The 288358-nt window shown below is 47.5% G+C and overlaps 1 protein-coding gene across 3 annotated transcripts; it reads left to right on the forward strand.

Moving 5' to 3' along the window:
- Positions 1-67758: 67758 nt before the first annotated feature.
- VEZF1 (vascular endothelial zinc finger 1) lies at positions 67759-201431 on the forward strand. Of its 3 annotated transcripts, none has more exons than XM_069756427.1 (7): positions 67759-68360; positions 128795-129513; positions 156167-156230; positions 178170-178356; positions 193976-194026; positions 198702-198755; positions 198917-201431. In XM_069756427.1, the coding sequence occupies exons 1-7, from the start codon at positions 68328-68330 to the stop codon at positions 199345-199347; spliced, it is 1539 nt and encodes a 512-aa protein (XP_069612528.1). In that variant the 5' UTR covers positions 67759-68327; the 3' UTR covers positions 199348-201431. The 3 variants fall into 3 exon arrangements, with proteins under 3 accessions (XP_069612528.1, XP_069612530.1, XP_069612529.1); XM_069756429.1 differs by having other exon boundaries at positions 67781-67876; XM_069756428.1 differs by lacking the exon at positions 67759-68360 and adding an exon at positions 68543-68798.
- The last annotated feature ends 86927 nt before the right edge of the window (positions 201432-288358 follow it).

Consider the following 288358-nt stretch of genomic DNA (forward strand, 5'->3'; position numbering starts at 1 on the left):
GAGAAGAGATGCTTGATTATATTCTGCCATGTTATAACTGCCGAGTACTTAGAAAAAAAAAGTACTTTGAATAAAAAATACACGAATACAAGTGCACGAATGCACCCCTGCATGAATGCTTCCCCAAGCTAAGTCTACATTTATAGAAGGCTAGCCCTTAGATCTTCCTATTTTTTTTTTTTTTTTTTTTTTGTGTTAAAGCTCGTTAGCAATCAATCAAACTCAGTTGAGACAACAGGACACAATAAATGTAGTGATCAGATAAACAAATGTCCAGGTCTACATGGATCATAGACCACTTTGAAACAGTTATGTGATCTCTCTGAGTAAGGACATGCAAAATCAGATTAAATATCTATAAACACAAAAAATGCATAATAGGATGACTAACATATATAGATATATGCAGGATTCAATGCCGAAGATGGAATGACTCAGATACCATTCAAGCTGCTTGCTGTCAGGGACTGGAGCAATAGACATGCAGGATATTTCAGCTCAGAGAATGAATGATCTGTTTACCATTCAAGCTGCTTGCTGTCAGGGACTGGAGCAATAGACATGCAGGATATTTCAGCTCAGAGAATGAATGATCTGTTTACCTGTATGAAGAGAGAAGAGATGCTTGATTATATTCTGCCATGTTATAACTGCCGAGTACTTAGAAAAAAAAAGTACTTTGAATAAAAAATACACGAATACAAGTGCACGAATGCACCCCTGCATGAATGCTTCCCCAAGCTAAGTCTACATTTATAGAAGGCTAGCCCTTAGATCTTCCTATTTTTTTTTTTTTTTGTGTTAAAGCTCGTTAGCAATCAATCAAACTCAGTTGAGACAACAGGACACAATAAATGTAGTGATCAGATAAACAAATGTCCAGGTCTACATGGATCATAGACCACTTTGAAACAGTTATGTGATCTCTCTGAGTAAGGACATGCAAAATCAGATTAAATATCTATAAACACAAAAAATGCATAATAGGATGACTAACATATATAGATATATGCAGGATTCAATGCCGAAGATGGAATGACTCAGATACCATTCAAGCTGCTTGCTGTCAGGGACTGGAGCAATAGACATGCAGGATATTTCAGCTCAGAGAATGAATGATCTGTTTACCTGTATGAAGAGAGAAGAGATGCTTGATTATATTCTGCCATGTTATAACTGCCGAGTACTTAGAAAAAAAAAGTACTTTGAATAAAAAATACACGAATACAAGTGCACGAATGCACCCCTGCATGAATGCTTCCCCAAGCTAAGTCTACATTTATAGAAGGCTAGCCCTTAGATCTTCCTATTTTTTTTTTTTTTTTGTGTTAAAGCTCGTTAGCAATCAATCAAACTCAGTTGAGACAACAGGACACAATAAATGTAGTGATCAGATAAACAAATGTCCAGGTCTACATGGATCATAGACCACTTTGAAACAGTTATGTGATCTCTCTGAGTAAGGACATGCAAAATCAGATTAAATATCTATAAACACAAAAAATGCATAATAGGATGACTAACATATATAGATATATGCAGGATTCAATGCCGAAGATGGAATGACTCAGATACCATTCAAGCTGCTTGCTGTCAGGGACTGGAGCAATAGACATGCAGGATATTTCAGCTCAGAGAATGAATGATCTGTTTACCATTCAAGCTGCTTGCTGTCAGGGACTGGAGCAATAGACATGCAGGATATTTCAGCTCAGAGAATGAATGATCTGTTTACCTGTATGAAGAGAGAAGAGATGCTTGATTATATTCTGCCATGTTATAACTGCCGAGTACTTAGAAAAAAAAAGTACTTTGAATAAAAAATACACGAATACAAGTGCACGAATGCACCCCTGCATGAATGCTTCCCCAAGCTAAGTCTACATTTATAGAAGGCTAGCCCTTAGATCTTCCTATTTTTTTTTTTTTTTTGTGTTAAAGCTCGTTAGCAATCAATCAAACTCAGTTGAGACAACAGGACACAATAAATGTAGTGATCAGATAAACAAATGTCCAGGTCTACATGGATCATAGACCACTTTGAAACAGTTATGTGATCTCTCTGAGTAAGGACATGCAAAATCAGATTAAATATCTATAAACACAAAAAATGCATAATAGGATGACTAACATATATAGATATATGCAGGATTCAATGCCGAAGATGGAATGACTCAGATACCATTCAAGCTGCTTGCTGTCAGGGACTGGAGCAATAGACATGCAGGATATTTCAGCTCAGAGAATGAATGATCTGTTTACCATTCAAGCTGCTTGCTGTCAGGGACTGGAGCAATAGACATGCAGGATATTTCAGCTCAGAGAATGAATGATCTGTTTACCATTCAAGCTGCTTGCTGTCAGGGACTGGAGCAATAGACATGCAGGATATTTCAGCTCAGAGAATGAATGATCTGTTTACCATTCAAGCTGCTTGCTGTCAGGGACTGGAGCAATAGACATGCAGGATATTTCAGCTCAGAGAATGAATGATCTGTTTACCATTCAAGCTGCTTGCTGTCAGGGACTGGAGCAATAGACATGCAGGATATTTCAGCTCAGAGAATGAATGATCTGTTTACCATTCAAGCTGCTTGCTGTCAGGGACTGGAGCAATAGACATGCAGGATATTTCAGCTCAGAGAATGAATGATCTGTTTACCATTCAAGCTGCTTGCTGTCAGGGACTGGAGCAATAGACATGCAGGATATTTCAGCTCAGAGAATGAATGATCTGTTTACCATTCAAGCTGCTTGCTGTCAGGGACTGGAGCAATAGACATGCAGGATATTTCAGCTCAGAGAATGAATGATCTGTTTACCATTCAAGCTGCTTGCTGTCAGGGACTGGAGCAATAGACATGCAGGATATTTCAGCTCAGAGAATGAATGATCTGTTTACCATTCAAGCTGCTTGCTGTCAGGGACTGGAGCAATAGACATGCAGGATATTTCAGCTCAGAGAATGAATGATCTGTTTACCATTCAAGCTGCTTGCTGTCAGGGACTGGAGCAATAGACATGCAGGATATTTCAGCTCAGAGAATGAATGATCTGTTTACCATTCAAGCTGCTTGCTGTCAGGGACTGGAGCAATAGACATGCAGGATATTTCAGCTCAGAGAATGAATGATCTGTTTACCTGTATGAAGAGAGAAGAGATGCTTGATTATATTCTGCCATGTTATAACTGCCGAGTACTTAGAAAAAAAAGTACTTTGAATACCACGACACTGCCCTGCAGTGTCTTTGCGCTAGTGTCTGGGTCTTGCCTTGGACTCATTATCGGTCAATTTTATCACTGATCTAACCGTGTTGGCAGGAAAAACTGTAATTTTGGTGGTGGTGGACAGATTTAGTAGCATGTCACATTTTATTGCACCCGCTTTACCCAACGCCAATACTGTAGTATACCAACCAGACTAACAAGATAATACGAACAGGCGTAACAAAAAATACCATACATACTAATTTTCTCACACATATACACATGGAGTTGAATGTGGTAATGTGTCTGGAAACAAAAGGGCTGGAACCAATAGACAGCAAGTGACAACCAGGTTCATTATCACATTCAACTCCAATTGAGACGAAATGCGTTCCATCTTATCCAAACACTGGTCTGTTTTGAAAACTAACCCAATTCTCAAACCGCATCTATCCAAATACCCATTGATGACGGCTAGGCGTAGTCATAATCTACGTGATATTCTTGTAAAAAGCCATTATGTGGCAAAATCCCCTGCAATTTTTGGAATAGGTAAACCAAAGGTGGGCTTTTTTCCTTGCCTTGATTGCATTGCATGTAAAAATCACCAAAGAGCAATGTCCTTTACGTCCTCTGATGGGTTGCACGAATTTAAAATCAGAGAATTTATCACATGTAGAAGCACGTTCGTGATATATTATGCGAAATGCACTTGCAATCTCATCTACATAGGACTTACCTCACGCGAGTTACGTGTGAGAACACGCGAACACGTGAGAGAGATTATAGCTGCAAGGGATGAAAATGTTATAGGAAACTTGAAAACCATCCCTAGACACTTTAGGGAAAAACATAACTGCAACCAGGGGTGGATTATAATGAGGTCAATCTGGGCGGTAGCCCAGGGCCCAGTGGTGTGGGGGGGCCCTGGGCTACCGCTCAGATTGACTGCCACCATCAGGGCATTACTGCCCTGTCTGGCGTGTCAGTCTCCAGTCTCATCTGCTCACCGGGCCCTTACTGGCGCTGCGGCAGTTTAACGCTATTGAAGTGTGGACCCGCGCCCGCACGTCAATAGTTAAAAGCTGCCAGCCAATCGAAGGCTGGCAACTGACGTCAGCCGCAGTGTGCACGTCGCCGGCGTCTGATGTAATTGTCAGTCGCCGGCGAGTGCGCGCTTCAGCTGCGAGGAGGGATCTTTGCCGAAGGAGCACCGTCAGGTGAGACGAACTCGTTTTTTTTTTTTTATTGAGATGTTGCAGAGATGCTGGACACATTGGGGGCAGAGATGCTGGACACATTGGGGGCAGAGATGCTGGACAGATTGGAGGCAGAGATGCTGGACACATTGGGGCAGAGATGCTGGACACAGATGGGGGCAGAGATGCTGGACACAGATGAGGGCAGAGATGCTAGACACAGATGATGGCAGAGATGCTGGACACATTGGGGCAGAGATGCTGGACACATTGAGGGCAGAGATGCTGGACACAGATGGGGCAGAGATGCTGGACACAGATGGGGCAGAGATGCTGGACACAGATGGGACAGAGATGCTGGACACAGATGGGGCAGAGATGCTGGACAAACTGGGGGCTGAATGCTGGACACACTGGGGGCAGAATTCTGGACACACTGGGGGCTGAATGCTGGACACACTGGGGGCAGAAATGCTGGACACACTAAGGGCAATATGCTGGACACACTGGGGGCTGAATGCTGGACACACTGGGGGCTGAATGCTGGAGACACTGGGGGCTGAATGCTGGAGACACTGGGGGCAATAGGCTGGACACACTGGGGCAATATGCTGGACACACTGGGGGCTGAATGCTGGACACACTGGGTGCAATATGCTGGACACACTGGGGGCTGAATGCTGGACACACTGGGTGCAATATGCTGGACACACTGGGGGCTGAATGCTGGACACACTGAGAGCAATGTGCTGGACACACTGGGGGCTGAATGCTGGAGACACTGGGGACAATATGCTCAACACACTGGGGGCAGGATGCTGGACACACTGGGGGCTGAATGCTGGACACACTGGGGGCTGAATGCTGGACACACTGGGGGCTGAATGCTGGACACCATGGGGGCTGAATGCTGGAGACACTGGGGCAGAAATGCTGGAGACACTGGGGGCAGAAATGCTGGAGACACTGTGGGCAAAAATGCTGGAGACACTGTGGGCAGACATGCTGGAGAAACTGGGGGCAGAAATGCTGGAGACACTGGGGACAGAAATGCTGGAGACACTGGGGGCAGAAATGCTGGAGACACTGGGGGCAGAAATGCTGGAGACACGGGGCAGAATGCTGGAGACATAGGGGCAGAATGGAGATACGGGGCAGAATGGAGATACGGGGCAGGATTGGAGACACTGGGGGCAGGATTGGAGACCGATCATGCAGGATCATGGGGCAGGATGGAAACGATGGAGACAGATGGGGCAGGATGGGGAGATCGTATGGGGCAGAATGGATACTCATGAGTGCAGGATGGGAGAACATATGGCTGGAGCCAGGAATGAGATACACGGGGCCAGGATGGTGAATATTATTACCATAGGGACTAATTTAGGGATATTATTACTGCCGTGATGTATTTATTTTATTTTTTGAGGATACTGTTTTAAAAGAGGGGGCGGTCCTGTTACTGTGCAGAGTGACACTATGTCACCTCTTTTTCTTCATGTGGTGTAATGTACAAGTTGGGAAAAATTAAGTAATGTGTTCTACAAGCGGAGCTCGAGATAACGGTGTTATTTCCTGCAGAGATGAGCCCTGGCTGGATGAAGTGATGGCGGTCTGTGCTGGATAAAGATGAAGGACTTCACCTGGAGGCGTCACTGGTGAGTCAGTGTGCTACCTATACACTGACACTATACACTATACTATATACAGAGGTCCTATGTACAATGTCACCAGTGATCACTGTATTACCTATACACTATATACAGAGCTCCTGTGTATAATGTCACCAGTGATCACTGTATAACCTCTACACAGACACTGCATACTAAGTACAGATCTCCTGTGTATAATGGCACTTATGGTGATAGTATTGTGTTTTTTTTTATTACTGATAAGTATTGCAGTATTAGGTCATTATGTGGTGGTAATATGTGGCCTGGACATTGTGCGGTGGTATTGTTCTTTGTATGTGATACTATTGGTCATTTTAAAAATTGAAAAATAACTAAAAATATACCTAAATTGTATTGCATATTTTAACAAATATTTAATAGGTTAGAGTAGGGCCGGGCCAAAAGAGTCTACATTGTTATCGTGGCTATAATCAATCACTTGATCCTTATGATATCATTGTGTTATAATACCAAATTTAAATCCAAAAACACAAAGTCCTAAATTGCCATGCAACGCAATTGGACTGAATACACAATGTCTAGAAAAATTATATTTTAAAATTAGTAATTTTTATTAATAATTCACATAATTAACACGGTATATAATACTGAAGAAAAAAACCTCCCAATGTAATGGAGCGGATAAATTATTATTATTATTATTATACATTTTTATAGCGCCATTTATTCCATGGCGCTTTACATGTGAATACGGGGCAAATATAGACAAATACATTAAACATGAGCAGATGACAAGGCACACGAGTACATAAGGAGGGAGGACCCTGCCCGCGAGGGCTCACAGTCTGCAGGGGGTGAGTGAGGATACACTAGGAGAGGGAAGAATACACATAAATACACATAACATCAAATAAACCTATATGAACAATCATTACCCCAAAAAAGTCCACACACAGACAGCTGTATATATAGAAAAAATCTACGTCAGGCTACCAAAAAAGGCCAATCCAAAATGGAATTTCAGTGAATTACAGGTGCTATAATGAGGAGGCTAGGTTAGGCTACGTTCACATTAGCGTTATGCATGTTTGCGTCGGGCGACGCAGCGGCGACGCATGCGTCATGCGCTTCTATATTTAACATGGGGGACGCATGCGTCTTTTTGTGCTGCGTTGTGCGACGCATGCGTTTTTTTTGCCGCAAGCGTCGGGCCAAGAAAACGCAACAAGTTGCATTTTTCTTGCGTCCAAATTTCGGCAAAAAACAACGCATGCATCGCAAAACGCAGCATTTTTGCGTGCGTTTTTGTTTGCGTTGTGCGTTGCATCGCCGACGCAGCGGCGCACAACGCAAATGTGAACGTAGCCTTAATTAGTTGTTACCACCAATTGGTATGTATATAACAACTATCACCGCTCCCCAAAAAGGATATACCTACAACAAAACACTGGAAGATCATAACAGCCGAAAATATGGGCAAGCTGAGAGTAACTTACACAAGGTATGGTGTCCGTGTCTCGGCTCCTTTACCCCGACGCGCGTTTCGTAACACTTCCTCCTTTTTGGGGAGCGGTGATAGTTGTTATGTACATACCAATTGATGGTAACAACTAATTAACCTAGCCTCCTCATTATAGCACCTGTAATTCACTGAACTTCCATTTTGGATTGGCCTTTTTTGGTAGCCTGACGTAGATTTTTTCTATATATACAGCTGTCTATGTGTGGACTTTTTTGGGGTAATGATTGTTCATATAGGTTTATTTGATGTTATGTGTATTTATCCGCTCCATTACATTGGGGTTTTTTTTTCTTCAGTATTGTATACCATGTTAATTATGTGATTTATTAATAAAAATTAGTAATTTTAAAATATAATTTTTCTAGACATTGTGTATTCAGTTCGATTGCGTTGCATGGCAATTTAGGACTTTGTGTTTTTGGATTTAAAATTGTTATTGTGGCGGCTTGAAAAATGTTTTGGCCAAAACAAAAGCTGCCGGCTATATGTGTGATCTGGTGATGGGAACTGTTAATGTGTGATTGGTGAGAAGTGGAGTTTCACTCAGCAACTATTTTTCTGGAATAATCTGGTTCAGGTATATGATGACCCCGTCACATGACCGGGGGGCCCACAGAGTTTGAACAGCCCGGGGCCCTGGCTACCCTTAATCCACCCCTGACTGCAACCCAAATGATTTGAGAGTGTGGGGCATTGACAGGATCCATGCTGGAATTAGGGGCGGCAATTTAAAACGATTGCTCTTTCAGCGTGAGTGTAGGTGGATCACTGTCCTCAACACACTAGTGCCCTATGGTTTAAATGAGCAACTCAGTTTTGCCTCTTTCCTCTAGCCTCAACTATTGTATCTGTATTTAGTTTTAATGTTTTTGTGTTTTTACTGATATGTTATTTTATCTTTACTTCTAGTCATTTATAAAGGGATTCTATCTGCTACTGATATCTACCTCACCATGTGAAAAGATGTTTGAAGCGGGAATTGTACTCACCTTTCTACACTATAATCGTGAAGAATTGAATCACGTCAAGCTGTGACTGTTTATATTTTTGTCTTTTATATTTAGTGGGACTATTTAATTGTTATGGCTATGTATATATTTTATTATATTTGTGTTTATTTTAGTCATAATTTTCTGACCACATAGTGTTATTCTGCTCATGTTATAATATGGGTATTGATTTACCTTCTGCACGGCACTTTATGCACATGTTCGTATGATGACACATCTTATTCTGTGCTCTGAACTTCTCCCCGCTCTCACCTGTTTCCTACTATGGACTTGTGCGCATGCCCGTGACGTTTGCGGTCCGGAGCATCGCCGCTGGCGCCTATTGGGTGAGGCGTGCGGGTGTTGCCATAGCTATGGCTCATTGACCTCTCGCGTCGCTCAGGAAGCTGCGCGGCGATGCAAGTTCCGGCGCTCGCGTGCACATGCGCCGATGAATGAGTCCCGGAATTAACATCAGGTGCGGTAGTTCTATTTATACCTTGTCAGTGACACACTCTGTATGGCCCCCCGAAGAAGCCTACGCGAAACGTGCGTAGGGGCTGGCGTTTCCACTTCTACACTACGACCATTATGGGTGAGGTCCAGTCCTATACACGTATCTATGATGCGGTTTTTTAGTAGGACATCTAGTGTTTATTATATGGACTATATACTTTATTGAACCTGAGACCTCTGGTCGGACTATATTCCATTAGTGTGGATCTGTGGATTTGTTACTTGTATCCTTTGCTCGCATAGTAACCCTAAATTGACTATACATGTTTTTTTTACTATTAGTCTATTTGATTATGTGAATATATTTTGATATCTAATAAATGCTACAACTTTTTATATGCTAAAAAAGACAGTTTTTTGACTCCATTTGTCTAATTTTATATAGGCTGTCTGTCTGCAGATGGTAGACTGAAGTTCGCTGCTGGGCAATCTGGATTACCTTACACAGCTCCTTCATCACCTTTTGCGCATGAAGGGGGTTCCTTGGTCCATCAAGATTTCCTTTGGTAGGCCCATCCTAGCAAAAATATTGACAAGTTCCCAGGCTATAGACTTGGCAGAAGGGTTTCTTAGTGGTACTGCTTCAGGGTACCGGGTCGCATAGTCCATTAGCACTAGAATGTATTGATGTCCCCGTGCAGACTTAACTAAGGGACCTACAAGGTCCATAGCAATTCTCTCAAATGGGACCTCTATCACAAGTAACTAGACTAGGGGACTTTGAAAGTGAGAAGAGGGAGCGGTTATCTGGCAGGTGGGGCAGGACCTACAATAATTTAGAATCTTAGAATGAGCATAGTAGAACCAAAAACACTCAGTTTCAAAAAATCACAGTAATCCGCAAGTGCTAGTAAAAAGATGTAAAAAACAGGGTATTTGGTAAGAATCATGCTGGCGGCCCTACAGGAACCTCAAACAACCAAAGGAGGCCTGTTATGTAGGCAATCCAGTGACACAGTGTGCGAGCAATCAGAGCACACACAGTGATCTGACAATAACCCAAAAACAATAGAACGAGCTCTGAGACGTGGAATCTCTGTAGACCGCAATACCTGAACCTATCCTAAACACAACTAAAGGCAGCTGTGGATTGCGCCTGTCACTACCTATGCAACTCGGCACAGCCTGAGGAGCTGACTAGCCTGAAGATAGAAAAACAAGCCTGACTTGCCTCAGAGAAATACCCCAAAGGAAAAGGCAGCCCCCCACATATAATGACTGTTAGCAAGATGAAAAGACAAACGTAGGGATGAAATAGATTCAGCAAAGTGAGGCCCGATATTCTAGATAGAGCGAGGATAGCAAAGAGAACTTTGCAGTCTACAAAAAACCCTAAAGCAAAAAACCACGCAAAGGGGGCAAAAAGACCCACCGTGCCGAACTAACGGCACGGCGGTACACCCTTTGGGTCTCAGAGCTTCCAGCAAAACGAACAGACAAGCTGGACAGAAAAAGTAGCAACAAAAGCAAAGAAGCACTTATCTAAGCAGAGCAGCAGGCCACAGGAAAGATCCAGAAGCTCAGATCCAACACTGGAACATTGACAAGGAGCAAGGAAGACAGAATCAGGCGGAGTTAAATAACAAAGCAGCCAACGAGCTCACCAGAACACCTGAGGGAGGAAGCTCAGAAGCTGCAGTACCACTTGTGACCACAGGAGTGAATTCAGCCACAGAATTCACAACAGTACCCCCCCCTTGAGGAGGGGTCACCGAACCCTCACCAGAGCCCCCAGGCCGACCAGGATGAGCCACATGGAAGGCACGAACAAGATCTGGAGCATGGACATCAGAGGCAAAAACCCAGGAATTATCTTCCTGAGCATAACCCTTCCATTTAACCAGATACTGGAGTTTCCGTCTAGAAACACGAGAATCCAAAATTTTCTCCACAATATACTCCAATTCCCCCTCCACCAAAACCGGGGCAGGAGGCTCAACAGATGGAACCATAGGTGCCACGTATCTCCGCAACAACGACCTATGGAATACATTATGTATGGAAAAGGAGTCTGGGAGGGTCAGACGAAAAGACACAGGATTGAGAATCTCAGAAATCCTATACGGACCAATAAAACGAGGTTTAAATTTAGGAGAGGAAACCTTCATAGGAATATGACGAGAAGATAACCAAACCAGATCCCCAACACGAAGTCGGGGACCCACACGGCGTCTGCGATTAGCGAAAAGTTGAGCCTTCTCCTGGGACAAGGTCAAATTGTCCACTACCTGAGTCCAGATCTGCTGCAACCTGTCCACCACAGAATCCACACCAGGACAGTCCGAAGACTCAACCTGTCCTGAAGAGAAACGAGGATGGAACCCAGAATTGCAGAAAAATGGAGAGACCAAGGTAGCCGAGCTGGCCCGATTATTAAGGGCGAACTCAGCCAACGGCAAAAAGGACACCCAATCATCCTGGTCTGCAGATACAAAACATCTCAGATATGTTTCCAAGGTCTGATTGGTTCGTTCGGTCTGGCCATTAGTCTGAGGATGGAAAGCCGAGGAAAAAGATAGGTCAATGCCCATCCTACCACAAAAGGCTCGCCAAAATCTTGAAACAAACTGGGAACCTCTGTCAGAAACAATATTCTCAGGAATGCCATGCAAACGAACCACATGCTGGAAGAACAAAGGCACCAAATCAGAGGAGGAAGGCAATTTAACCAAGGGCACCAGATGGACCATTTTAGAAAAGCGATCACAGACCACCCAAATGACTGACATCTTTTGAGAAACGGGAAGGTCAGAAATGAAATCCATCGAAATATGTGTCCAAGGCCTCTTTGGGACCGGCAAGGGCAAAAGCAACCCACTGGCACGTGAACAGCAGGGCTTAGCCCTAGCACAAATCCCACAGGACTGCACAAAAGTACGTACATCCCGTGACAGAGATGGCCACCAGAAGGATCTAGCCACTAACTCTCTGGTACCAAAGATTCCAGGATGACCCGCCAACACCGAACAATGAAGTTCAGAGATAACTTTACTAGTCCACCTATCAGGGACGAACAGTTTCTCCGCCGGACAACGATCTGGTTTATTCGCCTGAAATTTTTGCAACACTCGCCGCAAATCAGGGGAGATGGCAGACACAATGACTCCTTCCTTGAGGATACTCGCCGGCTCAGATGAACCCGGAGAGTCGGGCACAAAACTCCTAGACAGAGCATCCGCCTTCACATTTTTAGAGCCCGGAAGGTACGAAATCACAAAATCGAAGCGGGCAAAAAATAACGACCAACGGGCCTGTCTAGGATTCAAGCGCTTGGCAGACTCGAGATAAGTAAGGTTCTTATGATCAGTCAATACCACCACGCGATGCTTAGCTCCTTCAAGCCAATGACGCTATTCCTCGAATGCCCACTTCATGGCCAGCAACTCTCGGTTGCCCACATCATAATTACGCTCAGCAGCCGAAAACTTCCTGGAAAAGAAAGCACATGGTTTCAACACTGAGCAACCAGAACCTCTCTGTGACAAAACCGCCCCTGCTCCAATCTCAGAAGCATCAACCTCGACCTGGAACGGAAGAGAAACATCTGGTTGACACAACACAGGGGCAGAACAAAAACGATGCTTCAACTCCTGAAAAGCTTCCACAGCAGCAGAAGACCAATTAACCAAATCAGCACCCTTCTTGGTCAAATCGGTCAATGGTTTGGCAATGCTAGAAAAATTACAGATGAAGCGACGATAAAAATTAGCAAAGCCCAGGAATTTTTGCAGACTTTTCAGAGATGTCGGCTGAGTCCAATCCTGGATGGCTTGGACCTTAACCGGATCCATCTCGATAGTAGAAGGGGAAAAGATGAACCCCAAAAATGACACTTTCTGCACACCGAAGAGACACTTTGATCCCTTCACAAACAAAGAATTAGCACGCAGGACCTGGAAAACCATTCTGACCTGCTTCACATGAGAGTCCCAATCATCAGAGAAGATCAAAATGTCATCCAAGTAAACAATCAGGAATTTATCCAGATACTCACGGAAGATGTCATGCATAAAAGACTGAAACACAGATGGAGCATTGGCAAGTCCGAACGGCATCACTAGATACTCAAAATGACCCTCGGGCGTATTAAATGCAGTTTTCCATTCATCTCCTTGCCTGATTCTCACCAGATTATACGCACCACGAAGATCTATCTTAGTGAACCAACTAGCCCCCTTAATCCGAGCAAACAAGTCAGATAACAATGGCAAGGGATACTGAAATTTAACAGTGATCTTATTAAGAAGGCGGTAATCAATACACGGTCTCAGCGAACCATCCTTCTTGGCTACAAAAAAGAACCCTGCTCCCAGTGGTGATGACGATGGGCGAATATGTCCCTTCTCCAGGGATTCCTTCACATAACTGCGCATAGCGGCGTGTTCAGGCACGGATAAATTAAACAATCGACCTTTAGGGAATTTACTACCAGGAATCAAATCGATAGCACAATCACAATCCCTATGCGGAGGTAGGGCATCGGACTTGGGCTCTTCAAATACATCCTGATAATCAGACAAGAACTCTGGGACCTCAGAAGGAGTGGATGATGAAATAGACAAAAATGGAACATCACCATGTACCCCCTGACAACCCCAGCTGGATACCGACATAGAGTTCCAATCCAATACTGGATTATGGGTTTGCAGCCATGGCAACCCCAACACGACCACATCATGCAGATTATGTAGCACCAGAAAGCGAATAACTTCCTGATGTGCAGGAGCCATGCACATGGTCAGCTGGGTCCAGTAACATAGTAACATAGTAACATAGTTAGTAAGGCCGAAAAAAGACATTTGTCCATCCAGTTCAGCCTATATTCCATCATAATAAATACCCAGATCTACGTCCTTCTACAGAACCTAATAATTGTATGATACAATATTGTTCTGCTCCAGGAAGACATCCAGGCCTCTCTTGAACCCCTCGACTGAGTTCGCCATCACCACCTCCTCAGGCAAGCAATTCCAGATTCTCACTGCCCTAACAGTAAAGAATCCTCTTCTATGTTGGTGGAAAAACCTTCTCTCCTCCAGACGCAAAGAATGCCCCCTTGTGCCAGTCACCTTCCTTGGTATAAACAGATCCTCAGCGAGATATTTGTATTGTCCCCTTATATACTTATACATGGTTATTAGATCGCCCCTCAGTCGTCTTTTTTCTAGACTAAATAATCCTAATTTCGCTAATCTATCTGGGTATTGTAGTTCTCCCATCCCCTTTATTAATTTTGTTGCCCTCCTTTGTACTCTCTCTAGTTCCATTATATCCTTCCTGAGCACCGGTGCCCAAAACTGGACACAGTACTCCATGTGCGGTCTAACTAGGGATTTGTACAGAGGCAGTATAATGCTCTCATCATGTGTATCCAGACCTCTTTTAATGCACCCCATGATCCTGTTTGCCTTGGCAGCTGCTGCCTGGCACTGGCTGCTCCAGGTAAGTTTATCATTAACTAGGATCCCCAAGTCCTTCTCCCTGTCAGATTTACCCAGTGGTTTCCCGTTCAGTGTGTAATGGTGATATTGATTCCCTCTTCCCATGTGTATAACCTTACATTTATCATTGTTAAACCTCATCTGCCACCTTTCAGCCCAAGTTTCCAACTTATCCAGATCCATCTGTAGCAGAATACTATCTTCTCTTGTATTAACTGCTTTACATAGTTTTGTATCATCTGCAAATATCGATATTTTACTGTGTAAACCTTCTACCAGATCATTAATGAATATGTTGAAGAGAACAGGTCCCAATACTGACCCCTGCGGTACCCCACTGGTCACAGCGACCCAGTTAGAGACTATACCATTTATAACCACCCTCTGCTTTCTATCACTAAGCCAGTTACTAACCCATTTACACACATTTTCCCCCAGACCAAGCATTCTCATTTTGTGTACCAACCTCTTGTGCGGCACGGTATCAAACGCTTTGGAAAAATCGAGATATACCACGTCCAATGACTCACCGTGGTCCAGTCTATAGCTTACCTCTTCATAAAAACTGATTAGATTGGTTTGACAGGAGCGATTTCTCATAAACCCATGCTGATATGGAGTTAAACAGTTATTCTCATTGAGATAATCCAGAATAACATCCCTCAGAAACCCTTCAAATATTTTACCAACAATAGAGGTTAGACTTACTGGCCTATAATTTCCAGGTTCACTTTTAGAGCCCTTTTTGAATATTGGCACCACATTTGCTATGCGCCAGTCCTGCGGAACAGACCCTGTCGCTATAGAGTCACTAAAAATAAGAAATAATGGTTTATCTATTACATTACTTAGTTCTCTTAGTACTCGTGGGTGTATGCCATCCGGACCCGGAGATTTATCTATTTTAATCTTATTTAGCCGGTTTCGCACCTCTTCTTGGGTTAGATTGGTGACCCTTAATATAGGGTTTTCATTGTTTCTTGGGATTTCACCTAGCATTTCATTTTCCACCGTGAATACCGTGGAGAAGAAGGTGTTTAATATGTTAGCTTTTTCCTCGTCATCTACAACCATTCTTTCCTCACTATTTTTTAAGGGGCCTACATTTTCAGTTTTTATTCTTTTACTATTGATATAGTTGAAGAACAGTTTGGGATTAGTTTTACTCTCCTTAGCAATGTGCTTCTGTTTCCTTTTTGGCAGCTTTAATTAGTTTTTTAGATAAAGTATTTTTCTCCCTATAGTTTTTTAGAGCTTCAATGGTGCCATCCCGCTTTAGTAGTGCAAATGCTTTCTTTTTACTGTTAATTGCCTGTCTTACTTCTTTGTTTAGCCACATTGGGTTTTTCCTATTTCTAGTCCTTTTATTCCCACAAGGTATAAACCGCTTACACTGCCTATTTAGGATGTTCTTAAACATTTCCCATTTATTATCTGTATTCTCATTTCTGAGGATATTGTCCCAGTCTACCAGATTAAGGGCATCTCTAAGCTGTTCAAACTTTGCCTTCCTAAAGTTCAATGTTTTTGTGACTCCCTGACAAGTCCCCCTAGTGAAAGACAGGTGAAACTGCACAATATTGTGGTCGCTATTTCCTAAATGCCCAACCACCTGCAGATTTGTTATTCTGTCAGGTCTATTAGATAGTATTAGGTCTAAAAGTGCTGCTCCTCTGGTTGGATTCTGCACCAATTGTGAAAGATAATTTTTCTTGGTTATTAGCAGAAACCTGTTGCCTTTATGGGTTTCACAGGTTTCTGTTTCCCAGTTAATATCCGGGTAGTTAAAGTCCCCCATAACCAGGACCTCATTATGGGTTGCAGCTTCATCTATCTGCTTTAGAAGTAGACTTTCCATGCTTTCTGTTATATTTGGGGGTTTGTAACAGACCCCAATGAGAATTTTGTTACCATTTTTCCCTCCATGAATTTCAACCCATATGGACTCGACATCCTCATTCCCTTCGCTAATATCCTCCCTTAAAGTGGACTTTAGACAAGACTTTACATAGAGACAAACCCCTCCTCCTCTCCGATTTTTACGATCCTTTCTAAACAGACTGTAACCCTGTAAGTTAACTGCCCAGTCATAGCTTTCATCTAACCATGTCTCGGTTATTCCCACTATGTCAAAGTTACCTGTAGATATTTCTGCTTCTAGTTCTTCCATCTTGTTTGTCAGGCTTCTGGCGTTTGCGAGCATGCAGTTTAGAGGATTTTGTTTTGTTCCAATCTCCTCACTGTGGATTGTTTTAGAAATGTTCTTACCTCCCTTCTGAGTATGTTTTCCTGGGTCGTCTTTGTTCGAGTCTAATGTTTTTCTTCCCGTCCCCTCTTCTTCTAGTTTAACGCCCTCCTGATGAGTGTAGCGAGTCTTCTGGCGAATGTGTGTTTCCCAGGTTTGTTGAGGTGTAGTCCGTCTCTGGCGAGGAGTCCATCATACCAGTAATTCACACCGTGGTCCAGGAATCCAAATCCTTGTTGTCTGCACCATCGTCTTAGCCAGTTGTTTGCATCAAGGATCCTGTTCCATCTCCTGGTGCCATGCCCGTCTACTGGAAGGATAGAAGAAAAAACTACCTGTGCATCCAGTTCCTTTACTTTCTTCCCCAACTCTTCAAAGTCCTTGCAGATTGTCGGTAGGTCCTTCCTTGCCGTGTCATTGGTGCCAACATGTATCAGAAGAAATGGGTGGACGTCCTTGGAGCTGAAGAGCTTTGGTATCCTATCGGTCACATCCTTGATCATCGCACCTGGAAGGCAGCATACTTCTCTTGCAGTTATGTCCGGTCTGCAGATGGCTGCTTCGGTGCCTCTCAGTAGTGAGTCTCCCACCACCACCACTCTTCATTGCTTCTTGGCTGTACTTTTTGCTGTCACTTGTTGCTGTGTGCCCTTTTCTTTTTTGCTTGCTGGTATTGCTTCATTCTTAGGTGTGCCATCTTCATCCTCTACAAAGATTTGATATCGGTTCTTCAGTTGTGTGGTTGGTGATTTCTCCATGGTCTTCTTGCTTCTTTTGGTCACAGTACTGAGGTTTATTCTTGGCCAAAGGTGTAGCATCAATTCCTCTCAACGGAATAGGACACCGCAAAGGCTCCAAGAAAAACCCACAACGTTTAGCATAATCCAAATCCATCAGATTCAGGGCAGCGCCTGAATCCACAAACGCCATGACAGAATACGATGACAAAGAGCATAACAAGGTAATGGACAGAAGGAATTTGGATTGTACAGTACCAATGACGGCAGACCTATCGAACCGCTTAGTGCGCTTAGGACAATCAGAAATAGCATGAGTGGAATCACCACAGTAGAAACACAGACCATTCAGACGTCTGTGTTCTTGCCGTTCAACTCTGGTCATAGTCCTATCGCACTGCATAGGCTCAGGTTTAATCTTAGACAATACCGCCAAATGGTGCACAGATTTACGCTCGCGCAAGCGTCGACCGATCTGAATGGCCAAAGACATAGACTCATTCAAACCAGCAGGCATAGGAAAACCCACCATGACATCCTTAAGAGCCTCAGAGAGACCCTTTCTGAACAAAGCTGCCAGCGCAGATTCATTCCACAGAGTGAGTACTGACCACTTCCTAAATTTCTGACAATATACTTCTATATCATCCTGACCCTGGCACAAAGCCAGCAAATTTTTCTCAGCCTGATCCACTGAATTAGGCTCATCGTAAAGTAATCCGAGCGCCAGGAAAAACGCATTGACATTACTCAATGCAGGGTCTCCTGGCGCAAGAGAAAATGCCCAGTCCTGAGGGTCGCCGCGCAAAAGAGAAATAATAATCAAAACCTGTTGAATAGGATTACCAGAAGAATGAGGTTTCAGGCCAGAAATAGCTTACAATTATTTTTGAAATTAAGAAACTTAGTTCTATCACCAAAAAACAAATCAGGAATAGGAATTCTTGGTTCTAACATAGATTTCTGATCAATAGTATCTTGAATCCTTTGTACATTTGTAACGAGATTATCCATTGAAGAGCACAGACCCTGAATATCCATGTCCACACCTGTGTCCTGAAACACCCAAATGTCTAGGGGAAAAAAAAGACTGAACACAGAGCTGAGAAAAAAAAATGATGTCAGAACTTCTTTTTTCCCTCTATTGAGAATCATTAGGTTGGCTCCTTGTACTGTTATGTAGGCAATCCAGTGACACAGTGTGCCAGCAATCAGAGCACACACAGTGATCTGACAATAACCCAAAAACAATAGAACGAGCTCTGAGACGTGGAATCTCTGTAGACCGCAATACCTGAACCTATCCTAAACACAACTAAAGGCAGCTGTGGATTGCGCCTGTCACTACCTATGCAACTCGGCACAGCCTGAGGAGCTGACTAGCCTGAAGATAGAAAAACAAGCCTGACTTGCCTCAGAGAAATACCCCAAAGGAAAAGGCAGCCCCCCACATATAATGACTGTTAGCAAGATGAAAAGACAAACATAGGGATGAAATAGATTCAGCAAAGTGAGGCCCGATATTCTAGATAGAGCGAGGATAGCAAAGAGAACTTTGCAGTCTACAAAAAACCCTAAAGCAAAAAACCACGCAAAGGGGGCAAAAAGACCCACTGTGCCGAACTAACGGCACGGCGGTACACCCTTTGCGTCTCAGAGCTTCCAGCAAAACGAACAGACAAGCTGGACAGAAAAAGTAGCAACAAAAGCAAAGAAGCACTTATCTAAGCAGAGCAGCAGGCCACAGGAAAGATCCAGAAGCTCAGATCCAACACTGGAACATTGACAAGGAGCAAGGAAGACAGAATCAGGCGGAGTTAAATAACAAAGCAGCCAACGAGCTCACCAGAACACCTGAGGGAGGAAGCTCAGAAGCTGCAGTACCACTTGTGACCACAGGAGTGAATTCAGCCACAGAATTCACAACAGAGGCCTACCCAAGGAGGTACTGGATGTAGTACCAGAAAGTCTATGGTCTAAGGGACCCCAGGACGTGGGGAAACTTCAAGTTGCCCCAGTGCGGGTATCACTCAAGCCAGGCACTCCATATCCTCGTAAGGCCCAATATCCCTTGTCCATCGCCCAGAGTCAAGCCGTCTCAGACCAATTGAAGGTGTTCTTGGAAATAGGGGTCGTTATCCCCTGCACGTCTCCTTGCAATACCCCGCTTTTCCCTGTCAAGAAAAAGACTGTAAAAGGAGAGCCAGCCAAGTTCAGAATGGTACATGACCTGAGAGCTGTGAATGACGCCACGGTGTATAAAACTCCAATTGTGCCGAATCTGCAAACTCTGCTCTCAAATGTGCCTGCCACAGCAAAAGTGTTCACAGTGACCAACCTGGCTAATATTTTCTTCAGTGTTTCCCTTCACCCAGATGACCAGTACCTGATTGCCTTAACGCACCAGGGGGGAAAGCACACATGGACCGTGATGCCACAGCGGGCCCAGAACAGCCCTTCACAGTTCAGCAAAGCAATGTCCACAGTCCTCACCAACTGGGTCACAGAACATGCAGAAGTAACCCTGCTACAATACGTGGACGATCTACTCGTATGTGCAGTTGACTTTGACACATGAAAAAAGGCCCGTTCCTTGTCTCTCCTACTCTACCTGGTGGAGCAGCACTGCAAGGTCTCAAAGAACAAAGTCCAGTGGTGTCTGAAGCAAGTTACGTTCCAGGTACACACTATTGCTTACCAGACGAAACACCTGACAGATATCCGGAAGACCACAGTGGAGAAGATGGTTCCTCCAACAACTCTAAAGGTGCTACAGGCCTTCCTTGGTCTAGTTTCGTACTGCAGAGCCTGGATCCCTGATGCCTCAGTCCTAATGCAGCCTTTGTATGATTGCGTCAACGTAACCCCGTTCCTCCTGACAGATGCAGCCTTCAGCTCGTTCAAGAAGTTAAAAGGCTCTGTAGTCTCAGCGCCAGCACTAGGTCTACCTGACTACGAGAAGCCATTCCGTCTCTACCTGGTGGAAAAAGAAGGCCTTGCTACTGGAGTTCTGACGCAGCTTCAGGGGGGGGGAAGCAGAGACCGTCAGGCTACTGTTCAGCTCGCCTGGATCCAGTTGCAAGGGAAGCCCCCTCCTCAAGCATTTGCAGCACACGCCCTACTGGACAAGACTGCTGACATCATTCTTGGATATCCATTGGAAATCTTGGCTCCGCATGACATCTCAGCAATCCTCAACCGAACCCAGCCAAAACATCTCTCCACTGCCAGGCATCTTCGCCTCCAGTGCTCTCTACTCCTGCCCGACAATGTCACCATCTGCAGATGCACAGTCCTCAACCCATCCACTCTACTCCCACTCCCAAGGGGGATACAGATCTGGACCCTTAGATCAAAAGTCTGATCAAAATCTGCATGATACCTTCCGCAGGGATCTGGATTTGCTCCGGACGGATGACCATGATTGCTTCAGCATCATGCAACAGGAAACAGCAGGACTACCCAAGGTGGCAGAAGAGCCACTGACCAAACCAGAGTTGATCCTCTACGTGGATGGCTCCAGATTTGCAGATGATGAAGGAAGATTCTACACGGGATGTACAGTGACCAGCAATCAAGAGATCCTGTGGTCCAGAAGTCTGCCACCTAGTCTGTTAGCCCAGGAAGCAGAACTGATAGCGCTGACGAAGGCCTGCCAGATTGCAGAAGGCAAAACTGCAAACATATACACCGATTCAAGGTACTCGCATGGCATAGCACATGACTTTGGACCCATCTGGGCTACAAGGGACTTCATCACAGCAAGCGGAACAACCGAGAAGCATCATAGAGCCATCAAGGACCTGCTGGACGCACTCCAACTTCCAAAAATGGTGGCAGTACTAAAAGTCAAAGCACATGGAAAACCAACACAGTAGAGGCATGGGGCAATAACATGGCGGATATGGCAGCCAAAGAAGCAGCCAAAGGAAGACAATATGGAGAAGTGGGAGAGGTCGTAGAGCCAGACGGCTACTATATGACGACTAAAGACGAGAAACCTGACCAGATGACATCCTGGGATCTGCTCAAAAAGCTGCAAGAGCAAGCCCCGAAATGACAAGAAGGAATGCTGGATTCGGAAGGGAGTAACACATGAAGAAGGAAGGGTATACTCAATGGACTACAAACCCTGTTTACCCCGAAGTATGTACCTATGGTGGTCCAGTGGGCACATGGGCCCACAGAGATCAAAGACACAGATGAATGATCTGATTGGTGCTTACTGGTTCGCTCCAGGGATCTCCACCCTAACAGCCAAATTCACTAGCAGCTGTCTGACCTGCGGCAAATGCAACCCTGGAAGAATGGAGAAAGTTCCCACCCATCATCTTGCCAGACCACTGTACCCCTTCCAGAGTATCCAGATAGACCACATCCTGATGCCGCCAAGTGGAGGATTCGAATATGCCCTTGAGGTCGTGGATGTGTTCTCAGGATGGCCAGAAGCTTTCCCATTGAGGAACCAGTCAGCAAAGACTACTGCAAAGAAGCTACTCTCAGAGATGAGATATGCAGATATGGGGACCCAGAAGTGATAGAGAGTGACCAGGGACCCGCATTCACAGCAAATCTCACACGGGAGATCTGGTCAGCAGTAGAGTCAGACTTAGGCCTACACACTGCTTACAATCCCCAGAGTAGCGAGAAAGTAGAAAGACTGAATGGGACACTTAAGAACAGGATGTTGAAAGTTGCCAAGAGACAAACAAACCATGGCATGAGACACTCCCAATCACACTACTTAGTGTTAGGCACACTCCTAGAGGCCCAGGAAAGCTGTCACCATATAAAATTTTGTTTGGGTCTAGTCCCAGGTTAGGGGTATTTCCCTCAGCAGCTGACTATGCAATATGATACTTTGTCTGCTTATGTAATTGAACTCACCAAGAAACTTGCTAATATCCATTCTCGAGTTTTTTTCTTCATTGCCAGATCCAGATACAGTGTCCGGTACGCACTTCTTGAAGCCAGGAGACTGGGTGTTGGTCAAAAAAAAGTTTGTAAGGAGAACACCACTAGATCCCAGATTTGATAGTCCTTTCCAAGTGCCGCTGATGACACCAACTTCTGTGAAGCTGGAGGGAAGACCCACTTGGATCCACTCATCGCATTGCAAGAAAGCTCCCCTACCAGAGGATGACACCCAAGCCAGCATGATGTTGTGGACGCCCTGCCTGACCGAATAGATGATCTACCTGATAAAGAATACACTACACATGCTATTGACTAAGAGACTGATTGCAACGAACCCCCGTTAGGGACAGATCTCCTGACCGCCCATTTGCGAAAAGTCTGTATGGAGTGGGGCATAGGCTTGCGTCAGTTCACCGGCAGCACAAAAGAGTTGCAGCGCTTTGGGACAGGAGGCTAGGATTAGGGCAAGTGATATCTAAGGGGGGCTTGTGATAGAAATATATATATATCATGTAGATCTCAGTTGCATGTATACTCCTCTATAATCATATATACTCATATATCCACAGCTAAGATATACTCTGCTAGTTTATAATCAATTGCTCGATTTGACCACATGAGCTAGGCCACATGGTTCCTCCGTGCTTTCCAGACACCCGAAAAGCGGAAGATGTATTAAGTGCTGATCAGATGTCTCAACTTTGTCCTAGATTCAGAGAGCTACATTTTAGTTGCATAATCAGCATCCATATGTGCATTAATCACAATATTCCATATATATTTAGATAACCAATAACAGAAAAGCTAGACAATATGGTAATTGACTAACCACCTCCTTTCTATATGCGATTATAAAACTATGTATGTACAATAAATCATCAGTATTGATGGAATGTTATTGTCACAATGTTGTGCAGTCTCATTCTTGAGCACTTAAAATACTCAGTCTTATTTGGAACGGCCGCAGCACACACAGGGATATATTTATCCAAACCAAATTTCCATAAGGTATGAAACTGGGAGAGTTTTTCTTTTATTTCTAGCAGATTTCACATTTCTATCGTTTTTTGATGCTTTTCAGTGACTGGTCAATAGTGCACGATGACTTTACGGACACTGTATATATTGCAGCCACAGTGCAGGGACTGGGCACTAGCAGGCAGTCAGCTTCCTCCGCACACAGGGACTAGGCACTAACAGGCAGTCAGCATCCACCACACACAGGGACGGGCAGGCAGTCAGCTTCCACCACACACAGGGACTAGTAGGCAGTCAGCTTCCTCCATACACAGTGACTAGCAGGCAGTCAGCTTCCTCCGCACACAGGGACTAGCAGGCAGTCAACTTCCTCCACACACAGGGACTGGCAGGCAGTCAGCTTCCTCAACACACAGAGACTAGCAGGCAGTCAGCTTCCTCCATACACAGTGACTAGCAGGCAGTCAGCTTCCTCCACACACAGGGACTAACAGGCAACTTCCTCCAGACAGGGACTTGCAGGCAGTCAGCTTCCTCCACACACAGGGACTAGCAGGCAGTCAGCTTCCTCCACACACAGGGACTGGCAGGCAGTCAGCTTCCTCCAAACACAGGGACTAGCAGGCAGTCAGCTTCCTCCAAACACAGGGACTAGCAGGCAGTCAGCATCCACCACACACAGGGACTGGCAGGCAGTCAGCTTCCTCCACACACAGGGACTGGCAGGCAGTCAGCTTCCTCCACACACAGGGACTGGCAGGCAGTCAGCTTCCTCCACACACAGGGACTGGCAGGCAGTCAGCTTCCTCCACACACAGGGACTGGCAGGCAGTCAGCTTCCTCCACACACAGGGACTGGCAGGCAGTCAGCATCCACCACACACAGGGACTAGCAGGCAGTCAGCATCCACCACACACAGGGACTGGCAGGCAGTCAGCTTCCTCCACACACAGGGACTGGCAGGCAGTCAGCTTCCTCCACACACAGAGACTAGCAGGCAGTCAGCTTCCTCCACACACAGAGACTAGCAGGCAGTCAGCTTCCTCCACACACAGGGACTGGCAGGCAGTCAGCATCCACCACACACAGGGACTGGCAGGCAGTCAGCTTCCTCCACACACAGGGACTGGCAGGCAGTCAGCTTCCTCCACACACAGGGACTGGCAGGCAGTCAGCTTCCTCCACACACAGGGACTGGCAGGCAGTCAGCTTCCTCTACACACAGGGACAGGCAGGCAGTCAGCTTCCTCCACACACAGGGACTAGTAGGCAGTCAGCTTCCTCCACACACAGAGACTAGCAGGCAGTCAGCTTCCTCCACACACAGAGACTGGCAGGCAGTCAGCTTCCTCCACACACAGAGACTAGCAGGCAGTCAGCTTCCTCCACACACAGAGACTGGCAGGCAGTCAGCTTCCTCCACACACAGAGACTAGCAGGCAGTCAGCTTCCTCCACACGCACGGACTAGCAGGCAGTCAGCTTCCTCCACACACAGGGACAGGCAGGCAGTCAGCTTCCTCCACACACAGGGACAGGCAGGCAGTCAGCTTCCTCCACACACAGAGACTAGCAGGCAGTCAGCTTCCTCCACACACAGAGACTAGCAGGCAGTCAGCTTCCTCCACACACAGACTAGCAGGCAGTCAGCTTCCTCCACACACAGGGACTGGCAGGCAGTCAGCATCCACCACACACAGGGACTGGCAGGCAGTCAGCTTCCTCCACACACAGGGACTGGCAGGCAGTCAGCATCCACCACACACAGGGACTGGCAGGCAGTCAGCTTCCTCCAAACACAGGGACTAGCAGGCAGTCAGCTTCCTCCAAACAGGGACTAGCAGGCAGTCAGCATCCACCACACACACGGACTAGCAGGCAGTCAGCATCCACCACACACAGGGACTGGCAGGCAGTCAGCATCCACCACACACAGGGACTGGCAGGCAGTCAGCTTCCTCCACACACAGGGACGGGCAGGCAGCCAGCTTCCTCCACACACAGGGACTGGCAGGCAGTCAGCTTCCTCCACACACAGAGACTAGCAGGCAGTCAGCTTCCTCCACACACAGGGACTAGCAGGCAGTCAGCATCCACCACACACAGGGACTAGCAGGCAGTCAGTATTCACCACACACAGGAACTGGCAGGCAGTCAGCTTCCTCCACACACAGGGACTGGCAGTCAACTTCCTCCACACACAGGGACTGGCAGGCAGTCAGCTTCCTCCACACACAGGGACTGGCAGGCAGTCAGCTTCCTCCACACACAGGGACTGGCAGGCAGTCAGCTTCCTCCACACACAGAGACTAGCAGGCAGTCAGCATCCACCACACACAGGGACTAGCAGGCAGTCAGCATCCACCACACACAGGGACTGGCAGGCAGTCAGCTTCCTCCACACACAGGGACTGGCAGGCAGTCGGCTTCCTCCACACACAGAGACTAGAAGGCAGTCGGCTTCCTCCACACACAGAGACTAGCAGGCAGTCAGCTTCCTCCACACACAGGGACTGGCAGGCAGTCAGCATCCACCACACACAGGGACTGGCAGGCAGTCAGCTTCCTCCACACACAGGGACTGGCAGGCAGTCAGCTTCTTCCACACACAGGGACTGGCAGGCAGTCAGCTTCTTCCACACACAGGGACTGGCAGGCAGTCAGCTTCCTCCACACACAGGGGCTAGCAGGCAGTCAGCTTCCTCCACACACAGAGACTGGCAGGCAGTCAGCTTCCTCCACACACAGGGACTGGCAGGCAGTCAGCTTCCTCCACACACACGGACTGGCAGGCAGTCAGCTTCCTCCACACACACGGACTAGCAGGCAGTCAGCTTCCTCCACACACAGGGACAGGCAGGCAGTCAGCTTCCTCCACACACAGGGACTAGCAGGCAGTCAGCTTCCTCCACACACAGAGACTAGCAGGCAGTCAGCTTCCTCCACACACAGAGACTAGCAGGCAGTCAGCTTCCTCCACACACAGAGACTAGCAGGCAGTCAGCTTCCTCCACACACAGGGACTGGCAGGCAGTCAGCATCCACCACACACCGGGACTGGCAGGCAGTCAGCTTCCTCCACACACAGGGACTGGCAGGCAGTCAGCATCCACCACACACAGGGACTGGCAGGCAGTCAGCATCCACCACACACAGGGACTGGCAGGCAGTCAGCTTCCTCCACACACAGAGACTGGCAGGCAGTCAGCTTCCTCCACACACAGAGACTAGCAGGCAGTCAGCTTCCTCCACACACAGGGACTGGCAGGCAGTCAGCATCCACCACACACAGGGACTGGCAGGCAGTCAGCTTCCTCCACACACAGGGACTGGCAGGCAGTCAGCTTCCTCCACACACAGGGACTAGCAGGCAGTCAGCATCCACCACACACAGGGACTAGCAGGCAGTCAGCATCCACCACACACAGGGACTGGCAGGCAGTCAGCTTCCTCCACACACAGGGACTGGCAGGCAGTCAGCTTCCTCCACACACAGAGACTAGCAGGCAGTCAGCTTCCTCCACACACAGGGACTAGCAGGCAGTCAGCTTCCTCCACACACAGGGACTAGCAGGCAGTCAGTATTCACCACACACAGGGACTGGCAGGCAGTCAGCTTCCTCCACACACAGGGACTGGCAGGCAGTCAGCTTCCTCCACACACAGGGACTGGCAGGCAGTCAGCTTCCTCCACACACAGGGACTGGCAGGCAGTCAGCTTCCTCCACACACAGGGACTGGCAGACAGTCAGCTTCCTCCACACACAGGGACTAGCAGGCAGTCAGCTTCTTCCACACACAGGGACCAGCAGGCAGTCAGCTTCCTCCACACACAGGGACCAGCAGGCAGTCAGCTTCTTCCACACACAGGGACTAGCAGGCAGTCAGCTTCCTCCACACACAGGGACCAGCAGGCAGTCAGCTTCTTCCACACAGAGGGACCAGCAGGCAGTCAGCTTCCTCCACACACAGGGACTGGCAGGCAGTCAGCTTCCTCCACACACAGGGACTGGCAGGCAGTCAGCATCCACCACACACAGGGACTGGCAGGCAGTCAGCATCCACCACACACAGGGACTGGCAGGCAGTCGGCTTCCTCCACACACAGGGACTAGCAGGCAGTCAGCTTCCTCCACACACAGAGACTAGCAGGCAGTGAGCTTCCTCCACACACAGGGACTGGCAGGCAGTCAGCATCCACCACACACAGGGACTGGCAGGCAGTCAGCTTCTTCCACACACAGGGACTGGCAGGCAGTCAGCTTCTTCCACACACAGGGACTTGCAGGCAGTCAGCTTCCTCCACACACAGGGACTGGCAGGCAGTCAGCTTCCTCCACACACAGGGACTAGCAGGCAGTCAGCTTCCTCCACACACAGAGACTAGCAGGCAGTCAGCTTCCTCCACACACAGAGACTAGCAGGCAGACAGCTTCCTCCACACACAGGGACTGGCAGGCAGTCAGCATCCACCACACACAGGGACTGGCAGGCAGTCAGCTTCCTCCACACACAGGGACTAGCAGGCAGTCAGCATCCACCACACACAGGGACTAGCAGGCAGTCAGCATCCACCACACACAGGGACTGGCAGGCAGTCAGCTTCCTCCACACACAGGGACTGGCAGGCAGTCAGCTTCCTCCACACACAGAGACTAGCAGGCAGTCAGCTTCCTCCACACACAGGGACTAGCAGGCAGTCAGCATCCACCACACACAGGGACTAGCAGGCAGTCAGCATCCACCACACACAGGGACTGGCAGGCAGTCAGCTTCCTCCACACACAGGGACTGGCAGGCAGTCAGCTTCCTCCACACACAGAGACTAGCAGGCAGTCAGCTTCCTCCACACACAGGGACTAGCAGGCAGTCAGTATTCACCACACACAGGGACTGGCAGGCAGTCAGCTTCCTCCACACACAGGGACTGGCAGGCAGTCAGCTTCCTCCACACACAGGGACTGGCAGGCAGTCAGCTTCCTCCACACACAGGGACTGGCAGGCAGTCAGCTTCCTCCACACACAGGGACTGGCAGGCAGTCAGCTTCCTCCACACACCGGGACTGGCAGGCAGTCAGCTTCCTCCACACACAGGGACTGGCAGGCAGTCAGCTTCCTCCACACACAGGGACTAGCAGGCAGTCAGCTTCTTCCACACACAGGGACCAGCAGGCAGTCAGCTTCCTCCACACACAGGGACCAGCAGGCAGTCAGCTTCTTCCACACACAGGGACTAGCAGGCAGTCAGCTTCCTCCACACACAGGGACCAGCAGGCAGTCAGCTTCTTCCACACAGAGGGACCAGCAGGCAGTCAGATTCCTCCACACACAGGGACTGGCAGGCAGTCAGCTTCCTCCACACACAGGGACTGGCAGGCAGTCAGCATCCACCACACACAGGGACTGGCAGGCAGTCAGCATCCACCACACACAGGGACTGGCAGGCAGTCAGCTTCCTCCACACACACGGACTAGCAGGCAGTCAGCTTCCTCCACACACAGAGACTAGCAGGCAGTCAGCTTCCTCCACACACAGGGACTGGCAGGCAGTCAGCATCCACCACACACAGGGACTGGCAGGCAGTCAGCTTCTTCCACACACAGGGACTGGCAGGCTGTCAGCTTCTTCCACACACAGGGACTTGCAGGCAGTCAGCTTCTTCCACACACAGGGACTGGCAGGCAGTCAGCTTCCTCCACACACAGGGACTAGCAGGCAGTCAGTATTCACCACACACACGGACTAGCAGGCAGTCAGCTTCCTCCACACACAGAGACTAGCAGGCAGTCAGCTTCCTCCACACACAGGGACTGGCAGGCAGTCAGCATCCACCACACACAGGGACTGGCAGGCAGTCAGCTTCCTCCACACACAGGGACTGGCAGGCAGTCAGCTTCCTCCACACACAGAGACTAGCAGGCAGTCAGCTTCCTCCACACACAGGGACTAGCAGGCAGTCAGCTTCCTCCACACACAGGGACTAGCAGGCAGTCAGTATTCACCACACACAGGGACTGGCAGGCAGTCAGCTTCCTCCACACACAGGGACTGGCAGGCAGTCAGCTTCCTCCACACACAGGGACTGGCAGGCAGTCAGCTTCCTCCACACACAGGGACTGGCAGGCAGTCAGCTTCCTCCACACACAGGGACTGGCAGACAGTCAGCTTCCTCCACACACAGGGACTAGCAGGCAGTCAGCTTCTTCCACACACAGGGACCAGCAGGCAGTCAGCTTCCTCCACACACAGGGACCAGCAGGCAGTCAGCTTCTTCCACACACAGGGACTAGCAGGCAGTCAGCTTCCTCCACACACAGGGACCAGCAGGCAGTCAGCTTCTTCCACACAGAGGGACCAGCAGGCAGTCAGCTTCCTCCACACACAGGGACTGGCAGGCAGTCAGCTTCCTCCACACACAGGGACTGGCAGGCAGTCAGCATCCACCACACACAGGGACTGGCAGGCAGTCAGCATCCACCACACACAGGGACTGGCAGGCAGTCGGCTTCCTCCACACACAGGGACTAGCAGGCAGTCAGCTTCCTCCACACACAGAGACTAGCAGGCAGTGAGCTTCCTCCACACACAGGGACTGGCAGGCAGTCAGCATCCACCACACACAGGGACTGGCAGGCAGTCAGCTTCTTCCACACACAGGGACTGGCAGGCAGTCAGCTTCTTCCACACACAGGGACTTGCAGGCAGTCAGCTTCCTCCACACACAGGGACTGGCAGGCAGTCAGCTTCCTCCACACACAGGGACTAGCAGGCAGTCAGCTTCCTCCACACACAGAGACTAGCAGGCAGTCAGCTTCCTCCACACACAGAGACTAGCAGGCAGACAGCTTCCTCCACACACAGGGACTGGCAGGCAGTCAGCATCCACCACACACAGGGACTGGCAGGCAGTCAGCTTCCTCCACACACAGGGACTAGCAGGCAGTCAGCATCCACCACACACAGGGACTAGCAGGCAGTCAGCATCCACCACACACAGGGACTGGCAGGCAGTCAGCTTCCTCCACACACAGGGACTGGCAGGCAGTCAGCTTCCTCCACACACAGAGACTAGCAGGCAGTCAGCTTCCTCCACACACAGGGACTAGCAGGCAGTCAGCATCCACCACACACAGGGACTAGCAGGCAGTCAGCATCCACCACACACAGGGACTGGCAGGCAGTCAGCTTCCTCCACACACAGGGACTGGCAGGCAGTCAGCTTCCTCCACACACAGAGACTAGCAGGCAGTCAGCTTCCTCCACACACAGGGACTAGCAGGCAGTCAGTATTCACCACACACAGGGACTGGCAGGCAGTCAGCTTCCTCCACACACAGGGACTGGCAGGCAGTCAGCTTCCTCCACACACAGGGACTGGCAGGCAGTCAGCTTCCTCCACACACAGGGACTGGCAGGCAGTCAGCTTCCTCCACACACAGGGACTGGCAGGCAGTCAGCTTCCTCCACACACCGGGACTGGCAGGCAGTCAGCTTCCTCCACACACAGGGACTGGCAGGCAGTCAGCTTCCTCCACACACAGGGACTAGCAGGCAGTCAGCTTCTTCCACACACAGGGACCAGCAGGCAGTCAGCTTCCTCCACACACAGGGACCAGCAGGCAGTCAGCTTCTTCCACACACAGGGACTAGCAGGCAGTCAGCTTCCTCCACACACAGGGACCAGCAGGCAGTCAGCTTCTTCCACACAGAGGGACCAGCAGGCAGTCAGATTCCTCCACACACACGGACTAGCAGGCAGTCAGCTTCCTCCACACACAGAGACTAGCAGGCAGTCAGCTTCCTCCACACACAGGGACTGGCAGGCAGTCAGCATCCACCACACACAGGGACTGGCAGGCAGTCAGCTTCTTCCACACACAGGGACTGGCAGGCAGTCAGCTTCTTCCACACACAGGGACTAGCAGGCAGTCAGCTTCCTCCACACACAGGGACCAGCAGGCAGTCAGCTTCTTCCACACAGAGGGACCAGCAGGCAGTCAGCTTCCTCCACACACAAGGACTAGCAGGCAGTCAGCTTCCTCCACACACAGAGACTAGCAGGCAGTCAGCTTCCTCCACACACAGGGACTGGCAGGCAGTCAGCATCCACCACACACAGGGACTGGCAGGCAGTCAGCTTCTTCCACACACAGGGACTGGCAGGCTGTCAGCTTCTTCCACACACAGGGACTTGCAGGCAGTCAGCTTCTTCCACACACAGGGACTGGCAGGCAGTCAGCTTCCTCCACACACAGGGACTAGCAGGCAGTCAGCTTCCTCCACACACAGAGACTAGCAGGCAGTCAGCTTCCTCCACACACAGAGACTAGCAGGCAGACAGCTTCCTCCACACACAGGGACTGGCAGGCAGTCAGCATCCACCACACACAGGGACTGGCAGTCAGCATCCACCACACACAGGGACTGGCAGGCAGTCAGCTTCCTCCACACACAGGGACTGGCAGGCAGTCAGCATCCACCACACACAGGGACTGGCAGGCAGTCAGCTTCTTCCACACACAGGGACTGGCAGGCAGTCAGCTTCTTCCACACACAGGGACTTGCAGGCAGTCAGCTTCTTCCACACACAGGGACTGGCAGGCAGTCAGCTTCCTCCACACACAGGGACTAGCAGGCAGTCAGCTTCCTCCACACACAGGGACTAGCAGGCAGTCAGCATCCACCACACACAGGGACTAGCAGGCAGTCAGCATCCACCACACACAAGGACTGGCAGGCAGTCAGCTTCCTCCACACACAGGGACTGGCAGGCAGTCAGCTTCCTCCACACACAGAGACTAGCAGGCAGTCAGCTTCCTCCACACACAGAGACTAGCAGGCAGTCAGCTTCCTCCACACACAGGGACTGGCAGGCAGTCAGCATCCACCACACACAGGGACTGGCAGGCAGTCAGCTTCCTCCACACACAGGGACTGGCAGGCAGTCAGCTTCCTCCACACACAGGGACTGGCAGGCAGTCAGCTTCCTCCACACACAGGGACTGGCAGTCAGCTTCCTCCACACACAGGGACAGGCAGGCAGTCAGCTTCCTCCACACACAGGGACTAGCAGGCAGTCAGCTTCCTCCACACACAGAGACTAGCAGGCAGTCAGCTTCCTCCACACACAGAGACTAGCAGGCAGTCAGCTTCCTCCACACACAGAGACTGGCAGGCAGTCAGCTTCCTCCACACACACGGACTGGCAGGCAGTCAGCTTCCTCCACACACAGGGACAGGCAGGCAGTCAGCTTCCTCCACACACAGGGACAGGCAGGCAGTCAGCTTCCTCCACACACAGGGACAGGCAGGCAGTCAGCTTCCTCCACACACAGGGACTAGCAGGCAGTCAGCTTCCTCCACACACAGAGACTAGCAGGCAGTCAGCTTCCTCCACACACAGAGACTAGCAGGCAGTCAGCTTCCTCCACACACAGAGACTGGCAGGCAGTCAGCTTCCTCCACACACACGGACTAGCAGGCAGTCAGCTTCCTCCACACACAGGGACAGGCAGGCAGTCAGCTTCCTCCACACACAGGGACTAGCAGGCAGTCAGCTTCCTCCACACACAGAGACTAGCAGGCAGTCAGCTTCCTCCACACACAGAGACTAGCAGGCAGTCAGCTTCCTCCACACACAGAGACTAGCAGGCAGTCAGCTTCCTCCACACACAGGGACTAGCAGGCAGTCAGCTTCCTCCACACACAGAGACTAGCAGGCAGACAGCTTCCTCCACACACAGGGACTGGCAGGCAGTCAGCATCCACCACACACAGGGACTGGCAGTCAGCATCCACCACACACAGGGACTGGCAGGCAGTCAGCTTCCTCCACACACAGGGACTGGCAGGCAGTCAGCATCCACCACACACAGGGACTGGCAGGCAGTCAGCTTCTTCCACACACAGGGACTTGCAGGCAGTCAGCTTCCTCCACACACAGGGACTAGCAGGCAGTCAGCTTCCTCCACACACAGGGACTAGCAGGCAGTCAGCATCCACCACACACAGGGACTAGCAGGCAGTCAGCATCCACCACACACAAGGACTGGCAGGCAGTCAGCTTCCTCCACACACAGGGACTGGCAGGCAGTCAGCTTCCTCCACACACAGAGACTAGCAGGCAGTCAGCTTCCTCCACACACAGAGACTAGCAGGCAGTCAGCTTCCTCCACACACAGGGACTGGCAGGCAGTCAGCATCCACCACACACAGGGACTGGCAGGCAGTCAGCTTCCTCCACACACAGGGACTGGCAGGCAGTCAGCTTCCTCCACACACAGGGACTGGCAGGCAGTCAGCTTCCTCCACACACAGGGACTGGCAGTCAGCTTCCTCCACACACAGGGACAGGCAGGCAGTCAGCTTCCTCCACACACAGGGACTGGCAGGCAGTCAGCTTCCTCCACACACAGAGACTAGCAGGCAGTCAGCTTCCTCCACACACAGAGACTAGCAGGCAGTCAGCTTCCTCCACACACAGAGACTGGCAGGCAGTCAGCTTCCTCCACACACACGGACTGGCAGGCAGTCAGCTTCCTCCACACACAGGGACAGGCAGGCAGTCAGCTTCCTCCACACACAGGGACAGGCAGGCAGTCAGCTTCCTCCACACACAGGGACAGGCAGGCAGTCAGCTTCCTCCACACACAGGGACTAGCAGGCAGTCAGCTTCCTCCACACACAGAGACTAGCAGGCAGTCAGCTTCCTCCACACACAGAGACTAGCAGGCAGTCAGCTTCCTCCACACACAGAGACTGGCAGGCAGTCAGCTTCCTCCACACACACGGACTAGCAGGCAGTCAGCTTCCTCCACACACAGGGACAGGCAGGCAGTCAGCTTCCTCCACACACAGGGACTAGCAGGCAGTCAGCTTCCTCCACACACAGAGACTAGCAGGCAGTCAGCTTCCTCCACACACAGAGACTAGCAGGCAGTCAGCTTCCTCCACACACAGAGACTAGCAGGCAGTCAGCTTCCTCCACACACAGGGACTGGCAGGCAGTCAGCTTCTTCCACACACAGGGACAGGCAGGCAGTCAGCTTCTTCCACACACAGGGACTGGCAGGCAGTCAGCTTCTTCCACACACAGGGACTGGCAGGCAGTCAGCTTCCTCCACACACAGACTAGCAGGCAGTCAGCTTCCTCCACACACAGGGACTGGCAGGCAGTCAGCATCCACCACACACAGGGACTGGCAGGCAGTCAGCTTCCTCCACACACAGGGACTGGCAGGCAGTCAGCATCCACCACACACAGGGACTGGCAGGCAGTCAGCTTCCTCCAAACACAGGGACTAGCAGGCAGTCAGCTTCCTCCAAACAGGGACTAGCAGGCAGTCAGCATCCACCACACACACGGACTAGCAGGCAGTCAGCATCCACCACACACAGGGACTGGCAGGCAGTCAGCATCCACCACACACAGGGACTGGCAGGCAGTCAGCTTCCTCCACACACAGGGACGGGCAGGCAGCCAGCTTCCTCCACACACAGGGACTGGCAGGCAGTCAGCTTCCTCCACACACAGAGACTAGCAGGCAGTCAGCTTCCTCCACACACAGGGACTAGCAGGCAGTCAGCATCCACCACACACAGGGACTAGCAGGCAGTCAGTATTCACCACACACAGGAACTGGCAGGCAGTCAGCTTCCTCCACACACAGGGACTGGCAGTCAACTTCCTCCACACACAGGGACTGGCAGGCAGTCAGCTTCCTCCACACACAGGGACTGGCAGGCAGTCAGCTTCCTCCACACACAGGGACTGGCAGGCAGTCAGCTTCCTCCACACACAGAGACTAGCAGGCAGTCAGCATCCACCACACACAGGGACTAGCAGGCAGTCAGCATCCACCACACACAGGGACTGGCAGGCAGTCAGCTTCCTCCACACACAGGGACTGGCAGGCAGTCAGCTTCCTCCACACACAGAGACTAGAAGGCAGTCGGCTTCCTCCACACACAGAGACTAGCAGGCAGTCAGCTTCCTCCACACACAGGGACTGGCAGGCAGTCAGCATCCACCACACACAGGGACTGGCAGGCAGTCAGCTTCCTCCACACACAGGGACTGGCAGGCAGTCAGCTTCTTCCACACACAGGGACTGGCAGGCAGTCAGCTTCTTCCACACACAGGGACTGGCAGGCAGTCAGCTTCCTCCACACACAGGGGCTAGCAGGCAGTCAGCTTCCTCCACACACAGAGACTGGCAGGCAGTCAGCTTCCTCCACACACAGGGACTGGCAGGCAGTCAGCTTCCTCCACACACACGGACTGGCAGGCAGTCAGCTTCCTCCACACACACGGACTAGCAGGCAGTCAGCTTCCTCCACACACAGGGACAGGCAGGCAGTCAGCTTCCTCCACACACAGGGACTAGCAGGCAGTCAGCTTCCTCCACACACAGAGACTAGCAGGCAGTCAGCTTCCTCCACACACAGAGACTAGCAGGCAGTCAGCTTCCTCCACACACAGAGACTAGCAGGCAGTCAGCTTCCTCCACACACAGGGACTGGCAGGCAGTCAGCATCCACCACACACCGGGACTGGCAGGCAGTCAGCTTCCTCCACACACAGGGACTGGCAGGCAGTCAGCATCCACCACACACAGGGACTGGCAGGCAGTCAGCATCCACCACACACAGGGACTGGCAGGCAGTCAGCTTCCTCCACACACAGAGACTGGCAGGCAGTCAGCTTCCTCCACACACAGAGACTAGCAGGCAGTCAGCTTCCTCCACACACAGGGACTGGCAGGCAGTCAGCATCCACCACACACAGGGACTGGCAGGCAGTCAGCTTCCTCCACACACAGGGACTGGCAGGCAGTCAGCTTCCTCCACACACAGGGACTAGCAGGCAGTCAGCATCCACCACACACAGGGACTAGCAGGCAGTCAGCATCCACCACACACAGGGACTGGCAGGCAGTCAGCTTCCTCCACACACAGGGACTGGCAGGCAGTCAGCTTCCTCCACACACAGAGACTAGCAGGCAGTCAGCTTCCTCCACACACAGGGACTAGCAGGCAGTCAGCTTCCTCCACACACAGGGACTAGCAGGCAGTCAGTATTCACCACACACAGGGACTGGCAGGCAGTCAGCTTCCTCCACACACAGGGACTGGCAGGCAGTCAGCTTCCTCCACACACAGGGACTGGCAGGCAGTCAGCTTCCTCCACACACAGGGACTGGCAGGCAGTCAGCTTCCTCCACACACAGGGACTGGCAGACAGTCAGCTTCCTCCACACACAGGGACTAGCAGGCAGTCAGCTTCTTCCACACACAGGGACCAGCAGGCAGTCAGCTTCCTCCACACACAGGGACCAGCAGGCAGTCAGCTTCTTCCACACACAGGGACTAGCAGGCAGTCAGCTTCCTCCACACACAGGGACCAGCAGGCAGTCAGCTTCTTCCACACAGAGGGACCAGCAGGCAGTCAGCTTCCTCCACACACAGGGACTGGCAGGCAGTCAGCTTCCTCCACACACAGGGACTGGCAGGCAGTCAGCATCCACCACACACAGGGACTGGCAGGCAGTCAGCATCCACCACACACAGGGACTGGCAGGCAGTCGGCTTCCTCCACACACAGGGACTAGCAGGCAGTCAGCTTCCTCCACACACAGAGACTAGCAGGCAGTGAGCTTCCTCCACACACAGGGACTGGCAGGCAGTCAGCATCCACCACACACAGGGACTGGCAGGCAGTCAGCTTCTTCCACACACAGGGACTGGCAGGCAGTCAGCTTCTTCCACACACAGGGACTTGCAGGCAGTCAGCTTCCTCCACACACAGGGACTGGCAGGCAGTCAGCTTCCTCCACACACAGGGACTAGCAGGCAGTCAGCTTCCTCCACACACAGAGACTAGCAGGCAGTCAGCTTCCTCCACACACAGAGACTAGCAGGCAGACAGCTTCCTCCACACACAGGGACTGGCAGGCAGTCAGCATCCACCACACACAGGGACTGGCAGGCAGTCAGCTTCCTCCACACACAGGGACTAGCAGGCAGTCAGCATCCACCACACACAGGGACTAGCAGGCAGTCAGCATCCACCACACACAGGGACTGGCAGGCAGTCAGCTTCCTCCACACACAGGGACTGGCAGGCAGTCAGCTTCCTCCACACACAGAGACTAGCAGGCAGTCAGCTTCCTCCACACACAGGGACTAGCAGGCAGTCAGCATCCACCACACACAGGGACTAGCAGGCAGTCAGCATCCACCACACACAGGGACTGGCAGGCAGTCAGCTTCCTCCACACACAGGGACTGGCAGGCAGTCAGCTTCCTCCACACACAGAGACTAGCAGGCAGTCAGCTTCCTCCACACACAGGGACTAGCAGGCAGTCAGTATTCACCACACACAGGGACTGGCAGGCAGTCAGCTTCCTCCACACACAGGGACTGGCAGGCAGTCAGCTTCCTCCACACACAGGGACTGGCAGGCAGTCAGCTTCCTCCACACACAGGGACTGGCAGGCAGTCAGCTTCCTCCACACACAGGGACTGGCAGGCAGTCAGCTTCCTCCACACACCGGGACTGGCAGGCAGTCAGCTTCCTCCACACACAGGGACTGGCAGGCAGTCAGCTTCCTCCACACACAGGGACTAGCAGGCAGTCAGCTTCTTCCACACACAGGGACCAGCAGGCAGTCAGCTTCCTCCACACACAGGGACCAGCAGGCAGTCAGCTTCTTCCACACACAGGGACTAGCAGGCAGTCAGCTTCCTCCACACACAGGGACCAGCAGGCAGTCAGCTTCTTCCACACAGAGGGACCAGCAGGCAGTCAGATTCCTCCACACACAGGGACTGGCAGGCAGTCAGCTTCCTCCACACACAGGGACTGGCAGGCAGTCAGCATCCACCACACACAGGGACTGGCAGGCAGTCAGCATCCACCACACACAGGGACTGGCAGGCAGTCAGCTTCCTCCACACACACGGACTAGCAGGCAGTCAGCTTCCTCCACACACAGAGACTAGCAGGCAGTCAGCTTCCTCCACACACAGGGACTGGCAGGCAGTCAGCATCCACCACACACAGGGACTGGCAGGCAGTCAGCTTCTTCCACACACAGGGACTGGCAGGCTGTCAGCTTCTTCCACACACAGGGACTTGCAGGCAGTCAGCTTCTTCCACACACAGGGACTGGCAGGCAGTCAGCTTCCTCCACACACAGGGACTAGCAGGCAGTCAGTATTCACCACACACACGGACTAGCAGGCAGTCAGCTTCCTCCACACACAGAGACTAGCAGGCAGTCAGCTTCCTCCACACACAGGGACTGGCAGGCAGTCAGCATCCACCACACACAGGGACTGGCAGGCAGTCAGCTTCCTCCACACACAGGGACTGGCAGGCAGTCAGCTTCCTCCACACACAGAGACTAGCAGGCAGTCAGCTTCCTCCACACACAGGGACTAGCAGGCAGTCAGCTTCCTCCACACACAGGGACTAGCAGGCAGTCAGTATTCACCACACACAGGGACTGGCAGGCAGTCAGCTTCCTCCACACACAGGGACTGGCAGGCAGTCAGCTTCCTCCACACACAGGGACTGGCAGGCAGTCAGCTTCCTCCACACACAGGGACTGGCAGGCAGTCAGCTTCCTCCACACACAGGGACTGGCAGACAGTCAGCTTCCTCCACACACAGGGACTAGCAGGCAGTCAGCTTCTTCCACACACAGGGACCAGCAGGCAGTCAGCTTCCTCCACACACAGGGACCAGCAGGCAGTCAGCTTCTTCCACACACAGGGACTAGCAGGCAGTCAGCTTCCTCCACACACAGGGACCAGCAGGCAGTCAGCTTCTTCCACACAGAGGGACCAGCAGGCAGTCAGCTTCCTCCACACACAGGGACTGGCAGGCAGTCAGCTTCCTCCACACACAGGGACTGGCAGGCAGTCAGCATCCACCACACACAGGGACTGGCAGGCAGTCAGCATCCACCACACACAGGGACTGGCAGGCAGTCGGCTTCCTCCACACACAGGGACTAGCAGGCAGTCAGCTTCCTCCACACACAGAGACTAGCAGGCAGTGAGCTTCCTCCACACACAGGGACTGGCAGGCAGTCAGCATCCACCACACACAGGGACTGGCAGGCAGTCAGCTTCTTCCACACACAGGGACTGGCAGGCAGTCAGCTTCTTCCACACACAGGGACTTGCAGGCAGTCAGCTTCCTCCACACACAGGGACTGGCAGGCAGTCAGCTTCCTCCACACACAGGGACTAGCAGGCAGTCAGCTTCCTCCACACACAGAGACTAGCAGGCAGTCAGCTTCCTCCACACACAGAGACTAGCAGGCAGACAGCTTCCTCCACACACAGGGACTGGCAGGCAGTCAGCATCCACCACACACAGGGACTGGCAGGCAGTCAGCTTCCTCCACACACAGGGACTAGCAGGCAGTCAGCATCCACCACACACAGGGACTAGCAGGCAGTCAGCATCCACCACACACAGGGACTGGCAGGCAGTCAGCTTCCTCCACACACAGGGACTGGCAGGCAGTCAGCTTCCTCCACACACAGAGACTAGCAGGCAGTCAGCTTCCTCCACACACAGGGACTAGCAGGCAGTCAGCATCCACCACACACAGGGACTAGCAGGCAGTCAGCATCCACCACACACAGGGACTGGCAGGCAGTCAGCTTCCTCCACACACAGGGACTGGCAGGCAGTCAGCTTCCTCCACACACAGAGACTAGCAGGCAGTCAGCTTCCTCCACACACAGGGACTAGCAGGCAGTCAGTATTCACCACACACAGGGACTGGCAGGCAGTCAGCTTCCTCCACACACAGGGACTGGCAGGCAGTCAGCTTCCTCCACACACAGGGACTGGCAGGCAGTCAGCTTCCTCCACACACAGGGACTGGCAGGCAGTCAGCTTCCTCCACACACAGGGACTGGCAGGCAGTCAGCTTCCTCCACACACCGGGACTGGCAGGCAGTCAGCTTCCTCCACACACAGGGACTGGCAGGCAGTCAGCTTCCTCCACACACAGGGACTAGCAGGCAGTCAGCTTCTTCCACACACAGGGACCAGCAGGCAGTCAGCTTCCTCCACACACAGGGACCAGCAGGCAGTCAGCTTCTTCCACACACAGGGACTAGCAGGCAGTCAGCTTCCTCCACACACAGGGACCAGCAGGCAGTCAGCTTCTTCCACACAGAGGGACCAGCAGGCAGTCAGATTCCTCCACACACACGGACTAGCAGGCAGTCAGCTTCCTCCACACACAGAGACTAGCAGGCAGTCAGCTTCCTCCACACACAGGGACTGGCAGGCAGTCAGCATCCACCACACACAGGGACTGGCAGGCAGTCAGCTTCTTCCACACACAGGGACTGGCAGGCAGTCAGCTTCTTCCACACACAGGGACTAGCAGGCAGTCAGCTTCCTCCACACACAGGGACCAGCAGGCAGTCAGCTTCTTCCACACAGAGGGACCAGCAGGCAGTCAGCTTCCTCCACACACACGGACTAGCAGGCAGTCAGCTTCCTCCACACACAGAGACTAGCAGGCAGTCAGCTTCCTCCACACACAGGGACTGGCAGGCAGTCAGCATCCACCACACACAGGGACTGGCAGGCAGTCAGCTTCTTCCACACACAGGGACTGGCAGGCTGTCAGCTTCTTCCACACACAGGGACTTGCAGGCAGTCAGCTTCTTCCACACACAGGGACTGGCAGGCAGTCAGCTTCCTCCACACACAGGGACTAGCAGGCAGTCAGCTTCCTCCACACACAGAGACTAGCAGGCAGTCAGCTTCCTCCACACACAGAGACTAGCAGGCAGACAGCTTCCTCCACACACAGGGACTGGCAGGCAGTCAGCATCCACCACACACAGGGACTGGCAGTCAGCATCCACCACACACAGGGACTGGCAGGCAGTCAGCTTCCTCCACACACAGGGACTGGCAGGCAGTCAGCATCCACCACACACAGGGACTGGCAGGCAGTCAGCTTCTTCCACACACAGGGACTGGCAGGCAGTCAGCTTCTTCCACACACAGGGACTTGCAGGCAGTCAGCTTCTTCCACACACAGGGACTGGCAGGCAGTCAGCTTCCTCCACACACAGGGACTAGCAGGCAGTCAGCTTCCTCCACACACAGGGACTAGCAGGCAGTCAGCATCCACCACACACAGGGACTAGCAGGCAGTCAGCATCCACCACACACAAGGACTGGCAGGCAGTCAGCTTCCTCCACACACAGGGACTGGCAGGCAGTCAGCTTCCTCCACACACAGAGACTAGCAGGCAGTCAGCTTCCTCCACACACAGAGACTAGCAGGCAGTCAGCTTCCTCCACACACAGGGACTGGCAGGCAGTCAGCATCCACCACACACAGGGACTGGCAGGCAGTCAGCTTCCTCCACACACAGGGACTGGCAGGCAGTCAGCTTCCTCCACACACAGGGACTGGCAGGCAGTCAGCTTCCTCCACACACAGGGACTGGCAGTCAGCTTCCTCCACACACAGGGACAGGCAGGCAGTCAGCTTCCTCCACACACAGGGACTAGCAGGCAGTCAGCTTCCTCCACACACAGAGACTAGCAGGCAGTCAGCTTCCTCCACACACAGAGACTAGCAGGCAGTCAGCTTCCTCCACACACAGAGACTGGCAGGCAGTCAGCTTCCTCCACACACACGGACTGGCAGGCAGTCAGCTTCCTCCACACACAGGGACAGGCAGGCAGTCAGCTTCCTCCACACACAGGGACAGGCAGGCAGTCAGCTTCCTCCACACACAGGGACAGGCAGGCAGTCAGCTTCCTCCACACACAGGGACTAGCAGGCAGTCAGCTTCCTCCACACACAGAGACTAGCAGGCAGTCAGCTTCCTCCACACACAGAGACTAGCAGGCAGTCAGCTTCCTCCACACACAGAGACTGGCAGGCAGTCAGCTTCCTCCACACACACGGACTAGCAGGCAGTCAGCTTCCTCCACACACAGGGACAGGCAGGCAGTCAGCTTCCTCCACACACAGGGACTAGCAGGCAGTCAGCTTCCTCCACACACAGAGACTAGCAGGCAGTCAGCTTCCTCCACACACAGAGACTAGCAGGCAGTCAGCTTCCTCCACACACAGAGACTAGCAGGCAGTCAGCTTCCTCCACACACAGGGACTAGCAGGCAGTCAGCTTCCTCCACACACAGAGACTAGCAGGCAGACAGCTTCCTCCACACACAGGGACTGGCAGGCAGTCAGCATCCACCACACACAGGGACTGGCAGTCAGCATCCACCACACACAGGGACTGGCAGGCAGTCAGCTTCCTCCACACACAGGGACTGGCAGGCAGTCAGCATCCACCACACACAGGGACTGGCAGGCAGTCAGCTTCTTCCACACACAGGGACTGGCAGGCAGTCAGCTTCTTCCACACACAGGGACTTGCAGGCAGTCAGCTTCTTCCACACACAGGGACTGGCAGGCAGTCAGCTTCCTCCACACACAGGGACTAGCAGGCAGTCAGCTTCCTCCACACACAGGGACTAGCAGGCAGTCAGCATCCACCACACACAGGGACTAGCAGGCAGTCAGCATCCACCACACACAAGGACTGGCAGGCAGTCAGCTTCCTCCACACACAGGGACTGGCAGGCAGTCAGCTTCCTCCACACACAGAGACTAGCAGGCAGTCAGCTTCCTCCACACACAGAGACTAGCAGGCAGTCAGCTTCCTCCACACACAGGGACTGGCAGGCAGTCAGCATCCACCACACACAGGGACTGGCAGGCAGTCAGCTTCCTCCACACACAGGGACTGGCAGGCAGTCAGCTTCCTCCACACACAGGGACTGGCAGGCAGTCAGCTTCCTCCACACACAGGGACTGGCAGTCAGCTTCCTCCACACACAGGGACAGGCAGGCAGTCAGCTTCCTCCACACACAGGGACTGGCAGGCAGTCAGCTTCCTCCACACACAGAGACTAGCAGGCAGTCAGCTTCCTCCACACACAGAGACTAGCAGGCAGTCAGCTTCCTCCACACACAGAGACTGGCAGGCAGTCAGCTTCCTCCACACACACGGACTGGCAGGCAGTCAGCTTCCTCCACACACAGGGACAGGCAGGCAGTCAGCTTCCTCCACACACAGGGACAGGCAGGCAGTCAGCTTCCTCCACACACAGGGACAGGCAGGCAGTCAGCTTCCTCCACACACAGGGACTAGCAGGCAGTCAGCTTCCTCCACACACAGAGACTAGCAGGCAGTCAGCTTCCTCCACACACAGAGACTAGCAGGCAGTCAGCTTCCTCCACACACAGAGACTGGCAGGCAGTCAGCTTCCTCCACACACACGGACTAGCAGGCAGTCAGCTTCCTCCACACACAGGGACAGGCAGGCAGTCAGCTTCCTCCACACACAGGGACTAGCAGGCAGTCAGCTTCCTCCACACACAGAGACTAGCAGGCAGTCAGCTTCCTCCACACACAGAGACTAGCAGGCAGTCAGCTTCCTCCACACACAGAGACTAGCAGGCAGTCAGCTTCCTCCACACACAGGGACTGGCAGGCAGTCAGCTTCTTCCACACACAGGGACAGGCAGGCAGTCAGCTTCTTCCACACACAGGGACTGGCAGGCAGTCAGCTTCTTCCACACACAGGGACTGGCAGGCAGTCAGCTTCCTCCACACACAGGGACTTGCAGGCAGTCAGCTTCCTCCACCCACAGGGACTAGCAGGCAGTCAGCTTCTTCCACACACAGGGACTGGCAGGCAGTCAGCTTCTTCCACACACAGGGACTGGCAGGCAGTCAGCATCCACCACACACAGGGACTGGCAGGCAGTCAGCTTCCTCCACACACAGGGACTGGCAGGCAGTCAGCTTCCTCCACACACAGAGACTGGGACTGGCAGGCAGTCAGCATCCACCACACACAGGGACTGGCAGGCAGTCAGCATCCACCACACACAGGGACTGGCAGGCAGTCAGCTTCCTCCACACACAGGGACTGGCAGGCAGTCAGCTTCCTCCACACACAGAGACTAGCAGGCAGTCAGCTTCCTCCACACACAGAGACTAGCAGGCAGTCAGCATCCACCACACACAGGGACTAGCAGGCAGTCAGCATCCACCACACACAGGGACTGGCAGGCAGTCAGCTTCCTCCACACACAGGGACTGGCAGGCAGTCAGCTTCCTCCACACACAGAGACTAGAAGGCAGTCGGCTTCCTCCACACACAGAGACTAGCAGGCAGTCAGCTTCCTCCACACACAGGGACTGGCAGGCAGTCAGCATCCACCACACACAGGGACTGGCAGGCAGTCAGCTTCCTCCACACACAGGGACTGGCAGGCAGTCAGCTTCTTCCACACACAGGGACTGGCAGGCAGTCAGCTTCTTCCACACACAGGGACTGGCAGGCAGTCAGCTTCCTCCACACACAGGGGCTAGCAGGCAGTCAGCTTCCTCCACACACAGAGACTGGCAGGCAGTCAGCTTCCTCCACACACAGGGACTGGCAGGCAGTCAGCTTCCTCCACACACACGGACTGGCAGGCAGTCAGCTTCCTCCACACACACGGACTAGCAGGCAGTCAGCTTCCTCCACACACAGGGACAGGCAGGCAGTCAGCTTCCTCCACACACAGGGACTAGCAGGCAGTCAGCTTCCTCCACACACAGAGACTAGCAGGCAGTCAGCTTCCTCCACACACAGAGACTAGCAGGCAGTCAGCTTCCTCCACACACAGAGACTAGCAGGCAGTCAGCTTCCTCCACACACAGGGACTGGCAGGCAGTCAGCATCCACCACACACCGGGACTGGCAGGCAGTCAGCTTCCTCCACACACAGGGACTGGCAGGCAGTCAGCATCCACCACACACAGGGACTGGCAGGCAGTCAGCATCCACCACACACAGGGACTGGCAGGCAGTCAGCTTCCTCCACACACAGAGACTGGCAGGCAGTCAGCTTCCTCCACACACAGAGACTAGCAGGCAGTCAGCTTCCTCCACACACAGGGACTGGCAGGCAGTCAGCATCCACCACACACAGGGACTGGCAGGCAGTCAGCTTCCTCCACACACAGGGACTGGCAGGCAGTCAGCTTCCTCCACACACAGGGACTAGCAGGCAGTCAGCATCCACCACACACAGGGACTAGCAGGCAGTCAGCATCCACCACACACAGGGACTGGCAGGCAGTCAGCTTCCTCCACACACAGGGACTGGCAGGCAGTCAGCTTCCTCCACACACAGAGACTAGCAGGCAGTCAGCTTCCTCCACACACAGGGACTAGCAGGCAGTCAGCTTCCTCCACACACAGGGACTAGCAGGCAGTCAGTATTCACCACACACAGGGACTGGCAGGCAGTCAGCTTCCTCCACACACAGGGACTGGCAGGCAGTCAGCTTCCTCCACACACAGGGACTGGCAGGCAGTCAGCTTCCTCCACACACAGGGACTGGCAGGCAGTCAGCATCCTCCACACACAGGGACTGGCAGACAGTCAGCTTCCTCCACACACAGGGACTAGCAGGCAGTCAGCTTCTTCCACACACAGGGACCAGCAGGCAGTCAGCTTCCTCCACACACAGGGACCAGCAGGCAGTCAGCTTCTTCCACACACAGGGACTAGCAGGCAGTCAGCTTCCTCCACACACAGGGACCAGCAGGCAGTCAGCTTCTTCCACACAGAGGGACCAGCAGGCAGTCAGCTTCCTCCACACACAGGGACTGGCAGGCAGTCAGCTTCCTCCACACACAGGGACTGGCAGGCAGTCAGCATCCACCACACACAGGGACTGGCAGGCAGTCAGCATCCACCACACACAGGGACTGGCAGGCAGTCGGCTTCCTCCACACACAGGGACTAGCAGGCAGTCAGCTTCCTCCACACACAGAGACTAGCAGGCAGTGAGCTTCCTCCACACACAGGGACTGGCAGGCAGTCAGCATCCACCACACACAGGGACTGGCAGGCAGTCAGCTTCTTCCACACACAGGGACTGGCAGGCAGTCAGCTTCTTCCACACACAGGGACTTGCAGGCAGTCAGCTTCCTCCACACACAGGGACTGGCAGGCAGTCAGCTTCCTCCACACACAGGGACTAGCAGGCAGTCAGCTTCCTCCACACACAGAGACTAGCAGGCAGTCAGCTTCCTCCACACACAGAGACTAGCAGGCAGACAGCTTCCTCCACACACAGGGACTGGCAGGCAGTCAGCATCCACCACACACAGGGACTGGCAGGCAGTCAGCTTCCTCCACACACAGGGACTAGCAGGCAGTCAGCATCCACCACACACAGGGACTAGCAGGCAGTCAGCATCCACCACACACAGGGACTGGCAGGCAGTCAGCTTCCTCCACACACAGGGACTGGCAGGCAGTCAGCTTCCTCCACACACAGAGATTAGCAGGCAGTCAGCTTCCTCCACACACAGGGACTAGCAGGCAGTCAGCATCCACCACACACAGGGACTAGCAGGCAGTCAGCATCCACCACACACAGGGACTGGCAGGCAGTCAGCTTCCTCCACACACAGGGACTGGCAGGCAGTCAGCTTCCTCCACACACAGAGACTAGCAGGCAGTCAGCTTCCTCCACACACAGGGACTAGCAGGCAGTCAGTATTCACCACACACAGGGACTGGCAGGCAGTCAGCTTCCTCCACACACAGGGACTGGCAGGCAGTCAGCTTCCTCCACACACAGGGACTGGCAGGCAGTCAGCTTCCTCCACACACAGGGACTGGCAGGCAGTCAGCTTCCTCCACACACAGGGACTGGCAGGCAGTCAGCTTCCTCCACACACCGGGACTGGCAGGCAGTCAGCTTCCTCCACACACAGGGACTGGCAGGCAGTCAGCTTCCTCCACACACAGGGACTAGCAGGCAGTCAGCTTCTTCCACACACAGGGACCAGCAGGCAGTCAGCTTCCTCCACACACAGGGACCAGCAGGCAGTCAGCTTCTTCCACACACAGGGACTAGCAGGCAGTCAGCTTCCTCCACACACAGGGACCAGCAGGCAGTCAGCTTCTTCCACACAGAGGGACCAGCAGGCAGTCAGATTCCTCCACACACAGGGACTGGCAGGCAGTCAGCTTCCTCCACACACAGGGACTGGCAGGCAGTCAGCATCCACCACACACAGGGACTGGCAGGCAGTCAGCATCCACCACACACAGGGACTGGCAGGCAGTCAGCTTCCTCCACACACACGGACTAGCAGGCAGTCAGCTTCCTCCACACACAGAGACTAGCAGGCAGTCAGCTTCCTCCACACACAGGGACTGGCAGGCAGTCAGCATCCACCACACACAGGGACTGGCAGGCAGTCAGCTTCTTCCACACACAGGGACTGGCAGGCTGTCAGCTTCTTCCACACACAGGGACTTGCAGGCAGTCAGCTTCTTCCACACACAGGGACTGGCAGGCAGTCAGCTTCCTCCACACACAGGGACTAGCAGGCAGTCAGTATTCACCACACACACGGACTAGCAGGCAGTCAGCTTCCTCCACACACAGAGACTAGCAGGCAGTCAGCTTCCTCCACACACAGGGACTGGCAGGCAGTCAGCATCCACCACACACAGGGACTGGCAGGCAGTCAGCTTCCTCCACACACAGGGACTGGCAGGCAGTCAGCTTCCTCCACACACAGAGACTAGCAGGCAGTCAGCTTCCTCCACACACAGGGACTAGCAGGCAGTCAGCTTCCTCCACACACAGGGACTAGCAGGCAGTCAGTATTCACCACACACAGGGACTGGCAGGCAGTCAGCTTCCTCCACACACAGGGACTGGCAGGCAGTCAGCTTCCTCCACACACAGGGACTGGCAGGCAGTCAGCTTCCTCCACACACAGGGACTGGCAGGCAGTCAGCTTCCTCCACACACAGGGACTGGCAGACAGTCAGCTTCCTCCACACACAGGGACTAGCAGGCAGTCAGCTTCTTCCACACACAGGGACCAGCAGGCAGTCAGCTTCCTCCACACACAGGGACCAGCAGGCAGTCAGCTTCTTCCACACACAGGGACTAGCAGGCAGTCAGCTTCCTCCACACACAGGGACCAGCAGGCAGTCAGCTTCTTCCACACAGAGGGACCAGCAGGCAGTCAGCTTCCTCCACACACAGGGACTGGCAGGCAGTCAGCTTCCTCCACACACAGGGACTGGCAGGCAGTCAGCATCCACCACACACAGGGACTGGCAGGCAGTCAGCATCCACCACACACAGGGACTGGCAGGCAGTCGGCTTCCTCCACACACAGGGACTAGCAGGCAGTCAGCTTCCTCCACACACAGAGACTAGCAGGCAGTGAGCTTCCTCCACACACAGGGACTGGCAGGCAGTCAGCATCCACCACACACAGGGACTGGCAGGCAGTCAGCTTCTTCCACACACAGGGACTGGCAGGCAGTCAGCTTCTTCCACACACAGGGACTTGCAGGCAGTCAGCTTCCTCCACACACAGGGACTGGCAGGCAGTCAGCTTCCTCCACACACAGGGACTAGCAGGCAGTCAGCTTCCTCCACACACAGAGACTAGCAGGCAGTCAGCTTCCTCCACACACAGAGACTAGCAGGCAGACAGCTTCCTCCACACACAGGGACTGGCAGGCAGTCAGCATCCACCACACACAGGGACTGGCAGGCAGTCAGCTTCCTCCACACACAGGGACTAGCAGGCAGTCAGCATCCACCACACACAGGGACTAGCAGGCAGTCAGCATCCACCACACACAGGGACTGGCAGGCAGTCAGCTTCCTCCACACACAGGGACTGGCAGGCAGTCAGCTTCCTCCACACACAGAGACTAGCAGGCAGTCAGCTTCCTCCACACACAGGGACTAGCAGGCAGTCAGCATCCACCACACACAGGGACTAGCAGGCAGTCAGCATCCACCACACACAGGGACTGGCAGGCAGTCAGCTTCCTCCACACACAGGGACTGGCAGGCAGTCAGCTTCCTCCACACACAGAGACTAGCAGGCAGTCAGCTTCCTCCACACACAGGGACTAGCAGGCAGTCAGTATTCACCACACACAGGGACTGGCAGGCAGTCAGCTTCCTCCACACACAGGGACTGGCAGGCAGTCAGCTTCCTCCACACACAGGGACTGGCAGGCAGTCAGCTTCCTCCACACACAGGGACTGGCAGGCAGTCAGCTTCCTCCACACACAGGGACTGGCAGGCAGTCAGCTTCCTCCACACACCGGGACTGGCAGGCAGTCAGCTTCCTCCACACACAGGGACTGGCAGGCAGTCAGCTTCCTCCACACACAGGGACTAGCAGGCAGTCAGCTTCTTCCACACACAGGGACCAGCAGGCAGTCAGCTTCCTCCACACACAGGGACCAGCAGGCAGTCAGCTTCTTCCACACACAGGGACTAGCAGGCAGTCAGCTTCCTCCACACACAGGGACCAGCAGGCAGTCAGCTTCTTCCACACAGAGGGACCAGCAGGCAGTCAGATTCCTCCACACACACGGACTAGCAGGCAGTCAGCTTCCTCCACACACAGAGACTAGCAGGCAGTCAGCTTCCTCCACACACAGGGACTGGCAGGCAGTCAGCATCCACCACACACAGGGACTGGCAGGCAGTCAGCTTCTTCCACACACAGGGACTGGCAGGCAGTCAGCTTCTTCCACACACAGGGACTAGCAGGCAGTCAGCTTCCTCCACACACAGGGACCAGCAGGCAGTCAGCTTCTTCCACACAGAGGGACCAGCAGGCAGTCAGCTTCCTCCACACACACGGACTAGCAGGCAGTCAGCTTCCTCCACACACAGAGACTAGCAGGCAGTCAGCTTCCTCCACACACAGGGACTGGCAGGCAGTCAGCATCCACCACACACAGGGACTGGCAGGCAGTCAGCTTCTTCCACACACAGGGACTGGCAGGCTGTCAGCTTCTTCCACACACAGGGACTTGCAGGCAGTCAGCTTCTTCCACACACAGGGACTGGCAGGCAGTCAGCTTCCTCCACACACAGGGACTAGCAGGCAGTCAGCTTCCTCCACACACAGAGACTAGCAGGCAGTCAGCTTCCTCCACACACAGAGACTAGCAGGCAGACAGCTTCCTCCACACACAGGGACTGGCAGGCAGTCAGCATCCACCACACACAGGGACTGGCAGTCAGCATCCACCACACACAGGGACTGGCAGGCAGTCAGCTTCCTCCACACACAGGGACTGGCAGGCAGTCAGCATCCACCACACACAGGGACTGGCAGGCAGTCAGCTTCTTCCACACACAGGGACTGGCAGGCAGTCAGCTTCTTCCACACACAGGGACTTGCAGGCAGTCAGCTTCTTCCACACACAGGGACTGGCAGGCAGTCAGCTTCCTCCACACACAGGGACTAGCAGGCAGTCAGCTTCCTCCACACACAGGGACTAGCAGGCAGTCAGCATCCACCACACACAGGGACTAGCAGGCAGTCAGCATCCACCACACACAAGGACTGGCAGGCAGTCAGCTTCCTCCACACACAGGGACTGGCAGGCAGTCAGCTTCCTCCACACACAGAGACTAGCAGGCAGTCAGCTTCCTCCACACACAGAGACTAGCAGGCAGTCAGCTTCCTCCACACACAGGGACTGGCAGGCAGTCAGCATCCACCACACACAGGGACTGGCAGGCAGTCAGCTTCCTCCACACACAGGGACTGGCAGGCAGTCAGCTTCCTCCACACACAGGGACTGGCAGGCAGTCAGCTTCCTCCACACACAGGGACTGGCAGTCAGCTTCCTCCACACACAGGGACAGGCAGGCAGTCAGCTTCCTCCACACACAGGGACTAGCAGGCAGTCAGCTTCCTCCACACACAGAGACTAGCAGGCAGTCAGCTTCCTCCACACACAGAGACTAGCAGGCAGTCAGCTTCCTCCACACACAGAGACTGGCAGGCAGTCAGCTTCCTCCACACACACGGACTGGCAGGCAGTCAGCTTCCTCCACACACAGGGACAGGCAGGCAGTCAGCTTCCTCCACACACAGGGACAGGCAGGCAGTCAGCTTCCTCCACACACAGGGACAGGCAGGCAGTCAGCTTCCTCCACACACAGGGACTAGCAGGCAGTCAGCTTCCTCCACACACAGAGACTAGCAGGCAGTCAGCTTCCTCCACACACAGAGACTAGCAGGCAGTCAGCTTCCTCCACACACAGAGACTGGCAGGCAGTCAGCTTCCTCCACACACACGGACTAGCAGGCAGTCAGCTTCCTCCACACACAGGGACAGGCAGGCAGTCAGCTTCCTCCACACACAGGGACTAGCAGGCAGTCAGCTTCCTCCACACACAGAGACTAGCAGGCAGTCAGCTTCCTCCACACACAGAGACTAGCAGGCAGTCAGCTTCCTCCACACACAGAGACTAGCAGGCAGTCAGCTTCCTCCACACACAGGGACTAGCAGGCAGTCAGCTTCCTCCACACACAGAGACTAGCAGGCAGACAGCTTCCTCCACACACAGGGACTGGCAGGCAGTCAGCATCCACCACACACAGGGACTGGCAGTCAGCATCCACCACACACAGGGACTGGCAGGCAGTCAGCTTCCTCCACACACAGGGACTGGCAGGCAGTCAGCATCCACCACACACAGGGACTGGCAGGCAGTCAGCTTCTTCCACACACAGGGACTGGCAGGCAGTCAGCTTCTTCCACACACAGGGACTTGCAGGCAGTCAGCTTCTTCCACACACAGGGACTGGCAGGCAGTCAGCTTCCTCCACACACAGGGACTAGCAGGCAGTCAGCTTCCTCCACACACAGGGACTAGCAGGCAGTCAGCATCCACCACACACAGGGACTAGCAGGCAGTCAGCATCCACCACACACAAGGACTGGCAGGCAGTCAGCTTCCTCCACACACAGGGACTGGCAGGCAGTCAGCTTCCTCCACACACAGAGACTAGCAGGCAGTCAGCTTCCTCCACACACAGAGACTAGCAGGCAGTCAGCTTCCTCCACACACAGGGACTGGCAGGCAGTCAGCATCCACCACACACAGGGACTGGCAGGCAGTCAGCTTCCTCCACACACAGGGACTGGCAGGCAGTCAGCTTCCTCCACACACAGGGACTGGCAGGCAGTCAGCTTCCTCCACACACAGGGACTGGCAGTCAGCTTCCTCCACACACAGGGACAGGCAGGCAGTCAGCTTCCTCCACACACAGGGACTGGCAGGCAGTCAGCTTCCTCCACACACAGAGACTAGCAGGCAGTCAGCTTCCTCCACACACAGAGACTAGCAGGCAGTCAGCTTCCTCCACACACAGAGACTGGCAGGCAGTCAGCTTCCTCCACACACACGGACTGGCAGGCAGTCAGCTTCCTCCACACACAGGGACAGGCAGGCAGTCAGCTTCCTCCACACACAGGGACAGGCAGGCAGTCAGCTTCCTCCACACACAGGGACAGGCAGGCAGTCAGCTTCCTCCACACACAGGGACTAGCAGGCAGTCAGCTTCCTCCACACACAGAGACTAGCAGGCAGTCAGCTTCCTCCACACACAGAGACTAGCAGGCAGTCAGCTTCCTCCACACACAGAGACTGGCAGGCAGTCAGCTTCCTCCACACACACGGACTAGCAGGCAGTCAGCTTCCTCCACACACAGGGACAGGCAGGCAGTCAGCTTCCTCCACACACAGGGACTAGCAGGCAGTCAGCTTCCTCCACACACAGAGACTAGCAGGCAGTCAGCTTCCTCCACACACAGAGACTAGCAGGCAGTCAGCTTCCTCCACACACAGAGACTAGCAGGCAGTCAGCTTCCTCCACACACAGGGACTGGCAGGCAGTCAGCTTCTTCCACACACAGGGACAGGCAGGCAGTCAGCTTCTTCCACACACAGGGACTGGCAGGCAGTCAGCTTCTTCCACACACAGGGACTGGCAGGCAGTCAGCTTCCTCCACACACAGGGACTTGCAGGCAGTCAGCTTCCTCCACCCACAGGGACTAGCAGGCAGTCAGCTTCTTCCACACACAGGGACTGGCAGGCAGTCAGCTTCTTCCACACACAGGGACTGGCAGGCAGTCAGCATCCACCACACACAGGGACTGGCAGGCAGTCAGCTTCCTCCACACACAGGGACTGGCAGGCAGTCAGCTTCCTCCACACACAGAGACTGGGACTGGCAGGCAGTCAGCATCCACCACACACAGGGACTGGCAGGCAGTCAGCATCCACCACACACAGGGACTGGCAGGCAGTCAGCTTCCTCCACACACAGGGACTGGCAGGCAGTCAGCTTCCTCCACACACAGAGACTAGCAGGCAGTCAGCTTCCTCCACACACAGGGACTGGCAGGCAGTCAGCATCCACCACACACAGGGACTGGCAGGCAGTCAGCTTCCTCCACACACAGGGACTGGCAGGCAGTCAGCTTCCTCCACACACAGGGACTGGCAGGCAGTCAGCTTCCTCCACACACAGGGACTGGCAGTCAGCTTCCTCCACACACAGGGACAGGCAGGCAGTCAGCTTCCTCCACACACAGGGACTAGCAGGCAGTCAGCTTCCTCCACACACAGAGACTAGCAGGCAGTCAGCTTCCTCCACACACAGAGACTAGCAGGCAGTCAGCTTCCTCCACACACAGAGACTAGCAGGCAGTCAGCTTCCTCCACACACAGGGACTGGCAGGCAGTCAGCTTCTTCCACACACAGGGACTGGCAGGCAGTCAGCTTCTTCCACACACAGGGACTGGCAGGCAGTCAGCTTCTTCCACACACAGGGACTGGCAGGCAGTCAGCTTCCTCCACACACAGGGACTTGCAGGCAGTCAGCTTCCTCCACCCACAGGGACTAGCAGGCAGTCAGCTTCTTCCACACACAGGGACTGGCAGGCAGTCAGCTTCTTCCACACACAGGGACTAGCAGGCAGTCAGCTTCTTCCACACACAGGGACCAGCATGCAGTCAGCTTCTTCCACACACAGGGACCAGCAGGCAGTCAGCTTCCTCCACACACAGGGACCAGCAGGCAGTCAGCTTCTTCCACACACAGGGACCGGCAGGCAGTCAGCTTCCTCCACACACAGGGACCGGCAGGCAGTCAGTTTCCTCCACACACAGGGACTGGCAGGCAGTCAGCTTCTTCCACACACAGGGACTGGCAGGCAGTCAGCTTCTTCCACACACAGGGACTGGCAGGCAGTCAGCTTCTTCCACACACAGGGACTGGCAGGCAGTCAGCTTCCTCCACACACAGGGACTGGCAGGCAGTCAGCTTCCTCCACACACAGGGACCAGTCAGCTTCTTCCACACAGAGGGACCAGCAGGCAGTCAGCTTCCTCCACACACAGGGACCGGCAGGCAGTCAGCATCCACCACACACAGGGACTGGCAGGCAGTCAGCATCCACCACACACAGGGACTGGCAGGCAGTCAGCATCCACCACACACAGGGACTGGCAGGCAGTCAGCTTCCTCCACACACAGAGACTAGCAGGCAGTCAGCTTCCTCCACACACAGAGACTAGCAGGCAGTCAGCTTCCTCCACACACAGGGACTGGCAGGCAGTCAGCATCCACCACACACAGGGACTGGCAGGCAGTCAGCATCCACCACACACAGGGACTGGCAGGCAGTCAGCTTCTTCCACACACAGGGACTTGCAGGCAGTCAGCTTCTTCCACACACAGGGACTGGCAGGCAGTCAGCTTCCTCCACACACAGGGACTAGCAGGCAGTCAGCTTCCTCCATACACAGGGACCAGCAGGCAGTCAGCTTCTTCCACACACAGGGACTGGCAGGCAGTCAGCTTCTTCCACACACAGGGACTAGCAGGCAGTCAGCTTCCTCCACACACAGGGACTAGCAGGCAGTCAGCTTCCTCCACACACAGGGACCAGCTTCTTCCACACACAGGGACTAGCAGGCAGTCAGCTTCCTCCACACACAGGGACCAGCAGGCAGTCAGCTTCTTCCACACACAGGGACCAGCAGGCAGTCAGCTTCTTCCACACACAGGGACCAGCAGGCAGTCAGCTTCCTCCACACACAGGGACTAGCAGGCAGTCAGCTTCCTCCACACACAGGGACCAGCAGGCAGTCAGCTTCTTCCACACACAGGGACTGGCAGGCAGTCAGCTTCTTCCACACACAGGGACCAGCAGGCAGTCAGCTTCTTCCACACACAGGGACCAGCAGGCAGTCAGCTTCTTCCACACACAGGGACCGGCAGGCAGTCAGCTTCTTCCACACACAGGGACCGGCAGGCAGTCAGCTTCCTCCACACACAGGGACTAGCAGGCAGTCAGCTTCCTCCACACACAGGGACCAGCAGGCAGTCAGCTTCCTCCACACACAGGGACTGGCAGGCAGTCAGCTTCTTCCACACACAGAGACTGGCAGGCAGTCAGCTTCCTCCACACACAGGGACTAGCAGGCAGTCAGCTTCCTCCACACACAGGGACTAGCAGGCAGTCAGCTTCCTCCACACACAGGGACTGGCAGGCAGTCAGCTTCTTCCACACACAGAGACTGGCAGGCAGTCAGCTTCCTCCACACACAGAGACTAGCAGGCAGTCAGCATCCACCACACACAGGGACTAGCAGGCAGTCAGCATCCACCACACACAGGGACTGGCAGGCAGTCAGCTTCCTCCACACACAGGGACTGGCAGGCAGTCAGCTTCCTCCACACACAGAGACTAGAAGGCAGTCGGCTTCCTCCACACACAGAGACTAGCAGGCAGTCAGCTTCCTCCACACACAGGGACTGGCAGGCAGTCAGCATCCACCACACACAGGGACTGGCAGGCAGTCAGCTTCCTCCACACACAGGGACTGGCAGGCAGTCAGCTTCTTCCACACACAGGGACTGGCAGGCAGTCAGCTTCTTCCACACACAGGGACTGGCAGGCAGTCAGCTTCCTCCACACACAGGGGCTAGCAGGCAGTCAGCTTCCTCCACACACAGAGACTGGCAGGCAGTCAGCTTCCTCCACACACAGGGACTGGCAGGCAGTCAGCTTCCTCCACACACACGGACTGGCAGGCAGTCAGCTTCCTCCACACACACGGACTAGCAGGCAGTCAGCTTCCTCCACACACAGGGACAGGCAGGCAGTCAGCTTCCTCCACACACAGGGACTAGCAGGCAGTCAGCTTCCTCCACACACAGAGACTAGCAGGCAGTCAGCTTCCTCCACACACAGAGACTAGCAGGCAGTCAGCTTCCTCCACACACAGAGACTAGCAGGCAGTCAGCTTCCTCCACACACAGGGACTGGCAGGCAGTCAGCATCCACCACACACCGGGACTGGCAGGCAGTCAGCTTCCTCCACACACAGGGACTGGCAGGCAGTCAGCATCCACCACACACAGGGACTGGCAGGCAGTCAGCATCCACCACACACAGGGACTGGCAGGCAGTCAGCTTCCTCCACACACAGAGACTGGCAGGCAGTCAGCTTCCTCCACACACAGAGACTAGCAGGCAGTCAGCTTCCTCCACACACAGGGACTGGCAGGCAGTCAGCATCCACCACACACAGGGACTGGCAGGCAGTCAGCTTCCTCCACACACAGGGACTGGCAGGCAGTCAGCTTCCTCCACACACAGGGACTAGCAGGCAGTCAGCATCCACCACACACAGGGACTAGCAGGCAGTCAGCATCCACCACACACAGGGACTGGCAGGCAGTCAGCTTCCTCCACACACAGGGACTGGCAGGCAGTCAGCTTCCTCCACACACAGAGACTAGCAGGCAGTCAGCTTCCTCCACACACAGGGACTAGCAGGCAGTCAGCTTCCTCCACACACAGGGACTAGCAGGCAGTCAGTATTCACCACACACAGGGACTGGCAGGCAGTCAGCTTCCTCCACACACAGGGACTGGCAGGCAGTCAGCTTCCTCCACACACAGGGACTGGCAGGCAGTCAGCTTCCTCCACACACAGGGACTGGCAGGCAGTCAGCATCCTCCACACACAGGGACTGGCAGACAGTCAGCTTCCTCCACACACAGGGACTAGCAGGCAGTCAGCTTCTTCCACACACAGGGACCAGCAGGCAGTCAGCTTCCTCCACACACAGGGACCAGCAGGCAGTCAGCTTCTTCCACACACAGGGACTAGCAGGCAGTCAGCTTCCTCCACACACAGGGACCAGCAGGCAGTCAGCTTCTTCCACACAGAGGGACCAGCAGGCAGTCAGCTTCCTCCACACACAGGGACTGGCAGGCAGTCAGCTTCCTCCACACACAGGGACTGGCAGGCAGTCAGCATCCACCACACACAGGGACTGGCAGGCAGTCAGCATCCACCACACACAGGGACTGGCAGGCAGTCGGCTTCCTCCACACACAGGGACTAGCAGGCAGTCAGCTTCCTCCACACACAGAGACTAGCAGGCAGTGAGCTTCCTCCACACACAGGGACTGGCAGGCAGTCAGCATCCACCACACACAGGGACTGGCAGGCAGTCAGCTTCTTCCACACACAGGGACTGGCAGGCAGTCAGCTTCTTCCACACACAGGGACTTGCAGGCAGTCAGCTTCCTCCACACACAGGGACTGGCAGGCAGTCAGCTTCCTCCACACACAGGGACTAGCAGGCAGTCAGCTTCCTCCACACACAGAGACTAGCAGGCAGTCAGCTTCCTCCACACACAGAGACTAGCAGGCAGACAGCTTCCTCCACACACAGGGACTGGCAGGCAGTCAGCATCCACCACACACAGGGACTGGCAGGCAGTCAGCTTCCTCCACACACAGGGACTAGCAGGCAGTCAGCATCCACCACACACAGGGACTAGCAGGCAGTCAGCATCCACCACACACAGGGACTGGCAGGCAGTCAGCTTCCTCCACACACAGGGACTGGCAGGCAGTCAGCTTCCTCCACACACAGAGACTAGCAGGCAGTCAGCTTCCTCCACACACAGGGACTAGCAGGCAGTCAGCATCCACCACACACAGGGACTAGCAGGCAGTCAGCATCCACCACACACAGGGACTGGCAGGCAGTCAGCTTCCTCCACACACAGGGACTGGCAGGCAGTCAGCTTCCTCCACACACAGAGACTAGCAGGCAGTCAGCTTCCTCCACACACAGGGACTAGCAGGCAGTCAGTATTCACCACACACAGGGACTGGCAGGCAGTCAGCTTCCTCCACACACAGGGACTGGCAGGCAGTCAGCTTCCTCCACACACAGGGACTGGCAGGCAGTCAGCTTCCTCCACACACAGGGACTGGCAGGCAGTCAGCTTCCTCCACACACAGGGACTGGCAGGCAGTCAGCTTCCTCCACACACCGGGACTGGCAGGCAGTCAGCTTCCTCCACACACAGGGACTGGCAGGCAGTCAGCTTCCTCCACACACAGGGACTAGCAGGCAGTCAGCTTCTTCCACACACAGGGACCAGCAGGCAGTCAGCTTCCTCCACACACAGGGACCAGCAGGCAGTCAGCTTCTTCCACACACAGGGACTAGCAGGCAGTCAGCTTCCTCCACACACAGGGACCAGCAGGCAGTCAGCTTCTTCCACACAGAGGGACCAGCAGGCAGTCAGATTCCTCCACACACAGGGACTGGCAGGCAGTCAGCTTCCTCCACACACAGGGACTGGCAGGCAGTCAGCATCCACCACACACAGGGACTGGCAGGCAGTCAGCATCCACCACACACAGGGACTGGCAGGCAGTCAGCTTCCTCCACACACACGGACTAGCAGGCAGTCAGCTTCCTCCACACACAGAGACTAGCAGGCAGTCAGCTTCCTCCACACACAGGGACTGGCAGGCAGTCAGCATCCACCACACACAGGGACTGGCAGGCAGTCAGCTTCTTCCACACACAGGGACTGGCAGGCTGTCAGCTTCTTCCACACACAGGGACTTGCAGGCAGTCAGCTTCTTCCACACACAGGGACTGGCAGGCAGTCAGCTTCCTCCACACACAGGGACTAGCAGGCAGTCAGTATTCACCACACACACGGACTAGCAGGCAGTCAGCTTCCTCCACACACAGAGACTAGCAGGCAGTCAGCTTCCTCCACACACAGGGACTGGCAGGCAGTCAGCATCCACCACACACAGGGACTGGCAGGCAGTCAGCTTCCTCCACACACAGGGACTGGCAGGCAGTCAGCTTCCTCCACACACAGAGACTAGCAGGCAGTCAGCTTCCTCCACACACAGGGACTAGCAGGCAGTCAGCTTCCTCCACACACAGGGACTAGCAGGCAGTCAGTATTCACCACACACAGGGACTGGCAGGCAGTCAGCTTCCTCCACACACAGGGACTGGCAGGCAGTCAGCTTCCTCCACACACAGGGACTGGCAGGCAGTCAGCTTCCTCCACACACAGGGACTGGCAGGCAGTCAGCTTCCTCCACACACAGGGACTGGCAGACAGTCAGCTTCCTCCACACACAGGGACTAGCAGGCAGTCAGCTTCTTCCACACACAGGGACCAGCAGGCAGTCAGCTTCCTCCACACACAGGGACCAGCAGGCAGTCAGCTTCTTCCACACACAGGGACTAGCAGGCAGTCAGCTTCCTCCACACACAGGGACCAGCAGGCAGTCAGCTTCTTCCACACAGAGGGACCAGCAGGCAGTCAGCTTCCTCCACACACAGGGACCGGCAGGCAGTCAGCTTCCTCCACACACAGGGACTGGCAGGCAGTCAGCATCCACCACACACAGGGACTGGCAGGCAGTCAGCATCCACCACACACAGGGACTGGCAGGCAGTCGGCTTCCTCCACACACAGGGACTAGCAGGCAGTCAGCTTCCTCCACACACAGAGACTAGCAGGCAGTGAGCTTCCTCCACACACAGGGACTGGCAGGCAGTCAGCATCCACCACACACAGGGACTGGCAGGCAGTCAGCTTCTTCCACACACAGGGACTGGCAGGCAGTCAGCTTCTTCCACACACAGGGACTTGCAGGCAGTCAGCTTCCTCCACACACAGGGACTGGCAGGCAGTCAGCTTCCTCCACACACAGGGACTAGCAGGCAGTCAGCTTCCTCCACACACAGAGACTAGCAGGCAGTCAGCTTCCTCCACACACAGAGACTAGCAGGCAGACAGCTTCCTCCACACACAGGGACTGGCAGGCAGTCAGCATCCACCACACACAGGGACTGGCAGGCAGTCAGCTTCCTCCACACACAGGGACTAGCAGGCAGTCAGCATCCACCACACACAGGGACTAGCAGGCAGTCAGCATCCACCACACACAGGGACTGGCAGGCAGTCAGCTTCCTCCACACACAGGGACTGGCAGGCAGTCAGCTTCCTCCACACACAGAGACTAGCAGGCAGTCAGCTTCCTCCACACACAGGGACTAGCAGGCAGTCAGCATCCACCACACACAGGGACTAGCAGGCAGTCAGCATCCACCACACACAGGGACTGGCAGGCAGTCAGCTTCCTCCACACACAGGGACTGGCAGGCAGTCAGCTTCCTCCACACACAGAGACTAGCAGGCAGTCAGCTTCCTCCACACACAGGGACTAGCAGGCAGTCAGTATTCACCACACACAGGGACTGGCAGGCAGTCAGCTTCCTCCACACACAGGGACTGGCAGGCAGTCAGCTTCCTCCACACACAGGGACTGGCAGGCAGTCAGCTTCCTCCACACACAGGGACTGGCAGGCAGTCAGCTTCCTCCACACACAGGGACTGGCAGGCAGTCAGCTTCCTCCACACACCGGGACTGGCAGGCAGTCAGCTTCCTCCACACACAGGGACTGGCAGGCAGTCAGCTTCCTCCACACACAGGGACTAGCAGGCAGTCAGCTTCTTCCACACACAGGGACCAGCAGGCAGTCAGCTTCCTCCACACACAGGGACCAGCAGGCAGTCAGCTTCTTCCACACACAGGGACTAGCAGGCAGTCAGCTTCCTCCACACACAGGGACCAGCAGGCAGTCAGCTTCTTCCACACAGAGGGACCAGCAGGCAGTCAGATTCCTCCACACACACGGACTAGCAGGCAGTCAGCTTCCTCCACACACAGAGACTAGCAGGCAGTCAGCTTCCTCCACACACAGGGACTGGCAGGCAGTCAGCATCCACCACACACAGGGACTGGCAGGCAGTCAGCTTCTTCCACACACAGGGACTGGCAGGCAGTCAGCTTCTTCCACACACAGGGACTAGCAGGCAGTCAGCTTCCTCCACACACAGGGACCAGCAGGCAGTCAGCTTCTTCCACACAGAGGGACCAGCAGGCAGTCAGCTTCCTCCACACACACGGACTAGCAGGCAGTCAGCTTCCTCCACACACAGAGACTAGCAGGCAGTCAGCTTCCTCCACACACAGGGACTGGCAGGCAGTCAGCATCCACCACACACAGGGACTGGCAGGCAGTCAGCTTCTTCCACACACAGGGACTGGCAGGCTGTCAGCTTCTTCCACACACAGGGACTTGCAGGCAGTCAGCTTCTTCCACACACAGGGACTGGCAGGCAGTCAGCTTCCTCCACACACAGGGACTAGCAGGCAGTCAGCTTCCTCCACACACAGAGACTAGCAGGCAGTCAGCTTCCTCCACACACAGAGACTAGCAGGCAGACAGCTTCCTCCACACACAGGGACTGGCAGGCAGTCAGCATCCACCACACACAGGGACTGGCAGTCAGCATCCACCACACACAGGGACTGGCAGGCAGTCAGCTTCCTCCACACACAGGGACTGGCAGGCAGTCAGCATCCACCACACACAGGGACTGGCAGGCAGTCAGCTTCTTCCACACACAGGGACTGGCAGGCAGTCAGCTTCTTCCACACACAGGGACTTGCAGGCAGTCAGCTTCTTCCACACACAGGGACTGGCAGGCAGTCAGCTTCCTCCACACACAGGGACTAGCAGGCAGTCAGCTTCCTCCACACACAGGGACTAGCAGGCAGTCAGCATCCACCACACACAGGGACTAGCAGGCAGTCAGCATCCACCACACACAAGGACTGGCAGGCAGTCAGCTTCCTCCACACACAGGGACTGGCAGGCAGTCAGCTTCCTCCACACACAGAGACTAGCAGGCAGTCAGCTTCCTCCACACACAGAGACTAGCAGGCAGTCAGCTTCCTCCACACACAGGGACTGGCAGGCAGTCAGCATCCACCACACACAGGGACTGGCAGGCAGTCAGCTTCCTCCACACACAGGGACTGGCAGGCAGTCAGCTTCCTCCACACACAGGGACTGGCAGGCAGTCAGCTTCCTCCACACACAGGGACTGGCAGTCAGCTTCCTCCACACACAGGGACAGGCAGGCAGTCAGCTTCCTCCACACACAGGGACTAGCAGGCAGTCAGCTTCCTCCACACACAGAGACTAGCAGGCAGTCAGCTTCCTCCACACACAGAGACTAGCAGGCAGTCAGCTTCCTCCACACACAGAGACTGGCAGGCAGTCAGCTTCCTCCACACACACGGACTGGCAGGCAGTCAGCTTCCTCCACACACAGGGACAGGCAGGCAGTCAGCTTCCTCCACACACAGGGACAGGCAGGCAGTCAGCTTCCTCCACACACAGGGACAGGCAGGCAGTCAGCTTCCTCCACACACAGGGACTAGCAGGCAGTCAGCTTCCTCCACACACAGAGACTAGCAGGCAGTCAGCTTCCTCCACACACAGAGACTAGCAGGCAGTCAGCTTCCTCCACACACAGAGACTGGCAGGCAGTCAGCTTCCTCCACACACACGGACTAGCAGGCAGTCAGCTTCCTCCACACACAGGGACAGGCAGGCAGTCAGCTTCCTCCACACACAGGGACTAGCAGGCAGTCAGCTTCCTCCACACACAGAGACTAGCAGGCAGTCAGCTTCCTCCACACACAGAGACTAGCAGGCAGTCAGCTTCCTCCACACACAGAGACTAGCAGGCAGTCAGCTTCCTCCACACACAGGGACTAGCAGGCAGTCAGCTTCCTCCACACACAGAGACTAGCAGGCAGACAGCTTCCTCCACACACAGGGACTGGCAGGCAGTCAGCATCCACCACACACAGGGACTGGCAGTCAGCATCCACCACACACAGGGACTGGCAGGCAGTCAGCTTCCTCCACACACAGGGACTGGCAGGCAGTCAGCATCCACCACACACAGGGACTGGCAGGCAGTCAGCTTCTTCCACACACAGGGACTGGCAGGCAGTCAGCTTCTTCCACACACAGGGACTTGCAGGCAGTCAGCTTCTTCCACACACAGGGACTGGCAGGCAGTCAGCTTCCTCCACACACAGGGACTAGCAGGCAGTCAGCTTCCTCCACACACAGGGACTAGCAGGCAGTCAGCATCCACCACACACAGGGACTAGCAGGCAGTCAGCATCCACCACACACAAGGACTGGCAGGCAGTCAGCTTCCTCCACACACAGGGACTGGCAGGCAGTCAGCTTCCTCCACACACAGAGACTAGCAGGCAGTCAGCTTCCTCCACACACAGAGACTAGCAGGCAGTCAGCTTCCTCCACACACAGGGACTGGCAGGCAGTCAGCATCCACCACACACAGGGACTGGCAGGCAGTCAGCTTCCTCCACACACAGGGACTGGCAGGCAGTCAGCTTCCTCCACACACAGGGACTGGCAGGCAGTCAGCTTCCTCCACACACAGGGACTGGCAGTCAGCTTCCTCCACACACAGGGACAGGCAGGCAGTCAGCTTCCTCCACACACAGGGACTGGCAGGCAGTCAGCTTCCTCCACACACAGAGACTAGCAGGCAGTCAGCTTCCTCCACACACAGAGACTAGCAGGCAGTCAGCTTCCTCCACACACAGAGACTGGCAGGCAGTCAGCTTCCTCCACACACACGGACTGGCAGGCAGTCAGCTTCCTCCACACACAGGGACAGGCAGGCAGTCAGCTTCCTCCACACACAGGGACAGGCAGGCAGTCAGCTTCCTCCACACACAGGGACAGGCAGGCAGTCAGCTTCCTCCACACACAGGGACTAGCAGGCAGTCAGCTTCCTCCACACACAGAGACTAGCAGGCAGTCAGCTTCCTCCACACACAGAGACTAGCAGGCAGTCAGCTTCCTCCACACACAGAGACTGGCAGGCAGTCAGCTTCCTCCACACACACGGACTAGCAGGCAGTCAGCTTCCTCCACACACAGGGACAGGCAGGCAGTCAGCTTCCTCCACACACAGGGACTAGCAGGCAGTCAGCTTCCTCCACACACAGAGACTAGCAGGCAGTCAGCTTCCTCCACACACAGAGACTAGCAGGCAGTCAGCTTCCTCCACACACAGAGACTAGCAGGCAGTCAGCTTCCTCCACACACAGGGACTGGCAGGCAGTCAGCTTCTTCCACACACAGGGACAGGCAGGCAGTCAGCTTCTTCCACACACAGGGACTGGCAGGCAGTCAGCTTCTTCCACACACAGGGACTGGCAGGCAGTCAGCTTCCTCCACACACAGGGACTTGCAGGCAGTCAGCTTCCTCCACCCACAGGGACTAGCAGGCAGTCAGCTTCTTCCACACACAGGGACTGGCAGGCAGTCAGCTTCTTCCACACACAGGGACTGGCAGGCAGTCAGCATCCACCACACACAGGGACTGGCAGGCAGTCAGCTTCCTCCACACACAGGGACTGGCAGGCAGTCAGCTTCCTCCACACACAGAGACTGGGACTGGCAGGCAGTCAGCATCCACCACACACAGGGACTGGCAGGCAGTCAGCATCCACCACACACAGGGACTGGCAGGCAGTCAGCTTCCTCCACACACAGGGACTGGCAGGCAGTCAGCTTCCTCCACACACAGAGACTAGCAGGCAGTCAGCTTCCTCCACACACAGGGACTGGCAGGCAGTCAGCATCCACCACACACAGGGACTGGCAGGCAGTCAGCTTCCTCCACACACAGGGACTGGCAGGCAGTCAGCTTCCTCCACACACAGGGACTGGCAGGCAGTCAGCTTCCTCCACACACAGGGACTGGCAGTCAGCTTCCTCCACACACAGGGACAGGCAGGCAGTCAGCTTCCTCCACACACAGGGACTAGCAGGCAGTCAGCTTCCTCCACACACAGAGACTAGCAGGCAGTCAGCTTCCTCCACACACAGAGACTAGCAGGCAGTCAGCTTCCTCCACACACAGAGACTAGCAGGCAGTCAGCTTCCTCCACACACAGGGACTGGCAGGCAGTCAGCTTCTTCCACACACAGGGACTGGCAGGCAGTCAGCTTCTTCCACACACAGGGACTGGCAGGCAGTCAGCTTCTTCCACACACAGGGACTGGCAGGCAGTCAGCTTCCTCCACACACAGGGACTTGCAGGCAGTCAGCTTCCTCCACCCACAGGGACTAGCAGGCAGTCAGCTTCTTCCACACACAGGGACTGGCAGGCAGTCAGCTTCTTCCACACACAGGGACTAGCAGGCAGTCAGCTTCTTCCACACACAGGGACCAGCATGCAGTCAGCTTCTTCCACACACAGGGACCAGCAGGCAGTCAGCTTCCTCCACACACAGGGACCAGCAGGCAGTCAGCTTCTTCCACACACAGGGACCGGCAGGCAGTCAGCTTCCTCCACACACAGGGACCGGCAGGCAGTCAGTTTCCTCCACACACAGGGACTGGCAGGCAGTCAGCTTCTTCCACACACAGGGACTGGCAGGCAGTCAGCTTCTTCCACACACAGGGACTGGCAGGCAGTCAGCTTCTTCCACACACAGGGACTGGCAGGCAGTCAGCTTCCTCCACACACAGGGACTGGCAGGCAGTCAGCTTCCTCCACACACAGGGACCAGTCAGCTTCTTCCACACAGAGGGACCAGCAGGCAGTCAGCTTCCTCCACACACAGGGACCGGCAGGCAGTCAGCATCCACCACACACAGGGACTGGCAGGCAGTCAGCATCCACCACACACAGGGACTGGCAGGCAGTCAGCATCCACCACACACAGGGACTGGCAGGCAGTCAGCTTCCTCCACACACAGAGACTAGCAGGCAGTCAGCTTCCTCCACACACAGAGACTAGCAGGCAGTCAGCTTCCTCCACACACAGGGACTGGCAGGCAGTCAGCATCCACCACACACAGGGACTGGCAGGCAGTCAGCATCCACCACACACAGGGACTGGCAGGCAGTCAGCTTCTTCCACACACAGGGACTTGCAGGCAGTCAGCTTCTTCCACACACAGGGACTGGCAGGCAGTCAGCTTCCTCCACACACAGGGACTAGCAGGCAGTCAGCTTCCTCCATACACAGGGACCAGCAGGCAGTCAGCTTCTTCCACACACAGGGACTGGCAGGCAGTCAGCTTCTTCCACACACAGGGACTAGCAGGCAGTCAGCTTCCTCCACACACAGGGACTAGCAGGCAGTCAGCTTCCTCCACACACAGGGACCAGCTTCTTCCACACACAGGGACTAGCAGGCAGTCAGCTTCCTCCACACACAGGGACCAGCAGGCAGTCAGCTTCTTCCACACACAGGGACCAGCAGGCAGTCAGCTTCTTCCACACACAGGGACCAGCAGGCAGTCAGCTTCCTCCACACACAGGGACTAGCAGGCAGTCAGCTTCCTCCACACACAGGGACCAGCAGGCAGTCAGCTTCTTCCACACACAGGGACTGGCAGGCAGTCAGCTTCTTCCACACACAGGGACCAGCAGGCAGTCAGCTTCTTCCACACACAGGGACCAGCAGGCAGTCAGCTTCTTCCACACACAGGGACTGGCAGGCAGTCAGCTTCTTCCACACACAGGGACCGGCAGGCAGTCAGCTTCCTCCACACACAGGGACTAGCAGGCAGTCAGCTTCCTCCACACACAGGGACCAGCAGGCAGTCAGCTTCCTCCACACACAGGGACTGGCAGGCAGTCAGCTTCTTCCACACACAGAGACTGGCAGGCAGTCAGCTTCCTCCACACACAGGGACTAGCAGGCAGTCAGCTTCCTCCACACACAGGGACTAGCAGGCAGTCAGCTTCCTCCACACACAGGGACCAGCAGGCAGTCAGCTTCTTCCACACACAGGGACCAGCAGGCAGTCAGCTTCCTCCACACACAGGGACTAGCAGGCAGTCAGCTTCCTCCACACACAGGGACCAGCAGGCAGTCAGCTTCCTCCACACACAGGGACCAGCAGGCAGTCCGCTTCTTCCACACACAGGGACCAGCAGGCAGTCAGCTTCTTCCACACACAGGGACCAGCAGGCAGTAAGCTTCTTCCACACACAGGGACCAGCAGGCAGTCAGCTTCCTCCACACACAAAGCCTCGTAGCTTCCTTCTCACTTTCTCTTCCACTCATTAACATAACCCGCAGCCGGCTCGGGTTGAGAGAATCTGCCCGCAGGGCACGACATGTCGGGTGGGAGGAGGAGAAGGCGGGGAACACATTAAGACAATAGGCGTCTAGAAAATGGCAGCCTATTAATAGCGCGGGAGAGCCGGGCGCAGACGTGTGGCTTTGTCTCGGAGGCTGCAGCTGCGTGAGGTAACTCCGCGCCGCCTCACCGGCCACTCCAGGGGCTTCTTCCTCCGCCAGCGACTCATTAGCGCGGATTATTGCGCGCACGTATTATTAGCAGCTCGTCTCCTGTCGCTTGTCTCGTACTCAGCGTCCACGGAGGCGGGAGGAGCAGGGGAGCTGTGAAGACATGGTTTCCACCCACACCCCCCCTCGCCCGTCACCAATGACAGAGGGTGCAGAAGCCGCACTATCCCGCTGCCCATTCCCCCTCCTCCTTCCGAATGGTCTCTCCCAGAGGTTACCGGAAGTTGTGCGGCGCTGCCATGTTTTTAGCTGCTTTGTTGTAGGTTTCATGTAGGATCCTGCGCTTTTTTTTCTTTTTTTTTTCCCTTGCCTTTTTTTTTTTTTTTTTTTGGTCCCCCTTGTTGTACAAGAGGCGCTCTCCTCCTCCCTCCCCTTCCTCCCCGGGATCGCCATGGAGGCCAACTGGACGGCTTTCTTGTTCCAGGTAAGGGCTATCTCCCGTCTTTATCTGTGCCCGGGATAAGCGGCAGAAGGGCAGCCGTGACCTCCCCCTCCCTAGCAGTAAGGCAGCCGCCTCCCTCCTCTCCCCTCCCCGGGAAGCGGGGACACCCGGGAGCAAACATCCCCCTCCTTCACCTCCTCCTCCCTCCACATCCTCCTCCTTTCCCGGCCGCGCAGCTCCAGCCGAGCCGCACACACAGCGCAGGAGCCGGGCTGTGCCATCCGGGCTCACCCCATCGGGCCCCGGGCGGTAACGATGTGGATGGCCGCCCGTGTGACGCCGTCTGCTATGGCGGAGCTTACTGCGCTGTCATTGCCCCTCCCCCACCGCACCGGATTATGGCGGGCTGCGGCGGCTGTTTTCTGCCTCCCTTTTCCCTCTCCCTTGGATGTTACGGGATGGCGGGATCTCCAGCCTGAGGTAATAGCGGCCCGCTCCTTCCTGCGCCCGTTATCACCTCAGGATTTCTGTGACTCTGGAGCGGCAGAAGCCATACAGTATGGGGTCTGGCTGTACTCTGTAGGAAGCGACCAAATGGCCACCGTGACTCCAGAGGGCAGTGCCATGGAGCTCTACTCCTGCACACAAAGGAGGGAAGTTGGTGACCTGTTTCCCCTGTGCTGCACCGCCGGCACACTGTCCGCCACACATGACTGACACTGGCGCCGTCCCGTCAGTCCGAGTGCGGTGTGTGGAGAAGGCGGACAGCACGGATAGTCCTTAGGGCTGTTAGATGACGTTTTTTCTCTGCCCCTGGGCCAAATGTCTGCATGACGAAGAAAAGTTTTTTTTTTCAACAGTATAGACGAGGTTGAAGTTGGTTTCTTATTCCTCCAGTTTCTTCGGCTATTTTTTTCTTAAGTTTTTTATTTGGGTTTAACAACAAAAATTACTCATCACAATAATAACACACCGTGATGTGCCCTGATGTGATTACACTTAAACAGCCCAAAGTCATTTAACCCCTTTAAAAAATATCAGTTACTTATTGAAATCTGTGAAAATCCACTGTTTGCCCACTTTGATGCCAGTCCTGATGCCCAAAACCCATTTGGGCAGGCTGAAAGGACATGGGCTTGATGCAGGACATCACTATATGTATTCTTAGTGTGGCATAGTCATTTAACCCATTAAAACATGACGCGGCTGAAGTTGGTTTCTTATTCGTTCAGTTTCTTATTCAGAGCTGAAGTTGGTTTCTTATTCGGCAATTTTTTCTTTTCTGTTTTTATAGGTTTAACAACAAATAATAAGCATCACAATAATTACATACAATGCAGTGAGGTGCCCTGATGTGAATACGCTTAAAAAGGCTACAAAAATAATAAAACTGGCACAAAAATGGGCATCAAAGTGGGCACCAAAGAGCGCTGAAGAAAGGGTTAAATGCCTTTGGGCCACTGATCTCACACTGCAGACATGTAGAACAGGGCGCCCCGCATCCAAACCAGTTATTTCCAGCCTGGCCCAAATGGGTTCTGGGTACCAGAACTGGCATCAAAGTGGGCAGACAGTCAATTCTTGCCATTTTAATAAGTAACTGATGTTTTTAAGGGGTTAAATGCCTTTGGGCCACTGATACGACACTTAAAATACACAGACAGTGATGCCCTGCATCAAACCCAGGTCCATTCAGCCTGGCCCAAATGGGTTCTGGGCACCAAAACTGGCATCAAAGTGGGCAAACAGCCCATTTTCTCAGATTTGAATAAGTAACTGATGTTTTTAAGGGGTTAAATGCCTTTGAGCCACTGATCTGACACTTAAAATACACAGATAATCATCAAACCCAGGTCCATTCAGCCTGGCCAAAATCAGTTCTGGGCACCAGAACTGGCATCAAAGTGGGAAAACAACCCATTTTCGGTGCCGCGCCCTCCGCGCTGTTTTCACTTCAAAACCGGCGCTTGTGCTGTCTACTACTGTGTGGGGCAGGCGCAGTAAGCTCTGGCCGTCTGACGACCCAGCCAGGCTTGCAGACTTCGCGTGTGCGGCCGCCCTGCCTATGAATCCCTGCCCCGCACTGTGCATAATGCATAACACAGTTCGGGGCAGGGATTCCCAAGGTGGGTGGCTGCAATGCCCGCACAGGCGCAGTCTGCAAGCCTGGCTGGGACGTCAGACGGCCAGAGCTTACTGCGCCTGCAAACACAGTAGTAGACAGCGTAGGCTCCAGTTTTGAAGCAAAAACAGCGCAGAGGGGGCGGCGCCGAAAGCCCCTGAAGATTTGAGTGACGGCAGAGTAGCCGTTCAAGCTGGGGAGTGAGGACCCGCCTCCATGGACAAAGATAGGTATTTTGCATTACTTTCAAAATGCTTTATTTTCGGAATACATGAACCAAAAACTAAAAGAGCCACCATGTTAGAATGCAGCATTACTGCTGCACAAGGTGGCTCTTTTAGTTTATAACGGCTGGAAGGGGGTGACAGTGGCCCTTTAAGAGGAAGCGACAGTTCGTTTATAGAGCATAGGAGACAAGCTAGTAAATTAGATATTTTACTCAATAAAAAAGGAAGGCAGTGTTTACAAAGTATAAAAGATGTTCTAAAGAAGACAAACTCATGTACATTGAAGATTAAAAAAAAAAAGGATTAACAGTGAATAGAGAACAATTACAGGTCGTTCAGGTCATTTCATATCAGCATGGCGGCCTTGTGCTCAGGAGGAGAAAGGGCTTCCATATATCCAGATGCATGAGCACAGCTTTACCGAGCTGTTGTTAGTTTGCTTCCTGCACCAAGACTGCTGGAATGCTGAAACACAAAAATATTCTTAGCCCAAAAACCCAGGCACTCCCCCTGTAGTGACATCACTCTGGGGCTGAAACCTCCCCTTTACTGAAAATATTAAAACCATTTTTATGCATATCTCACTGTATGAACCTCGTATATGAAATACGCCAGGATCAAGCGGTGCACTACGTCGGGGCGATTCTTTTAATTGTAAATACGGATTGATTCCCTGAATCGCTTACGGAAAAATCTGCACTTTGCCCTCGTTTGGTTTAGCTGCTAGCGCTTTCAGTGTGTGATAGATCTATCGATGGATGTCCGAAATATATAATTCTTATCTTTGTAGCTGAAATCAGTGGCGCTATAACTTTAATAGTACAAAGAAACTCAGGGCTTTACACCAGTTCAAACTAGTCTTTGGTGGGAGGGGGGGAAATGAGCAGCCTTCACAGAGACTGCTAACGGCAGCTACAGCCATAACTTCTAGTGAGGGTTTTGAATTACACTCATAGCAGCAAGCAGAAGAGGGGGGTCGGAATGACCCACAGCGTCTGTTCTCTGCTCTTGGTTGTAGCAGAGCTCGGTGTGTGCGATAATACACAATCAAATACCTCATGTTCCTGACAGGGAGGATAACTTTATGATCCCCGCCACTAACACCAATAGGACATGAACCGAGGTTGTTAGGTTGCTCACTTCTTTCTGAAGGGGAATTATTTCTGTCCCACTTCAAAGTTCCGGTTTTGAACTTGCAGCTCTATGGCACCCCCCCTTACCCTCAGGTCAGAAAGGGTACTGTACCTAGGATAATTAGTAGCCAGAAAGTCTGCCTTCTTTGTACTGGCTAATTGGCACGCTGCAGCGAGGGCGATATCACTACTCCCACTCAGGCGGGAATAATATCAACGCCGTCCATTGCAACAAGGTCTCCCAAATGCAGAGGACATATCCGCTGCCACGAGCTCCGATGTTTTTAATTCATAATGTGTCAGGAGGCAACCCAAATTAGTAGAGTAATTCTCTTCAGAGGACAGTACGTTGTAGAGCAAGGAGGAACAAATCTAGTAATTTTATATATTTTACTACAAAAAGGTAGGCTGCGTTAACAGAATTATAAAGATATTCGAAAAATAGACAAGTATCGTATGTACAGTACAATTACAACTAAAATGAGATTAAATTTGAAAAAACACTTTATGTAATTTCATCTCATAGCAGACCATGCGCTGTGGGGGATGGGCATACATCAAGATGCATTACAGATGGGTCTCGCAGTTGGACCCTAGACAAAAGACTAGTGAAGATTTATGTCTAACTCGCTGATCTCCGTGCCCAAAACCAAGGCACTGCCCCTGTGGTGATCTCACTCAGAGGCTGAATACTCCCCTTTCTTCGAGTTATGACAAGACATTTCTATACATAACTCGCTGTATGAACCTCGGAGATGAAGTACACAATGATCATGATGCTCACCATGTCATGGGGGTTCTTTTAAGTATAAACACGGCGTAGATATATAATCCGCTTAAGGAGAAATCTGTTGTGAATTCCGCTCTTGGGCTCCCTCCGGTGGTTGTAAGTGGCAATTTTGTGGGTTCTGCTCTTGGGCTCCCTCTTGTGGTTTCAGGTGGTATGGCTGCTCCTTGGATTTAGCTGTCGGCAGCTGCTTCTGCTGATTGTCTTTTCTGCTCGGCTATTTATGCCTGGCTCTTTCCTTCAGCCAGTGCCACTTGTAAATGGTTCCTGGTTGGATTCACATCTCTTTGGATTTCCCTGATATCCTGACCAGTTCAGCAAAGCTAAGTTCTTGCTTGCGCTTTTCTGTCCCCAGATTGTGGACTTATCCGTTCTGTGCTTTCTATGTTTGTCCAGCTTATCAGTATGAATTATCTCCGTGTTGCTGGAAGCTCTGGGAAGCAGATTTACCCTCCACACCTTTAGTCAGATGTGGAGATTTTTGTAATCTCTGCGTGTATTTTTGTAGTGTTTTATACTGACCGCACAGTATTCCATCCTGTCCTATCTAGCTAGACTGGCCTCCTGTGCTCATCCTGGTTTCATTCTGTGTATGTCTTTTCCCTCTCCACTCAGTTATTATTTGTGGGGGGCTAATCTATCCTTTGGGGATATTCTCTGAGGCAAGATAGTTTTCCTGCTTCTATCTTTAGGGGTAGTTAGCATTTAGGCTGTGACGAGGTGCCTAGGGAGAGTTAGGAGCATCCCACGGCTACTTCTAGTGTTGTGTTGAGCTTAGGGACTGCGGTCAATACAGATACCACTTCCTTCAGAGCTCGTTCCATGTTGCTCCTAAACCACCAGATCATAACAGTACAAGTGGCCATAAATGAATTAAATGCATCTCAAAAAGAAGGAAAAAATTCTGAGCCATTTTTTTTCTGTGCTTTTTGTCTTTTTTTTTTTTTCCTCTTGACCTTTGGGTGGTGCAGGATTTGTGCTCTGGCATGGATGTTCAGGGTTTGTTTTCTCGTGTGGATCAACTTGCTGCAAGAGTACAGACTATCCAAGATTATGTTGTCTAGACTCCGGCTTTGGAGCCTAAAATTCCTACTCCTGATTTGTTTTTTGGAGACAGATCCAAGTTTTTGAACTTTAAAAATAACTGCAAATTGTTTTTTGCTTTGAAACCCCGTTCTTCTGGCGATCCCATTCAGCAAGTAAAAATCATCATATCCTTGCTGCGTGGTGACCCTCAAGACTGGGCATTCTCCCTTGAATCAGGGGATCCGGCATTGCTGAATGTAGATGCATTTTTTCAAGGTCTCGGATTATTGTATGATGAACCTAACTCTGTGGATCATGCAGAAAAACCCTGTTGGCCTTGTGTCAAGGTCAGGAAGCGGCAGAATTATACTGCCAGAAACAGTTACTTATTCAAATCTGTGAAAATGAGCTGTTTGCCCACTTTGATGCCAGTTCTGGTACCCAGAACCCATTTGTGCCAGGCTGAAGGGACCTGGGTTTGGTGCAGGGCATCACTTTCTGTGTATTTTAATTGTCGTATCAGTGGCCAAAAGGCATTTAACCCCTTAAAAATATCAGTTATTCAAATCTGTGAAAATGGGCTGTTTGCCCAATTTGATGCCAGTTCTGGTGCCCAGAACCCATTTGGGCCAGGCTGAATGGACCTGGGTTTGATGCAGGGCATCACTGTCTGTGTATTTTAAGTGTCGTATCAGTGGCCCAAAGGCATTTAACCCCTTAAAAACATCAGTTACTTATTAAAATGGCAAGAATTGACTGTCTGCCCACTTTGATGCCAGTTCTGGTACCCAGAACCCATTTGGGCCAGGCTGGAAATAACTGGTTTGGATGCGGGGCGCCGTGTTCTACATGTCTGCAGTGTGAGATCAGTGGCCCAAAGGCATTTAACCCTTTCTTCAGCGCTCTTTGGTGCCCACTTTGATGCCCATTTTTGTGCCAGTTTTATTATTTTTGTAGCCGTTATTAAGCGTATTCACATTAGGGCACCTCACTGCATTGTATGTTATTATTGTGATGTTTATTATTTGTTGTTAAACCTATAAAAAACAGAAAAGAAAAAATTGCCGAATAAGAAACCAACTTCAGCCTCGTTAAAACATGTTACTTATTCAAATGGCCAAAATCGACTGAACACTTTGATGCCAGTTCTAATTCCCAGAGCCCATTTGGGCCAGGCTGGAGAGACCTGGGCTTGCTGTGGGGCTCCCTGTTCTAGATGTCTGCCCTGTGATGTCAGTGGCCCAAAGTTATTTAACCCTTTCATTATTGCCCTTTGGTGCCCACTTTGATGCCCATTTTTGTGCCAGTTTTATTTTTTTTGTAGCTGATTTTAACCCCTTTCTGACATCGGACGTACTATCCCGTCGAGGTGGGGTGGGCCCCTATGACCACGGACGGGATAGTACGTCCAGCGCGATCGGCGGCGCTCACGGGGGGAGCGCGGCCGGGTGTCAGCTGCCTACCGCAGCTGACATCCGGCACTATGTGCCAGGAGCGGTCACGGACCGCCCCCGGCACATTAACCCCTGGCACACCGCGATCAAAGATGATCGCGATGTGCCGGCGGTGCAGGGAAGCATCGCGCAGGGAGGGGGCTCCCTGCGGGCTTCCCTGAGCCCCCCGCAGCAACGCGATGTGATCGCGTTGCTGCGAGGGTCTTACCTCCCTCCCTGCCTGCTCCAGACCTGGATCCAAGATGGCCGCGAATGCGGGTCCTGCAGGGAGGGAGGTGGCTTCACAGCGCCTGCTCAGAGCAGGCACTGTGAAGGCTGCAGCGCTGCATGTCAGATCAGTGATCTGACAGAGTGCTGTGCACACTGTCAGATCACTGATCTGTGATGTCCCCACCTGGGACAAAGTAAAAAAGTAAAAAAAAAAATTTTTCCAAATGTGTAAAAAAAAAAAAAAAAATAAAAAATAAAAAATAAAAAAAAATTCCTAAATAATGAAAAAAAAAAATATTATTACCATAAATACATTTCTTTATCTAAATAAATAAAAAAAAAAAAACAATAAAAGTACACATATTTAGTATCGCCGCGTCCGTAACGGCCCGACCTATAAAACTGGCCCACTAGTTAACCCCTTCAGTAAACACCGTAAGAAAAAAAGAGGCAAAAAACGCTTTATTATCAAACAGCCAAACAAAAAGTGGAATAACACGCGATCAAAAGGACAGATATAAATAAACATGGTACCGCTGAAAGCGGCATCTTGTCCCGCAAAAAAACGAGCCGCCATACAGCATCAGCAAAAAAATAAAAAAGTTATAGTCCTGAGAATAAAGCGATGCAAAAATAATAATTTTTTCTATAAAATAGTTTTTATCGTATAAAAGCGCCAAAACATAAAAAAATGATATAAATGAGGTATCGCTGTAATCGTACTGACCCGAAGAATAAAACTGCTTTATCAATTTTACCAAACGCGGAACGGTATAAACGCCTCCCCAAAAAGAAATTCATGAATAGCTGGTTTTTGGTCATTCTGCCTCACAAAAATCGGAATAAAAAGCGATCAAAAAATGTCACATGCCCGAAAATGTTACCAATAAAAACGTCAACTCGTCCCGCAAAAAACAAGACCTCACATGACTGTGGACCAAAATATGGAAAAAATTATAGCTCTCAAAATGTGGTAACGCAAAAAATATTTTTTGCAATAAAAAGCGTCTTTCAGTGTGTGACGGCTGCCAATCATAAAAATCCACTAAAAAAACCCACTATAAAGGTAAATCAAACCCCCCTTCATCACCCCCTTAGTTAGGGAAAAATTAAAAAAATGTATTTATTTCCATTTTCCCGCTAGGGTTAGGGCTAGGGCTACAGTTTGGGTTGGGGCTAAAGTTACAGTTAGGGTTTAGATTACATTTACGGTTGGGAATAGGGTTGGGATTAGGGTTAGGGGTGTGTCAGGGTTAGAGGTGTGGTTAGGGTTACTGTTGGGATTAGGGGTGTGTTTGGATTAGGATTTTAGTTATAATTGGGGGGTTTCCACTGTTTAGGCACATCAGGGGCTCTCCAAACGCGACATGGCGTCCGATCTCAATTTCAGGCAATTCTGCGTTGAAAAAGTAAAATAGTGCTTCTTCCCTTCCGAGCTCTCCCGTGTGCCCAAGCAGGGGTTTACCCCAACATATGGGGTATCAGCGTACTCAGGACAAATAGGACAACAACTTTTGGGGTCCAATTTCTCCTGTTACCCTTGGGAAAATACAAAACTGGGGGCTAAAAAATATTTTTTGTGGGAAAAAATTTTTGTTTTATTTTTACAGCTCTCCATTATAAACTTCTGTGAAGCCCTTGGTGGGTCAAAGCGCTCACCACACATCTAGATAAGTTCCTTAGGGGGTCTACTTTCCAAAATGGTGTCACTTGTGGGGGGTTTCAATGTTTAGGCACATCAGGGGCTCTCCAAACGTAACATGGCGTCCCATCTCAATTCCTGTCAATTTTGCATTGAAAAGTCAAATGGCGCTCCTTCGCTTCCGAGCTCTGCCATGCGCCCAAACAGTGGTTTACCCCCACATGTGGGGTATTGGCGTACTCAGGACAAATTGTACAACAATGTTTGGGTTCCATTTTCTCCTGTTACCCTTGGTAAAATAAAACAAATTGGAGCTTAACCCCTTCATGACCCAGCCTATTTTGACCTTAAAGACCTTGCCGTTTTTTGCAATTCTGACCAGTGTCCCTTTATGAGGTAATAACTCAGGAACGCTTCAACGGATCCTAGCGGTTCTGAGATTGTTTTTTCGTGACATATTGGGCTTCATGTTAGTGGTAAATTTAGATCAATAAATTCTGCGTTTATTTGTGATAAAAACGGAAATTTGGCGAAAATTTCGCAATTTTCACATTTTGAATTTTTATTCTGTTAAACCAGAGAGTTATGTGACACAAAATAGTTAATAAATAACATTTCCCACATGTTTACTTTACATCAGCACAATTTTGGAAACAAAATTTTTTTTTGTTAGGAAGTTATAAGGGTTAAAATTTGACCAGCGATTTGCCATTTTTACAACGAAATTTACAAAACCATTTTTTGTAGGGACCACCTCACATTTGAAGTCAGTTTGAGGGGTCTATATGGCTGAAAATACCCAAAAGTGACACCATTCTAAAAACTGCACCCCTCAAGGTACTCAAAACCACATTCAAGAAGTTTATTAACCCTTCAGGTGCTTCACAGCAGCAGAAGCAACGTGGAAGGAAAAAATGAACATTTAACTTTTTAGTCACAAAAATTATCTTTTAGCAACAATTTTTTTATTTTCCCAATGGTAAAGGGAGAAACTGAACAACGAAAGTTGTTGTCCAATTTGTCCTGAGTATGCTGATACCTCATGTGGGGGTAAACCACTGTTTGGGCGCACGGCAGGGCTTGGAAGGGAAGGAGCGCCATTTGACTTTTTGAATCAAAAATTGGCTCCACTCTTTAGCGGACACCATGTCACGTTTGGAGAGCCCCCGTGTGCCTATGCATTGGAGCTCCCCCACAAGTGACCCCATTTTGGAAACTAGACCCCCCAAGGAACTTATCTAGATGCATATTGAGCACTTTAAACCCCCAGGTGCTTCACAGAAGTTTATAACGCAGAGCCATGAAAATAAAAAATAATTTTTCTTTCCTCAAAAATGATTTTTTAGCCTGGAATTTCCTATTTTGCCAAGGATAATAGGAGAAATTGGACCCCAAATATTGTTGTCCAGTTTGTCCTGAGTACGCTGATACCCCATATGTGGGGGTAAACCACTGTTTGGGCGCACGGCAGGGCTCGGAAGGGATGGCACGCCATTTAGCTTTTTAAATGGAAAATTAGCTCCAATCATTAGCGGACACCATGTCACGTTTGGAGAGCCCCTGTGTGCCTAAACATTGGAGATCCCCCCAGAAATGACCCCATTTTGGAAACTTGACCCCCAAAGGAACTAATCTAGATGTGTGGTGAGGACTTTGAACCCCCAAGTGCTTCACAGAAGTTTATAACGCAGACCCATGAAAATAAAAAATAAAAATTATTTTCTCAAAAATGATCTTTTAGCCTGCAATTTTTTATTTTCCAAAGGGTAACAGGAGAAATTTGACCCCAAAAGTTGTTGTCCAGTTTCTCCTGAGTACGCTGATACCCCATATGTGGGCGTAAACCACTATTTGGGCACATGCCGGGGCTCGGAAGTGAAGTAGTGACGTTTTGAAATGCAGACTTTGATAGAATGCTCTGTGGGCGTCACGTTGCGTTTGCAGAGCCCCTGATGTGGCATAACAGTAGAAACCCCCCACAAGTGACCCCATTTTGGAAACTAGACCCCGAAAGGAACTTATCTAGATGTGTGGTGAGCACTTTGAACCCCCCAAGTGCTTCATAGAAGTTTATAATGCAGAGCCGTGAAAATAATAAATACGTTTTCTTTCCTCAAAAATAATTTTTTATCCCAGAATTTTTTATTTTCCCAAGGGTTACAGGAGAAATTGGACCCCAAAAGTTGTTGTCCAGTTTCTCCTGAGTACGCTGATACCCCATGTGTGGGGGTAAACCACTGTTTGGGCACACGTCGGGGCTCAGAAGGGAAGTAGTGACTTTTGAAATGCAGACTTTGATGGAATGGTCTGCGGACGTCACGTTGCGTTTGCAGAGCCCCTGGTGTGCCTAAACAGTAGAAACCCCCCACAAGTGACCCCATTTTAGAAACTAGACCCCCCCCAAGGAACTTATCTAGATATGTGGTGAGCACTTTGAACCCCCAAGTGGTTCAGACGTTTACAACGCAGAGCCGTGAAAATAAAAAATCATTTTTCTTTCCTCAAAAATGATGTTTTAGCAAGCATTTCTTTATTTTCACAAGGGTAACAGGAGAAACTGGACCCCAGTAATTGTTGCGCAGTTTATCCTGAGTATGCTGGTACCCCATATGTGGGGGTAAACCACTGTTTGGGCACACGTCAGGGCTCGGAATTGAGGGAGCACCATTTGACTTTTTGAATACGAGATTGGCTGGAATCAATGGTGGCGCCATGTTGCGTTTGGAGACCCCCTGATGTGCCTAAACAGTGGTAACCCCTCAATTCTACCTCCAACACTAACCCCAACACACCCCTAACCCTAATCCCAACTGTAGCCATAACCCTAATCACAACCCTAACCACAACCCTAATTCCAACCTTAACCCTAAGGCCATGTGCCCACGTTGCGGATTCGTGTGAGATTTTTCAGCATCATTTTTGAAAAATCCGCGGGTAAAAGGCACTGCGTTTTACCTGCGGATTTCCAGTGTTTTTTGTGCGGATTTCACCTGCGGATTCCTATTGGGGAACAGGTGTAAAACGCTGCGGAATCCGCACAAAGAATTGACATACTGCGGAAAATACAACGCAACGTTTCCGCGCGGTATTTTCCGCACCATGGGCACAGCGGATTTGGTTTTCCATATGTTTACATGGTACTGTAAACCTGATGAAACACTGCTGCGAATCCGCAGCCAAATCCGCACCGTGTGCACATAGCCTAATTCTAAAGGTATGTGCACACGCTGCGGAAAACGCTGCGGATCCGCAGCAGTTTCCCATGAGTTTACAGTTCAATGTAAACCTACGGGAAACAAAAATCGCTGTACACATGCTGCGGAAAAACTGCACGGAAACGCAGCGGTTTACATTCCGCAGCATGTCACTTCTTTGTGCGGATTCCGCAGCGGTTTTACAACTGCTCCAATAGAAAATCGCAATTGTAAAACCGCAGTGAAATGTGCAGAAAAAAAGCGGTAAATCCGCAGCGGTTTAGCACTGCGGATTTATCAAATCCGCAGCGGAAAAATCCGCAGAGGACCAGAATACGTGTGCACATACCGAAACCCTAACCCTAACCCTAACCCTACCCCTAACTCTAACCCTAACCCTATTCTAACATTAGTGGAAAAAAAAATTTCTTTATTTTTTTATTGTCCCTACCTATGGGGGTGACAAAGGGGGGGGGGGGGGTCATTTATTATTTTTTTATTTTGATCACTGAGATAGATTATATCTCAGTGATCAAAATGCACTTTGGAACAAATCTGCCGGCCGGCAGATTCGGCGGGCGCACTGCGCATGCGCCCGCCATTTTGGAAGATGGCGCCGCCCAGGGAGAAGACGGACGGAGCCCGGCAGGATCGGTAAGTATGATGGGGTGGGGGGGGATCGGAGCATGGGGGGAGGAATCGGAGCGCGGCAGGCGTGGAACGGAGCACGGGGGGACTGGAACGGAGCACGGGGGGGACTGGAACGGAGCACGGGGGGGGGGGGGGTGGATCGGAGTGCAGGGGGGTGATTGGAGCACGGGGGGGTGATTGGAGCACAGGGGGAGCGGACAAGAGCACGGGGGGGAGCGGAGCACTGGACGGAGGGGAGCCGGAGCAGTGTACCGGCCAGATCGGGGGGCTGGGGGGGCGATCGGTGGGGTGGGGGCACATTAGTATTTCCAGCCATGGCCGATTATATTTCAGCATCGGCCATGGCTGGATTGTAATATTTCACCCGTTATAATAGGTGAAATATTACAAATCGCTCTGATTGGCTGTTGAAAGTGAAACTGCCAATCAGAGCGATCGTAGCCACGAGGGGGTGAAGCCACCCCCCCTGGGCTAAACTACCACTCCCACTGTCCCTGCAGATCGGGTGAAATGGGAGTTAACCCTTTCACCCGATCTGCAGGGACGCGATCTTTCCATGACGCCACATAGGCGTCATGGGTCAGATTGGCACAGACTTTCATGACGCCTACGTGGCGTCATGGGTCGGGAAGGGGTTAATTAAATTTTTGGGGAAAAAAAGTTAAATGTTCATTTTTATTTAAACATTCAAAAAATTCCTGTGAAGCACCAGAAGGGTTAATTAACTTCTTGAATGTGGTTTTGAACACCTTGAGGGGTGTAGTTTTTAGAATGGTGTCACACTTGGGTATTTTCTATCATATAGACCCCTCAAAATGACTTCAAATGAGATGTGGTCCCTAAAAAAAAAATGGTGTTGTAAAAATGAGAAATTGCTGATCAACTTTTCACCCTTATAACTCCCTAACAAAAAAAAATTTTGGTTCCAAAATTGTGCTGATGTAAAGTAGACATGTGGGAAATGTTATTTATTAAGTATTTTGTGTGACATATCTCTGATTTTAATTGCATAAAAATTCAAAGTTGGAAAATTGCGAAATTTTCATAATTTTCGCCAAATTTCCGTTTTTTTTTCAAAAATAAACGCAGGTACTATCAAATTATTTTTACCATTGTCATGAAGTACAATATGTCACGAGAAAACAATGTCAGATTCACTGGGATCCGTTGAAGCGTTCCAGAGTTATAACCTCATAAAGGGACAGTGGTCAGAATTGTAAAAATTGGCCCGGTCATTAACGTGCAAACCACCCTTGGGGGTAAAGGGGTTAAGTGTATTCACTTCAGGCCACCTCGCTGCATTGTATGTTATTATTGTAATGCTTATTTTTTGTTAAACCTATATTTTTTTTAAAAATTGCCAATTAAGAAACCCAATTTCGGCCTCGTACCATATAGCATCTGATTTTTAGATGCCTTGCAGTCTTTAACCCTCTTCACCCCTGGGCCTGTTTTCACCTTCATGACCAGGCCAAATTTTACAATTCTGAACGTGTATGTGGTAATGCTGGAATGCTTCCAACAGATCCCACTGATTCTAAGGCTTTTGTTTGACATATTTTTAGATATGACTTGCTTTTATTTGTGATAATATCAGAAATTTGTTAAACTTTATTTTTATGCCCAGGGCTATGGAGTTGGTAAACCAAACATCTGACTCGTTTCCCAGACCCCAACCCCACAGCACTGGTCACTACTGAGCATGTGCATAAAGTGCAGCAAAGATTTATCTCAACTAAAAGCCCAGATCCTTGGATCAGGAACAGAACAGACATTAATTTATAATCTAGTTTAGGAGTCGCTCCATTTTATACAGACTCCACAGCCGTGGTTAGGTCACACAAAATAGTAAAATAAAATTTCTCACATGTCTAGTTTACAGCAGCACAACTCTTAAAACATAAGAATAAAAAAAAGGAAGTTAAAAGGGTTAAAGTTGACCAACGATTTGTAAAACAATTAGGATGTTTTAGGAACCACATCACATTTGAATTGACTGAGGGGCCTATATGAAAGAAAATAACCATAAGTGGCCATTCTAAAAATTGCTTTCCCCCCCCCCCAAATCGATTTATTGGTGTCTAGCTGAGATCAGATAGCTGCTGCTGCACATGCCGGTGGTGCCATCTTAAGGCCCCTTCACATTAAGCGACGCTGCAGCGATACCGACAATGATCAGGATCGCTGCAGCGTCGCTGTTTGGTCGCTGGAGAGCTGTCACACAGACAGCTCTCCAGCGACCAACGATCCCGAAGTCCCCGGGTAACCAGGGTAAACATCGGGTAACTAAGCGCAGGGCCGCGCTTAGTAACCCGATGTATACCCTTGTTACCAGCGTAAAAGTTAAAAAAAAAACAAAAAAAAAAAAACAGTACATACTTACCTACCGCTGTCTGTCCCCAGCGCTGTGCTCTGCATTCCTCCTGCACTGACTGTGAGCACAGCGGCCGGAAAGCAGAGCGGTGACGTCACCGCTCTGCTTTCCGGCTGACCGACGCTCACAGCCAGTACAGGAGGAGTGCAGAGCACAGCGCCGGGGACCGACAGCGGTAGGTAAGTATGTAGTGTTTGTTTTTTTTTTTTTTACTTTTACGCTGGTAACCAGGGTAAACATCGGGTTACTAAGCGCGGCCCTGCGCTTAGTAACCCGATGTTTACCCTGGTTACCAGTGAAGACATCGCTGGATCGGTGTCACACACGCCGATCCAGCGATGTCCACGGGAGATCCAGCGACGAAATAAAGTTCTGGACTTTGTTCAGCGACCAACGATCTCCCAGCAGGGGCCTGATCGTTGGTCGCTGTCACACATAACGATTTCCTTAACGATATTGTTGCTACGTCACAAAAAGCAACGATATCGTTAACGATATCGTTATGTGTGAAGGTACCTTTACTGGAGAAGAAGAAAAATTCCTCCTCCAAGATGGTGCTGCCCGCACAGTAGCGGCTCTCGCTGGAATCGTGTTATTAAGCATTACAGAATGCTGTAGCTTAGCCCCTGATGGCGGTGGCCGCAGTTTATAGGGCCAGAATGAGGTGACAGATTCCCTTTAAAATACATCCACCGATGTCTCTAACTCAGATGTTGCCAAAAAAATAGAATAAATCAGAAGCTTCTAAACACATGACCTCATCATATGGGCAGTCCGGAAATGTTTAAAGGCATAGTAATCTTGGTGTATGTAAACTTTTGACTTTTCAGTAAGTAATAAAAATGCCACAAAACATTCTCTCTCATTCTGTCATTTCATAAATATTAATTATGGTAATCCTAGTTGACCTAAAATGGGAAAGGTTTATTCTGATTTCATGCCAGATATTGAGAAAAACATGCGTCTGTGTCTTTTTAAGGGTATGTCCACACGTTGCGGATTCTCTGCGGATCCGCAGCGTTTTTTGAGGTGCAGAAACGCTGCAGATCCGCAATTGATTTAGAGTACAATGTAAATCAATGCGAAAAAAATGCTGTGCACACTTTGCGGAAAATCCACTGCGGAAACGCTGCGGTTTAAAAGAAGTAGCATGTCACTTCTTTTTGTGAATCTGCAGCGTTTTTGTACCCATTCCATTATAGAAAACCGCAGGGGTAAAAAAAGCAAGAAAACCGCAGCAAAAACGCTGCAGAACCGCACAAAACGCGACAAATCCACAGGTGCGTTTTCTGCCAGAAGAGGAAGAATCCGCACCAGAAATTCCTAAGCCTATTCCGCAACGTGTGCACATAGCCTTAATGTAGTGTGTGTAAACTTTTGGTTTCAGTTGTACTTAATTTCTCACACCATGCTGGTGTGTTCTCACAAAGGACATCTATTGCCAAAACACCAACTCTAGATGTATAGAATTAGATGAGAAATCCAAGTTAAACCATATTTCGGCTGGAGTGCTGAGCGCCCCCCCCCCCCCCCTCTTTTTTTTTTTTTTTTTTTTTTTTTTGCTGCCAAACGCCATTTGGATATTTGATACCATCTTCTGGGGCCCATACAAAATTGTTGACTTGAAAAATACCCTGCTGTATTTGAGTTAAACCTTTTATTAACTCGCCCATAGTCTGATGGCTGGACCTGCTTCCGTTGGTGTGGCAGTGATGATGTTGCTACTTGTAAGGCTAAAGGTACCGTCACACATAGCGACGCTGCAGCGATACCGACAACGATCCGGATCGCTGCAGCGTCGCTGTTTGGTCGCTGGAGAGCTGTCACACAGACAGCTCTCCAGCGACCAACGATCCCGAGGTCCCCGGTAACCAGGGTAAACATCGGGTAACTAAGCGCAGGGCCGCGCTTAGTAACCCGATGTTTACCCTGGTTACCATCCTAAAAAGTAAAAAAACAAACGCTACATACTTACCTTCCGCTGTCTGTCCTCGGCGCTCTGCTTCTCTGGTCTGGCTGTGAGCGCCGGGCAGCCAGAAAGCAGAGCGGTGACGTCACCGCTCTGCTTTCCGGCTGACTGACGCTCACAGCCAGAGCAGGAGGAGAGCAGAGCACAGCGCTGGAGGACAGACAGCGGTAGGTAAGTATGTAGTGTTTGTTTTTTTACTTTTAGGATGGTAACCAGGGTAAACATCGGGTTACTAAGCCCGGCCCTGCGCTTAGTTACCCGATGTTTACCCTGGTTACCATCGAAGACATCGCTGAATCGGTGTCACACGCCGATTCAGCGATGTCTACGGGAAGTCCAGCGACGAAATAAAGTTCTGGACTTTCTTCCCCGACCAGCGATCTCCCAGCAGGGGCCTGATCGCTGCTGCCTGTCACACTGGACGATATCGCTAGCGAGGACGCTGCAACGTCACGGATCGCTAGCGATATCGTCTAGTGTGACAGTACCTTAAGTTCACACTGCGTTAGTAGCAGCCCGTTCAGCACATACGCTAACGGGCTTTAAGGTCCCCTCCCTGTTAGGGTATGTGCACATGTTGCGGACTTGGCTGGGGATGTTGCCCTGCGAATCCGCAGCAATTTTGCGATGCGTTGTACAGGGCTTGTTTTTTTGCGAGACGAGGTGATATTGGTACCATTTTTGGGCGTGTCACATTTTTTGATTGCTTTCTATTCCGATTTCTGAGGCAGAATAACTAACAAAAAAACCAGCAACTGAGGAAATTTTTTTTTTTTGGGTAGGGGGGTTAAGCCTTTACTTATAGTGATACCCTATTTATATAGGTTTTTTTATGTTTTGGCGCTTCTACACCATAATAGAAAAAATAATTTTTGGATCGATTTATTCTGAGAGCTATAACTTTTTTTTAAATTTTTCTTCTGATGGAGGTGTATGGTGACTTGTTTTTTTTTTTTGTGGTACAAGATGACCGTTTCAGTGGTACAATGTTTATTTATATCCGTCTTTTTTATTGCGTTTTATTCCACTTTTTTTGTCAGCGGTATGATGATAAAGCATTGTTTTGCCTTGTTTTTTATTTTTTTTATGGTGTTCACTAAAGGGGTTAACTACTAGTGGGACCGTTTTATTGGTCGGGTGGTTGCGCGATACCAAATACTTCTATTGATATATAATAATTTTTTTTTTCTCATACAAATATTTATTTATAGATACAATATATATTTTTTATTTTTTTAGAATCTGGACCACTTAAGGAATGTCTAGATATGTGGTGAGCAGGGCTGTGGAGTCTGTAAGCCAAACCTCCGACTCCCTCATACATGGCTCATTTTTAAGTGATACATTTACTGTATTAAAATGGTAACATCGGGCTTTTAATCAACATTATAATACAATAATCAAGCTATTTAGATAGAATATAAAATATTTTTATTTGAGTGCAACTTTAGGACAGAATCATTAGTAAATTGTAAATATGCAGTACACTATGCAGTAAGTGGGGGAGGGGGGGGCATTTTCAACTAAAAACGTACTGCATAACATTTGTGCAGTCTATGAATTTGTTCTGAGAAATAATATCACCTCTGTCAGATCCTCCTCCAAAGATGACCTCAAATCTGACCTAATTGTTTTAGGCTAGAGAACAACCTCTCTACACTAACTTGATTTGGTTGCAACTCTTCTACTTAGCGAGCAAGTGAAAAATCTTGCTGAACTATGGTCAATCTGTTTGCTATGGGAGTGGAATCTTTTTCCCTGTGGCAGCACTTTGCCTGCGCCATGTCCAAATACTTATCATACATGCTAGCCACCTTAGGGAGAGACCCAAGTTGGGCTAAATGTAGCGGGACGAAAGAGACCGAAAAGCCCTCTACTTAAAGGAAATACATAGTGGATGCTTTCCTGAAACGGAAAGTACTTGCAAGCAACATAATACAAAGAATAGCAGGTTTACCCAGAATCCTTTGCAGTAGGCAGAGCTATGCAAATCATCTCTTTCCACCCCTGTCTAATCCACAGCGCTTGGAACCGCCAAGCGTGCAATGCTGCGGATTAGTTTCTAAATTTACACAGCCAACCAATTCCTACCTGTGGACACGTGTTTCGGGCTTTAGGCCCTCATCAGCACAGGGCTGGAATTGGTTGGCTGTATGGAGTGGGGCTCGGTGAGCAAGCGATACATACATGCTAGCCACCTTAGGGAGAGACCCAAGTTGGGCCAAATACTTATCAAAATTAAACTCATCTAATGAGACTGAAGACGCAGTAGCAGTGGCAAGACCCAAGTCTTCTTGCTCTTGGCAGTCCTATATCCCACTAATCCTAACTGGTAGTTCAGTCATAGCTTCTTTTCCTTTAGTAAGCTGTTTAATCATCCAGCAATATACAATGACTTGGGTCCACATAAACAGCTGCCAGAAGAATTTTATTTTCTAATAGCAGTGTCACTCTGTTTCATTGAAGCAGCAATGCCATCTGCGCTTAAACCTCCTCTTTGGGACAAGCAAAACAGCAACTTCTTCCGCTCCTTTATGAAAATGCTGGGAGTTAAATCCTCAGCTTCTAATTTTTTAGTCACTGTAAATGGGTGATGAAGCAATTCCTTCAATTCAGCCACCTGTGTCCATAGACCTTCAGGTAGTGTTACCTGAGGGTTGGCCCTATCTGCGAGGAAGGGTTTCAGCTCAAGCAATCACTCAATCATTAAATAGCTGCTGCCCCACCGAGTGGCTTGATCCACAATTGCCCCTTTTCCAGCACGTCTCTTCAAGATGGAATTAATTTTAGGGTTTCTGGCAGCAATAACCTATTTCTTCACTTTGCCAATTAGACCTCCAGCATGTCCCTCTTACAGACTATCATTGCCAGCTGCAGCGTGTTCACAACACGGCGCATATGATGAATATGAGAAAGCTCTGAAGCAGTTTTCTTCGAGATCTACCGTATATACTCGAGTATAAGCCGAGATTTTCAGCCCAAATTTTTGGGCTGAAAGTGCCCCCCTCGGCTTATACTCGAGTCACGGTAGCGGTGGGGTCGGCAGGTGAGGGGGTGAGGGCGCTGAGGCATACTTACCTAGTCCCAGCGATCCTCGCGCTGTCCCTGCCGTCCCACGGGCTTCGGCGCTGCAGTTTCTTCCTCTCTTCAGCGGTCACGTGGGACCGCTCATTACAGAAATGAATAAGCGGCTCCACCTCCCATAGGGGCGGAGCCGCTTATTCATTTCTCTAATCAGCGGTGCCGGTGACCGCTGATAGAGAAAGAAGCTGCGGCACCGAAGACAGGAGGGGACAGCGCGAGGATCGCCAGGACTAGGTGAGTATAGCATATTCACCTGTCCTCGTTCCAGCCGCCGGGCGCCGATCCATCTTCCCGGCCGGCGCCTCCATCTTCCCGGCGTCTCTGCTCTCTGACTGTTCAGGCAGAGGGCGCGATGACGCATACAGTGTGCGCGGCACCCTCTGCCTGATCAGTCAGAGCAGAGACGCCGGGAAGATGGAGGCGCCGGAACGAGACGCCGGGAGCTGCAATCAAGGGAGGTGAGTATGTGTTTTTTTTTCTTTATTGCGGCAGCGGCGGCACAAATTTATGTGGAACATCTATGGGGCACAATGAACGGTGCAGAGCACCGTATATGGCACAGCACAGCTATGGGGCACAGTGAACGGTGCAGAGCACCGTATATGGCACAGCACAGCTATGGGGCACAGTGAACGGTGCAGAGCACCGTATATGGCACAGCACAGCTATGGGGCACAGTGAACGGTGCAGAGCACCGTATATGGCACAGCACAGCTATGGGGCACAGTGAACGGTGCAGAGCACCGTATATGGCACAGCACAGCTATGGGGCACAGTGAACGGTGCAGAGCACCGTATATGGCACAGCACAGCTATGGGGCACAGTGAACGGTGCAGAGCACCGTATATGGCACAGCACAGCTATGGGGCACAGTGAACGGTGCAGAGCACCGTATATGGCACAGCACAGCTATGGGGCACAGTGAACGGTGCAGAGCACCGTATATGGCACAGCACAGCTATGGGGCACAGTGAACGGTGCAGAGCACCGTATATGGCACAGCACAGCTATGGGGCACAGTGAACGGTGCAGAGCACCGTATATGGCACAGCACAGCTATGGGGCACAGTGAACGGTGCAGAGCACCGTATATGGCACAGCACAGCTATGTATGGGGCACAGTGAACGGTGCAGAGCACCGTATATGGCACATCTATGGGGCACAATGAACGGTGCAGAGCACCGTATATGGCACAGCTAGGGGGCACAATGAACGGTGCAGAGCACTATATGGTTCACACCTATGGGGAAATATGAACGGTGCAGAGCACTATATGGCACAGCTATGGGGAAATAATGATCTATTTTTATTTTTGAAATTCACCGGTAAATGCTGCATTTCCACCCTAGGCTTATACTCGAGTCAATAAGTTTTCCCAGTTTTTTGTGGCAAAATTAGGGGGGTCGGCTTATACTCGGGTCGGCTTATACTCGAGTATATACGGTAATTGTAAAGTATAATTTTGCTGTTTATTATATCTTTTATGTTTTGGCACTTTTACACAAAAACTATGTTGTAGAAAAAATGATTTTTGTATCGCTCTATTCTGAGCTATAACTTTTTTTTTTTTTTACTCTGAAGCTGTATAGCTGCTTGTTTTTGCGGGACAAGATGACTTTCAGTGGTACCATTTTTATTTACATCTTTATCACATTTTATTGCACTTTTGTTCAGCGGTATTATGATAAAGAATGTGAAAAAAGCGCATACATTATGCATCCTATTTTTAGAATGCATTCTGCATTTTTTGCGCACATGCTGCGTTTTTTTTCGAGGCGGAATTGCATCCTGGAAAACTAACGCAGCATGTTCATTCTTTGTGCGGAATTGCGGGGATTCCGCACACATAAGAATGCATTGATCCGCTTACTTCCCGCATGGGGCCATGCCCACCATGCGGGAAGTAAGCTGATAATGTGCAGATGGTACCCAGGGTGGAGGAGAGGAGACTTTCCTCCAGGCCCTGGGTACCATGTAATTTTTAAAAAATAAAATACATTTAAAATAAAAAATCATGATAGTCTCACCTTCCGGCGTTTCCCCGGCAGACTTTCCGCTGCTCGCGACGCTCCGGTCCCAGTAATGCATTGCAAAAATGACCTGTGATGACATGGCGCTCTCGCGAGACTGTACGTCATCTGGGGCAGGGGTGTCAAACTGTATTCCTCAAGGGCTGCAAACAGGTCATGTTTTGAGGATTTCCTTGTACTGCACAGGTGATAATTTAATCACCTACACACATAATGATTACAGCACCTTGTGCAAAGCTAAGGAAATCTTGAAAACACGCATGGTTTGCGGCCCTCGAGGAATGCAGTTTGACACCCCTGATCTGGAGTCATGCTGCAAAGCATTACTGGGAACAGAGCATCGCGGGAAACCTGCCGGGGGGACGCCAGAAGGTGCGAATACCATGATTTTAAAAAAAATATTTTTAACACTGTCTTTTACTATTGATGCTGCGTAGGCAGCATCAATAGTAAAAAGTTGGTCACACTGTCAAAATCAGTTTTGCAAGCGATGCCAAGGATCGCTTGAAAAACGCTAGCATTCTGCAAAACGCTAGTTTAGCGGGAAAACTCATGCCAATTCCGCATGCGATATACCCGCGGCAGGAGTTGCAGAATTGCCGGGGAAATTTCGTGTGCACTTAGCCTTACAATGTTCACTGAAGTGGGACAGTTTCATAGAGCAGGTAGTTCCAGATGCGGCGCTAACAAATGTGTACTATTTATTTGTTTATATAAATGTATTTATTAGATTAATACATTTTTTTTTTTTTTTTTTTTTTACTGTTTTACATTGTCCCAGGATGGGACATCACTGAACAGTGACAGATCGCCGATGTGATACTCTGCAATGTTTCTGCACTGCAGAGCATCTGAGCAGCGTCTTGACAGGCAGGGGAGGAGCCGTGTCGGCTCCTGCTTTGAGCAGGTGCTCACAGGCCACCTTCTTTGATGGACACCGTGGCCATCTTGCAACCAGGGGTCACCATGGAGACCATTAGCACAACGCGATCACATTGTGTTATGCTGCTGGACGCACACAGGGAGCCTACTGATAAGTTATTTCTAAAAGGAACCGGTCATGTCCCAAAATGCTATTAACCTGCAGATCAGGAGTTAGTGTAGGTTAATATAGTTCTAAAATTGTGTGGCCGCTGCACTGAAAGCTAGGTCCTCTGAGGAAATTAATTTTATTCCTCCCAGCAGCCTTCGGTCACTGCTCTGTACATAGTGAGCTGCAGCTGTAACCACACACTGACTGATATGCACCGCTGAGCTGGCTAAGTTGAGCACTACAGTGGGGAAAATAAGTATTTGATACAATGATGATATTGCAAGTTTCCCCTCCTGCAAAGAAAGGGGAGATCTGTAAAGAGAGGTCCAAAATCTTACAATACATGACCCTATCCATCCTCCCTTCAATACTGTGCAGTCGCCCTGTCATTTTTTGCAGAAAAGCACCTCCCCCCCCCCCCCAAAGTATGATGTTTCCCCCACCATGCTTCACAGTTGGGACAGTGTTCTTGGGGTTGTACTTGTCCTTCTTCCTCCAAACACGGAGAGTGGAGTTGATACCAAATAGTTCTATTTTGATGTCATCTAGATCATGAAGATGGTCATTAACGGACTTCATACGGGCCTGGACATGTGCTGGCGTAGGAAGGAGGATCTTGCAATCCTACAGGATTTTAATCCATGACCGAGGAAGATTGACGGTCATTTTGTGTTTCTGCCTTTTTCTGATAATTGTGCCAATAGTTGTCTTCTCACCAAGCTGAACAACACATTCTGGTACCCAATAACACCAGAGATACTGAAGAGATCCATAATATTAAAAATTCATGAAAGTTAATTAGCGATTTTTATTAAAAAATACAAAAACACAATATTAAAATAAGAGTGCCTCACAGGGGAGAGCCCCAAAAACTATTGGATAATCCTTCTATATTATTTCAAAACACTCTTTTTCGGTGCTTACTTTGTATCTCTTTTCATACTGCACCCACACACACAAATGATACACCATTTGAAAGGTAAACTTGCCCCCTTCAGTAAGAAAATAGCCAAACAAACCACACATCCACGATGTTATCACAAAATACATTGTAAACATTAATTTTCATAAAACTGCAGTAAGGAAAAATGACCTGCAGGTGGCACCTCACTACCCCAAAGCATGCTAATACAAAGCTGAAACAAATCCTAACATTTGCCTTGGGGGCTTTCCAGCTTGCCGAACTCCTTGCCCAGCCGATTTCAGGCAGGTACATGTAAAATATTTGCTACATATGTGGAAGTAGAATAAAAGTAAAACTTTATCTGTTTAACCCCTTAAGCCCCAGGGGTGGTTTGCACGTTAATGACCGGGCCAATTTTTACAATTCTGACCACTGTCCCTTTATGAGGTTATAACTCTGGAATGCTTCAACAGATCCCGGTGATTCTGACATTGTTTTCTTGTGACATATTGGGCTTCATGATTGTGATAAAATTTCTTTGATATTGCCTGCGTTTATTTGTGAAAAAAGCGGAAATTTGGCGAAAACTTTGAAAATTTCGCAATTTTCCTACTTTGAATTTTTATGCTCTTAAATCAGAGATAGTAACATAGTTAGTAAGGCCGAAAAAAGACATTTGTCCATCCAGTTCAGCCTATATTCCATCATAATAAATCCCCAGATCTACGTCCTTCTACAGAACCTAATAATTGTATGATACAATATTGTTCTGCTCCAGGAAGACATCCAGGCCTCTCTTGAACCCCTCGAATGAGTTCATAGTAACAAATATGTCACACAAAATACTTAATAAGTAACATTTCCCACATGTCTACTTAACATCAGCACAATTTTGGAACCAAAATGTTTTTTTGTTAGGGACTTATAACAGTTAAAAGTTGAACCGCAAATTTCTCATTTTTACAACACCATTTTTTTTTTTTTTTGGGGTCCTCATCACATTTGAAGTTATTTTGAGGGGTCTATATGATAGATAATACCCAAGTGTGACACGATTCTAAAAACTGCACCCCTCAAGGTGCTCAAAACCACATTCAAGAAGTTTATTAACCCTTCAGGTGTTTCACAGGAATTTTTGGAATTTTTTAAAAAAAATGAATAACTTTTTTTCACAAAAAATCTACTTCAGCTCCAATTTTTTTTTTTTTTTTTTTACCAAGAGTAACAGGAGAAAATGGACCCCCAAAAGTTGTTGTACAATTTGTTCTGAATACGCCGATACCCGATATGTGGGGGTAAACCACTGTTTGGGCGCATGGCAGAGCTCTGAAGGGAAGGCGCGCCCTTTGACTTTTCAATGCAAAATTGACTGGAATTGAGATGGGACGCTGTGATGAGGGAGCAGACGCCATCTTGGATACGGGGCATACTAACAGATTGGCGTGACTCCATTTTGTCCCATATCAGAATTCACCTGGTCACACATCTGCAGGGATGAGCACCCCTGGCCCCCCCACCTTTTCCCCTACCTGAATGAAGACCTTTTAGTATGGTAATGGACTAGGCCAGTGTAGCAGGCAGATAGCACTTCAAAGCTTGAGTGAGGAAGCCACACCAGCAGGGGACATGGAGGTGCCTGGGGGCTCAATTAAAGCATGCATGTCAGGAGGATGAGTCTATTGTCGTCCCAGCCAAACAGTCTCCAACATGAAATCATGATTTATGGACGCATCATCCGAGGTACAGGCTCATAAAAAATATCCTCATTGCCCTGAAGGAATTGTGCATCTGACAGTTCAACTCCTGGGTCAGTGAGAGTGCTGGAACCTGAGATATAGAGATCAGCCTCCCACAGCGACCGACTGGGTCCAGGTTTGATCCCTGTACGACCGGCAGAACAAACCACATGCACTGATACCGCCCTTGTACTGATCCGATCATCCTGAGAGAAGTCATTCCATTTAGTAGATATTGGGAACAGATTTTGCAGGGAAGCTGAAGGGTGGAGATTGCTAGCCCACTCAGATACAGGGGGGGGGGAAGCACAGAAGGTTTAAGAGCTGAGGACACTTGGAGAGTGTGACACAACCGAAGAAGATGATGATGAAATAAGGAAGAGGGCATATGCCAGCCAGAGGGGAGCAAGCACATGCTTTTTGGGGGCTGCCCGACAACAAAGTCTTGTACCTGTGGAACGCAGAGCTCCCCGGCCTCCACAAGCGACCTTCAACCTGGTAAATTGACCTCCAGCTTTATACCTCTAAGCCTTGTACTATTATTGTTATATTTTACTCTGACTGTAACTCTTAATATATTTTTACTATGTATTTCTTGTAATTACCTAGTGCGCCCTTAAGGCAATTAAATCATAAATTAATTTTGGGTTGATCCTTTATTCTGATTGCGAATCTTAGAATACCCAGCGTGGGTAACTGGGCAGACTCCCCGGCAGCCATTTGCTCTAGGTGCAGTTCCCTTATTGACCTGAGAGACAAAGGGGTCGCCGGAGAGCTGTGCATGTGTAGTGACGACACGGATTGGTGACGTGGAAGGAATCGGGTTTCCTTCACATTGGTGGCAGCGTAGTGGGATCAGAGTAATGGTGTGCGTGGGACCCCTACTCCCAGTCACTAAAGACTACCAACGGTAACTTTCCTTGCTGGGGTCTTAAGGTCAGCCCAGCACTAGATGGTCCGAGTGTAGATATAATAAGTTGTCTGCAAGGTCAGGGTTACAGCTGTGTCAATAACCAGAGGTTCCAAAGATGGCGGATGGCACTAGGAGCGTGGTGAGGGCGCAGGCCAGTGCTATGGTCTGTGAGGAGGGGGTGGTGGACGGTACCGTTCAAGGCGAGGGGGAGCTCAGCCAGGACTCCCCAAGGAGCCAGCTACCCGTGCTTAGTCCTGCAAGGGACTACCCACCACCTACCCGCCCCAGCTTGTCTACATCAGCGGCCCTTGTTGCAGTGGCACGTCTTGAGGCGGGTAATGAAGACGCCTATGTGAAACTCATGGCGGCTGCCGTGAAGCAGCGGAGCAAGCAGCGGCAGAGAAGCAGAGCGCCAACACCGATTTGAGATGGCTCAACACTGGCTCCCGCTGGACGCCCCAGCACCACCAGAGTCCAGGGCTTCCAAAGTTCGGGCCGAGGACTTCCCTCTGCTTGAGAAGGATGCAGACCTGGATTTCTTCTTGCTGGCCTTTGAAAGGACCTGCCTTCAACACACATCTGGCCCTGGATCAGTGGACAGGATACCTGACCCCCCGTTTGAGGGGTAAGTCCCTGGAAGTTTTGGGGGACTTGCCTGCCGGGGCAGAGCAGGACTACAGCAGCATCAAGCGGGCCCTGATCCAGCGCTACAACCTCACCCTAGAGTCCTACCGCAAGAAGTTCCGGAGCCTGCAATGGGGCCCAAAGGACACCTGGACCGACCGCATGCGGGCGTTGCTGAGAGGTGCAGAGCGCTGGACCTCTGGTCTAGCGCTCACCACCCGCCAGGAGGTCCAGGAACTGTTTTGTCACGGAGCAGTTCTTGTGGAACTGCCCAGAGGACCTCCAGCTGTTCCTCCATGATTGGAAACTGAAAGGGGCTACTGCTACAGCCGCCCTGGCAGATGATTATGCCAATAACAGGGCTCCTGAGCCGAAAAAGCCTGCCAGCAGCACCTGGAGAAGGGGGTAAGCCCAATCCTGCCCCTGTTTCCCCAGCCCTTAGAGTGCAAGGGGTGAACCCCCCCCCCCCCCCCCCTGCTGCCCTCTCCAGGCCAGGTGCAGAAACTAGACATTGCAGAGGTGACAATCAGCCGGGACACTTCAAGGCTGCATGTCCGGGGCGTCATAAGGCCCCATCCCTGTCCCAGCAACCGTCCACTTATGTGTGGGAGGGGGTGGTGGGAGGTCCCTGGACTATTACCATCCTGTCACCATCGGCCAGCGGTCATAGGACTGCGAGACACAGGCGCTGAACGAACCCTGGTACGTCTTGAGGTTGTGTCCCCTCAAGACCTGGTGCCGGGGAAAACCCTTTCCATCTCCGGAATTGGAGGCGTGGAATTGGCGCTTCCTGTCGCCAAGGTGTTTTTGGACTGGGGCGCCGGGAGGGGAATAAGGGAGGTGGGAGTAACGTCAAATATTCTTGCCAATGTGTTACTTGGGACCAATCTGGGGCGGCTATTGTCTCAGTATGTGGCCACTGAACCCCCAAGTTCGGCCCCCCAAGAATGTCATGACTCTACTGTGAATGCCGATGTTGATGTGTTGAATGTGCCTCCAACAGTGGAGGAGGGAGTGAAACCTGATGGTAATCCATGTACTGACACCCCACACACGGCTCACAGTGAGGACTGGTGGGGAGACTGTAGGGGAGAACTCAGAGGTGGAGGGAGGGGCTGTTATGGGCATTGTAGGGCCCCTAAGTGAATCCAGCCTGCTGAGTCTAGGGCCCCTGCAGGAAGAGGAACAGGCCATGGGGGAGGGGGCGTCCCGGGAGAGGAGATACCAGGTAAGACCCCAGGGCAGGAGTTCCCCACACCCGGGATGTCAGGAGGGCAGGGAAGTCTGCTTGACCCGGCGTCTTGTTCAGGAGCCGAGGGGAAGCAGGCACTACCCATGGGCACAGCGGTCGTGGCCGCTGTCACCAGGAGTGGGAGCCCCGGAGCCCAAAGAGCCTCGCAGAGGTCCGACGGCTTCCCCCTCTCCGACCAAGTGGCTGCCGAGTCAGACAGCAGCCAGGAGACATCCCGGGGAGCTGACAGCGGATGTGACGGTGTCGTCCATTCTTGCCACATCGAGTCAGGGATTTCAGGCAGCGTTGGAAGCTGACGCTAGCTTGAAAGCTCTCAAGGAGCAGGTGGCACAGCCTCCCAGGGAGTCAGACCGCGAGCGGGTCGTCTGTGACCAGGGATGGCTGTACCGGGAAACGGTCCAGCAGGGTTCACCAGAGGTGTGGCCCAGGGACCGACAGTTAGTGGTACCCTATCCGTTCAGGGCGGAATTGTTGCGGATAGCACGCAAGATTCCCATGGCTGGACACCTAGGGATCGCTAAAACCAGGGCCAGGCTAACGCAGCATTTCTACTTGCCTGGAATGAGGACCGAGGTAATTGCCTACTGCCGTTAGTGTGACACCTGTCAGACGGTGGAGAAGGTGGGGCGGTGCCCCAAAGCCCCACTACAAACTCTGCCCATCATTGAAGAGCCTTTCTTGAGGGTGGCTGTGGATCTCATTGGACCTCTGTCCACTCCCAGCCGCTCCGGAAAATGCTTCATATTAACGGTAGTGGACTATGCCAACCGGTACCCGGAGGCTGTAGCTTTGTCGTCCATTCGGGCTGACAAAGTGGCCACTGCCTTACTGGAGATCTTCTCCAGAGTGGGGTTTCCCCAGGAAATGCTCACCGACCGAAGGACTCAGTTCAGCTGATGGAGTCTCTGTAAGCAGATACAGGTGCAACATCTGGTAGCCAGCCCGTATCACCCACAGACCAATGGCCTGTGTGAGCGTTTCAATGGCACCTTAAAGCAGATGCTTAAGATGTTGGTCGACTCCCACGAGAGACTGGGAGCGGTATCTCCCACACCTCCTATTTGCCTACCGGGAGGTTCCACAGGCCTCAATGGGGTTCTCCCTGTTGTGAATTCTGTTGTTGGACTCCCTCCTGTGGTCGTGAATGGTACTTCGGCGGGTTCTGTCCATGGACTCCCTCTGGTGGCTGTGAGTGAAGCTGCTGCTTCTGAGGTTCCTTACACAGGTGACGTGGTTTATCCTTTGGTTGGCTGCTCTATTTAACTCCACTCAGATCGTTACTCCAAGCCAGCTGTCAATGTTCCTGTGCTGGTTCAGTTCGCTCTTGGATCTTTCTGGAGACCTGTCTCTTCCTGCAAGAAGCTAAGTCTCGTTTGTTATTTTCTGTTCATGGTTTTCTAGTCCAGCTTGCTTTCATGATTTTGTTTTGCTAGCTGGAAGCTCTGGGATGCAGGGTGGCGCCTCCGCACCGTGAGTCGGTGCGGGGGTCTTTTTGCACACTCTGCGTGGTCTTTTGTAGTTTTTGTGCTGACCGCAAAGATACCTTTCCTATCTTCTGTCTATTTAGTCTGGCCTCCCTGTGCTAAAACCTGTTTCATTTCTGTGTTTGTGACTTTCATCTTAACTCACAGTTAATATTTGTGGGGGGCTGCCTTTTCCTTTGGGGAAATTTCTCTGAGGCAAGGTAGGCTTTATTTTCTATCTCTAGGGCTAGCTAATTCTTAGGCTGTGCCGAGGCGTCTAGGCCTGTTAGGTACGATCCACGGCTATTTCTAGTGTGTGTGATAGGATTTCGGGATTGCGGTCAGCAAAGTTCCCACTTCCCAGAGCTTGTCCTGTGAGTTTAACCATCAGGTCATTCCTGGTGCTCCTAACCACCAGGTCATAACATCTCCCCCTTTGAGCTCCTGTATGGGCGACGTGTACGGGGGCCCCTTGCCCTGGTGAAGGAAGCATGGGAAGGAGACTTGGCCACCCCTGGAGTGTCGGTCATTAAGTATGTCGTGCACTTCCAGGACAGAATGACTGCCTTGACGTGGCTGGTGCATGACAATATGGCCCAGGCCCAAGCTGACCAGAAGCGGTGGTACGACCAGAATGCTTGTGAGAGGACCTACCAGGTGGGTCAAAAGGTGTGGGTACTGGTCCCGATACCACAAAACAAGCTTCAGGCGGCCTGGGAGGGTCCATACCTCGTGCACCAGCAGCTCAACGCTGTCACCTATCTGGTCACCCTGGACCACGCCCGTTAAAGGAGGAAGGCCTTCCACGTGAACATGAAGAAGGCACATCATGAGCAGGAGGCTTGTGCCCACCCAGTGTGCAACCTGAGGTGAGGTAGAAAACCTCCTGGATCTGCTCACCCAAGCCCAGGTGGGTGGATCGATCCATCGAGGATGTGGGGGTTGGCCACCAGCTCTCGGAGGACCAACGTTCCCAGCTGGTGGGTCACCCTACACCCCTTTCGGGAGCTGTTCTGCAGCCTGCCCGGAAGGACTGAGGCAGCCATCCATGATGTGGACACCGGCAATCACCTCCCGATCCGGCGTTCAGCATATCGGGTCTCTCTCGAGGTGCAGCAGCACAAGCGCCAAGAGATGGACGAGATGCTGAAGCTGGGGGTGATCCAAGCGTCCAGCAGCGCGTGGGCTTCGTTTGTACTCCTCGTCCCTAAAAAGGACCGAACTACGTGGTTCTGCGTAGACTACCGGGGGCTCAACGCTGTGACTGTCACCGATGCGTACCCAATGCCGCACATCGATGACCTGCTCGATCAGCTGGCCGGGGCCAAGTACCTGACCATCATGGATCTGAGCAGGGGATATTGGCAGATTCCCCTGACCCGTAAGGCACGGAAACGCTCTGCCTCTATCACCCCATTTGGACTGTACGAGTCCAGGGTGATGCCCTTCAGCATGAAGAATGCCCCTGCCACTTTTCAGCGGATGGTCAACACGCTGCTCGAGGGACTGGAAGGGTATACGACCGCATACCTGGATGACATTGCCATCTTCAGTCCCACCTGGAAGGATCACCTACAGCACCTGGCGCAGGTGTTGGGGCAGATCCAGCGAGCCGGCTTGACCATTAAGCCGGAAAAATGCCAGCTGGGTATGAGTGAGGTCCACTACCTGGGACATCGGATAGGTGGGGGAGCTCTGAAACCAGAGCCCGGGAAGGTGGATGCCATCACATCCTGGCCCACCCCCAGGACCAAGAAGCAGGTGATGTCCTTCTTGGGGACTGCCGGGTACTATAGGAGGTTTGTTCCACACTATAGTACTTTGGCCAAGCCCCTGACAGACCTCACCGAGAAGAAGCTGCCCGTCACAGTCGACTGGACAGTCGCCTGCGAGACAGCTTCCTGGGCGCTCAAAGCCGCCCTTTCTAGCTCTCCTGTACTACAGGCAGCCGACTTCACGCGGCCGTTCGTAGTACAGACCGACGCCAGTGACTTTGGCCTCTGTGCTGTGCTCAGCCAGGTCGACACTATGTGTCATGAACACCCCGTTTTGTACCTGAGCCGGAAGCTCCTGCCGAGGGAAGTGGCCTATTCCATGATGGAATGCCTGGCAATTGTATGGGCCCTGCAGCGTGCAGCCATACTTGTACGGATGCCACTTCACCGTGGAAACAGACCACAACCCCCTCAGCTGGTTACACTCGGTCTCTGGGACGAATGAGAGGTTGCTACGCTGGAGCCTCGCTCTCTAGCAGTATCACTTCACCATTCGCCACCGAACAGGCAGAGACCATGGTAACACTGATGGGTTGTCCCGGCAAGGAGAAGGTGCGGAAGGGCGCATGGGGAACACAGGAATGTGATGCCCCCTAGTGCCCTCTAAAGCAGGGAGGTGTGATGAGGGAGCAGCCGCCATCTTGGATATGGGGCATACTAACAGATTGGCGTGACTCCATTTTGTCCCATATCAGAATTCACCTGGTCACACATCTGCAGGGATGAGCATCCCTGGCCCCCCACCTTTTCCCCTACCTGAATGAAGACCTTTTAGTATGGTAATGGACTAGGCTAGTGTAGCAGGCAGATGGCACTTAAAAACTTGAGTGAGGAAGCCACGCCAGCAGGCGGCATGGAGGTGCCTGGGGGCTCAATTAAAGCATGCATGTCAGGTGGCTACAGGAGGACGAGTCTATTGTCATCCCAGCCAAACCGTCTCCAACATGAAATCATGAATTATGGACGCATCGTCCGAGGTACAGGCTCATAAAAAATATCCTCATCGCCCTGAAGGAATTGCGCATCTGACAGTGCAACTCCTGGGTCAGTGAGTTCTGGAACCTGAGATGTAGAGATCAACCTCCCACAGTGACCGAATGGGTCCAGGTTTGATCCCTGTACGACCGGCAGAACAAACCACATGCGCTGGTACCACCCGTGTACTGATCCGATCATCCTGAGAGAAGTCATTCCATTTAGTAGATATAGGGAACAGATTTTGCTGAGGGGTGGAGATTGCTAGCCCACTCAGATACGGGGGGGGGGGGGGGGGGGGCACAGAAGGCTTAAGAGCTGAGGACACATGGAGTGTGTGACACAACCGAAGAAGATGATGATGAAATAAGGAAGAGGGCTTCCTTATTGACCTGAGAGACAAAGGGGGCGCCGGAGAGCTGTGCCTGTGTAGTGACGTCACGGATTGGTGACGTGGGAGGAACCGGGTTTCCTTCACTGACGCCATGTTGCGTTTGGAGAGCCATTGATGTGCCTAAATATTGAAACATCGATGAATCCAGCAGGAATGTAATAAAATCAGTGAATTTATTTCTTCACTAGATGGTGGCCCGATTCTAACGCATCAGGTATTCTAGAATATGCATGTCCACGTAGTATATTGCCCAGCCACGTAGTATATTGCACAGCGATGGAGTATACAGCACAGAGCCATGTAGTATACTGACTTAAAATAAAAAATAAACATATACTCCCCCTCTGTTTTGAAGTCCTGGCCCTGTGTGCGGTGCACGCGGCAGCTTCCGGTCCCAGGGTTGGTATGGGCGCAGGACCTGTGATGACGTCGCGGTCACATGACTGTGACGTCATGGCAGGTCTTTCTTACAGGACCTGTGATTATGTCACGGTCACATGACCGTGACGTCATGGCAGGTACTTGTCGCATACCATCCTTGCCACCGGAACCTGCTGCTTGCATGGAGCGGTTATTGGAGCATCGCGAGGAGCTGGAAAGGCGCTGGAATGTGAGTATATGATGATTTTTTTATTTTTTTTTTATTATTATTTTTAACATTAGATCTTTTACTATTGAGGCTGCATAGGCAGCATCAATAGTAAAAAAAAGTTTGTCACACAGGGTTAATAGCAGTCTTAATGGAGTGCGTTACACCGCGGCATAACGCGGTCCATTAGCGCTGCCATTAACCCTGTGTGAGCGCTGACTGGAGTGGAGTACGGAGCGGGTACAGAATGCGGGGAGGAAGGAGCGTCCATGTTGCCGCCAGACTGCGCCCGTCGCTGATTGGTCGTGGCAGTGGTCGTAAGCGTTTTGGCAAGACCTATCAGCGACTTGGATTCCATGACAGACAGAGGCCGCGACCAATGAATATCTGTGACAGACAGAAAGACGGAAGTGACCCTTAGACAATTATATAGTAGATTTTTTTTTTAAAAAGGAAAAAGTTATATCCTATGGTACACCACTTGTAAATAAGTTATAATTTCTTACAGCATTATGCACATATGGCAGTGTTCTTCCGACGCGTTTTGATTGACGTCTTAATCATGGTGAGTCCATAGTGAGACTAAACCGTTCTTGTACTTTTTTTTTTTTTTTGTGTATCATCACAGCTGGTTTAAGCTGAAGTTGATTGTCTCACTGGAGGCCCTCCCAATTTGCTGCAGCAGGATTGTTGTGAAAGAAAGAAGAAAAAAAGGCAAAATAAAAAAAAATATACATACAAAAATGAGAAATCTTAAAGATTCTCTTATTCATTCTACATGTCCAATTATACACCTATTTATGTCTGTTTTTAATATGTAATACATGTATGTGGTATGGTTTTCTCATTTTTGTTTTTATTTATCTTTATATATGGAGGAGAAAAAGCTTTTTTTCTCTAGTCCCCTTCCATGACGGCATACGGAGGTTGCCTCTTTGCCCTAATGGGGAACAGGAAATGGAGAGGTTAAAAGGCCCTCCCACCTCCCTCTCACCAGTGTCTTTCCTGTTCCCCATGGGACAGGAGGTTTACTTCGTATGCAGTGGTGGCCGGTAACTACTGCTACACAGGCTCTGCCTAATTATAAACCGGGCAGCATGGGGTCGTTTCTTACCTCCCCTTATGCTGCTCCCGCCGCGCTGCGGTGTCTTTGGGACCTGGTCCTAGCCTTCCCGCGCCCCCGTGAGGGCAAAGCAGGCTAGTGTTCCTATCCGGAGTCCTCCTGGAGCTCTCCGGTGTCCTCTCCTCCACATGCCGCTGGCGACCCGGAAGTGATCGCGCGCATCAATTCCGGTCTTTTCTGGGCGCCCTGGAGGCATTTCCGCCGGCGGTATCTCGTGCAGGACAGCGTCCTCCACCCTGGACCATGGAGGGGAGGAGGAATTTTACAATCGCTGGGGGCTGGGACATGCCACAGAGCATAAAACCTGCCAGAAGACGTCGCAGGTAAGACTGTCCTATCATGGAGAGCAGTACCTGCCCTGCACTTGCAGAGCCCAGCGCTGCCCCTGCCACAGTAAGTGCCGCAGGGACAAGGGGTCCTTAGATAGTATTTGGGGGTATTACTATTAGCATGACTCTCTCTCCCCTCTCATTGCAGGGAAAAAAGTCTACCCCCAAAACTAATACAAAAAAGAAGTGTGCCATCTGTAACATTAAGCTGCCACCATCTTGGGAGAAAAAACTCTGCAAGACCTGTACTGACAAGATTGTCAGGGCAGAGCAACCTTCTTTACTAGAAGAAATACGCTCCTTTGTCAAACAAGAGGTGCAATCCTCCCTAGCGGCCTTTACCCCCCCCACCCCCTCAGCCACCCTCCCCAGCTAAAAAAAGGAAAATCCAGGAGGAGGATTCTGAATCGGAATCACTCCTCTCCTACGCCTCATCCTCAGGTAGACGGGAGGAATCTACGTCCCCTATAACCTCTGAAGTTAGGAAGTATCTTTTCTCTTCAGAATGGGTTGAGGATTTAGTAGCTGCTGTACGCAGTACTATGGGGCTGGAGGAAGAGCCAGAGCCACAATCCATACAGGACCAGATGTTTGGCGGTATATCCAAGGGTAAACTGGTGGGGTTCCCGATCCACTCAAATATATCTGATATGATCGATCAAGAGTGGGAACTTCCTGAAAAACGTCTCGGTACTCCATCCGAGATGACGCATAGATTCCCCTTAGAAGGAGATTTAACCAAATGGGATGTTCCGAAAGTTGATTCACAGGTGGCAAGAGTGGCTAAGAGAACGGCTCTTCCGTTCGAAGACTCGTCTCAATTCAAAGACCCGATGGACAGAAAAATTGAAAGTCTGTTAAAAAAATCGTGGGAAACCTCCTCGGTAGCCCTCAAAGCCAACATTGCTTCAACCTGCGTGGCTAGAGCACTTTTCCGTTGGTTAGGTGAACTAGAATCCCACATATCCCAGGGTACATCTAGAGCTGAATTGCTGGAATCACTACCCAGTCTCCTTAGAGCCACGGGTTTCCTAGCAGACTCTTCTATGGAAACCATCAGAATTGCCACCAGGTCATTAGTACAGACCAATTCGGCTAGAAGGGCGCTTTGGTTAAAAATGTGGTCTGGTGATATCACCTCCAAGGCCAAATTATGCGCCATACCTTTTAAAGGTAACTATGTCTTCGGGCCTTACCTGGATGACATCTTGGAGAAGGCAACCGATTAAAAAGAAAGCCCTCCCAGAGCAAAAAACTCCCAAAAAGAAGTTTTTTCGTCCCTTTCAGGGACAAACCTCTCAGAGGGAAAGGCAAGTCTGGGAGGTGGAGTTACCCAAAGGGAGGGGGGAGAAACATCCTTATCCCTCAGCAACAGCAGCAGCAGTCTCAACAAGAGAAGCGGTGACTTCGACCCGGTGGAGGGGAGACTCTCAAAATTTATACTCCAGTGGCAGAAAATCACCAATTGCTCCTGGGTCCTCAAAGTCATCGAAGAGGGTCTTCTAATAGAACTCATTTCCTCTCCCCCACGGGGTCTAAAAATCACCTCCCTTCCCTCCGTGAAAGACCAGTCCACTCTAGAGTCGGGTCTCAGGACCCTAAAGATGTCAAATGTGATATCCCAGGTTCCGGAATCAGAGAGGGATCGGGGACACTACTCTCGTCTATTTCTGGTTCCCAAACCATCGGGCGAGTCCCGTATTATTATAAATCTGAAGGGCCTCAACCGGCATGTCAAATACCGAAAATTCAAGATGGAATCAGTGAAAAATGCGATTCCCTTGATAAGCCCGCACTCCTACATGGCCACTATCGATTTGAAAGATGCTTACTTTCACATCCCCATTCATCAGAGACATCGCCAGTATCTCAAGTTTGCAGTGCAGAAGGGACGTATGATAGAGCACTATCAGTTCAACGTCCTTCCGTTTGGGATCTCCTCTGCTCCAAGAGTTTTTTCCAAAGTAATGGGGGAAGTAGTCTCCTTCATCCGGAGGCAAGGCGTCTGTATAGTGCCATACCTAGAAGACCTTTTATTAGTGGCTCCCACCAAACAATCTCTGGAGTCTCATGTATCAAAGACGCTTGATATTCTGACATCTCTGGGATGGGTGCCGAATGTAGAAAAATCTCACCTACGACCCTCCAAATGCAGGAAATTCCTGGGAGTTCTTCTGGACTCTGCAAGACAAATGTCCTTCCTCCCATTGGAACATCGTCTGACTCTACTATCAAGTCAAGATGTTCAGAGACACCAGATCCCCCTACAATCAGAGAAGGCATGTCTCTACTAGGATCGATGACCGCTTGCATCCAATCGGTACCCTGGGCCCAAGCCCATTCCAGGATTCTTCAGGCACATATCTTACAGAATTGGAATGGTCAGCCCAGTTCTTTGAACAGGAGACTGTACACACCGGGCTGTGTCAAGGCCTCTCTGGCATGGTGGATGACTCCAAAAAATTTACAAAAAGGAGTCAGTTGGTCTCGGGTTCCTCTGACTACGGTCACAACAGATGCCAGCAAAAGAGGCTGGGGGGCCATGATAAATCACACCCCTTTCCAAGGGCTCTGGGATCAATCGACGAGCAGAAAATCATCCAACTGCAGAGAGCTAAAAGCTGTAGAGGAAGCCCTCCTGATGGGGGGTCATCTTATCAAGGGACATCATGTCCGAATATATTCAGACAATGTGACCACGGTGGCTCACATCAGACATCAGGGCAGTTCAAAAAACAACAACCTGAAGAACATATCTGCCAGAATATGTTCCTGGGCAGAAAGACATCTGTTATCCCTGATGGCAGTTCACCTGAAAGGCTCATCCAACACTCAGGCGGATTATCTAAGCCGTCAAGACATACACCCTGGAGAATGGTGTTTGAGCAACCAAAGTTTCGAGATGCTGGTGGACAAATGGGGTCTTCCAGAAATCGACCTCTTTGCATCCCGGCAAAATGCGAAAGTCGAAGCCTTCTTCTCCCTAAACCCCAGAGACGGCTCCAGAGGAGTGGATGCATTGGCCCAGGAATGGAACTTTCGACTGGCATATGTGTTTCCACCAATTCCGATATTGGCAAAGGTCTTGCAGAAGGTTCGGGAAGAACGAACACCAACTATATTGGTAGCCCCATTGTGGCCAAAGAGGAGTTGGTACAACCTGATTGTGGATTTACAGGTAGATGGGCCATTCCAGTTTCTGATGGAAGAAAACCTTCTTTCTCAAGGACCAATACATCTCCTAGACGTCCACACATGGAATCTGGTGGCATGGCTACTGAAGCCCAGGTGTTGAGAGCCAAAGGACTATCAGAAGCAGTGGTTTCCACACTTCAAATATCAAGGAAACCGGTGACCATTGCTATATATAATAAAATCTGGAAGAAATTATCATCCTTTTGTCTTCCCGAAGTACCAGATCCCCTTAATCCGAATCTGTCGCAAATTCTAGATTTTTTGCAAAAAGGCCTAGAAATAGGCCTCAGGCCGAGCACCCTAAAAGTCCAAGTTTCCGCACTCAGTTCAATATTTGACCAGGATCTGGCAAATCATCGCTGGATTAAGAGGTTCATGATATCAGCCTCCAGGATGAATCCTAAAAAACAAATAACAGTACCTTTATGGGACCTGAATCTGGTATTACAAGGACTTACAGGTGCACCCTTTGAACCATTATCCTCCTGCTCGCAGAAAAATCTGATTTATAAAACAATTTTTCTAGTGGCCATTACCTCAGCAAGGAGGGTAGGAGAATTACAGGCTCTCTCAATGAGAGAACCATACTTGTCTATCCGAGATGACTCTATAATACTGCACCTTGACCCCTCCTTTCTTCCAAAGGTCGTATCAGATTTCCACCGCTCTCAGGAAATCATTTTACCTTCTTTTTGCCAGAATCCAACAAATCCAAAAGAAGAGAAATTTCATACTCTGGATGTCAGACGCATTGTATTATTTTACCTAGAGCAGACCAGCTCTTACAGAATTGATCAGAATCTGTTTGTCCATCCATCAGGACAAAATAAAGGAAAGAAAGTTGCAAAAAGCACTATTGCCAACTGGATAAAGAAAGCGATACCAGAAGCATATCTCGCTCAAGATAAAACTCCTCCAGTGGGAATCAAGGCTCATTTGACTAGATCAACCTCAGTCTCCTGGGCAGAAAGAGCAGGTGCATCAACAGAGCAAATCTGCAGGGCAGCCACGTGGTCTTCGTTGCATACTTTCTCCAGACATTACAGACTAGACGTAATGTCCAGCAAGGATTTAGTCTTCGGCCGGAAAGTACTCCAGGCCGTTGTCCCTCCCTAGCGCCAAAATTAGTTGGTATTCCTCCGTATGCCGTCGTGGAAGGTGACTAGAGAAAATAGAATTATTCTTACCGTTAATTCGGTTTCTAGGAACCTTCCACGACTGCGCTAGTTCCCTCCCTATATACTCCTGGATTAAAATCTGGGATTCAAGGTAAACCGGTGCTATGGTTTTCAGTTATAAGTCACTGGTGAGAGGGAGGTGGGAGGGCCTTTTAACCTCTCCATTTCCTGTTCCCCATTAGGGCAAAGAGGCAACCTCCGTATGCCGTCGTGGAAGGTTCCTAGAAATCGAATTAACGGTAAGAATAATTCTATTTTTTTTCTTTTTTTGTATTTTTTTCTTTCTTTCACAACAATCCTGCTTCAGCAAATTGGGAGTGCCTCTGGTGAGACAATCAGCTTCAGCTTAAACCAGCTGTGATGATACACAAAAAAAGTATAAGAACGGTTTAGTCTCACTATGGACTCACCATGATTAACACCTTTTCCGTGCAGGAACAGATGTGGAATAACCGATATTCAGGTGAGCTGACTATCTTGTTTTTTTGTAGATAAACTTTGAAATACCTCACAAGTGACACCATTTTGGAAAGTAGACCCCCTAAGGAACTTACCTAGATCTAGAGCTTTGAACCCGAAAGTGTTTCACTCAGTTTATAACGCAGAGCCGTGAAAATAAAAAAAAAAATGAAAAATTACACAAATTGTTTTTTAGCCCCCAGTTTTGTATTTTCCCAAGGGTAACAGGAGAAATTGGACCCCAACAGTTGTCCAATTTGTCCTGAGTACGCCGATACCCCATATGTGGGGGAGAACCACCGTTTGGGCGCATGGCAGAGCTTGAAAGGGAAGGAGCGCCATTTGGAATGCAGACTTAGATGGATTGGTCTGCAGGCGTCACGTTGCATTTGCAGAGCCCCTGATGTACCTTAACAGTAGGAACCCCCCACAAGTGACCCCATATTGGAAACTAGACCCACCCCCCAAGGAACTTATCTACACCATGTTCCATATTATTATGCAAATGATATTTTTCTCGGATTTTCCTAAATAGTCGGTGCAAATGACAGTCAGTCTAATAAAAGTCCTCACCTGTTAGAGTATACATCGAATTTTATTGAAGAAACCTTCCAATGATCACCGTATAATCTCCAAAATGAATAAAAACTCAAAATGCACTGTTCCAAATTATTAGGCACAGTAGAATTTCTATGTATTTGATATGCTTTGAAGAACTGAAAATGCTCATTTGTGGAATTTGCAGCATTAGGAGGTCACATTCACTGAACAAAAAAAACTATTTAACTCCAAAATATCCTAACAGGCCTAGTTACATGTTAACATAGGACCCCTTCTTTGATATTACCTTCACAATTCTTGTATCCATTGAACGTGTGAGTTTTTGGAGAGTTTCTGCTTGTATTTATTTGCATGAAGTCAGAAAAGCCTCCCAGAGCTGCTGTTTTGATGTGAACTGCCTCCCACCCTCATAGATCTTTTGGTTGATGATACTCCAAAGGTTCCCTATAGGGTTGAGGTCAGGGGAAAATGGTGGCCACACAATGTGTTTATCTCCTTTTATGCCCATAGCAGTCAATGACTCAGAGGTATTCTTTGCAACATGAGATGGTGCATTGTCATGCATCAAGATGATTTTGCTCGTGAAGGCATATGCTTCTGCTTTTTAGACCATGGAAGAAAGTTGTCTATTTACTTTGCAGAGGTCTTTTCACACCTTCAGTAAGCTTAAAGGGCCCTACCAGCTGTTTCCCCATGATTCCGGCCCAAAACATGACTCCTCCACCTCCTTGCTGACGTCCCAGCCTTGTTGGGACATGGTGGCCATCCACCAACCATCCAGTACTCCATCCATCTGGACCATCCAGGGTTGCTGGACACTTATCAATTAACAAGACTGTTTGAAAATTTGTCTTCATGTATGTGTGGGCCCAATGCAACCGTTTCTGCTTGTGAACACTGTTTAGGGGTGGCCGAATAGTAGGTTTATGCACCACAGCAAGCCTTTAAAGGATCCTACACCTTGAGGTTCGAGGGACTCCAGAGGCACCAGCAGCTTCAAATAAAGGTACCGTCTCACAGTGGCACTTTGGTCGCTACGACGGCACGATCCGTGACGCTCCAGCGTCGCTCCATTATCGCTCCAGCGTCGTAGACTGCGGTCACACTTCGCAATGCACGGCGCTGGAGCGATTATTTCATGACGTATTTGCGATGTAGAATCAGCAGAGGAGGTGGAGAATATCGTGCACACCTTTGTTACACGATGCGATCATGCCGCCACAGCGGGACACTTGACGACGAAAGAAAGTTTCAAACGATCTGCTACGACGTACGATTCTCAGCGGGGTCCCTGATCGCAGTAGCGTGTCGGACACAGCGAGATCGTAAGTATATCGCTGGAACGTCACGGATCGTGCCGTCGTAGCGACCAAAGTGCCACTGTGAGACGGTACCCTAACTGTTTGCTGCTTGGTAATGGTATTTTGGCAGCTGCTCTTAATCCAATAAATTTGTCTGGCAGAAACCTTCCTCCTTATGCCTTTATCTGCATGAACTCTGTCTGTGCTCTGTTTCAGTCACATCTCTTCACAGTATGATGATCACTCTTAAGTTTTCGTGAAATACCTAATTTTTTCATACTCTGTCCAATGCATTGCACTATTTAACGCTTTTCAGCAGCAGAGAGAGCCTTTTTATTTTCCATATTGCTTGAAACCTGTGGCCTGCTTAATATTGTGGAACATCATTTTTTAGTAGTTTTCCTTTAATTAGAATCACCTGGAAAACTAACTCACATGTCTTTAAGATTGATGTCAGTGATCCATTGAGCCCTGAGACACAATACCATCCACGAGTTTATTTGAAAAACAAAACAATTAAATCTTTGACACTTAAATCCAATTTGCATAATAATTTGGAACACAGTGTAGATGTGTGGTGAGCACTTTGAACGCCCAAGTGCTTCACAGAAGTTTATAACGCAGAGCCGTGAAAATAAAATCATTTTTTTCCCACAAAAATATTTCTTTAGCCACCCCAAATTTTTATTTTCCTAAGGGTAACACGAGAAATTTGACCCCAAAAGTTGTCCAATTTGTTCTGAGTATGCTGATACCCCACATGTTGGGGTAAACCCCTGTTTGGGTGCACGGGAGAGCTTGGAAGGAGCATTGTTTTACTTTTTCAATGCAGAATTGGCTGGAATTGAGATCGGACGCCATGTCGCGTTTGGAGAGCCCTAATGTGCCTAAACAGTGGAAACCCCCAATTGTAACTGAAACCCTAACCCAAACACACCCCTAACCCTAATCCCAACCACACCCCTAACCCCAACACACCCCTAACCCTAATCCCAGCCGTAAATGTAATCCAAGCCCTAACCCTAACTTTAGCCCTAACCCTAGTGGGAAAATGGAAATACATTTTTTTAAATTTTATTATTTTTCCCCAATTAAGGGGGTGATGAAGGGGGGGTTTGATTTGCTTTTTATAGTGTGTTTTTTAGCTGATTTTTATGATTGGCAGCTGTCACACACTAAAAGACACTTTTTATTGCAAAAAATAGTTTTTGCGACTCCACATTTTGAGCGCTATAATTTTTCCATATTTTGGTCCACAGAGTCATATGAGGTCTTGTTTTTTGCAGGATGAGATTACATTTTTATTGGTACCATTTTGGGGCACATGACTTTTTTTAATCACTTTTTATTACTATTTTTGTGAGGCAGAATGACCAAAAACCAGCCATTCATGAAATTCTTTTGTGGGGGGCGTTTATACCGTTCCATGTTTGGTAAAATTGATAAAGCAGTTTTATTCTTCGGGTCAGTACGATTACAGCGATACCTCATTTATATCATTTTTTTTATGTTTTGGCGCTTTTATACGATAAAAACTATAGAAAAAATCGCTTTATTCTGAGGACTAGAACTTTTTTTTTGCAGATGATGCTGTATGGTGGCTAATTTTTTGCGTGACAAGATGACGTTTTCAGCGGTACCATGGTTATTTATATCTGTCTCTTTGATCGCGTGTTATTCCACTTTTTGTTCGGCGGTATGATAATAAAGCGTTTTTTGCCTCGTGGTGTTTTTTTTTTTTTTCTACGGTGTTCACTGAAGGGGTTAACTAGTGGGACAGTTTTATAGGTCGGGTCGTTACGGACGTGGCGATACTAAATGTGTACTTGTTTTTATTTTGATGTATTTATGGGATGGATGTATGTGTGTATGTGTATGTATGTGTGTGTGTATGTGTGTGTGTGTGTGTGTGTGTGTGTGTGTGTGTGTGTGTTGTGTGTGTGTGTATGTTTTTTTTTTTTCTCCTGTATTTAGGAATTATTATTTTTTATTTTTTTTACGCAACTAAATATTTTTGTTTACATTATCACATTGCCCCAGGGGGGGGGGACATCACTATATAGTGACAGATAGCTGATCTGACACTTTGCAGAGCATTGTGTCAGATCAGCGATCACAGGCACAGCAGGGAGGCTTCTCGGCGCCTGCTCTGAGCAGGCGCTTGTAAGCCACCTCCCTGCAGGACCCGGAAGTAGCCCTGCGGCCATCTTGGATTCGGGCCTGCAGGGAGGAGACGCTCGGTACTTGGTGAGCACGTCGCCTTGTACCGAGGGTCTCAGGGAAGCCCGCAGGGAGCCCCCTCCCTGCGCAATGCTTCCCTATGCCCCCGGAACGCTGCGATCATGGTTGTTCAGTGTTCCGAGGGTTAACGTGCGAGGAGCGGTCCGTGACCGCTCCTGGCACATAGTGCCGGATGTTAGCTGCGATAGTGAGCGGACACCCAGCCGTGATCGGCCGCACTCCTCCCGTGAGCGCGGCTGACTGCATATGACATACTATCCCGTCACTTGGAATTAAGTCCCAGGTCACTTCGACGGGATAGTATGTCATATGGGATCAAGGGGTTAAGATTTCAGCTTTAAAACTGAAGTTATAAATAAATGCAGCCTAAAAGGGACTGGACAGGTTCTGAACAATCAGATTTTCCGTATTATTGGACAGTCATTGAAAAGTCCATCTTCTTTCTAAGGATGCAGCTTATTGGTGACCTGGAGTCACCTCTGGTTCCAAGTAAAAAAAAACAAAAAAAAAAACTGCAGCGTTGACATAACTCAGACTGTACATTGTTTCCCGATGGGAGAGATTGGTGGAAACAACCTTGCAAAAATTGGGGAAAAAAAAAAATCCAACCGTAGGGGGAAAAAAAGGTAAAATAGTCTGCAGATATTACTTTTTTTAAAAGGGATATTCCCAATTATTATACAATGGTGTATATGCGCTCAGGTATGGGGTCAATTCTTCTTCATCTTTACTGTCCAAGTGGCACTGGTGTACAGGGAGCTGCTCCGTTCACATACATAGGGCTGTGTTGCACTTCACTACACTTCAGATAGATGGCAATGCTTCTGTGGAGGGGAAAAATGCTACTGCCCCTGTTCTTTTTCAAGGTCCTGACAATCAGACCCCTTCTGATCAGTAAGTAAAATACCATTATGTTTAATGTTGGGGGATCTCCTTTAGGCTGGAGTCACACACAACTTATAAAAAAAATAGGTCAGTTTTACACCGACGAGAATCGCAGAAATGTTCCCTGAACAGTGATCCGTATGTCATCCTTGTGCAGTGCGAGGCTGCGATTTTTCTCACATGTAAGCATCTGTGTGACATCCGTATGACGAGTCTTTCTCGCCGGCTTGCAAAATGGACATGTATGTAGATAGATAGATAGATACCTCTCTGTGTTCATCATCTCATTGAATACATTTACATTTGACCAGCTTGATTTTTCCTGAAATTGCCTGCGCCCCCGACAACCAATGTGCCAACTAGTATATTAAATATTTTGGAGAAGTGAAAAACTACAACATGAGGTGGTTACTATATTTAGAAGGGGGGAAAAATAAATAATTTGTCAGGAGAAAGGGCTCGACCTAATAGAAAATACGGTAAGTCTCGAGTAATTTTATGCCAAAATGTGCAAACAGTCTCATTATCCAATACAAAGCCCCCTCAGCAAGTAACCCAACAATCAAATGACATCAAACAAATCATACTGCCAATATATACCTAAGGCGGGAGTCACACTAGACCGTAATACGGCCGAGTGCAATGCGATAAAAAATCGCATAGCACTCGGCTCAATGTTAATCTATGGGGCAGCTCCTATTATCCGTTTTCTCGGCCGTATTCAGGATCCGAGTGAAATCGCAGCATGCTGCGATTGTCAGCGTATCTCGGCCGAGAATCGCCAATGCAAGTCTATGGGTGCGAGAAAAAAACGGATTAGACATGGACCATCAGTGTGACTTGCGAGAAATACGCACCGGTGTTCTATAGAAAAGCCGGCAATTCAGCACAGTGTACAGTAAAATCACACTGACATGTTTGAATAGAACAAATAAAATTAATGTCTACACATAGTGTGTGTGTGTGTGTGTGTGTATATATGTATGTATGTATATATATATATATATATTTGTCGAAGGGTCACTTCCGTCTTTCTGTCTGTCTGTAACGGAAATCCCAAGTCGCTGATTGGTCGTGGCTGTTTTGCTGCGACCAATCAGCGACGGGCACAGTCCGGCGGCAAAATGGCCGCTCCTTCCTCCCCGCAGTCAGTGCCCGCTCCATACTCCCAGCAGTCAGCGCTCATACAGGGTTAATGGCAGCGTTAACGGACCGCGTTATGCCGCGGTGTAACGCACTCCGTTAACGCTGCTATTAACCCAGTGTGACCAACTTTTTTTTACTATTGATGCTGCTTATGCAGCATCAATAGTAAAAAGATCTAATGTTTAAAAATAATTAAACACATAAATAGTTATATACTCACCGTCCGTCGGCCCCTCGGATCCAGAACAGGCCTTTCCCGCTCTTCGCAACGCCTAGGTGACCGCTCCATGCATTGCGATCTCGCAAGATGATGACGTAGCGGTCTCGCGAGACCGCTACGTCATCATCTCGCGAGACCGCAATGCACTCTTGAGATCGGAGCGCGTGAGGAGCATCGGTAAACGCTTCGCCTGGATCCGGGGGCCAACGGAAGGTGAGTATATAACTATTTTTTATTTCAATTCTTTTTTTTTTTAACAGGGATATGATGCCCACATTGCTATATGCTGCGTGGGCTGTGCAATATGCTGCGTGGGCTGTGCAATATACTGCGTGGGCTGTGCATTACTAGAATGCAAAAATATATTACCAATTAAGGAATAGCACACAGATTATATAGCAAGTATAACAAATATACATACATATCTTTCGATCAGTGTAGATAGACTATCACGCGTACACACACACACACACACACACACACACACACACACACACACACACACACACACACACACACACACTCTATATGTATGTATATGCACGCGGTGAACATCTAGAACCCCAACAAAATCATAAGTACATACATAATCTCAGATAATAAAGAATATATACATGCATGTACATCCACATAGCCATATCTACCCATCCCCCTAAACTAGTAAGCATCATGCATAGTCCATAAAAAACGGGAGATGGTGTCCATGGTCCACAGTAGACATCCCATCACGCATTGTCCCAATGTTGCACTTCAACCTGCGTGACCTGGTGTTGGTAGCAGCGTCCTCTTCCAAAAATCTTGACCATGGTCCACAGAGGTCAGTGTCCTCCCGAAGTGTTTTCCAAAACAGTCACCCATCCTCACGTGCCACAATCACTAGTACTAGAAAAAGATTAAAACCACATAAAATAAAGCACAGGCGGGAGTGTGCACGAAGAATAGAACAGCAGCAACCAGTGGATTACAAATATGGGGCAAAAGAAATGTTCTCGTTCAGACCCTCAGGCTGGACGGTCTGGAGACGCCATATCTACTGCGTCTCAAGCCTCCCAAGCCTCTTAGAAAGTTGACCACCCCTAATGTTAATTTTTAGAGCATCTATCCCCCTGACCCTCAGAAGCGCCGCATTGCATGCATGAGAATCCTTAAAGTGTCTGGGTTTTAAGTATAGATCCATCTGTGTGGCCAGAGGCCGCCTGTATTCCCAACATGTGTTCCCTGATGCGGACCTTTAGTTGGCGAGTGGTAAGGCCTGCATAAATGAGTCCGCAGGGACATGTGGCATAATATATCACATATCGTGAACTACACGTAATGTGTTGTCTGATAGAATATACCTTAGTGCCCTTAGAGTTGGAAAATGAGCTACAACTTTCCACATTGGGGCAGGTGACACAATGGCCACACGGACTACATCCAGACCTTGGTGTAAATCTGTCCAAGAAGGTCAGGCGATGCTCATTCACATGGTGGCTATGAACCAAATGATCCCGAAGGTTTCTAGCATGTCTGAATGTCACAGAGGATCGAGCCGGGAGGAATTTCTTAATGGTAGGGTCTACCATTAGTATTGGCCATGCTTTTTCCAGTATTTGGTGTATCTGATCAGATTGCGAACTGAAGGTAGTAATGAACCTCATTTTACCGTTAATGTCGCCAATAGGGCGATCAGGAGCCCCATATATAAGATTTTCACGTGGGGTATGTTTGGCTCTCAGGTACGCTTTTTTTTTTAATGGATCTACCGCTATATTCACGTTCCCTGAATTGTTCCCGCAACTCCTCAGCTCTTTTTTCAAAATCCCCATTGGTGGAACAAATCCGTCTAAGGCGAAGGAACTGCCCTACCGGAATGGATCTTATCATATGCCTCGGGTGTCCCGAAGTAGCATGCAAAAGGGTATTAGACAATGTTTTTTTTTTTTACGGAAAATATCCGTATTTAAGATACCCATAGGTTCTCTCTTAATCATCACGTCCAAAAAATAAATGGATTAGTATCGAATACAAATGTAAGATGAATATTACGGTCGTTGCTGTTCAGGAGAGACATAAAATGCCCAAGGTCGACGGATGTGCCCTGCTAGATGAAGATGATGTCATCAATATACCGTGTCCATAATGGGACACGGTCGATTGATCCCTGTTCATCTGACAGGGGGAGGTCCCTCTCCCACAGCCCCAGAAAGAGACCGGCATAGGCGGGCGCGAAGGCCGCTCCCATGGCGGTCCCCTGGAGCTGTAGGTAGAAGGACCCCTTGAACACAAAAAAATTGTGGGTGAAGGTGAACTCCAGAAGTAAGTTCCAGCAGAAGTGAACTCATGCCCATAGAGTGACGAGGTTTCCAAAAAGAATCTTGCGGCACGAATACCATCTTTGTGCCTGATATTGGTGTAAAGGGACTCTTTGGATATTGGTGTAGAATTGCTGAAACCAATAGAGTACCACCTTCTAAACACAATCCGTCGACCCTACGCAAAAGATCCCCAGTATCCTTGAGGAAGGACGGAAGGCTAGTTACAAGTGGCTGGAGGTGGAAATCTATCGACCTATTGACATGCTCCAGCAGGTTACACCTACCTGAAATAATGGGTCTGCCAGGTGGGGACTGGAGGCCTTTATGTATCTTGGGGAGTACATATAATGTTGGTATAGTTGGTTCTTTAACTATCAAGGTCGATGCCAGGTCTTTTGTGATAATGTCGTCCTGTAAAGCCCGCTGGATAATGGAATCCAATTGTGCAGTAAAGGCAGAGAGAGGATTGTACGTAAGTGTTTTTTTTTTAATTTTTTTATAGCAGACATTATTATCCAACTGTCTGAATGCCTCCCTCTCATACATATCCACGGGCCACAGGACGACGTTACCACTTTTGTCTGCTGGTTTTATAACCACATCAGGAAGATTTTTAAGAAACTGCTGTCTATTCCTTTCAGCCTTGGATAAATTATCCCATGGAAAAGAATTTTGGATGCTACCAAGATCCTCCGTCACCACCCGGACAAACATATCTATGTTGGTACAAGAAGATAATGGGGGGAACCTGCTGGAGCAGGGGAGGATAGATGGAGGAATCTTACCTCCATCGTGCTCATATTCTACTGCCAGCTCCTCCAGAATTCTCAGCGCATTCTGTTCTTCCTCTGTTGGGAATAATACTGTAGATGTAATTCATTGTTAAAATGGTATCTCCTAAACCGCAACGACCGAGCAAAAAGATGAAGATCCTTAAGGCTATGTGCACACGTTCAGGATTTCTCGCAGAAAATTCCTGAGAAAACCGGACATTTTCTGCAAGAAATCCGCAAGAAAACCCGCATGCGTTTTTGCCGCGGTTTTTTCCGGACACTTCCCAATGCATTTTGTAGTGGGAATTCCGCAAAAAAACCCGCACACAGCCTAATAGTAGAAAATAAATCAAAATTGGCCAAATCCGATTGTCCACTCAGAGATGATAGGGAAGTATTAGATGTTGCTCTATCCAATTGTTGATTCACCTTCATTTTCCATAGGTAAATCCTTTTAGTTTGATAATCTTTAGTATCCCTACTAAACTTGGATAACTGGGAGTCTTGAATTTTCTTTGCCAAAGAGTCCATTGACTTATCTAAGTCACATTCAAATTGTTGTAGTTTAGCGGGAGGACAGCCAGTCTTTACTTCAGCCTGCATGGAATCAATTGTTTTATCCAATTCAGCAATACTACCAGTATTGAAATTAATTAGCAACTGCATGAGTCCTCCCATTGTGTAATAAAAGCTATATCATCTATTGGAAAGGATGGGATAACTCTCACCCCCAAGTCCCATAGGGACCATCTTGTTTTTAATATATTTTTCTAGAAATAGTCTGTTCCACCACAAACGGGAGCGTTTCAGTAGCATAGCCTTAATAGACTGTAATCTATTATCCCATTTAGAATCCACCGGTTGCTGCACATCCATCCCACTGCCATTGAACACCTGATCCATTTGATCGAGCCAAGCACGTTCCTTGGCTCTGTAGTCCATGCTGATATTCACGCAACCTGTGCATAACACAGCAAACAAGATTAACCATAAGTATTTTGTGGAGAACAAAACAGTCACCAACATAGTTATGTTCCCAATAAGGGATTAGTTACCAATAGATAAATGGGACTGAGATAGGACCATAATGGACAAACTGCACAGACATTGAACTCAAACTATCCAAAAGAACCGCAGTCATAAGTCCGAATAAATGCAAAACACAAAAACTTTATTAATCACAACAGGTAAAAAAAAAAAAGACAGATAGGAACAATCCCCGTGCCACCGATAGCACGTACAAAACAGGGCAGGGGTAGGTGCCTCTAGTATATACCAATAAGTACAAAAAATGACTGTACACGGTGCACAATAATAGGCTAGTTCATATGTCTGCGTATTTATATATGCTAATGGCTAATGTAAGCAGCAAGAACAAACCCACAAAAAGTATACATACGGGTCAAATGTAGAGACGCAAAGTGTGCAGGCACCCCACCCCCGTCCACCCGACGCGCTTTTTGGCAAATGCCTTCCTCAAGGGGTATGCAGATGTAATACCGGGTCCAATCTATATATATATATAATTGTCTAAGGGGTTTTCCGTCTGTCTGTCTGTCTGTCCTGGAAATCCCGGCTCTCTGATTGGTCGAGGCCGCCAGGCCTCGACCAATCAGAGACCGGCACAGCATCGACGTAGAAATCCCGCGTCTCTGATTGGTCGAGGCCGCCAGGCCTCGACCAATCAGCAACGGGCACAGCGACGATGATGTCCTAAAGGACGTAGACATCTCACGTTTCTGATTCAGCGACGGGCACAGTATCGACGTAGATGACATAATGGTTGCCATGGCGACGATGATGTCATAAAGGTTGCCTCGACCAATCAGCGACGGGCACAGTCTGCCGCGAATTCTGGAATCATCATTGTCCATATACTACGGGGACATGCATATTCTAGAATACCCGATGCGTTAGAATCGGGCCACAATCTAGTATATATATATACATACAAACAGATAGGGCTAAAACTAATTGTACCCGCCCTAGAGTATCTTGATTACCGGTCGTCAGTTCACATGGCCACACAACACCGGAAGTCCACGGGCCCCATGTGTTCCAGAGGTAATGGCACCGCGTTACACAACACCGGAAATGAAGCTCTGAGGGCACAGCGCGGTCAGAGTGGTAGCTCGACCTGCCCTGTTTTGTACGTGCTATGGGTGGCACGGGGATTGCCCCTATCTGTCATTTTTTTTTACCTTTTGTGATTAATAAAGTTTTTGTATTTTGCATTTATTCGACTTATGACTGTGGTTCTTTTGGATAGTTTGATTTCAATATACTATGTGGGCTGTGCAATATACTACGTGGGCTGTGTTATACACTATCTGGCCTGTGTTATACACTATCTGGCCTGTGTTATACACTACGTGGGCTGTGTTATACACTACGTGGGCTCTGTTATACAATACGTGGCCTGTGTTATATACTGCGTACGTGGGCTGACATATACTACGTGAGCTGTTATATGCTACGTGGGCTGTATTATATACTCCATGGGCTGTGCTATATACTCTGTGGGCTGTGCAATATACTACTTGGCTGTGCAATGTACTATATGGCTGTGCTATTTACTACGTGGGCTGTTATATACTACATGGCTGTGCTATATACTACGTGGCCGGCCACGAACAATCAGCGACAGGCGCAGTCCGAATCCTGTGTATTCAATGTATTATTCTAAAATCTTCATAAATAAACTACATACATATTCTAGAATACCCGATGCGTTAGAATCGGGCTACCATCTAGTATATATATATTTATTTATATTTCATACAGCGCTAGATAGCAGAAAAGCCAGTAATTCAATTGCCGGCTTTTGCTATTTCCTTCCCAAACCCGACAGGATATGAGACATGGTTTACATACAGTAAACCATTTCATATCCCTTATTTTTTTTTTTACATATCCCTCACTACTAATGTTAGAAGTGTCTGTGTGCAAAATTTAGGGGCTCTAGCTGGTAAAATAAAGGGTTAAATCGCGGAAAAATATGGCGTGGGCTCCCGCGCAATTTTCTCCGCCAGAGTGGTAAAGCCAGTGACTGAGGGCAGATATTAATAGCCTAGAGAGGGACCATGGTTATTGGCCCCCTCCCCTCCGGCTAAAAACATCTGCCCCCAGCCACCCCAGAAGAGGCACCTCTGTAAGATGCACCTATTCTGGCACTTGGCCACTCTTCCCACTCCCGAGTAGCGGTGGCATATGGGGTAATAAAGGGTTAATATCACCTTGCTATTGTAAGGTGACATTAAGCCCGATTAATAATGGAGAGGCGTCAATAAGACACCCATCCATTATTAATCCAATAGTAATAAATTGTTAATAAAACACACACACATTAGGAAAAAAAGTATTTTAATGAAATAAAGACACAGGGTGTTGTAATAGTTTATTAAACGCTCAATCCAATTGAAGACCCTTGTCACCTGAAACAAAGTTAAAATAAAAAAACAATATTCCATACCTTTCCAGAGCTCAGTCATGTCCCACGATGTAAATCCATCAGAAGGGGTTAAATAATTTTACAAGCAGGAGCCTGCTAATGCAGCTGCCCCTGCCTGTAAAAGCTGGGGATTGAATGGGAAGCAGGGGAACATAGCTACCTAGACTTGCGGTGCTGCACCCCCTGCTGGCATAACCTCATATGAACTCCAGTGTGGGAACTTTTTTGAATCTTTTCACCCGCTCGAGTTCATATGAGTTTATACCAGCAGGGGGCGCAGCACCGCAAGTCTAGGTAGCTACGTTCCCCTGCATCCCATTCATTCCCCATTTTGCACACATACACTTCTAGCATTAGTAGTGAGGAATATGTAAAAAAAAAATACAGGCTATGAAATGTAACATCAAAAACCAAAAGAAAAAAGCAATCAGAAGTCCAATTGTATGCAAATTAACAAAAAATCTTTATTAGAAAATACAGGTGAACAAACAGCAGGGAATGGATTCCCCATAGTAGCCTCAACACGTATAGATAGGGCACAGGTAGGTGTGCAACAGAGTGCCCGGTACAAGGGACAATATACAACCCATTAAAAACCATATATAGCAGTCAAGTGACATGAATCACAGTAAAGCATAAATATGTGGATGGTACATACCCGTAGCTGAGAATAAGGGTCACTGAGCACTCCCTATCGCGCCCACCCCGACGCGTACCATCTTGTACTTGCAGATTTAATTTATAGCTCCCAGACAATCCCAATTTGCGCCAAAACAGCTCCTTCCTGTGACGTCATCAATTCTGGACACCGGCGCATCAGTGCGGCGACAACGGAAACACATGGGCCCATGTGATCCAGGGTCACCAGCCCTGCAGCGTCCGAGGCCGGAAGTGACATGCGCACATTAGAGAGTCGGCGCTGTGCTTTCCACATTGGTACCCTTTTCTCGTATGTTTTTATTATTTTGATTTTAAGGATTCTTTTATTCTCTTTAGTAATTCTATTGTGGTATCGCAAGTGAGGGCCACCTATTGAATGGTGTGACGACAATTTCATCGCTGGACCACGGATAGTATCATCGGAGAATATTGAAATATGGATAGGTGTCCATACGTGGATATATATACATGTTCCCTAATAGTCTATACACGTATTTGTTTCATCTGTTATACTATAACATCTTATCATACTGAGATCATTGTATTCTAATCATATGTATTTTTATTACGATACTGTTATACTATGTTTTGTGGATATTTATACTATTATCCATGTGAATGATGCTCTATTTTTCGTGTATAGTGAATTATATATGTCTCCTGTGATATGTGATCTATTTCCGTGGTCTGTATATTATGTCTACATGCATATATGTTCCCTCTTTCTAGTGTCCCTTTATTGTATATGTATATGTGTTCATATATTGTTTTTTTAGTTTTGTGTTCCACAATGTATGATGCAGCTTAACCCCTTAGTGACAGAGCCAATTTGGTACTTAATGACCGAGCCAATTTTTGCAATTCTGACCACTGTCACTTTATGAGGTTATAACTCTGGAACGCTTCAACGGATCCCGCTGATTCTGAGATTGTTTTTTCGTGACATATTGTACTTCATGTTAGTGGTAACATTTCTTCGATATTACTTGAGATTATTTATGAAAAAAACGGAAATATGGCGAAAATTTTTAAAATTTTGCAATTTTCAAACTTTGTATTTTTATGCCCTTAAATCAGAGAGATATGTCATGAAAAATAGTTAATAAATAACATTTCCCACATGTCTACTTTACATCAGCACAATTTTGGAAATAACATTTTTTTTTTGTTAGGGAGTTATAAGGGTTAAAAGTTGACCAGCAATTTCTCATTTTAACAACACCATTTTTTTTAGGGACCACATCACATTTGAAGTCATTTTGAGGGGTCTATATGATAGAAAATAATGAAGTGTGACACCATTCTAAAAACTACACCCCTCAAGGTTCTCAAAACCACATTCAAGAAGTTTATTAACCCTTTACGTGCTTCACAGGAACTGAAACAATGTGGAAGGAAAAAATGAACATTTAACTTTTTTTTGCAAACATCTTAATTCAGAACCATTTTTTTTATTTTCACAAGTGTAAAAACAGAAATGTAACCATAAATTTTGTTATGCAATTTCTCCTGAATACGCCAATACCCCATATGTGGGGGTAAACCACTTTTTGGGCACACCGCAGAACTTAGAAGTGAAGGAGCGCCGTTTGACTTTTTCAATGCAGAATTGGCTGGAATTGAGATCGGACGCCATGTCACGTTTAGAGAGCCCCTGATGTGCCTAAACAGTGGAAACTCCCCACAAGTGACACCATTTTGGAAACTAGACCCCTTAAGGAACTTATCTAGATGTGTGGTGAGCACTTTGAACCCCCAAGTGCTTCACAGAAGTTTATAACGTAGAGCCGTGAAAATAAAAAAATCGCTTTTGTTTACACAAAAATGATCTTTTCGCCCACAAATTCTTATTTTCACAAGGGTAACAGGAGAAATTGGACCCCAAAAGTTGTTGTCCAATTTGTCCTGAGTATGCTGGTACCCCATATATGGGGGTAAACCACTGTTTGGGCGCACGGCAGAGCTCGGAAGGAAGGAGCGCCGTTTTGGAATGCAGACTTTGATAGAATGGTCTGCGGGCATTATGTTGCGTTTGCAGAGCCCCTGATGTACCTAACCAGTAGAAGCCCTCCACAAGTGACCCCATTTTGGAAACTAGACCCCCCAAGGAACTTATCTAGATGTGTGGTGAGAACTTTGAATGCCCAAGTGCTTCACAGAAGTTTAGAATGCAGAGTCGTGAAAATAAAAAATATTTTTTTTCCACAAAAAAGATATTGTAGCCCCCAAGTTTTTATTTTCACAAGGGTAACAGGAGAAATTGGACTGCAATAGTTGTTGTCCAATTTATCCCGAGTACGCTGATGCCCCATATGTGGGGGTAACCCACTGTTTGGGCGCACGGCAGAGCTCAGAAGGGAGGGAGCACCATTTGACTTTTTGAGCGCAAAATTGGCTATCGTGTTTGGAGACCCCCTGATGTACCTAAACAGTGGAAACCCCCCAATTCTAGCTTCAACCCTAACCCCAACACACCCCTAACCCTAATCCCAACCTGATCCATAATCCTAATCACTAACCCTAACGATAATCACAACCCTTACCCCAAAACAACCCTAATGTCAACCCTAACCATAACCGTAATCAAAACCCTAAATCCAACACACCCCTAATCCTAATCTCAACCCTAACCTCAAACCTAACCCTAATCCCAATACACCCCTAATCACAACCCTAACCCTAACCCTAATCCCAAACCTAACCCTAATCCCAAGCGTAACCCTAATGCCAACCCTAACCCTAATACCAACCCTAATCCAAACCCTAACCCTAAGGCCGGGGACACACACAACATATAAAAAAAACGGTCCATTTTTGACGGACGAGAATTGCACAAATGTTACCAAAACAGTGATCCGTGTGCAGTGCGAGGATGCGATTTTCTTGCATCAAATGATCCGTTTGACATCAGTGTGACATCCGTATGGTGAGATTTTCTCACACACTTGCAAAATGAGCAAATAATGGTTGAGCCTTTCCTGTCACCTGCCCAATGCCTGAGAATTTCTCGCAAGTCACACTGATGGGCCGTGTGCTGTGCTATTTTTTCTCACCCCCATCGACTTTCATTGGCGATTCTCGGCCGAGATACGCTGACAATCGCAGCATGCTGCGATTTCACTCGGATCCTGAATACGGCCGAGAAAATATCGGATGATGGGAGCTGCCCCATAGATCAACATTGGGACGAGTGCTATGCGATTTTTTTATCACATTGCACTCGTCCGTATTACGGTCTAGTGTGACCCCGGCCTAATCCAAACTCTAACCCTAACTTTAGCCCCAACCCTAGCCCTAACTTTAGCCCCAACCCTAACCCTAGCCCTAAGGCTACTTTCACACTTGCGTTGTTTGGCATCCGTCGCAATCCGTTGTTTTGGAGAAGAAACGGATCCTGCAAATGTGCACGCAGGATGCGTTTTTTGCCCATAGACTTGTATTGCCGACGGATCGTGACGGATGGCCACACGTCGCGTCTGACGTGCACTGGATCAGTGTTTTGGCAGACCATCAGCAAAAAAAAAGTTCAATGAAACGTTTTTTTGTACGTCGCATCCGCCATTTCCGACCGCGCATGTGTGGCTGTAACTCCGCCCCCTCCTCCCCAGGACATAGATTGGGCAGCGGATGCGTTGAAAAACTACATCCGCTGCCCACGTTGTGCACAATTTTCACAACGTGCGTCGGTATGTCGGGCCGACGCATTGCGACGGCCCCGTACCGACGTAAGTGTGAAAGAAGCCTAACCCTAAATTTAGCCCCAACCCTAACTCTAAATTTAACCCTAACCCTAATCCTAAGTACCTACTGTACCATGATGGCTGTGCTATACAGCCTCCTGTACTAATATGGCGTTGGTTGTTCACTGTGCGCAGGTGTGTGAGTTTCACTTCCGGTTTCGGACGCTGGGGGCCGATATCCTCCCTGGAGCTGGATGGCTGTATGTCACAGCCCACTATACCAACATGGCGCCGACTCTCTAATGTGCGCATGTGCGCACGTCACTTCCGGCCTCGGACGCTGCAGGGCTGGTGACCCTGGATCACATGGGCCCATGTGTTTCCGGTATCGCCGCACTGAAGCGCCGGTGTCCAGAGTTGATGACGTCACAGGAAGGAGCTGTTTTGGCGCAAATTGGGATTGTCTGGGAGCTATAAATTAAATCCGCAAGTACAAGATGGTACCCCTTGAAAAAGGCACCCGCCGAAACGCGCGTCGGGGTGGGCGCGATAGGGAGTGCTCAGTGACCCTTATTCTCAGCTACGGGTATGTACCATCCACATATTTATGCTTTACTGTGATTCATGTCACTTGACTGCAATATATGGTTTTTAATGGGTGGTATATTGTCCCTTGTACCGGGCACTCTGTTGTACACCTACCTGTGCCCTATCTATACGTGTTGAGGCTACTATGGGGAATCCATTCTCTGCTGTTTGTTCACCTGTATTTTCTAATAAAGATTTTTTGTTAATTTGCATACAATTGGACTTCTGATTGCTTTTTTCTTTTGGTTTTTGATGTTATATTGAGTTGCAGTCTGTCCACTATAGTCTCATTCAGTGCGAGGTTTTACTATTTTCGTTACAGTATTTATGATAATTCTTATGTGTTATAGGTGCTGGTATGTTTTCTTTTGTTTACTATAGGCTATGAAATGGTTTACTGCATGTAATCCATGACTCATATCCTGTCGGGTTTGGGAAGGAGATAGCAAAAGTCGGCAATTGAATTACCAGCTTTTCTGCTATCTAGCGCTATATGAAATATATTATGTTTTTACTAATATTTGAGGCCATGGATCCATTCTATGTCCGTTTTGCAAGCCGGCGAGAATCTCGCCATACGGATGTCACACGGATAATTTGATGCGAGGAAATCGTATCCTCGCACTGCACACGGATCACTGTTTTGTAAACATTTGTGCGATTCTCGTCCGTGTAAAACGGACCGTATTTTTATACGTTGTGTGTGTCCCCGGCCTAAGGGTAAAGATCTCTCCACAGCCAATGGCTTATGCCCAACAGTGGGGAAAGATATATAAGATGAGACACAAAATCATATTATAGTATACCTCAAATTGCAGCAGAGTGGACTCCCCACACCCCGACGAGTGTTTCGCCGCTGACTTCTTCCGGGGGCTTCCCCACACCCTGAAGGGTGAAAACGTAGCAGCTGCCATCTGAACACTACAGCTAACAACTTGCTGCATCTGCCACTATAAGTGTTGGCATCGACCATGGTTGTTTAACCCCTTAGATGCTGCTTGTCAATACATCAGGTTCCAAATTAAGCAAATTGTCATACATGAAGATTATGCAAATGCTATTTTTCTTTGATCTTCCTAAATTGTCGATGCAAATGAGTTCGTATAATGTTCAAATTATCAACCATTAAAGTAGAGATGAAATTTAATTGAACAATAAGGGTTTTTTTTTTTTTTTTTACAAACTTAAAAATACTCAAAATGCCCTGTTTGTAAATTCAGTTGTGCATAATTTTAAACGTTTTATAAGATATAAAGAATTGAAGATGGTCATTTGTTGAATTTGCAGCATTAAAAGGTCACATTTAGTGAAATCAAAAGCTTTTCAATTTAAAATATCTTAACAGGCTGAGTTACATGTTAACATAGAACCCCTTCTTTGATATCACCTTCACAATTCTTGCATCCGCTGGACTTGTTTTTGGAGAGTTTCTGCTTGAATTTCTTTGCATGATGTCAGAATAGCCTCCCAGAGCTGCTGGTTTGATGTGAACTGCCTCCTACCTTCATAGATCTTTTGCTTGATTATACTCTAAAGGTTCTCAATAGGGTTGAGGTCAGGGGAAGAAGGTGGCCACACCATGAGTTTATCTCCTTTTTATGCCCATAGAAGCCATTGACTTTGAGGTATTCTTTGCTGCATCAGATTGTGCATTGTTATGCATGAAGATGAGTTTGCAACAGATGGCATGATTTTTCTTTATGTACCATGGAAGAAAGGGCACAGTCAGAAACTCAATATACTTTGTCAAGGTCATTTTCACACTATTAGGGACCCTTAGGGACCCAAAACAAGACTGCCAACTCCTTGCTGATGTCGTAGCCGTGTTGGGACATGGTGGCCATCCACTACTCCATCCATCTGGACCATCCAGAGTTGCACGGCACTCATAAGTAAAAAACTGTCCTCATATGTCTGGGCCCACTACAACCATTTCTCCTTGAGAGCACTGTTTAGGGGTGGCCGAATAGTAGGTTTATACACACCTTCAAGCCTCTGGAGGACCCTACACCTTGAGTTTACGGGAATCTAGAAGCACCAGAAGGTTCAAAAACATGTTTGATGCTTTTAATAGTATTTTACCCGCTGCTTTCTGACATCTGCTGAATTTTTCTTTCAAAAACCTTACTCATTCTTTTATCTGCACCACGAACTTGTCTGTTCTGTGTATCAGCCACAAATCGTTTCATAGTACGATGATCACGCTTGAAATATAGTTTTCTTGAAATATGTAATGTTTTCATTTTTTAAAGCATTAAACTATTTGACGCTTGTTGGCAGCAGAGAGATCCTTTTTCTTCCCCATATTCTTTCCCGCTAAATGTAGAAGGTCCATCTAAAGTAGTTTTCCTCTAATTGGGCTCACCTGGTAAATTAATTCTCACGTGGTTGAGCTTGATTTCAGTGATCCAAAGCACTCTGGGACACAATAACATTTATGTTTAGATATTATTTATTTGATAAAACAAAAAAATTACATATTTTTGACACCAATCCGATTTGCTAAATAATTAGAATGTGTATTAATATATTTATTTAATTATTTTACTCACTTATATAGCACATTACAGACATTATCAGCATTGTCCCTATTGGGGCTTACAATCTAGATTCCCAGTCAGTATGTCTTTGGAATGTGGGAGGAAACCCACACAAACTCAGGGAGAACATACAAACTCCTTGCAGATGTTGTCCTTGGTGGATTTGAACCCAGCATATATAATATATATTAGTTAATTCTTCTGTCAATTTATGCCGATTAATATATTCTATTAAAACTACTTAGTAATACTTGTTTTTGTGTTCCTTTTTTCCTTTTTGTTTTAGGCTCATGAAGCTTCACACCACCATCATCATCATCACCATCACCAACAGCAGGTTGCTCAAAATAGCTTGCTACCACTTTTGGGAGCTCCAGTTGAACCTCCTGATCAAAAGCCTATGCTACCTATACCAATAACACAGAAACCTCAGCCTTCATCAGAACCTATAAAAGATACGGTTGTAATAAAGAAAGAAAAACCCAAAACTTCCTTTATTTGTACATATTGCAGCAAAGCCTTTAGGGACAGTTACCATTTAAGACGCCATGAATCCTGCCACACAGGAATTAAGCTTGTGTCACGGCCAAAGAAAACACAGACTACTCCGGTCGTGCCGCTTATATCTACTATTGCCGGAGACCATAGCAGAACATCTTTGGTTTCAACAATTGCAGGCATACTGTCGACTGTTACAACATCATCTTCAACTACAATTCCTAGTGCCAGCACAAGCCTCCCAACTATGCCTGTCACTCAGCCGGTGAAGAAGCCAAGCAAACCTGTTAAGAAAAACCATGCATGTGAAATGTGTGGGAAGGCTTTCAGGGATGTTTATCATCTAAATAGACACAAGTTGTCCCATTCAGACGAGAAACCTTTCGAGTGCCCAGTTTGCAATCAGCGTTTCAAAAGAAAGGACCGAATGACCTACCACGTGAGATCTCATGAAGGAGGGATTACCAAGCCCTACACATGTAGTGTTTGTGGGAAAGGGTTTTCAAGGTATGTCCACACGTGTAGTTAACTTATACGAATTAAGGAGATTGTAAGTTATGTACTGTATATGTGCGGTGCATAGAAGCGGCTCAGGAGCGGGGCCTGCAGCATACCCAGCAAATACAAGCTGGATTATACTATGTGAAGGCGCATAGTGTAGCTGTATAGTCTATCTGAAATGAGCATGGAGGGAAAATGTGACTGTCACATATAAGCTGTGAAGAAACCAGCATAGATCTCGGGGAGTCACCCAGGTAGGGCACAAACCATGGAGTAAGCCCTCATACAAAACATCAGACTTGATAAGGGGGCTGGCTTGCTGTGAGAAAGCCACACCCCCTGATCTGTTTTGGCATTGAAGAAGGCATCTTCAGGCAACTGGCTTGTATTAAAAAGTTAGTAGCAGACTATGGTGCCTGACCTGTGATGTGGCGTCCCAGAATGGAGGGTCATAGTGAATAGTTCTGAATAGCGGACTCTGTGACAACTGAAAGCAACTATGGATGTGAGTTTTATCGTTTTGGAAGCGGTGTTAAGAATACATGTTTGTCTCTCCGGAGTACCACTTTAAAGCGAAGCTGTCACCAGGTTTGGCCAATATAGGGAAGAGCCACCACCTTTCAGGCCTAATATACAGCATATACATATATTTCTGTATATCAGCCCCAAACCCGACCTGAAAGAGAAGAAAAAGCTTCTATTATACTGCTTGTGGGGCAGTCTGGTCCGAGGGGTATCGATGTTCTTGGTCTGACACCGCCCTCCTTCTTACTTTGTGTGGATGACGCGTCCTTACGTCATCCACACAGTCTTCCCGGCATCGCGCTCTTGTGCAGGTGTAATTCTCTGCCCTGTTGAGGGCAGAACAAAGTACTGCAGTGCGCAGGTACCTGGAAAGGTCAAAGGGTAGAGAAGTATGCCTGCGCAGGAGCGCAATGCCATACGAAGCAAGAAGTAGGGCGGGCGGTGATCATCTGAAGATGGGAGGCACCAGACCAAGAACATCGACACCCTTTGAACTAGACCAACCCCGCAGGTGAGTATAATAAAAGGTATTTTTCTTTTCCAGGTCGGGTTGGGGGCAGATATACAGCATTATACAATACCTGGTGACCGGTTCCCTTTTAAAGTTTAATTTTTTTTTATTTTCTTCACCTAGAACTTTTTTGTTATATCTTGATAACTAAAGTTATGCTAGTTTAGTTGTTATTCTAGTTTAGTTATGCTAGTTTACTTGTACAGCCAAAAATTGTGCTGTAGTCCCCAACTTGAATAAGATTTTCACCAAGGCGCTCAACCCTTGAATTAATGTGGCGCCTTTCTTAACGGGCGTGCGCCACTGCCAGAAATTAACTCCAGTCAGGGACCAGAGTACATTCCTAAAGTAAGATACTCCTCTGCAGTGGCATAACTTTTCATGAATTTTACAGGCGAACTAATGGGAAAAGTCCATTGTTGCCGAGTGCCGGCAGCCATTTTCCTCTGGGAAGATGAAGTGGAAGGCTGGGGGACTGAGCCGGTGGGTCCAGGGATACCAGTCTTACTGGAGGGGTGCTCGAGGGACCCCATTTCTCTCCCCTCTGGTTTGCTAGATCATATCAGAGGAGAGAGAAATGAATTGGGAAATCTGTTTTTGCAATCGCCGTTATTCAGTGAATAATGGCGATCACAACACCGGGGACGGTAAAACCCGACCCGAATCATGTTCTCCAGGGTCTAAGCTACGCCCAGTAGCCGAGACCTCGGACACTTCCCGACACTGGGGGGCGCTATACCCTTATTTCTCAGCACCATTAGCAAGCGGCGCTGAGGAATAAGTCCCATTAACTGCTGCCGTTAAAAGGCGTATCGGCGGTCGTTAAGGGGTGAAATAAAATGTTCTTGTGCTGATAAAATCTTATAAATGTGCCCCCTGCTGCGTACTGTGTAATGGCTGTGTCTGACCGTGTAAGAACATGGTCTGATTGTACCACAGCTCCTGGGTAGGGGAGGAGGAAACAGAGGGTTCAGACAGTATAGCAGAGGATCGCAAATGATTTCTAAGATTCTCAGCACAGGAACATTTTATTTAACCCCTTTCTGACATTGGGCGGATTATCACATCATTGCGATCGCCGCCGGGTGTCAGCTGATTCTGACAGCTGACACAAGGCACTAAGTGCCAGGAGCAGCCCCCCACCGCTCCTGACACGTTAATCCTCTAAATGCTGCAAACTTCAGCACAAACCATATGGGTACGAATCTCAACGCAGCTGACATCCGGCACTATGTGCCAGGAGCAGTTACGGACCGCCCCCGGCACATTAACCCCCGGCACACCGCGATCAAACATGATTGCGGTGTTCCGGCGGTATAGGGAAGCATCGCGCAGGGAGGGGGCTCCCTGCGGGCTTCCCTGAGACCCCCGGAGCAACGCGATGTAATCGCGTTGCTCCGAGGGTCTCTTACCTCCTCCTCCCTGCAGCAGGTCTGGATCCAAGATGGCCGCGGCTTCCGAGTCCTGCATGGAGGTGGCTTCACTGCGCCTGTTCAGAGCAGGCGCCGGGAAGCCTGGAGAAGTGCACGTCAGATCGCTGATTACACTATAACATGATTCCCCTATCCCGGGGCAATGTTATAGTGTAAAAAAAAAAAATATTCACATGTATAAAAATCCCCCCCCTCCCAAAAAAATATATTCCTATAAATACATTTCTTTATCTAAATTTAAAAAAAAACAAACAATAAAAGTACACATATTTAGTATCGCCGAGTCCGTAACGACCCCACCTATAAAACTATATCACTAGTTAACCCCTTCAGTGAACACCGTAAAAAAAAAAGGCAAAAAACAACGCTTTATTCTCATACCGTGTTAGGGTTGGCGGAACGCACCGAATATATTTATTAGATGGGATTGGTGCGTTCGCAACCACCGTGCAGGAAAGAACCTGCTGCTAAGTAAATGGCGGCACTATATGGCGGTAAGAACCAGCTTTGTTAGCTTCACAGAGCAGCCAAGAAAGCAAAGCTCTGTGCCCTGTTAGACTTTCACAGAGGCACAGGCTAACTACCCAAACGAGAGCAGTCAGTGGTCATGCATGCACACAAAACTCCTCGCCGGAGGTGCCAGCATTCTAGGGGCTTATTTCAGCCGGGTCCCTGAACACATACAAACACATGACCACACTGGCGCAAAGCACATAACATAGGAAGATACTAGCGCATGGCCATGCGAGCCTTAAATAGTTGCAGCACGTACGGGACCTTCCTAGAGGACCAATGGAAGTTGCTGCAGTACTGAGCATGTGACCCTAGATCTCCACTGAGAGATCTTGCCCTGGGCATGCTCAGTGTGTGCAAAGCAGGACTTAGACCCAGAAAAGCCTGCTCGCCGCAGATAAGTGCAGGGTACAATAGCAGAGCCTGGAGAGGCAGCAGTAACCCTTTGCAACAGTATCACGGCGTTGTTCAAGGCAAATTCCGCCCAAGGTAGCAAAGATGCCCAGTCATCCTGCCTAGCAGAGACAAAATGTCGCAAGTATGTCACCAGAGTCTGGTTGGTCCTCTCCACCAACCCATTCGTCTCGGGATGGTATGCAGAGGAGAGGTTCAATTCTGTGCGGAGTAAACGGCAGAGCTCTCCCCAAAACCGAGACGCGAACTGGGGACCCCGATCGCTGACAATTTTATCAGGCATACCATGTAAACGGAAAATGTGCTTAATGAATAACGCCGCCAAGGCCCGTGCAGAAGGTAATCGTGGAAGCGGCACCAAGTGTACCATCTTAGAGAAATGGTCGGTGACAATCCAGATAACGGTGCAGCTACGCGACTTGGATAAGCCCACCACGAAGTCCATCCCAACCATTTCCCAGGGCCTGTCTGCCACCGGTAGGGGGTAAAGCAACCCAGCAGGCCGTTGCCGAGGAGACCGATTCTGGGCGCAGGAAATGCACGCCCGAATATAGTCCCCGACATCACGGGCCATATGCGGCCACCAATACGTTCTCGCCAAAAGCTCGGATGTCCTTTTGGTCCCAAAATGCCCACCCACTCTGGACGAGTGAGCCCAAGAGAGAACCTCCGGTCGTAAATTTGCTGGCACGAAAGTCTTGCCCGGGGGCACAGACTCTATCGGGGCGATGTAGAATGGGAGCGCTAGCAAAGTGTGATTTAACCAAAAGGAAGGCCTTGGAGACATCCTCTGACCACAACTTGGGATTTGCTCCCTTCTTGGTGAGGGCAACCAAGGGAGCTACCAAAGTTGAGAAGTGTGGGATGAACTGACGATAGTAGTTAATGAACCCCATAAAGCACTGCACCGCTTTAAGTGAATGGGGTTCCTGCCAGTCCATCACATCCTGTAGCTTGGCAGGATCCATAGCCAAACCCTGGGCAGAGATATAACCAAAGAAAGGCAAGGACTCCTGCTCAAACACACACTTCTCCAACTTGGCGTAGAGGGAGTTTGCCCGTAAGAGTTCGAAGACTTTGCGAACATCTCTCCGATGGGAGTCAATATCTGGAGAGTAGATAAGAATATCATCCAGATAGACTACGACCGAGGTGGTGAGCATATCCCAGAAGATATCGTTCACAAAGTCTTGGAAAACAGCTGGGGCATTACAGAACCCGAAGGGCATCACCAGATATTCATATTGCCCATCCCTGGTGTTAAAAGCCGTCTTCCATTCGTCCCCCTCACGGATGCGAATCAGGTTGTAAGCACCCCGAAGATCTAATTTTGTAAATACCCTTGCTCCCCGTAGCCTATCAAAAAGCTCAGATATCAGGGGTAATGGGTACTTGTTCTTAACGGTGATGGCGTTAAGATCCCTGTAGTCTATGCATGGACGTAAGTCTCCAGTCTTCTGTACGAAGAAGAACCCAGCCCCTGCAGGTGACTTCCTAATGAATCCTCTTGCCAGATTCTCTTGGATGTACTGAGACATTGCCTCCATCTCCGGGAGAGATAACGGATAGACTCGGCCCCGGGGAGGCTCAGCACCAGGCAAGAGGTCAATAGGACAGTCATAGGGGCGGTGAGGCGGAAGGCCGCAGCCCTTTTGGAGAACGCGTCTGCATAGGGCCAATAGTGCTTGGGGAGAGAGGAAAGATCTGCGGGTAACTGTGTTGTAGCAACCTGAACGCATTCCCTCTGACATGTACCCTCGCAGGATTTACTCCATCCCAAAATTCTCCCTGAGGACCACTCTATATGAGGAGAATGATAGCGAAGCCATGGTATCCCAAACAGGACCTCATCAATCCCCTCAGGAATGACTAATAGGGAGATAATCTCCTGATGTGATGGAGACACAGAAAGCGTGATAGGAATAGTTTGGTGGGTAATCTGTGAGGGTAGTGTCGACCCATTTACCACTCGATCGATTACTGGTTTGGCGAGCATCACCAGGGGTATTGCGTGACGCTGGGCGAAAGCGGATGACATAAAATTACCCTCCGCCCCAGAGTCCACGCATAGCTCTACCTTAAGAATGGATGGGCCTATGGTAATTGTCCCCTTGAAGGACAACTTTGAGGCAAACGTCGCCGCGTCTAGTGTACCTCCTCCAACTGCCACTAGACGCTGACGTTTCCCCGACCGCTGAGGACACTTGGAGGCAAGATGTCCTGACTGCCGGCAAACATGACAGACCTTATGTGCACGAGCGGACTGGGACTTGGATCCCGCTCGTGTCACCTCTGTGGCCTCATGTGACTCGGACGCCTGGACTGGAGATTCCAAAGGTCTGGCGAAGGTGGGAGCCAGCCGAAACCTCTGCCTACACTGGGCTCGCTCCAACCATCGCTCGTGAAAACAAAGGTCTATGCGAGTTGATACAACTATGAGCTTCTCCAGTGTGGCGGGAATCTCCCTAGGAGCCAAAGCGTCCTTCACATGGTCAGCCAGCCCCCTCCAAAATACGGGAATGAGGGTTTTATCTGGCCATTCCAACTCAGACGCTAATGTCCGGAAGTGAACAGCAAAATGGCTGACCATGGTTGAACCCTGAGTCAAAGCCAGCAGTTGGAGTGCTGTATCATGGGTGACTGCAGCCATCTGCAGACCGGACATAACTGCAAGAGAAGTATGCTGCCTTCCAGGTGCGATGATCAAGGATGTGACCGATAGGATACCAAAGCTCTTCAGCTCCAAGGACGTCCACCCATTTCTTCTGATACATGTTGGCACCAATGACACGGCAAGGAAGGACCTACCGACAATCTGCAAGGACTTTGAAGAGTTGGGGAAGAAAGTAAAGGAACTGGATGCACAGGTAGTTTTTTCTTCTATCCTTCCAGTAGACGGGCATGGCACCAGGAGATGGAACAGGATCCTTGATGCAAACAACTGGCTAAGACGATGGTGCAGACAACAAGGATTTGGATTCCTGGACCACGGTGTGAATTACTGGTATGATGGACTCCTCGCCAGAGACGGACTACACCTCAACAAACCTGGGAAACACACATTCGCCAGAAGACTCGCTACACTCATCAGGAGGGCGTTAAACTAGAAGAAGAGGGGACGGGAAGAAAAACATTAGACTCGAACAAAGACGACCCAGGAAAACATACTCAGAAGGGAGGTAAGAACATTTCTAAAACAATCCACAGTGAGGAGATTGGAACAAAACAAAATCCTCTAAACTGCATGCTTGCAAACGCCAGAAGCCTGACAAACAAGATGGAAGAACTAGAAGCAGAAATATCTACAGGTAACTTTGACATAGTGGGAATAACCGAGACATGGTTAGATGAAAGCTATGACTGGGCAGTTAACTTACAGGGTTACAGTCTGTTTAGAAAGGATCGTAAAAATCGGAGAGGAGGAGGGGTTTGTCTCTATGTAAAGTCTTGTCTAAAGTCCACTTTAAGGGAGGATATTAGCGAAGGGAATGAGGATGTCGAGTCCATATGGGTTGAAATTCATGGAGGGAAAAATGGTAACAAAATTCTCATTGGGGTCTGTTACAAACCCCCAAATATAACAGAAAGCATGGAAAGTCTACTTCTAAAGCAGATAGATGAAGCTGCAACCCATAATGAGGTCCTGGTTATGGGGGACTTTAACTACCCGGATATTAACTGGGAAACAGAAACCTGTGAAACGCATAAAGGCAACAGGTTTCTGCTAATAACCAAGAAAAATTATCTTTCACAATTGGTGCAGAATCCAACCAGAGGAGCAGCACTTTTAGACCTAATACTATCTAATAGACCTGACAGAATAACAAATCTGCAGGTGGTTGGGCATTTAGGAAATAGCGACCACAATATTGTGCAGTTTCACCTGTCTTTCACTAGGGGGACTTGTCAGGGAGTCACAAAAACATTGAACTTTAGGAAGGCAAAGTTTGAACAGCTTAGAGATGCCCTTAATCTGGTAGACTGGGACAATATCCTCAGAAATGAGAATACAGATAATAAATGGGAAATGTTTAAGAACATCCTAAATAGGCAGTGTAAGCGGTTTATACCTTGTGGGAATAAAAGGACTAGAAATAGGAAAAACCCAATGTGGCTAAACAAAGAAGTAAGACAGGCAATTAACAGTAAAAAGAAAGCATTTGCACTACTAAAGCAGGATGGCACCATTGAAGCTCTAAAAAACTATAGGGAGAAAAATACTTTATCTAAAAAACTAATTAAAGCTGCCAAAAAGGAAACAGAGAAGCACATTGCTAAGGAGAGTAAAACTAATCCCAAACTGTTCTTCAACTATATCAATAGTAAAAGAATAAAAACTGAAAATGTAGGCCCCTTAAAAAATAGTGAGGAAAGAATGGTTGTAGATGACGAGGAAAAAGCTAACATATTAAACACCTTCTTCTCCACGGTATTCACGGTGGAAAATGAAATGCTAGGTGAAATCCCAAGAAACAATGAAAACCCTATATTAAGGGTCACCAATCTAACCCAAGAAGAGGTGCGAAACCGGCTAAATAAGATTAAAATAGATAAATCTCCGGGTCCGGATGGCATACACCCACGAGTACTAAGAGAACTAAGTAATGTAATAGATAAACCATTATTTCTTATTTTTAGTGACTCTATAGCGACAGGGTCTGTTCCGCAGGACTGGCGCATAGCAAATGTGGTGCCAATATTCAAAAAGGGCTCTAAAAGTGAACCTGGAAATTATAGGCCAGTAAGTCTAAACTCTATTGTTGGTAAAATATTTGAAGGGTTTCTGAGGGATGTTATTCTGGATTATCTCAATGAGAATAACTGTTTAACTCCATATCAGCATGGGTTTATGAGAAATCGCTCCTGTCAAACCAATCTAATCAGTTTTTATGAAGAGGTAAGCTATAGGCTGGACCACGGTGAGTCATTGGACGTGGTATATCTCGATTTTTCCAAAGCGTTTGATACCGTGCCGCACAAGAGGTTGGTACACAAAATGAGAATGCTTGGTCTGGGGGAAAATGTGTGTAAATGGGTTAGTAACTGGCTTAGTGATAGAAAGCAGAGGGTGGTTATAAATGGTATAGTCTCTAACTGGGTCGCTGTGACCAGTGGGGTACCGCAGGGGTCAGTATTGGGACCTGTTCTCTTCAACATATTCATTAATGATCTGGTAGAAGGTTTACACAGTAAAATATCGATATTTGCAGATGATACAAAACTATGTAAAGCAGTTAATACAAGAGAAGATAGTATTCTGCTACAGATGGATCTGGATAAGTTGGAAACTTGGGCTGAAAGGTGGCAGATGAGGTTTAACAATGATAAATGTAAGGTTATACACATGGGAAGAGGGAATCAATATCACCATTACACACTGAACGGGAAACCACTGGGTAAATCTGACAGGGAGAAGGACTTGGGGATCCTAGTTAATGATAAACTTACCTGGAGCAGCCAGTGCCAGGCAGCAGCTGCCAAGCCAAACAGGATCATGGGGTGCATTAAAAGAGGTCTGGATACACATGATGAGAGCATTATACTGCCTCTGTACAAATCCCTAGTTAGACCGCACATGGAGTACTGTGTCCAGTTTTGGGCACCGGTGCTCAGGAAGGATATAATGGAACTAGAGAGAGTACAAAGGAGGGCAACAAAATTAATAAAGGGGATGGGAGAACTACAATACCCAGATAGATTAGCGAAATTAGGATTATTTAGTCTAGAAAAAAGACGACTGAGGGGCGATCTAATAACCATGTATAAGTATATAAGGGGACAATACAAATATCTCGCTGAGGATCTGTTTATACCAAGGAAGGTGACGGGCACAAGGGGGCATTCTTTGCGTCTGGAGGAGAGAAGGTTTTTCCACCAACATAGAAGAGGATTCTTTACTGTTAGGGCAGTGAGAATCTGGAATTGCTTGCCTGAGGAGGTGGTGATGGCGAACTCAGTCGAGGGGTTCAAGAGAGGCCTGGATGTCTTCCTGGAGCAGAACAATATTGTATCATACAATTATTAGGTTCTGTAGAAGGACGTAGATCTGGGTATTTATTATGATGGAATATAGGCTGAACTGGATGGACAAATGTCTTTTTTCGGCCTTACTAACTATGTTACTATGTTACTATGTTACTATGTTACTTGAAGTCCTAAAAAGACCTTTTTCAGAGTGTCCAGAAACTGAGGAACACTCCGCACCACATGATCGTTGCGCTCCCACAGCGGCGTAGCCCACTCCAACGCTCTGTCCGACAAGAGAGAGATTATGAATCCCACCTTTGCCCGCTCAGTGGGAAAACGTGCAGCCAGGAGCTCGAGGTGTATACCACACTGGCTCACGAAACCCCTACAGGACTTACTGTCCCCAGAGTATCTCTCCGGCAAAGGGAGGTGAGATGGGGTCGGAACAGAGGTGGCAGTGGGTAAAGCTGCTGCAGCCACGCTAGCAGCCTGAACAGCTATTGCGGTAACATCCTCCGCCGAGGTTGCACGCTCAAGAGACGCCAACCGGCCCTCCAGCAGCTGGATGTACCCCTGCAATCGCTGTTCATCCGCCATTACTTAGCCAGATCCTGGCGCTAGTATACTGTTAGGGTTGGCAGAACGCACCGAATATATGTATTAGATGGGATTGGTGCGTTCGCAACCCGGGATCCACCGTGCAGGAAAGAACCTGCTGCTAAGTAAATGGCGGCACTATATGGCGGTAAGAACCAGCTCTGTTAGCTTCACAGAGTAGCCAAGAAAGCAAAGCTCTGTGCCCTGTTAGACTTTCACAGAGGCACAGGCTAACTACCCAAACGAGAGCAGTCAGTGGTCATGCATGCACACAAAACTCCTCGCCGGAGATGCCAGCATTCTAGGGGCTTATTTCAGCCAGGTCCCTGAACACCTACAAACACATGACCACACTGGCGCAAAGCACATAACATAGGAAGATACTAGCGAATGACCGTGTGGCCATGCGAGCCTTAAATAGTTGCAGCACATACGGGACCTTCCTAGAAGGACCAATGGAAGTTGCTGCAGTACTGAGCATGTGACCCTAGATCTCCACTGAGAGATCTTGCCCTGGGCATGCTCAGTGTGTGCAAAGCAGGACTTAGTCCTAGCACCTACAGGACCTTCCAAGAAGGACCAATGGAAGTTGCTGCAGTACCTGAGCATGTGACCCTTGATCTCCACTGAGAGATCTTACCCTGGGCATGCTCAGTGTGTGCAAAGCAGGACTTAGTCCCAGAAAAGCCTGCTCGCCGCAGATCAGTGCAGGGTACAATAGCAGAGCCTGGAGAGGCAGCAGTAACCCTTTGCACAGTATCAGTCCCAGCGAGACGCTGGAACCGTCGTCTCCGCTGAGCAGGCTCCACTGCGACCGATGCAGAATGGGAGACCGCAGCAGACACGGATCAAGATTGTGCAGCAGAGGAAACTCTACTCCTAACATACTGCCAAACAAAAAGTGGAATAACATGCGATCAAAAAGACTGATATAAATAACCATGGTACCGCTGAAAACGTCATCTTGTCCCGCAAAAATCAAGCCGCCGTACAGCATCATCAGCGAAAAAATACAAAAGTTATAGTCCTCGGAATAAAGCGATGCAAAAATAATTATTTTTTCTATGAAATAGTTTTTGTCGTATAACTGCGCCAAAATATAAAAAAATTGATATAAATGAGGTATCGCTGTAATCGTACTTACCTGAAGAATAAAACTGCTTTATCAATTTTACCAAACGCGGAACGGTATAAACGCCTCCCCCAAAAGAAATTCATGAATAGCTGGTTTTTGGTCATTCTGCCTCACAAAAATCGGAATAAAAAGCGATCAAAAAATGTCACGTGCCCAAAAATGTTACCAATAAAAACGTCAACTCGTCCCGCAAAAAACAAGACCTCACATGACTCTGTGGACCCAAATATGGAAAAATTATAGCTCTCAAAATGTGGTAACGCAAAAAATATTTTTTGCAATAAAAAGCACCTTTCAGTGTGTGACGGCTGCCAATCCTAAAAATCCCGCAATAAAAGTAAATCAAACCCCCCCCTTCATCACCCTTTCCCTTTAGGGTTAGGGCTAGGGTTTGGGTTGGGGCTAGGGTTAAGGCTACAGTTAGGGTTGGGGTTGGGGCTAAATTTAGGGTTTGGATTACATTTACGGTTGGGAATAGGGTTGGGATTAGGGTTAGGGGTGTGTCAGGGTTAGGGGTGTGGTTAGGGTTACCGTTGAGATTAGGGTTAGGGGTGTGTTTGGATTAGAATTTCAGTTATAATTGGGGGGGTTTCCACTGTTTAGGCACATCAAGGGCTCTCCAAACGCGACATGGCGTCCGATCTCAATTCCAGCCAATTCTGCGTTGAAAAAGTAAAACAATGCTCCTTCCCTTCCGAGCTCTCCCGTGTGCCCAAACAGGGGTTTACCCCAACATATGGGGTATCGGCGTACTCAGGACAAGTTGGACAACAACTTTTGGGGTCCATTTTCTCCTGTTACCTTTGGGAAAATACAAAATTGGGGGCTAAAAGATCATTTTTGTGAAAAAAAAAAAAGGATTTTTTAATTTTCATGGCTCTACATTATAAACTTCTGTGAAGCACTTGGGAGTTCAAAGTGCTCACCACCCATCTACCCTTGGTAAAATAAAACAAATTGGAGCTGAAGTAAACAAAAATTTGAAAAAAGTTAAATGTTCATTTTTATTTAAACATTCCAAAAATTCCTGTGAAACACCTGAAGGGTTAATAAACTTCTTGAATGTGGTTTTGAGCACCTTGAGGGGTGCAGTTTTTAGAATGGTGTCACACTTGGTTATTTTCTATCATATAGACCCCTCAAAATGACTTCAAATGAGATGTGGTCCCTAAAAAAAAATGGTGCTGTAAAAATGAGAAATTGCTGGTCAACTTTTAACCCTTATAACTCCCTAACAAAAAAAAAAATTGGTTCCAAAATTGTGCTGATGTAAAGTAGACATGTGGGAAATGTTACTTACTAAGTATTTTATGTGACATATCTCTGTGATATAATTGCATAAAAATTCAAAGTTGGAAAATTGCGAAATTTTCAAAATTTTCGCCAAATTTCCGTTTTTTCCACAAACAAACGCAGGTAATATCAAATAAATTTTACCAATATCATGAAGTACAATATGTCACGAGAAAACAATGCCAGAATCACCGGGATCCGTTGAAGCGTTCCAGAGTTATAACCTCATAAAGGGACAGCGGTCAGAATTGTAAAAATTGTCCTGGTCATTAACGTGCAAACCACCCTTGGGGGTAAAGGGGTTAATAGCGGGCACAAGTGATCGCCCAGCCGCTGCAGGAAGCTGGCAGCTGCAGCTAATAGTCTTCCCACTATTTAAACAGAATAATATTCACTGCTCCTCAAGCCCATAGAGGAGGTGTGGAGAGCGCATGGCAGTGACTTCATGCTCTTTTACACACTGAAATCAGCTGCTGGCATTAGCACAGGATGCAGCACTACGAGGGAGAGGAAGAAAGGTGAGTAGAATTTTTTTTTCTTTGTTTGTGTGCACCATGATGATGACTATGAATTCCCGGGATGGAGATCATATATACCTGGATGGGGGATATTAGTACAGAATTGGGAGACATTACCTCTATAAAGGTGTCTGCAGCAGATCCCCTCCCCGATAACAGTGCATCATGACCACATTTTTTGCTTCAATTTATTTTATTTTATTTTTTTCCCTCTCTAAAACCTACACCATTCAGTATGAAAGGGATTGGAAATCCAGCAAGGCATAAGTGGTAAAATTCTGAAAAAAAAAAATGAATGAAATTCAAAAACAGATGAAATCACCAGCGTCACACTATTTTTTGATAATAAAGTTTTTTCTGAATTTTACCACTTATGCCTCGCTGATTTCCAATCCCTTTCATATTGAATGCTGAAGATTTTGCCTTGCTCCGAGCCATCTGCATGGGACTTCTCATCTGTATTTCTACAACGTGGTGAGCTGACCTTTCTTATTTATTTTCTCTAAAACCTAGGTGCGTCTTAGGGACCGGTGCATCTTATAGTCCGAAAAATACGGTACATTTGTCCGGTGTCCATATAAAATTATGGAGCCATTCACTACAATGAGGGAATTGGAGTCGCATTCAACTTTGTATGGCTTCTGTTCAGATTTTGTCCCATCATTTTAGGCATCCACCATGATTTGGATGCCTAAAAACACTGATACTGCCGCAAAAGAGGCCAGATGAAGTTCAAAGTGACTAACGAGGGTTTTATCTGAATCCAAATTTCTACAGAAACTCCAGGCGTAAATACTCAGCATGTGAAGCACAGGATGAATGTGAAACTTGCCTATTTCTGAAATATCATGCATATGATACTATTTATTTTCTTGCACATTTTTGGTGCAATTTCAAATCGGCATGTGAATTTGTTGTGTTTTTGCTGCATTTATCACCTTTTCTAATAGCTGTGGAGAAATATAAAAAAATGCAAGTGGTTTTTTTTTCTGCCAATACTTATCGTGTGCACATACCCTTATACCGAATGAATACACAAACAGCTGTTCAGGTATATTATTATTTATTTTACATCATTCACGGTGTGGTAGGTCTGGTATATGTGATGTACAGTTACAGCACCTAGATCAATAGACTTTCTTAAAGATGCGCTCCCATGAATATTTTTTTTAATTAAATGTGTGTATGGTGTGTAGTGTATGTTTGTGTTGATATGCTCACCAACCACTGCTTTCTCCAGGATCCAACTTTGCTCCTTTTCAGTGACTTTACTGCAGTCTAGACTATCCAGCTCACTCTAAACTCTATAAATGAGCTGCAAGTCTCTATTAAAATTTAAGCCTATGCAGCCTTGTTCTGATGCTCCATAGACTTGCAATGTAAAAGCCAATTCCGGGCCACTTAGAGCACCGCGTGACCCAGAGAGCCTGCACAGCAGTGACGTCACTGACAAGAGGAGCAGAACGGAGCTGGATTGCGCCGAGAACGGTGATGGGGAAGTATAGTAACACCTTAGTGACCAGCAATACATCTTTTTAGTGACCTGAGATATTAGAATGGCTTCCTCCAACACGTGAACATCCAGCAGCTGTTAGCTGTACACTATAGCCGACAACTTGCTGTGTCAGCCGCAATCAATGTTGGGACTGACTATGGTCGTTTAACCCCTTAGATGCTGCCGTCAATAGAGACTACTCAACAGTCACTAAATAGTTAACAATGTGGGGGGCCCCCTCTTTAACGCCTTAATGGCCACCAATATGTGTTTTTACTGACCTGAGAGATAAGCAAATAGCATCTTCATACAGGTGATAGTCCTGCAGCTGTCGGCTGTACACTATAGCTGACAACTTGCTGTATCAGCGACAATCAGTGTTTGGCAACGACCACAGACATTTAACCCCATAGATGCTGCTGTCAATATTGACCATGGTATCCAAATGGTTAACAGAGTGTGTGGGCTTTCTCTTTAGCCATATCAGCACCCTGAGATTGATTGTATGGTCCTGATGTTTGTCATGACAGTTCACTGTCAAATAACGTTCGTAGAGCCTGCCATACATGGTGATCTGTTCACTGTAGAACAGGGGTCTCCAACTCCAGTCCTCAAGGCCCACCAACATGTCATGTTTTCAGGATTTCCTTAGTCTTGCCCAGGTAATAATTGCATCACCTGTGCAATGCAAAGGAAATCCTGAAAACATGACCTGTTTGTGGGCCTTGAGGACTGGAGTTGGGGACCCCTGCTGTAGAACAGTGTAGAAATGTTTAGCAACATTTAGGTGGTAAAAATATTTTTTGTTCATTCATGTCACTTTGCATTAATTGCTGAAATGCACCTGAATTGTTCATAAACTACCTGACAGTGGTTTTGAGTATGTTGAGGGATGCTGATTTTTCCTATCGCCACGACAGCACCTTCACGAGAGAGGGGATCCACCCACCATCAGGACAGGAACCTACAGGTTGAAAAGGGGCAGTCCCCCTCGCCCTCCAGTTTGGGTTCCTGTCTGGACGGCGGGAGCCTGCAGGTGCTACTTACCCGGGTCCACCAAGTCTCTGCGCGGTTTCCGGAGAGAACGGCAGAATTGGGGGCACTGGAAGCAGCATCAGGGGTGTACTGCTCGCAGATCCCCCCCTCGCCGGGCCGGAGTGAGAGGCGTTCCCAGGGGTCGGGGAATGCCGCCCTGGGTCGCAGACGCGCGACTTCACGTGGCACCTCACCTCCTCAGAGACCGGTACTCCATCATCAGCTGTGGGTGAGTAGCCCAGTAGCTGATTATGCTCTTTTGCGCTATGCTTTGTTATAGGGTAAAAAGGTTGCAAAGTCAAAGCATAAACCGTGTGCTTTGTGCAAGGAAACATTGCCAGACAGTTATATAAAGAAACTGTGACAGGCTTGTATCAGCCGTACTTTAGAAGAAGAAGCCCTTCTACGTACATCGAATTTGAGGGAGGTCATTAGGGAAGAAATAAGATGTTCCCTTAAATCAAAACGGCATGAAAAAATCAGGATGGATATGATGTCTGATTCAAGCCCTTCCCTACAGGAAGGCAAATGTTCAGAGAGCTCCTCGCCATCCTCCTTGGATGAGGAAGGAAGGCCTTGTTTATTGAGTCGCCATGACAGCACAACGAGAGATGGGATCCGCCCTTCAGGGACAGGAAACCTACAGACATAAAAGGGCGGTACCTCTCTCCCACGTCAGTTGGTTTCCTGTCCCTGACAGCGGAACCTCTTCAGACAGGCCTATGAAGGAGGTCGAAGATATGAAGAGATTCCCACTCCTGGCGGGCCGATGCAGGTAGCGGGGGCCCCCTACCTCGGCCTGATCAGGGGGCAGGAAGCACCACACGGCAGGGGGACTGCTTGTGTAGGTGGCAGCAGGAGGAAGCAGCCTCAGACATATAGGCTGGCTTCTATAGTGTCCGCAAGTGTACCTGCTGAGGGAGGATCTGGGCTTGGTGCGGCATCTGCCGGGTCCTCGGGAGTCTATCTGTGCCTGCGGTGAGGATCTGTGTCGGTCCGGGGGGTCTGCTGCCGTCATGGTCCGCGTGTCTGCTTGCGGGCCGCTGCTGCATCCGGAAGGGGCGTGTCCGGATGACGCGGCGAGCGGCGCGGCCTGATGACGCAGCCGGGCATGCGCAGTAGCGCCTTTTTTTTTCCCGGCCGATGGCGGCGCCCAGCTGGGGGACGGGCCGGGCTTCTGGGGATGTCCGACGGTCTCCGTTGGGCAGCGGCGGCGCAGCACGGAGCGGAGGCGGTCCCTATCGGTTTCATACCGTAATCGGCACCTGAAGTTCCCTGCTGACCCCCATCCGGGGGCGGTACCCTGGGGGTCTTATTTAAAGCTGCACACGTGGGCTGCTGAGTGTTCCTGTTTCTTTCCATAATGGAGTCGCCAGAAGGAACTCAGAGCAGCCAGCAGCAGCAGCAACAGCAGCCACTTCAGCAGTCAGAGAAGCCTCGGAGGAGCTCCCATTATCGGTCTAGTGGCAGTAGCCGCGCTGGTGGAGCTAAAGAGGCTCAGATATCAAGACCAAAGTCCTCAAGCCGTAAGGAATTGCCGGCTACGAAGGACCCCCCCATCTACGGTACCACTCATTGCTGGCGGGGTAAGTGATCTTCGTGAAAGTTCACTTAGTGATTGATTGTTCCCCTTATATTCCCTCTCTCCTTACTAGGGGAGGAAATGTTTATCTAAGGCCAAACATAGGCAGTGTGCCGAATGCGCAGAGCCGCTTCCGGATGGCCATTTAAAAAGATTGTGCAAAACATGTATACAACAATTGCTAGAGGAAGAGGCTCCTGATCTGACCTCTACAATAAGAGAGATGGTTAGACAAGAAGTCAGAAGTTCTGTGAAATCCAGGTCTCGTGTAACGGAAGTTAAAATGTCATCCCCTGCATCTGATGTGGTGTCGGACTCGGGTGAGCTGAGCTCAGGGTCCCTCCCGTCTTCTTCCTCCTCTGAGGAACTGGAGTTTAGTCGGGCCTATTTGTCCCTTGATAGAGTTAACCATCTGGTTAAAGCAGTTAACAGTACAATGGGGATAGAGGATACCCAGTCAGAATGCTCCATTCAGGATGTTATGTTCAAGGGTATAGAGCGGAAATCCCGAAGGGCCTTTCCGGTGGTCGACAAGATTAAATCGCTAATTTCAAAAGAATGGAAGAAACCCGAAAGGAAGGGGTCACTTCTGCCTGCATTTAAAAGAAGATATCCCCTTGAGGAGGAGGCTTCATCCTCATGGGATAAAGTTCCGAAGCTTGATGCGGCAGTCGCCAAAGCGTGCAAGAAGACATCTCTCCCCTTTGACGACTTGGGGAACCTAAAGGACCCATTAGACAGGAAAGCTGATATCTTCCTTAAAGGAGCCTGGGAGACTTCGGCCGGATCCTTGAGACCAGCTATAGCGGCCACCTGTACAGCTCGGTCCTTGATGGTATGGTTAGGTCATCTCGAAGATCAGCTCAGGGATAAAGTCCCCAGAACTGAAATATTATTCTCTATGCCCATAATCCAGGATGCTGCAGCTTTCCTTTCGGACGCATCAGCAGACTCGGTCAGGTTGGCCGCCAGGTCCTCAGCGTTATCTAACGCAGCCCGGAGAGTTCTATGGATAAAATGCTGGCCAGGGGACTTACAGGCCAGAACAAAGTTGTGTAGCATTCCCTGTGAAGGAGCTCATTTATTTGGACCTGTCCTAGATGAGTTATTGGAAAAAGCAGGGGATAATAAAAAACGCTTCCCTTTCCTAGGAAGACCCTTTTACAGACGGGACTACAATAGAGGATGGTCTAACCGCAGAAAGCCATGTAGAGATTCTAACAGGGAATCTACCAGATACGACAGCAACAGAAGGAGGGGTAAAGGATTTATGTTTAATCCTTCACGAGATTTTAAGAAACCACAAAGACTGGGGGACCAGGTGGGGGGTAGGCTTTCGGCCTTCTACCCGACCTGGGTACGGATCACGAACAATCCATGGATTTTAGGCATTGTGGAAAGGGCCTAAGGTTCGATTTCCACCATATTCCTCGGGACAAGTTTAAGTTGACACCTGTTCGTTCCCCCTCTACAGAGCAGTTGGCGCTGGAGTCAGAGGTCCGGTAACTTCAACAGAAGAAAGTTCTGATCAGAGTCCCTACAGAAGAGGAAGGTAGGGGTTCTATTCCCCTCTATTCCTGATCAAAAAGCCTGATGGTTCATATCGCACCATTATTAATTTGAAAGGCCTGACCAATTTTTTGTTGATTCCGTCCTTCAAGATGGAATCGGTTAAAACAGCAATAAAATTACTCTTTAACCATTGTTTTATGGTTGTCTTAGACCTCAAAGATGCCTACTACCATGTTCCAATACATATAGATCATCAAAGATTTCTTAGGGTGGCGGTTTCACTGGCCGGCACGGTAGAGCATTTTCAATATCAGGCACTTCCCTTCGGAGTCGCAGTCGCACCCCGGGTGTTCACAAAAATTATGGTGGAAGTTATGGCACACCTACATGAACAAGACATATTAATTCCATACCTGGATGATTTACTAATTGTGGGTCATTCAGAATCACATTGCAAGGACCAGCTAGAGAAGGTGATGGGAGCATTGCACAGGTTAGGCTGGATAATCAACTTTAAAAAATTGCGTCTACAGCCCCTAAAATTACAAGAGTTTCTGGGATTCATTATAGACTCTAGTCGACAGGAGTGTCGCCTGCCGGACGCAAAAGTAGCTAAGGTTCAACGGCTGGTCACCAGGGCAATCAACAATCCCTTAGTGTCTGTTAGAAGTGCAATGTCTCTCTTGGGTTCCCTCACGTCTTGTATCCCGGCGGTTCTCTGGGCTCAGTTCCACACCAGGACACTACAATGGGACGTTTTACACAATTCCTGTCGTCTAGGGGCTCACCTCGACAGTAAATTTTCACTTTCTGCGGAAACTACGCACTCCCTTGTTTGGTGGTCTCACGCTTCAAATCTTCATAGGGGGGTCCCTTGGACAAATCATGTATCTAGAGTATTGACTACGAATGCTAGCCCTAAGGCATGGGGGGCTCAGGTTCAGGGGCTATGGTCTCAGTCTGAACAGGACTCATCCTCCAATCTGAAAGAGCTATTGGCTGTAAAACACGCCTTAAATAGGTTCCTTATACCCCTACAGGGTCGACACATCAGGCTGTTATCGGACAATCGGGTAACCGTGGCCTACATTAATCGTCAAGGAGGTACACGATCCAGTTCATTGATGAAGGTCGCAAATCATATTTTTCAGGTGGCCGAAGAACATCTTCTCTCTCTGACGGCTCTTCATATAAAAGGAAGTATCAATACCAAAGCCGACTATCTAAGCCGCAACAAGCTCAAACAGGGAGAGTGGTCGCTAAATCCAGCCATCTTCAATCAGATCATACAAATATGGGGTTGTCCAGAGATAGACCTTTTTGCCAGCCGTGGGAACAAAAAATTACACCAGTTCTGCTCCCTAAATCCAAGAGACAACCCATATGCAGTGGACGCTCTTCTGATATCATGGCACTTCAGTCTCGCATATGCCTTTCCCCCTCTAAACCTAATTCCAATAGTTCTGAGGAAGATTCGGGAGGACAGGGCCCGGGTAATCTTGATAGCCCCATTCTGGCCCAAGAGGTCATGGTTCCCTTGGCTGAGGAAGATGTCTGTCTGCCAACCATGGATTCTTCCAGAATTGCCAGATCTGCTCTCCCAAGGCCCAATCCTCCATCCACGAGTGGCCAACTTACATCTAGCGGCGTGGAATTTGAGAGGTCTTTACTAAGGGGGAAGGGATTCTCTCAGAATTTAATAAATACACTCCTTAAAAGTAGAAAACCCTCTACAACAAACATATATGTTAGTGTGGAGAAAATTTCTATCAAGTTCAGGGGCTCAAATTGACCAGAAACCATGTATAAACCAGATTCTTGAATTTTTACAAAAGGGTCTAGAGATGGGCTTGGCCACAAGTACTCTGAGTTCAAGTGTCGGCTCTGGGGGCGCTATACAATTTTAACTTAGCCAGCAATCACTGGATATCTAGATTTTTCAAGGCGGTCACTAGGTCCAGACCAATCATTAAACAAAAGTTAGTTCCATGGGACCTAAATCTTGTACTCTCAGCCTTAACGCAAGCCCCATTCGAGCCTATTGATACCATCCCTGTAAAAATCCTTTCAATCAAAACAGCCCTCTTGGTTGCACTCACATCTGCAAGAAGGGTTAGTGATCTGCAGGCACTTTCCAGACATCCACCATACATGCAGTTTAGGGAGGATAGAGTAATCATGAAACCCGATCCCCTTTATCTTCCAAAAGTTGCGTCAAAATTCCATAGGGTACAAGAGGTAGTCCTACCTTCATTTTGCTCCAACCCTACTAATGATAAGGAACGTAAATTTCATTCCTTAGATGTAAGAAGATGCCTCCTTAGATATATTTCAGTTTCAGATGCCTGGGAAAAAAGATAACTCTCTGTTTGTAGCCTATCAAGGAGTGAGGAAGGGTCTTAAGGCCCCTTCACATTAAGCGACGCTGCAGCGATACCGACAACGATCCGGATCGCTGCAGCGTCGCTGTTTGGTCGCTGGAGAGCTGTCACACAGACAGCTCTCCAGCGACCAACGATCCCGAGGTCCCCGGTAACCAGGGTAAACATCGGGTAACTAAGCGCAGGGCCGCCTGATCGTTGGTCGCTGTCATACATAACGATTTCCTTAACGATATCGTTGCTACGTCACAAAAAGCAATGATATCGTTAACGATATCGTTATGTGTGAAGGTACCTTTAGAGTATCTAAAAACACTCTAGCCAGATGGATCAGGGAGGCGATCTCTCTCGCTTATACAGCAGGTGGCAACGAAGTTCCAGATGGTATAAAGGCGCACTCCACGCGGGCCGTAGCATCTTCCTGGGCAGAGAGATCAGAAGTATCGATCGAAGACATATGTAAGGCGGCCACATGGTCTTCTCCATCTACTAATCTGTAGTGTCTAAGAAAGGATCTGGGTAGATCCTCAGACCTTACGTTTGGGAGAAGGGTACTGGAGGCTATTATCCCCCCCTAATCTTCCTTACTTCTCTGAAAGTCTCTCGTTGTGCTGTCATGGCAACTGAATAAATACGTACGCTACTCACCTGGTAGCAGTGTTTTTTCAGGAGCCCATGACAGCACCCTTATATTCCCTACCCTATTCTACTCTTGGATGATTCAACACCTTTTCGGTTTTTCCTTTAAATTTCCGTGTTCACTTACATAATAAAATGTATTTAATTGTATGCTGCATCTGTGTTACTAACCAAGGTGGTCCTCTCATGCTCTGGAACCAACTGACGTGGGAGAGAGGTACCGCCCTTTTATGTCTGTAGGTTTCCTGTCCCTGAAGGGCGGATCCCCTCTCTCGTTGTGCTGTCATGGGCTCCTGAAAAAACACTGCTACCAGGTGAGTAGCGTACGTATTTTTCTATGGAAAATATGGAAACCCTAGTCAAAGCAGTTCGGGCAACTATGGGTGTCGCAGAAAATAAAGAAGCAAAATCTACCCAGGAAATTATGTTTGCGGGGCTGTGCCAGAGGAATCGTAAAACTTTCCCGGTGGTGGACACGATTAAAGATCTGGTCAGACGGGAGTGGGATAAGAAGGACAAAGGGTTCTTACCATCCGCTGCAAAGAGAAGATACCCCTTTGATGACGACCTCTTATCTCAATGGATAAAGATCCCTAAAGTAGACGCAGCGGTGGCCTCCACCTCAAAATCAGCCTCGCTAGCACTGGAAGATGTGGGACTCCTTAAGGACCCGTCAGACAGAAAGGCGGACATGTTCCTGAAAAAAGTGTGGGAATCGTCTTCGGGAGCCTTTAAACCCGCGATTGCTGGTACTTGTACTGCCAGATCTGTTATGGTCTGGGTAAGTCAGCTAGAAGATCAACTTAAGGCGAAAGTTCCTTGAGAGAAGTTGTTGGATTCCCTGTCTCAGATCAGAGAGGGAGTAGCCTATTTAGCGGATGCTTCAATAGACTCTTTGAAATTAGCGGCAAGATCAGCTGGTCTTTCAAATGCGGCCCGTCGGGCACTTTGGCTTAAGACCTGGAAGGGGGATGCTCAGGCTAGAGCCAAGTTGTGCACAATTCCATGTATGGGTGAGTACCTAATTGGCTTGGTGCTGGATGATATCCTTGCAAGGGCAGAGGATAGGAAGAAGGGATTTCCTGAAGGGTTTAATCCCACTTTTAGGAACGCCTTCAGAAGCGCATACCTTTCAGAAGATTTCAATCAGACCAGCAAGGATATAGTCGCGATTGGGAACCAACGGAACAAAAGAAAAAAGGTGGATACTATAGAAACCCCTCATCTTCTTCAAGACGCAGACGCAACTATAGATAGATCAAGTCTACCAGTGAGGGGTAGATTGAAATTCTTACTCAATGAATGGACTAAAATAACTTCTAATAACTGGATATTGGGGGTAGTTGCGTCGGGGTTGAAGTTGGAATTTCTGAAGATTCCCCCAGATCATCTTGTATTAACTTCGCTTGATTCTCCGGCTCAACAACAGGCCCTAGAAATAGAGATTCAACAGTTACTTAAAAAGCGGGTTATTGAAGAGGTTCCAAAACACCAGGTGAAGACAGGATTTTATTCTCCGCTATTTTTGATTTCTAAACCCGACGGGTCCTTTAGGACTATCATAAATTTGCATAAATTAAATACATTTCTTCAATATCGCGCTTTTAAGATGGAATCAATTAAATCAACAACTAAACTTTTGTTTCCCAGGTGCTACATGTCGGTACTGGATCTAAAAGATGCATACTACCATCTGCCAGTTCACAAAGATCACCATCATTTCCTCAGGATGGCAGTGCGGGTTAACCATCAGGTTAGGCATTTTCAATTTCTGGCAATGCCTTTCGGCCTGTCCATGGCACCTAGGATATTTACTAAAATTATTTCAGAAGTAATGGCCCATGTCAGGGAGAAGGATACCCTTGTGATACCCTATTTAGATGATTTTTTGATAGTCGGAAATTCGATTTGTCAATGTAAGGCCCGTGTAAACGCCATAATATCGTCCCTACAGGAACTCGGTTGGATGATCAACATAGAAAAATCAAGACTAGAACCTGCCAGGTGTCAGATTTTTCTAGGGATTCTTCTAAGCTCAGAAGATCAGTCATCTTTTCTACCAGAGGACAAAAAGCAGAAGATTATTCGCAAATTCATGGCTGTAAGAAAGGATCCGAATTTAAAATTGAGAGACGCAATGTCCCTGCTAGGGTCACTGACAGCGTGTATACCAGCCGTGAGATGGGCTCAAGCTCATACTCGTATGCTACAGTTCAAGATCCTCCAGGCAGAAAAAGAACTTCAGGGTTCTCTAAACGGGAAACTCAGATTATCACCAGCCACTCTTCACGATCTAAAATGGTGGCTCAGCCTGCTTCATCTGTTAAGAGGAGTTCAGTGGAGTATCACACCAGACAGGATAGTTACGACCGATGCCAGTCCATTTGGTTGGGGAGCCCACATAGGGGAGGTTCTGACCCAAGGGGCGGTGTTCTGGTCTAGAATCCCAAAGCTCGTCAAATTAAAAAGAACTATCAGCAGTCAAACATGCTCTCCTTCACTTGCTACCATCCCTGAAGGGTTCGCATGTACGGGTACAGACCGACAATATGACGGTAGTAGCCTACCTCAATCATCAAGGAGGGACAAGATCCCTGATGTCCACTACAGCACAGATACTGTCCTTGGCCGAGAGTCACTTTCGTTCCCAGTCGGCAATTAACATAAAAGGAGAGCTCAATATAGAGGCAGACTATCTCTGTCTCCATTCCCTTCGGCAGGGGGAATGGTCTCTAGACAAACGGATATTCAAACAGATAGTCAGGCTCTGGGGATTACCAGTCATAGATCTGTTTGCCACGAAAGAGAACAGAAAGGTCAGGGAGTTTGCATCTCTCCAGATAACAGACCAACCGTGCATAGTAGATTCCCTTCGGGTCCGCTAGCATATGCATTTCCCCCAATGTGCTTGATTCCGCTAGTTCTCAGGAAGATCAGGGAAGAGAGAGCGAGAATAATTCTCATTGCCCCCGTCTGGCTCAGGAGGCCTTGGTTCTCTCTCCTCGGAGCAATATCAGTGACCGATCCTTGGGTGTTGCCAGTGGTTCCGGAGCTCCTTTCTCAAGGTCCATTTCATCATCCCAATTTGGAGACTCTTCATTTGACGGCGTGGAACTTGAGAGGGAGCTTCTGAGGGAAAGAGGTTTTTCCAAGGCTTTGATATCTACCTTGTTAAAAAGCCGGAAGGAGGTCACTACAAGGATTTATTCTAGGATTTGGAAGAAATTCCTTACATTCCATCAACAACCCCTAGCAGACAAAGTTCCAATTCCGGCCATTCTGGAATTCCTACAGAAGGGCTGGGAATTGGGTTTGGCAGTTAACACGCTGAGAGTCCACGTTTCAGCCTTAGGGTCCTTGTATAACAGTGATGTATCTGGGAATAGATGGGTTGCTAGATTTATTAAAGCATGTCAGCATTGTAACCTGGTCCATATTGCAAGATTGCCCCCTTGGGATCTAAATTTAGTGCTCGAGGCGTTAACTGAACCTCCTTTCGAATCATTGGATTCTATTCCAATTAAAATTTTGACCTTAAAGACAGCTCTACTTTTAGTGTTAACATCTGCTAGGAGGGTCAGTGATATCCAAGCGTTATCAGTTGATCCTACCTATCTAATAATCCTCCAGGACAAAATTGTCTTAAAACCAGATCCTGCATACTTGCCAAAGGTCGCATCTAGGTTTCATAGAAGCCAGGAGATATACCTACCATCCAGCTTCAGAACAGGAGGAAAAATGGCATACTCTAGATGTTAAAAGGGCAGTATTAGAGTATTTGAATAGGACACAAAGCTGGAGACAGAGTAGGGCTTTGTTTCTTTCCAGAATCGAAGGAAAGGTTCAAGTGTCACGAAGAGTTCTATCGCTAGATGGATTAGGGATGCGATATGTCTTGCTTATTCCGCCAAAGGGGAGACCCCACCAGAGGGCATCAAAGCACACTCCACTCAGGCTATGGCATCATCTTGGGCGGAGAAGGCAGATGTCCCAAAAATAAGATATGTTAGGCGGCAACTTGGTCATCACCTTCCACATTTATAAGCACTATCACCTTGATCTATCTGCTAATTCCAGCTTACACTTTGGTCGTTCAGTACTTAGTGCTTTGGTCCCTCCCAGTTAAATAGTCTTTGAAAGTCTCTCATGGAGGTGCTGTCATGGCGATAGGAAAACCGGTTTTTACTTACTGGTAATAGGATTTTACAGAGTCCACAACAGCACCCGTACATTACCCCCCCCCCCCCCCTTCCCCCGTATTTAATTACTTATTCTTGCACTCTATTGGAAGGTGTGCCTTTAGAGATCACGCTATAGAGGTGATGGTATTTAGTATTGTTTTAAGACATTATTATCATGTACTGATTCAATGGCGGTATCCCTTGATACTCTGGAACACAAACTGGAGGGCGAGGGGGACCGCCCCTTTTTAACCTGTAGGTTCCAGTTCTGATGGTGGGCGGATCCCCTCTCTCGTGAGGGTGGTGTCGTGCACTCTGTAAAATCCTATTACTGGTAAGTAAAAACCGGTTTAGATGGTATCACTTTTGGGGGTTTTCCAGTATATATAACCCCCCAAATCACTTCAAAACTAAATAGTGGGTGAGTGAGCCTGCACCATACTCAGCAGGTGATAGCTGTGTGTTATGGCTGTGGAATGCCGCTGTTCAATTCTGACACTGCTTGTGGCCATGTTTCAGAGGAGACTGTGATTTTTGCTATATGCTGCTATACTATACCATTGTTGTATAGAAACCTAGTGTTAAGATGATCACTGCTTCAAAAAAAAATCTATTTTACACTGCAGTGCTGTATTTGTCCATCTCAGGCTGTCCCTTAGAGAATCATAGAGACTGAGGAGTAAATGTCTGATCATTACTCCATTCTGATAGGCCTCTGCCAGCTCTGTTCTTTGGATTAGTGGGTGTCCCAAATTCACAGACCCACCAAAAAAGTTTGCTGCTTATCCTAGGGATCATTGTAAACTTCTAAAGATTGTTTGATTGTGTGTTAGTCTTAGTCCTGCACTTTTTTTTCAGAATATTGTATATACTTATATATGTATATGTATCTTTTTATTCATCTTGATTATATTTTTTTTCCTGACAGACCAGACCATTTAAGCTGTCATGTGAAGCATGTTCATTCTACGGAAAGACCCTTCAAATGCCAAGTAAGAGTATATGATATGTAATTTCACTTTCCTGTAACGGGGCCAGTTGAGAAAAGTAGGACTGTTGTGAAGGGCCAAACCAATAGGTTGAACTTAAGTATGCTCAAAATTGTATCACTTTCTTAAAAATCAGTAAATGGTTTTGTTTTGATTAGCTTCTACTGGTATACATGTTACAATAAGTTTTATTGTAACAGGGTAGGGACAGCACAGTACAGTACCAGATAGATGTGGCCCATGGGCCACAGGTTGCCCAGTACTGTCCTATGTTTTGCAGCAATAAATATATTTTGACTATTTTACAGACTTTTGGCCCGATTTATCATTTCTGTTTCTCCAGTTTTGTGGAGTAATTCTTTCCTTTTCAGTGGCTTTAGTATTTGCATCTTATTCTCTCTACAGTATGTTTTCAGACACTTTTTTTCCTCAAGAACTTTGCTTGCATTGTTCTAAACAGATTCATAAAATGAAACTTTAACCAAATGTGTTTGTTTTTTTGTTTTTTTTGGTTCGTCTAACTCCAGTGTTGCCTGGAGTAAAGTGTCAGGAGGAGCTTTCAATTTGGCAAATTTTTCAAATTTTGACAGATTTAGTGACTTTTGGAGTTAAAAGTTGCAAAAACTGGTAACAGAGAGAAAAAATAATTGTGACAAATTCATGAATTGCATACACTATTTTGAAGAATTTAGCGAATATGAAAAATAAGTGATTTTAAATAAATTGCAAATCGTCAATCAGACCCTTTAAACGTCTTTTTTTTTTTTTTTTTTTTTTAAGAAATCCGATCAAATTTATTTAAGAAAATTAAACAATAACATTTTTACTAAATGATCAGTAGAACAAAGAGATTTTCAGTATTACATGGTATCAATATATACATTCTTGTTATACATAAAAAAACAATAAAGTTGTCATGTTTTTCCAAGCATACGATTGTTCCATTCAAACAAATATAATCCTCCACCCCCCAATAACACTCCAGAAAAATCTATATTCATTTTATTTTTTTATATGATGTATATACTTTAGACAGAGGCATAGCTAGGCTCGGGGGGGGGGGGGGGGGGGGGGAAGCAAAACTTCTGAGTGGGCCCCTAACCAGGTAACCTTGATTACAGTTGGGTGACGCACCCTAATAGTGGAGGAGAACCTCAGCAGATGACCGCGCTATTACTTAAAAAAAAAAATCTATAAAAAGACCAACCTGGACATTACCGCCAAATGGTCAGTGGTAGATACCAGTCCTACAGAACATATAAGTGATCACAGCACAGTTACAGATAATGTATTACCGCTGACGTTCTTTCTGATGGAGTCGTTCACGTTTTACGTCTTTTCCATCTGGCCCAGACCGACATGACAACTTCTTCCAGCCACGACTCGGCTGCAGAGATTACAACAGACATATTTCACATCTCATATTTTCAGCACTGTCCCCAATGGGGACTATTCCCAACCTTAAACTGCTCATCCCCCAATACTGAGCTGCTGCTGCTGCCGTATGTGTCCCTATTACTGCACCTGCTGTGTGGTTCTCTGTACCCTCTAAATTCTAAAGCAACCCTCTAGAATATAGTAATGCCGGGTGCAAGTCCCCTAAAAAGTAATAATGCCCTGCGTGCTCCTTTGCCAGTCTCAGTAACCTGAGTTCCCCTATAACAATAAGGCTGCTTTCACACATCAGGTTTTTTCTTTCAGGCACAATCCGGATCCGTTTTTTTCTTACGCCGGATCCGTTTTTTTCCCCATAGAGTTGTATTAGCGCCGGATTGTGCCCGAAGGACATACGTTTCATCCGTTTTGTGCCGGATCCGTCCCTTCAGGTTTTTTTGCGGGACACAAAAAACGTTACCTGCAACGTTTTTTGTGTCCGGCGAAAAAGCCTGAAGGGACGTTTCCGGCACAAAACGCATGGAACGGGTGTATGAATGAACGTTTCCGGCTACCGAATCCGTTTTTTACACACTGCGCTTGCCCAGGAGCTTTGTTTTTCATTCTGGCATGGGGAAAAAGAATCTCTCTCTCTCTCCCTCTCCCTCTCCCTCTCTGCATGTGAGGTCAGACGGCCAGAGCTCACTGCGTCTGCCCCAGCCAGTACTAAACAGCGCAGGCGCCTGATTTAATTGGAAAACACAGTGGAGGGGGCGGCGTCCTGCGCCGAAGAAGATTTGAGTGACGGCAGCAGGGGGGTTAAGACCTGCCTCCCTGTCTAAAGAAAGGTATTTTGGCGAAATTATAAAACGCTTTATTTTGGCAATAATTGCACCAAGAACTAAAAGAGCCACCTTGTTAGAATGCACGACTGGAGGGGGTGACAGAGTCCCTTTAACCCCTTTCTGACCTCGGACGGGATAGTACGTCCGAGGTCAGATCCCCTGCTTTGATGCAGGGCTCCGCGGTGAGCCCACATCAAAGCCGGGACATGTCAGCTGTTTTGAACAGCTGACATGTGCCCGTAATAGGCGCGGACAGAATCGCGATCTGCCCGCGCCTATTAACTAGTTAAATGCCGCTGTCAAACGCAGACAGCGGCATTTAACTACCGCTTCCAGCCGGGCGGCCGGAAATGACATCATCGCCGACCCCCGTCACATGATCGGGGGTCGGCGATGCGTCTCCATTGCAACCATAGAGGTCCTTGAGACCTCTATGGTTACTGATCACCGGTGGCTGTGAGCGCCACCCTGTGGTCGGCGCTCACAGCACACCTGCAATTCTGCTACATAGCAGCGATCGGCAGATCGCTGCTATGTAGCAGAGCCGATCGCGTTGTGCCTGCTTCTAGCCTCCCATGGAGGCTATTGAAGCATGGCAAAGGTAAAAAAAAAAAAAAAGTTACAAAAAATGTGAAAAAAATAAAAAGAATATAAAAGTTTACATCACCTCCCTTTCGCCCCAATCAAAATAAATCAATTAAAAAAAAAAATCAAATCTACACATATTTGGTATCGCCGCGCTCAGAATCGCCCGATCTATCAATTAAAAAAAAGCATTAACCTGATCGCTAAACAGCGTAGCGAGAAAAAAATTCGAAACGCCAGAATTACGTTTTTTAGGTCGCCGTGACATTGCATTAAAATGCAATAACGGGCGATCAAAAGAACGTATCTGCACCAAAATGCTATCATTAAAAACATCATCTCGGCACGCAAAAAATAAGCCCTCATCCGACCCCAGATCACGAAAAATGGAGACGCTATGAGTATCGGAAAATGGCACAATTTTTTAAAAAAAATTTTTTTAGCAAAGTTTGGAATTTTTTTTCACCACTTAGGTAAAAAATAACCTAGTCATGTTATGTGTCTATGAACTCGTACTGACCTGGAGAATCATAATGTCAGGTCAGTTTTAGCATTTAGTGAACCTAGCAAAAAAGCCAAACAAAAAACAAGTGCGGGATTGCACTTTTTTTTGCAATTTCACCGCACTTGGAATTTGTATCCCGTTTTCTAGTACACAACATGCTAAAACCAATGATGTCGTTCAAAAGTACAACTCGTCCCGCAAAAAATAAGCCCTCACATGGCCAAATTGACAGAAAAATAAAAAAGTTAAGGCTCTGGGAAGGAGGGGAGTGAAAAACGAACACGGAAAAACGAAAAATCCCAAGGTCATGAAGGGGTTAAGCAGGCCACAGGTTTCAAGTAATATGTGAACGTAAAAGCATCTTTCTGCTGCTGAAAAGCATTAAATAGTGCAATGCCTTGGACGAGGTATGAAAACATTAGATATTCCACGAAAACTTAAGAGTGGTCATTATACTGTCAAGAGATTTGTGACTGAAACAGCACAGACAGAGTTCATGCAGATAAAGGCATAATGAGGAAGGTTTCTGCCAGACAAATTCATGGGATTACGAGAGCAGCTGTCAAAATACCATTTCAAAGCAGCAAACCGTTATTTGAAGCTGCTGGTGCCTCTGGAGTCCCTCGAACCTCAAGGTGTAGGATCCTTCAAAGGCTTGCTGTGGTGCATAAACCTAATATTCAGCCACCCTTAAACAGTGTTCAGAAGCAGAAATGTTTAAAGTGTTCCCAGACATACATGAACACTAATTTCCAAATAGTCTTGTTTACTGATGAGTGTCAAGCAACCCTGGATGGTCCAGATGGATGGAGTAGTGGATGGTTGGTTTATTGCCACCATGTCCCAACACGGCTGCGACGTCAGCAAGGAGGTGGAGGAGTCACATTTTGGGCCAGAATAATGGGGATACAGCTGGTAGGACGCTTTAAGGTTCCTGAAGATGTGAAAATGACCTCGGCAAAGTATTTAGCGTTTCTGACTGACAACTTTGTTCCATGGTCTAAAAAGCAGAAACGTGCCTTCAGGAGCAAAATCATCTTCATGCATGACAATGCCCCATCTCATGCTGAATACCTCTGAGTCATTGGCTGCTATGGGCATAAAAGGAGATAAATTCATGGCGTGGCCACCATCTTTCCCTGACCTCAACCGTACAGAAAACCTTTGGAGTATCATCAAGCAAAAGATCTATGAGGGTGGGAGGCAGTTCACATCAAAACAGCGGCTCTGGGAAGCTATTCTGACTTCATGCAAAGAAGTACAAGCAGAAACTCTCCAAAAACTCACAAGTTCAATGGATGCAAGAATTGTGAAGGTGATATCAAAGAAGGGGTCCTATGTTAACATGTAACTTGGCCTGTTAGGAGGTTTTGGAGTTAAATAGCTGTTTTGTTCAGTGAATGTGACCTCCTAATGCTGCAAATTCCACAAATGAGCATTTTCAGTTCTTTAAAACATATCAAATGCATAGAAATTCTACTGTGCCTAATAATTTGGAACAGTGCATTTTGAGTTTTTATTTATTTTGGAGATTATACTGTTATCATTGGGAGGTTTCTTCAATAAAATTCGATGCATAATCTAACGGGTGATGACTTTTATTAGACTGACTGTCATTTGCACCGACCATTTAGGAAAATCCGCGAAAAATATAATTTGCATAATAATTTGGAACACAGTGTATATATACTGACCCTTATTATCCCCCAAACTGTTTAATGGCTCCAACACTGTATGATGGCCACATCAATGTAATCTCCACACTGAATGATGGCCCCCTAGATAGCCTCCATATAGCATAATACACCATATAGTCCTCAATATAGTATAATGCACTCCTCATAGGCAAACTCTATATAGTATAATGTACTCCCCATAGGCAGAATAAATAGTATAATGTAGCCCCCCATAGGCAGCCTCTATAGTGTAATGCAGCCACATAGGCAGCCTCTATTGCGTATTGCATCCCCATAGGCAGCCTCTATATGGAAGGCTGTAAATCTGTCCCCAATCCCCTTTCCAAGGCATAAAAATGACCTCTCATTAAACTCACCAACGGCGCTCACCAAAGCATAGCTGGTCTTGACTTAAGATCGCCATCCTCCATTACTGCTTCATCTGGATGACACGTCCTACGTCATCCACACAGTGTCACCCATTGTGCTCCTGTGCAGGCGCACTTCTCTCTGGGCTGCTGAAAGCAGAGCTAAGTACTGTAGTGCATATGGGAATGCATGATGTAGAATGCATCTTCCACACGAAGTGGGACAGCGATCACAAGAAGAGGGTAGGCGCCGGATCATGACTAGAGTCGCCCAGACCGCGCCATCCATGAGTATAATAAAAGCTTTTTTGTGCCTTGCATAGAGGATTTGGGACATATAGAGAGCATTCTAGAACACTGTATGTGAGGGTGTACAGATGCTGGCCGGACCTTATATGGGGACAGCCTGGTGACAGGCTCCTTTTAATCTGTAAGACCTGTAGCCACTGTCTTTTAGCCACATGTAAAAGCTGTCCTGCAAGATACCAGACGCTCGCAAACTTAAGAAAATAATCATTCTCCTTCCCGTAAGCTAATCAGCAGCGTCCAGTCAGATGAGTGTCTATGGTCCCTGCTCAGTTCCTCCTCTGGCCCCACAATTGCCATGCTCCTGCCTTTACTGACGTGGCTGACGTCTCCTATGTCATCCAGTCTGTTCCCTCCTGTGCAGGTGCGAGAGCTGGACAGACCGTGGATGACATAGTAGAAGTCAGCCATGCCAATCACGGCAGGAGAGACTGAATCAGGCCCATAGTGAGCAACTGTAGACCACACAACCCCCATATCCGGGGAGCTGGCTCAGCCCCTCTTTCTCTTTACTAGTGCTCTATTGGCCATTTAGATACTTCAGATTACAGAGTATATAGTTTTACAAGGGTACAGGACTAACTTCTAACATAAACATCCACTAAAATACAAAATTTATGATGATACTTTTAAAATGTCCAAACAAAAACACCACTGAAAGCAACTGTGAAAAATGTGAAATAGATAAATATTATTATACATTGAGTCCGTACCACAGCCAATACAATCATTGATCCTGAGTTACTGGTCTAACATGTGGCCATCTTGTCAACATGATCAATGCAATGGCCACTGCCAAAGAGGATCTCCATATTAATGTAGGCCAGTTACTGGACGTAAATATAACATAATGCACCAGATGGGGCTTGCATGATAGGCAAAATCTATAAAACTGAAAAGCAACACGTTTTCTTGAACTTATATGCCTATACACAGATCAGATATATCTTTTTATGCTTTGATCTGCCTACATATAATAATTGTCATTTGCCAAGATACTTGTCAATCCACATGTCAGTCTTTAATTTCTATCATGTCAGGCAAGAAACTTTCCAAGAACTAGTGTGTGCATATTCACACCTACAGATATGACATATTTTTGTGCTATTGTAAACGCATGAAATAAAAATGTGCCAAGACACTTATTGATCACATGCCAGTTTTCAGTGTCTGTCCAGATTGCAGGATAAGTAAGACATACAAGGTTAACCCCTTCATGACCCAGCCTATTTTGACCTTAAAGACCTTGCCGTTTTTTGCAATTCTGACCAGTGTCCCTTTATGAGGTAATAACTCAGGAACGCTTCAACGGATCCTAGCGGTTCTGAGATTGTTTTTTCGTGACATATTGGGCTTCATGTTAGTGGTAAATTTAGGTCAATAAATTCTGCGTTTATTTGTAATAAAAACGGAAATTTGGCGAAAATTTTGAAAATTTTGCAATTTTCACATTTTGAATTTTTATTCTGTTAAACCAGAGAGATATGTGACACAAAATAGTTAATAAATAACATTTCCCACATGTTTACTTTACATCAGCACAATTTTGGAAACAAAATTTTTTTTTGTTAGGAAGTTATAATGGTTAAAATTTGACCAGCGATTTGTCATTTTTACAACGAAATTTACAAAACCATTTTTTTTAGGGACCACCTCACATTTGAAGTCAGTTTGAGGGGTCTATATGGCTGAAAATACCCAAAAGTGACACCATTCTAAAAACTGCACCCCTCAAGGTACTCAAAACCACATTCAAGAAGTTTATTAACCCTTCAGGTGCTTCACAGCAGCAGAAGCAACATGGAAGGAAAAAATGAACATTTAACTTTTTAGTCACAAAAATTATCTTTTAGCAACAATTTTTTTATTTTCCCAATGGTAAAAGGAGAAACTGAACCACGAAAGTTGTTGTCCAATTTGTCCTGAGTACGCTGATACCTCATATGTGGGGGTAAACCACTGTTTGGGCGCACGGCAGGGCTTGGAAGGGAAGGAGCGCCATTTGACTTTTTGAATCAAAAATTGGCTCCACTCTTTAGCGGACACCATGTCACGTTTGGAAAGCCCCCGTGTGCCTAAAAATTGGAGCTCCCCCACAAGTGACCCCATTTTGGAAACTAGACATCCCAAGGAACTTATCTAGATGCATAGTGAGCACTTTGAACCCCCAGGTGCTTCACAAATTGATCCGTAAAAATGAAAAAGTACTTTTTTTTCACAAAAAAATTCTTTTAGCCTCAATTTTTTCATTTTCACATGGGCAACAGGATAAAATGGATCCTAAAATGTGTTGGGCAATTTCTCCTGAGTACACCAATACCTCACATGTGGTGGTAAACCACTGTTTGGGCAGATGGTAAGGCTCGGAAGGGAAGGAGCGCCATTTGACTTTTTGAATGAAAAATTATTTCCATCGTTAGCGGACACCATGTCGCGTTTGGATAGCTCCTGTGTGCCTAAACATTGGCGCTCCCCCACAAGTGACCCCATTTTGGAAACTAGACCCCCCAAGGAACTTATTTAGATGCCTAGTGAGCACTTTAAACCCTCAGGTGCTTCACAAATTGATCTGTAAAAATGAAAAAGTACTTTTTTTTCACAAAAAAATTATTTTCGCCTCAATTTTTTCATTTTCACATGGGCAGTAGGATAAAATGGATCATAAAATTTGTTGGGCAATTTCTCCCGAGTACGCCGATACCTCATATGTGGGGGTAAACCACTGTTTGGGCACTCGGCAGGGCTCGGAAGGGAAGGCGCGCCATTTGACTTTTTGAATGGAAAATTAGCTCCAATTGTTAGCGGACACCATGTCGCGTTTGGAGAGCCCCTGTGTGCCTAAACATTGGAGCTCCCCCACAAGTGACCCCATTTTGGAAACTAGACCCCCCAAGGAACTTATCTAGATGCATATTGAGCACTTTAAACCCCAAGGTGCTTCACAGAAGTTTATAACGCAGAGCCATGAAAATAAAAAATAATTTTTCTTTCCTCAAAAATGATTTTTTAGCCTGGAATTTCCTATTTTGCCAAGGATAATAGGAGAAATTGGACCCCAAATATTGTTGTCCAGTTTGTCCTGAGTATGCTGATACCCCATATGTGGGGGTAAACCACTGTTTGGGCGCACGGCAGGGCTCGGAAGGGATGGCACGCCATTTGGCTTTTTAAATGGAAAATTAGCTCCAATCATTAGCGGACACCATGTCACGTTTGGAGAGCCCCTGTGTGCCTAAACATTGGAGATCCCCCAGAAATGACACCATTTTGGAAACTAGACCCCCAAAGGAACTAATCTAGATGTGTGGTGAGGACTTTGAACCCCCAAGTGCTTCACAGAAGTTTATAACGCAGAGCCATGAAAATAAAAAAAAAATTATTTTCTCAAAAATGATGCAATTTTTTTTCTTCCCAAGGGTAACAGGAGAAATTTGACCCCAAAAGTTGTTGTCCAGTTTCTCCTGAGTACGCTGATACCCCATATGTGGGGGTAAATCACTGTTTGGGCACATGCCGGGGCTCGGAAGTGAAGTAGTGACGTTTTGAAATGCAGACTTTGATGGAATGCTCTGTGGGCGTCACGTTGCGTTTGCAGAGCCCCTGATGTGGCTTAACAGTAGAAACCCCCCACAAGTGACCCCATTTTGGAAACTAGACCCCCAAAGGAACTTATCTAGATGTGTGGTGAGCACTTTGAACCCCCAAGTGCTTCATAGAAGTTTATAATGCAGAGCCGTGAAAATAATAAATACGTTTTCTTTCCTCAAAAATAATTATTTAGCCCAGAATTTTTTATTTTCCCAAGGGTTACAGAAGAAATTGGACCCCAAAAGTTGTTGTCCAGTTTCTCCTGAGTACGCTGATACCCCATATGTGGGGGTAAATCACTGTTTGGGCACATGCCGAGGCTCGGAAGTGAAGTAGTGACGTTTTGAAATGCAGACTTTGATGGAATGCTCTGTGGGCGTCACGTTGCGTTTGCAGAGCCCCTGATGTGGCTTAACAGTAGAAACCCCCCACAAGTGACCCCATTTTGGAAACTAGACCCCGAAAGGAACTTATCTAGATGTGTGGTGAGCACTTTGAACCCCCAAGCGCTTCATAGAAGTTTATAATGCAGAGCCGTGAAAATAATAAATACGTTTTCTTTCCTCAAAAATAATTACTTAGCCCAGAATTTTTTATTTTCCCAAGGGTTACAGGAGAAATTGGACCCCAAAAGTTGTTGTCCAGTTTCTCCTGAATACGCTGATACCCCATGAGTGGGGGTAAACCACTGTTTGGGCACACGTCGGGGCTCAGAAGGGAAGTAGTGACTTTTGAAATGCAGACTTTGATGGAATGCTCTGCGGGTGTCACGTTGCGTTTGCAGAGCCCCTGGTGTGCCTAAACAGTAGAAACCCCCACAAGTGACCCCATTTTAGAAACTAGACCCCCCAAGGAACTTATCTAGATATGTGGTGAGCACTTTGAACCCCCAAGTGCTTCACAGACGTTTACAACGCAGAGCCGTGAAAATAAAAAATCATTTTTCTTTCCTCAAAAATTATGTTTTAGCAAGCATTTTTTTAGATTCACAAGGGTAACAGTAGAAATTGAACCCCAGTAATTGTTGAGCAGTTTGTCCTGAGTATGCTGGTACCCCATATGTGGGGGTAAACCACTGTTTGGGCACACGTCGGGGCTCAGAAGTGAGGGAGCACCATTTGACTTTTTGAATACGAGATTGGCTGGAATCAATGGTGGCGCCATGTTGCGTTTGGAGACCCCTGATGTGCCTAAACAGTGGTAACCCCTCAATTCTACCTCCAACACTAACCCCAACACACCCCTAACTCTAATTCCAACTGTAGCCATAACCCTAATCACAACCCTAACCGCAACACACCCCTAACCACAACCCTAACCCCAACACACCCCTAACCCTAACCACAACCCTAATTCCAACCCTAACCCTAAGGCTATGTGCCCACGTTGCGGATTCGTGTGAGATATTTCCGCACCATTTTTGAAAAATCCGCGGGTAAAAGGCACTGCGTTTTAGCTGCGGATTTTCCACGGATTTCCAGTGTTTTTTGTGCGGATTTCACCTGCGGATTCCTATTGAGGAACAGGTGTAAAACGCTGCGGAATCCGCACAAAGAATTGACATGCTGCGGAAAATACAACGCAGCGTTTCCGCGCGGTATTTTCCGCACCATGGGCACAGCGGATTTGGTTTTTCATATGTTTACATGGTACTGTAAACCTGATGGAACACTGCTGCGAATCCGCAGCCAAATCCGCACCGTGTGCACATAGCCTAATTCTAAAGGTATGTGCACACGCTGCGGAAAACGCTGCGGATCTGCAGCAGTTTCCCATGAGTTTACAGTTCAATGTAAACCTACGGGAAACAAAAATCGCTGTACACATGCTGCGGAAAAACTGCACGGAAACGCAGCGGTTTACATTCCGCAGCATGTCACTTCTTTTGTGCGGATTCCGCAGCGGTTTTACAACTGCTCCAATAGAAAATCGCAGTTGTAAAACCGCAGTGAAATGCGCAGAAAAAAACGCGGTAAATCCGCCATAAATCCGCAGCGGTTTAGCACTGCGGATTTATCAAATCCGCAGCGGAAAAATCCGCAGAGGACCAGAATACGTGTGCACATACCGAAACCCTAACCCTAGCCCTAACCCTACCCCTAGCCCTAACCCTAGCCCTAACCCTAGCCCTAACCCTAACCCTAACCCTATTCTAACATTAGTGGAAAAAAAAAATTTCTTTATTTTTTTATTGTCCCTACCTATGGGGGTGACAAAGGGGGGGGGGGGGGGTCATTTATTATTTTTTTTATTTTGATCACTGAGATAGATTATATCTCAGTGATCAAAATGCACTTTGGAACGAATCTGCCGACCGGCAGATTCGGCGGGCGCACTGCACATGCGCCCGCCATTTTGGAAGATGGCGGCGCCCAGGGACAAGACGGACGGGACCCCGGCTGGATCGGTAAGTATGATGGGGTGGGGGGGGACCACGGGGGGGGGGGGGGGGATCGGAGCACGGGGGGGGGGGAATCGGAGCGTGGGAGGGGTGGAACGGAGCACGGGGGGGCTGGAATGGAGCACGGGGGGGGGGGGGTGGAACGGAGCACCGGGGGGTGTGGATCGGAGTGCAGGGGGGGTGATTGGAGCACGGGGGGGTGATTGGAGCACGGGGGGAGCGGACAAGAGCACGGGGGGGAGCGGAGCACTGGACGGAGGGGAGCCGGAGCAGTGTACCGGCCAGATCGGGGGGCTGGGGGGGCGATCGGTGGGGTGGGGTGGGGGCACATTAGTATTTCCAGCCATGGCCGATGACAGCATCGGCCATGGCTGGATTGTAATATTTCACCCGTTATAATAGGTGAAATATTACAAATCGCTCTGATTGGCAGTTTCACTTTCAACAGCCAATCAGAGCGATCGTAGCCACGAGGGGGTGAAGCCACCCCCCCTGGGCTAAACTACCACTCCCCCTGTCCCTGCAGATCGGGTGAAATGGGAGTTAACCCTTTCACCCGGCCTGCAGGGACGCGATCTTTCCATGACGCCGCATAGGCGTCATGGGTCGGATTGGCACCGACTTTCATGACGCCTACGTGGCGTCATGGGTCGGGAAGGGGTTAAGAACCTTCATTGCTTTATATACTGTGCCTGTATGTATATATTCAAACCAACAGATTAGACATAGCACATGGTAAATGACATGTGATACTCCTCATTCCACATGCTGTGTCCTGTGTGTCCTCTGGTCCTGGGTGCTATCGGGCTCCTCCCAGGCAGAAGCAGACGAGTGCAGACAGTGAGCTGAGCTCAGAGGCAGAGCCCGCTGCATCCCGGCTGCTGTTGGAGCTGGTGACTTCTCCGCATCAGGGAGCTTTGAAGCAGAGCGCGCTTAGCCAGGGTTGGGTGAGTGACTTCCCTTCCACCTCTCCTCCACAGACTGCAGAAGAGCGGTCACATGACTCGCTCCCTGCACTCTGATTGGAGGCCTGTCATTCCTGCTCTCTCTTGACTCCCTGTGATTGCGTTTGTACTGTGCATGTTACTTTAGATATATGCGCAGGGGAAATGAAAGATAATTATTGACTGGAGGCAGGGGCCTCTTAGGGGCCCCATCTCCTAACGCCGGCCTACCTTAACCCCCCCACCCCCCCCAAACCCCCCCCCCCCCCCCCCCCGGTATTCTTATTGGCAGCACATCTCCTCGTACAAACAAGGGATGCTGTTCGAGGACAGAGCGATCGTATTAACTAAAAATGGCAGAATCAATTAGCAGAACTTTGGTCCTTCAGCCAGATCAGTAATCTGTGAACCCTGGACAAGAGCCTATGGCATTCCTGGCTCTTCGTTTGTTCGCCAAGATGGTGCAATGTCATCATTGCTGTGTGAATGATAGGGCCAGGTGAACGGAATTATTGGTGGAAATGGATCCATTCCGTAAGTGATGAAGATGGACTCCATTGTTTATATTATGTGGTCCTTCTTGGTTGTGCAATGTGACAGGTTTTAGAACAGAAAGATTCACATGTTTTGCTTTTCCTTCTGTTCTAAAAATGTACATATGACAGAACCCAGACAGACCCATAAATAATTTTATCCATCTGCTTCTCTTTTTTTCATTAGTTATGCAACGGATCATCATGGACATAACTTTTGTTTATTCCTAAAAATGGAACAGACAAATGGAATATCCGAATGCAGATGTGAACTTTACCAAATAATGTTTTTGACAAATTGATGCCTTGATTCCCATCCCTTTTTTCAGATTTAACTTATAGTTAAAAGGGTGGTCCACTACTTGGACAACCATATCTTAAATACTAATAAACAGACACAAAAAAATACCGCGCTATAAACTGCCCCCCTGCAGAGGCTACTAATGCATAAATACCCTATTGGTATATATAGAAACCAGCTGGCTGCGGGCCAAAGGTAAAAGTAAAAGTACAGTGCACGCTCACATTAGGCACCCATTAGTGCCTGGTTTCACAATACAATCCAGCTCCAACTATGATTGCTCTCGCCTACCTTCTTAGGGGTGAAGGATTATCTGCTTTAGCCGCAGGGTAGATGTGGCCGGCGTGCAGGGTTCCCGTGCCGCTCTTGCACAGCGGGTAGGACGGAGGAGATGCTTTAGCCGCAGGGTAGATGTGGCCGGCGTGCAGGGTTCCCGTGCCGCTCTTACACAGCGGGTAGGACGGAGGAGATGTGGGCAGTGCAGAGCCAGAGGCGCCCCGGCCGGTAGCGTCCCTGGATGCACGCAAAAAACAGGAAGATGGCCGATACCAATCGGCCTCTCGACCTGGCAGTGACGTCACTAGTGCTACGGGAGCAACGGAGGGTCAGAATAAACCAACGCGTTTCGAGGTGGGACGCACCTCTTCGTCGAACCCTGACGGGAACCCTGCACGCCGGCCACATCTACCCTGCGGCTAAAGCATCTCCTCCGTCCTACCCGCTGTGCAAGAGCGGCACGGGAACCCTGCACGCAGGCCACATCTACCCTGCGGCTAAAGCAGATAATCCTTCACCCCTAAGAAGGTAGGCGAGAGCAATCATAGTTGGAGCTGGATTGTATTGTGAAACCAGGCGCTAATGGGTGCCTAATGTGAGCGTGCACTGTACTTTTACTTTTACCTTTGGCCCGCAGCCAGCTGGTTTCTATATATACCAATAGGGTATTTATGCATTAGTAGCCTCTGCAGGGGGGCAGTTTATAGTGCGGTATTTTTTTGTGTCTGTTTATTGCTATTTATTCTATCGACAGAGGTCGGCACAACCCCTGTCCAAATACCAGCTGCTTTCTTTTAGTTTTTCATTTTTCTTTCCCTTCCCCCTCCTGGATTCATATTAGGCTACGTTCACATTAGCGTTGCGCCGCCCTGCGTCGGCGACGCAACGCGCGACGCACGGAAAAACGCGCGCAAACGCGCGCAAAAACGCGCGCGTTTTGCGACGCGTGCGTCGTTTTTGACGAAAATCGGACGCACAGAAAATGCAACTTGTTGCATTTTCTTGCGTCCGACGCTAGCGTCGGAAACGACGCACGTGGCGAAAAACGCCACCCAAAAAACGCACGCGTCCCCTATGTTAAACATAGGGGCGCGTCGCCGCTGCGTCGCCGCTGCGTCGCCGACGCAACAGCGGCGCAACGCTAATGTGAACGTAGCCTTAGTGCAGCGCCAGTGTGGTCATTGGTCGAGTATATCTTAAATACTACATTGTCCAAAGTAAAATGAAAAACCCCTTACACACGCCTCCCACATCTGCCCAGGTCTCCTTAGGCTTGCGTGACATTGTTATGCCATGTGAGCCCTGCATACATTCAGCCAATGGGCAGCCATGCAGCTTCACATGTCAGAAGTTAGCGCCCCCTTATTGGCTGCAGGGCTCTCATGGCATAACAATGTCCTTCAAGCCTCTATTGATCCACCGCCAGTATGGCAGGTGCATATAAAGTGTTTTTATTTTACATTGGCGAGTGTTCATGGGATAACCCCCTTTAAATATTGCAAACTACATTTTAATCAATAGGTCTTGGAATAATGAAGTTAATATAAAGACAGAACAGCAGGGGCTCGCAGCTGCTGTTTTCATATGAACATTTTGTTTTTTTACACATCCAATTATGGAACTTGTTAGTTTAATATCTGTTAATTAAAATGTAATTTGTTTGTGGGACAATCCCTTTAGGGCATTATTTATGTTGGAAATGAGCATTACTGTTTGAAATAAAATAAAAGACTTTCAAGTTTGTGACACAATGATTCTGGAATATAACAGTACAGATTTAGTTTCAGAAACAAAAAAAGATTACCGTATTTTTCCAAAATACATTTTAACTCCCTTTAAAAGGGTTGTCACCTAGTAATGAGAATCTCCTGCTGATAAAGCAATAATTTTATCAAAACTACAGAAAGCAGCCCAGTAACTGACATCACTGATATCAGGGTGGGGTCCCTGTTTCTACATTATGCGGCTCTCAGACTAGGTGGTTAAAACCTACTGACAAATCCCTTTTAATAATTTTACTGCAAAAGAACTCTTAGGGCTTATTTTTTGCGTGACAAGATATACTGAAATTGTCCCATTTTTGGGTACATGTGACTATTTGATCACTATTTTATGGAAGAAGCTGGCAAAACGTGCATTAAGGTACCTTCACACATAACGATTTCGTTAACGATATCGTTGCAAACGTCACGCTTTTTGTGACGTAGCAACGATCTCGCTATGTGTGACAGCGACCAACGATCAGGCCCCTGCTGGGAGGTCGTTGGGGAATTATCAGGACCTTTTTTTTGGTCGCTGATCACCCGCTGTCATCGCTGGATCGGCGTGTGTGACGCCGATCCAGCGATGTGATAAATATCGGGTTACTAAGCGTGGCTCTGCACTTAGTAACCCGATGTTTACCCTGGTTACCCGGGGACTTCGGCATAGTTGAAGACAGTTTCAACGATGCCAAGTCATTCCCCTGATCGTTGGTCGCTGGAGAGAGCTGTCTGTGTGACAGCTCCCCAGCGACCACACAACGACTTACCAACGATCACGGCCAGGTCGTATCGCTGGTCGTGATCGTTGGTAAGTCGTTTAGTGTAACGGTACCTTTAGTATAGAGAGAAACCTGACACCCTCCTGCAGTTGCAGGAAATCACATGTGACAGCAGCGTGCAAGAGTGAAGGAGAGATACTCTGCTTGCTGCAGCGTTTCATAATTGCGCTAAGAGCGGCACACCGGTAGACCGCTGCATGCTTGCGTGTTGGCGGTCGTCCAAGTTAATTTAGTTCTATACTGGAGTGAATATAACAACGATTATGACATGCTTTGCAGACTTATCAGTTTTCCCCATTTACAAAAATCATAAATTGACCATTTTCAATATATGCACAGTTCTATTTAATTACCACACATACCTTATATGTGCAACATTCACCAAGCCAAAACATTGTGCTGTGGATTGACCTTAATTATGAAAGTCACAAACTGAGTAGTGCCTGAATAACTGTCAATTTTGCCTAATTTGCATGTGTGTGTAGAGCCAATACAATGTACTTTCTACTGATTAGTTAACTATAAGGCTGCCGTCACACTAGCAGTATTTGGTCAGTATTTTACATCAGTATTTGTAAGCCAAAACCAGGAGTGGGTGATAAATGCAGAAGTGGTGCATATATTTCTATTATACTTTTCCTCTGATTGCTCCACTCCTGGTTTTGGCTACAAATACTGATGTAAAATACTGACCAAATACTGCTAGTGTGATGGCAGCCTAAGGCTGAGGTCACATGAGAGCATAAATAATCTGTACCATTCTCATCTGGGAGAGTGGGACAATTTTTCTCACTCCTCCGTGTGTAATCCGTATGCAATCTGATTTATTTACTCCTCAGCTCTTATTCTTTTACAGGACCATTTAGAGTTTCCTATTTTACAAATTATAGAATTGCTATGTATCAGTACAGGAAAGATGTATATCTTGGTACCGTGTTACTTGTATTAAAATGTAGCTTCAAATCTCAAAGAGACAGAAGAATATGGGAATATAAACTGATCATGACCTTTGACACTCTTAGTGCAGGAATGAATGTGTCGCATGGATTTGTCTTTTTACATCAACTAAGAAAAATATTTAGAATTGAGAGTCCTCAGTGGTTGAAACCTTTTAATGGCTAACTGAAAAGATGGTAACAAATAGCAAGCTCTCGAGACTACACAGGTCTCTTCATCAGGCAAAGACTAAAAGAAATTCTGAAGAATCACAGATTTGTGCACAACATAGCACAGGAAAAAACAAAACAAAACATGGATAAGACAGGTGACAATAAGCAGAATTACCATGAGTGATAAACAGTTATGTCCATAAATATTGGGCAAGTTCTTAGATAAGGAATGTTTTATTGTCCTCCGATTGGGGTCTGGTTCTGTTGTGATGACCGAAAGATATATATCTTTCATACATCAACTAAGGAACTAATGCTGGGTTCACACTGCGTTGTGTGAACCAGTTTAACGGACTACGTTACACCGCGGCATATCGCAGTGTAACTTAGTCCGTTAACGCCGCCATTACTTGCAATGGCGAACGCATTGCTAGCGCACGCTCACAATAGGCGTGCGCTAGTGATGTGCCGTCATTGAGTGACGGACCCGAGACGCGGGCTGCAGCGTTTCCGGGTCCATCACTAGTAGCGCACTGCTACTAGTAGCGCACTGAGGTGCGTTCTAATGAGCATTCTTTTTGGTGGTTATGCCTTTGACATTATGGCAGCAAACCAATACTTTCAGATGTGACTTACTTTTTATAGCATTGTTTCCATTGTTGTCATCTACACAAGTCATACTGTTCTGAAAGCGCAACACCATATAGAGGGGGTTGAGAACCTTTTTTGTCCTTAATACCATAGTGAATATACTTGGGACATATTGGGTATCATTTTGGTCTCTCCTCTCCTCTCTGTAGTGCCTGCACAACAGACAATAAGAGAATTTTTTTGTGAGAATTTTTTGATATCTAAATATAACATCATTATCAACCTCTCTAAGCATTATAATTCATCTTCAGCTCCTGCTATACGCCAGAGTGAATTGTATATCAGCTAAATTGTGCTACCTCTGCATCAATAGCCAGCATTTAGCAGCACTGTCATTTTACATATCACACTTTTTCTTCTTTTTTTCTTTTTTGTGGTGTTGATTTTTGGTGGTGGCTTTTGGTAGGGATACCTGCTAGGGATTTTTAGGGTCAGTCCACGTTGAGCGTGGGCGCCATATCGTATCCCAGGGTGCCAACCTCCGATGTTAGGAAGGGAATTCTTTAGGGATAGGCACGTCTATCTTCCCTAGCCCTTTCCTATATATTTGTATTTACATTTTTTCCGTCATTTCAGTATATACCGGAGACCCGTAATCCCACAGGCTCTCTACTGTTGGTCTATATGATATTATCGTTGTCTGGTTTTAATCATTATATTAAAATATATCTTTTAGGTCTTTTGTCAGTTTTTTGGTAGTCTCGAAAGCTTGCAATTTGTTACCATCTTTTCAGTTACCCATTAAAAGTTATCAACCACTGAGAACTCACAATTCTAAATATTTATGTATCAGTAGAAACCTGATGCCATATGGATTTGTGTGGCATACGATTTTTTTTCTCACACCCATCCGGAGTCAAAGCGCAGCATGTTGCAAATTTTTACTCAATACAACTGAGAAAAAAATACGCAGATCTGCACTGCCTCATTCAAAAACATTGGTCTGCGTGCAATCCCTTATTTTATCGCATTGCACTCGCCTGACTTAGGGTTCGCTCACACTAGTGTATAACAGTGATTGTATTTAGAATCCCTATCGCTTTTTGGAAAGATATAGTGTTCTCATTCACATAGATACTACAGTTATCTCATAGCACACAATTACAATTCTGTAAATATTAAGCTTCAGAGGCAGATTGTCTGGCAGGTCTGTCCGACCCATAGATCTTAACAGCTCATTTACATATTAGGAAAAATATGGATTTCTCTGGAGTACAACATCGGAGATCAAGGTATCATTTTTATTCAGTTTTCTATAACCTACATGCCCATATGGCCGACAAGTGAGTTGATGCTACTGACCGATTCCCTTTAAAGGGAACCTGTCAGCAGGATTGTGCACAGTAACCTTCAGTGTCAGGTCAGCGCCGTTATACTGATTAAAATGATACCTGGGTGCTAAAATCCGTCTCATGGTTGTTGTTTAATCCTTATTTTCAGTTTTGAGTTAATGATATGCTCGTGCTCAGGGGTGGCCTGTGGGGGGTGGGGGGAAAGGTGGGGGGGAAGGGGGGGGGAGGGGTCTTCATGTGGTGCCCTGCTTAGATATTCATAATGCAGACTGCTGACAGGTCACTGATCCCTCACTGATATATTTTTTTAATATCCGTATGACCCCAACCATAATAATTATATGCACATTATACATGCAATCAAACTGCAGTGCAGGTGCCACAGCCAACACAAGCCTGCAGACTTTTTTCTTCTCTCTATCTATCTATCTATCTATCTATCTATCTATCTATCTATATATAGCACAGACCAAAATTTTGGACACACCTCATTTAAAATTTTTCGGTATTATCATGACTATGAAAATTGTACATTCACACTGAAGGCAGCACGGTGGCGCAGTGGTTAGCACTGCAGCCTTGCAGCGCTGGGGTCCTGGGTTCTAATCCCACCCAGGACAACATCTGTGTTTGCGTGGGTTTCCTCCAGGCACTCCGGTTTCCTCCCACATTCCAAAGACATACAGATAGGGATTCTAGATTGTGAGCCCCATCGGGGACAGTGTTATGTTAGCGCTATATAAAAATAAAGATTATTATTATTATTAAAAACTATGAATAATTAACACATGTGGAATTATATACTTAACAAAAAAGTGTAAAACAATGAAAATATGTCTTATATTCTAGGTTCTTCGAAGTAGCCACCTTTTGCTTTGATGACTGCTTTGCACACTCTTGGCATTCTCTTGATGAGCTTCAAGAGGTAGTCACCGGAAATGGTCTTCCAACAATCTTGAAGGAGTTCCCAGAGATGCTTAGCACTTGTTGGCCCTTTTGCCTTCACTCTGCGGTCCAGCTCACCCCAAACCATCTCGATTGGGTTCAGGTCTGGTGACTGTGGAGGCCAGGTCATCTGTCGTAGCACCCATCACTCTCCTTCTTAGTCAGATAGTCCTTACACAGTCTGGAGGTGTGTTTGGGGGCAAACCGGATAGAATAGCAAGCCGCTGCAAGATGCTGTGGTAGCCATGCTGGTTCAGTATGCCTTCAATTTTGAATAAATCCACAACAGTGTCACCAGCAAAGCACCCCCACACAATCGCACCTCCTCCATGCTTCACGGTGGGAACCAGGCATGTAGAGTCATCCGTTCACCTTTTCTGCGTCGCACAAAGACATGGTGGTTGGAACCAAAGATCTCAAATTTGGACTCATCAGACCAAAGCACAGATTTCCACTGGTCTAGTGTCCATTCCTTGTGTTCTTTAGCCCAAACAAGTATCTCTGCTTGTTGCCTGTCCTTAGCAGTGGTTTCCTAGCAGCTATTTTACCATGAAGGCCTGCTGCACAAAGTCTCCTCTTAACAGTTGTCGTAGAGATGTGTCTGCTGCTAGAACTCTGTGTGGCATTGACCTGGTCTCTAATCTGAGCTGCTGTTAACCTGCAATTTCTGAGGCTGAAAGCAGAGGTGACTCTTGGTCTTCCTTTCCTGGGGCGGTCCTCGTGTGAGCCAGTTTCTTTGTAGTGCTTGATGGTTTTTGCAACTGCACTTGGGGACACTTTCAAAGTTTTCCCAATTTTTCGGACTGACTGTCCTTCATTTCTTAAAGTAATGATGGTCACTCGTTTTTCTTTACTTAGCTGCTTTTTTCTTGCTATAATACAAATTCTAACAGTCTATTCAGTAGGACTATCAGCTGTGTATCCACCAGACTTCTGCACAACACAACTGATGGTCCCAACCCCATTTATAGGGCAAGAAATCCCACTTATCAAACCTGACAGGGCACACCTGTGAAGTGAAAACCTTTTTCGGTGACTACCTCAAGAAGCTCATCAAGAGTGTGCAAAGCAGTCATCAAAGCAAAAGGTGGCTACTTTGAAGAACCTAGAATATGAGACATAATTTCAGTTGTTTCACACTTTTTTGTTAAGTATATAATTCCACATGTGTTCATTTATAGTTTTGAAGCTTTCAGTGTGAATTTACAATTTTCATAGTCATGAAAATACAGAAAAATCTTTAAATGTATATATATTAAATATAATATTCAGTATGTAAAACGGGACAGGTCACTGAGGGATCAGTGACCTGTCAGATGCCATACACATGAATACCTAAGTAGAGCACCACATCCCCCCCCCCCCCATAGGCCACCCCGGAGCACAAGCATATCATTAACTCAAAACTGAAAATAAAGATTAAACAACAACCACAAGACGGATTTCATCAACCAAGGTATCATTTTATTCAGTATAAAGGCGCCAACCTGACATTGTCTGTAGGTTACTGTGCACAGTCCTGCTGACAGGTTCCCTTTAACCATAAGATCCACTAAATTCAACAAAGAACATTAATTGGGTCAGCAATAATTTGTACTCAAATGAGTCTGTGTCCTAGCCAATAATGTCTGTGTTTTTAATATTACAGATTTTCTTGCCCTCTTTTATTTTTCTCACCAACACATTCTGTTTTTGTTCTAGACATGTACGGCTGCCTTTGCCACAAAAGACAGGCTGAGAACACACATGGTGCGCCACGAAGGAAAGGTTTCATGTAATGTATGCGGCAAGCTTCTTAGTCCAGCCTACATCACCAGTCACCTAAAGACACATGGCCAAAGTCAAAGTATTAACTGTAATACTTGTAAGCAAGGAAAAAAGTTCCAAGGTAAAGAATTTACTTATTTTTCATACCATTGGATATAATAAATTTGTAATAATTTGGTTTTCTTTGTAACCGTTTAATCTGCTATGTCACCTTATTTGGTGTAAGAGGGCTGATATCAAAGGGAAGGCAGCAAACTATACCTCATTCCAAATTATTATTCAAATGCAATTTTTTTCTCTGATTTTCCTAAATAGTCTATTCAATTGAGTCACTATAATGTTCAAATCATCAACCTTTAAGAGTATAAATCACATTTTATTGCACAAACTTCCCAGTGATAACCGTATTTATTTTCAAAACTGTAAGAAAATCAAAATGCACTGTTCCAAATTTTTATGCATAACAGTTTCCAAACATTTCAAAGGTTGAAAGAACCTATATAAAGAACTGAAAATGGTCATTTGTTGAATTTGCAGCATTGATAGGTCACATTTACTGAAATAAAAAGCTTTTTTCAATCAAAAACATCTTAAGAGGCCAAGTCACATGTTAACATAGGACCTCTTCTTTGATATTACCATTACAGTTCTTGCATAAGTTTTTGGATGGTTTTCTTCTTGAATCTCTTTGCAGGATATCAGAATAGCCTCCCAGAGCTGCTGGTTTGATATAACTGCCTCCCACCCTGATAGATCTTTAGCTTGAGGATGCTCCAAAGGTTCTCAATAAGGTTGAGTTGGGGGGGCTGGCCACACCTTGAGTTTTTCTCCTTTTACACCCATAGCAGCCAATGACTCAGTGTAATTTTTTTTTTTTTTTTACATCTACTGATAAATCTTTTCATTTTATTTCACCTAATCGTTTCTTCAAAATGTTTCTTTTTGACTTTTTTCTCTTTAGTTTTTATATTAAATAGTACCCTTTACACAAGCCCCACACAACACAAGTCTCCGGCAATAATTCAAGCAGTGAGGAAGATCCCACATTACTCTGTTCCTTCTCCTCCTCATCTAGTGAGGAGCAACCCCCAGCAAGGCACCCTAGGACTAAAGGTACCGTCACACTAAGCGACGCTGCAGCGATACTGACAACGATCCGGATCGCTGCAGCGTCGTTGTTTGGTCGCTGGAGAGCTGTCACACAGACAGCTCTCCAGCGACCAACGATCCCGATGTCCCCGGTAACCAGGGTAAACATCGGGTTACTAAGCGCAGGGCCGCGCTTAGTAACCCGATGTTTACCCTGGTTACCATCGTTAAAGTAAAAAAAACAACCGCTACATACTTACCTACCGCTGTCTGTCCTCGGCGCTCTGCTTCTCTGGTCTGGCTGTGAGCGCCGGGCAGCCGGAAAGCAGAGCGGTGACGTCACCGCTCTGCTTTCCGGCCGCTGTGCTCACAGCCAGACCAGAGAAGCAGAGCGCCGGGGACAGACAGCGGTAGGTAAGTATGTAGCGGTTGTTTTTTTTTACTTTAACGATGGTAACCAGGGTAAACATCGGGTTACTAAGCGCGGCCATGCGCTTAGTTACCCGATGTTTACCCTGGTTACCAGCGAAGACATCGCTGAATCGGTGTCACACACGCCGATTCAGCGATGTCTACGGGGAGTCCAGCGACGAAATAAAGTTCTGGACTTTCTTCCCCGACCAGCGACAGCACAGCAGGGGCCTGATCGCTGCTGCCTGTCACACTGGACGATATCGCTAGCGAGGACGCTGCAACGTCACGGATCGCTAGCGATATCGTCTAGTGTGACGGTACCTTAAGGCAACCTCTTCAGCAACTATTCCATATGGACTCCACCCCCTGGAAATTATCAGCCTGTTACTTTGGATTTCATGAGCAGCACAGGAATCCAATTTGATGTTACAGGCCTCACTGAAATTGACTTTTTCAAAAAAAAATTTCAGCGAGGAAATAATAAATCTTATGGTAGACCCAGACAAATTTGTATACCCATCAATTCTTCACTCAAAATCTCACATCATCATTTGCCAGATGGACCACTGTAAATGCAGCAGAAATGACAGTTTGGGGAATTGTGCTGCATATAGGCATAATCAGAAAACCAGAGCTTTGGCACAACTGGAGTACTGATGTACTCTACAGCACACCAGTGTTCCTTATGGCCATGACAAGGACACGATTTGCAGCGATCCAAAAATTTTTGCATTATAGTGATAATGTACAGTGTCCTCCCTGAGACAATCTGAACTTTGAGCCTTTATATAAAGTTTGGCCAGTGGTTTAACACTTCAGCAGAACATTTTCTGAGACATACCATCGCCAAAGGGACATCACTATAGATGAATCTCTGGTTCATTTCAAAGGGAGGCTAAAATTCTGACAATACCTGTCCAGCAAGAGGGCCAGGTACAGAATTAAACTCTGTAAGCTTACCTCCGGGCACATCTACAGATTTGGTGTCTACGAAGGGAAGGACACCCAGATTTACCCCCTTGATGTCCCCCTGTCCTGGGGGTAAGTGAGAAAATTGTGTGGGAATTGCTTCACCCACTGCTGGATAAGGGTTATCATCTCTACATAGATATGTTTTACACCAGCGTCCCACTCTTCAAGACCCTCTCTGAGGTAAGGTTGCATGCAACACCGTGTGTAAAAAAAAAAAAAAAAAAGAATCAGGGAAGCCACCCTAAGCCGCTAACTGTGCAACTGCTGAGAAAGGATGACAGCTGAGCCCAATGCAGCGACAACATACGCATGGTCAATTTTAAGGACAATAGGGAGGTCCTTACCTTGACCACCTGATACTGTGACAACAGCTCCCATGTCACTATTTGAGGTACCACTGCACAAGTCCCAAAGCCAGATTGTATCTTGGATTATAATAAGTAAATAGTGGGTGTAGATCTCTCAGATCAGGTCCTCAAACCATACAAGTACTATGCGAAAAGCTAAAGTATGGTACAAAAAAATCGGCCGTGCACATTGTACAGATGGCACAATACAATGCATTTGGGCTGTTCGGATCTGCAGGCAATACGGGGACCTTCCTTTAGTTTCAGGATGTAGTTATCAAGGCCTTAATGTTTGGCACTCAGAAAGGTGAGGTTACCAGTACTTCTGAAACTAATGTTGCCTATATCGTACCAGGTCAACATTTTCCAGCAGAGGTTCCCCAAACAGCAAAGAAGGGAAGATCACAAAAATGGTGCATAGTGTGCTCCAAGAGGGAAATCCGAAAAGATACAATTTACCATTGTGAAACCTGGCCTTTGCATTAAGGATTGTTTCTAGCGTACCACACGTCCACAAATTAATAAAATTAGTTTATACCCTGTTCACACAACACACACTTATAATCTGATGTACCTCGCACAACTTGCACATACCACCACATTATAAACTCATACACCAGTAAAACCAAAAGCATTATTATCGTTACTATACCTATGCCTCTAGATAATTCCTTAAGGGGTGTAGTTTCAGTTGGTGTGGTCACTTGTGGGGGATTTCCATTGTTTAGGCATATTAGGGCTTTCGAAATGTGACACTCCTTCCTTGCCGTGCGCCCAAACAGTAGTTTTCCACCATATATGGCAGGGGTGTCAAACTGCATTCCTCGAGGGCTGCAAACAGGTCATGTTTTCAGGATTTCCTTGTACTGCACAGGTGATAATTTAATCACCTACACAAGTAATGAGTTGGTGATTAAATTATCACCTGTGCAGTACAAGGAAATCCTGAAAACATGACCTGTTTGCAACCCTTGAAGAATGCAGTTTGACACCCCTGATATATGGGGTATTGTTTAGGCACATCAGGGGCTCTCCAAACACGACATGGTGTCCGCTCTCGATTCCAGCCAATTTTGAGTTCAAAAAGTCAAACTGTGTTCCTTGCCTTTCAAGCTCTACCTTGCACATGAAGGGTGATTTTCTTTGTCCCCCATGACGGCACCACGGAGAGAGGGGATCCGCCCACCAAGGACAGGAAACCTACAGATAAAAAGGCCTGTCCTCTCTCCTCCATCAGTTGGTTTCCTGTCCTTGATGGGAGACCTACAGCTTACCGACAGGAAGAAGTTGTTGGATTCTGGGGCCAATCAATCCGACTCAGGCAGCGGGGGTCCCCCTGCCTCGGCTGGCGTGGTGACCCGAAGCGCCACCGCTGGGGCTAGTGGGCCTCTAGGGAGTGCGGGGGAGGTGGCATGGAATTCGCGGCCACCTCCTCGGGTAAGATGCTGCAGCAGCGATAAACATCGAGGGGGGTCCCTCTGTGGTTGCGGGGAGAGTGGCACTCTCCCTCCTGAAGCATCAGCCTGCAAGCTGCAAAAGCCTGGGCCTCCGGTGTACAGTGTGAAGAAAAAAAAAAAGCCACATGCTGCCTCTCCCAGAATCTTCTCCAGAGAATACCGGAGCCGAGCCCGGGGCTAAAACCCTCTTGGGGGGGTCCCTCAGCCACAGAGACCAGTGAGCGGACGAGGCTCCTGGGTGGAGCCGCTTCCTCCCGCAGCGGAGGCGCTCTGCTCCAACGCCGGTGGGGAGAGGCGGCAAAGAGGACGCATGGTGGAGAAGGCTGTCGCACTTCAGCTGACGTCAGAGCAGGGCGCAGGGGCATAAGGTCGCCTTACGTTCCACGGTAGAAAGTGCGAAACAAGACAGGCAACAGGCTGGTTTCCTGGATCTCATGGGGCAGGAGAAAAAATCATTGACAGCAATGCAGCATTCCCGATGGGACGCTGCTTCCCTTCATGATGGGCTCTCTGCGTTACCAGCTCCCCCTGTTTTTTTTAGCAGGTATGGAGCCAGCACAGGTAAGTGCATGGTGGAATGTTCTGTTGATGGTCTCATGCCTTTGTGCCAAAGCTGTGCTAGAGCCTCATGTGCGAGGTATGTTTTCACATATACACAGCTAGGCCTTGGACCTCTAGGCTATAATAAGGCCATATGTCCAGGCTACATCTCATGATTTGACTAAGTTAGTTGCATGTCTTGTCTGCGCAGAGCCTTATGATTGGACTTCAGAGTGACTTTTTGAAGCACGTTTTTCAATTTTTTTTTTTTTTTTTACCACTTTTCTTTGCAACTTAACTACTCTATGCCTTGGAAGGACACATGGTGTAATGGAGCACTTTGTCTCCATGAAGACTGCCCTTCAGCGGCTCATTGGTTAGCTCCTTCGGGTGGGGTTAGTCTGACAAATGAGATGTACTATTCAGAGTGGAGTCTTATCCGTATCTCTGAGAAATTGCTCTTTTGCTTGTAAATTGTGGGCCTGTTTGGCATCTTCAAGCATGACTGTATCTTTATGCATTATATTGCGTGCCTCTGTGTATCATATTGCATCATAGTGCTTCTATGCATTATATTGAGTGCCTCTGTGCATCATAGTGCCTCTATGCATTATATTGCGTCTCTGTGTATCATATTGCATCATAGTGCTTCTATGCATTATATTGAGTGCCTCTGTGCATCATAGTGCCTCTATGCATTATATTGCGTGTGTATGTATCATATTGCATGATAGTGCTTCTATGCATTATATTGAGTGATTCTGTGCATCATAGTGCCTCTATGCATTATATTGCGTGTCTATGTATCATGTTGCATCGTGGTTCCTCTGTGCATTATATTGCGTACCGCTGTACATCGTATTGCAGCATAGTACTTCTATGCATTATATTGAGTGCAACATGTTGCATCATAGTGCCCATATGCATCGTATTGAGTGCCTCTGTGTGTTGTATTGCGTCGTGGTGCCTCTATGCATCATACTGAGTGCCTCTGCACGTTCTATTGCATCATGGTGCCTTTATGCATCATACTGAGTGCTTCTGTGTCATATTGCATCATAGTGCCTCTATGAATCATACTGAGTGCCTCTGTGCGTCATATTGCATCATAGTGCCTCTATGCATTGTATTGCGTGTCTGTGTATCATATTGCATCATAGTGCTTCTATGCATTATAATGCATGCTTCTATGTTTCATATTGCATCATAGTGCCTCTATGCATTATATTGCGTGCCGCTGTACATCATATTGCACCATAATACTTCTATGCATTATATTGAGTGCAACATGATGCATCATAGTGCCTCTATCCATCGTATTGAGTGCCTCTGTGCGTTATATTGCATCATAGTGCATCTATGCATCATACTGAGTGCCACGGTGCTTCATATTGCATCATTGTGCCTCTATGCTTCATATTGAGAGCCTCTGTGCATTATGTTGCATCATAGTGCCTCTATGCATCGTATTGAGTGCCTCTGTGCTTCATATTGCATCAGTGCCTCTATGCATCATATTGAGTGCCTCTGTGCATCATGTTGCATCTTAGTGCCTCTATGTATCATTGCATCATAGTGCCTCTGTACATCATGTTGTATTATAGTGTTTCATATTGCGTCATGGTGCCTCTGTGCATCATGTTGCATCATAATGCTTCACAGTGCCTTTATGCATCATGTTGCAGCATATTGCATCATAGTGCTTCATTTTTTTTTTTTTTGCTTCATATTTCATCAGGGCTTCATAGCGCCTCTATGCATCATAATGTGTGCTTACGGGCAACTTATTGCATCATATTGCTTCAGTGCCCTTGTGCCTCAGGGGATATTATTAGTGTCATAGTGCCTCTGTGTTTCATAGTACTTCGCGCTTGGTGCCTTTTTTGCCTCTGGGTTAGACCTTCTGACTTAAGCCTTGTTGCGTGGCTGCACATCGTATCGTTGGCCTACCACTTTACATTTTTGTCTTGGGCCCCAAATCTGGCTTGCAGAGTCCTAGTGGTTTTGTACCCAGTTCCAACTTCTGTTGCTTCATTCTTTACAACAGGGCTAAGCCAATCAAACAGCTATGCTTGAATTGGCTTAGTAAATTAGCAGTTCTTCCGTTTGGAACAGTTTTCTCCACCTATAAAAGGACATACTACTGTTCGGGGAGCAGAAAATACCAAGAGGTGGAAGGAAAGAATCCTTCCCAATTCCACATACGACAATCAGGCTAGTTTCCTTGATTAACATCCAGTAGACAGATTCTCGTCCCATAAGTCTATTGTATTAGGGTTACCAGGGAAGGCATGTCGGTCTTTGGTACCTTGTGGCGAATCGGCACCTCTCTGGTGGGAAAAAAACCTGCTTTTCTCTAGCATAGAGTATGGCTACTCCCTCCATGGCTGTCTGGGTGTATAAATAACACTGACAAGCTTGCCTTTTAGGATATGTATATGTGTGTTATATCAGTAAAATAGGAGTGATGATCCACGTTTCCCTTTCAGCGCTTCTAATGAGAAGGCCAACTCTGGTAATGTCAGGAAATATTACCTGCCGGATTGTGTATGCCTTAGTTTCAATAATATCCAACCCTTGCTTGGGGTTTAGACATCTAAGGATTCAGAATAGACGTGATCTCCTGCATGAGTAATGTGTGTACATCCTAATGCTCTGCAATTATCCCTGTACTAACTGTTATTGGTTTGATCTTCCCGCAGTCCAGGACCGGAGGCTAGTGCGCACGCGCGGGGTGAGCGCGCGCCCCTATGACGCAAGCAGCCGCCACTGTGCATGACTGGGTAATCCAGTCTGAACAGGCACATGTCGCTTTCCCAAGTCCCCTCCTCGTGGAAATATGGTGCAGGTGGTCGGGGGCCGGTACTCTGAGCCCTAATATGTGGCAATGGTCAAAAGTCTGGTCACCCAGACTTCACTGGTGCAACTCCTCAGAATATTAACCATAATATTGATCGTGAATGTTTCCAGGAGTGGAGAAGACCATATAGGAGCCACTAAACTGCATGGGAGAAACCTGGAGGAACTTCTTTTCAGGTTCCAAGTTAGAAGAGGGAGTTTCCAATAACAGCTGTCTTAGAGTTTCTGCACAAGGGGTTGGAACAGGGGCTAGCCACAAATACTTTAAAAGTTCCAGTCTTGGCTTTAAGGGCCCTATACAATTACGACCCGGCTGGGAATCGGGGGATATCCAGGTTCATTAAAGTGTTGGCCAGGTCTAGACCCATCCCCTCTCAGTTTACTCCCCCTTGGGATTTAAACTGGGATCTTACATCCCTATCCAAACCTCCTTTTGAACCCCTGTCAGAGGCTTCTCTGGGAATCTGTCCCTTAAAACATCACTTTATGTAGCTCTCATAAGAGCTCGTAGGGTCAGTGACATTCGGGCATTGTCAAGCCAGCCCTCACTTCACACAAAGCTTAGAGGATAGGGTTATTCTTAAGATTGACCCAGCCCAAAGTGGCAGCACGGTTTCTCAGATCTCAGGAGATCTCCCTCTCTGCTTTTTGTCCCAATCTCAAAGATAGTGAAGAGGAAATCTTACATACACTAGACGTGGGGAAATGCCTAATCTAGTACCTAGCGGCCACACGGGAGCGTAGAAGCATAGGTCTCTCTTTGTGTGCTTTCAGTCCTTGAGAGGGGCGAAAAAGCTTCTAAGGGCACGCCGGTAAGATGGATAAGGGACTTCATCACCCTGGCATACTCCTCGCATGAAGCGGCCATCCTGAAGGAAAACTAAGAGCCCATTCATCAAGAGAGGTAGCAGCCTCCTGGGCAGAAAAAGACGGGGCCTTAATAGAACAGATGTAGAGTTGCTACGCCATCTTCCCCCTCTACTATCGGCTGAATCTAGCTTCTTCTTCAGACCTTACCTTTAGGAGTACGGTTCTAGAAGTGGTGGTCCCTCCCTATTGTACAATCTCTGCAAATCTCTCCGTGGTGCCGTCATGGGGGACAGAGAAAAATATAGTTACTTACCGATAACGGTATTTCTCTGAGCCCATGACGGCACCCGTACATTCCCTCCCTTCACGTGTGGGTGTGCACACTAGTAAAAGTTATGCTAGTCCTCATGAAAATAGTCATGCGGTATCGCTGTTAAGACTTTGAGTAATGTCGAATATATATATATTTTTTTTTATTAACCTATGTTCCTATCATGCTCTGTAAACAACTGATGCGGGAGAGAGGTACCGCCTTTTTATCTGTAGGTTTCCTGTCCTTGGTGGACGGATCCCCTCTCTCCGTGGTGCCGTCATGGGCTCAGAGAAATACCGTTATCGGTAAGTAACTATATTTTCTCACATATATGGGGTATCGGCGTACTCAGGAGGAATTGCGCAATAAATTTTGAGGTCCATTTTCTCCTGTTACCCTTGTGAAAATAATAAAAATGAGTCTAAAGTAAAAAGTTTTGTGATAAAAAGTAAAATGTTTATTTTTCCTTCTACATTGTTTGAGTTCCTATAAAGCACCTGAAGGGTTAATAAACTTCTTGAATGTGGTTTTGAGCACCTTGAGGGGTGCAGTTTTTAGAATGGTGTCACTTTTAGGTATTTTCAGCCATATAGACCCCTCAAACTGACTTCAAATGTGAGGTGGTCAAATTTTAACCCTTATAACTTCCTAGCAAAGAAAAAATTTGTTTCCAAAATTGTGCTGATGTAAAGTAGATATGTTGGAAATGTTATTTATTAACTATTTTGTGTCACATAACTATCTGGTTTAACCCCTTCACCCCGAAGCCTGTTTTCACCTAAGTAACGGGGCCAATTTTTACAATTCTGACCTTTGTCACTTTATGAGGTAATAGCTCTGAAACGCTTCAACGGATCCTGGTGATTCTGAGAATGTTTTCTCGTGACATATTGTATTTTATGATAGTGGCAAAACTTTCTTTGATATTACTTGCGTTTATTTGTGAAAAACCCCCCGGATAATTGGTGAAAATTTTGCAATTTTCAAACTTTGAATTTTTATACCCTTGCATCAGAGACTCATATCGCCCAAATTAGTTAATAAATAACATTTCCCACATGTCTACTTTACATCAGCACAATTTTGGAACCACATTTTTTTTTTTGTTGGGGAGTATAAGGGTTAAAAGTTAAACGGCGATTTCTCATTTTTTCAACAAACTTTACAAAACCATTTTTTTTAGGGACCACATCACATTTGAAGTCACTTTGACGGGCTTATATGATTTAAAATATCCAAAAGTGACACCATTCTAAAAACTACACCCATCAAGGTACTTAAAACCACATTCAAGAAGTTTATTAACCCTTCAGGTGCTTCACAGGAATTAACGGAATGTGGAAGGAAAAAATGAACACTTAACTTTTTTTTCACATAATGATCTTTTAGAAACAATTTTTTTTATCTTCACAAGTGTTAAAAGAGAAAATGGACCACTAAAGTTGTTGTGCAATTTGTCCTGAATACACTGATACCCCATAAGTGGGGGAAAACTGCTGTTTGGGCGCACGGCAGGGCTCGGAAGGGAAGGAGCGCCATATGACTTTTTCAAACCAAAATTGGCTGGAATTGAGATTGGACACCATGTCGTGTTTGGAGAGCCCCTGATGTGCCTAAATAGTGGAAAACTGCCACAAGTGACCCTATTTTGGAAACTAGACTCTTCAAGGAACTTATCTAGCTATGTGGTGAGCACCGTGAACCTCCAAGTGCCTCACCAAAAATTAGAACGTTGAGTCGTGAAAAAAAATAAAACACATTTTTTCCACAAAAAGGATCTTTTAGCTACAATTTTTTTATTTTCCCAAGGGTTATAGGAGAAAATAGACAGAAAAAGATGTGCAATTTTTCACGAGTATGCCGATACCCCATATGTGGGGAAAAAACACGTTTTGAATTGCAGACTTTGATGGAATGGTCTGCCGGCGTCATGTTGCATTTGCAGAGCCCCTGATATGCCTAACAGTGGAAATCTCCCACAAGTGACCCCATTTTGGAAACTACACCCCTGAAGGAATTTATCTAGAGGCATAGTTTTATAGTATTGATTATAATTCTTTTGGTTTTACTGGTGTATGAATTTATAATGTGGCGGTATGTGTAAGATGTGCGGGGTACATCAGATAATAAAAGTGTGTTGTGTCAACAGGGTATAAACTAATTTTATTAATTTGGATGTGTGGTATGCTTTGAAGCAATCCTTAATGCAAAGGCCAGGTTTCTCAGGGCAAGTTTCACAATGGTAAATTGTGTCCTTTTGGATTCCCCTCTTGGAACATACTCTGCACCGTTTTTGTGGTTTGGGGAACCTGTCCTGGGAAATGTTGACCTGGGACAATACGGACACTATCTGATTCTGAAATACTGGGACCCTCACCTCCCTGAGTGCCAAACATTAGGGCATTAATGACAACCTCCTGAAACTGAAGGAAGGTCCCCCCCCCGTATTGCCTATAGATCGGAACAGCACAAAAGCATTGTACATTGCCATCTGTACAATGTGCACGGCCAATTTTCTGTACCATACGTAAGCTTTTCGCAAGGCACTGTATGGTTGGAGGACCTGATCTGAGAGATCCACACCCCCCATGTACCAGTTGTAATCCAGGATACAATCTGGCTTTGGGACTTGTGTTGTGGTCCCAAGAACAGTGACAAGGGTGCTGTTGTCACGGTGTATGGTGGTCAGGATAAGGACATCCCTTTTGTCCTTATACTTGACCACCAGCATGTTGTCGCTGCATTGGGCTCTGCTTTCCCTTTTTCTCAGCATTTGCCCAATTAGCGGCTTAGGGAGGCCTCACTGATTTTTTTTCGCATGGTGCCACATGCAGCTGTACCTCTGGCAGAGAGGGCCTTGAAGAGTGGGACGCTGGTGTAAAAGTTATCAATGTAGAGATGATAACCCTTAAGCAGCAGTGGGTGCAGCAATTCCAACACAATTTTCCCACTCACCCCCAGGATGAGGGGGGGGGGGGGGGGGGCATTCAGGGGGGTTAATCTGGGTGTCCTTCCCTCTCATAGACCCTAAATCTGGGTGTACCCTGAGGTACTCTCGCACAGTTTGTACAGCTTTATTCCGTACGTGGACCTCTTACTGGGCAGGTATTGTCGGAATTTTAGCCTGCCTTTGAAGTGAATGAGAGATTCATCAATAGCGATGTCCCTCTGGGGTGTGTACACCTCAGCAAATTTTCTGCTGAAGTGTTCAATCACTGGCCGAATTTTATATAGACAATCAAAGTTTGGATCGTCTCGAGGAGGACACTGTGCATTATCACTAAAATGCAAAAAAATTTTGGATCCCTTCAAATCGTGTCCTTTTCATGGCCATGCGGAATACCGGTGTACTGTAGGGAATATCAGTACTCCAGTATTGCCGAAGCTTTGGCTTTATGATTATGCCCATATGCAGCACAATTCCCCAAAATGTCATTGTCTCTGCTGCATTTACGGGGGTCCATCTGGCATGTGAGGACGTGGGATTTTGGGTGAAAAATTGTTGGGCATACAAGTTCGTCTGGGCCACCATAAGATTTATTATTTCATCACTGAAAAAGAATTTGAAGAAGTCAATTTCAGTGAGGCCAGTGGTGTCAAACTGGATTCCTGAGCTGCTGCTGAAATCCAGAATGACGGGCTGAAAATTTTCAGGCGGTGCAATCCATACGGGATCGATTGCTGCAGGAGGCGCCTGGGTCCTACGGCGCCTTGTTGGGGGTTGTTCTGTCTTCATACACGTTGATACGGTGTGTGATCCAACATACAGCATAAACCACTTCTGCCTTCCAAATAAGCAGACTGTTCTCTGTAGTCTAACTTGTTTATTGGTAACAGGTATTGAAAATGTGGTAAAACTATGAGGGTATGTGCACACGTCAGGATTTTTTCCTGACAAAATCCGGAGATTTCTGCCAGAAATCCGTGTGCTTTTTTTTGCGTGGAATTTGCGCGTTTGACGCTTTTTTTGCGTGGATTTTTTGCGTTTTTTTCCGGACACTCCAATTTGATGGGAAGTCCGCAAAAAATCCGTAAAAATAATGAACATGCTCGTTTTTTTTTGCGGAAAAAACGCAAACATATGCACAAAAAATGCGGAATGCAATCTAAATGATAGGATGCATAATGTTTGCGTTTTTTAAGCGATTTTATAGCGTTTTTATCGGGAAATTCCGAAAAAAAAAAAAAAAACACTAAAAATCCGGACGTGTGCACATACCCTAAGAATACAAATGATATGCATAAGTATTGAGCCAAATAACAGCACAGCTGATACTTTACAACTAGCAGGAAAAATATACAGGATGATGCAACTTCTACATATAACTACATACAGCAAGTGACTGATAATAGATTTCCCAAGTACTAGCTGCTATACAATAAATCACATTCTGTAGAACACTACATTGCAAGAACAGAGGTAACAATCTTACCGGATAAACTTAACCAGGATGGCAAGTAAGTGAGATGGTTCCAGCACAGCACATGAGCACGTGTGTCCCAGGAAGTACACAGAAAGTAATGGAATTTCCCTGTCCCAGCATACTTTGGTACAATCCCACAATGCAACACTCTAATTATAACTAAAAAAAACACAGGTTATAAATTTAACCACCATTAGATGGTGCTATAACACAGCAAAAACCAAAATACTAATAGTAGTGAAACTTTAATGCATAATTGGAACCATACTGTCCTTTTCAGAAAGGACAGAACAGGGGTCCTTCCTCACCAGATGAGGAGGAGGAATGTGGGATCTTCCTCACTGGCTGTATCCAAGTCGGACACAAGGATGGCGTAAGCCTCCTCTGGTGAATAGCGCCATGTTGACGAATGGGCCGTTTTTATTTTTTTTCCCAAACCCTGGGGATGTGTGTGTAAGTGGAGCTTTTACACGTGTAATGTGTGGGGCTTGTGTATAGGGTACTCTTTATTATAACCAATCAGAGAGAAAAAACAAGCAGTGAGAAAAAATGTAGAAGAAACAAGAAAAAAAATGAAAAGAAAAATCAGATGTAAAATAATAAGTTTGTATAAAAAAAAAAGTATAAATTTATCCTACGCAACTAAATCTTTTTTTTTTTTTGCAAAAGAAAAAACGAACGCCACTAACAGTGTGATGTACGCTCCCCTAATGAACGCGCTAAAAATTAGACGACACAACTATTCTTTTTACAAAAGAAAAGCAGACGCCACTAACAGTGTGATGTACGCTCCCCTAATTCACTAGAGATTATTCGGCGATAGCAGATTTTTTTATGCAAAAAAGACGCTACCTCCCTACCTATAAAACTACTCTGTACGATTTTTTTTTCTTCTAAAAGATGATCTGTCGTCACTAACGCTGTGACGCCGGCTACTCTAACACGCTACCACTAAACTACTCTGTACAATTTTTTTTCTCTCTCTAAAAATAAGGCCGGTCGTCACTAATGCTGTGACACCAGCTAATCTACATCTAAAACTACACTGTACTAATTACTATTATTATTTTTTTGTAATAAAAAAAAATCGGACGTCGCTTAGACTGCGATGTCCGCTACACTAACTAGCTAAAAAAGGAAAAGTCCTGTGGCGCAGTCTCTGATCAGCAGCGATACTGATCAAAGCACTGCGGACACAGGAAGAGCACAAATGCTCTGCACGGGACGCCGCGCACAGGAAGAAAAGCACAAAAAAGTGCGCAAAAATTCAATTGGAGGGAGGGGATACTGGAACAGGGATGGGGGATGGGAAAGGGGTGGGGGAGGTGCTGCTACTGCTGCTCTGATCACAGGCCTCACACAGCAGGCTGATGGCAGCAGAGAGCACAGCAGGAAGCTGGACGCTGAAAACTGGCCACCAATGGAATCTTTTCTCAGGTTAGACAGAGGGGCTTAGACCTCCGCTCTGCACGCCAAATCTGAGGTAAAGATGGCGTGCAGGGCGGTCATCGGTATTTTTAATTAACCCCTTTGGCGCTGATTGGCTGAACAATAGCTTCTAGCCCATCAGCGCTATAGGGGTTAATCAGGTGAGGTGACGTGGCGATCACCCCACCTACTGTGACGGCTCTGATTGATGCACCAATCACAGCCTGTCACATGCTTCTTTTTTTTTTTTTTTTTAGCTTCACTGATATGTCGCTGTGATTGGCTGGTCAGAATTGACCAGCCAATCACAGCGATCGCCGGGGGTGTCAGGGACAGCAGCCATCGGAACCCGATCACCACGCGATGCCACGCGGTGACCTGAAAATGGCGGCGCCGTACTAGTACTGCGGCTGGCACAAATGCAGTGCCCGCAGTGCAGTACCAGTATGGCGCATGGCACAAAGGGGTTAACAGAATAAAAATTCAAAATTTGAAAATTGCAAAATTGTTTCCAAATTTCCACAAATAAACGCAAAAATTATCGACCTAAATTTACCACTAACATGAAGCCCAATATGTCATGAAAAAAACATTCTCAGAATTGCTAGGATCCGTTAAAGCGTTCCTGAGTTACCACCTCATAAAGGGACACTGGTCAGAATTGCAAAAAATCTGGTCTACGGGCATAAAAATTAAATTTGCAAAATTGGCACCAAACTTCCGATATTTTCACAAATGATAAACGCAAAACATGTCAAATTTGACCAATATCAAAGTATTACGAGAAAACAGTCTCAGAACCATTGGGATACGTAGAAGTGTTCGAGAGTTATTACCTCATAAAGTGACACTGCTCAGACATGAAAAAATTGGCTTGTTCATGAAGGTAAAAACAGGTTTTGGAGTGAAGGGGCTAAAGTCACCATAACCATGTATTTCTCATTTTGATATCTTTAATTTCTCTGTTTTCAGAATTGAAACTAATTAAATGCCAGATTAATAATGTGGAGTTGCCTTGTATGTTTACAGAAATTGCTATTGTGGTCTCTTCTCAAGATGTAATCTAATGTTTTTGTCCTTTTTCCAGGACAACTTCATGAACTTCAGGCTCCACTTCATTGTAGAATCAAATATGAAGGTATTTCACAGTTTACATTTAAATCACATTGCACGTACTGTAGTGCAAATACACTTACTTTTATTTATATGTTTAACTTAGTTTAATAGACTTATACAGAAGGTTCTTTTAAAGGGAACATGTCACCAGGTTTGGCCGATGTAAGATGCGGCCACCGCCTTTCAGGGCTTATATACCGCATTCTATAATGCTGTCTATCTGCCCCCAACCCGACCTGGAAGAGAAGAAAATAACTTTTATCATACTCGCCTGCAGGGCAGTCCGGTCCGAGGGGTGTCGCTCTTCTTGGTCCGGTGCCTCCCATCTTCTTGCAATGCCGCGCTCATCCTTGGTCAGAGAGGCCCGGAACCTGCGCAATGCAGGATTTTGCTCAGCCTTCAAAAGGGCAGATAAGTATGCCTGCGCAGGAGCGTGATGCCAAGCGGACTGTGTGGATGATGCAGGGATGCGTCACCCACACGAACCAAGCAGGAGGACGGCATCGCAAGAAGATGGGAACATGGCCCATGGCAGCCTGTCTTAAAAATAAAAAAAAAACTAGATTCAGTGGTTGTTCACTCCATAGTTTTAGCCTACCTTAGCTATATAGTTCAAGAGGCAGTACCTAACTGATCAGCATGACTATGTATCCGACATATAGCACTAAGGGGTTAAATTGTGTCTCAGTGAAAGCTAGGCCAACATTAATGTTTATTCAGTTATGCATTTGTGTCGGTCACTTGTATCATATGTAAATTTGCTGCTGCAGTCAGCAGTTCTAAGTGTTCTAGTCGTATTTAATCTTTTTATCATTCAGTCTGACTTACTAACATCATCCATCGTCATGGGTAGGGTACAATAATTTATTTCAGCATTAGGTTATACAAGATATCAAGTGACTGACTCAAGCTCATAATTGAACAAACCGTTATCATTGATCCGATTTTAAGGTTTCAGTATATATGTAAATCTAATATATAAAGCTGAATGTGTGTGTGTGTGTATGTATGTATGTCCGGGATTGGCATCTGCACCGTCGCAGCTACAGCCACAAAATTTTGCACAGTCACACGTCTGGACCCCGAGAGCGTCATAGGCTATGTTGTGAGGCGAAATTTTAACCCCACGCTTTCCAATTCACCAAACAATTTTACCCCTATCTACATAATGGGGAAAAAGTGAAAGGAAAAGTGTTGGAGGTGTCGCAGCTACAGCCACAAAATTTTGCACAGTCACATGTCTGGACCCCGAGAGCGTCATAGGCTATTTTGTGAGGTGAAATTTTAACCCCGCGCTTTCCAATTCACCAAACAATTTTGCCCCTATCTACATAATGGGGAAAAGTGAAAGGAAAAGTGTTGGAGGCAAATTGACAGCTGCCAGATGTGAACAAGGGGGACTTAAAGAATGAGAGCGATGGCGCCAAAGAGTATATACCAGTTGCTAAGGTGGGGCCCCGACATGGGATACTCACCACACACGGGGATATGAACACACACAAAATGTGCTTGAACACATATCACCCTCAGCACACATTTCACCACACACACACCAACCTCGCCACATAAAAGTCGAAACACAAAAGTTGCCGCTCAAAACTCGCCACGCGCAAAACTCGCCACATGCAAAAACTAGGCTCGCGCAAAACTCGCCACAAGTGCAAAACTCACCTCATGGAAATCTCGCCACACGCAAAACTTGCACACGCAGAAAAATTGCCACATGCACAAAAGTTGCAACACATGCAAAAGTTGCCTCACACAAAACTTGCACATACTCAAAAGGTACTACACATAAAACTCACCACGCGCAAAACTCGCCATGCGCAAAACTTGCTGCACACAACTTGCTACACTAACCTGTCACATGCAACTCGACACACAAAAAGTTGCTACACGCATGTTGCCACACAAAACTCATCTCACAAAAGTCGCTACATGCATGTCGCCACACGCAACTCAACACACACAACTTGACAAACGAAATGCGCCCTAAAACACACACAAGTCTGGTATTATCCTTCAAAAATAAAAATCTGATTAATAAGCAGACAAACTACAAGAGCAACAAATGTACCATATAGGAAATACGGCAGCTGTCAGTCACATGACCTGTTTATGTGTGAGCTAATATATACTGCCAGGGGGAGGGCTTCCTGTTAGCTGGGGATTTATCAGGCTGCCAATTTAGCTTACAAATACTGAGGTAAAAATACTGACCAAATAACGTGTGAATGCGGTCTAATACAGGAGGAGATGACACACAGGTATATACTATATACAGGAGAGATGGCACACAGGTATATACTATATACAGGAGGAGATGACACACATATATATATATACTATATACAGGAGGAGATGACACACAGATATATACTATATACAGGAGATGACATACAGGTATATACTATATACAGGGGAGATGACATACAGGTATATACTATATACAGGAGCAGATGACCTACAGGTATATACTATATACAGGAGGAGATGACACAGGTATATACTATATACAGGAGCAGATGACCTACAGGTATATACTATATACAGGAGGAGATGACACACAGGTATATACTATAACCAGGAGCAGATGACCTACAGGTATATACTATATACATGAGGAGATGACACACCGGTATATACTATATACAGGAGCAGATGACTTACAGGTATATACTATATACAGGAGGAGATGACATACAGGTATATGCTATATAGAAGATGACATACAGGTATATACTATATACAAGAGATGACACACAGATATATACTATATACAGGAGGAGATGACATACAGGTATATACTATATATAGAAGGAGAAGACATACAGGTATATACTATATATAGGAGGAGATGACATACAGGTATATACTATATACAGGGGAAATGACACACAGCAGGTATATACTATATACAGGGGAGATGACAAACAGGTATATACTATATACAGGAGATAACATACAGGTGTATACTATATATAAGGGAGATGACAAACATGTATATACTGAGGTGAAAATGAGAGGTGTGAGATGAAAAGGTGTGATTGCAAAATGAGAGGAGTGAGGGAAAATAGTGGAGTGATCGGAAAATGACAGATGTGAGGTCGAAATGACAAGTGTTAGGGGGGAATGAGAGGAGTGAGGGAGAAAATGAAAGATGTGATTGGGAAAATGAGAGGCATGATGGGAAAATAAGAGAAGTGAGGTGCTATAACTAACCACAGATATTTACTATGCCCAGGCAACGCCGGGCTCTTCAGCTAGTAATATGTATAAAATAAATGTTAAATTTAAGTGTGCATCAATAATATTGACCTAATAGTCGTTGTTTAAAATGCTATAATACATTATATATCTATCTCTCGTCTGCTTGTAATGCATGACCTGATTTTTCTTTAATGTGGTAACATTTTTGTTGCAAGTTCTAGAAACCTTGTAAGGCTAAGGTCACATGACGGTATAAAAAAAAACTGCTTGTGGTTCATCCAGAAAACGCAGATGTGCTTTTTGTTTTTTCTCATTTGCCATCCGTGTGCAATATGTTTTTATAAATTAGCCGTTATTAAAAATTTACAAGACTCAATAGAATCTTTATACCTTCACGACCGATGACGTACCTTTACAATATACTACGTGGCTGGGCAATATACTACGTGGACATGCATATTCTAGAATACCCAATGCATTAGAATCGGGCCACCATCTAGTCTTTACATAATCGACCTTGTCCCCTGCTTTTGATGTGGGCTTTGGCGCTGAGCCCACATCCTTCCCCACACTTATTGGATGATTTAACCAGTTATCTGACAGCGGCATTTAACGTGCGTTGGCCAGAAGCAAGTTACCAGTCCCGCCCATCGGCACCCCTGTCACGTGACCGTGGGGCGCCGATGGGTTGTCATGACAATCGGGGGTCTGCATCAGATCAAGCTTCAAAAAAAGCCGTCGCCCATCCCCAGATCCTGAAAAATGGATATGCTACGGATCTTGGAAAATGGCGACAAACGTAAAAACGTTTAAAATTCGTATGCACATTTGTATTCTATCACCATTTAAAAAAATATATATATATCCTATACATGTTCTGCGTGCTTGTACTGACCTGAAGAATTATATGGACAGGTCAATTTTACCATATAATGAACATTATAGGCAACATTTATATTGCACTTTTTTTTTTTTTTGCAATTTCACCTCAGTTGGAATTTTCCCCCATTTCCCAGCACTTTTTATGGTAAAATCAATGGTGTCATTTAGAAGTACAACTCTTCCAGCAAAAAACAAGCCCTCATATGGCCATTTTGACAGAAAAATAAAAGTTTTGGCTCTTTGAAGAAAGGCAAGAGAAAACGGATAATAGCCTGGGGTTGAAGGGGTTATGGAATTGCAATGTATCTGCAAAAGTCAGATGCTATACGGTGGCTCTGTATGGAATCCATTATTTGTGCACCCATATACTTGGATGGGTGAGTCTCATCCGACACATAAGAAGTTAGCATATGCTGCAAAAATCACTCCTCTGCATTGCCCAGGTGAATAACATTGGACTGACTTGTCACAGACATCACTCCGACTGAAAATAGTCATGTGAACTTGGCCCAACACTGAGATAATGTAACACAAATTGAAATTATCTACTGAAGTTTGTCACACATTATGTTGGGACGTTGATATTACATTTCCTCTTGTTTCAGCTCCAGACCCGCTCTTTTGTGCTGTGGATCAGAATCATAGGACCTTTTCAATAGGTGATTTTATGTCCTCATACCAGTATATAAATATATTTCAAAGGGCCATTTGCGTTCTTAAAATAGAATGTACTATATATAGCAGTAGTCAGAACTAGTTGTTTCCTTAATTTTCTTTTCTGAATTCTGTGGATGACCCATTTCTTTTTTTCTTAATGCAGATACAAGCAATATGTGCCAAACTTCGACTGCACCTCAGACGTCTGTAACGCTTACTTCTCCCTTCAATATTACATCCTCCATGGCAGCATCAGGAACCCTGACTAACCCAGTAACTGTGGCAGCAGCCATGAGTATGAGAAGTCCAGTCAATGTCTCCAGTCCTGTTAACATCCCTTCACCCATGAATTTGGGGCATCCAGTGACCATAACAACACCAATTTCAATGACTTCACCTTTGTCTTTGACATCACAAGTTAATTTGCCTACGTCCGTTACTGCTCCTGTTAATATAGCACACCCAGTCACTATTACAAGCCCTATGAATCTCCCAACACCAATGACTTTAGCTGCTCCATTAAATATAGCAATGAGACCAGTGGAGAGTATGTCATTCTTGTCCCAAGCTCTACCTTCTACATCACCGTGGTAAAGGAAAAATGGATTTATACATGAATTTACAACAGTATTATTGAGTTGTTTTGTACTGCTCTACCAGCAACTTGTTTCTGATATAAGAAGGAGATACAATTTCATTGGTCATTTTTAGTATTTGGGAATTGTTTGTCCTGGACCACATCTATTAAAGGAGGAGAGGGATAAACCATAACCGAAGACTGAACATAGGCTAGGAGACTGTTTATAACAGATTTAATGAAATTGTATTAGTATTTTACATGATTTGTTAAATGATTTTAATAACACTAGCAAGGTATTTTATTTTCGTCATTTGTATGCCAATTAATTGGATACATTTTACTTTTTTAAATCACCTTTTTTTTTTGTGAAGTTCGTTTAAGGCATCCTTCATGCTTTTTAACTGTTAATATACAAAGTAAATGAAATATGTAGGTTGCACAATAAAATGTATTCACATGAATCTGTATTCAACAGTGATGAATCAAGTTTGCAAACAGTATTCCATAGGAAGATATAATTCCCTATACCAGGCTGGAAAGCACATAAAAATCTGGTCTTATCACACATTGTGCGATTGAATACTAATGCCCGGGATTTTATGGAAAAAAATTCCAAGAAGCTTGTCCCTTTTGCTTCCTGAATCCTCAGCATTTGGAATGTAAATATACAGTATTTAACCTGAATGGAGTATTTGATTTGATCAAGAATTTGGGCAGAGAACAGCAGAATGGAGGCAACTCGAAAAGATGTCTGGGATGAGTCTGGAAAAAATGGAATGGTGTTCTTCCGATGCTGGAGGTTACATCCGATTCCTCCAGGAATGTTCTCGTCTGAAGCAATACTGCCTTTGCCTAGTTGATTCAAATGAATGCCATTCTAGCAGTAAACAGCACATAAACCAGCATGAAACAAACAAATGGAATGCCTTTAAAAAAAACAAAGCTAAAAAGAAAATCTTTACCGGGTCTGGAAGCACAAGAACTGAATGTGTTATTCTTTGCCCATTTGGATTGCTGATGGGTCAGAAAGTTAACAAGGAACTGCTGTCTTCTATTAAAATTGTAAACAGTTTGTTTACTAACCACTAACGGTAGTGAGTCCAACAAGACAAGCCAAGATTATATCAAGATATATGTATGGTTTTTGTTTTGTTTTCCCTTTTTTTGTTTTTTTTTTCTTCCTCTCTTCCTTTATGGAATTTTTTAAGTGTGTGCTGTAGAAATCTGTGTTCAATGTGTAAATATGTTAGCATTTTTTTATATTCAGATCCTTGTTCTTGCTAGTATTCTTTTAGCGACAGTGGGATGATGCCTATTCTGGTCTGTCCCCAATAGCACTTGCTTTTTGGTCAGATAACACACTTCAAGGCTACCCCATTAATTACTCAGCTATATATTTTTTTATTTTATTCCTCATCCAAAATGTTGCCTGTACTGTAGTAAACCAAAAGAATACAAGATTTCTGCTTTTAGAGCATTAATATGTGAACTGAATTTTTATTTTCATTATAGATATGCATTAAATTCTTAAATTGCTCTAGATACTAGCAAACACATTTTATAAGCAGTGTGTTGCAGACTGTTTCAGCCATTCAGTTTAGCGATACTAAAAAAAAAAAAAAACCTCTACATTTACTTTTTTATCAGATTGAGAGTAATGTTTATTTATACATTTCAACCTGTTTTCTGCTGAATGAATAGTTTTATTCTAGCAGATAATGGGATCAATCGATTAAATAGATCAAGTATTCTAAAACTAAAGGCCTATTCAGCTATTGCAGTAGAAAAATGGCATGCTTTAAAAAGAGGACACTTCTCATATGAGAAGACTGGATAGAGAAATGCAGACCGTGTAGGGGCTTGATATATACAATAAACAGAATTCAGTGTAAAAATATTTTATAACTGAACTTTTGTATTGTAGGACAAACTGTACATCTTTTGTATATACAAAAGCTTCGGTACTTTCTGTTTAGCAGAAAGCAGCCACATTCCTACACTTTTAATGTATATGTTTGTTATATTGTCCATGTAAACACATGCCCCATGTTTGTGCCTTTTTAATTAGTATGTCTCAATAAACAAAATGTAGAGAGTTTTCTTTGGTTATCTTCATGGTAATGGATTCTTTATTGAAAATACATTGAAGTACAAACTAAAAAATAAACTTGAATTAACTATTCATCTTGGTCAAAGGTATAGATTATCAGCTCGTTGGCAGACCAGGTTGCAGCTGCTGCCAATGGAAGTTCATGTAAAAGATAGGAGGGAGAGACCTACAGTAAAAACTGAAATGCAAATTATACATTTACTAAGTTTTTTTTTTTCTCACTTTAGTTCTGGATTCACAACACTGTTTTTTACGGTTTTATGTTTCTATGTATGAAAAGCATCTTTGCTGCAAGTATTTTAATCCTAAATAGCCAAGTTGAATGAAGAAAAGATGGGGCCTGCAAGGTGTAATACTGGTGATTAAATGCAGATACAATACCAATAATTTCATACTAGTTGGCCAGTGCGAAATTTTCGCACACTGGTTGTCGGGGCACAGGCAATTTCAGGAAAATCAAGCTGGTCAAATGTAAAAATCTCGCTATACGGGTGTCCCACGGATGCTTAAATACGAGAAAATCGCATCCTCGCACTGCACACGTATGACATACAGATCACTGTTCAGGGAACATTTCTCTGATTCTCGTCCGTGTAAAACAGACAGATTATTTATTTAATACATTGTGTGCGACTCCAGCCTAAAGGAGATCCCCCAACATTAAACATAATGGTATTTTACTTACTGATCAGAAGGGGTGTGATTGTCAGGATCTTGCAAAAGAACAGGGCAGCAGCATTTTTTCCCCTCCACAGCATCACTGCCATCTATCTGCAGTGTAGGGAAGTGCAACACAGCCCTATGTATGTGAACGGAGCAGCTCCCTGTACAGCAGTGCCACTTTCATAGTAAAAATGATGGAGAATTGACCCTATAGCTAAGCGTATTTACACCATCGTATAATAATTGGGAATATCCCTTTAAAAAAAAGTAATATCTGCAGATTATTTTACACTTTTTTTTTTTTCCTTACGGTTGGAATTTTTTTTTCTTCAATTTTTGCAAGGTTGTTTCCACCAATCTCGCCCATCGGAAAACAACGTACAGTCTGAGTTATGTCAACACTGCAGTTTTTTACCTGGAACCAGAGGTGATTCCAAGTCACCAATAAGCTGCAACCTTAGAAGGAAGATGGACTTTTCAATGACTGTCCAGTAATACGGAAAATCTGATGGTTCAGAACTAGTGATGAGCGAATATACTCGTTACTCGAGATTTCTCGAGCACGCACGGGTGTCCTCCAAGTATTTTTTAGTGCTCGGAGATTGTTTTTCTTGCCGCAGCTGAATGATTTACATCTGTTAGCCAGCATAAGTACATGTGGGGATTCCCTAGCAACCAGGCAACCCCCATATGAACTTATGCTGGCTAACAGATGTAAATCATTCAGCTGCGGCAAGAAAAACAATCTCCGAGCACTAAAAAATACTCGGACACCCGAGCGTGCTCGAGAAATCTTGAGTAACGAGTATATTCGCTCATCACTATTCAGAACCTGTCCGGTCCCTTTTAGGCTGCATTCATTTATCTCTTCAATTTTAAAGCTGAAATCTTAAACAGGTAAAGTTTTACTTTTATTCTACTTCCGCATATGTAGCAAATATTTTATATGTACCTGCCTGAAATCGGCTGGTTTAGGAGTTTGGCAAGCTGGAGAGCCCCCAAGGCAAATGTTAGGATTTGTTTCAGCTTTGTAATTAGTATGCTTTGGGGTAGTGTGGTGCCACCTGCAGGTCATTTTTCCTTACTGCAGTTTTATGAAAATTAATGTTTAACATGTATTTTGTGATAACATCGTGGATGTGTGGTTTGTTTGGCTATTTTCTTGTTGAAGGGGCAAGTTTACCTTTCAAATGGTGTATCATTTGTGTGTGTGGGTACAGTATGAGCGGAGATACAAAGTAATCACCAAAAGAGTGTTTTGAAATAATATAGGAAGATATATAATATATATTTTTCTACACTGTAAATATCTGAGTATACATGCAAACAATTAGAAATGAAAGATTAAAAAACTAATCAATTCAAACAATAGGACCGAAGGCTCTACTCACAAAAACTTAAGGTGCACTTATCCCCCTAAATGCTGTGATCGATATCGATAGCAACATTTATGAGAAGGAGGGGATGCCCCCATGACATCATCACAAAAGCCCGATCGTTACATAGCAACCTGAGGTCATCATGATGATCTCTAGGTCTGCCAGCTCCAAGAGCCTGTTTAGACCATGCCAGGAGCATGGTCTAAAAGGCGTTTTGTCAGTAGAGCACTGACAGGTATTGTGGATTGCAATGTTGGCGCATTGTTATGCGTTATACCAGCGAGCAGAATAATAAAACTAAAGGCCTATAGAGGGAGTAAGTTAAAAAAAAAAAAAGTGTATTTTTTTTAACCCCCTTCCTGCCATAGGACGTACTATCCCGTCCATGTGACTTGATTCCCATGGACAGGATAGTACGTCATACGCGATCAGCCGCGCTCATGGATGGATATCAGCTGATTATCACAACTGACACTATGTGCCAGTAGCAGTCACTGACTGCTCCCGCCACGTTAGGCCCTGGAACACTGCGATCAAACAAGATTGCAGCGTTCCAGTGGCATAGGGAAGCATCGCTCAGGGAGGGGGCTCCCTGCGTGCTTCCCTGAAACCCTCAGAACAACGCAATGTGATCGCATTGTTCCAAGGGTCTCCTCCCTGCAGGCCCCCGGATCCAAGATGGCCGCGGAGTCCTTCCGGGTCCTGCTGGGAGGTGGCTTGTCAGTGCCTGCTGAGAGCAGGTGGTTATCAAGCCTCCTGCACTGCCTGTCAGATCGCTGATCTGACACAGTGCTCTGCAAAGTGTCAGATCAGCGATCTGACACTATATAGCGATGTCACACTCTGGGATAATGTAAAAAAAAATAAAATTAACGTTAAATTAAAAAAAAAATTCCTAAATAAATAAAAATACATTTTTCCCCAAAAATACATTTCTTTATGTAAATAAAAAAAAAAGTAAAAATACACATATTTAGTATCGCCGTGTCCGTAAAGACCTTACCTATAAAACTGTCCCACTAGTTAACCCCTTCAATGAACACCATAAAAAGGCAAAAAACAATGCTTTATTATCATACCGCCGAACAAAGAGTGGAATAACACAATCAAAAAGACGGATATAAATAACTATGGTACCGCTGAAAACGTCATCTTGTCTCTCAAAAAAGAGCCGTCATACAGTGTGATCCGCAAAAAAATAAAAGTTATAGCCCTCAGAATAAAGTGATGCAAAAAGAATTACTTTTTATATAAAATAGTTTTTATTGTATAAAAGCGCCAAAACAGTAAAAAAATTATATAAATGAGGTATCGCTGTAATTGTACTTACCCGAAGAATAAAACTGCTTTATCAATTTTACCACACGCAGAACGGTATTAATGCCCCCTCCCTCCCCCCCAAAAGAAATTCATGAAAATGTGCCTGAAAATGGTGCCAATAAAAATGTCAACTCATCCTGCAAAAAATAAGACCTCATATGACTGTGGGCCAAAATATGGAAAAATTATAGCTCTCAAAATGTGGTGATGCAAAAACTATTTTTTGCAATAAAAAGCGTCTTTTAGTGTGTGACAGCTGCCAAACAAAACCCTCTATAAAAACCCGCTATAAAAAGTAAATCAAACCCCCCTTCATTACCCCTTAGTTAGGGAGCGCGCGGGTAAGTATGTCGGCGTGCAGAGTGAGCGGCACGAGCGGCAGCAGGTGGCGCCGTGACAGTACTCCTCCCCTTACACCCCCTCCTAATACCGGAAAGAAATTTGGCCAAAATCTGAGGAGCCTGTATGTTTTCATGGCGTTCCCAAGACCTCTCCTCTAGACCAAAACCCTTCCAATCGACCAAAAAGACAGTCTTACCTCTAGACTTTTTCATGGCAAGAATATCTTTAACTTCAAAGACATCTTGAGCGAAAACTGGCAGAGGTGATTGATCAGGAGAAGCATGGTATTGATTGATAATGACAGGTTTCAAAAGGGAGACATGAAAAGAATTGGGAATGCGAAGTGAAGGAGGTAGTGTCAGTTTGTAGACAACATCGTTGATACGAGCCAAAACTTCAAATGGACCAATGTACTGTGGACCTAATTTTTACGAAGGAATCTTAAGATGGATGAACCTGGATGACAACCACACTTTTTCTCCAGGCTGGTATAACGGAGGGTCCAGGCGTCTTTTGTCGGCATGTCTCTTAATCCTGTTCTGTGCCTGTTCTAATGCGACTTTGGTCTCCTGCCAAACCCTGGTGAACTTGTCGGACAGAAGATCGGCCGCTGGCACACCCGAGGCAGGAAGTACCGGCAGAGGGACATCAGGATGTTGCCCATAAACGATGAAGAAGGGTGATTTGGTAGAAGAGTCATTAATGTGGTTATTGTACGCAAACTCGGCCCAATGAAGCAAATCAGACCAATCGTTGTGATGGACATTGGAAAAATGACAGAGATAGGTCATTAGAATCTGGTTTGTGCGCTCCACTTGTCCGTTAGTTTGAGGATGTTAGCCTGAGGAGAAATCCAAAGTTACAATCATCAGTTTGCAAAGCGCTCGCCAGAACCGAGAGGTAAATTGAACTCCTCTATCAGAAACTATGTGAAGAGGGAAGCTGTGAATCCCAAAAATATGAGCAATGAAGATTCTTGCCAATTCAGGAGCAGAAGGTAATCCAGGCAAAGAGACAAAATGAACCATCTTAGTGAATCAATCCACTACTACAAAAATGACCGTATGACTGAGGCAGATCAGTAATAAAATCCATAGCAATGTGTTGCCAGAGGACCGAGGGAACAGGCAGTGGATGCAGAAGACCGGAGGGCAGATGTCTAGGAACCTTGTTCTTTGCACAGGAAGGACAGGATACCACAAAACTTCAGACTTCTTGTAGAAGGGACCGCCACCAATAATAGCACGAGATAGTGTTTTCTTGAATCCCACATGGCCTGCCAGCTTAGAGGTGTGACCCCAGCATAAAACTTGACTCCTCTTGTTCTGCTCAAAGGTTTTACCCGGAGGTAAGGAAGTCATGCTGATAGGAGCTACAGGAATGATCTTGCTGGGATCCACGATGTGTGAAGGTTCCTCCACAACGTCAGTTACGAGAAAGGATCTGTACAAAGCATCAGCTTTGCAGTTTTTATTACCAGGACAAAAATGTAGCTCAAAGTCAAAACGGGCAAAGAATAAATACCACCTGGCTTGGCGAGGATTAAGTCTTTGTGCAGAGCAGATATATTCCAGATTTTTGTGGTCAGTGTAGATTTTGATAGGATGAACGGCTCCCTCCAACAAATACCGCCACTCATCTAGCGCCAATTTAATGGCCAATAGTTCCTTGTCGCCAATGGCGTAATTCCTCTCCGAGACGGAAAACATCTTGGAAAAGAAACCACAAGCAGCCAATTGTCCGGAAGAAGATCTCTGGGAAATAACTGCACCAGCACCTATGGCAGAGGCATCTACCTCAAGAACGAAAGGCTTGTTGATCTCTGGACGACGAAGCACGGGAGCCGAGGCAAAGACTTGTTTCAAGGACCGAAAAGCATGTTCAGCTTCAGAGGACCAGACGTGAGGGTTGGACCCTTTGCGAGTCAAGGCGGAAATAGAAGCAGCCAGAGTGGAGAAATGTGGGATAAACTGCCGGTAGTAGTTAGCAAAGCCAAGGAAACGTTGAATTGCCCTAATCCCCTGGGGACGTGGCCAATCAAGCACAGCAGACACTAGCTGGATCCATTCGCATGCCTGAGTCAGAAATAATATAACCAAGAAACGGTAACGAAGATTGCTCAAAGATGCACTTCTCAAATTTGGCATAAAGATGGTTCTCCCTAAGACGAGACAAGACTTGGCGGACGTCTCTTCTGTAGGAAGCAAGATCCAGGGAAAACACAAGAATGTTGTCCAAGTATACCACCACACTGGAGTAGAGTAGATCCCGGAAAACATTCACAAACTCCTGGAACACTGCAGGAGTGTTACACAAACCGAAGGGCATGACTATATACTCATAATGGCTGTCTCGGGTGTTAAAGGCAGTCTTCCACTCATCTCCTGAACGAATACGGATTATGTTGTACGCTCTGCGAAGATCCAATTTTGTGAAGATACGAGCTCCCCTATGGCGGTCAAACAACTCCGGTATAAGCGGTAGCGGATACTTGTTCTTAATCGTGAGATTGTTAAGACCTCGGTAGTCAATACATGGATTGAGGGAGCCATCCTTCTTCTTGACGAAGAAAAAACCTGCAGGAGAGGAGGACTTGCAAATAAAGCCTCTAGCTAAATTCTCCCGGACATATTCGGATATAGCTTGCGTCTCGGTGGGAGACAACGGGTAAATTCGGCCTCTGGGCGGAGTAGAACCCGGAACAAGATCGATTGGGCAGTCATATGGACAATGCGGTGGCAAGATCTCTGCTTTTTTTTACTGAAGACATCCTGAAAGGACCAATAGCTGGAAGGTAGATTGGAGGACACTGGATTTGGACGAGAAGAATTCCTTGGCAGAACTGGCCACAGACAGTTGCTCTGGCAAAACAGTCCCCAACGCAGAATATCAGACCGCCAGTCAAGATAAGGTTCGTGAGTCCTCAACCAAGGAAGTCCAAGCAGAATTGTGTGGGACAACGAAGGCAGCACATAAAAGACTTCTCCCGACGCAAGATTCCTATTTGAAGTTCCAGTTCTTCGGTCACCAAAGTAATGGTCTCCCGCAAGGGCTGACCGTCGACCGACGCAATCTGCCGAGGAGTCTCCAAAGATCTGACCGGAATCCGTAGTCTCCTAACCGCCTCGAGTTGGATGAAATTCCCGGCCGCCCCAGAATCTAAGCTAAATCAGAAAAACGTTTTGAACCCAGATGCAAAAGAACAGAAAGAGTCAGAGGTGGAGAGGATTCAGGAACACCTAGGGAATCTCGGTGGTAGAGGCCAAACAACCCGGTTCGTTGAATACTTTACGAAAAGTATCTAAAAAGATCGATAGTTGAGAGACAAGAGGGTCATCTTGCTCCCAGAGGGGATTTACCCAAGCTAAAGCCTCTCCCTCTAAGTGGGAAATCACAAAGGCCACCTTTGCTCGGTCAGTAGGGTACTGCATAGGGAGCAACTCAAAATGGAGTTGGCACTGGTTCAGAAACCCTCTACATAATTTAGCATCCCCACTGTAACAAGGTGGTTTAGCCAGGCGAGACAGTGGGTGAAGAGCTGAGGACAGAGAGGAAACAGGAGCAGGAGACTGGTGGGCACGAAGACGATCATACACGGATGCCATGAAATTAAGGATGTGAGCTTGAGTGTCACGCTGCTGAGCAAGCTCCTGTTGGAGAACTGCCAGCTGCAGAGCACTCCCAGGGTCGGAGGCCTGCAGAGACGAGACTCCATGGATTTCAAGAAGGACATGATCCTAGACTGATTCTCCTGGAGGAACAGTAGTTCTTTTGGGTAGGAGTCGGGGTACCAGCGGAGTGCATGGCCTGATTGTACTGTCAGATCTTTTGGAACTCCTAAAGTGAACCCGCAAAACTACGACAACGAACCTCCCAAGGGTGAGCTGGCCTGGTGGACCACCCCCAATACTGGGAGTGTTAGGGGCAGGCCCGAGGGAGACTATTGCCGCAGAAGCTGATACCCGGGGACAGGAAGTAGGAGCAGAAAAGATGCAGAACTGGCTATAACGGAGACACAGGACAGACTAGCAATGACTGAGACTAAGAAGAGGCAGGTTATGGCGGAAGCACAGGATAGGCAGGTTATGGCGAATGCCTAGGACAGACTGCATATGGCGGAGACACAGGACAGACTGGCAATGACTAAGACACAGAATGGGCAGGATATGGCGGACGCCCACGACGGATTGGATATGGCGGAAACAGGACAGGCAGGGCATGGCGGAAACACAGGACAGGCAGGGTATGGCGGAAACACAGGACAGGCAGGGTATTGCGGAAACACAGGACAGGCAGGGTATGGCGGAAACACAGGACAGCAAGGCACAGAGGGACCTGGGTCAAATGAGGTCAAATGACAATCAGGCATGGAGCAGAGGAAGGAGTTACCTTAAATAGACCGAGTGCTGCAGAACTTCCAGGTCAAGATCCTCCAGAATCATAGAGTGGAGGAACGGAGCGTCTTCAGACCAGAGAGAGGAAGTGCGCAGTGAGAGGCGCGCACCCGACGAGAGGCAGGGACCAGCGGCGAGTCAGGAGAAGAGAACGGAAGGCGCGCGCACACCGCTGGAGCGGGATGGGTAAGTATGTCAGCACGCAAAGTGAGTGACAACGGCGCTCTTTCCCTTGCGAGCTCTGCCATGCACCCAAGTGGTGGTTCCCCCCACATATGGGGTATCAGCGTACTCAGGACAAATTGCACAACAACTTTTGGTGTCCAATTTCTGCTGTTACCCTTGGGAAAATACAAAATTGGGGGCTAAAAGATCATTTTTGTGGAAAAAAAAAGATTTTTTAATTTTCACGGCTCTACATTATAAACTTATGTGAAGCACTTGGGGGTTCAAAGTGCTCACCACCAATCTAGATAAGTTCCTTAGGGGGTCTACTTTCCAACATAGTGTATCTTGTGGGGGATTTCAATGTTGAAAAGTCAAATGGCGCTTCTTCCCTTCTGAGCTCTGCCATGCGCCCAAACAGTGGTTTACCTGCACATATGGGGTATCGGTGTACTCAGGACAAATTGTACAACTTTTGGGGTCCAATTTCTCCTGTTACCCTTGGTAAAATAAAAGAAATTGGATCAGAAGTAAAGTTTTTGTGAAAAAAAGTTAAATGTTAATTTTCTTTAAACATTCCAAAAATTCCTGTGAAACACCTGAAGGGTTAATAAACTTCTTGAATGTGGTTTTGAGCACCTTGATGGGTGCAGTTCTTACACTTGGGTATTTTCTATCATATAGACGCCTCAAAGTGACTTCAAATGTGATGTGGTCCCCAAAAAATAAATGGTGTTGTAAAAATGAGAAATTGCTGGTCAACTTTTAACCCTTATAACTCCCTAACAAAAAAAAAATTTGTTCCGAAATTGTGCTGATGTAAAGTGGATATGTGGGAAGTGTTACTTATTAAGTATTTTGTATGACATCTCTGTGATTTAAGGGCATGAAAATTCAAAGTTGGAAAATTGCTAAATTTTCACCAAATTTCCGTTTTTTACGCAAATAAACTCAAGTAATGTCAAGGAAATTTTACCACTATCATGAAGTACGATATGTCCCTAGAAAACAGTGTCAGAATCACCAGGATCCATTGAAGCGTTCCAGATTTATAACCTCATAAAGAGACAGTGGTCAGAATTGTAAAAATTGGCCCGGTCATTAACATGCAAACCACCCTTGGGGGTAAAGGGGTTAAAAACTTGGGGCTAAAACAACATTTTAGTGGTAAAAATTTAATTATTTTTTCTTCACCGCCCAATGGTATAAAATTCAGTGAGGCACATGTGGTGATAATATGCTCACTGCACCCCTAGACAGGTACGGACTGGGACTGAAATTCAGCCCTGGCGTTTAAAATCACACAGGCCCATGCCCTCCCCGCCCCCGAGCACCAGGTGTTGATATATTACTAATATTACCCAGGATTGAAGAAAGCAAGATTTACTACAAGACCAATATTTCTAATGATACACGTGGCCTGCTGCGATAAGTGTTGGAGCCAGCGACTTTGTGCTCAGTCACAACATTTAACAGTACGCGTGTTTTGAGAACACCAATTCTGTTAACAACATAGCAGATAAGTCAGCCCACAACCAGACAGGCCCTTCATTTGCCAGATGGCCAGTCCGGCCCTGCCCCTACATGAATTATTTGAGAAGTGTCTTTGTAAAATAATGTCACTTATTGAGGGGTTCTGCCAATGTGACATTGGACTTTCAAGCTATTCCAGCAAAATCTAAACTCTAGGTGTGGCTTGTTGTGAATTCTGTGGCAGAGCTCCCTCCTGTGGTCACAAGTGGTACTTCGGCTGATTCTCTCTGTGAGCTTCCGTTGGTGGAGAAAAGTGGTACTGCGGCTTCTGAGTTTCCTTCCTCAGGTGATGTGGTGAAGTCGTTAGGTGCTGCTCTATTTAACTCCACCTAGTGCTTTGATCCTGGCCTCCAGTCAATGTTCTAGTATTGGACCTGTTTCCTCCTGGATCGTTCCTGTGGCCTGCTGCTCTGCATAGCTAAGTTCTGCTTTGCTATTTTGTTTGCTGTTTTTTTCTGTCCAGCTTGTCTATTTGTTTTTTCCTGCTTGCTGGAAGCTCTGGGACGCAGAGGGTGTACCTCCGTGCCGTTAGTTCGGTACGGAGGGTCTTTTTGCCCCCTTTGCGTGGTTTTTGTAGGGTTTTGTGTTGACCGCAAAGTTACCTTTCCTATCCTCGCTCTGTTCAGAAAGTCGGGCCTCACTTTGCTAAATCTATTTCATCTCTACGTATGTCTTTTCATCTTAACTCACAGTCATTATATGTGGGGGCTGCCTTTTCCTTTGGGGTATTTCTCTGAGGCAAGGTAGGCTTATTTTCTATCTTCAGGCTAGCTAGTTTCTCAGGCTGTGCCGAGTTGCATAGGGAGCGTTAGGCACAATCCACGGCTGCCTCTAGTGTGGTTGGAGAGGATTAGGGATTGCGGTCAGCAGAGTTCCCACGTCTCAGAGCTCGTTCAATGTTTTTGGGTTATTGTCAGGTCACTGAATGTGCTCTGACCTCTATGTCCATTGTGGTACTGAATTACCTTATCATAACAGTGGCTATGGTGAAGAAGCATCTTCGTGGAGCTCTGCACCCTAGTGCCAGAGATCTGATATACCAGGGATAAATCCTGCTTCTCATGTCGAGGAAGAGAACCAAAGCCAGTATCCCTTTTACCAGTTCATGACAAACTTCCGGTCACTCAACCTTGAGGCGCCTCTTTCAGACCAACAAGTGGGGAATGGTGTCTTTGCACACCTCAGTAATGGTAACTGATCTTCCTGAGTTGCTGGAGATATGAGGCTCAACATCCAAAGCCCTGGGGGCAGGGAAAGTGCTAACCGGGACTGACTCATCGAGACCTAAACCATAGGACAACCCGGGCCATGCCATAGGACAGCCCAGCCCACGCCTAAGCCACTGCTTGGGACTTCCTGGAGAGGGGCGAGTCTGTGACAATGCAACTTCACACTACCACTCAGTCTCCCCCTAACTCGCTCCCTATGATGCAGTCAGAAATACAGCACCTCTGGGAGATCGTTCGAGCTCTGCCGACCAAGCAGGACTTGGACACTCTAATATCTAGGGTGGAGGCATCTCGGGAATGGCCCTTAGCCGCCATAAGGGTTAATATCGACACCTTAGCAGCACAAACTGTCTAATGCGAAGGCTACCTCTTCTCTTTCTGAGTTTCTGCCTTAGACTATGGTCCCACTATCAGTATTTGGTCAGTATTTCACATCAGTATTCGTTAGCTAAAACCAGGAGTGGATCAAAAATACAGACTTGGTGACATGTTTCTATTATAGCTTTCCCCTCTGTTTGTTCCACTCCTGGTTTTGGCTTACAAATACTGATGTAAAATACCACATACGGATAGTGCGACTGTAGCCTTAGAGAGAGATCACTCCTGCTCTAAGTCACATATACAATCACTGACAATGCTGGTCGACAACCAAGAAAGCCAGGGCAGACTAAACAATATCCTGAGAGGGTTACCTCTGATAATTTACTACAAATGGTAACTTCTCTTTAACCTGGTATCACAGAGGCACATTGAGGCTACCTTCTCTATCGATAGAATACATCGTGTGTCTTGTGCTTGTCCTCTACATGCCTCCAACCCATATGATATCCTTTGTAGACTTCATTATTATACCAATAAATAATACTCCGACATCCCTGGTCTCATAGGGCCGTGGTGATGAATGGAGCTGAAATCCATTTGTTTCCTGATATTTCCAGCTGCATTCTTAACATGAGAAGGCAGCTTCAGCCCCTTCTACATCAGATCGAAAACAATGATGCCTCGTAGCGATGGGAGCACACTATTTGATTGTGAGGAAAAATGCTGCACATTACTTTCTAAAAGAAAAAAAAAAGTGGACAGGCTATTGCAGTTGCCACAAAGAAAGAGAAGAAAGGATCCCCAGAGTACACATTTGTCACCGAAGGGAAATAACTCCCATCTCCATCAACTCATTTTACCGGATCTCCCAACAGAACTATGAAGACTACATCAGTTTCATATCCTGCTTTGGACATCCCTCCTGAAACATGACTCGCGGTGCTATTTTCTTTCAATTCTCACCTGTATTATTATTTTCTGCGCTTCCCTCTGCTCTTCACTGGTTATTTGGGAGTATAGTTAACCAGACATTTGCTTGGGATCAAGTGTCCTCCTGCTTGACCCTTTCCTTTCTTCCTGTCATGGATTTACCATGACAGAGAGGAACCAGAAGACGGCAGCGTCTGATTTCTTCTACTCCTGCACTGATTAGAAGCACTTCACCTTCATAGTAAACAGTGGAGGTTTCTTTAGCAGTGCAGGAGTTAATCTGCTCAGTTGAGAGCTCCTGGTAGCTTTCCTGCATTAAGGCTCAGCTGTTCTCTGTTAGCCACTCCAATCTCTTATATAATCTGGGCCCTGGCTAGCACTCTTTCGAAGAGCTAGCTTTTGCTACATGGCTGGAGACTGTTGGTGGTTGTTATTTGAGAAAGCGTGTGGTAGATTTATCTGTGACTGTTGCTTGGTTTTGAGTGTGATAATTGCCCTTCTCCTACTTTGGTTTAACCCCATCCTCCACTCCCCGGTGCATTCCTCTGTTGTTTGTGAATATATTTGTATGATTATTATTTTTTGTTATCTCTATTCGCATTACTTTGTTAGTCTGGTTGGTGTATTACGGTATACTACTACTCCCCTCTTCCCTGGGTGGGATAAGAGTACAGACTGAGGGCAGATTCAGGAGCTAAGGCAAGGTACGTGACCCCGGCATCTTCACCATCAGCAGTTAACCAGGGAAGAGGGCGAGTTAGGGTGCCCCTAGTGTTAGGGACAGGGAAGGAGCCCCTGATTGCGGGACTCCTAACAACATAGTTGTGACAGTTTCATTTCTACAGGAGACTCATCTTTGCTTAGACATACCCTATAAACTTTCTAGGCAATTGTTCTCTACAGCATATCATTGCTACTCACCGGACTCCAAATCTCGTGGCACCAGTATGTCGTCTCATGTAAATTACCTTGGAAACGTATTGAACTTTGCAGGGATGGAGTGGTTAGAATGATCTTGGTTGAGGCCGATTGTTGACCTTTGCATCATTATATCTGCCGAATGTTGGTCAGATTTCCACTTCATCTGATTTTCTGGAGTATGTAGACTAGTTTGCTAAGGGTACTTTGGTCCTGGGGAAGATTTTAACATCGCTTTAGATCCCCCAATCGACACTTCATCTGGATCTTCGGCAGCCTTTCATAGATTTAGATAGCTTCTCCATGACCATCAGCTTCTTGAATCTTGGTGTCTCCTTCACTTAGGTGATAGAGACTTTTCCTTTTATATTTACGTGGATCGGCCAATATCAGATTTTCAAAATGTACATCCTCCCGGGAATCCTGTACCTTCTACAAACTCTTCTCTTCAAAATGCCTTTATTTGGGATAAAAAGATAGCTAGACTTAAATGTTCAATTCTGTGCAAACCAAAAGATGGAGGTGGCATCGGCCTCTTCACTATATCAAGTCCTGTCATCTGGCAAGTCATCTTACGCGAATGGTTGACTGGTATAGAAACAGACTAAAGCATGGTTACAAATAGAGCAAAGACCCTTTCCATTAGATACCTTACCGTGGTCCGCCCCCTCCATACCTAATTTCATGATAGTACACCTGACTATTGGCCCTACTCCAAGCTTTTGTTGTAATACTGCCTTACATGCAGTTGCAATTTCTCAATACTCAACCTTAACTTCAATATGTAGTCATCCGAAGTTTGAACAAAGTTTATCTGACCCGGTTTGTAAGTTGTGGATTACTGCTGGAATGGATCTTGTTGGGAGTTTTGGTGATGGTGGTGACTGGCCCTCCTTTGAACAATTACCTAGTTGAACAGATTCCGCTAGGGCGCTGGAGATGCATGCAACTAAAACATTTTCTGGGCAAATTCCCTTCTAAATCTAGTTTCCTGCAAACTAAGATGCTATTTGAAATAACCTGTCTTGGCTCGAGTCCATTTAGACACACTCTTTCCAGGACCTGTTCCATGTTGATCTCCCTCCTGGACTAATCCCCTCCTCTGGTTTTTCTAAAATGGGAAGACGACTTATACATTGATCTTACTTCTGAACAAAGAGCCCCAATCTTCTCTCTCATAAAGCTTCTGTCAGTTTTAGCTGTCAGGAGGCGGGTTATAAGCTACTCTACCATTGGTATAGAGTTCCTACTTGTCTGCATGCTCTTTTCCCACATCTGATCCTACATGGTGGAGATGTGACGAGGCAGAATAGTCATTCTGCCACATTTTCTAGACTTGTAAAATACTCTTCCCATTTTGATCAGGAACTAAGGATATTATACGAAAAGTCACAGGATTTGCCAGAAAGTTGGGTCCGGTCTGGTACTGTTCTTACTTCATTACTGCGAGTTTCCTGTTCCTCCTTATACAAATGTTATTTATTAAAATTCCTGATAATGGCTGCACATGTCTGCATCCCAATATTATGGGAAAAAAAGGCTTGTCCCCCTGGCTGGCAAAGGTTAAGGAAATTGTGCATATGGAAGATTTAACCTTTTCCATCCATGATGCGTACACAAAATTTCGAAACACCTGGTTTTACTGGATGGAATTTCAACAGACTACCGAGTACCTTGATATGTTGTATTATCTCTTGGGAAGATTTATTTGCATGAACCTTCTTTCTCTGAGTCTTTGACTTTACAGGTCTATCCCACCCACTTTTCCCCTTTTTTATTCCCCTTCTTCCCCCTCCTTCTTAACCTTGCATATTTTCCCCCCACCCCTTCTCTTCTACCTTTCGTCAAAAAAATTGTAAAAAACTTAGGCTGGACATACGGTTTCACAGTTGATAGTGAATACCTTTGTCTTTATTACTTTTGTGCTTATTCCTTTTTCCACAACTATAATTTTTTATTCTGCTTCTTTGTATTATATTATATTGCCATACTGATATACAGTGCCTACAAGTAGTATTCAACCCCCTGCAGATTTAGCAGGTTTACACATTTGGAATTAACTTGGCATTGTGACATTTGGACTGTAGATCAGCCTGGAAGTGTGAAATGCATTGCAGCAAAAAAGAATGTTATTTCTTTGTTTATTTTTTTTTTAAATTGTGAAAAGTCTTTTCAGAGGGTCATTTATTATTCAACCCCTCAACCCACCAGAATTCTGTTTGGTTCCCCTAAAGTATTAAGAAGTAGTTCAGGCACAAAGAACAATGAGCTTCACATGTTTGGATTAATTATCTCTTTTTCCAGCCTTTTCTGACTATTTAAGACCCTCCCCAAACTTGTGAACAGCACTCATACATGGTCAACATGGGAAAGACAAAGGAGCATTCCAAGGCCATCAGAGACAAGATCGTGGAGGGTCACAAGGCTGGCAAGGGGTACAAAACCCTTTCCAAGGAGTTGGGCCTACCTGTCTCCACTGTTGGGAGCATCATCCGGAAGTGGAAGGCTTATGGAACTACTGTTAGCCTTCCACGGCCTGGACAGCCTTTGAAAGTTTCCTCCCGTGCCGAGGCCAGGCTTGTCCGAAGAGTCAAGGCTAACCCAAGGACAACAAGGAAGGAGCTCCGGGAAGATCTCATGGCAGTGGGGACATTGGTTTCAGTCAATACCATAAGTAACGTACTCCACCGCAATGGTCTCCGTTCCAGACGAGCCCGTAAGGTACCTTTACTTTCAAAGCGTCATGTCAAGGCTCGTCTACAGTTTGCTCATGATCACTTGGAGGACTCTGAGACTGACTGGTTCAAGGTTCTCTGGTCTGATGAGCCCAAGATTGAGATCTTTGGTGCCAACCACACACGTGACGTTTGGAGACTGGATGGCACTGCATACGACCCCAAGAATACCATCCCTACAGTCAAGCATGGTGGTGGCAGCATCATGCTGTGGGGCTGTTTCTCAGCCAAGGGGCCTGGCCATCTGGTCCGCATCCATGGGAAGATGGATAGCACGGCCTACCTGGAGATTTTGGCCAAGAACCTCCGCTCCTCCATCAAGAATCTTAAGATGGGTCGTCATTTCATCTTCCAACAAGACAACGACCCAAAGCACACAGCCAAGAAAACCAAGGCCTGGTTCAAGAGGCAAAAAATCAAGGTGTTGCAGTGGCCTAGTCAGTCTCCTGACCTTAACCCAATTGAAAACTTGTGGAAGGAGCTCAAGATTAAAGTCCACATGAGGCACCCAAAGAACCTAGATAACTTGGAGAAGATCTGCATGGAGGAGTGGGCCAAGATAACTCCAGAGACCTGTGCCGGCCTGATCAGGTCTTATAAAAGACGATTATTAGCTGTAATTGCAAACAAAGGTTATTCCACAAAATATTAAACCTAGGGGTTGAATAATAATTGACCCACACTTTTATGTTTAAAATTTATAAAAATTTAACTGAGCAACAAAACTTTTTGGTTTGTAAGATTTATGCATCTGTTAATAAATCCTGCTCTTGTTTGAAGTTTGAAGGCTCTAACTTATTTGCATCTTATTAAACCTGCTAAATCTGCAGGAGGTTGAATACTACTTGTAGGCACTGTAGCTATATCACTTAAGGTATTTCTTTCTTTTAAAGGGAACCTGTTACCATTTTCGTGTCATCCCAGCTAAAAATATCTTCTTACTCAGTGTGTGCAATGCATTCCCTAAATACTTATGTAACCCCGAGTCCTCCTGTGTAGCCATGAAAAATGGCGTATTTCCGGTACATGAAAGTAGTTCCGGTACATGAAAGTAGTTCCAATACATTTACAAGCACAGGGGCACTTCTGCTTTTTTGGTTTTGCCTGCAGCTGGGCAAAGCATACTGCACAAGCACGAGACGCTATTTCTCTGTGCAGGTGCAAAATTTCTCACAACTACGAGGTTGATGCAGGAGGCGTCATCCATGTTCAGGACGGTGTGTAGCAGCCGATGGGGGGGGAGGGCTGGAGTGGCCCAATGTCATGCCCATCGAATCAGATGGACCCAATTAGAATACAGCACGGGAGAAATAAAAAAAGGTTTTTCAGGGCTATACAGGGGACACAGGGGGTTACATAAGTATTTAGAGAATGCATAGCACACTGAGTAAGGCCGGGGTCACACTAGCGTATGGCATCCGATGTGAGAGCATCGGATGCGAGATGCTAATGACTTTCGGCTCCTGCTCTGCTGCGAGTGGGAGCCAAGTGTCATGCTACTGTGCTCCGAGCCTCTCGCACAGAGAGAATCGGAGCACAGCTGCGGAGGAGGTAGAGAAACTAATTTCTCGATCTCCATTGCCTGCGTTGGCGTATATCGCACAGCACTCGGATGATATCCGATCGATGTGCGCTGTGTCACTCACACCCACAGTCTTATATGGGTGCGAGTGCGCCCAGACTCGGCCGAGTGTCTGACAATCGCAGCATGCTGCGATTTCACTCGCACATATAATACGGGCGAGAAAAAAAACGATGATGGGAGCTGCCCCATAGAATAACAGCGGTCCGAGTGCTATGCAATGTTTTATCACATAGCACTCGTCCGCATTCCTCGCTAGGGTGACTCCGGCCTAAGATGATATTTTTAGCTGGTAAGACACAAAAATGGTGAGATTCCTTTTAAATAAAGAATTATAAAAAACATCTGAAATCCAAAATTGTGCTCCTTCCCGTCTGAGCTTTGCACTGTGCCTGAAAAGTAATTTGGGGTATTGGCATACTCAGAAGAAATTGCATAACAAATTGAACAGTTCATTTTATCCTATTATCCCTTTTGAAAATTTAAAACTATGGTCCAAAGCAACATTTTAGTGGAAAAATTTGTAATTTGACTCAGCCCAATCTTATACAATTCTGTGAATCGCCTGAGAGTTAAAAATGTTCACTACACCACTAGATGAATTCCCCAAGAAGTGTAGTTTCCAAAATGAGGTCACTTGTGGGGATTTCTGCTGTTTTGGCATGTCAGGGGCTCTTCAAATGTGTCATGGCATCTGCAATCTATTCAAGTCAAAATTGCGCTCCAGAGTTCAATTGTTGTTCCTTCCCTTCCAAGCCCTGCCGTGTGCCGAAACAGTAGTTTTCCACCACATATTGGGTATCAACGAACTCAGTAGAAATTGCACAAATGATTTTGTGGTCCATTTTCTCCTTTTACCCTTGTGAAAAGGAGACATTTGGAGCCAAAGCAACATCTAATAAAAAATGTGATTTTTTTTATTTTCACGGATCAACGTTATAAAATTCTGTGAAGCACCTGCAGGTTCAAGGTGCTCACCACACCTCTAGATAAATTCCTTGAGGGGTTTAATTTTTAAAATGGGGTCACTTGTGCTTGATTTCCACTGTTTAGGCACATAAGGGTCTCTACTAGTGATGAGCGAGTGTACTCGTTGCTCGGGTTATGACTGCTCTGAGATTTACTTTTCATCACGGCAGCTGCACCAGATCTGATTTCATAATCGAAATCTTTTGTGCTAATTCTGTGATTTAGCCACACTGTATCAGCCAATAAATAGTGATTACTAATTTAGTGACAGGTGACTGACAGGTCTGGGCCTAGGGTTGTGAAACAGCTGATTCAAAAAGAGGAAGGGTACACAGAACATGAGTGTTAAAAAGTGAGGTTGTGGTGAAAGGGGGAATAGACTTGGTTTTCGACATGTACATGGGTTAGGAGTTAATGTTAATGAAAGCTCAACTCAACAAACACGGTCTCATCCTATCCAAAGACCCCTGACAACATCTGTTACTGGACTGGCTACTTGACTCCATTTCTTTGGAAGCCACACAATGGTCCACCTTGTAGAAGAGGCTTAGAAAGATCATGTGCTCCAGTGGATGGCAAGCTCTGCATCAAGTGGCCTCTCCTCTTTATCCACCTTAACAGCACACCCAATATGATCCTCAGGCGGCACCCCAATCACGCTTATTTTCCCCCGTATCACAAATTTCCAAATGCCCAACTGATTGTGGGGAACCACAGATGGACCATTCTGCAGAGCTGTTCACATATTCTATTCCATGGGCATCAGAGGTCTGCTCAAAAGATTCACAGCATCCAGAGGAGGAAAACATCTGCACCGATGCCCAAATTTTTTTCATGTTGGATCCTAAACTGGATGAAGTAGGGTGTGAGCAGAATGTCACCAGACGTTGACCACCAGAGGTGGAGGTGACCCTGATGAGACTCAGATACCAGAGGTGCACGTGGACTAGCACAACACATCTTTCTCAATCCACCATAACATCTCCGCCTGCACCTCCTTCACAGTCCATCAGTTTGTACTGTTCACACTACTCCACCCTCTCTCACTACAGCAGCCAGCCCTCAGTCCCGCAGTTGTGGTCACGTAAAAGAATGTTCCCTCCTACACATGCCAAAGATAAGAGCTTGAACTTTCCCATCTCCAATCCAATCAATTAAACAGAATGTAATGACAACTGATACTGGGGGACTGCAACAGCCATCAACTTTTGGAAATTGTCTGTATCCACCAGGCAGATGGAGATGGAGAATGAGCAGGAGGGGGTGCAAAAACTGGTGTAGGAGGTGAAGGAAATCCTGATAGAACGAAGGCCAGCAATCCTCGATGTCGGTAACACATGTGCCGTGCCAGGGTGTCACTCTGCTCCAGCCTCCACAATGTTCACCCAGTGTGCGTCAGGGAAATGTAGTGTCCCTGGCCACAAGTGCTTTTCCATGTGTAGGTCGTTAAGTAGACAATCCTAGTAAGTGCATAGGTAAAGATGCATGTAAAGAGGCTGCGGAGACACCATCACGTGTTTCTCGACGCAAGCAGTGAATAGCCAGGTCTTTCCCCGGGAAGGAACAACCACGGGAAGGGCAGCATCCTATGAAGGAAAGCCACCTATGCCAAGCATGGTATCCATCCACAGACAGCTGTTTCGGGGTTTTTGCCCCTCATCAGTGTGGAGTAGGAATCTGGCTATTAGGAGCAGTGCCTAGTGAAAAGGCTATAAAGGCAAACAGCTGTCTGTGGATGGATACCATGCTTGGCATAGGTGGCTTTCCTTCATAGGATGCTGCCCTTCCCGTGGTTGTTCCTTCCCAGGGAAAGACCTGGCTATTCACTGCTTGCGTCGAGAAACACGTGATGGTGTCTCCGCAGCTTCTTTACATGCATCTGCATATTTCCCATAAGGGATGGGGGCAGTGTTCTGGAATCACTGCGTTGAGAAACACGTGATGGTGTCTCCGCGGTGTTGGATGTTTTGGTCTCCCTGAGGCCAATCATCTGTGCCTTTATTGCATAGGTAAAGACTCAGTGATGTTCCTGGACACATGCTTGGTATAAGGTGGTGACCACACCCCGGGAAAAACCGTGGCGGCTGGGGACTGAATACCGAGGATTGGCTGCTGCCATGATTCGGCAAGTCTAAACGGCAACATTTACATGGCAAGCAGCCTGGAAATGTGCCCATTTAGCGTTTGGGCCTGTGGGTGGGTGGCTGGAAACTTTCTTTGTCGTTCTAAGGCCTGGGGTGGGCACAGCTCAACTCTGTGCTGGGACAAAAATTTGAAAGTGCCTGATGATGGTGCCTCAGAATGTGCTAAATTTTTGTTGTAGAAATTCACGAGTGTCGGTGCTCTGCGGAACAGTTGCCTGCCTTCTCCCTCTGGTTACCCTACTGCCTTTTCCTGACTCTTTTGGTGCTTCCAATCTCTTCCCCCTCAGTCCTGTTGGACTCGCTTTGCATGCCAGCTTCCCAGGTTGGGTCAGTGACTTCATCCACCATCTTGTCTTTCACAGCCACACGCTGGTCCTCCTGACTTGTTGACTAATTGACAACCTGACTTATTGGCAACTGTGTCTCATCATCTTCTACCTTCTTAGACAAAATTTGCCTTTCCCCACTTTAAGGAAAACACATGAGAGCCGGGTGATACAGATATCTCCCCGCCGTCACCAATCTGTGACGGAGCTTACACAGTCACAGCTCTCTGGGACCCCCTTACCCTCAAGTCAGTCAGGGAACTGCACCTAGGATAAGTAGTCGCTGGAAAGGCTGCACTGTCACGTACTGGTTATCGGGGCACTCTGCAGTGACGGCAGTATATATATTTATATATATATATTTATATGTACAGGGGTTGGACAAAATAATGGAAACACCTAACGTTTTGGCATCATAATCTTTGAACATGTCATAAACATGCAAACAGTGACATATGGTAATGTTTTGTAGTTCATTATTTGTGTTATGTGATATGTGTGTGTAAATTAACTGTTTGTTTTGCATAATTGTAAGAACATTGATGAGAACCTGATACCAATGGCAGACCTCTTGGATTTTCAAAGAGGCCAAATTGTTGGTGCTCGGCAGACGCTAGTGTAACAGAAAGTGCCCGAATGCTTGGCGTGTCAAGAGGTACTGTCTCCAAAGTAATGACTGTGCTTGAAAGAGAAGAAAAAACGTCCGCAGCAAAGCACAGGTCCGGCCGAATGTCAAAGTTGACAGAGAAACAGTTGGATTCTAAAGCGAATTGTGAGTGGATCGCAAGACTACGGCTCCAAAAATCACTGCTGATTGAACACCTACATAACCCAGTTTCCACGAAAACTGTTCGTCGGGAGCTGTACAAATTTGGATTCCATGGAAGAGCTGCAATTAGAAAACCGCTGCTCTCAATGACAAATGTTTCCAAGCATTTAGAGTGGTGTAGAAACCTCCAGAATTGGTCCCTGGAGCAGTGGAAACATGTGATATTCTCAGACAAATCATCGTTTACCCTATTTCCGACCTCCGGCTGAGTGTAGGTTTGGAGACAGCCGAAAGAAGCATTCCATCCAGACTACCTTCTCCCAACTGAAAAACATGGCGGAAGTTCTGTGATGATCTGGGGTGCTATTTCGTGGAGATCCGTCGGGTCAATGATATCTCTTCATGGAAGAATTAACAGCCGAGATTATTTAGGCATTTTGGGTGACCAAGCGCATCCAATGGTTCAAGCACTGTTCCCGGAGGGGAACGCCATCTTTCAGGATGATAATGCACCAATTTATACAGCTAGAATCGTTAAAGCATGGCAAAAGGAACATTCTAATGAAGTTGAGCATCTCATTTGGCCCCCACAATCCCCATACCTCAAAATTATTGAGCATTTATGGTTGATTGTAGAGATTCAAGTTAGATGTCGATTTCCACCGCCATCATCACTCAAAGAACTGGAGGGTGTTTTAACTGCAGAATGGGTTAAAATTCCTTTGGAAACAAATCACACCTTGTATAAATCCATACCTCGGAGAACTGAGGCTGTAGTCGCCGCAAAAGGTGGACCTACACCATATTAAACTAACTTTTGTTGATGTTTCCAGGTGTTTCCATTATTTTGTCCAACCCCTGTATATGTATATATATATATATGTATATATATATATATAAACCTCCGATCTGTCACTGCCAGGATCCCCCAATAGCACCAGAATAGTATGCTGCCATCAGTTCCTCGTTACATATAAGCCCGATCTGTTAACAAGCTTATATTGGGTCAGAAACCAACCCCAGGTAGCATATAAGTAGTAGCCGAACTCACAAACATGAGAAAATCAGGTTTCGAGATAAAAAAAGAGCAGTCCAAAATTAATTGATATTTTAATTGCTGAAAGGCGCACAAGATACTACATATATACAGAGTCTCTAAATCGCAAAGGAAGGTTAATAGCGGCACCAGTGTTGAAACATGTAATTCTTTGTACGGAAGAGTTGAGCCAGATTATAGAGCCTTTATCAGCATAAATGTCCAAATTGGAGGTGCTCAGCATATATCAACATGTAGATATAAATAATTCAGAAAAAAGTATGCGGCACTCACCATGGCAGCTTGAATGAAAAGTCCTTTATTTCATTACTTTCATCTTAGATGGTTAGGTGCAGAAGGGTGTGGGGGTCCACCTGGACCACTTCAAGTATGGTCATACGAAATGGCCATTGTCCTTTCTCCTCTGAAAGTTATGAAATAAAGGACTTTTCATTCAAGCTGCCATGGTGAGTGCTGCATACTTTTATCTGAATTATTTAAATATATGAAGAGTAATATACAGATATTACAGTCAGAAGTACAGATAAAAGCAGGGTACAAGTTGGGATTGTAGTTAGCCTTATGTGTCACGTTACTGTTTCTTATCACTTGTGGATGAAGGGAATTGAAGGGAAGCTCTCATATCCACAGGCACCTTCTTAGTTTCTGGTCCATCTCCACAAGTGATGTGACGTGGCTTCCATGGCAGAACAAAGACACAGGCTAAAGGTGTGTAGCTAGCTTATAACCCCTAACCCGCACCCTCCCATATTTGTCACTGGCCCTCTGGGGTGGACTAAATTCTCCTCCGTTGATCTCCTAGCTGAAATAATTCCCAATATCTCGGATAGGTCATAACTTCCTAGTGGGAGGTCCAAACGGGACAACTGATGTCTAACAGGTTCGTTGGGGCTGGACCGATAGGGGGAGTCCAAACTTGGGTTGGCTAAGTGGGTGGTTCTGGAGAGACAGTCTCAATAGCTCAGTCCGGAACAGCTAGAGAAATATGAAACGCAGCGGTGCATGTGGAGGGCTCCCAGGGTTCTGGTGGTATATTGGACTTTAGCCTGAGATGCACGGTAGTTTCATAATCTCTAGATGTCGGTGACGCTCTGTCTAGAGCTTTCCCTTGATGTGGGCCGCCTTGCACAAAAGACAGCAGGGGGTACCAGCTCTGCTCCTCCTTGCCTTCATTACCACGTGGCCTCTAATTATCTGGCTATTTGCCAAAAGTTCTGTTCTTTTGGGGATTTGTGTACTTATGCCAAGAGTGGGGGCCACTTCAGGAGTGGAGGAAGATCTCTGGACAATATATTGAGCCATAATTAATAAATCCAAAATGGAGTCTCCCTCATCCCTCGCACTCATTGTCATCTTCTTGTGACCGTGGCCACTGTAACTTTTTGTGTATTACTCAACAGCATGTCCTCCACTCCAGTGCAGGTAAGCATGCTTGGAAAAACAGCAGTGGTCTGATATAGTGTGGCAGACCTGTAAAGGCCCCGTCACACATAGCGAGATCGCTAGCGAGATCGCTGCTGAGTCACAAGTTTTGTGACGCAACAGCGATCTCAGTAGCGATCTCGCTATGTGTGACACGTACCAGCGATCAGGCCCCTGCTGTGAGATCGCTGGTCGTGTCGGAATGGCCTGGGCCATTTTTTGATCGTTGAGGTCCCGCTGACATCGCTGAATCGGCGTGTGTGACGCCGATTCAGCGATGTCTTCGCTGGTAACCAGGGTAAACATCGGGTAACTAAGCGCAGGGCGGCGCTTAGTAACCCGATGTTTACCCTGGTTACCATCCTAAAAGTAAAAAAACAAACGCTACATACTTACCTATCGCTGTCTGTCCTCGGTGCTCTGCTTCTCTGGTCTGGCTGTGAGCGCCGGTCAGCCGGAAAGCAGAGCGGTGACGTCACCACTCTGCTTTCCGGCCGCTGTGCTCACAGCCAGAGCAGAGAAGCAGAGCGCCGAGGACAGACAGCGGTAGGTAAGTATGTAGCGTTTTTTTTTTTTTTACTTTAACGATGGTAACCAGGGTAAACATCGGGTTACTAAGCGCGGCCCTGCGCTTAGTTACCCGATGTTTACCCTGGTTACCGGGGACCTCGGGATCGTTGGTCGCTGGAGAGCGGTCTGTGTGACAGCTCTCCAGCGACCAAACAGCGACGCTGCAGCGATCCGGATCGTTGTCGGTATCGCTGCAGCGTCGCTATGTGTGACGGTACCTTAAGGAACTCTCAGTAGATATATCAAATGTCAGCAGGGAGAGATAATTATACAAAATATAACTTTTAATAATATAATTAAAAGAAACTAGAATAGAAACAACATACACAACTACCACTGGTAATATAAGCAATGTAAAGTAAAGCAGTGCTCGTATAATAGGTTTGATCTCACCAATATGTCATGATGAGCCACCAATGTCCAGGCAGGATTGCAGGTGCAGGATAAAACGGGATCTATGTTTCTATGAAACCCAAACATAAAGCGTATCTTGAGAGTCTTTTAAAGATCCTCCTTTTCCAGAGAAGTACAAAATTTGCTGGCCTTTTCTCTATTAAGAGCTGTAAAAGCTGGTGGTGCAAATAATGATAATGGTACACTGTCTTTCACAACAAGCTCTATGAGTTGTCTTTGTCACTTACAAAATATCTTGTAACTGATGTTTGAAACGTGATTTCTTCCTCCTGGGCACTGGTTTCTTGGTGTTGCTGTGATCTTTCTCAGTCCCAGCTTTGAAAACTTCTGGGTGTAGTGTTCTAAATGCCTTTTTAGATTGGAAGCTCTAATAGGAGCATTTATATCACAGCCTGAGTATGTACTGATTTTGAGCTCACAGCATTCGTTTTCATCTGTCATACACTGACAAAAATTTTTTTGTCTTGCGTTAATGTGAAATGCTGAAATACAACTGATTTCATAGGAAACTTCTTAGGCATTGTGTAATCATGTAAGTTCACTCTCAAAATAATTTTGCCCTATAACAAAATAAGGTATAGTGTGATTCCTGCAAGAACAGTGAATCATGTATAATTTTGGATATAAATAAAACAAACTTTGCATAAATCAATAGTACAGATGATGACAAAAAGTTTGTAATATATGTTATTCGATAGCTTTACTCTGAACTTTCAATCTCAGTTGTTTCTCAGGGTGCAGCTCAGTAAATGTTTCACTCATGATGCTTCACATGAAGAGGGAAGGAGGGAGGGAGCTAGTTTGTGCTGACTCATACCCCAGAAAGAAACTGAAACTGCTAACAAGAAGAGCATCAGATCAGCTAACCTCTCCAAACATGAGCTGAGAGAAAAAGCAAACTGAAATATGAGGCATACAGAAAAAACATACACTGGACTATTGATTTATGAACAGTTTATTGAAAGTTTAGATATACTTTAAGAAGTACTTGCCTTAAGGCCCCTTCACATTAAGCGACGCTGCAGCGATACCGACAACGATCCGGATCGCTGCAGCGTCGCTGTTTGGTCGCTGGAGAGCTGTCACACAGACCGCTCTCCAGCGACCAACGATGCCGGTAACCAGGGTAAAAGTAAAAAAAAACAAACACTAGATACTTACCTATCGCTGTCTGTCCTCCAGCGCTGTGCTCTGCTTCTCTGCTCTCCTCCTGTACTGGCTGTGAGCCGGAAAGCAGAGCGGTGACGTCACCGCTCTGCTTTCCGGCTCACAGCCAGTACAGGAAGAGTGCAGAGCACAGCGCTGGAGGACAGACGGCTGTAGGTAAGTATCTAGTGTTTGTTTTTTTTAACTTTTAGCATGGTAACCAGGGTAAACATTGGGTTACTATGCGCGGCCCTGCGCTTAGTTACCCGATGTTTACCCTGGTTACCAGTGAAGACATCGCTGGATCGGTGTCACACACGCCGATCCAGCGATGTCAGCAGGAGTCCAGCGACGAAATAAAGTTCTGGACTTTATTCAGCGACCAACGATTTTCCAGCAGGGGCCTGATCGTTGGTCGCTGTCACACATAACGATTTCATTAACGATATCGTTGCTACGTCACAAATAGCAACGATATCGTTAACAATATCGTTATGTGTGAAGGTACCTTTAATCTTGTTGACGCTAGCAGTTCTTGAGCTGAGTGCAGTGCTGCAGATATTCCTTATCAGTGCCTTTTTGCTCTGATCTGTGGAGAAGAAGCTTTAGTACTGAGCATGTATGCAGGAGAAGGAGGTCTGGGATCGTCAACGGGATCCACATGCAGCACCAAATGGGTAGAGCCAAATCCGAAAGCAGGTGGGTGCTCGCAAGGCTGGTGAGCACAGCCAAACAGGAACAATAAAGAGCATAGCGGCACACCACTGATAAAAATTTTAAAAAAAATTTATTCACGAATAGCAAGCCATATTACAAGCATGAAAAGCCTTACGCGTTTCAGGTGCATGCAGCACCCTTAGTCATAGGATATACAATTAAAATCACAGTCAGAATAAATATCAATGAACAACCAATCACAGATGACAAATGATTAATTACATATGCACAAGGTGTGGATGCTGTTATGGACCTGGTGGTTAGGAGCACCCGGCACGACCTGATAGTTAAACAGACACAGGACAAGCTCTGGGATGTGGGAGCTCTGCTGACCGCAACCCCTAATCTTATCACAACAACTAGAAATAGCCGTGGAGCGTTCCTGACTCTCCCTAGACGCCTCTTCACAGCCTAAGAGCTAGCTAGCCCTAGAAATAGAAAATAAAGCCTACCTTGCCTCAGAGAAATTCCCCAAAGGAAAAGGCAGCCCCCCACATATCTTGACTGTGAGTAAAGATGAATGTCACAAACGCAGAAATGAAACAGGTTTCAGCAAAGGGAGGCCAGACTTACTAAACAGACAGAGGATAGGAAAGGTATCTTTGCGGTCAGCACAAAAAACTACAAAAGACCACGCAGAGTGTGCAAAAAGACCTCCGCACCGACTAACGGTGCGGAGATGCCACTCTGCATCCCAGAGCTTCCAGCTAGTAAGACAAAATCATGATATCCAGCTGGACAAGGCAACAATGAACAAATAATAGCTGGCAGGAACTTAGCTTCTGCTGGAGTAGACAGGTCACCAGAAAGATCCAAGAGCAAACTGAACAAATGCAGGAACATTGACAGCTGGCATGGAGTAACGATCTGAGTGGAGTTAAATAGAGCAGCCAACCAAAGGATAAATCACGTCACCTGTGGAAGGAACCTCAGAAGCAGCAGCTCCACTCACAGCCACCAGAGGGAGTCCATGGACAGAACTCGCCGAAGTAGCATTCACGACCACAGGAGGGAGTTCGACAACAGAATTCACAACAGTACTTCCCCCTTGAGGAGGGGTCACCGAACCCTCACCAGAGCCCCCAGGCCGATCAGGATGAGCCAAATGAAAGGCACGAACTAGATCGGCAGCATGAACATCAGAGGCAAAAACCCAGGAATTATCTTCCTGACCATAACCCTTCCACTTGACCAGGTACTGGAGTTTCCGTCTCGAAACACGAGAATCCAAAATCTTCTCCACCACATACTCCAACTCCCCCTCGACCAACACCGGGGCAGGAGGATCAACGGAGGGAACCATAGGTGCCACGTATCTCCGCAACAACGACCTATGGAATACATTATGGATGGCAAAAGAAGCTGGAAGGTCCAAACGAAATGACACAGGATTAAGAACTTCAGAAATCTTATATGGCCCAATGAAACGAGGCTTAAACTTGGGAGAGGAAAACTTCATAGGAACATGACGAGATGACAACCAAACCAAATCCCCAACACGAAGTTGGGGACCAACACAGCGCCGGCGGTTAGCGAAATGTTGAGCCTTCTCCTGGGACAATGTCAAATTGTCCACCACATGAGTCCAAATCTGCTGCAACCTGTCCACCACAGTATCCACACCAGGACAGTCCGAAGGCTCAACCTGCCCTGAAGAGAAACGAGGATGGAAACCAGAATTACAGAAAAAAGGAGAAACCAAAGTAGCCGAGCTGGCCCGATTATTAAGGGCGAACTCAGCCAAAGGCAAGAAGGACACCCAATCATCCTGATCAGCAGAAACAAAGCATCTCAGATATGTTTCCAAAGTCTGATTAGTTCGTTCGGTTTGGCCATTAGTCTGAGCATGGAAAGCCGAAGAAAAAGACAAATCAATGCCCATCTTAGCACAAAAGGACCGCCAAAACCTCGAAACAAACTGGGAACCTCTGTCCGAGACGATGTTCTCCGGAGTGCCATGCAAACGAACCACATGCTGGAAAAACAATGGCACCAAATTAGAGGAGGAAGGCAATTTAGACAAGGGTACCAAATGGACCATCTTAGAGAAGCGATCACAAACCACCCAAATGACCGACATCCTTTGAGAAACAGGGAGATCAGAAATAAAATCCATGGAAATATGCGTCTAGGGCCTCTTCGGGACCGGCAAGGGCAAAAGCAACCCACTGGCACGAGAACAGCAGGGCTTAGCCCGAGCACAAGTCCCACAGGACTGCACAAAAGAACGCACATCCCGTGACAAAGAAGGCCACCAAAAGGATCTAGCCACCAAATCTCTGGTACCAAAGATTCCAGGATGACCAGCCAACACCGAACAATGAACCTCAGAGATAACTCTACTAGTCCATCTATCAGGGACAAACAGTTTCTCCGTTGGACAACGGTCAGGTCTATCAGCCTAAAACTTCTGCAGCACATGCCGTAAATCAGGGGAGATGGCAGACAAAATTACCCCCTCTTTAAGAATACCCGCTGGCTCCGGAACACCCAGAGAGTCAGGCACAAAACTCCTTGACAGGGCATCAGCCTTCATATTCTTAGATCCCGGAAGGTATGAAACCACAAAATCAAAACGGGAAAAAAAGAGCGACCATCGAGCCTGTCTAGGATTCAACCGTTTGGCAGACTCGAGATAAGTCAAATTCTTGTGATCTGTCAAGATCACCACGCGATGTTTAGCTCCTTCAAGCCAATGTCGCCACTCCTCGAATGCCCACTTCATGGCCAACAACTCTCGATTGCCAACATCATAATTGCGCTCAGCAGGCGAGAATTTTCTAGAAAAGAAGGCACATGGTTTAATCACCGACCCATCAGAACTTCTTTGCGACAAAACAGCCCCTGCTCCAATCTCAGAAGCATCAACCTCGACCTGAAACGGGAGTGAAACATCTGGCTGGCACAACACAGGGGCAGAAGAAAAACGATGCTTCAACTTCTGAAAAGCCTCTACAGCCGCAGAGGACCAATTGACCACATCAGCACCTTTCTTGGTCAAATCAGTCAACGGTTTAGCAATACTAGAAAAATTAGCGATGAAGCGACGGTAAAAATTAGCAAAGCCCAGGAACTTCTGCAGGCTCTTCACAGATGTCGGCTGAGTCCAATCATAAATGGCCTGAACTTTAACAGGGTCCATCTCGATAGTAGAAGGGGAAAAAATGAAACCCAAAAATGAAACCTTCTGAACTCCAAAGAGACACTTTGACCCCTTCACAAACAAGGAATTCGCACGAAGGACCTGGAACACCATTCTGACGTGCTTCACATGAGACTCCCAATCATCCGAAAAGACCAAAATGTCATCCAAATATACAATCATGAATCTATCCAGGTACTCTCGGAAGATGTCATGCATAAAGGACTGAAACACAGATGGAGCATTAGAAAGCCCGAATGGCATAACCAGGTACTCAAAATGGCCCTCGGGCGTATTAAATGCTGTTTTCCATTCATCGCCCTGTTTAATTCGCACAAGATTATACGCCCCTCGAAGATCTATCTTGGTGAACCAACTAGCTCCCTTAATCCGAGCAAACAAATCAGACAGCAGCGGCAAAGGATACTGAAATTTGACTGTGATCTTATTGAGAAGGCGGTAATCAATACAAGGTCTCAAAGAGCCATCCTTCTTGGCCACAAAAAAGAACCCTGCTCCCAATGGTGATGACAACGGGCGAATATGACCCTTCTCCAAGGATTCCTTTATATAACTCCGCATAGCGGCGTGCTCTGGCACAGATAAATTAAACAGTCGGCCCTTAGGAAACTTACTACCAGGAATCAAATTAATAGCACAATCGCAATCCCTATGAGGAGGTAGGGCACCGGATTTGGGCTCTTCAAATACATCCCGGTAATCTGATAAAAGCTCAGGGACCTCAGAAGGAGTGGAAGGCGAAATTGACAACAATGGAACATCACCATGTACCCCCTGACAACCCCAGCCGGACACAGACATAGATCTCCAATCCAACACTGGATTATGGACCTGTAGCCATGGCAACCCCAAAACGACCACATCATGCAGATTATGCAACACCAAAAAGCGAATATCCTCCTGATGTGCAGGAGCCATGCACATGGTCAATTGAGTCCAGTACTGAGGCTTATTCTTGGCCAAAGGCGTAGCATCAATTCCTCTCAACGGAATAGGATACTGCAAGGGCTCCAAGAAAAAACCACAGTGCCTGGCAAACTCCAAGTCCATCAAATTCAGGACTGTACCGTACCAATGGTGGCAGACTTAGCGAACCGCTTAGTGCGCTTAGGACAATCGGAGATAGCATGAGTGGAGTCACCACAGTAAAAACACAGCCCATTCCGACATCTGTGTTCTTGCCGTTCAGCTCTGGTCAAAGTCCTATCACACTGCATAGGCTCAGGCCTATGCTCAGAGAATACCGCCAAATGGTGCACAGCTTTGCGCTCACGCAAGCGCCGATCAATCTGAATGGCCAAGGACATAGACTCATTCAGACCAGCAGGCGTGGGAAATCCCACCATGACATCCTTAAGGGCTTCAGAAAGACCCTTTCTGAAAATTGCCGCCAGGGCACACTCATTCCACTGAGTAAGCACAGACCACTTTCTAAACTTCTGACAGTAAACCTCCGCTTCATCCTCACCATGACACAAAGCCAGCAAGATTTTCTCTGCCTGATCCACTGAATTTGGTTCATCATAAAGCAATCCAAGCGCCAGAAAAAATGCATCAACATCACGCAATGCAGGATCTCCTGGCGCAAGGGAAAATGCCCAGTCTTGAGGGTCACCACGCAACAAAGAAATAATGATTTTTACTTGTTGAACGGGGTCACCAGAGGAGCGGGGTTTCAAAGCTAGAAACAGTTTACAATTATTTTTGAAATTCAAGAACTTAGATCTATCCCCAGAAAATAAATCAGGAATAGGAATTCTAGGCTCTAACATCGGATTCTGAACCACAAAATCTTGAATGTTTTGTACCCTTGCAGTGAGAGGACACAAGAGGACAGACCTTGAATGTCCATATCTACACCTGTATCCTGAACCACCCAAAGGTTTAGGGGGAAAGAAAGACAAAACACAGTGCAAAGAAAAAAAAATGGTCTCAGAACTTCTCTTATCCCTCTATTGAGATGCATTAATACTTTGGGCCAGCTGTACTGTTATGGACCTGGTGGTTAGGAGCACCCGGCACGACCTGATATTTAAACAGACACAGGACAAGCTCTGGGATGTGGGAGCTCTGCTGACCGCAACCCCTAATCCTATCACAACAACTAGAAATAGCCATGGAGCGTTCCTGACTTTCCCTAGACGCCTCTTCACAGCCTAAGAGCTAGCTAGCCCTAGAGATAGAAAATAAAGCCTACCTTGCCTCAGAGAAATTCCCCAAAGGAAAAGGCAGCCCCCCACATATATTGACTGTGAGTAAAGATGAAAGTCACAAACGCAGAAATGAAACAGGTTTCAGCAAAGGGAGGCCAGACTTACTAAACAGACAGAGGATAGGAAAGGTATCTTTGCGGTCAGCACAAAAAACTACAAAAGACCAAGCAGAGTGTGCAAAAAGACCTCCGCACCGACTAACGGTGCGGAGATGCCACTCTGCATCCCAGAGCTTCCAGCTAGTAAGACAAAATCATGATATCCAGCTGGACAAGGCAACAATGAACAAATAATAACTGGCAGGAACTTAGCTTCTGCTGGAGTAGACAGGTCACCAGAAATATCCAAGAGCGAACTGAACAAATGCAGGAACATTGACAGCTGGCATGGAGTAACGATCTGAGTAGAGTTAAATAGAGCAGCCAACCAAAGGATAAATCACGTCACCTGTGGAAGGAACCTCAGAAGCGGCAGCTCCACTCACAGCCACCAGAGGGAGTCCATGGACAGAACTCGCCGAAGTACCATTCACGACCACAGGAGGGAGTTCGACAACAGAATTCACAACAGGATGCAATCACAGCAGCGAAGGAAAAAAAACACATCAATAAATATAAAATAAATCATTTCTTGAGTTCATGCCCATCGGATATCTCGTGTCCAGCTTGAGAATCCAGAATGCCTCTCTTGAAGTTAATAGTTTGTTGCCACCCCGAGTAGGATTACAAATATTTTCAAATGCATAAAAAGCAAAATGTGTGATGTCTCCATGGTGAATATTCACAAAGTGTTTTGAGGCACCGGAGTAAGCCGCATTTTTTTTTTGAATGTTGACTAGATGTTCAGCTATGCATTTCTTAATTTTTCGTGTAGTGCAACCAACATATTGCATTTTGCATGACAAACAACAGATTCGGTAAATTACATATTGTGTGTCACAATTTATGAAAGACGTAATCTTCTGTGAAAAACCTGAAAAAGAACTACCGTATATACTTGAGTATAAGCCGACACGAGACCCCTAATTTTGCCACAAAAAAACTGGGAAAACTTATTGACTCAAGTATAAGCCTAGGGTGGAAAATGCAGCAGCTACTGGTAAATTTCAAAAATAAAAATAGATACCAATAAAAGTAAAATTGATTGAGACATCAGTAGGCTGTGTTTTTGAATATCCATATTGAATGAGAAGCCCCATATAATGCTCCATACAGTTCATGTTGGACACCTTAAGTTGCTCCATACAAAATGTGCCCCATATAATGCTCCATAAAGTTCATGATGGGTCCATAAGATTCTCCATACAAAATATTCCCCATATAATGCTCTATAAAGTTTAAGATGTGCCCCATAAGATGCTCCATATTAAAATACTAGATTGTGGCCCGATTCTAACGCATCGGGTATTCTAGAATATGCATGTCCCCGTAGTATATGGACAATGATGATTCCAGAATTCGCGGCAGACTGTGTCCGTCGCTGATTGATCGAGGCAACCTTTATGACATCATCGTCGCCATGGCAACCATTATGACATCATCGTCACTGTGCCCGTTGCTGATTGGCCGAGGCCTGGCGGCCTCAACCAATCAGAGACGCGGGATGTCTACGTCCTTCATGACATCATCGTCGCTGTGCCCGTCGCTGATTGGTCGAGGCCTGGCGGCCTCGACCAATAAGAGACGCAGGATTTCTACATCGATACTGTGCCCGTCGCTGATTGGTCGAGGCCTGGCGGCATCGACCAATCAGGGACGTGGGATTTCCAGGACAGAAAGACAGACAGACAGACAGACGGAAAAACCCTTAGACAATTATATATATAGATGCCCCATATAATGCTGCACAAAAGGTTAATGATGGCCTCTTAAAATGCTCCATAGAATATTATGCCCCATATAATGCTGCACAAAGGTTGATGGCCCCATAAGATGCTCCATATAATGCTGCACAAAGGTTGATGGCCACATATGATGCTACATAGATTATGCTCCATATAATGCTGCACAAAGGCTGATGGCCCCATAAGATGCTCCATAGATTATGCTCCATATGCTGCTGCACAAAGGTTGATGGCCCCATAAGATGCTCCATAGATTATGCCCCATATGCTGCTGCACAAAGGTTGATGGCCACATATGATGCTACATAGATTATGCTCCATATAATGCTGCACAAAGGTTGATGGCCCCATAAGATGCTCCATAGATTATGCCCCATATGCTGCTGCACAAAGGTTGATGGCCCCTGTTGTGAATTCTGTGGCAGAGCTCCCTCCTGTGGTCACAAGTGGTACTTCGGCTGATTCTCTCTGTGAGCTTCCGTTGGTGGAGGAAAGTGGTACTGCGGCTTCTGAGTTTCCTTCCTCAGGTGATGTGGTGAAGTCGTTAGGTGCTGCTCTATTTAACTCCACCTAGTGCCTTGATCCTGGCCTCCAGTCAATGTTCTAGTATTGGACCTGTTTCCTCCTGGATCGTTCCTGTGGCCTGCTGCTCTGCATAGCTAAGTTCCGCTTTGCTATTTTGTTTGCTGTTTTTTCCTGTCCAGCTTGTCTATTTGCTTTTTTCTGCTTGCTGTAAGCTCTGGGACGCAGAGGGTGTACCTCCGTGCCGTTAGTTCGGTACGGAGGGTCTTTTTGCCCCCTTTGCGTGGTTTTTGTAGGGTTTTGTGTTGACCGCAAAGTTACCTTTCCTATCCTCGCTCTGTTCAGAAAGTCGGGCCTCACTTTGCTAAATCTATTTCATCTCTACGTTTGTCTTTTCATCTTAATTCACAGTCATTACACGTAGGGGCTGCCTTTTCCTTTGGGGTATTTCTCTGAGGCAAGGTAGGCTTAATTTCTATCTTCAGGCTAGCTAGTTTCTCAGGCTGTGCCGAGTTGCATAGGGAGCGTTAGGCGCAATCCACGGCTGCATCTAGTGTGGTTGGAGAGAATTAGGGATTGCGGTCAGCAGAGTTCCCACGTCTCAGAGCTCGTTCTATGTTTTTGGGTTATTGTCAGGTCACTGTATGTTCTCTGACCTCTATGTCCATTGTGGTACTGAATTACCTTATCATAATAGTACTGGAGGCCCAAAGTACTAATGATTCTCAATAGAGGGAAAAAAGAAGTTCTGAGACCATTTTTTTTTCTCTGCACTGTGTTTTGCCTTTTTTTTCCCCTAGACATTTGGGTGGTTCAGGACACAGGTGTAGCGATGGACATTAAAGGTCTGTCTTCATGTGTGGATCAGCTCACGGCAAGAGTACAAAATATTCAAGACTTTGTGGTTCAGAATTCTATGTTAGAACCGAGAATTCCTATTCCTGATTTGTTTTTTGGAGATAGAACTAAATTTCTGAGTTTCAAAAATAATTGTAAACTATTTCTAGCTTTGAAACCTCGCTCCTCTGGTGACCCAGTTCAACAAGTTAGGATCATTATTTCTTTTTTACGTGGCGACCCTCAGGACTGGGCATTTTCTCTTGCGTCAGGAGATCCTGCATTAAGTAATATCGATGCGTTTTTCCTGGCTCTCGGATTGCTGTACGATGAACCTAATTCAGTGGATCAGGCAGAGAAAAATTTGCTGGCTCTGTGTCAGGGTCAGGATGAGATAGAGGTATATTGTCAGAAATTTAGAAAGTGGTCCGTACTGACTCAATGGAATGAAGGTGCGCTCGCAGCTATTTTTAGAAAGGGTCTTTCTGAAGCCCTTAAGGATGTCATGGTGGGATTTCCTATGCCTGCTGGTCTGAATGAGTCTATGTCTTTGGCCATTCAGATCGGTCGACGCTTGCGTGAGCGTAAATCTGTGCACCATTTGGCGGTAATACCTGAGCTTAAACCTGAGCCTATGCAGTGCAATAGGTCTTTGACCAGAGTTGAACGGCAAGAACACAGACGTCTGAATGGGCTGTGTTTCTACTGTGGTGATTCCACTCATGCTATCTCTGATTGTCCTAAGCGCACTAAGCGGTTCGCTAGGTCTGCCACCATTGGTACGGTACAGTCAAAATTTCTTCTGTCCGTTACCTTGATCTGCTCTTTGTCATCGTATTCTGTCATGACATTTGTGGATTCAGGCGCTGCCCTGAATTTGATGGACTTGGAGTATGCTAGGCGTTGTGGGTTTTTCTTGGAGCCCTTGCAGTGTCCTATTCAATAGAGAGGAATTGATGCTACGCCTTTGGCCAAGAATAAGCCTCAGTACTGGACCCAGCTGACCATGTGCATGGCTCCTGCACATCAGGAGGTTATTCGCTTTCTGGTGTTGCATAATCTGCATGATGTGGTCGTGTTGGGGTTGCCATGGCTACAAGTCCATAATCCAGTATTAGATTGGAAATCCATGTCTGTGTCCAGCTGGGGTTGTCAGGGGGTACATGGTGATGTCCCATTTCTGACTATTTCGTCATCCACCCCTTCTGAGGTTCCAGAGTTCATGTCTGATTACCGGGATGTATTTGATGAGCCCAAGTCCGATACCCTACCTCCGCATAGGGATTGTGATTGTGCTATCGATTTGATTCCTGGTAGTAAATTCCCAAAAGGTCGACTGTTTAATTTGTCTGTGCCTGAGCACGCCGCTATGCGGAGTTATGTGAAGGAGTCCTTGGAGAAGGGGCATATTCGCCCGTCATCGTCGCCATTGGGAGCAGGGTTCTTTTTTGTAGCCAAGAAGGATGGTTCGCTGAGACCTTGTATAGATTACCGCCTTCTAAATAAGATCACGGTTAAATTTCAGTACCCCTTGCCGTTGTTATCTGATTTGTTTGCTCGGATTAAGGGGGCTAGTTGGTTCTCCAAGATAGATCTTCGTGGTGCGTATAATCTTGTGCGTATTAAGCGAGGCGATGAATGGAAAACTGCATTTAATACGCCCGAGGGCCATTTTGAGTATCTAGTAATGCCATTCGGACTTGCCAATGCTCCATCAGTGTTTCAGTCCTTTATGCATGACATCTTCCGAGAGTACCTGGATAAATTCCTGATTGTGTACTTGGATGACATTATGATCTTCTCGGATGATTGGGAGTCTCATGTGAAGCAGGTCAGAACGGTGTTTCAGGTCCTGCGTGCTAATTCTTTGTTTGTGAAGGGATCAAAGTGTCTCTTTGGTGTTCAGAAGGTTTCATTTTTGGGGTTCATCTTTTCCCCCTCTATTATCGAGATGGACCCTGTTAAGGTCCAAGCCATCCATGATTGGACTCAGCCGACATCTCTGAAAAGTCTGCAAAAGTTCCTGGGCTTTGCTAATTTTTATCGTCGCTTCATCTGCAATTTTTCTAGTATTGCAAAACCATTGACCGATTTGACCAAGAAGGGTGCTGATGTGGTCAATTGGTCTTCTGCTGCTGTGGAAGCTTTTCAAGAGTTGAAGCGTCGTTTTTCTTCTGCCCCTGTGTTGTGTCAACCAGATGTTTCGCTTCCATTCCAGGTCGAGGTTGATGCTTCTGAGATTGGAGCAGGGGCTGTTTTGTCGCAGAGAAGTTCTGATTGCTCGGTGATGAAACCATGCGCCTTCTTTTCCAGGAAGTTTTCGCCTGCTGAGCGAAATTATGATGTGGGCAATCGAGAATTGCTGGCCATGAAGTGGGCATTCGAGGAGTGGCGTCATTGGCTTGAAGGAGCTAAGCATCGCGTGGTGGTCTTGACTGATCATAAGAACTTGACTTATCTTGAGTCTGCCAAGCGGTTAAATCCTAGACAGGCTCGTTGGTCGCTGTTTTTTGCCCGTTTTGACTTTGTGATTTCGTACCTTCCGGGCTCTAAAAATGTGAAGGCGGATGCTCTGTCTAGGAGTTTTGTGCCCGACTCTCCAGGTGTATCTGAGCCGGCGGGTATCCTCAAAGAGGGAGTAATTGTGTCTGCCATCTCCCCTGATTTGCGGCGGGTGCTGCAAAAATTTCAGGTTAATAAACCTGATCGTTGCCCAGCGGAGAAGCTGTTTGTCCCTGATAGGTGGACGAATAAAGTGATTTCTGAGGTTCATTGTTCGGTGTTGGCTGGTCATCCTGGAATCTTTGGTACCAGAGAGTTAGTGGCTAGATCCTTTTGGTGGCCATCTCTGTCGCGGGATGTGCGTTCTTTTGTGCAGTCCTGTGGGATTTGTGCTCGGGCTAAGCCCTGCTGTTCTCGTGCCAGTGGGTTGCTTTTGCCCTTGCCGGTCCCGAAGAGGCCTTGGACACATATCTCTATGGATTTTATTTCAGATCTTCCTGTCTCTCAAAAGATGTCAGTCATTTGGGTGGTCTGTGATCGCTTCTCTAAGATGGTCCATTTGGTACCCTTGTCTAAATTACCTTCCTCCTCTGATTTGGTGCCATTGTTCTTCCAGCATGTGGTTCGTTTGCATGGCATTCCAGAGAATATCGTTTCTGACAGAGGTTCCCAGTTTGTTTCGAGGTTTTGGCAAGCCTTTTGTGGTAGGATGGGCATTGACTTGTCTTTTTCCTCGGCTTTCCATCCTCAGACTAATGGCCAGACCGAACGAACCAATCAGACCTTGGAAACATATCTGAGATGCTTTGTTTCTGCTGATCAGGATGACTGGGTGTCCTTTTTGCCTTTGGCTGAGTTCGCCCTTAATAATCGGGCCAGCTCGGCTACCTTGGTTTCGCCGTTTTTCTGCAACTCTGGGTTCCATCCTCGTTTCTCTTCTGGGCAGGTTGAGTCTTCGGACTGTCCTGGTGTGGATACTGTGGTGGACAGGTTGCAGCAGATTTGGACTCATGTAGTGGACAATTTGACCTTGTCCCAGGAGAAGGCTCAACGTTTCGCTAATCGCAGACGCTGTGTGGGTCCCCGACTTCGTGTTGGGGATTTGGTTTGGTTATCTTCTCGTCATATTCCTATGAAGGTTTCCTCTCCTAAGTTTAAACCTCGTTTCATTGGTCCGTATAGGATTTCTGAGGTTCTTAATCCTGTGTCTTTTCGTCTGACCCTTCCAGATTCTTTTTCCATACATAACGTATTCCATAGGTCATTGTTGCGGAGATACGTGGCACCTATGGTTCCATCTGTTGATCCTCCTGCCCCGGTTTTGGTGGAGGGGGAGTTGGAGTATATTGTGGAGAAGATTTTGGATTCTCGCGTTTCAAGACGGAAACTCCAGTATCTGGTTAAGTGGAAGGGTTATGCTCAGGAAGATAATTCCTGGGTCTTTGCCTCTGATGTCCATGCCCCTGATCTTGTTCGTGCCTTTCATGTGGCTCATCCTGGTCGTCCTGGGGGCTCTGGTGAGGGTTCGGTGACCCCTCCTCAAGGGGGGGTACTGTTGTGAATTCTGTGGCAGAGCTCCCTCCTGTGGTCACAAGTGGTACTTCGGCTGATTCTCTCTGTGAACTTCCGTTGGTGGAGGAAAGTGGTACTGCGGCTTCTGAGTTTCCTTCCTCAGGTGATGTGGTGAAGTCGTTAGGTGCTGCTCTATTTAACTCCACCTAGTGCCTTGATCCTGGCCTCCAGTCAATGTTCTAGTATTGGACCTGTTTCCTCCTGGATCGTTCCTGTGGCCTGCTGCTCTGCATAGCTAAGTTCCGCTTTGCTATTTTGTTTGCTGTTTTTTCCTGTCCAGCTTGTCTATTTGCTTTTTTCTGCTTGCTGTAAGCTCTGGGACGCAGAGGGTGTACCTCCGTGCCGTTAGTTCGGTACGGAGGGTCTTTTTGCCCCCTTTGCGTGGTTTTTGTAGGGTTTTGTGTTGACCGCAAAGTTACCTTTCCTATCCTCGCTCTGTTCAGAAAGTCGGGCCTCACTTTGCTAAATCTATTTCATCTCTACGTTTGTCTTTTCATCTTAACTCACAGTCATTACATTTGGGGGCTGCCTTTTCCTTTGGGGTATTTCTCTGAGGCAAGGTAGGCTTATTTTCTATCTTCAGGCTAGCTAGTTTCTCAGGCTCTGCCGAGTTGCATAGGGAGCGTTAGGCGCAATCCACGGCTGCCTCTAGTGTGGTTGGAGAGGATTAGGGATTGCGGTCAGCAGAGTTCCCACGTCTCAGAGCTCGTTCTATGTTTTTGGGTTATTGTCAGGTCACTGTATGTGCTCTGACCTCTATGTCCATTGTGGTACTGAATTACCTTATCATAATAGGCCCCATAAGATGCTCCATAGATTATGCCCCATATGCTGCTGCACAAAGGTTGATGGCCCCATAAGATGCTCCATAGATTATGCCCCATATACTGCTGCTGCTGCGATAAGAAAAACAACTCACCTCTCATCGCTCAGGCCCCCGGCACTTGTGATATTCACCTGTCCCCGTTCAACCGCTGTGCGCCGCTCCATCTCTCGGCTCTCTGACTGTTCAGGCAGAGGGTGTGCACTAACCACGTCATCACGCCCTCTGAGCTGAATGTCACAGCCAGAGGACGTGGAAGATGGAGCCCGGCGGTGGAACGGGGACAGGTGAATATCGCAATGCTCACCCTCCCGTTTTACTCACTCTCCCGGCGCGGTCCCTGCTTCTCCATCGTCCCGGGCCAGCAGCTTGTTCCTGTGTTCAGAGGTCAACCCTTTTTGTAGTATAGGAACCAGTTCACAATTATCTCCACTCCCGGGAAAACAATGAGATAAGGCCTTAATGTTCTTGTTCTCAGGTCTATATGTAGCAAGAAAGGTGTTAAACATTTTGCAGACTCTATATATACGAGATTCTAATGATCCGTGATTACCATAACTGGATGAAACCCCCCTCCAGAAAATGATGCCCCTCTTCAAAGACCCACTTGATTGCCAAGCGTTACCTGTTACGAAGGTCATAATTTCTCTCCGCAGATGAGTTTTTTTAGAAAATTATGCACATGGACGGCATTTACCAGGAGGCGCAGCCTGCGACAATACAGCCCCCACTTCAAACGCGTCAACTTCTAGAATAAATGGCTGAGTGACGTCAGGCTGTATGAGAATTGGCGGAGATGCAAAACACTCCTTCAAGGTATCGAATGCCTCCCTGGGCAGACTGGACCATTTGGACAAGTATGTCTCTTTCCTAGTCATATCTGTCAGAGGTTTGGCTACTATAAAAGTTTTTGATGAACTGACGGTAGTAGTTGGCGAAACCAAAAAACCTTTGTAACGCCTTTAAATCTTCAGGACGATCCCAATCCAATATCGCTGGATCCATGCCAAAACCGGTGAACGATAAAACATATCCTAGAAATGGGATCTTTTCCTTGGCCCCAGACCTCCCCCCAGCACAGTGGCGTGTCTCTTTATGTCTCTGACGAAGACAGCAATCCACCCGGATAGCCAGAGACATAGCCGCCTCAAGGGAAACTGGAGTCTCATACATGGCTAAAGCATCTTTCTCCCATACTGATAGCCCTTGACACAACTGGCTACGGAGCACGGGTCGTTCCACTTAGTGTCAGAGGACCACCTCCTCTGCCAAGCAGTCTCTCTGCTGAAGCTGACGTAGTGTGGACTCAGCCAGGAAGACACAGTTGGGGGTCGACGTATATATGACCCAGTGCCAGAAAAAATTCCTCCACCATCTGGAGCGACTGGGAGTCAGACAGAAGAGAGAATGCCCATTCTTGGGGCTCACCTTGAAGGAGAGAGATTATCCCCACCCGCTGCTCCTCGGTTCCTGAGGAACAATGATGTAACCCCTGAAGCATAGTTTACAGGCCTCCCTGAAAACAACAAACTCGTCACCCCCCAGAAAACCTGTTAGGCAAATGTTATGACCTGGTGGTCAGGACAATAATGGACCTGGTGGTTAAGAGCACACGGAATGACCTGATAGTTACTGATAATAAGGACGAGCTCTGGGACGTAGGAACTCTGCTGACCGCAATCCCTAAACATATCAAACACACTAGAAATAGCCGTGGATTGCACCTAACGCTCCCTATGCAACTCGGCACAGCCTAAGAAACTAGCTAGCCCTGAAGATAGAAAAATAAAGCCTACCTTGCCTCAGAGAAATTCCCCAAAGGAAAAGGCAACCCCCCACATATAATGACTGTGAGTAAAGATGAAAATACAAACACAGAGATGAAATAGATTTAGCAAAGTGAGGCCCGACTTACTGAACAGACCGAGGATAGGAAAGGTTACTTTGCGGTCAGCACAAAAACCTACAAAAAGACCATGCAGAGGGCACAAAAATGACCCTCCGCACCGACTCACGGTGCGGAGGCGCTCCCTCTGCGTCCCACACCTTCCAGCAAGCAAGACGACAAATTAAATAGCAAGCTGGACAGAAAAATAGCAAACCAAAGAAATACAAGCTGGAACTTAGCTTCTGATGGGAAGACAGGTCACAAGAACGATCCAGGAGTGAACTAGACCAATACTGGAACACTGACAGGTGGCATGGAGCAAAGATCTAAGTGGAGTTAAATAGAGCAGCAGCTAACGAATTAACCTCGTCACCTGTGAAACTCAGAAACACCCACCAGAGGAAGTCCATGGACAGAACCAGCCGAAATACCATTCATGACCACAGGAGGGAGCCCGACAACAAAATTCACAACAGTACCCCCCCCCCCTTGAGGAGGGGTCACCGAACCCTCACCAGAGCCCCCAGGCCGACCAGGATGAGCCAAATGAAAGGCACGAACCAGATCAGCAGCATGAACATCAGAGGCAAAAACCCAGGAATTATCTTCCTGACCATAACCCTTCCACTTGACCAGGTACTGGAGTTTCCGTCTCGAAACACGAGAATCCAAAATCTTCTCCACCACATACTCCAACTCCCCCTCAACTAACACCGGGGCAGGAGGATCAACGGATGGAACCACAGGCGCCACGTATCTCCGCAATAACGACCTATGGAACACATTATGGATGGCAAAAGAAGCAGGAAGGGCCAAACGAAATGACACAGGATTGATAACCTCAGAAATCTTATACGGACCAATGAAACGAGGCTTAAACTTAGGAGAGGAAACCTTCATAGGAACATAACGAGACGACAACCAAACCAAATCCCCAACACGAAGTCGGGGACCCACACAGCGCCGGCGGTTAGCGAAACGTTGAGTCTTCTCCTGGGACAATGTCAAATTGTCCACCACATGAGTCCAAATCTGCTGCAACCTATCCACCACAGTATCTACACCAGGACAGTCTGAAGACTCAACCTGCCCTGAAGAGAAACGAGGATGGAAACCAGAATTGCAGAAAAACGGCGAAACCAAAGTAGCCGAGCTGGCCCGATTATTAAGGGCGAACTCAGCCAACGGCAAAAAGGACACCCAATCATCCTGATCAGCAGAAACAAAGCATCTCAGATATGTTTCCAAAGTTTGATTAGTTCGTTCGGTTTGGCCATTTGTCTGAGGATGGAAAGCTGAGGAAAAAGACAAATCAATGCCCATCCTAGCACAAAAGGATCGCCAAAACCTTGAAACAAACTGGGAACCTTTGTCAGAAACGATGTTCTCCGGGATACCATGTAAACGAACCACATGCTGGAAAAATAATGGCACCAAATCAGAGGAGGAAGGCAATTTAGACAAAGGTACCAAATGGACCATCTTAGAAAAGCGATCACAAACCACCCAAATGACCGACATCTTTTGAGAGACGGGGAGATCCGAAATAAAATCCATAGAAATATGCGTCCAGGGCCTCTTCGGGACCGGCAAGGGCAAAAGCAACCCACTGGCACGAGAACAGCAGGGCTTAGCCTGAGCACAAGTCCCACAGGACTGCACAAAAGAACGCACATCCCGCGACAAAGACGGCCACCAGAAGGATCTAGCCACCAAATCTCTGGTACCAAAGATTCCAGGATGCCCAGCCAACACTGAACAATGAATCTCAGAGATAACTCTACTTGTCCATCTATCAGGGACAAACAGTTTCTCCACTGGGCAACAATCAGGTCTATCAGCCTGAAATTTTTGCAGCACCCGCCGCAAATCAGGGGAGATGGCAGACAAAATTACCCCCTCTTTGAGAATACCCGCCGGCTCAGGAACACACGGAGAGTCAGGCACAAAACTCCTTGACAGGGCATCAGCCTTCACATTCTTAGAGCCCGGAAGGTACGAAACCACAAAATCAAAACGGGAGAAAAACAATGACCATCGAGCCTGTCTCGGATTCAACCATTTGGCAGACTCAAGATAAGTCAAATTCTTGTGATCTGTCAAGACCACCACGCGATGCTTGGCTCCTTCCAGCCAATGACGCCACTCCTCGAATGCCCACTTCATGGCCAACAATTCACGATTACCAACATCATAGTTATGCTCAGCAGGCGAAAACTTTCTAGAAAAGAAAGCACATGGCTTCATCACCGAGCCATCAGAACTTCTTTGCGACAAAACAGCCCCTGCTCCAATCTCAGAAGCATCAACCTCAACCTGAAACGGAAGCGAAACATCTGGCTGGCACAACACAGGGGCAGAAGAAAAACGATGCTTCAACTCCTGAAAAGCCTCTACAGCCGCAGAAGACCAATTGACCACATCAGCACCCTTCTTGGTCAAATCAGTCAACGGTTTAGCAACAGTAGAAAAATTAGCGATGAAGCGCCGATAAAAATTAGCAAAGCCCAGGAACTTTTGCAGGCTCTTCACAGATGTCGGCTGAGTCCAATCGTAAATGGCCTGGACTTTAACAGGATCCATCTCGATAGTAGAAGGGGAAAAGATGAACCCCAAAAATGAAACTTTCTGCACACCAAAGAGACACTTTGATCCCTTCACAAACAAAGAATTAGCACGCAGGACCTGAAAAACTGTTCTGACCAGCTTCACATGAGACTCCCAATCATCCGAAAAGACCAAAATATCATCCAAATACACAATCAGGAATTTATCCAGGTACTCTCGGAAGATGTCATGCATAAAGGACTGAAATACTGATGGAGCATTGGAAAGCCCGAATGGCATAACCAGGTACTCAAAATGGCCCTCGGGCGTATTAAATGCTGTTTTCCATTCATCGCCTTGTTTAATACGCACAAGATTATACGCCCCTCGAAGATCTATCTTGGTGAACCAACTAGCCCCCTTAATCCGAGCAAACAAATCAGACAGCAGCGGCAAAGGATACTGAAATTTGACTGTAATTTTATTAAGAAGGCGGTAATCAATACAAGGTCTCAAAAACCATCCTTCTTGGCCACAAAAAAGAACCCTGCTCCTAACGGTGATGACGACGGGCGAATATGGCCTTTCTCCAAGGATTCCTTTATATAACTCCGCATAGCGGCGTGTTCTGGCACAGATAAATTGAACAATCGGCCCTTAGGATACTTACTACCAGGAATCAAATTAATTGCACAATCGCAATCCCTATGAGGAGGTAGGGCACTGGCTTTGGGCTCATCAAATACATCCCGATAATCCGACAAAAACTCTGGAACTTCAGAAGGAGTGGAAGACGAAATAGACAAAAATGGAACATCACCATGTACCCCCTGGCAACCCCAGCTGGACACAGACATAGATTTCCAGTCCAATACTGGATTATGAACCTGTAGCCATGGCAACCCCAAAACGACCACATCATGCAGATTATGCAACACCAGAAAGCGGATATCCTCCTGATGTGCAGGAGCCATGCACATGGTCAATTGGGTCCAAAACTGAGGCTTATTCTTGGCCAAAGGCGTAGCATCAATTCCTCTCAATGGAATAGGATATTGCAAGGGCTCCAAGAAAAAACCACAGCGCCTAGCATACTCCAAGTCCATCAAATTCAGGGCAGCGCCTGAATCCACAAATGCCATAACAGAATATTATGACAAAGAGCAAATCAGAGTAACAGACAATAGAAATTTAGACTGTACCGTACAAATGGTGGCAGACCTAGCGAACCGCTTAGTGCGCTTAGGACAATCGGAGATAGCATGAGTGGAATCACCACAGTAAAAACATAGCCCATTCCGACGTCTGTGTTCTTGCCGTTCAGCTCTGGTCAAAGTCCTATCACATTGCATAGGCTCAGGCCCATGCTCAGATAGTACCGCCAAATGGTGCACAGCTTTACGCTCACGCAAGCGTCGATCGATCTGAATGGCCAAGGACATAGACTCATTCAGACCAGCAGGCATGGGAAACCCCACCATGACATCTTTAAGGGCTTCAGAGAGACCCTTTCTGAAGATTGCTGCCAGGGCACATTCATTCCACTGAGTGAGCACAGACCACTTTCTAAACTTCTGACAATATATCTCCGCTTCATCCTGACCCTGACACAGAGCCAGCAAGATTTTCTCTGCCTGATCCACTGAATTAGGTTCGTCATAAAGCAATCCAAGCGCCAGGAAAAACGCATCAACATCACGCAATGCCGGATCTCCTGGCGCAAGGGAAAATGCCCAGTCTTGAGGGTCACCACGTAACAAAGAAATAATGATCTTTACTTGTTGAACAGGGTCACCTGAGGAGCGAGGTTTCAAGGCAAGAAACAATTTACAATTATTTTTGAAATTCAAGAACTTAGATCTATCACCAAAAAACAAATCAGGAATTGGAATCCTAGGCTCTGACATCGGATTCTGAACCACAAAATCTTGAATGTTTTGTATCCTTGTAGTGAGATTATCCATCCAAGAGGACAGACCTTGAATGTCCATGTTTACACCAGTGTCCTGAACCACCCAGAGGTAAAGCGGAAAATAGAGACAAAACACACTGCAAAGAAAAAAAAATGGTCTCAGAACTTCTCTTATCCCTCTATTGAGATGCATTAGTACTTTGGGCCACCTGTACTGTTATGACCTGGTGGTCAGGACAATAATGGACCTGGTGGTTAAGAGCACATGGAATGACCTGATAGTTACTGATAATAAGGACGAGCTCTGGGACGTGGGAACTCTGCTGACCGCAATCCCTAAACCTATCAAACACACTAGAAATAGCCGTGGATTGCGCCTAACGCTCCCTATGCAACTCGGCACAGCCTAAGAAACTAGCTAGCCCTGAAGATAGAAAAATAAAGCCTACCTTGCCTCAGAGAAATTCCCCAAAGGAAAAGGCAGCCCCCCACATATAATGACTGTGAGTAAAGATGAAAATACAAACACAGAGATGAAATAGATTTAGCAAAGTGAGGCCCGACTTACTGAACAGACCGAGGATAGGAAAGGTTACTTTGCGGTCAGCACAAAAACCTACAAAAAGACCACGCAGAGGGCGCAAAAAGACCCTCCGCACCGACTCACGGTGCGGAGGCGCTCCCTCTGCGTTCCAGAGCTTCCAGCAAGCAAGACAACAAATTAAATAGCAAGCTGGACAGAAAAATAGCAAACCAAAGAAATACAAGCTGGAACTTAGCTTCTGATGGGAAGACAGGTCACAAGAACGATCCAGGAGTGAACTAGACCAATACTGGAACATTGACAGGTGGCATGGAGCAAAGATCTAAGTGGAGTTAAATAGAGCAGCAGCTAACGAATTAACCTCGTCACCTGTGAAACTCAGAAACACCCACCAGAGGAAGTCCATGGACAGAACCAGCCGAAATACCATTCATGACCACAGGAGGGAGCCCGACAACAGAATTCACAACAGGCAAAGCAATCTTGGGCTCCACTAAGGATTGCCTTGCAGTCATGGTCCCCAAACCTCCTGTCCAGCTCCCGGGACCTCCACACACGCAGTACTTTGAAGCATCGACCACAGTCGCCTCACATGGATGCGCCACACATAATCTGATCTACATATACAGCAACCAGCACTTGGTCACAGCGATAGTAATTACCAATAAAGGACATGCTGAACTGAATTCTGATTCCCCATGCAGCATCCAGTACTCTACCACAGCGACGGCAGTCGCTATTTATGGACGCACTACATTAAATTTAGCCACATTTAATCTTAGAAAGAAGAAAAATAAGCCAGCTCACCCGTGATGCATAAACCAATCTTCGGGAGCACGGACCCGCTGTGTCCAGGCATATAAAGTCCAAAAAAGAAAAGAATGTCCAGCTTCACCGGATCCGTAAAAAAGAGTTTTCTTTATTCACAAACTTTGAACATAGAGGATACAGATTTCAGCACGAAGTTCGTGCTGAAGTTTGTATCCTCTATGTTCAAAGTTTGTGAATAATGAAAAATCTTTTACAGATTCGGTGAAGCTGGACATTCTTTTCTTTTTTGCACATTTAATCTTGCCTCCTTAAACAGCATTCAGGCATTTTCCTCTTATCATCCTTCAAGCTTATTTGAAGAACACTGTCTTAGCCTTCTGAACCAGCAAGTTACTCTGATGAAGGTCCAATGTGAGAACGAAAACGTTCAGTTATTTCTTGTTTTTGTCTGGATGCAAAATAAATGAAATCTCCTCATCTTTCATCAATTTGAGTGCCAAGTTTATTTTTGCTTAGATTACGGGTTGGATACCCTACTTGAGCACCATCCACAAGTCATTTTTTTGTTGAGTTCCTTGTAGTTCTCTACTTTTCCCTAAACCTGATGCGTTAGGGTGCTGCAAAAAGACAGCACATAGATCTGCCACCTCCAGGCTGAGTGACTGCAGTTGGCCTGTAAGAGCAGTGATAGGATCCATAATGGATAAAAAAAATGATTTAGGTCATAGCTAATGTCACAACTCTGTTGTTGGGTGTTCAGGGGATCCTTTCCTGTCACTAAAAAGAAAATGTACAGTGCCTACAAGTATTATTCAACCCCCTGCAGATTTAGCAGGTTTAATAAGATGCAAATAAGTTAGAGCCTTCAAACTTCAAACAAGAGCAGGATTTATTAACAGATGCATAAATCTTACAAACCAAAAAGTTTTGTTGCTCAGTTAAATTTTTATAAATTTTAAACATAAAAGTGTGGGTCAATTATTATTCAACCCCTAGGTTTAATATTTTGTGGAATAACCTTTGTTTGCAATTACAGCTAATAATCGTCTTTTATAAGACCTGATCAGGCCGGCACAGGTCTCTGGAGTTATCTTGGCCCACTCCTCCATGCAGATCTTCTCCAAGCTATCTAGGTTCTTTGGGTGTCTCATGTGGACTTTAATCCTGAGCTCCTTCCACAAGTTTTCAATTGGGTTAAGGTCAGGAGACTGACTAGGCCACTGCAACACCTTGATTTTTTGCCTCTTGAACCAGGCCTTGGTTTTCTTGGCTGTGTGCTTTGGGTCGTTGTCTTGTTGGAAGATGAAATGACGACCCATCTTAAGATCCTTGATGGAGGAGCGGAGGTTCTTGGCCAAAATCTCCAGGTAGGCCGTGCTATCCATCTTCCCATAGATGCGGACCAGATGGCCAGGCCCCTTGGCTGAGAAACAGCCCCACAGCATGATGCTGCCACCACCATGCTTGACTGTAGGGATGGTATTCTTGGGGTCGTATGCAGTGCCATCCAGTCTCCAAACGTCACGTGTGTGGTTGGCACCAAAGATCTCGATCTTGGTCTCATCAGACCAGAGAACCTTGAACCAGTCAGTCTCAGAGTCCTCCAAGTGATCATGAGCAAACTGTAGACGAGCCTTGACATGAAAGTAAAGGTACCTTACGGGCTCGTCTGGAACGGAGACCATTGCGGTGGAGTACGTTACTTATGGTATTGACTGAAACCAATGTCCCCGCTGCCATGAGATCTTCCCGGAGCTCCTTCCTTGTTGTCCTTGGGTTAGCCTTGACTCTTCGGACAAGCCTGGCCTTGGCACGGGAGGAAACTTTCAAAGGCTGTCCAGGCCGTGGAAGGCTGACAGTAGTTCCATAAGCCTTCCACTTCCAGATGATGCTCCCAACAGTGGAGACAGGTAGGCCCAACTCCTTGGAAAGGGTTTTGTACCCCTTGCCAGCCTTGTGACCCTCCACGATCTTGTCTCTGATGGCCTTGGAATGCTCCTTTGTCTTTCCCATGTTGACCATGTATGAGTGCTGTTCACAAGTTTGGGGAGGGTCTTAAATAGTCAGAAAAGGCTGGAAAAAGAGATAATTAATCCAAACATGTGAAGCTCATTGTTCTTTGTGCCTGAACTACTTCTTAATACTTTAGGGGAACCAAACAGAATTCTGGTGGGTTGAGGGGTTGAATAATAAATGACCCTCTGAAAAGACTTTTCACAATTTAAAAAAAAAATAAACAAAGAAATAACATTCTTTTTTGCTGCAATGCATTTCACACTTCCAGGCTGATCTACAGTCCAAATGTCACAATGCCAAGTTAATTCCAAATGTGTAAACCTGCTAAATCTGCAGGGGGTTGAATACTACTTGTAGGCACTGTAGCTCAACGAATTTGTGAACAAACGTCTTTGTTTAATCAATGAAAGTGCTCAGTAGAGGATAACTCAGCATCAGCATTGTAAGTTACATGGTAACATCATACAGATTGTTTGAAGTTTGTTCACAAGTTCGTTGAGCTAGATTTTCTTCTGTTTTGTGATTGCTCCACGCCTTGACATAGGGATCCTGTGCTCCGAACACTTAAGGATGTCTATTGTGAGCTGGACACATTTTTGCTCCTTTCCTCCCCTAATGCTAGGGGCGCCCTAGCTTGCCTTGCTCCCTGGATTACTTCTGATAGTGAAGACGTCGGGACCACGTATCTCGCCTTAGGTCTTGAATCCGCCCTCGGTCTGTACCCTTCCTCAACCCAGGGAAGTAGTAGTGTGCTGTAATACACTAACCAGACTAAAAAGGTAATACAGACAGGTAATACGATTTTTGAGGATTATATACCGCCACAATGTACCACAGAGCACGTAATAGTATATGAATGAATAATTGAATCTTGGTAACTTTTTCAATGTGTTTGTTGAGGATTATATACCACCACAATGTACCACAGAGCACGTAATAGTATATGGATGAATAATTGAATACAGATAACTTTTTCAATGCTATTTTGGAGGGTTATATACCACCAAAATTTACCCCAGAGCTTGTAATACTCTATAGATGAGTAATTGAATCCAGAAATATTTTTCAACTGGTTTTCGTAGTTTTACATACCACCGTAATGTAACAATAACCACGTTCAACTATATGTATGACTAATTGAATACAGAAAAATGTATTTAACGTAAATATTTTGAAAGTGTAATTGATGCACTTCCACACCCAAAGGTTTTTGGAGAAAGTGCAAAGCTATGAAAAAAATATAATGAGGGTCATCCATAGACCCCTGATTCATTCAAATATGTTTAAAGTGTAGTTGATGTACTCCCACACTCATAAAGGCTTCGGACAAAGTACAAAGCCAGGAAAAAATTATAGCGAGGCTGGGGGTGACTGCCTCCACCTACTTTCTGGAGCCCGATTGCCAGGTGGCTGGGCTGTAAGTGACCCGACTGCCGGTATTCCCAGGGCCCCTGACATATAAAAATGGGAGACAGCCCCCTGTGTCACCTGCCCCATCGCCTGCTCCCGCATAGGAGGTGGGGAACCCCAAGTACAGTACGATCTCTAGGGGGCAGGGGTAGGAGCCGTTCTCAGGCCTGTTGATTCCTCAAGAAAGGTTAATCCTGCGCCCTTCCTTCTGGGATAATAAACACCACATACCAGCGATGTTGACCCTCCATTTTGATGAAATTGACTCTGGTTCCAGTCATCAGCTCTTGCAGCCTTCGAGGCAAGTGTTCCATCTCTAGTGCCCAATGGTTGAACAAAATGTGATGATGGGTCCCATATTCATTCTTTCTCTGCTGCCGCTCGTATGTAATAACCAACCTCCAGGATACCAACTGTTGGCACCTTGCACCTAGCGGGCCCGATAGCATTTTTTCAGCACTGGTCCTGGCTCACCTCCTTGTCTCTTCCAACCAGCCTAGGTCCCGAAGTCCACTCAACAGTTCCTGGCTCTCTTGTCCAAAAGCACCCCAGTGGTGGTTCCAGGAAAGCGGCCGGATCCTCTGCTGTCACGCCAGCTTCCTCTGGCTTCAATATTCCTCCATTCACCCCCTTTGGAGTATCAATTAGTTCAGTTATCTTCGTCACCCACTAAGCATGCTACACTGTATGAATGACTAATTGAATACAAATTTTTTTTAAACGCTTTTTTGTAGTGTTAGATATCACAGAAACACCACAAAATACTGTACTGGTGAGTAATTTAACCCAGAAACATTTTTCAATGCTTTATGGAAGTGTTTTATGACACTGAAATGTACAGCAGACCACGTAATACTGTATGGTAGAGGAATTGAATCTAGAAAAAAAATCTAAACACTTTTTGGACATGTTTTATAACACTGAAATGTACTACAGAACAGGTAATACTATATGGGTGAGTAATTGAATCCAAAAACATTTTTTAATGCTCTTTGTGAATGTTAGATACCCATGAAATGTACCACAGAGCATTTCATACTATATGAGTGAGTATTATAATTAAATCAAGAAAAAAGTTTAAATGATTTTTGGAAGTGTTTTATAACACTGAAATGTACCACCAACCACATAATACTATGCTATATGGGTGAGTAACTGAATCCAGAAATTTTTTAAAAGCTTTTTGGAAGCATTTTATAACACTGAAATGTAGCACAAAGCACATGATACTATATGGGTGAATAATTGAATCCAGAAAAAAAATTTGATGCTTTTTGGGTGTGTTATATATCACAGAAATGTAGCATAAAGCACATAATACTCTATTCATGACACTATAGTAACATTTTTGCACCAAAAAAAAAATCTGGTCACATGCAGCACCTATATATTTAGCAACAGAGTGTGAAGCACTCATCCCTGCCTTGAGTCTTTATTCTACCACTCTCTCTGCTCCTGCAATTGTCCCTAAGCTAAATGCACAATGTATGTGATACAAATAGCAAAGCACAATATTAGCCATTAGAAGGGCTGTTAGAAATGATGGCTCAGAATCAGTATCAAAGCTAGAGGACTCAGATTAAACTGTGCACATACAGGTCTAGATAACTGCTCTCTTTCCCCAATACAAACTGTCCCTGAGCTGTGCAATGGTGTCAGCGAGCCAACTGTGTCGGCACCTGTCCTTTTATACCCCTGTTGATTTAATTCGGCCAGTCAATCACAGTAATGTCACTACCTTGATGGCTACAGCATCCTGGTAGTTAGCATTAAAGTGACTGGCAGGCAATCCGCATGCTTAAGGGCTGTGTAACAGTTGCCAAAAAAATGCATGGCGGAGATTCAAGTTTTAAATTGAGCACCGCCCAATGCTTGCCGAGTAATGAGCATATCCGAGCACCGTGATACTCGAGTGATATCCGAGTATCACCGAGCACGTTCTCTTATCCCTAATGACCACTTCTCCATTGAGGGTTCTGACATGACCTGTTAGAACCATGACTTTTGAGTTTTCCTGCTGACACTTGACAAGCATGCTGGAAGCATTATGTGCTATCTAACCGACCACCTGTTTGCCCTGGTGTGGCTTCAGAAGTGTCTCCCTGCAAAGTGGAACAGGAAGGTGTGTTGTAGATGGTCGTGTTGCTTTTGCTTAAGCAACAGGCGCAGTTGCACCTGCTCCATACCTCGTCGTCTGCGTACACCATCATTAGCACTTCCACTTCCTCGTCACTTATGCATTTTCCAATTGCTAGGTCACTGGAAACCAAGTTTCCTTTATTAATTGAATCTAATTTTTTTAATAAAAAAAAAAAATTGTCACCTGTAGCAGGCAAGCGGTGTCACGATCCATTTTTGGATTTGTGGCAGCTCTGGTTCCATTTTGTTTAAATGTAGTTTTTTTCCTTTCAGTCCATCGAGGGTTAATGTCAGTTTTCCCCCTCGCTGGCTATCTGGTGTAACTGCAGTGTTGCTGGGTCAGCTGATGTGGTGACCACTCCCACCATCTTTTAAATGGTCATCTGATGCATCAGCTGACTGTTGGTGATAGAGCAATCTTCAGTGACCAATCCTGAGTGAGAAGCTCTCTGGGTGCAGTGGTGCTTTTGCCGCAGAGAAAGCTAAGTGTTTATTTCCTCATCCCCTTCCTGTTTGTCACTATCCCCCTTGTGGTAATATCTGCAGTGGTGCAGCTAGTGCCTGTCGCCGGCCAGTGCACTAGCCAGGGCAGAGTTAGGTGACAGGGACGAGGTAAGATAGTAAACCCAGCACTCAACTTAAGTATATGTTGCTGCAAGGTTTTCTTTCGGTCATCCATCACCTACATACCATCCCGGTAGATGCGTTACTTGTGACACTAGATGTGAAAGATTTATATACCTCCATCCCTCACAATGAGGGTATCAACTCCACACTTCGCCCCTTATCAACCACAGAAATGGACAGTGATCAGATACATCTATGTATTGACCTTCTGCGATTGATACTCACCTCTAACATTGCGCCCACGTAAGCTAATGCCTACATGGCGGATTTTGAGGAAAGCATCATCTATAAACATGACTTGTTCCGTAAGAATGCCATAGTATGGAAACCACAAATCATTAATGTCCAAAAGAAAAAAAGCACCCGCACTGCTGCCTATTGCGATCCTCTTATGGTGTGCCCTACGAAGCTGCTCCAGTACTTATGCCCACTCATCCATAAGGGGGCACTCACGGTGCATCGCCACAAAAAGTATATGCAATCCAGAACAAAAAAAGAAAAAAACGGCTTGCACTCACCAGGCCCAATGAATCAAACTTGTCATTATTTAGAACATATGCAGTAAAACAGGGAGAACGTGCTGAATGTCGGATGACAGCTGTTTCGCCGCTGACTGCGCTTCCACTGATCCTGATGGCATGGGGGAAATGAGGTAACCATTTAAGCAAATACATACCCCTCCCACCTCATGACGACATACAAGGTTCACAAGAGTTTGGTCAGTCCACCGGGTCGTCCCATAGTTTCGGGGGTGGGATCATTAACTGAACCGTTATCTAGGTACCTGGACTGGTTGTTGAGACCCCTGTTGTGTGACATACCCTCATATATAAAGGACACAAAGGACTTTTTATGTGTTATCAGAGGTTTTGAGTGGCAAGAAGGTTTTAATCTAACCTCTGTAGATGTCCAAAGTCTCTACACTCGTATTCCCCAAGACATGGGTGTGACGGCGGTCAGAGAAGTTTTATCACATACACCCACAGATGAGGGCACCATCGATTTTGTATGCGAGGCTTTGACTTTTGTGCTTGGCCACAATGCCTTTCAATTTGATGACCAATGGTATATACAGAGGGAGGGTACTGCCATGGGTACATCCGTTTCTTGTACCCTGGCTAACCTTTTCCTAGCTGTTTTTGAGGAAAAAAACCTTGGAGAACACCTTGGAGCGGCAGACACTGTCTCTACAACCCAGACCCCACTTGTAGGCCTAATGCAGTGTTGTTTCAACAACTACTTAACGAGAGCTTGAAGATAGAAGCTAGGGAGAGGCAACCTGGAGAACACCTTGGAGCGACAGACACCGTCTCTACATCCCAGACCCAACTTGTAGGCCTAATGCAGTGTTGTTTCAACAACTACTTAACGAGAGCTTGAAGATAGAAGCTAGGGAGAGGCAACCTGGAGAACACCTTGGAGCGGCAGACACCGTCTCTACAACCAAGACCCAACTTGTAGGCCTAATGCAGTGTTGTTTCAACAACTTCTTAACGAGAGCCTGAAAATGGAATTTCAGGACAGGAAACCAGGAGAACAGCACGGAGCGGCATACACCGTTAGTAGGCCCCAACCACACTAGTAGGCCAAATTCAGTGTAATATTAACAACTACTTAACGAGAGCCTGAAAATGAAAGTTCAGGACAGGAAACCAGGAGAACAGCACGGAGCGGCATACACCGTTAGTAGGCCCCAACCACACTAGTAGGCCAAATTCTGTGTAATATTAACAACTACTTAACGAGAGCCTGAAAATGGAAGTTCAGGACAGGAAACCAGGAGAACAGCACGGAGCGGCATACACCGTTAGTAGGCCCCAACCAAACTAATAGGCCAAATGCAGTGTAATATTAACAACTACTTAACGAGAGCCTGAAAATGGAAGTTCAGGACAAGAAACCAGGAGAACAGCAAGGAGCGGCAGACACCGTTAGTAGGCCCCAACCCAACTAGTAGGCCAAATGCAGTTGTTCCATTTAACAACTATTTAACAAGAGCCTCAAGATAGAAGCTCAGGAAAGGCAACCAGGAGAACACTTTGGAGCGGCAGACACTGTTAGTAGGCCCCAACCAAACTAGTAGCCCCACTGCAGTTGTAAAATTCAGATAGGCTGAAAACCTGATAATTGCAGGTAATTTTTTTTAAAGAGGACCGCTGTATTGAGTGGCGCTGCCAGACACTGTTAGTAGGCCTTACACCACAAAGTTGGCTCGACGCAGGTTTAAAAAGGTTACATGGGTACACGGTCTGCATTGGTGTGCTCAGTGGAGGACAATTGGAAGAAGGGACCGCAGACACACTTAGTAGGCCTAAAATTTTAAAAAATAGGCTCAAAGCAGTTTGAATTATCTTGCAGGGGTACACAGGCAGCATTGGTGTGGTCAGCGGAGGACAATTTGAAGGAGGGACCGCAGACACACTTAGTAGGCCTAAAATTAAAAAAAAAATAGCCTCAAAGCACCTTCGATTATGTGGCAGGGGTACACAGGCAGCATTGATGTGGTCAGCGGAGGACGATTGGAAGGAGTGTCTGACACAGTTAGTACTCCCAAAAAAAAATAGATGTTAATGTCTCGCAAAACCAAAAAAAATGGTGGCATACTTAGGTACAGGGGTGGGCTCCTCTTCTGAGTTTCAGACATAGTAATTTGGCGCCAATATAGGACACTGACCCTGACTATTTTAACTAGCATCATACATGTCAACAAATTGGTATTGTCAGTGCCAGGCATTGAAGGATGTCAGCGCATAGACTAAACATTGGTGGAGCTGTGAGAGATAATTTTGCAAGTGGTAGAGCACTGTTTGAGCTGGGGGGGAACTCTCTTGCGGCCGGCGGTACAGGCCCAGGGCCCCTCATGTTACAACAGTGTGTCTGACGTTGGGAGCGCGCCACCATCCGCAAGAGACACTTTATTGTACTATGAGGGACCCAGTGGCAGTGCCATCGACCAAAAGCGGGCACACCCACCTCTTCAGACAAACGGCACTCTCACGGGTGCTTGCGCCAAGTGGCGAGACCACGGCCCCATGGGGGGAGTTAGCCCATTTAGGGAGGTGTAAACATGTCATCTGCTGGACAAACAGCTGCTGCAAATTAAGAGATTGGAACAGTCAGTAAGACCAGTCCACAAGCAAGACCTTTTTACAGGAAAGCTAGGTGTCAGCCGGGGAAGGTGGGGCAAAATTATTAGAAATCCATGAGTCGTTCATTTTAATGAAGGTTAGATCATCAACATTTTGGGTAGCCAGACGAGTCCTTTTTTTGGTCAATATTGAACCAGCAGCACTGAATACTCTTTCTGATAGCACACTAGCTGCTGGGCAAGCAAGCTCCTGCAATGCATATTCTGCCAATTCAGGCCAGGAGTCTATTTTGGATGCCCAGTAATCAAATGGGAATGACAGTTGAGGGAAAACATCGATAAGGGATGAAAAATAGTTAGTAACCATACTGGACAAATGTTGTCTCCTGTCACTTTGAATTGATGCTGCAGTACCTGTCCTGTCTGCGGTCATTGCGAAATCACTCCACAACCTGGTCAGAAAACCCCTCTGTCCAATGCCACTTCTGATTTGTGCACCTCTAACACCTCTGCCCTGTTGTCCCCTGCAGCTCGTGTGAGAACCATCACCGGCGCTGTGTGCTGGGAATGCCTGAATTAAACGGTCTACAAGAGTTGCTTGTTTGGTTGCTAATATTTGTTTGAGGTTCTCATATGGCATGATATTTTGCAATTTGCCTTTATAGCGAGGATCAAGGAGGCAGGCCAACCAGTAATCGTGATCGGTCATCATTTTAATAATGCGTGGGTCCCTTTTGAGGATACGTAAGGCATAATCCGCCATGTGGGCCAAAGTTCCAGTTGTCAAATCTGCGGTTGTGCTGGGTTGAGGGGCAGTTTCAGGCAAATCTACGTCACTAGTCTCCCTCAAAAAACCTGAACCCGGCCTTGCAACGCCACCAGTTTCTATTGGCCCCGGAGAAGCTTCTTCATTCAAAAAACACTCATCCCCATCATCCTCCTTGTCCTCCTCCTCTTCGCCCACTACCTCGTCCTGTAGACTGCCCTGACCAGACAATGGCTGACTGTCATCAAGGCTTCCCTCTTCCTCGGCTGCAGACGCCTGCTCCTTTATGTGTGTCAAACTTTGCACCAGCAGACGCATTAGGAGGATGCTCATGCTTATTATGGTGTTGTCTGCACTAACCAGCCGTGTGCATTCCTCAAAACACTGAAGGACTTGACACAGGTCTTGTACCTTCGACCACTGCACACCTGACAACTCTATGCCTGCCATCCAACTGCCTGCCTGTGTATGTGTATCCTCCCACAAATACATAACAGCACGCCTCTGTTCACACAGTCTCTGAAGCATGTGCAGTGTGGAGTTCCACCTTGTTGCAACGTCGATGATTAGGCGATGCTGGGGAAGGTTCAAAAACCGCTGATGGTTCTGCATACGGCTGGAGTGTACGGGCGAACGGCGGATATGCGAGCAAAGTCTGCGCACTTTGAGGAGCAGGTCGGGTAACCCCGGATAACTTTTCAGGAAGCACTGCACCACCAGGTTTAAGGTGTGAGCCAGGCAAGGAATGTGTTTCAGTTGTGAAAGGGCTATGGCAGCCATAAAATTCCTTCCGTTATCACTCACTACCTTGCCTGCCTCAAGATGTACACTGCCCAGCCATGACTGAGTTTCTTGCTGCAAGAACTCGGACAGAACTTCCGCGGTGTGTCTGTTGTCGCCCAAACACTTCATTGCCAATACAGCCTGATGACGCTTGCCACTAGCTGTCCCATAATGGGACACCTCGTGTGCAACAGTGGCAGCTGCGGATGGAGTGCTCGTGCGACTGCGGTCTGTGGACGAGCTCTCGCTTCTGCAGGAGGACGAGGAGGAGGGGGGCGAACGCCTACAGCCAACTGTTTCCTAGATCTTGGGCTAGGCAGAACTGTCCCAATATTGCTGTCCCCTGTGGACCCTGCATCCACCACATTAACCCAGTGTGCCGTGATGGACACGTAACGTCCCTGGCCATGCCTACTGGTCCATGCATCTGTTGTCAGGTGCACCTCTGTACTCACAGATTGCCTGAGTGCATGGACGATGCGGTCTTTTACATGCTGGTGGAGGGCTGGGATAGCTTTTCTCAAAAAGAAGTGTCGACTGGGTAGCTCGTAGCATGGTACAGTATAGTCCATCAGGGCTTTGAAAGCTTCGCTTTCAACTAACCGGTAGGGCATCATCTCTAACGAGATTAGTCTAGCAATGTGGGCGTTCAAACCCTGTGTACGCGGATGCGAGGATGAGTACTTCCTTTTCCTAACGAGAGTCTCATGAAGGGTGAGCTGGACTGGAGAGCTGCAGATCGTGGAACTAGCGGGTGTGCCGGTGGACATGGCAGACTGAGGGAGGGTTGGAGATGGTATTCTTGCTGGTGCCCTACATGCAGTGTTTCCTACCACGAACCTGGTGATTCCCTGACTGCTTTGGCCTGGCGACGAAACCTGCACATTTACTGCAGGTGGTGCGGGAAATGCTGGGCTTAAAGTGAGGGAAGGGATGTAGCGTTGCTGACTAGCTTCATTGGCCGAGGGTGCTACAACCTTAAGGGACGTTTGGTAGTTAGTCCAGGCTTGCAAATGCATGGTGGTTAAATGTCTACGCATGCAACTTGTATTTAGACTTTTAAGATTCTGACCTCTGCTTAAGGTAGTTGAACATTTTTGACAGATGACTTTGCGCTGATCATTTGGATGTTGTTTAAAAAAATGCCAGACTGCACTCTTTCTACTATCGGATACCTTTTCAGGCATTGCAGACTGAGATTCTTTAACCGGATGGCCATGCTGTCCTACAACTGGTTTTGGTTTTGCCACGCGTTTTTGGCCAGATACGGGCCTGGCAGATGGAACCTGTTGCGATGTTGATGCCTGCTGCGGCTCCTCCTCCTCCGCTTGAGAGCTACTGCCACCTGCACCCTGTTCCCCCAATGGCTGCCAATCGGGGTCAACAACTGGGTCATCTATGACCTCCTCTTCTATCTCGTGTGCAACTTCGTCTGTGTCACCGTGTAAGCCGGTGGTATAGCGTTCGTGACGGGGCACCGTAGTCTCATCAGGGTCTGATTCTGGATAAGTACACTGCGAGGGCAATGTTGTGGTCTGAGTCAAAGGAACAGCATAGTAATCTGGCTGTGGCTGTGCACTACATGTCCGATTCAACTTGTAATGGGCATGGCCTGTTAACTATTTCACTTTCTAACCCAGGAACGGTATGTGTAAAGAGCTCCATGGAGTAACCCGTTGTGTCGCCTGACACATCCTTCTCTGTTGTTCTTGGTGAAGAAGACAAGGAAGCGACTTGTCCCTGACCGTGAACATCCACTAACGACGCGCTGCTTTTACATTTAGCAGTTTCAGAAGAGGAGGCGAAAGAGCTAGAGGCTGAGTCAGCAAGGAAAGCCAAAACTTGTTCTTGCTGCTCCGGCTTTAAAAGCGGTTTTCCTACTCCCAGAAAAGGGAGCGTTCGAGGCCTTGTGTAGCCAGACGACGAACCTGGCTCAACAACTCGAGACTTAGGTGCTATATTGCTTTTCCCATGACCACCTGATGCTCCACCACCACTACCATCATTACCAGCTGGCAATGACCGCCCACGGCCACGACCTCTTCCACCAGACTTCCTCATTGTTTGAAAAACGTAACCAAACTAACGGTATTTGTTACTGTAAAACCAGTTACAAGGTGAACTCAAACTTCTGTTGGAGTTATATATCCCTTTATAGGTGGGTAAGACTGCAGGGAAAATCAGGCCCAATGTATAACAGTATACAGCTTCAGTGGCAGACAGATATGCCACTAACAGGACTGACGCAGATGCAGACACTACCAATAAAAATCTCCCCCTTTTTATTTTTTTCTGGGAGAATATTGAAGAAATGTGGCCCACTCTAATACAGTTTATGTTCTGTGGCATAAAATGAAAGACAGATGCCACACACACGACTGGCACTGAGGCAGAATTGCCAATCTTAATCTCCCACTATTTTTTATTTATTTATTGGAGAATTGGCAAGAAATCAGGCCCACTGTTAGACTGTATGTTTTCTGTGGCACAAAATGAGAGACAGATGCCACACACAGGACTGGCTCTGAGGCAGAAATGCCAATCTTAATCTTCCACTATTTTTTTTTTCCTGGGAGAATTTAAAAAAAATGTGGCCCAGTATTACACACTAGGTTTTCTGTGGCACAAAATTAGAGACAGATGTCACACACAGCACTGCCACTGAGGCAGAATTGCCAATCTTAATCTCCCACTATTTTTTTTATTTATGGGAGAATTGGCAAGACATCAGGCCCACTGTTAGACTGTATGTTTTCTATGGCACAAAATGAGAGACAGATGCCACACACAGGTCTGGCACTGAGGCAGAAATGCCAATCTTAATCTCCCACTATTTTTTTTTTCCTGGGAGAATTAAAAAAAAAATGTGGCCCAGTATTACACACTAGGTTTTCTGTGGCACAAAATTAGAGACAGATGTCACACACAGCACTGCCACTGAGGCAGAATTGCCAAACTTTATCTCCCACTATTTTTTATTTATTTATGGGAGAATTGGCAAGAAATCAGGTCCACTGTTAGACTGTATGTTTTCTGTGGCACAAAATGAGAGACAGATGCCGCACACAGGACTGGCACTGAGGCAGAAATGCCAATCTTAATCTCCCACAAAAAATTTTTTTCCAGGGAGAATTATAAAAAAATCAGGCCCAGTATTACACACTAGGTTTTCTGTGGCACAAAATGAGAGACAGATGCCACACACAGGACTGGCACAGACGCAGAATGGCCAATCTTAATCTCCCACTATTTTTTTTTCTGGGAGAATTTAAAAAAAATCTGGCCCAGTATTACACACTAGGTTTTCTGTGGCACAAAATTAAAGACAGATGCCACACACACGACTGGCACTGAGGCAGAAATACCAATCTTAATCTCCCACTTTTTTTGTAACTTTATTGTGGGAGAATTGTCAAGAAATCAGGCCCAGTGTTACACACTAGGTTTTCTGTGGCACAAAATAAAAGACAGATGCCACACACACGACTGGCACTGAGGCAGAATTGCCAATCTTAATCTCCCACTATTTTTTTTATTTATGGGAGAATAGGCAAGAAATCAGGCCCACTGGTAGACTGTATGTTTTCTGTGGCACAAAACGAGAGACAGATGCCACACACAGGACTGGCACAGAGGCAGAATGGCCAATCTTAATCTCCCACTATTTTTTTTTCCTGGGAGAAGTTAAAAAAAATGTGGCCCAGTATTACACACTAGGTTTTCTGTGGCACAAAATTAGAGACAGATGTCACACACAGCACTGCCACTGAGGCAGAATTGCCAATCTTAATCTCCCACTATTTTTTTTTTATTTATGGGAGAATTGGCAAGAAATCAGGCCCACTGTTAGACTGTATGTTTTCTGTGGCACAAAATGAGAGACAGATGCCACACACAGGACTGGCACTGAGGCAGAAATGCCAATCTTAATCTCCCACTATTTTTTTTTTCCTGGGAGAATTTAAAAAAAATGTGGCCCAGTATTACACACTAGGTTTTCTGTGGCACAAAATTAGAGACAGATGTCACACACACGACTGGCACTGAGGCAGAAATGCCAATCTTAATCTCCCACTATTTTTTTTCCAGGGAGAATTATAAAAAAATCAGGCCCAGTATTACACACTAGGTTTTCTGTGGCACAAAATGAGAGACAGATGCCACACACAGGACTGGCTCTGAGGCAGAATGGCCAATCTTAATCTCCCACTATTTTTTTTTCTGGGAGAATTTAAAAAGAATCTGGCCGAGTATTACACACTAGGTTTTCTGTGGCACAAAATTAAAGACAGATGCCACACACACGACTGGCACTGAGGCAGAATTGCCAATCTTAATCTCCCACAATTTTTTTTTATTTATGGGAGAATTGGCAAGAAATCAGACCCACTGTTAGACTGTATGTTTTCTGTGGCACAAAATGATAGACAGATGCCACACACAGGACTGGCACTGAGGCAGAAATGCCAATCTTAATCTCCCTCTTTTTTTTTTTCCTGGGAGAATTTTAAAAAAATCTGGCCCAGTATTACACACTAGGTTTTCTGTGGCACAAAATTAAAGACAGATGCCACACACATGACTGGCAATGAGGCAGAAATGCCAATCTTAATCTCCCACTTTTTTTGTACCTTTATTGTGGGAGAATTGGCAAGAAATCGGGCCCACTGTTAGACTGTATGTTTTCTATGGCACAAAATGAGAGACAGATGCCACACACAGGACTGGCACTGAGGCAGAAATGCCAATCTTAATCTCCCACTATTTTTTTTTTCCTGGGAGAATTTAAAAAAAATGTGGCCCAGTATTACACACTAGGTTTTCTGTGGCACAAAATTAAAGACAGATGCCACACACACGACTGGCACTGAGGCAGAATTGCCAATCTTAATCTATCAGTATTTTTTTTTTCTGGGAGAATTAAAAAAAAAATCTGGCCCAGTATTACACACTAGGTTTTCTGTGGCACAAAATGAAAGACAGATGCCACACACATGACTGGCACTGAGGCAGAAATGCCAATCTTAATCTCCCACTTTTTTTGTACCTTTATTGTGGGAGAATTGTCAAGAAATCAGGCCCAGTGTTACACACTAGGTTTTCTGTGGCACAAAATAAGATACAGATGCCACACACACGACTGGCACTGAGGCAGAATTGCCAATCTTAATAATCTCCCACTATTTTTTTTTATTTATGGGAGAATTGGCAAGAAATCAGGCCCACTGTTAGACTGTATGTTTTCTATGGCACAAAATGAGAGACAGATGCCACACACAGGACTGGCACTGAGGCAGAAATGCCAATCTTAATCTCCCAATATTTTTTTTTTCCTGGGAGAATTTAAAAAAAAGTGGCCCAGTATTACACACTAGGTTTTCTGTGGCACAAAATTAAAGACAGATGCCACACACACAACTGGCACTGAGGCAGAATTGCCAATCTTAATCTATCACTATTTTTTTTTTCTGGGAGAATTTAAAAAAAAATCTGGCCCAGTATTACACACTAGGTTTTCTGTAGCACAAAATTAAAGACAGATGCCACACACACGACTGGCACTGAGGCAGAATTGCCAATCTTAATCTATCACTATTTTTTTTTCTGGGAGAATTTTAAAAAAATCTGGCCCAGTATTACACACTAGATGGTATGTCACTCTCCATAAGGAGAAACGATACCCCTTAGACCCCAGTCCAGAGCCTCTCACCTAGCCAAATTAGTTCTCATGCTTCGCACTGACGAGGGCCAACAGCCCGAAACACCTTGTCTGCGAATTGAGATACTAATTTGGCTTTTATCCTAAGTCATATTGCATGACTCGTTAAAGAGTTGATTGTGACTTGTAGGATCGCTACTTCCAACAGGTGGCGCTATAGAGTTTAAGTCCTCTTTTTCTCAGAAGAGGCAATTTGCATATTATATTTCCCAGAGGAGCATTGCACGGCGAATAAGTCTCCTTACCTTGACAAGCTGGAGATGGTATGTCACTCTCCATAAGGAGAAACAATACCCCTTAGACCCCAGTCCAGAGCCTCTCACCTAGCCAAATTAGTTCTCATGCTTCGCACTGCCGAGGGCCAACAGCCCGAAACACCATGTTAGGAGTCGAGTTTCCTCTGCTGCACAGGGGGAATCTCGATCCATGTCTGCTGCGGTCTCCCATTCGGTATCGGCCGCACTGGGCTCTGCTCAGCGGAGACGTCGCTCCCAGCGTCTCGCTGGGGCTGATTCGGTGCATAGGGTCACCACTGCCTTTTCTGGCTTTCCTATGGTACCCTGCACTGATCTGCGGCGAGCGAGCCTCTCTGGGACTAAGTCCTTGTTTACTCACACTGAGCATGCCCAGGGCAGGGTCTCCCATTGGAGGTCGAGGGCCACATGTTCGGTCACATGCTCAGGTGCTGCAGTACATTCCATTGGTCCTTCTGGAAGGTCCTGAAAGGGCAAAACATGCTCAGGTACTGCAGCACTTTCCATTGGTCCTTCTGGAAGGTCCTGAAAGGGCAAAAACTTCAGTAGCAGCTTCCTGTGCTGCAACTATATAAACTGCGCATGACCGCACGGCCATGCGCTAGTATTGTCTTATGTTATGTGCTTTGCGCCAGTGTGGTCACATGTATGTGTGTTCAGGGACCCGGCTGAAATAAGCTGTTAGGGCTAGCGGAACGCACCAAATGATAAGACAGATAGAGTATGGTGCGTTCGCAGCCCGGGGTCCACCGTGCAGAGATGGAACCTGCTGCCAAGTAATGACGGACTATATTGCGGTACTCATAAGTATACACACGTGGGTTAAACTTCACCCAGCGTGAAGGAAGCGATCCTGTTGCGTCACAGGTCCGCGGTACCACACATAGAGCGCGAGCAAGTAGTCAGCGAACTCAACCCCAACTAGGATTGAAGTCCGATTAGACCCTTGCTGGCACAACACCGCAACTGGGTGTGTAAGGAAACTCAATAACAATATTAAGGCACAAGAGTGCATGCGGTGTCGCACTGACGAACGCCACTAACCACCCAGGCTTGGGTAAGGAAAGCACAGAGGAAGTGCACGGCGCCGTACTGGCGGTCACAGCAACTGGACGCTGTAATGTGTGATTCGTGCTGTAGGATAAGTCGGGCGCTAGATAGCAACCATACACCTTCCGCGAACAGACATTCAATAGGGTAGGGGTATCCAAGGACGACTTGCACTCACAACATACACACATTAACAATTGTACACTAGCGCATGGCCGTGCGTTCATGCGCAGTTTATATAGTTGCAGCACAGGAAGTGGCCACAGAAACTTTGCCCTTCCAAGACCTGCCAAGAGGACCAATGGAATGTGCTGCAGAGCCTGAGCACATGACCCTCGATCTCCAACGGGAGATCTTGCCCTGGGCATGCTCAGTGTGTGCAGACAAGGACTTAGTCCCAGAGAAGTCCGCTCGCTGCTGACCAGCACTGGCTTTAATGGCAGAAGCTGAAGAAGCAGCAGTAACTCTCTGTACAGAGTGAGACTGAGCAAGACGCTGGGACCGACGTCCTTGCTGAGCAGACTCCACTGCGGCTGGATAAGAATGGGAGACCGCAGCGGAGATGGCTTGAGATTCCCCCTGTGCAGAAGCGGGAACTCGAGACCTAACATGGCCCCCCCTCCTTGGGCTTCGCTACGCTCGAAGGCAGCAATGAGCTGTGGGGCCCGAATGTTTTCAGCAGGCTCCCATGACCTGTCCTCTGGGCCATAACCCTTCCAATCCACCAGATAGAACTTTTTGCCGCGTACCACCTTGCACCCCAAAATAGCGTTCACCTCGTAATCGTCCGTAGACGAACCCGATGTCCCGGCAGATGACTCGGAAAACCGGGACATGTATACGGGTTTCAAGAGGGACACATGAAAGGTGTCGGTGATACCCAAGCGTGGAGGAAGAGCCAAACGGTAGACCACAGGATTAACCCGTTCGAGAACCTTGAAGGGACCCAAGTAGCGAGGAGCAAACTTAGTGGACTCAACTCGCAGCCTGATGTTACGGGCGGAGAGCCACACCAAGTCGCCAGGAGCAAAGGTCGGAGCAGGGCGCCGATGAACATCGGCGGAGGACCTCATTCTCTCCTTGGAGGCCCGAATGGCATCCTGCGTGCGGTCCCAAATGTCCCGTGCCTCCACAGCCCAGTCTGCCACCCTGGAGTCAGCAGAAGACACAGGCATGGGCACAGGAACACGCGGATGCTGGCCGTAATTTAGGAGGAATGGAGTCTGACCGGTGGAGTCGGCTACGGCATTGTTAAGTGCAAACTCTGCCCACGGTAGCAAGGATGCCCAGTCATCCTGCCTGGCAGAAACAAAATGTCATAAATATGTGACCAAGGTCTGGTTGGCCCTCTCTACCAACCCATTCGTCTCGGGATGATATGCCGAAGAGAGATTCAACTCAATACTGAGTAGACGACAAAGCTCTCTCCAGAATCGAGACGCAAACTGGGGACCCCGGTCACTAACAATTTTGTCTGGCATACCGTGTAGGCGAAAGATATGCTTGACGAACAAGACAGCCAACGCCCGTGCAGAAGGTAGCCGTGGAAGAAGCACCAAGTGCACCATTTTGGAAAAATGGTCGGTGATCACCCAGATAATGGTGCAGTTACGAGACTTGGGTAAGCCCACCACAAAGTCCATCCCGACCATCTCCCAGGGCTGTCCGCCACCGGCAGAGGATAAAGCAAACCAGCTGGCCGTTGCCGAGGAGTCTTGTTCTTGGCGCAAGAGACACACGCCCGAACATACTCTGCGACATCACGAGCCATATGCGGCCACCAGTATGTCCTCGCCAGTAACTCAGATGTCCTTTTGGTACCAAAATGTCCACCCACCCTGGACGAGTGTGCCCAAGAGAGAACCTCCGGTCGCAAACTGGATGGAACAAAAGTCTTGCCCGGGGGCACAGACTCTAGCGAAACCGGGGCCACAGTTCTCAAGCTCTCGGTGGGGACAATAAGCCGAGACTCCTCTTCCTCCTCCGCAGATGACACAACGGAGCGAGAGAGAGCGTCGGCCCGAATGTTCTTCTCCCCAGAAAGAAAATGGAGGGTGAAATGAAACCGGGAGAAGAATAAGGACCATCTGGCCTGGCGAGAATTCAACCGCTGGGCTGTCTGCAGGTACACCAAATTTTTATGGTCTGTGAAGACTTGGAAGGGAAAACGTGCTCCCTCCAAGAGATGTCTCCACTCCGAGAAAGCCAACTTCATGGCTAGCAACTCCCTGTCCCTGATGGAATAATTCCTCTCTGCTGGTGAGAAGGTCTTGGAGAAAAAGAAGCAAGGATGCTTCCGACCTTGAGCATCCTTTTGGAAGAGGACTGCTCCAGCACCAACAGAAGAGGCATCCACTTCCATGATAAATGGCTTATCAACATCGGGGCGATGTAGGATGGGAGCGCTAGCGAAGTGTGACTTTATAGAGTTAAAGGCCTTGGAGACCTCCTCAGACCACAATTTGGGATTCGCCCCCTTCTTGGTGAGGGCAACCAAGGGGGCTACCAAAGTTGAGAAGTGCGGGATGAACTGGCGATAATAATTAATGAACCCCATAAAGCGCTGCACCGCTTTAAGAGAATGGGGTTCCTGCCAGTCCATCACAGCCTGTAGTTTGGCAAGATCCATAGCCAATCCCTGGGCAGAGATGATGTAGCCTAGGAAAGGTAAGGACTCCTGCTCAAACATACACTTCTCCAACTTGGCATAGAGGGAGTTTGCCCGTAGGAGGTCGAAGACTTTGCAAACATCTCTCCGGTGGGAGTCAATATCTGGAGAGTAGATGAGAATATCATCCAGATAGACTACGACCGAGGTGGAAAGCATATCCCGGAAGATATCGTTCACAAAGTCTTGGAAAACGGCTGGGGCATTACAGAGCCCGAAGGGCATCACCAGATATTCATAGTACCCATCCCTGGTGTTAAAAGCCGTCTTCCATTCGTCCCCCTCACGGATGCGAATCAGGTTGTAAGCACCCCGCAGATCTAGTTAAGTAAATACCCTTGCTCCCCGAAGCCTATCGAAGAGCTCAGATATCAAGGGCAAAGGAAACTTATTTTTAACGGTGATGGCATTAAGACCCCTGTAGTCTATGCATGGACGCAATTCCCCATTCTTCTTCTGCACGAAGAAGAACCCTGCCCCAGCAGGTGACACTGACTTCCTAATGAATCCTCTTGCCAGATTTTCCTGGATGTACTGTGACATTGCCTCCATCTCCGGGAGAGATAGCGGATAGACTCGACCCCGGGGAGGCTCAGCACCAGGTAAGAGATCAATAGGACAGTCATAGGGGCGATGGGGCGGAAGGATCTCCGCCGCCTTTTTGGAGAACACGTCTGCATAAGACCAATACTGCTTGGGTAGAGAGGAAAGATCTGCGGGTACCTCTGTAGAAGCAACCTGAACGCACTCCCTCTGACACCTACCCCCACAAGATTCACCCCATCCCAGGATTCTGCCAGAGGACCACTCGATATGAGGAGAGTGGTACCGTAGCCAAGGTATTCCCAACAGGACCTCATCAATTCCCTCAGGAATGACGAGCAGCGATATAATCTCCTGATGAGATGGCGACATGGACAGAGTAAAAGGGATGGTCTGGTGTGTTATCTGTGAGGGCAGTGTCGACCCATTCACCACTCGTACCGTTACTGGTTGAGCTAGCATAACCAGGGGTATTGCGTGACGTTGGGCGAAGGCAGAAGACATAAAATTGCCCTCCGCCCCAGAATCCACGCAGAGCTGTACCGAGTGGGAGAATGAGCCTATAGTAATTGTCCCCTTAAAGGACAATTTAGAGGCAAACGTCGCCGTGTCTAGTGTACCTCCACCTACTACCACTAGACGCTGACGTTTCCTCGACCGCTGAGAACATCTGGTGGCTAGATGTCCTGACTGCTGGCAAACATGACAGACCTTGAGTGCACAAGCGGTCCGGGACTTAGATCCCGCTTGTGACACTTCCCTGGCCTCATGTGACTCAGGAACCAGGACCGGAGATTCCAGAGGTTTGGCGAAGGTAGGAGCCAGCCGAAACCTCTGCCTACACTGGGCTCGCTCTAACCTCCGCTCGTTAAAACGGAGGTCAATTCGAGTGGAGACAGTTATTAACTCCTCCAGTGTGGCAGGAATCTCCCTAGTGGCCAGAGCGTCCTTAACGTGGTCAGCCAGGCCCCTCCAAAATATGGGGATAAGAGCTTTATCCGACCAATCCAGCTCAGAAGCTAAAGTGCGGAATTGGACGGCAAAATGACTGACCAAGGACTCACCCTGAGTTAATGCCAGCAGTTGGAGCGCAGTAACATGGGTGACTTGAGGTCCCAAAAAGACCTGTTTCAGAGTGCTCATAAACAGCGGACTTTGATGGGACTTGAGGTCCTAAAAAGACCTGTTTTAAAGTGCTCAAAAACAGAGGAGCACTCTGCACCACATGATCGCCACGCTCCCACAGCGGCGTAGCCCATTCCAACGCCCTGTCCGACAAGAGAGACACTATAAATCCCACCTTAGCCTGCTCTGTGGGAAACCGTGCAGCCAGGAGCTCGAGGTGAATAGAGCACTGACTCACAAATCCCCTACAAAATTTGCTATCACCAGAAAATTTTTCTGGCAGCGGTAGGCGAGAAAATGTCGGAGCAGGGGTGGCAATGGACAGGGTTGCTGCAGCCACGCTAGCAGCCTGTACAGCAACTGCGGTAACATCCACAGCTGAGGTTGCGCTCTCAAGAGCCGCCAACCTACCCTCCAGCTGCTGGATATACCGCAAGGATTGCTGTTTGTCCGTCATTACTAGCCAGACCCTGGCGCTAGTGTAATGTTAGGGCTAGCGGAACGCACCAAATGATAAGACAGATAGAGTATGGTGCGTTCGCAGCCCGGGGTCCACCGTGCAGAGATGGAACCTGCTGCCAAGTAATGACGGACTATATGGCGGTACTCATAAGTATACACACGTGGGTTAAACTTCACCCAGCGTGAAGGAAGCGATCCTGTTGCGTCACAGGACCGCGGTACCGCACATAGAGCGCGAGCAAGTAGTCAGCGAACTCAACCCCAACTAGGATTGAAGTCCGATTAGACCCTTGCTGGCACAACACCGCAACTGGGTGTGTAAGGAAACTCAATAACAATATTAAGGCACAAGAGTGCATGCGGTGTCGCACTGATGAACGCCACTAACCACCCAGGCTTGGGTAAGGAAAGCACAGAGGAAGTGCACGGCGCCGTACTGGCGGTCACAGCAACTGGACTCTGTAATGTGTGATTCGTGCTGTAGGATAAGTCGGGCGCTAGATAGCAACCATACACCTTCCGCGAACAGACATTCAATAGGGTAGGGGTATCCAAGGACGACTTGCACTCACAACATACACACATTAACAATTGTACACTAGCGCATGGCCGTGCGGTCATGCGCAGTTTATATAGTTGCAGCACAGGAAGTGGCCACAGAAACTTTGCCCTTCCAAGACCTGCCAAGAGGACCAATGGAATGTGCTGCAGAGCCTGAGCACATGACCCTCGATCTCCAACGGGAGATCTTGCCCTGGGCATGCTCAGTGTGTGCAGACAAGGACTTAGTCCCAGAGAAGTCCGCTCGCTGCTGACCAGCACTGGCTTTAATGGCAGAAGCTGAAGAAGCAGCAGTAACTCTCTGTACAGAGAGAGACTGAGCAAGACGCTGGGACCGACGTCCTTGCTGAGCAGACTCCACTGCGGCTGGATAAAAATGGGAGACCGCAGCGGAGATGGCTCGAGATTCCCCCTGTGCAGAAGCGGGAACTCGAGACCTAACATAAGCCCCTAGAATGCTGGCTCCTCCGGCGAGTAGATTGAGTCTGAGTGTATTCAGGGACCCGGCTGAAATAAGCCCCTAGAATGCTGGCTCCTCCGGCGAGGAGTTTTGTGTGTTTGTGTGACCACTGACTGCTCTCTGTTTGGGCAGTTAGCCTGTGCCTCTGTGGAGTCTAACAGGGCACAGTGCTTTCCTTTCACGGCTACTCAGTGAATTAACTGAGTTAGTCTATACCGCCATATAGCTCCGCCGTTTGCTAGCAGCAGGTACTCCTGCACGGTGGACCCCGGGCTGCGAACGCACCAATATCAATAAACATCTCTATTTACTCGGTGCGTTCCGCTAGCCCTAACAGAATACTAGCGCCAGGGTCTGGCTAGTAAATGGCGGACATTCAGCAATCTTTGCGGTATATCCAGCAGCTGGAGGGTAGGTTGGCGGCTCTCGAGAGCTCAACCTCAGCTGTGGATGTTACCGCAGTTGCTGTACAGGCTGCTAGTGTGGCTGCAGCAACCTTGTCCACTGCCACCCCTGTTCCGACGTTATCTCGCCTCCCGCTGCCAGAAAAATTTTCTGGAAATAGCAAAACTTGTAGGGGATTCGTGAGTCAGTGCTCTATTCACCTCGAGCTCCTGGCTGCACGTTTTCCTACAGAGCGGGCTAAGGTGGGATTTATAGTGTCTCTCTTGTCGGACAGGGCGTTGGAGTGGGCTACGCCGCTGTGGGAGCGTGGTGATCATGTGGTGCAGAGTGCTCCGTTGTTCCTGAGCACTCTGAAAAAGGTCTTTTTAGGACCTCAAGTCACCCATGACACAGCGCTCCAACTACTGGCATTAACTCAGGGTGAGTCCTTGGTCAGCCAATTTTCCGTCCGCTTCCGTACTTTAGCTTCCGAGCTGGAGTGGTCGGATAAAGCCCTTATCCCCATATTTTGGAGGGGCCTGGCTGACCACAATAAGGACGCTCTGGCCACTAGGGAGATTCCTGCCACACTGGAGGAGTTAATAACTGTCTCTACTCGTATCAACCTCCGTTTTAACGAGCGGAGGTTGGAGCGAGCCCAGTGTAGGCAGAGGTTTCGGCTGGCTCCCACCTTCGCCAAACCTTTGGAATCTCCAGTCCAGGCATCCGAGTCACATGAGGCCTTAGAGGTGACACGAGCGGGATCCAACTCTCAGTCCGCCCGTGCACATAAGGTCCGTCATGTTTGCCAGCAGTCAGGACACCTTGCCTCCAATGGTCCTCAGCGGTCGGGGAAACGTCAGCGTCTAGTGGCAGTTGGAGGAGGTACACTAGACACGGCGACGTTTGCCTCAAAGTTGTCCTTCAAGGGGACAATTACCATAGGCCCATCCACTCTTATGGTCGAGCTATGCGTGGATTCTGGGGCAGAGGGTAACTTTATGTCTTCCGCTTTTGCCCAGCATCACGCAATACCCTTGGTGATGCTCGCCAAGCCGGTAACCGTTCGAGTGGTAAATGGGTCAACACTACCTTCACAGATTACCCACCAAACCATTCCTTTCACGCTATCTGTGTCTCCATCACATCAGGAGATAATCTCCCTATTAGTCATTCCTGAGGGAATTGATGAGGTCCTGTTGGGGATACCATGGCTTCGCTACCATTCTCCTCATATTGAGTGGTCCTCTGTGAGAATTTTGGGATGGCGTAAATCTTGCGAGGGTAGATGTCTGACGGAGTGCGTTCAGGTTACTACTACACAGGTACCCGCAGATCTTTCCTCTCTCCCCAAGCACTATTGGCCCTTTGCAGACGTGTTTTCCAAAAGAGCTGCGGAGACCCTTCCACCTCACCGCCCTTATGACTGTCCTATTGACCTCTTGCCTGATGCTGAGCCTCCCCGGGGTCGAGTCTATCCGTTAACTCTCCCGGAGACGGAGGCAATGTCCCAGTACATCCAGGAGAATCTGGCAAGAGGATTCATTAGGAAGTCAGTGTCACCGGCAGGGGCAGGGTTCTTCTTCGTACAGAAGAGACTTACGTCCATGCATAGACTACAGGGGTCTTAACGCCATCACCGTTAAGAACAAGTACCCACTACCCCTGATATCTGAGCTGTTTGATAGGCTACGGGGAGCGAGGGTATTTACAAAGTTAGATCTGCGGGGTGCTTATAACCTGATTCGCATCCGTGAGGGGGACGAATGGAAGACGGCGTTTAAAACCAGAGATGGGCACTATGAGTATCTGGTGATGCCCTTCGGGCTCTGTAATGCCCCAGCCGTTTTCCAAGACTTTGTCAACGACATCTTCCGGGATATGCTTTCCACCTCGGTCGTAGTCTATCTGGATGATATTCTCATCTTCTCTCCAGATATTGACTCCCATCGGAGAGATGTTCGCAAAGTCTTCGACCTCTTACGGGCAAACTCCCTCTACGCCAAGTTGGAGAAGTGTGTGTTAGAGCAGGAGTCCTTGCCTTTCCTTGGTTATATCATCTCTGCCCAGGGTTTGGCTATGGATCCTGCCAAGCTACAGGCTGTAATGGACTGGCAGGAACCCCATTCTCTTAAAGCGGTGCAGCGCTTTATGGGGTTCAATAATTACTATCGCCAGTTTATTCCACACTTCTCAACTTTGGTAGCTCCCTTGGTTGCCCTCACCAAGAAGGGAGCAAATCCCAAGTTGTGGTCAGAGGAGGTCTCCAAAGCCTTTCTCTCGATCAAGTCACACTTCGCTAGCGCTCCCATCCTACATCGCCCCGATGTTGATAAGCCATTTATCTTGGAGGTGGATGCCTCATCCGTTGGTGCTGGAGCAGTCCTTTTCCAAAAGGATGCTCAAGGTCGGAAGCATCCTTGCTTCTTCTTCTCCAACACCTTCACACCAGCGGAGAGGAATTATTCCATCGGGGACAGGGAGTTGCTGACCATGAAGTTGGCTTTTTCGGAGTGGAGACATCTCTTGGAGGGAGCTCGCTTTCCCTTCCAAGTCTTCACTGACCACAAGAACTTGGTGTATCTGCAAACGGCCCAGCGGCTGAATTCTCGCCAGGCTAGATGGTCCCTGTTCTTCTCCCGGTTCCATTTTACTCTCCATTTCCTCTCCGGGGAGAAGAACGTTCGTGCTGACGCTCTCTCCCGCTCCGTGGTGTCATCGGAGGAGGAGGAGGAGCCTCGGCTTATTGTCCCTTCTGAGAGCCTGAGAACTGTAGCTCCGGTTTCGCTAGAGTCTGTGCCCCCGGGCAAGACTTTCGTACCAGCTAACTTGCGACCGGAGGTTCTCTCTTGGGCTCACTCCTCCAGAGTGGGTGGGCATTTTGGGACCAAGAGGACATCTGAGCTTCTGGCGAGAACATACTGGTGGCCGCATATGGCCCGAGATGTCAAGGACTATATTCAGGCGTGCGTTTCTTGCGCCCAGAATCGGTCTTCTCTGCAACGGCCTGCTGGGTTGCTTTACCCTCTACCGGTGGCAGACAGGCCCTGGGAGATGGTCGGGATGGACTTTGTGGTAGGTCTACCCAAGTCCCGTGGCTGCTCCATTATTTGGGTTGTCACCGACCATTTCTCCAAGATGGTGCATTTGGTGCCGCTTCCTCGGTTACCCTCAGCACGGGCCTTGGCGGTGTTGTTCATTAAACACGTTTTCCGTTTGCATGGTATGCCTGATAAGATTGTCAGCGATCGGGGTCCCCAGTTCGCATCTCGGTTTTGGAGAGAGCTCTGCCGTTTACTCAGCATAGAGTTAAACCTCACCTCTGCATACCATCCCGAGACGAATGGGTTGGTGGAGAGAACCAACCAGACTCTGGTGACATATTTGCGACATTTCGTCTCTGCTAAGCAGGATGACTGGGCATCTTTGCTACCATGGGCGGAATTTGCCCTGAACAACGCCGTAGCCGATTCCACTGGTCAAACTCCTTTTCTCCTTAATTACGGCCAGCATCCGCGTGTCCCTGTGCCCATGCCCATGTCATCCACCGATTCTAGGGTGGCAGACTGGGCGCTGGAGGCACGTGACATCTGGGACCGCACACAGGATGCCATCCGGGCCTCCAAGGAGAGAATGAGGGTTTCGACTGATATACACCGGCGCCCCGCTCCGGTCTTTGCTCCTGGCGACTTAGTGTGGCTCTCCGCCCGTAACATCAGGTTGCGAGTTGAGTCCACTAAGTTTGCTCCTCGCTACATTGGCCCGTTTAAGGTTCTGGAACAGGTCAACCCTGTGGTCTACCGTTTGGCTATTCCTCCACGCCTTGGTATCACCGATACTTTCCACGTTTCCCTCTTAAAGCCCGTTCATTTGTCCCGGTTTTCCGAGTCATCTGCTGGGACATCGGGTTCATCCACGGATGAGTTTGAGGTGAATGCTATTGTGGGGTGCAAGGTGGTACGTGGCAAGAAATTTTATCTGGTGGACTGGAAGGGTCACGGCCCAGAGGATAGAACCTGGGAGCCTGTGGAGCACATTCGGGCTCCGCTGCTTATCGCAGCTTTTGAGCGTAGTGAGGCTCAAGGAGGGGGGGGCCCTAGGAGGGGGGGTAATGTTAGGAGTCGAGTTTCCTCTGCTGCACTGGGGGAATCTCGATCCGTGTCTGCTGCGGTCTCCCATTTGGTATCGGCCGCACTGGGCTCTGCTCAGCGGAGACGTCGCCCCCAGCGTCTCGCTGGGGCTGATTCGGTGCATAGGGTCACTACTGCCTTTTCTGGCTTTCCTATGGTACCCTGCACTGATCTGCGGCGAGCAAGCCTCTCTGGGACTAAGTCCTTGTTTACTCACACTGAGCATGCCCAGGGCAGGGTCTCCCATTGGAGGTCGAGGGCCACATGTTCGGTCACATGCTCAGGTGCTGCAGTACATTCCATTGGTCCTTCTGGAAGGTTCTGAAAGGGCAAAACATGCTCAGGTACTGCAGCACTTTCCATTGGTCCTTCTGGAAGGTCCTGAAAGGGCAAAAACTTCAGTAGCAGCTTCCTGTGCTGCAACTATATAAACTGCGCATGACCGCACGGCCATGCGCTAGTATTGTCTTATGTTATGTGCTTTGCACCAGTGTGGTCACATGTATGTGTGTTCAGGGACCCGGCTGAAATAATCCCCTAGAATGCTGGCTCCTCCGGCGAGGAGATTGAGTCTGAGTGTATTCAGGGACCCGGCTGAAATAAGCCCCTAGAATGCTGGCTCCTCCGGCGAGGAGTTTTGTGTGTTTGTGTGACCACTGACTGCTCTCTGTTTGGGCAGTTAGCCTGTGCCTCTGTGGAGTCTAACAGGGCACAGTGCTTTCCTTTCACGGCTACTCAGTGAATTAACTGAGTTAGTCTATATCGCCATATAGCTCCGCCGTTTGCTAGCAGCAGGTACTCCTGCACGGTGGACCCCGGGCTGCGAACGCACCAATATCAATAAACATCTCTATTTACTCGGTGCGTTCCGCTAGCCCTAACACACCGTGTCTGCGAATTGAGATACTAATTTGGCTTTTATCCTAAGTCATATTGCACGACTCGTTAAAGAGTTGATTGTGACTTGTAGGATCGCTACTTCCAACAGGTGGCGCTATAGAGTTTAAGTCCTCTTTTTCTCAGAAGAGGCAATTTGCATAATAGATTTTCTGTGGCACAAAATTAAAGACAGATGCCACACACACGACTGGCACTGAGGCAGAATTGCCAATCTTAATCTATCACTATTTTTTTTTTCTGGGAGAATTTAAAAAAAAATCTGGCCCAGTATTACACACTAGGTTTTCTGTGGCACAAAATGAAAGACAGATGCCACACACACGACTTGCACTGAGGCAGAATTGCCAATCTTAATCTATCACAATTTTTTTTTGCTGGGAGAATTTAAAAAAAATCTGGCCCAGTATTACACACTAGGTTTTTAGTGGCACAAAATTAAAGACAGATGCCACACACACGACTGGCACTGAGGCAGAATTGCCAAACTTAATCTCCCACTATTTTTTTTTATTTATGGGAGAATTGGCAAGAAATCAGGCCCACTGTTAGACTGTATGTTTTCTGTGCCAGAAAATGAGACACAGATGCCACACACAGGACTGCCACTGATGCAGATTTGCCAATTTTAATCTGCACCTTTTTTTTTTTTTTCTTCAGGGAGACTAGTGAATAAATCTGGGCCAGTCTATTAGAGTATATTTTCTGTGGCAGAAAGTGGCTTGAAGAGATAAAATGGAAAAAAAAAAAAAAAAAAGGGACTGTCCTACAATTACTATCTCCCTGCAGTAATCTCAGCAAAGTATGGCAGGCAGCAATAACAAGGAGTGGACTGCTACACAAAAAAGTCAAAAGTGTGGACAAACAAACAAGATAGCTGTGCAGAAAGGAAGGAGCAACAGGATTTGTGCTTTGAAAACAGCAGTTGGTTTGCACAGCGGCGTACAAACAGCAATGCAGCTATCAGGGAGCCTTCTAGGGCAGCCCAATGAGCTACAGCGCTGAGGAAAAAAAAAATGTAGCCTCCACTGTCCCTGCAAACAAAAGGTGGTGTTAGACAGTGGAAATCGCTACAGCACAAGCGGTTTGGGGGTTAATGTACCCTGCCTAACGCTATCCCTGCTTCTAACGAAGCAGCAGCAACCTCTCCCTATGCTCAGATCAGCAGCAGTAAGATGGCGGTTGGCGGGAACGCCCCTTTATAGCCCCTGTGACGCCACAGAAAGCAAGCCAATCACTGTAATGCCCTTCTCTAAGATGGTGGGAACTGAGACCTATGTCATCACGCTGCCCACACTCTGCGTCCACCTTCATTGGCTGAGAAATGGCGCTTTTCGCGTCATTGAAACGCGACTTTGGCGCAAAAGTCGCGTACCGCGTGGCCGACCCCACACAGGGATTGGGTCGGGTTTCATGAAACCCGACTTTGCCAAAAGTTGGCGACTTATGAAAATGACCGATCCGTTTCGCTCAACCCTAGGAAACAGGTCTCATGGAGACCGGTCACTTAGATCTAGTACAGCCCAATGGGGTGAATAATTTGACTGGTCATGTCCTCAATTCAATACATTATTCATTGCTTTCTAGGGGTCTCAGTTTCTGTTTACCAGAGCCTTTTGATTTGGTACAATTCAAAATTGATTTATATTAAGCAGTCAGAAAGATCCACCTCTATAAGTCATTTAAAACCACGAAATATGCGGTCACTGACAACAATCCAGGGGGGATACCTTGCCGGGTGGGTCCCCTGGGATTTATGGCTATGAATGCCCAAGATTCTGACATCCAGAGGGACACACGTGTATTGTTGAGTCTTACTGATGAAGCGATGAGTGCTGATGTCTCCAATAATCCGAATCATATTCCAGCGGAGCCATTTATGGGGAGGGGGGTTAGTTCTACCTATGTAAAACCTATCTCCCTAGGTAGTCCCATAGAAATTTTCGAGGCACAGGTTAGTAAGGATATGGAGGCATTGGTATATCGCACGTTGCCCCCTAATTTGAATTCTGATGAATTGCAAGCTCTGAGAGAAATTCAAGGTTGGTCGGATACAGTGGTACGCCCTGCCGACAAAGGTGGCAATATTGTTTTGTTGACCAAAGAACATTATATGACAGAGGCAATGAGACAGTTATCTGACATAACTACATATAGCAAATTGAAGGGGGACCCTACTGTTAAGTTTAATGGTGAATTGCGTACTCTCCTTAGGCGGTATGTTGAAAGAACAGTTTTGTCAAAGAAGCAAGCTGAAAAGCTGATCATTGATTATCCCAATAAACCATGCTGGTATCATGTCCCCAGGGTTCACAAGAGTTTGGTCAGTCCACCGGGTTGTCCCATACCCTCATATATAAAGGACACAAAGGACTTTTTACGTGTTATCAGAGGTTTTGAGTGGCAAGAAGGTTTTAATCTAACCTCTGTAGATGTCCAAAGTCTCTACACTCGTATTCCCCAAGACATGGGTGTGACGGCGGTCAGGGAAGTTTTATCACATACACCCACAGATGAGGGCACCATCGATTTTGTATACGAGGCTTTGACTTTTGTGCTTGGCCACAATGCCTTTCAATTTGATGACCAATGGTTTATACAGAGGGAGGGTACTGCCATGGGTACATCCGTTTCTTGTACCCTGGCTAACCTTTTCCTGGCTGTTTTTGAGGGAAAATTTATCTATTCCATGCAAAACCCGTTTCTTAGGTATATTAAGCTTTACATAAGGTACGTTGATGACATATTGATTGTCTGGGATGGTGACAAGGAAGTTTTCTCACAATTTGTGGATTACTTGGGAGGTGTGAATACCATGAACATGAGGTTTACATCCCACTTTGGGGGTATGACTTTGGAGTTTTTGGATGTTAAAATGGAAATTGTGGAAGGTATGGTGCAAACTAGGGTCTTTCGGAAACCGACCTCCACAAATTCACTACTTTATTATAACAGCGCACATCCACATTATGTCAAACATTCCCTACCCTATAGCCAATTTCTCAGGGTTAGAAGGGTGAGTAGTACATTGGCAGGTTATAGGGAACAATCAACGGAGCTATATAAACAGTTCCAGAATCGAGGCTATCTGTCTGCTGTGCTTGATGCGGCTCTTGAAAAAACTGAAAGAACTGAAGAGAATCCCCCTTTGAATGTAATGAGGCAGGACAAAAAACGTTTTATTTTTTCCTTCAGATTTGGTCCAATGGACAGTTATATTAGATCTGTGATTAGGAGAAATTGGGATATTCTAAGCAGAGACAATGATTTAGTGGAGATAACTAAGAATGGCCCCTTGTTTGCTAGTCGCCGGGGAAAAAGCTTAAAAGATTTATTGGTACATAGTCGGGTACAATCAAAACGCACAAATTGGTTAATGGAAGGTACCCCCAAAGGCAACTTTAAATGCGGGCAGTGCAATTTTTGCTCTCATCATATTACGGCAAAAACCTTCAAAATTGGTCCTATAGATCATGTGGTGCGCGAATTCATCTCCTGCAAAACCACACATGTAGTGTACGCCATATTTTGCCCTTGTGGCTTCTATTATATAGGCAAGACTTACCGCCCCCTATTTGTGCGGGTGAAAGAGAATTTTTATTCGGTCCGCACAGGGAAGGGGGTTCCTCGCCTCATCAACCATGTTAGGCAGGCACACCATGGTGATGTTAAATTGCTTTCATTTGTGGGTTTGGAAAGGGTGTTTCTACCGCAGCGGGCGGGGGGGGGGGGGGAATCTAAACAGGTTGCTTTTAAGATGTGAGGCAACATGGATATTGCGCACGAATGCCATAGGCCCCCTGGGCCTTAATGAAAAAATTGACATGTCCGTTTTTTTATGACTTGATTTATCTAGTGACCTTCCTCTGTTGTGTTTTTCTTTTTGTCTGTTTTTCTTTTTCAGACTAAGCTCCGTTGTTTTTAAGTGATGTTTTAATGTTTTGTATTCACAAGGGGAGTGATTATGTATGATGTCATGAGGTGGGAGGGGTATGTATTTGCCTAAATGGTTACCTCATTTCCCCCATGCCATCAGGATCAGTGGAAGCGCAGTCAGCACGAAACAGCTGTCATCCGACATTCAGCACGTTCTCCCTGTTTTACTGCACATGTCCTAAATAAGGCAAGTTTGATTCATTGGGCCTGGTGAGTGCAAGCCGTTTTTTTCTTTTTTTGTTCTGCATAGTATGGAAACGCTATATAGATGATGTTTTCTGCGTATGGGGTGGCTTTGTTGAGTCTCTATTAATGTTCGTGGATACATTAAATGTTTCGTGGCCAGGTATACAGTTCACCATGGGATATGACCTTGGTCACATCAACTTCCTAGATACCGTCATTATTAAAAACTTGGATGGCACTCTCTCCACTGACCTGCATGTGAAGGAGACAGATCGCTACAGATTACTATATTTCCATAGTCTCCACCCCCCAGCCACGAAACGAGCGATACCGAAATCACAATACCAACGTGGAAGGCGTATTGTATCTGATACTGACACGAGAAATCGTAGGTTAGACGAGATGACCACTAGGTTTAGTGCAAGAGGATACCCACCACGGCTATTGGCTGAGTCCCCAGTGAAATCACATAAACAAACAGCTAACCATATACCGTTTGTACCCACCACGGCTTATCCTGATGTCCAAAAATTCAAACATCCTTTCTTCACGTGCTTCAAACGAGCACCGAATCTCCAAGACTCATTCGTACAAGCTGACATCGGCCCTAAACAGAACCCACATAAACAACCGTTCTTACAGAACCTAAAAATGGGAACATTTCCATGCCTACATTGCATTCAATGCAACAATGTTCTCAAGGGGGATATGTTTGTACATCCCTTTTCGGGTAAAAAATTCAAAATTCGTAATTTTTTCACCTGTGATTCATCATATGTTATCTACCTCATTAAATGCCCTTGTGGCCTCTTATATGTAGGAGAAACATTAAAGCCCATTCGTGATAGGATATCTAAACACAAGTCCACAATAAGATGTAAAAACCTCCTCCTCCCTATCCCTCATCATTTCATTTCCTCAGGCCATAACATATCCCAGCTAAGATTTCAGGTAATCGAACAAATCCCACCCCTCCGGCGTGGTGGTAACAGGATACTTCACCTCAAAAAAACGAGAGGCATATTGCATACACACTCTGGACACCATGAGCCCCAAGGGCCTCATTCGCGAGTATAGGCTATCAGCTTTCCTTTAAAACCAGGGGGCCCCTGTTATATGTCATATCTCCCTATCTGTGATCTTTAGAATATTAGCCGCTGCATAATTATATTAAGTGTTATAATACTTTATAAGTGATCCATTCATATTGTTTATTTTTGTGATTTATCCCATTCTAATTCACTTTTCTCTCTGCTTTTAGAGTCGATTATACTAATATATGCGGACCCGACTACATAGACATGAATAGATGGAATGCCTATCACCACTACTTTCCTCACGGATATCTTGATACTACGAGAGAATCCTTTCTCCCCTGCCTTGCACTGGCTTCTGCACCTACTCAGCCTAATAGTTGTTGATACCTTTTTTTTTATCCACGTACATCTTTTTCAACAGCTCCTCCGCTCCTCATTCCTAACCCCGCACATTACTAATTATAGACACTCCTCCGGCTTAATTCTCAGCTCAACCTCGCGCATTATTTTCCCATTTTTCTTTCCCACCCTATCTTAGCGCCTTACAATAACTCTCCGCGTTGTTTTTTACTGCTGGAAGGCACTCACAGCGGTGGGTGGAACGCACATCCATCTTGTTCCGGCCTCTGACACGCCCCCTCTCCTCCTACTGGCTGTGCCTCCTCCTAGTACCGCCCCTTTTTCTTTTAAGCAACTCATGCTGCCACACTGCCCTCAGACGAGCGGTGGACTCTGCGTCAGGGAGCACGTTTGCTCCAGGTAAGGTAGCACACAGCTGGCCACCCTATTCCCACAACACAGGGCAATCCCCGGCTAATTCTCTTAATCCCTTTCAGGTACTAACACCATTCACTCTCTTCTATAGCGATCTGCATTGCGCTGGAAGCCCCATACTTGTAAGTTATTCTCCTACTCCCCCAGCAGTGAATAACTTTGATATTATTTAGTGTCCACCATTTTAATCCTATTTTCATATAGGCCTTATACAAACGGCACTACTTATCTACGGACTAATTCTGCTATTGAACATTATGGTATGTCTTTTACCTACTTCCGTTCACTCTCCTCTTATATACTCCACTTCACCGGTGTGGATTTAGGGTTGTGCAGGATATTTGTCTCTGCGTCTGCATATTTACTATGTACCATGACTTTGTGCCATTCTATTGTATATACCTTAGTTGTTTAATATGTCCACTTTTTGTTTAATATACCCACTTTTGGTTGTACTTTTGTATACATTATATTTGTGTTTGTAATCTATATTTTGAATTATCTATGTAGTAACTGATGAAGGTCACCACGGACCGAAACGTTTTATTGTTCATACTACAATAAACTTTGCTGCAATATATACTTAAGTTGAGTGCTGGGTTTACTATCTTGCATCTATATGGTTTGGGAACCTAACCCTAGCACCTCCCTTTATTTCGTAGTTGTGCTCACGCTGTCTTTTCTATAGTTAGGGACGAGGTATCCTGATGGTGGTGGGGGGGAAGGACCCACTTAGGGCATTAAGGGAGTGAAGGGACAGGTTCAGGCTTGAGCTCAGGGGTGTCCTTCCTTCATTTCCCCATTGATAGGACCTTCCTCCCCCCTTTCCATCCCATTGTAAATTTGTTGCATTCCACTACCATGACGCCAGGCAGGTCAGGCAAATTGAGTGCCTGCGAGAGCCAGGAGGAAGTAAAGTGATGAAGGTCTTTCACTGACTCAGGGACACCAATGATCCGGAGATTGTTTTGACTACTCCGATTCTCCAAGTCATTGAATTTTGCCTGGAGCTGCTCTATTGCATGGTCTCTGTAGGATTGTATAGTATCCTCCAAATTGGAAATCTGCTGCTCTGCCGCTGAGATTTTACTGGTGTGTTCAGTCAATTGGGATGTGATTGTTTCCAGCGAGGATCGGAAAGACTAAAGTCTGGTGTCATTCGCCGGCATGAGTTTCATTGTAATAGAAGCGGCAATGGCTTGCAGAGATTCCTCAGATATGGCGGTATTAGAGTCCGGTGTTTTAGGAGGAGATTTGGCAACCTGAGCTCTGGTTTTAACACATTTAGAGCTACCAGGGTTCACAAATTTATCCATGGGAGATGGAGAGGAGTATGTAGTCACAAGGTATGCATGTAAAAAGAGAGGGGGATACTACAGCTGAGATTTAGCTGAAGCAGCTTATATCTATAATATAACGCTGGGAGCGTCACTCTGTCCGAAGCCTTTATAGACTGCGCTGGCGCAAGCGCCGGCGCAGTCTGGGCCTCACAGAGTGACGCTCCCGGGAGATCGCGGTGTGCGTTCACACTGAACGCACACCGCGATCTCCAACAGAGAAGCAGGGACCGCCAGGAGGGTGAGTATATATTGCCTTGTGCAGGTATGTACTACGGAGGACAGAGAATGAGCTTCAATCCAATATTGCAGCCAGCATGCAGCCAGCGGGTAAGGAAAGGGTGAATCAAACACCCCAAAACCCCGCCTCCATGGCTGAAAATTGTTCCCTCCAAATTCAGGTGACAGTGTCCCTTTAAATCTCCTAACATATATAAAAACATGAGAGTTAGCATCACAAATAACATTTACATCCAGGTACCTGATAGATGACGTCGCCTCTGGAGCCGTTCTCCTTTTGTTCATCTTGTCCAGATCCCATGATGAGTTTTTTCTCATCCACAGCCGTCTCTGCAGACTTCCATCTTCGCCGCTCTTTTGCAGAAAGTCTCCACATGACGCCCTTAAAGATACAAGTGTCATTATAATGCTCCCAAATAAAAAATTGCCCCTCACTATATTGTCTGCACAAAATATGACCCCCACACTGTCCCTCTTATGGTACATACTCTTCACACTGACCTCTCCTTTCTATACCGGTCCCCTCTTCACACTGTCCTCTCACACTGTGTCCCCCTTATAGAGCCCAGTATTTATACTCAATATTTATACTCCATCCTCCCACACTGCGTTCATGCCTCCCCCATCCTCCCACCCTGCGTTCATGGCTCCCCCATCCTTCTCCCCTGCGTGCATGGCTCCCCCAACCTCCCACTCTGCGTTCATGGCTCCCCCATCCTTCTCCCCTGCGTTCATGGCTCCCCCATCCTTCTCCCCTGCGTGCATGCCTCCCCCATCCTTCTCTCCTGCGTTCATGGCTCCCCCATCCTCCCACTCTGCGTTCATGGCTCCCCCATCCTTCTCCCCTGCGTGCATGGCTCCCCCATCCTTCTCCCCTGTGTGCACGGCTCCCCATCCTTCTCCCTTGTGTGCACGGCTCCCCATCCTTCTCCCTTGTGTGCACGGCTCCCCATCCTTCTCCCTTGTGTGCATGGCTCCCCATCCTTCTCCCCTGTGTGCACGGCTCCTCATCCTTCTCCCTTGTGTGCACGGCTCCCCATCCTTCTCCCTTGTGTGCACGGCTCCCCATCCTTCTCCCCTGTGTGCACGGCTCCCCATCCTTCTCCCCTGTGTGCACGGCTCCCCATCCTTCTCCCTTGTGTGCACGGCTCCCCATCCTTCTCCCCTGTGTGCACGGCTCCCCATCTTTCTCCCTTGTGTGCACGGCTCCCCATCCTTCTCCCTTGTGTGCACGGCTCCCCATCCTTCTCCCTTGTGTGCACGGCTCCCCATCCTTCTCCCCTGTGTGCACGGCTCCCCATCCTTCTCCCTTGTGTGCACGGCTCCCCATCCTTCTCCCCTGTGTGCACGGCTCCCCATCCTTCTCCCTTGTGTGCACGGCTCCCCATCCTTCTCCCTTGTGTGCACGGCTCCCCATCCTTCTCCCTTGTGTGCACGGCTCCCCATCCTTCTCCCTTGTGTGCACGGCTCCCCATCCTTCTCCCTTGTGTGCACGGCTCCCCATCCTTCTCCCTTGTGTGCACGGCTCCCCATCCTTCTCCCTTGTGTGCACGGCTCCCCATCCTTCTCCCCTGTGTGCACGGCTCCCCATCCTTCTCCCCTGTGTGCACGGCTCCCCATCCTTCTCCCTTGTGTGCACGGCTCCCCATCCTTCTCCCCTGTGTGCACGGCTCCCCATCTTTCTCCCTTGTGTGCACGGCTCCCCATCCTTCTCCCTTGTGTGCACGGCTCCCCATCCTTCTCCCTTGTGTGCACGGCTCCCCATCCTTCTCCCTTGTGTGCACGGCTCCCCATCCTTCTCCCCTGTGTGCACGGCTCCCCATCCTTCTCCCTTGTGTGCACGGCTCCCCATCCTTCTCCCCTGTGTGCACGGCTCCCCATCCTTCTCCCTTGTGTGCACAGCTTCCCATCCTTCTCCCTTGTGTGCACGGCTCCCCATCCTTCTCCCTTGTGTGCACGGCTCCCCATCCTTCTCCCTTGTGTGCACGGCTCCCCATCCTTCTCCCTTGTGTGCACGGCTCCCCATCCTTCTCCCCTGTGTGCACGGATCCTCATCCTTCTCCCCTGTGTGCACGGCTCCCCATCCTTCTCCCTTGTGTGCATGACTCCCCATCCTTCTCCCTTGTGTGCATGGCTCCCCA

This window comes from Ranitomeya imitator, chromosome 3 (genome assembly GCF_032444005.1).
Source record: "Ranitomeya imitator isolate aRanImi1 chromosome 3, aRanImi1.pri, whole genome shotgun sequence".
In the NCBI taxonomy this organism is placed as follows: Eukaryota; Metazoa; Chordata; class Amphibia; order Anura; family Dendrobatidae; genus Ranitomeya; species Ranitomeya imitator.

Excerpts from the sequence above, each read along its gene's own strand:
- VEZF1 (XM_069756428.1), top strand. The coding sequence starts at position 68,634 with ATGTGGATGGCCGCCCGTGTGACGCCGTCTGCTATGGCGGAGCTTACT. Across the intron at positions 178,357-193,975 it reads GCAAGGAAAAAAGTTCCAAG|GACAACTTCATGAACTTCAG; the intron begins GTAAAGAATTTA and ends TCCTTTTTCCAG. Across the intron at positions 198,756-198,916 it reads TCATAGGACCTTTTCAATAG|ATACAAGCAATATGTGCCAA; the intron begins GTGATTTTATGT and ends TTCTTAATGCAG.